Source organism: Doryrhamphus excisus, chromosome 3, assembly GCF_030265055.1.
Source record: "Doryrhamphus excisus isolate RoL2022-K1 chromosome 3, RoL_Dexc_1.0, whole genome shotgun sequence".
Classification (NCBI taxonomy): domain Eukaryota; kingdom Metazoa; phylum Chordata; class Actinopteri; order Syngnathiformes; family Syngnathidae; genus Doryrhamphus; species Doryrhamphus excisus.
Window position 1 is genome coordinate 17,938,983 of NC_080468.1, and position 256,424 is coordinate 18,195,406.

At 54.6% G+C, this 256,424-nt stretch overlaps 42 protein-coding genes and 1 non-coding gene across 104 annotated transcripts in view; 29 read left to right on the plus strand and 14 right to left on the minus strand.

Annotated features, from left to right (window-relative positions):
• The first annotated feature begins 2,707 nt into the window (after window positions 1-2,707).
• Window positions 2,708-3,773, plus strand: LOC131124839 (interferon gamma-like). The gene is made up of 3 exons (XM_058065693.1): window positions 2,708-2,836; window positions 2,908-2,979; window positions 3,309-3,773. The coding sequence occupies exons 1-3, from the start codon at window positions 2,708-2,710 to the stop codon at window positions 3,771-3,773; spliced, it is 666 nt and encodes a 221-aa protein (XP_057921676.1).
• Window positions 3,774-5,040: 1,267 nt separating this feature from the next.
• On the plus strand, window positions 5,041-18,197 carry LOC131125676 (F-box only protein 15-like). Of its 12 annotated transcripts, none has more exons than XM_058067458.1 (10): window positions 5,041-5,258; window positions 5,565-5,703; window positions 14,917-15,219; window positions 15,437-15,541; window positions 15,613-15,840; window positions 15,908-16,217; window positions 16,281-16,363; window positions 16,429-16,559; window positions 16,669-16,787; window positions 16,864-18,197. In XM_058067458.1, exons 1-10 carry the CDS (start codon window positions 5,216-5,218, stop codon window positions 17,122-17,124), a joined length of 1,722 nt encoding a protein of 573 aa, XP_057923441.1. In that variant the 5' UTR covers window positions 5,041-5,215; the 3' UTR covers window positions 17,125-18,197. The 12 variants fall into 12 exon arrangements, with proteins under 12 accessions (XP_057923441.1, XP_057923440.1, XP_057923437.1 ...); XM_058067457.1 differs by having other exon boundaries at window positions 5,650-5,703; window positions 14,917-15,079; window positions 15,151-15,219; window positions 16,669-18,197; XM_058067461.1 differs by having other exon boundaries at window positions 5,230-5,564; window positions 5,650-5,703; window positions 13,850-15,079; window positions 15,151-15,296; window positions 16,669-18,197.
• dyrk2 (dual-specificity tyrosine-(Y)-phosphorylation regulated kinase 2) lies at window positions 7,109-13,850 on the minus strand. Its single transcript, XM_058067466.1, has 7 exons — window positions 13,620-13,850; window positions 10,890-10,993; window positions 10,350-10,680; window positions 10,120-10,283; window positions 9,641-10,030; window positions 9,414-9,504; window positions 7,109-9,334 (listed from the first exon to the last, which is right to left on the minus strand). Exons 1-7 carry the CDS (start codon window positions 13,657-13,659, stop codon window positions 8,691-8,693), a joined length of 1,764 nt encoding a protein of 587 aa, XP_057923449.1. The 5' UTR covers window positions 13,660-13,850; the 3' UTR covers window positions 7,109-8,690.
• On the minus strand, window positions 17,723-31,520 carry ptpro (protein tyrosine phosphatase receptor type O). Its single transcript, XM_058067420.1, has 27 exons — window positions 31,129-31,520; window positions 28,267-28,528; window positions 28,037-28,192; window positions 27,826-27,978; window positions 27,308-27,763; window positions 27,084-27,245; window positions 26,815-27,011; window positions 26,632-26,752; window positions 26,378-26,571; window positions 26,205-26,316; window positions 25,963-26,126; window positions 24,809-24,929; window positions 24,447-24,580; window positions 24,243-24,381; window positions 23,423-23,543; window positions 23,277-23,345; window positions 21,413-21,496; window positions 20,647-20,682; window positions 20,500-20,581; window positions 20,340-20,430; window positions 19,634-19,710; window positions 19,425-19,559; window positions 19,239-19,361; window positions 19,016-19,170; window positions 18,801-18,936; window positions 18,621-18,736; window positions 17,723-18,550 (listed from the first exon to the last, which is right to left on the minus strand). The coding sequence occupies exons 1-26, from the start codon at window positions 31,180-31,182 to the stop codon at window positions 18,632-18,634; spliced, it is 3,639 nt and encodes a 1,212-aa protein (XP_057923403.1). The 5' UTR covers window positions 31,183-31,520; the 3' UTR covers window positions 17,723-18,550; window positions 18,621-18,631.
• LOC131125696 (tetraspanin-8-like) lies at window positions 31,433-35,422 on the plus strand. The gene is made up of 8 exons (XM_058067494.1): window positions 31,433-31,772; window positions 33,051-33,113; window positions 33,192-33,311; window positions 33,391-33,465; window positions 33,525-33,620; window positions 33,686-33,796; window positions 33,867-33,950; window positions 34,936-35,422. The coding sequence occupies exons 1-8, from the start codon at window positions 31,716-31,718 to the stop codon at window positions 35,002-35,004; spliced, it is 675 nt and encodes a 224-aa protein (XP_057923477.1). The 5' UTR covers window positions 31,433-31,715; the 3' UTR covers window positions 35,005-35,422.
• Window positions 35,423-35,654: 232 nt separating this feature from the next.
• On the plus strand, window positions 35,655-38,181 carry cradd (CASP2 and RIPK1 domain containing adaptor with death domain). Its single transcript, XM_058067496.1, has 2 exons — window positions 35,655-36,130; window positions 36,604-38,181. The coding sequence occupies exons 1-2, from the start codon at window positions 35,788-35,790 to the stop codon at window positions 36,897-36,899; spliced, it is 639 nt and encodes a 212-aa protein (XP_057923479.1). The 5' UTR covers window positions 35,655-35,787; the 3' UTR covers window positions 36,900-38,181.
• On the minus strand, window positions 36,917-46,337 carry LOC131125671 (myelin regulatory factor-like protein). 5 transcript variants are annotated; one of them, XM_058067427.1, is made up of 23 exons: window positions 43,249-46,329; window positions 43,121-43,181; window positions 42,946-43,039; window positions 42,820-42,875; window positions 41,771-41,975; window positions 41,531-41,713; window positions 41,277-41,472; window positions 41,133-41,209; window positions 40,954-41,064; window positions 39,890-39,992; window positions 39,579-39,779; window positions 39,409-39,517; window positions 39,237-39,346; window positions 39,034-39,179; window positions 38,826-38,972; window positions 38,696-38,764; window positions 38,585-38,628; window positions 37,831-38,019; window positions 37,680-37,764; window positions 37,536-37,610; window positions 37,338-37,452; window positions 37,150-37,221; window positions 36,917-37,074 (listed from the first exon to the last, which is right to left on the minus strand). In XM_058067427.1, exons 2-23 carry the CDS (start codon window positions 43,170-43,172, stop codon window positions 36,979-36,981), a joined length of 2,535 nt encoding a protein of 844 aa, XP_057923410.1. In that variant the 5' UTR covers window positions 43,173-43,181; window positions 43,249-46,329; the 3' UTR covers window positions 36,917-36,978. The 5 variants fall into 5 exon arrangements, with proteins under 5 accessions (XP_057923410.1, XP_057923408.1, XP_057923409.1 ...); XM_058067425.1 differs by having other exon boundaries at window positions 37,150-37,452; window positions 43,249-46,334; XM_058067426.1 differs by having other exon boundaries at window positions 37,680-38,019; window positions 43,249-46,333.
• Window positions 45,521-47,981, plus strand: rab21 (RAB21, member RAS oncogene family). The gene is made up of 7 exons (XM_058067495.1): window positions 45,521-46,123; window positions 46,356-46,415; window positions 46,787-46,894; window positions 46,952-47,015; window positions 47,095-47,149; window positions 47,214-47,302; window positions 47,752-47,981. The coding sequence occupies exons 1-7, from the start codon at window positions 45,986-45,988 to the stop codon at window positions 47,889-47,891; spliced, it is 654 nt and encodes a 217-aa protein (XP_057923478.1). The 5' UTR covers window positions 45,521-45,985; the 3' UTR covers window positions 47,892-47,981.
• Window positions 47,982-48,327: 346 nt separating this feature from the next.
• Window positions 48,328-50,331, minus strand: LOC131125693 (tetraspanin-8-like). Of its 2 annotated transcripts, XM_058067487.1 has the most exons (8): window positions 50,143-50,328; window positions 49,697-49,765; window positions 49,503-49,619; window positions 49,350-49,424; window positions 49,182-49,277; window positions 48,993-49,103; window positions 48,795-48,917; window positions 48,328-48,719 (listed from the first exon to the last, which is right to left on the minus strand). In XM_058067487.1, exons 1-8 carry the CDS (start codon window positions 50,200-50,202, stop codon window positions 48,579-48,581), a joined length of 792 nt encoding a protein of 263 aa, XP_057923470.1. In that variant the 5' UTR covers window positions 50,203-50,328; the 3' UTR covers window positions 48,328-48,578. The 2 variants fall into 2 exon arrangements, with proteins under 2 accessions (XP_057923470.1, XP_057923469.1); XM_058067486.1 differs by lacking the exon at window positions 49,697-49,765 and having other exon boundaries at window positions 50,143-50,331.
• On the plus strand, window positions 49,740-56,824 carry ptprr (protein tyrosine phosphatase receptor type R). Of its 3 annotated transcripts, none has more exons than XM_058067452.1 (16): window positions 49,740-49,990; window positions 52,387-52,559; window positions 52,741-52,854; window positions 52,925-53,074; window positions 53,141-53,248; window positions 53,318-53,434; window positions 53,496-53,590; window positions 53,649-53,762; window positions 53,820-54,009; window positions 54,110-54,194; window positions 54,327-54,406; window positions 54,514-54,651; window positions 54,708-54,818; window positions 54,882-55,039; window positions 55,119-55,232; window positions 55,303-56,823. In XM_058067452.1, the coding sequence occupies exons 2-16, from the start codon at window positions 52,557-52,559 to the stop codon at window positions 55,394-55,396; spliced, it is 1,671 nt and encodes a 556-aa protein (XP_057923435.1). In that variant the 5' UTR covers window positions 49,740-49,990; window positions 52,387-52,556; the 3' UTR covers window positions 55,397-56,823. The 3 variants fall into 3 exon arrangements, with proteins under 3 accessions (XP_057923435.1, XP_057923434.1, XP_057923433.1); XM_058067451.1 differs by lacking the exon at window positions 49,740-49,990 and adding an exon at window positions 51,515-51,683 and having other exon boundaries at window positions 53,318-53,395; window positions 55,303-56,824; XM_058067450.1 differs by lacking the exon at window positions 49,740-49,990 and adding an exon at window positions 51,515-51,683.
• Window positions 56,825-56,927: 103 nt separating this feature from the next.
• Window positions 56,928-76,437, plus strand: ptprb (protein tyrosine phosphatase receptor type b). Of its 2 annotated transcripts, XM_058067411.1 has the most exons (40): window positions 56,928-57,136; window positions 57,235-57,535; window positions 57,905-58,024; window positions 58,095-58,238; window positions 58,308-58,565; window positions 58,636-58,902; window positions 58,967-59,083; window positions 59,143-59,289; window positions 59,354-59,471; window positions 59,541-59,686; window positions 59,768-60,034; window positions 60,108-60,166; window positions 60,238-60,442; window positions 60,532-60,629; window positions 61,686-61,851; window positions 61,915-62,045; window positions 62,116-62,263; window positions 62,335-62,604; window positions 62,669-62,823; window positions 62,891-63,041; window positions 63,115-63,215; window positions 63,287-63,452; window positions 63,514-63,795; window positions 63,866-64,144; window positions 64,239-64,388; window positions 64,462-64,595; window positions 64,668-64,801; window positions 64,904-65,010; window positions 65,074-65,179; window positions 65,243-65,323; window positions 65,385-65,402; window positions 65,486-65,567; window positions 65,626-65,716; window positions 65,795-65,871; window positions 65,938-66,072; window positions 66,138-66,260; window positions 66,380-66,543; window positions 66,615-66,750; window positions 66,827-66,938; window positions 67,020-76,437. In XM_058067411.1, exons 1-40 carry the CDS (start codon window positions 57,071-57,073, stop codon window positions 67,064-67,066), a joined length of 5,859 nt encoding a protein of 1,952 aa, XP_057923394.1. In that variant the 5' UTR covers window positions 56,928-57,070; the 3' UTR covers window positions 67,067-76,437. The 2 variants fall into 2 exon arrangements, with proteins under 2 accessions (XP_057923394.1, XP_057923395.1); XM_058067412.1 differs by lacking the exon at window positions 56,928-57,136 and having other exon boundaries at window positions 57,251-57,535; window positions 57,829-58,024.
• LOC131125704 (calcium-activated potassium channel subunit beta-4-like) lies at window positions 66,785-69,550 on the minus strand. The gene is made up of 5 exons (XM_058067503.1): window positions 69,352-69,550; window positions 69,054-69,241; window positions 68,308-68,478; window positions 67,759-67,886; window positions 66,785-67,696 (listed from the first exon to the last, which is right to left on the minus strand). Exons 1-5 carry the CDS (start codon window positions 69,413-69,415, stop codon window positions 67,411-67,413), a joined length of 837 nt encoding a protein of 278 aa, XP_057923486.1. The 5' UTR covers window positions 69,416-69,550; the 3' UTR covers window positions 66,785-67,410.
• On the minus strand, window positions 69,714-73,639 carry LOC131125683 (CCR4-NOT transcription complex subunit 2-like). The gene is made up of 15 exons (XM_058067472.1): window positions 73,507-73,639; window positions 72,532-72,664; window positions 72,389-72,461; window positions 72,170-72,317; window positions 71,897-72,103; window positions 71,744-71,823; window positions 71,538-71,663; window positions 71,336-71,466; window positions 71,134-71,257; window positions 70,913-71,069; window positions 70,776-70,837; window positions 70,658-70,707; window positions 70,497-70,597; window positions 70,283-70,427; window positions 69,714-70,215 (listed from the first exon to the last, which is right to left on the minus strand). The coding sequence occupies exons 2-15, from the start codon at window positions 72,649-72,651 to the stop codon at window positions 70,129-70,131; spliced, it is 1,611 nt and encodes a 536-aa protein (XP_057923455.1). The 5' UTR covers window positions 72,652-72,664; window positions 73,507-73,639; the 3' UTR covers window positions 69,714-70,128.
• LOC131125681 (potassium voltage-gated channel subfamily A member 1) lies at window positions 73,861-78,202 on the minus strand. The gene is made up of 2 exons (XM_058067470.1): window positions 76,291-78,202; window positions 73,861-74,299 (listed from the first exon to the last, which is right to left on the minus strand). The coding sequence occupies exon 1, from the start codon at window positions 78,066-78,068 to the stop codon at window positions 76,419-76,421; it is 1,650 nt and encodes a 549-aa protein (XP_057923453.1). The 5' UTR covers window positions 78,069-78,202; the 3' UTR covers window positions 73,861-74,299; window positions 76,291-76,418.
• Window positions 78,203-82,564: 4,362 nt separating this feature from the next.
• On the plus strand, window positions 82,565-86,519 carry kcna1b (potassium voltage-gated channel, shaker-related subfamily, member 1b). Its single transcript, XM_058067474.1, has one exon. It carries the CDS (start codon window positions 82,595-82,597, stop codon window positions 84,059-84,061), a length of 1,467 nt encoding a protein of 488 aa, XP_057923457.1. The 5' UTR covers window positions 82,565-82,594; the 3' UTR covers window positions 84,062-86,519.
• Window positions 85,371-86,939, minus strand: rpl18a (ribosomal protein L18a). 2 transcript variants are annotated; one of them, XM_058067497.1, is made up of 5 exons: window positions 86,825-86,939; window positions 85,941-86,120; window positions 85,747-85,876; window positions 85,567-85,676; window positions 85,371-85,498 (listed from the first exon to the last, which is right to left on the minus strand). In XM_058067497.1, exons 1-5 carry the CDS (start codon window positions 86,840-86,842, stop codon window positions 85,406-85,408), a joined length of 531 nt encoding a protein of 176 aa, XP_057923480.1. In that variant the 5' UTR covers window positions 86,843-86,939; the 3' UTR covers window positions 85,371-85,405. The 2 variants fall into 2 exon arrangements, with proteins under 2 accessions (XP_057923480.1, XP_057923481.1); XM_058067498.1 differs by having other exon boundaries at window positions 86,704-86,847.
• On the minus strand, window positions 86,195-86,327 carry LOC131126995 (small nucleolar RNA SNORA68). Its single transcript, XR_009129483.1, has one exon. It is a non-coding gene; the product is annotated as a small nucleolar RNA SNORA68 (small nucleolar RNA).
• Window positions 86,940-87,132: 193 nt separating the features above from the next.
• Window positions 87,133-95,400, plus strand: xpot (exportin, tRNA (nuclear export receptor for tRNAs)). Its single transcript, XM_058067421.1, has 25 exons — window positions 87,133-87,300; window positions 87,925-88,078; window positions 88,148-88,230; window positions 88,297-88,353; window positions 88,410-88,479; window positions 88,557-88,775; window positions 88,947-89,131; window positions 89,201-89,369; window positions 89,433-89,669; window positions 89,744-89,782; window positions 89,921-89,983; window positions 90,088-90,212; window positions 90,279-90,423; window positions 90,499-90,618; window positions 90,705-90,799; window positions 90,871-90,940; window positions 91,010-91,248; window positions 91,332-91,617; window positions 92,045-92,234; window positions 92,316-92,432; window positions 92,512-92,627; window positions 92,697-92,744; window positions 92,826-92,897; window positions 92,971-93,027; window positions 94,419-95,400. The coding sequence occupies exons 2-25, from the start codon at window positions 87,992-87,994 to the stop codon at window positions 94,443-94,445; spliced, it is 2,916 nt and encodes a 971-aa protein (XP_057923404.1). The 5' UTR covers window positions 87,133-87,300; window positions 87,925-87,991; the 3' UTR covers window positions 94,446-95,400.
• Window positions 95,401-98,272: 2,872 nt separating this feature from the next.
• Window positions 98,273-101,296, minus strand: rtcb (RNA 2',3'-cyclic phosphate and 5'-OH ligase). Its single transcript, XM_058067473.1, has 12 exons — window positions 101,102-101,296; window positions 100,333-100,411; window positions 100,197-100,264; window positions 100,023-100,122; window positions 99,807-99,963; window positions 99,592-99,748; window positions 99,353-99,512; window positions 99,116-99,291; window positions 98,857-99,045; window positions 98,688-98,798; window positions 98,500-98,619; window positions 98,273-98,439 (listed from the first exon to the last, which is right to left on the minus strand). Exons 1-12 carry the CDS (start codon window positions 101,192-101,194, stop codon window positions 98,332-98,334), a joined length of 1,518 nt encoding a protein of 505 aa, XP_057923456.1. The 5' UTR covers window positions 101,195-101,296; the 3' UTR covers window positions 98,273-98,331.
• On the plus strand, window positions 100,799-105,549 carry fbxo7 (F-box protein 7). Of its 3 annotated transcripts, none has more exons than XM_058067476.1 (10): window positions 100,799-101,879; window positions 102,122-102,356; window positions 102,473-102,668; window positions 102,745-102,969; window positions 104,092-104,236; window positions 104,298-104,381; window positions 104,460-104,555; window positions 104,626-104,802; window positions 104,873-104,907; window positions 104,979-105,549. In XM_058067476.1, the coding sequence occupies exons 2-10, from the start codon at window positions 102,235-102,237 to the stop codon at window positions 105,279-105,281; spliced, it is 1,383 nt and encodes a 460-aa protein (XP_057923459.1). In that variant the 5' UTR covers window positions 100,799-101,879; window positions 102,122-102,234; the 3' UTR covers window positions 105,282-105,549. The 3 variants fall into 3 exon arrangements, with proteins under 3 accessions (XP_057923459.1, XP_057923458.1, XP_057923460.1); XM_058067475.1 differs by having other exon boundaries at window positions 100,800-101,879; window positions 102,234-102,356; XM_058067477.1 differs by lacking the exon at window positions 100,799-101,879 and having other exon boundaries at window positions 102,251-102,396.
• A 637-nt stretch (window positions 105,550-106,186) lies between these two features.
• Window positions 106,187-109,067, plus strand: kiaa0930. Of its 2 annotated transcripts, none has more exons than XM_058067482.1 (10): window positions 106,187-106,563; window positions 106,787-106,935; window positions 107,072-107,176; window positions 107,262-107,339; window positions 107,412-107,513; window positions 107,577-107,717; window positions 107,798-107,986; window positions 108,055-108,214; window positions 108,309-108,464; window positions 108,545-109,067. In XM_058067482.1, the coding sequence occupies exons 2-10, from the start codon at window positions 106,825-106,827 to the stop codon at window positions 108,583-108,585; spliced, it is 1,083 nt and encodes a 360-aa protein (XP_057923465.1). In that variant the 5' UTR covers window positions 106,187-106,563; window positions 106,787-106,824; the 3' UTR covers window positions 108,586-109,067. The 2 variants fall into 2 exon arrangements, with proteins under 2 accessions (XP_057923465.1, XP_057923464.1); XM_058067481.1 differs by having other exon boundaries at window positions 106,187-106,497.
• On the minus strand, window positions 109,004-111,604 carry nup50 (nucleoporin 50). Its single transcript, XM_058067478.1, has 8 exons — window positions 111,350-111,604; window positions 110,974-111,160; window positions 110,822-110,905; window positions 110,575-110,749; window positions 109,965-110,513; window positions 109,810-109,894; window positions 109,629-109,747; window positions 109,004-109,555 (listed from the first exon to the last, which is right to left on the minus strand). Exons 2-8 carry the CDS (start codon window positions 111,040-111,042, stop codon window positions 109,356-109,358), a joined length of 1,281 nt encoding a protein of 426 aa, XP_057923461.1. The 5' UTR covers window positions 111,043-111,160; window positions 111,350-111,604; the 3' UTR covers window positions 109,004-109,355.
• A 1,654-nt stretch (window positions 111,605-113,258) lies between these two features.
• On the plus strand, window positions 113,259-125,101 carry phf21b (PHD finger protein 21B). Its single transcript, XM_058067469.1, has 14 exons — window positions 113,259-113,694; window positions 117,636-117,680; window positions 119,412-119,672; window positions 120,836-120,919; window positions 121,457-121,798; window positions 121,869-121,982; window positions 122,049-122,100; window positions 122,169-122,245; window positions 122,311-122,365; window positions 122,526-122,548; window positions 123,293-123,451; window positions 123,522-123,588; window positions 123,652-123,755; window positions 123,835-125,101. The coding sequence occupies exons 1-14, from the start codon at window positions 113,641-113,643 to the stop codon at window positions 124,051-124,053; spliced, it is 1,656 nt and encodes a 551-aa protein (XP_057923452.1). The 5' UTR covers window positions 113,259-113,640; the 3' UTR covers window positions 124,054-125,101.
• Window positions 125,102-127,702: 2,601 nt separating this feature from the next.
• pthlha (parathyroid hormone-like hormone a) lies at window positions 127,703-136,459 on the plus strand. The gene is made up of 5 exons (XM_058067499.1): window positions 127,703-128,925; window positions 131,591-134,099; window positions 134,241-134,354; window positions 135,522-135,933; window positions 135,993-136,459. Exons 3-4 carry the CDS (start codon window positions 134,248-134,250, stop codon window positions 135,910-135,912), a joined length of 498 nt encoding a protein of 165 aa, XP_057923482.1. The 5' UTR covers window positions 127,703-128,925; window positions 131,591-134,099; window positions 134,241-134,247; the 3' UTR covers window positions 135,913-135,933; window positions 135,993-136,459.
• A 387-nt stretch (window positions 136,460-136,846) lies between these two features.
• Window positions 136,847-138,985, plus strand: c3h11orf98 (chromosome 3 C11orf98 homolog). Its single transcript, XM_058067500.1, has 4 exons — window positions 136,847-136,959; window positions 137,296-137,420; window positions 137,488-137,585; window positions 138,690-138,985. The coding sequence occupies exons 1-4, from the start codon at window positions 136,921-136,923 to the stop codon at window positions 138,791-138,793; spliced, it is 366 nt and encodes a 121-aa protein (XP_057923483.1). The 5' UTR covers window positions 136,847-136,920; the 3' UTR covers window positions 138,794-138,985.
• Window positions 138,986-139,067: 82 nt separating this feature from the next.
• On the plus strand, window positions 139,068-141,930 carry mansc1 (MANSC domain containing 1). Of its 2 annotated transcripts, none has more exons than XM_058067484.1 (4): window positions 139,068-139,270; window positions 140,022-140,282; window positions 140,363-140,500; window positions 140,578-141,930. In XM_058067484.1, exons 2-4 carry the CDS (start codon window positions 140,072-140,074, stop codon window positions 141,447-141,449), a joined length of 1,221 nt encoding a protein of 406 aa, XP_057923467.1. In that variant the 5' UTR covers window positions 139,068-139,270; window positions 140,022-140,071; the 3' UTR covers window positions 141,450-141,930. The 2 variants fall into 2 exon arrangements, with proteins under 2 accessions (XP_057923467.1, XP_057923468.1); XM_058067485.1 differs by lacking the exon at window positions 139,068-139,270 and adding an exon at window positions 139,284-139,786.
• A 210-nt stretch (window positions 141,931-142,140) lies between these two features.
• Window positions 142,141-155,904, plus strand: lrp6 (low density lipoprotein receptor-related protein 6). Its single transcript, XM_058067413.1, has 23 exons — window positions 142,141-142,610; window positions 143,477-143,873; window positions 145,019-145,216; window positions 145,296-145,492; window positions 145,560-145,691; window positions 147,079-147,475; window positions 147,555-147,726; window positions 148,668-148,884; window positions 148,949-149,238; window positions 149,295-149,521; window positions 149,594-149,778; window positions 149,985-150,311; window positions 150,378-150,580; window positions 150,722-150,933; window positions 151,404-151,594; window positions 152,530-152,739; window positions 152,811-152,936; window positions 153,009-153,245; window positions 153,321-153,431; window positions 153,518-153,745; window positions 153,921-154,057; window positions 154,139-154,236; window positions 154,305-155,904. Exons 1-23 carry the CDS (start codon window positions 142,556-142,558, stop codon window positions 154,612-154,614), a joined length of 4,857 nt encoding a protein of 1,618 aa, XP_057923396.1. The 5' UTR covers window positions 142,141-142,555; the 3' UTR covers window positions 154,615-155,904.
• Window positions 155,905-156,082: 178 nt separating this feature from the next.
• Window positions 156,083-161,601, plus strand: tbk1 (TANK-binding kinase 1). The gene is made up of 21 exons (XM_058067449.1): window positions 156,083-156,188; window positions 156,658-156,748; window positions 156,822-156,962; window positions 157,027-157,156; window positions 157,224-157,405; window positions 157,476-157,636; window positions 157,715-157,825; window positions 157,905-158,084; window positions 158,172-158,368; window positions 158,439-158,497; window positions 158,563-158,654; window positions 159,206-159,307; window positions 159,409-159,487; window positions 159,560-159,681; window positions 159,751-159,827; window positions 159,925-159,964; window positions 160,049-160,150; window positions 160,234-160,330; window positions 160,403-160,503; window positions 161,251-161,322; window positions 161,409-161,601. Exons 2-21 carry the CDS (start codon window positions 156,662-156,664, stop codon window positions 161,446-161,448), a joined length of 2,172 nt encoding a protein of 723 aa, XP_057923432.1. The 5' UTR covers window positions 156,083-156,188; window positions 156,658-156,661; the 3' UTR covers window positions 161,449-161,601.
• Window positions 161,602-161,729: 128 nt separating this feature from the next.
• On the plus strand, window positions 161,730-163,618 carry gpr19 (G protein-coupled receptor 19). The gene is made up of 2 exons (XM_058067483.1): window positions 161,730-161,979; window positions 162,350-163,618. The coding sequence occupies exon 2, from the start codon at window positions 162,360-162,362 to the stop codon at window positions 163,602-163,604; it is 1,245 nt and encodes a 414-aa protein (XP_057923466.1). The 5' UTR covers window positions 161,730-161,979; window positions 162,350-162,359; the 3' UTR covers window positions 163,605-163,618.
• Window positions 163,619-163,673: 55 nt separating this feature from the next.
• Window positions 163,674-165,266, minus strand: crebl2 (cAMP responsive element binding protein-like 2). Its single transcript, XM_058067502.1, has 3 exons — window positions 164,347-165,266; window positions 164,069-164,266; window positions 163,674-163,991 (listed from the first exon to the last, which is right to left on the minus strand). The coding sequence occupies exons 1-3, from the start codon at window positions 164,359-164,361 to the stop codon at window positions 163,851-163,853; spliced, it is 354 nt and encodes a 117-aa protein (XP_057923485.1). The 5' UTR covers window positions 164,362-165,266; the 3' UTR covers window positions 163,674-163,850.
• Window positions 165,267-165,745: 479 nt separating this feature from the next.
• On the plus strand, window positions 165,746-169,037 carry dusp16 (dual specificity phosphatase 16). The gene is made up of 6 exons (XM_058067471.1): window positions 165,746-165,973; window positions 166,048-166,186; window positions 167,367-167,530; window positions 167,609-167,768; window positions 167,851-167,974; window positions 168,065-169,037. The coding sequence occupies exons 1-6, from the start codon at window positions 165,746-165,748 to the stop codon at window positions 168,894-168,896; spliced, it is 1,647 nt and encodes a 548-aa protein (XP_057923454.1). The 3' UTR covers window positions 168,897-169,037.
• A 139-nt stretch (window positions 169,038-169,176) lies between these two features.
• eps8a (epidermal growth factor receptor pathway substrate 8a) lies at window positions 169,177-179,139 on the plus strand. 13 transcript variants are annotated; one of them, XM_058067446.1, is made up of 25 exons: window positions 169,177-169,404; window positions 171,273-171,355; window positions 173,272-173,324; window positions 173,431-173,487; window positions 173,561-173,628; window positions 173,710-173,871; window positions 173,935-174,084; window positions 174,147-174,229; window positions 174,298-174,398; window positions 174,472-174,542; window positions 174,798-174,924; window positions 175,466-175,554; window positions 175,625-175,699; window positions 175,782-175,930; window positions 175,989-176,100; window positions 176,172-176,281; window positions 176,447-176,558; window positions 176,633-176,773; window positions 176,849-176,884; window positions 177,041-177,064; window positions 177,146-177,359; window positions 177,428-177,617; window positions 177,698-177,830; window positions 177,987-178,030; window positions 178,501-179,139. In XM_058067446.1, exons 2-24 carry the CDS (start codon window positions 171,300-171,302, stop codon window positions 177,996-177,998), a joined length of 2,325 nt encoding a protein of 774 aa, XP_057923429.1. In that variant the 5' UTR covers window positions 169,177-169,404; window positions 171,273-171,299; the 3' UTR covers window positions 177,999-178,030; window positions 178,501-179,139. The 13 variants fall into 13 exon arrangements, with proteins under 13 accessions (XP_057923429.1, XP_057923430.1, XP_057923423.1 ...); XM_058067447.1 differs by having other exon boundaries at window positions 178,722-179,139; XM_058067440.1 differs by lacking the exon at window positions 177,987-178,030 and having other exon boundaries at window positions 173,431-173,497.
• Window positions 179,140-180,900: 1,761 nt separating this feature from the next.
• On the plus strand, window positions 180,901-198,899 carry flncb (filamin C, gamma b (actin binding protein 280)). Of its 2 annotated transcripts, XM_058067407.1 has the most exons (48): window positions 180,901-181,459; window positions 182,817-183,065; window positions 183,134-183,231; window positions 183,319-183,469; window positions 183,565-183,683; window positions 183,750-183,827; window positions 183,940-184,102; window positions 184,177-184,377; window positions 185,059-185,196; window positions 185,283-185,409; window positions 186,212-186,348; window positions 186,426-186,619; window positions 186,690-186,803; window positions 186,868-187,011; window positions 187,075-187,198; window positions 187,266-187,426; window positions 187,494-187,584; window positions 187,662-187,843; window positions 187,913-188,030; window positions 188,094-188,356; window positions 188,415-189,012; window positions 189,076-189,249; window positions 190,458-190,620; window positions 190,693-190,853; window positions 190,938-191,105; window positions 191,234-191,357; window positions 191,424-191,580; window positions 191,812-191,928; window positions 193,236-193,425; window positions 193,506-193,529; window positions 193,634-193,881; window positions 194,115-194,214; window positions 194,277-194,417; window positions 194,479-194,607; window positions 194,671-194,844; window positions 194,918-195,079; window positions 195,367-195,570; window positions 195,638-195,790; window positions 195,855-195,977; window positions 196,056-196,295; window positions 196,374-196,643; window positions 196,739-196,876; window positions 196,945-197,060; window positions 197,140-197,320; window positions 197,419-197,595; window positions 197,660-197,878; window positions 197,956-198,162; window positions 198,222-198,899. In XM_058067407.1, exons 1-48 carry the CDS (start codon window positions 181,084-181,086, stop codon window positions 198,407-198,409), a joined length of 8,274 nt encoding a protein of 2,757 aa, XP_057923390.1. In that variant the 5' UTR covers window positions 180,901-181,083; the 3' UTR covers window positions 198,410-198,899. The 2 variants fall into 2 exon arrangements, with proteins under 2 accessions (XP_057923390.1, XP_057923391.1); XM_058067408.1 differs by lacking the exon at window positions 191,812-191,928 and having other exon boundaries at window positions 198,222-198,898.
• A 1,545-nt stretch (window positions 198,900-200,444) lies between these two features.
• Window positions 200,445-204,754, plus strand: kcnd2 (potassium voltage-gated channel, Shal-related subfamily, member 2). Its single transcript, XM_058067467.1, has 6 exons — window positions 200,445-201,619; window positions 202,665-202,827; window positions 202,916-203,005; window positions 203,200-203,295; window positions 203,363-203,553; window positions 204,430-204,754. Exons 1-6 carry the CDS (start codon window positions 200,517-200,519, stop codon window positions 204,539-204,541), a joined length of 1,755 nt encoding a protein of 584 aa, XP_057923450.1. The 5' UTR covers window positions 200,445-200,516; the 3' UTR covers window positions 204,542-204,754.
• Window positions 204,230-210,566, minus strand: tspan12 (tetraspanin 12). The gene is made up of 7 exons (XM_058067493.1): window positions 206,141-210,566; window positions 205,939-206,021; window positions 205,722-205,857; window positions 205,589-205,654; window positions 205,385-205,492; window positions 205,156-205,299; window positions 204,230-205,092 (listed from the first exon to the last, which is right to left on the minus strand). Exons 1-7 carry the CDS (start codon window positions 206,204-206,206, stop codon window positions 204,823-204,825), a joined length of 873 nt encoding a protein of 290 aa, XP_057923476.1. The 5' UTR covers window positions 206,207-210,566; the 3' UTR covers window positions 204,230-204,822.
• ing3 (inhibitor of growth family, member 3) lies at window positions 206,882-210,398 on the plus strand. The gene is made up of 12 exons (XM_058067479.1): window positions 206,882-207,154; window positions 207,298-207,369; window positions 207,676-207,776; window positions 207,843-207,908; window positions 208,864-208,960; window positions 209,025-209,096; window positions 209,166-209,282; window positions 209,354-209,517; window positions 209,584-209,777; window positions 209,844-210,036; window positions 210,120-210,158; window positions 210,222-210,398. Exons 1-12 carry the CDS (start codon window positions 207,127-207,129, stop codon window positions 210,336-210,338), a joined length of 1,260 nt encoding a protein of 419 aa, XP_057923462.1. The 5' UTR covers window positions 206,882-207,126; the 3' UTR covers window positions 210,339-210,398.
• On the plus strand, window positions 210,550-217,710 carry cped1 (cadherin-like and PC-esterase domain containing 1). 5 transcript variants are annotated; one of them, XM_058067428.1, is made up of 21 exons: window positions 210,550-210,918; window positions 211,097-211,262; window positions 211,595-211,827; window positions 211,903-211,963; window positions 212,719-212,803; window positions 212,860-212,995; window positions 213,073-213,191; window positions 213,251-213,379; window positions 213,466-213,544; window positions 213,607-213,708; window positions 213,772-213,857; window positions 213,923-213,960; window positions 214,028-214,214; window positions 214,287-214,446; window positions 215,374-215,473; window positions 215,530-215,666; window positions 215,734-215,954; window positions 216,018-216,119; window positions 216,183-216,270; window positions 216,344-216,490; window positions 216,562-217,710. In XM_058067428.1, exons 1-21 carry the CDS (start codon window positions 210,730-210,732, stop codon window positions 216,721-216,723), a joined length of 2,727 nt encoding a protein of 908 aa, XP_057923411.1. In that variant the 5' UTR covers window positions 210,550-210,729; the 3' UTR covers window positions 216,724-217,710. The 5 variants fall into 5 exon arrangements, with proteins under 5 accessions (XP_057923411.1, XP_057923412.1, XP_057923413.1 ...); XM_058067429.1 differs by having other exon boundaries at window positions 213,251-213,323; window positions 213,416-213,544; XM_058067430.1 differs by having other exon boundaries at window positions 211,733-211,827.
• Window positions 217,711-219,540: 1,830 nt separating this feature from the next.
• On the plus strand, window positions 219,541-221,429 carry wnt16 (wingless-type MMTV integration site family, member 16). Of its 4 annotated transcripts, none has more exons than XM_058067492.1 (4): window positions 219,541-219,667; window positions 220,230-220,456; window positions 220,537-220,826; window positions 220,904-221,429. In XM_058067492.1, exons 2-4 carry the CDS (start codon window positions 220,309-220,311, stop codon window positions 221,351-221,353), a joined length of 888 nt encoding a protein of 295 aa, XP_057923475.1. In that variant the 5' UTR covers window positions 219,541-219,667; window positions 220,230-220,308; the 3' UTR covers window positions 221,354-221,429. The 4 variants fall into 4 exon arrangements, with proteins under 4 accessions (XP_057923475.1, XP_057923472.1, XP_057923473.1 ...); XM_058067489.1 differs by having other exon boundaries at window positions 219,578-220,149; XM_058067490.1 differs by having other exon boundaries at window positions 219,578-219,891; window positions 219,965-220,456.
• A 458-nt stretch (window positions 221,430-221,887) lies between these two features.
• stab2 (stabilin 2) lies at window positions 221,888-238,110 on the plus strand. Its single transcript, XM_058067410.1, has 68 exons — window positions 221,888-222,012; window positions 222,102-222,226; window positions 222,333-222,448; window positions 222,928-223,013; window positions 223,084-223,150; window positions 223,234-223,329; window positions 223,400-223,522; window positions 223,592-223,788; window positions 223,861-224,191; window positions 224,280-224,359; window positions 224,436-224,585; window positions 224,743-224,886; window positions 224,951-225,013; window positions 225,100-225,216; window positions 225,290-225,343; window positions 225,417-225,497; window positions 225,573-225,725; window positions 225,802-225,864; window positions 225,949-226,050; window positions 226,128-226,214; window positions 226,305-226,416; window positions 226,482-226,662; window positions 226,726-226,819; window positions 226,899-227,057; window positions 227,126-227,221; window positions 227,301-227,393; window positions 227,463-227,510; window positions 227,578-227,717; window positions 227,773-227,875; window positions 227,955-228,032; window positions 228,108-228,197; window positions 228,325-228,432; window positions 228,518-228,649; window positions 229,243-229,374; window positions 229,438-229,500; window positions 229,563-229,661; window positions 229,731-229,926; window positions 230,004-230,099; window positions 230,191-230,245; window positions 230,484-230,557; window positions 230,661-230,786; window positions 230,882-230,955; window positions 231,082-231,153; window positions 231,477-231,596; window positions 231,672-231,716; window positions 231,777-231,869; window positions 231,948-232,106; window positions 232,535-232,663; window positions 232,735-232,794; window positions 232,866-233,042; window positions 233,107-233,196; window positions 233,262-233,408; window positions 233,468-233,527; window positions 233,595-233,718; window positions 233,777-233,926; window positions 234,397-234,501; window positions 234,570-234,677; window positions 234,780-234,973; window positions 235,038-235,179; window positions 235,245-235,378; window positions 235,457-235,622; window positions 235,688-235,794; window positions 235,863-235,982; window positions 236,040-236,186; window positions 236,254-236,364; window positions 236,436-236,567; window positions 237,844-237,939; window positions 238,008-238,110. The coding sequence occupies exons 1-68, from the start codon at window positions 221,917-221,919 to the stop codon at window positions 238,062-238,064; spliced, it is 7,725 nt and encodes a 2,574-aa protein (XP_057923393.1). The 5' UTR covers window positions 221,888-221,916; the 3' UTR covers window positions 238,065-238,110.
• ovch1 (ovochymase 1) lies at window positions 238,110-241,969 on the minus strand. Its single transcript, XM_058065731.1, has 15 exons — window positions 241,733-241,969; window positions 241,582-241,617; window positions 241,245-241,371; window positions 241,121-241,171; window positions 240,413-240,596; window positions 240,265-240,340; window positions 239,978-240,167; window positions 239,776-239,915; window positions 239,499-239,649; window positions 239,395-239,433; window positions 239,105-239,327; window positions 238,868-239,025; window positions 238,711-238,809; window positions 238,501-238,637; window positions 238,110-238,442 (listed from the first exon to the last, which is right to left on the minus strand). Exons 1-15 carry the CDS (start codon window positions 241,967-241,969, stop codon window positions 238,281-238,283), a joined length of 2,010 nt encoding a protein of 669 aa, XP_057921714.1. The 3' UTR covers window positions 238,110-238,280.
• On the plus strand, window positions 241,389-250,583 carry LOC131125667 (UPF0606 protein KIAA1549-like). Of its 6 annotated transcripts, XM_058067419.1 has the most exons (21): window positions 241,393-241,793; window positions 241,866-241,997; window positions 242,167-242,309; window positions 243,924-245,105; window positions 245,179-245,261; window positions 245,368-245,667; window positions 245,761-245,947; window positions 246,022-246,081; window positions 246,165-246,316; window positions 246,377-246,554; window positions 246,664-246,848; window positions 246,913-247,121; window positions 247,368-247,495; window positions 247,576-247,766; window positions 247,827-248,053; window positions 248,115-248,250; window positions 248,313-248,606; window positions 248,680-248,741; window positions 248,812-248,933; window positions 249,011-249,165; window positions 249,322-250,583. In XM_058067419.1, the coding sequence occupies exons 3-21, from the start codon at window positions 242,222-242,224 to the stop codon at window positions 249,538-249,540; spliced, it is 4,158 nt and encodes a 1,385-aa protein (XP_057923402.1). In that variant the 5' UTR covers window positions 241,393-241,793; window positions 241,866-241,997; window positions 242,167-242,221; the 3' UTR covers window positions 249,541-250,583. The 6 variants fall into 6 exon arrangements, with proteins under 6 accessions (XP_057923400.1, XP_057923398.1, XP_057923397.1 ...); XM_058067417.1 differs by having other exon boundaries at window positions 241,389-241,793; window positions 247,585-248,053; XM_058067415.1 differs by having other exon boundaries at window positions 241,390-241,793; window positions 241,866-242,073; window positions 247,576-248,053.
• Window positions 250,584-250,870: 287 nt separating this feature from the next.
• Window positions 250,871-255,634, plus strand: svopl (SVOP-like). Of its 3 annotated transcripts, none has more exons than XM_058069231.1 (16): window positions 250,871-251,039; window positions 251,398-251,501; window positions 251,583-251,671; window positions 251,771-251,869; window positions 252,755-252,826; window positions 252,895-253,019; window positions 253,105-253,168; window positions 253,237-253,362; window positions 253,769-253,897; window positions 253,962-254,026; window positions 254,118-254,314; window positions 254,387-254,498; window positions 254,685-254,766; window positions 254,838-254,927; window positions 255,110-255,223; window positions 255,294-255,634. In XM_058069231.1, the coding sequence occupies exons 1-16, from the start codon at window positions 251,014-251,016 to the stop codon at window positions 255,303-255,305; spliced, it is 1,506 nt and encodes a 501-aa protein (XP_057925214.1). In that variant the 5' UTR covers window positions 250,871-251,013; the 3' UTR covers window positions 255,306-255,634. The 3 variants fall into 3 exon arrangements, with proteins under 3 accessions (XP_057925214.1, XP_057925213.1, XP_057925215.1); XM_058069230.1 differs by having other exon boundaries at window positions 250,877-251,039; window positions 253,962-254,035; window positions 255,294-255,628; XM_058069232.1 differs by having other exon boundaries at window positions 250,920-251,039; window positions 251,101-251,501; window positions 253,962-254,035; window positions 255,294-255,628.
• A 665-nt stretch (window positions 255,635-256,299) lies between these two features.
• Window positions 256,300-256,424, plus strand: part of LOC131126556 (F-actin-monooxygenase MICAL3-like) — a 22,052-nt gene continuing 21,927 nt past the window's right edge. For 7 of the 11 annotated variants that reach the window (XR_009129200.1, XM_058069214.1, XM_058069218.1 and 4 more), the window contains exon 1: window positions 256,303-256,424. This exon is cut by the window's right edge and continues 656 nt beyond it. The gene's annotated coding sequence lies outside the window, so the exon portion shown is untranslated. The other 4 variants (XM_058069216.1, XM_058069215.1, XM_058069217.1 and 1 more) reach the window with 2 other exon arrangements.

The following is a 256,424-nucleotide window of genomic DNA, read 5'->3' on the forward strand; positions in this document are numbered from 1 at the left end:
CACGGTCCATCACGGTCCATCATGGTCCATCACGGTCCATCATGGTCCATCACAGTCCATCACAGTCCATCACGGTCCATCATGGTCCATCACGGTCCATCACGGTCCATCATAGTGTGACGGTCCATTATGGTCCATCGTGGTCCTCATGGTCCATCATGGTCTATCATGGTGCATCATGGTCCACCGTGGTCCATCGCGGTCCATCATGGTCCTCATGGTCCATCGCGGTCCATCATGGTCCTCATGGTCCATCACGGTCCATCATGGTCCTACGTTGTGTTCCAGGAGCTGAGGAAACCAGACGTCAGCAGTGTTCAACCTTTCAACAGCGTCATCAGGAGCATCAACGCCTGCCAGGTAGGACTCCAAGTAAAAAGATCAAAGTACATTTCGTATGTAGTACCGTATGTAGTACTCTATGTAGTATTGTATGTAGTACCATATGTAGATAGATTGTAGTAGAAATGACTACAAATGGCTAAGAGGTAAACATCAAGTATGACATCGTGTCATGTGACCCCCCCCCCAGAGTCTGGAGGCGTACCAGGTGATGAACGCCACGCTGTCGGTGTACGTGCGTATCTTCCACAGCATCCTGAGGCGCACCCCCTCCCTGCTGGACCTGGCGCCCCCCCCCAGGCGGGCCCATCTGGAGCAGAACCTCATCAAGCTGCAGCACAAGACCAAACAGCTCCGGGACCACCTCCAGCGCCGCGCCTCGCGCTGCGCCCACGACGCCCTCGACATGCTGACCGCCGTCAAGGTCAGACACGGGGGCAAAAGGGGCAAAGGTCACCGTGTCAGCCTAACCAGCCTAACCAGCCTAACCAGCAACTAGCTAATTATAGGACAACACTAGTTATTAGTACTACTTACACAACACCACTAGTTATTAGTACTACTTACACAACACCACTAGTTAGTGGTGGTCATGACACACCAGGACTAGTTAGTAGTGGTAATGACACACCAGGACTAGTTAGTAGTGGTAATGACACACCAGGGCTAGTTAGTAGTGCTAATGACACAGCAGCACTAGTTAGTAGTGGTAATGGCACAAGAGGACTAGTTAGTAGTGGTAATGACACAGCAGCACTAGTTAGTAGTGGTCACGACACAGCAGGACTAGTTAGTAGTGGTAATGACACAAACGGACTAGTTAGTAGTGGTAATGACACACCAGGGTTAGTTAGTCGTGGTAATGACACATCAGGACTAGTTAGTAGTGGTCATGACACAGCAGGACTAGTTAGTAGTGGTAATGACACAAACGGACTAGTTAGTAGTGGTCATGACACACCAGGGTTAGTTAGTCGTGGTAATGACACATCAGGACTAGTTAGTAGTGGTCATGACACACCAGGGTTAGTTAGTAGTGGTAATGACACACCAGGGTTAGTTAGTAGTGGTAATGACACATCAGGACTAGTTAGTAGTGGTCATGACACATCAGGACTAGTTAGTAGTGGTAATGACACAAACGGACTAGTTAGTAGTGGTCATGACACACCAGGGTTAGTTAGTCGTGGTAATGACACACCAGGACTAGTTAGTAGTGGTAATGACACATCAGGACTAGTTAGTAGTGGTAATGACACATCAGGACTAGTTAGTAGTGGTAATGACACACCAGGGTTAGTTAGTCGTGGTAATGACACAGCAGGACTAGTTAGTAGCGGTAATGACACAGCAGGACTAGTTAGTAGCGGTAATGACACAGCAGGACTAGTTAGTAGTGGTAATGGCACACCAGGACTAGTTCGTAGTGGTAATGACACAAGGAGGACTAGTTAGTAGTGGTAATGACACACCAGGACTAGTTAGTAGTGCTAATGACACACCAGGACTAGTTAGTAGTGGTAATGACACACCAGGACTAGTTAGTAGTGGTAATGACACAGCAGCACTAGTTAGTAGTGGTAATGACACAAACGGACTAGTTAGTAGTGGTAATGACACATCAGGACTAGTTAGTAGTGGTAATGACACACCAGGACTAGTTAGTAGTGGTAATGGCACACCAGGACTAGTTCGTAGTGGTAATGACACAAGGAGGACTAGTTAGTAGCTAACGTTTGTGTTCCTGCAGATGGATGACATGACGGTCCAGAAGGGGGCGCTGGCCCAGTTCCTGGAGGTGTACCGGATGGCTTTTCTGATTGGCTCGCGCAACCTGGCCCTGCCGAGTGAGGTCCCGCCCCCGCTGTGATGTTTCTCCTGCCTTCCTGGTTTGGTTTGGCCATTAATTTATTCCACTATTTAAGTGTGTATTTATAAGTATGAAGTATGAAATGTTTTATTTATTTGGATTTCATATCTGCTGTCATTTGCAATAAAATCCAACGTCTGGGATTTCTGTCTTACTGTCATTCCTTCACACACACGCGGTAGCCATGGTGACGATACCGTATCATCATGGAGTACATACAGTATTGTGGAGAGTGTAGTACTTCTTCACATCATGCAGGATTCACACACACACACCTGCATGTGTGTATTGTGTGTGTTTCTGTGAACTTTGTTGATTTCAAGGAAATTGCCAACCACATTTCACACCTAAGTCATCGCAATGGGGGGGGGGGGGGGGGGGGGGGTATTTTAAATGCGAGCGCTCGCCAACCAGTCCGCACTTCACCTGCAGCACCAGGACCGGCGTACCTCCTGGCCCCAAATCCAGTCTGAATCCAACCTGGGCGCTGTGGACATGATGGTTACCATGGTGACGGCCAGGACGGCCCTCTGGGCGTGCGTCTGCCTCTTGGCCTGTCGGGCCACGGCCTCCCACGTCCCGCCGAAGATGAGCGCAACCATCCGGAACCTGCTGCGGCACTATGTGAGTACGCCTCGCCGACGCGCCCCGGCCTCCGCCCCGGCTCATGCGCTGACGGCCATCTTTGCTTGTAGAAGATTCCCGTCCAGGAGCGTTTTAACCGACAACCTGTCTTCTCCAGAGAACTTCTTGCCACCAAGATGGAGGTCAGACCTTCACTTCAAACATGCTAGCACCTAGCATAGCCTAATTAGTCCAAGTTACTAGTTAGTACTCAGCAGCACTACTCGGTACTACATAGTCACACCCTTACCACTGGTTAGTACTCATCAGCACTACTCGGTACTACATAGTCACACCTCTACCACTGGTTAGTACTCATGACAGCACTGCCACTAGTTAGTACTCATCAGCACTACTTAGTACTACATAGTCACACCCCTACCACTAGCTAGTACTCATCAGCACTACTTAGTACTACATAGCCTGGTTAGCGGTGTTAGCATAGCATTAGTTAGCATTTGTTTGAGTGCAGGCCAAGGAGCTTCTCATGTCGGCGATGCTGCAGACGTACGAGAAGCTGATCCAGCGAATGCTGAAGGAACTTCCCGCCCCAACGCCCTCCCCTTGCCCCTCCAGTGCCCCCACCTGCGGCGGTGTGGGTGTGGGCGTGGGCGTGCGCGCGGAGCTGAGCGTCGTCCTGAAGTTGGTGCAGGAGCTGAGGAGGTTCCGCTTCCAGGACTCGGACACGCTGCTGGAGGGCCTGGAGAGCTTCCGACACATCCAGGTAGACCTCACCTTTGACCTCCAGAGGCGCACTCTCGCTGACCCCGCCCCCCCACCCTTGCAGATGGACAACATGCTGATCCAGAGCAAGGCATTGTGGGAGCTGCCGTGGCTTTACGAGGAGGCCAGCTCCCTGGCGGCCGAGCCACGCGCACGCCGCCAAGGACCTGCCATGCGTCCGGGATCCTTCGGGACAGGAAGTGGATCTCCGTGACGCTTTTATCCATCTCACCTTATTTATTTGCTTTATTTATTCCTTCTTGTATTTATTGATCGAGCGCGTTGGGCAATAAAGAGTGACAGCTGGTATGTGTGTCATGTGACCTGGGGGGAAGCACAGCGGGACTTCTGAGAAGTGCATTGTGGGAAAGGAGCGTCTTCCTGTCTGCCGGCCACAGGTTTACCAGAAGACAGGAAGTGGCACCCAGGCTCTTCTCAAAGGTCAAAGGTCAAGGCAAGCTCGGTGGAACGGCAGCTTCGACGAAGGAAACCGTGACGAGGCGGAGAGGAAGCATTGGCCGCCCCCTCTTCGCCCCGCTGCGTGCGTTTGCGTGTTTCGCTGTGAGTCAGCGGAGTGCGGCGGCGCCCGCAGGAAAAGGAAACTCGCTGCGCGTCTAAACATGACGGCGCGGTGTCAGACGTCTGCTAGACTTTGCTAAAGAGCGTTGCAAAAAGAGAGAAAGGAGCGCTAATGCTCATGCTAACTCCTTCAGTGTCACATGATGTGGAGGCAACGCCCACATTGCTCCCTGAAATCCGCCCAAAGTGGGAGTCAGGTGAGCAAATACGCTGGTGGGGAAAGTTAAGCTTCGTTTTTCTGTTTTCCGTGACGAGGACCCTCAAAGGCGTCAGGAAGCCCCTCCTCCTTCTTCTTTCGCTCCGCAGGAATGGGTGAACCATGACACACGCTTTTGCCGTGAGAGTCAAAGTAAAAGGTGAATAAGCGAAGGGAAAGTCCACAGGAAGTCCACAGGAAGCACAGCGCTACTCATGGACCCAGCCTCCACATTGCCAGTGGACACAGTGGGGTGTCCAAAGCGTGGCCCTTGTAGAAATAAAAGAATAACGATAATAAAACTAATCAGAATAAATGGTACGTAAGAAAATAATATCTCTATTTAAATGTAATTGAACAAAGAAGTAAAAATAAATGAAATATTAGCTAAATGAATGGCCCAATGATAAACAATGACAACCGTCATATAGAAAATGACGGTTATGATGTTGTGATCTGCTGACACCTGGTGGACAAACCGCACTTTGCACCTTCAAGCACGACACAAGCTCTTTCAAAACCAAGCGTTTCCAGGAGTAAATCGTCTTGTTGAATATAAACATAAGATCGGGGGTCTTGTACGCAGTGTCGAACGTAGAAACATTATTTTCTTGTTCAACATGAACCCATAACAGCCACGAGAAGAAAACGCACCACTCCGGGTGGCAACACCCGCTACATTAATAGTTCCGGTGTGAATTAGGTCCCAAATCCCGAGCACTACAACGTATTCATTCATTACAACACACATGGGAAGTACAGTGAATAACGCGAATTCTAAATAAATAAGAGAAATCAACGTTTTAGCTCTGTATTTCACATTCCCACCGCTAGAACTAGAAGACTAAAAGCAGACTAAAAAAAAGGACCCGGAAGTGCCAATGAGCGGGAATTTCTTCGGCAAACGGAAGCAGCCACTCGGAGGTAATGTCGGAGCTGTACCTGCCTAAGACTGTTTTTCAACGACAAACTTGTTATAAACCCACTCAAACACAAACACGAGCTGAAATCGACGTGGATATTCGCTCGTGTTGACATCGAACGGCGATGCTAGCTAACATCGACATCAAATCATCTTCAATGTTTTTTTTTTTGTCATGATTTCAATTCATCTTGATCCGGTCAGCTCTGTAAAGCATACTTTTATATCTATATAATACATAATAAGTTATTGTTCTTACCATCAACATCATCATCATCATATCGGCTTGTTTAATGACGATATTTCAGGTACTGTACACTGCGCCGCAGTGACACTTCCGTCCGCTTGGTGGCAGCACGTGATTGATTCCCCTGTCTGGTTGCTTCCTGCCAGGTGTGATTTCGGGACGCAGCGAGCACGTTCACTTCCGGCAGCTCAAACTTTGTGGTGAGTACGACACTGAACTATTGCATTATTAGTATAAATATGGCGATTGTTATTGAACATGGTGTCATACTGTTTGTATGGGCTTACATTAAGAAACCAGTGACGTGGTCTAGTAGCACATGGTGTGTGTTGGGGGGGGGGGGCTTGTATGATGAAGATGCTTGCTGGAAATAAACTGACCTTTGGCCTCGCAAATCTGACACCATGTACGTTCACACACACTTTCCCACCGGTGGCGAACTCAGAGACCCTCACAGCACACCAGCTTGGCCCAATTAGCCAGGGACGCTTTCCATGGCCGCTTGCCTTTTATTTTTAGGAAGGAGGGTGGGGGGTGCGTGTCTGGTGTAGAACAGCTTGTGAGGCCCAGACTGTGTATTTTGTGTAGTTGTCACATGTGCCAATCATGAGTTGGTCACCACCAAGGCAATGTAAAAGAGCGTCCAAGATGGCTGCCGCTGACAGTGTTCAGGTGACACACGGCACGCCGGCTAAGCTAAAGTTAGCAATGCTAAGTGCTGCTGGAAGTCTCCACACGCGTCCACTCAGAGCAGGAAAAAGCCATCATGATGCCATCTACTGTACAGAGCTGGAACGACAAGCTACAATCACAGACAGTCCCATGGTAATGTGTTTATTTATAAGCGAGGGCCAAAATGAATGACGTTTTTAAAACAGCCACCTGAACCAACAGCGCCGTGGCGTTTGAAAAGTACAAAAGCTCTTCCAGAGACCTCTGTGGAATCACACCGGCTGCTCAGAACGTGTGCCCGAATACAGTGCACCTTGCTGGGCCACAGCAGGCGGCTCCTCCCCCTCCGTACTCTAGTTCTCCTGATGCTAGTCATGTCGGGATATTTCATCAGGACAAAGCAACAATTGTGAAATGCTAATGAAAAAAGAGATATTAATGCACGTCTATGATGGTGTGTGCCCTCACTTTGGACCCACAATCCCTTGCGGCAGGTCATGCTCAAGTTACCAGCGTGTCCTTGATGATCTCCTGCTGAGCTGCATCCACTTTTAAATAGACGCACGTGCACACGTGTGAGGAAGGGTGCGCTGAGCTCATGTTGCATTTATTTTTTGAACTTCGTGCTTCTCAAGACCAACATGATAGTGAGAACTATCAGGAAAAGCGGTGTATGGGGGGGCAGGAAGGGACCACAGGCCGATAACGGCAGAGGCAGGAGAAAAAAAGTGGCTAATCTGGCCTCATTGGGGTGGTTTTGTAAATTATCAGAGCTATTTGTCTTTTATGGGATTCATCGTATGACATCATAATTCCCTCCCATCGGCCGGTAATTGTTGTGCATCCCTAATTGGCTGACCTCTTGAACTACAGTGCAGTGCCACACCCTGTATGTGTGTTGTTGCACTACGACAAAGTAGCAAACAAGCCGAGTGACTGTGTCGTCCATAAGAGTTTTATTCATCATTTTCACCACAATAAATTTGAACCAAGGCTCACTAGAAAAGGTGTTGTGTACAGTAGATACAGTACGTTGTAAAAGTGGCTGCAGCATTCAACCCCAACATGGATACAAACATTTTGTCACATGACAAATTCACAATAATAAAAAAAAACCAACGTTACAAAAATACAGCGCAGCGTCACGCTAACAGTGGCTAACCTCCGTCCCGTCCCTTCGCTAGACTCCGATATGTGTAACGGCCGCTAGAGGTCAGTACAGTATCTTCTGGCATGCTGCCAGCTTCCCACACTCCCCGTCCATCGCTTTGAGCAGCTAGCCGGGCGCTAGCATGGTAAAGGAATGCACTTTGGTAGAAGGAAACCAAACGCCCTGGGTGTTCATCGCGTCGTCATAGTTTGAGGTACGTACTGTGGGTGGGAAAGGCTACGTGCTACTAGCAGTCTGTTAGCGGCAGGCTAGCATTAGCCTCAACAATAGAAAACACAAGCTAGCATTTGGATGCTAGCGGTGGATTGGCTAGTGTTAGCTGAGCCCTGTCATCGGTAGGCGTCTGCCATTTTTTTTTGTTGTTGTTGTTGGCGACGAGTGACATCAGGTGGCTGCACGCCGTGCTGGACGACCCCGCCTCCTGGCGAGGATGTCCCAAAGGCACAAAAGTTGCGACTGTCGGCATCCATCTCACTTAAAAAAAAACTAAACAATAAAACACTTAGGACCGCCCCTCACAGGTCCGACATCACTGTCTGGGCTCAGGAGGGGGGCGGGGCTTGTCCTGAGGCGTGTGTGTGAGTGACAGGACCCCCCTCCTTCCCTCTGTGCTACATTTCTCTTCATGGTCACCATCCTCATATCCTTGTCATTGGCCAGTGGGCGGAGCCAAACTGCAGTGTGTTTTGTATGAGGGAGCAAGCTTTTTAACACGCACGCACACACGTTCAAGTATTTGCTGCACATAATAAATATCCATAAATAAAGATCACATTGAAAGATGGGGGGGGGGCGTCCTCATAGGTAGGGATAGTGACAAAGAATGAAATGTTACGTTGCTAGCATAGATAGACGTACTGGTATGGAGGTCCTGAATGAAGCGTTAGCATGATGCTAACTGCAGGGGCAGGACTGCTGCTGAGAGCCAACATGACTCAGCATCTTCATGGCGCGAACCGAAATCAATCCGCACGTAAAAATATTCCTATCATGTTTAGTCACGGGTCGGCGTCGCGGCCCGCTTGACGCGTCTGCGTTTATGGCTTTGATGGATTCCGAGCACGGCTCGGCGTGCTAGCGGCTACATGGCAACGTCAAGCCGTGGTGCGAGCACTTTTTCCAAAGACTTGGAGGTTTTTGGTGCCTAAGTGTTCAAAGAATGTGCTCAACGACCTTGTTCCCTCTCGGCCAGCACCATCCAACGTGCTTTGATTGTCGAAAGACACTTTTTCCCACACTGCCAACTGGAGGAGCCTGAACGCACCACGCCGCTCGCATGGCCGCACCCCGACCAGCTAGACGCGGACCAACCCGCTCCTTCCAGCCGGCGGAGCGCCCTCACTTTCAGCTGACCAGCTTGGGCAAGACGGTCCGGGCTTGGATGTTCCCGTTGGCGTCGGTGATGGGCGCCATGTTAGTCCTGGTTTTGGAGGAGGCTGACACGGTGGTGGAGGAGGAGGTGGCGGGAAACTTGGAGATGGAGGTGATGGTGGTGTCGGCGGTGGCCCGTTTGGACAGCGGGGTCTTGTCCCCCGTGGTCCCGGTGGGAGGTTTGGGGAGGCGCCTCCGCAGCCAGGGGTGGCGCAGTGCCTGGCTCGGGGTCATCCTGAGCGTGGGGTCCCACTCCAGACACTGTTTGAGGAAGTCCAGAAAAAGCGGGTCGTCGCAGCCCTTCAGCGCCGCGCTCCAATCCTTGCTGCACGGCGGGCCTCGTAACTTTCCGCGCCGTGAGCGCCCGCCGTTGAGCGCCGTGGTGCCGTCGGGCAGCGTGGTGACGGTGCAGTAGCGCGGGTAGCCTTTGGACGACACAAAGTTCTTGGCGCGCTTGGAGCCGTCCAGAAGCTTCTGGCTGGGCATGCCCAGAAGCTCCATGATGCAGGCCAGCTGGTCTCCTTCGTCTTCCCCCGGCAGCAGCGGACATCCCGTCAGCAGCTCGGCCAGGATGCAGCCCAGAGACCACATGTCGATGGGCATCCCGTACCTGGACCCTGGCAGGGCGGGGGCGAGAGCGAGAGCATGGCGTGTCAGCAAGCAGTCAGGCTGCGGGTCATGTGACCATCATCCTACCTAGAATGACCTCCGGCGCCCGGTAGAACCTGGACTGGATGTAGGTGTAAACTCTCTGATGCTCGTAGCAGCTGGAGCCAAAATCGATGACCTGGACACACAGACGCAGGGTTAGATGGCGGTTAGACGTCACGGCGGAGCAGCCAGGACATGCTGGCATCAGGACATGCTGGCATCAGGACATGCTGGCATCAGGACATGCTGGCATCAGGACATGCTGGCATCACCTTGATGCCGCTGCGGCCCTGCTGCTTGAGTAGGATGTTCTCCGGCTTGAGGTCGCAGTGGATGATGCGGTTCTTGTGCAGCGAGTCCAGACACTGCAGGATGGAGTGTGCGAACTTCCTGACCAGAGGAAGGCTGAAGCCCTGGAACTTGTTCTTCTTGATCAGCTCGTACAGGTTCATGCTGAGCAACTCGAACGTCATGCAGATGTGGTTCCGGAAGGTGAAGTTCTCCAGCATGTGGATGACGTTCATGCTGGAGTCTTTGTCCTGCTTCCTCAGGTGCTCCAGGATGCGGATCTCCTCCGCCGCCTGCCGGTGGAAACGCTTCTCGTTGCGGACCATCTTCAGAGCCACGTGCGTCTGCGACTTGTGGTCGAAGGCCTTCACCACCTGAAGGTGGCGTGAAGAACAAGCGGACTCAAGAAGAGGAACCTACTGCTCTCTGCCGCCGTGAGCGGGAAGTGACGGAGTGAGGCTACCTGCCCGAAGCTGCCCTTGCCGATCACCTTGAGGACTTCGTAGCGGTAGGCGATGTGGTCATGCGGGACGTGGAAGTAGGAGCCCTGCTCGTCATCGTAGCCCCCGTTGTTGGCGCCTCCCATCACGCCTGACCTCTTCTTGGCATTCGGACCCACGAAATACACTAGGGAAGAAGCAAATGGTTGGTTCCTTGGCACCACGTGACCCCGCCCGACCCCGTGAGCCTCACCCTCAGGGTAGCTGAAGACCTCGTGGTGCTCAAAGGACGACATCTTGGACATGAACTGCTTCATGGCCTGCTCGGGCGTCAGCGGGGCGGGCTTTGGCTTGCTGTCGGCAGCCTTGTGAGAGGCCCCGCCCTGGCGGCCGTGGTGGGCGGGCTCGGCGGCCATCGTCTGACGCTCGGGAAGCGGAGGGCCCGGCCGGGCGGCGCCCAGCGGGGCCAGGCCGTTGGGCTGGGAGGTCAGAACCGGACGCTTGTTGGTGTTCTCGTCAAACAGCTGCGTGATGTGGACCTGCGACTGCGGCGCCCCGTCCGACATGGCGGCTTTGGCGCCCCCCTGAGAGAAGACACACATTTACGTCTTTTGTCTCGGGCCGGGCGGAAGCCTCCGTGCCGCGAGTCCCTCCCTGTTGCCATGGCGACCAGCACACCTGGCTCCTCTTAGATAACAAGCCTCTCTCTCTCTGTCAGCTGCTGCTATTCTTAGCGGCTCAACCAGCAGGCTAACACGCACACCAGTCAACAACGCGTCGTCTTTGACCGTACCGTCAGCGGGTGCAGGTTGTTGTTGCGAAGCGGCGGCAGCGTGACAGGCGATGTCGTCAGAGAGCCGCCGTGACCAGTAGAGAAGACCGGCTCGCCCGCTTTGCCTGCCAGGAAAAGAAAGCCCGAGCGTTCATTAGAGGGTTGGGCGTCATTTCCACATGCTGTCCCACACGCCGCCAAACCGGTACTGGGAAACCGTGTCTTTGTTTTTACCCGTCCTTTTCATACTGGACTGTCATCAAAGCAATATGAAATCATCGCCTTTACTGCCCCGCGGCGCATTCCATACGTGGACTTTAATAGCAAAACTACAAAGGAGATCGAATATTTGCAAAATCTTCTAAACAATAAATTCAAATAATGTTTTACAAGAATAATGTCAAAATATGGCAATTAAAAAAAGCTTTTACTTCATAAACCTTTATGAAAAAATATGAACTAAAACTTAAATCAGTCGCATAAAGTTGAAGTATTGAAGATAAAAAGATTAAAAACATTGTGACGTTTGGAAAACTGCTCAGCACAAAACGCTGTAACGTTATGGGAATAATCCATTTTCAAGGGTCGCGGGGGGTGCTGTCTTGGGGCGAGAGGCGGGGTCCACCCTGGACTGGTGGCCAGCCAATCCCAGGGCACATATAGACAACCATTCCCCCCCACATTCATACCTGTGGCCAATTAACCTAGCATGTTTTTGGAATGGGGAGGAAACCGGAGTACTCGGAGAAAACCCACGCATGCACGGGGAGAACATGCAAACTCCACACATATGGCAGAGGGTGGAATCGAGCCCCGGGCTCCTAGCTGTGAGGTCTGCGCGCTAACCCCTCGACCGCCGTGCAGCATTTAATATGAAAGGGTTGAAATAATCTAACAAAGTTGACCACTAATTATGAAGACTACTTGAGGAGAAAGTGGACTTTTTTGTGTGGGGGGGCGCAAAAGTGTTTAAAAAAGAGAATGACACGTGAAGCTGATAATAAGATTTTTGGCCTGAACCTACGATTAGGAATCGGTACCTAGCAAACGTCCTCAATTAGCGCTTTGGCACGCTAGCTAAGAGAGAAGAGGGTGTGAAATATCAGCAAGACAATGGCTCCACTCTCAGGATGACTAAGGACAGTTGGGAGGCTGAAATCGGAGCGCGTGTCCATGAATCCCATGGAAGACTAGTGTCCAGGATCCGGATAACCCATGACTCATGCAGCCGGAGTTGGTACTAGTCGGCACGGCAATGAGGTAGAACCATCCTTGGATGATTGACTGGACCAACGATGGCTGCGCCATGTTGACGTCGTCGATGCAGGACTGTGGTCATCAGCAATGATCACATGACCTTTCACACAGCATGGAGACCGGCGACTGAGCCAGCAGAGCCCGGCCCACACGCCGTGGCTGAGAGCAAGTTGTGTCTCTCATTCCGTGCGGAAGTGGTACATTTTGAAGAACCAGGGAGTTCCCTCAAGTTACCGTACCTCATTTCAGTGCCACGACATAGATTTCCCACTTTCATTCTCGCCCGGAAGAGGGTGGAGTGTCTCCTCCGGGTTGGGATGAGATCCTGGAGGAGCTTAAGTACCTCGGGGTCTTGGTCACAGGGGAGGGAAGGATACACGCATTGGTGGTCGTGAGGTTGGGGTAGTGACCAAAGGACAACATGGTCTTGGAGATAAGCCGAGAGCCCCGTCATCCAGGGGAAACTCGGAGTAGAAGCGCCGGATGAAGCGGCTCGGAGGTGCGGTCCGCCTCTAATTGGTCAACAGACTGCCTCGCATTACGGGAGCTCCATTTGCGGCGTCTGGACGGCAGAGCCACATTAGCACGCTTTCAAGCAGCCAGATGGCGTGCGGCCGTAATCTGAAGGCGGCCGGTAATCCTGCTAACGATGACCACGCCACCAGTCATCAGTAGAAACGCCGCGGTGAAGATGTACGCGCAACAGCAGCCTGATGCATTCACGAACCCGACACCGCGCTGGAAATGCCAGAGCGGCGGCGAGCACGCCCGGCATGCTGCTGAACCAGACGAGTGGGGGGGGAAATGTGCGGCAACGTCAACGCAAGCACACAAACCGTGCAGGTCGGGAAACGGCGACTTGTTTCCGTAGGTGCCCTGTGTCATGTGACCCGGCGGGCGAGGAGGTGGCCCGCCATCCTTCTACTTGGCCACTCAAGACCTCTGAAGGTCGGCTGGTGTCCCCATCACCTCTTACCAGTCTCTTCCAGGCACATTTGACAATAAAGGCGTGCGCGTGTCAGCCGTGCTATTGTAATAACAAGAGCTGCTTCAGAACCGAGCACTTTATTACACAGCTTTGTTCGCCTTTGAATCCAACTTTAGTTCTTTTCAAATGTGCGTCTGGATTTCATCCGTGAATCGGTCCACTAAAGTGTTGTCGTGATGTCACTCGATAACGTCGTGCAGAGATGCAAGTGTGATGACGGCAGAGCGACATACATGCAATTTCAACGACTGTCAACACGATGTTTACATCGCCGCTAAGGCTACGTGCTAATGCTAGCTGCTAGTGTTAGCTCCCTCAGATTAGAGCACATTTAATGACTAGTTTTGCCTGTTAGCCTAATAGCTAGCTAGCGTCTCGCAGCCCTCCCTTGGGCGCCTGTCCGGGTTTCCTGCACTTTTATTTACATCGATCCGGGGCCCGGGACGAGCCCCGCTACATCGGCCGCGCTCGGGCGGCGTCCGCTCGGCTACAAAGGCTGTGCTCACCCGTCGGGAGGACCGAGGCTCCGGGCTTCTTGGTTAACATGGCGGCCGCTGCTCTCTCTCTCTGGACGCGCACTCGCACTCACTCACACGCACGCGAGCACACGCGCGAGCACACAGGAAACCTCCTCTTCCTCCATCTGCTGCTCCTCCTCTTCCTCCTCCTCCTCCTCCCGCGCCTAATGTGGCGTTCAAGCCTTGTTGAATTCAACTCCAACTTGTTTGTCACACAGAGCTCTGATGATGATGGCAGCGCTCTTCATCAATACGTGACACGCCCTGCCACTGGCTTCCTGGTCAGCACAATCACCACCATGGACGGACTGCCTCTGGAAGTCACACAAAACCGGACAATGGTTGGGAAACCAGACCGTGGACTCCCCAGGCCTTGAAGACACCGTGTCTCGGTGCCCTTGGTGCTCTGGAATTATTAACGAGGCTGCCTGGAGTCCAAAAACACCTAGACTTGTGGGTCATGAACGAGCTGTTGATTCAGAACTCTTGTGGACTTCATGACAAAGCATGATTGTACAGTACAAATGCAGTTGTTCTCCAACTACATTGGCATCAATGGATGAAAACAGCAACACATCACAGACGCCATGAAAACCATTCAGTTCACCCACTCACGGGCGCTTGGCGAAGACGGGATTTTCACCGACTCACGGCTGCGTGATGAAGACTCCAGTTTTGGGAATTGCCACGAGTCTATCGACTCACGGGTGCTGAAGGAAGATGCGAGTTTCACAACTGGTGTGGAGTCGATGAAGAGCCGTGTTTGGACCGACTCACGGGTGCTGGACCAGCTGTACTCCAGTTTCATGAATCACGAGCACTTGACGAAGACTCAAGTTTGGCTCGGGATCCATCGTTTCAGGGGTGCTTGATGTGTACTTGAGTTGCACCGGGCGCTCGGCAAAGAGCTGAACTTTCATGAAGGACCCCTCCACTGGAGTCCTGGGCCTGCGTCAACAACCAGAATGCACTTATGGACTTTCCCTCCATGGCTGTAAACCTTTATTCCGTGTGCGTGCCTTCATCTGCTCTGTACTTTGTGTTTGGATGAGTTTGCGGTTTCAAAAACGAGGTCCTTCCTCTTCATGTAGCTTCATATCAACATTTTGGGATGTTTGAAAATGACTGAACACATCTAGTGTGGTAGCCGTCACTACACTAGAACATGCTGACGTCCATGACGTTGAAATGAAACTGATTGAACGATCAAACGCATCAGCAATGACTCTGCTGCCATCTAGCGGCCAGTCAGTACACACACATGACTTTTACTGTGGAAATGAAGGTGGTGGCGGTGGACGGACAATGGCGGCATCCTCAATGGCGACTGGACAGTTTGTCCACAGCTTCATGGAGGGTCTGGCCAGGAAAACGGGGCGGACCGGTCTCCAAGCGGAAGCGGAAGCACAGCTCTGCGGGAGGAGTCGTCCAGGTGGAGCTGCGTACAGGTGTCCATCTTCTACCTTGCTTTGCTTTGTGTCTCCAGAAACCATTCACCGCCTTTTTTACTTCTACGCAGAGCCCAGGAGAGAACGGAATGTGTCACCCAAGTCAAGTCTTTGCCATCTTTGGAGATTGTTCTGGAAAGGTTAGTTAGATGGTTGCTGATTGGATCATCATGAACAGTCTGTTGGATGGATGGACAAATGATGGATGGATCTCTCGGTGGGTAAAGCTAGGACACCAAAGGTCTCCTGGGTTCTTGTCATGCTTCACAAAGCTTCACGGAACCCTATTGAGCATCTCCTCGTGTGTTCTACAGCTTGACATTTGTGAGCGTCTACTCAATGGTCTTTCTTGTTCAGACTGCCATCCGAGATCCTGATGAAGATCATGTCCCACCTGGACCCCGCCTCGCTGCTGAGCCTCAGTCACGTCAACAAGCTCTTCCACCGGCTCGCCAACGACGAGTAGGCGCCATTTTGTGACCGGTCCTGTGTTGAACCTCGCTGTGGTCTACCGTGAGCTCCTCTCACCGTAGTGTGGTGTGGCGCAAGATCTACATGGCCGCCTTCTCTGCTGAGACATGGAGGCTCAAGTCCGCAGGGGACACTGCAGGGAGGGCGGAGTGGACGGAGGGCTCATCGGGCACCTGGAAGAAGAAGTTCCTGTGGAAGATGGGCGGAGAGGAGCTGGGCAAGTGGAGGAGGGAACTGAGAGACGTCAACCCCTTCACAGGGCTGCCTCAGAAGACCCAGTGGATTCTCAGGTAGCAGCACAGTCCAAAGTCCTGCTCAGACCTGTTGAAGACTCATCGCAGCGAGCATGTCTTCCAGGAGGGTTCTCTGGAAGCTCACGGTGTGCGATGTCTTCGGTCGGGTGGTCACCCTGGACAGCAGCAGGGTCTCCTCCTTCAGCACGTCCGTGATGCTGCACTGGAGCGGAAACCACGTGATCCAGTACCATCACATCAGCAGCATCCGGCTCTGCGCCGTGTGGAGGGATGTGCTCAAGAGGCCCGGTCCCTTTTGGGGCTCGCTCATCTGGAGGGTGGACACCGGGAGCTGTCCCGATTACTTCCTCGGCAAAGACAGGCTGGTCCAGGTCATGCGCTTCTCGCCCGGACTCGTCCTCGGCTTCTGGAGGGTAAGCTCATTGCTTTCATGTCAACCTCCTTCATCTGTCCACGTGTCCGTACTTGCTGTGTAGGGTCAGAAGAGCGTGGCCTTCATCATGGTCAGCTTACACTTGCACAGGCTGGCCGAGAGGAGCCTGCTGGGATCTCCAGTCAGGTGGGTCGGTAAGCTGCCAGAACCCAGATACCCGTACACCCCGTTGACCTGTCTTCCCCCTCCAGTCCATACCGGGAGCCCGAGGGCCAGTGGCGTGCCGATTTGATGGGGCGCACGTACGCGCTGCACTTTGTCCTGCACAACGGCGCGTCTGAGATCATGGCGGCATACTTCCACCCTCTGGTCCTCAAATCAGGTCATCCTCTCGTATGAGCTGCTGTCTTCTCAGCTCCCTGGTCTTACGTGTTTGGAGTCACGGCCAGCAGCAGCACGACGTTTAGAGGTGGATGTCATGTGATCACCAGACGGGGGCTGCCTGGGGACGCTGCGGGCCATCAGCGCCACCGACTTGTCCCAGCACCGGCTGCTGCTCGGACCCATCCAGCTTCCGTGGGAGAGCGAGGATCTGCAGGGTTCTGTGGAGGTAGGAAATCCGTCCCATCGCTCGTGGAGACGACGGCGTGGCTTCGTTCTGTCGTTCTGTCGTTCTGGCCGTGTAGATGTGCTGCGTCATGGCGCTGACTCTGCTGGAGGAGGTCCACAGTCCCGTGTGGTGCGTCAGCACGCCCGTCTGCGTGAAGATGGCCAGGAAGCAGACATGCTCCGACTACGCTGGCCAGCACTTCCTGTTGGACTACAAGGACGCGTACGGCAAGGTGAGGGTGACGCTTGTCTGGCTGAAGGAGCAGAACCAGTTCTTCGTCGTCAGCCTCGTTGTCAGGCTCTTCAAAGACGACAAGCACTTGGCCGCCAGGTACTGACCCAACTGTGGGTGTGGCCTGCCTTCATTTTCTTAGTTTTGGATTCAACTCGGCTTCGTTTGTCATGTGCAGCTGGAGCGCCATGAAAGCTGGGACACATTATTTTGAAAGGAAATGTTTGTTTAGTTGCTCTCATGTGTTCCAATAAATCAGCAACACTGCTACTCGTGCCGGGCTGGGTGGGGTGCCGGCCTCGGGGCTTCCGCTCTGCCTTAGGGATGCCCACCTCCACGTGCACCGGAGACCGGGACGCCGCTTTGTGATGGTGGTCCAGGATCACCAGCCAATGGCAGCAATTAGTGAGGAATGGACACAAAGTGTATCTGGAAACCCGATCAGATGAAACACATTTATTTAGTTCTTTATCTCTCTCGCTCTCACACACACACAAACACACACACACACACACACACCCTCGAAAGTGACACAATCACAAGAATGGCACTAATGACGACACAAGTCTACAGTGCTGAGCTTCCGTCGTAGCAAAGTGCGTGGAGCGGCCGCACGAGCTCCGGCGTCCGTGGGCGGAGCCTACAGCCCCGTGCGGCGCAGGAAATTAACTCTTACGCAAACGATATGTTCTTTTTTTTTGTAAAAAAAAAAAAAGTGTCTTCCACACCGACGACGAGTAAAAACAGTAGCTACGCAGTCTAAGTATGTACACAAACGTTTGGCCACTCGTCCCCGAGCAAATGGCGCCAGGCCAGAACCTCGTCACGTGCGGAATCGCACCGCGCACACGTGTTTCCAATCAGCCATTCTGTGGCCAAAATAAGCTTGTATTTTCACGTTACAATGTCAAATTAGAGCAGCGAAAGCGCGTCGTTCATGCACGTTGAGATGTTTGCACACATAAAGTTGGAACTGAGATGAGCGACATTTTACACTGCGCTCTTATTTTGAAGGCCTGACCGGCGTCGGTGCCAGGGGTCGAATGGGGCGGGCCGCTCATCCTCACGTTGAGTAAAAAGATTTTTCCAAAAATTCGAGGTGAGAGCCACCAGGGGGCGCCAGTTGTGCTCCTGGATGACAGGAAGTCGATTATTGACCCTTAAATGTTGGCTAGGAAATCCTTGCTAGGACGACTAGTAATATTAGTAACGTTAGCAACATTAGTAACCAGTGTTTGTCTACTCCCTGGAGGCTACTTTGTGGGCGGGGCTTGTGCACATAGTGTTCCCGTGTGTGCGGGAAGTCGGCCAGCAGGTCGCTGCGCTCACTGCTTTTTCCGCTTCTCCTGAGTGTAAAAAAAGGAAAAAGGAAGGAGAAAAAAAAGCATCCGACTGTCCTCCAGCAGCTCGGGCAGGCCCGTGTAAACATCCAATCACTGGACAGAGCTCGTTAAGGGGGCGGGCGGTGATGGACAATCTGTGACGGCTCCTTAAGGCAGACCTCGTCTCTCGCCGATGATGACGTTCACAGCCTGCAAGACCAGCAGCAGGGGGTCAGTCGGCGGCGGCGTGCAAGTGGCGTGGTGCGTACGTGCGACTAACGTGTGCCGCCATTATGTCTTGCTGGCGTTCTCGTAGATGACGTCGGAGGTGACGACCTGCTGCTTCTTCTTCTGCCACATGAGCAGGATGCACTGATGGATGAAGACGTACTGTTCCTGCGAACGGCGCCGCAGCGTCATGTCCTGACCGAACGAGCAAAGGATGTGGGTGTGGCCTCACCTCAGTCTGCACCATGGAGAGGCGGTGCGAGCGCATCTCGGACACCATCCCCAGGATGTCCACGAAGTCGTGTTCTCGGAGATGCTGCATGAGGCGGTCCAGAGCGATGAAGGTGCCGGTCCTGCCCACGCCGGCGCTGCGCTCACAAAGGCATCACATCACCACGGCAACCAAAAACACACGCCGCTTCCATGAGAGGCCCCGCCCCTCCTGACCTGCAGTGGACTACGATGGGGTCCTTGGTCCTGTTGGCCTGCTGACGGACAATGTGGACGAACTGCAGGATGCTCTCGATGGCGTTGACCGTGGGGACGCCGTGGTCCGGCCACGAGGTGTAGTTGAGGTGAAGGACGTCCTGAGTCTCATCCGCCTGCAACCAAACACGCACGTCAGACGCCGGCGTGCGCCCGCCAAGTGCGATCAGGAGCGGGCGCTCACGTATCCCAGCCTGAACTTCCTGATGGTCCACTCCGGGGATTCGCTCTCAGTCAGCATCTCCACGCTGATCTCGCCGTACATGACGGGCTCGTCGGTGAACGGCCAGTAGTGGTCGCACTTCACCTGGAGGACAAACGCCAATGACCGCACGGAAGAGGAGACGTGGGGGGAGGGGGCACCACTCACCCTCCGCCGCTCGTTGCACTGCGTCAGCATGACCACCATAGGGGACTTCTCCTGGAGGACCATCTTCCAAAAGTCGTTGCGGGTCTCGGGCAGCGGCCCCTGGGTGGCGATGTACTCCCTGGCGTGTTTGAATCCCTAGAAGGAAGGCACAACGTCACGTGGGAAGGTCGCTCTAACTCACGGAAGCTCGTTGGGGAAGATCTCCTCACGGGGATGTAGTTGGCGTTGATGTAGTCGGCTCCTTCGTCGTTGTGCATGGACATCAGCTTCACGCGGCTGAAGTCGTCTGCAGGGAAGATGGACGGTCGCAGGTGACTTCCAACGTCTTTACGTCATTCGTGTTTAGCGTGCTTCAGGCTAGCGCGGGATCCGCTTCAGCACCGCTACACGATGTTTACGTTCTAGATCGTCCAGATCAGGGGGGTGTTGTTGGTTCTTGTGAAGCCCTTGGGGGCCCCCCTCTGGGACTAAGGGCTATAGAAACCCCTGACCTCACTTCCTGTTTAACACCACAACACATTTACAGCAACACCTTTCTTTCATTATGTTGACTATATTGGCTAGTAGGAGTGTAAGGGTGACTATAGGGCTGTTATTCCATGTGTAGAGGGCTCTAATAATGTTAAACATATTTAGAAGGTTTTCTATGCCTAATAGGTCTAATTTTGTTCTTGTGATGTCTACTATATTGGCTAATAAGGAGTGTAAAGGTGACTATAGGGGTGTTATTGCATGTGTGGAGGGCTCTAATAATGTTTAAACAGGTATTTAGAAGGTTGTAAAGGGGTATTTCTTATATGATGTCCACTATATTGGCTAATAGGAGTATAAGGGTGACTAGTGCGGTATGGCTAGTGCGGTATGGCTAGTGCGGTATGGCGTGCACAGAAGGGCGGTCGCGGTGGCAGTACTCACAGGGCAGGATGTTGGTGTAGCGGTTCTTGGCTCTGTTGACGGGCAGGTCTGCCGCGTCATGGGAAAGATCCAGTCCGACACTCTTTAGCTCCTGAAAGCATCACGTTTCCGTGAGTTGGGCCGGGCTCGGTGATCGGCATCTACTTGTAGCTTTACCAACCTCAAACTGCAGAGAGAACTTGTAGGCCGAGTCTTTGCTCATCTCCTTGAAGTAGGCGTCAAAGTCGTCCAGCTGCACGGGACTTGGAGCACAACCAGCATCATCATTACCATGCTAACCTGTTGGCGACACGCGCTGTTGGCTTACCTGGTTAGCTTCCGTTTCTTCAACGCCGTCTTGCCCCTACCGTACAAACACAAGTCAACATAGTCTCCCACGCCCACTCAACACAACGTGCTAGATCTCCCCCATGCCTCCTAGACGGAGCCAAGCATGCATTCTAACAGGTACATGAAAGCAACACTCCAGGAAGGACAACATCTACCAGGAGAAAGGAAGACAGGCAGCATGCACAAAGCACGGTTAGCACGGTTAGCGCGGTTAGCATGGGGGCTACGTCCATGGAGTCACCTGGACATCCACCATGCTACCATGCAAGCTGTAAAGGCTTCTGGAAAAGTCTGGTGGCTCTCCCTTTACGTCATGCTGCACGTATATGCGAAGTACTAACTATATGTACTACACATATACGTATACTCTATATGGAGGTTATGTAAAGACACCCTGTGGTGGCGTCCAACTCATAAGCTAATAAGCTAAGGCCTGACGGACTGAGGCCATTTCTTCCGGAATCTACACCTATTCCAGCTGAATTTCCTTGAACTTCCTGTCTGTTTTCAATTATTCCACCCACGGCCCGCCTCCGGGCACGCCCACTCCGCCGTGGTTGGTCACGGTCACAATAGGTTGTAATCTATGAGTGGGGTAAAGGATTGGATGAGCCTGAGCCTGGTCACGTTGCCCATTTCACCAGACTTTTCCTTGAGTGGCGGCTCCCGTGGGATGCGCTGGGTTCTGTGCTTCGGGGCGGGGCGGGGCGGGGCGGGCCCCTGACATGCAGGCGCTTACTTACCAGGGATTAATATAAAAAGCCAAAAGATAGTCAGTCCAAAGGCAGGACGGCAGTAGGGTAAGGAAGGCAAAGAGGCTTCTTCGCCTGGGGGGTGTCAAATAGAAGAGACAACAAATAAGAGACGCCAAGGTACAGTGCTCCATTAGTAACCAAGCACACTTCATGAGTCATGCAGTCTGTTTGTCCCCGCTGGACGCCTGGTGTCGCCTGGTGTCCCCCCGCCCCCGCCCCCGCCCCAGCCCCACAAGCTTCCGGTGGTGATCTCGTTCCCGGGTGGGACAACTGTCCCCATGTGGGCGGACGCTCTCTGCCGTCATACTGACTCATGACACATCATCCGACAGACCTGCCAACCTCTCCCCTGATCCACCCGCCTTTATTGTGGTATATAATGACTTCATTGTGGTATATTACAACTTTATTGTGGTATATTACAACTGTATTGTGGTATATTATGGCTTTATTGTGGTATATTACAACTTTATTGTGGTATATTATGGCTTTATTGTGGTATATTACAACTTTATTGTGGTATATTACAACTGTATTGTGGTATATTACGGCTTTATTGTGATATATTATGGCTTTATTGTGGTATATTACAACTTTATTGTGGTATATTACAACTTTATTGTGGTATATAATGGCTTTATTGTGGTATATTACGGCTTTAATGTGGTATATTACAACTTTATTGTGGTATATTATGGCTTTATTGTGGTATATTACGGCTTTATTGTGGTATATTACGGCTTTATTGTGGTATATTAGGGCTTTATTGTGGTATATTAGGACTTTGTTGTGGTATATTATGACTATTATGGTATATAATGGCTTTATTGTGGTATCTTACAACTTTTGTGGCATATTACAGCTTTATTGTGGTATATTATGACTTTATTTTGGTATATTATGACTTTAGTATATTACGACTTTATTGTGGTATATTATGACTATTGTGGTATATAACAGCTTTATTGTGGTATATTACGACTTTATTGTGGTATATTATGACTATTGTGGTATATTACGACTTTATTGTGGTATATATTACGGCTTTATTGTGGTATATTACAACTTTATTGTGGTATATGACGGCTTTATTGTGGTATATTAGGACTTTGTTGTGGTATATTATGACTTTTGTGGTATATAATGGCTTTATTGTGGTATATTACGGCTTGTGGTATATTACGACTTTATTGTGGTATATTACGACTTTTGTATATTACGACTTTAGTATATTACGACTTTATTGTGGTATATTATGACTATTGTGGTATATAACAGCTTTATTGTGGTATATTATGGCTTTATTGTGGTATATTATGGCTTTATTGTGGTATATTATGGCTTTATTTTGGTATATTCTGACTATTGTGGTATATTACGGCTTTATTGTGGTATATTACGAGTGTGGTCTCATCAATGTATGCCTTTTTTCTGTAAACGTACGACTGAGATTCCCAGAATAAAGTCAAGCAGGATAAGAAGAGACTTGTACATTTCAGGTACGGCACGTGATTTCTACTTACACCATGACACCCCCCCCCCCCCCCCCCGCCATGAGTCGGGTAGATCTACGCGTGTGGAAGGTTGGCAGGTCTGTCTCTGTGAGACGCAAAGCAAGTGGAGGCTGCCCACAGCCACAAACACGCTGACTGACCGTCTTTCAGCTCTTATATTAATCATCCTTTCAGCGGTCGTGGTGTTCAGGACAACGGAACGCATCAGAGGCCGCTCATCCCCGGCGGGCTGCTGAGCCCCCCCCACCCGGGCCACTTGGACACCACACCGAGGATGAGATGACCGGCGCTCAAACCCCGCCTCCAGCATGTGACAAACACCAAGGGGAAACGCCTACCAGTTGTAGGGGAGCTTCCTGTCCCTTTCAAACGAGGCCAAGTTGACGAAGGCCTCGGCGCCGCACTCTCTGGAAGACAGGACCACGCCCACACGCATCACAAACCTCATCCATCACGCTCTCCGTGGGTCACGCTGCTTTGGTACCTGCTCAGCTGCAGGTGCTTCTTGCGTAGAACCAGAAGGAATAGAACCAGCAGGCTGATCAGCAGGATGGTGAGCACAGCGAGGGCCGAGATGGCGGCGACGCTGGGGTTCATCTCCTTAGCTGCAGACGCAGAGCACACACAGCCCCCCCCCGCTTTGAGCTTCATCGTTACAGCTATACAGAGGGCGCTCTTGGCTCGTGTCAGATCGGGAGCTCGGTGCACTTGGTAGCAGTCACTTGGTCTTTGGACTCGCTATGGTCCAGTGCCGCTAATACGCCAAAATACCAAATGGTACCAATCAAAGGTTTGAAGACGCTTTCAATTAGTGTCTGGTATGGGACGTATCACGGAACAAGGGGGACCTCTACACCACGTTGAAAACTAGCACGGGAAAGTGTCTCCAAACTGTGGACCGGGACCAAACAGGTTTGTAAAACAGAATTCCTACCGACTGACATGGAGCATTTCCACGGATTCAGTCATGTGGGATGAGATCGTGAGCTTGGTGAACTTGCTTAGTGCCCCATACACCAGACTACACCGTACCGGTCAAAGGTTTAGAGACACCTGCTCATTCAGTAACATGAGAAGGTGTCTCCAAACTTTTGTAGATGTGGAATACGCCATGTTTTGCAATGGGAATTGCTACTGGAACAAGGAACAAGGAGCTTTAGACTGACAACAATGCTGACCTGGAATTAGACCGGGAGATCGGTGAAATTGCGTAACAGTAACTTGCTTGTCATGTGACTAATACTCAGGTGTGACACCACCAGCCCAAGTTTGGAGACACTTGGTGGTCGTCTTTGTCCACCTACCCGTGGTGGTGATGGTGATGTGGGCGGGCTTGCTGGGGGTGCTGTAGCTGAAGCTGGTGACGCTGCAGTTGTAGCTGGACGACGGCGTCAAGCCAGAAAGGGTCACCACGTGAGAGCTGGAGACCTGAGGCTCTCCAGCCTGAAGGAGAGCGGAGAAGATGATGAAGATGTTCCTCGAGCGGCCGGCGGACTCCCGGGGCTCACCTTGACTTGTTCGCCGGCTCGGTCGGCTCTACAGACCACCTGGTAGTGGTCCACCACGCCGTCCTCGCTCCACAGCAGCGTCACCGTCGAGTGCGTGGCGTTGACCGCGTACACAGACCTGGGGGGCGCCGGTTCTGCCGCAAACATGCCAACAGAAGTCAGAACCCCGAATGACCGTGTCCACGAGGTTCAAGGCTCAAAACAGGAAGTGGAAAATATTTAGTTTCATGTTCACTTTCTGGCAGCACAAATGTACTTCTTCTTTTTCTGCATCTTTCTCTTCTTTCTCCCACAGCCAATCACATCAGGCCGTGGCCATGGTGTCATGGTGTCATGGTGTGTGTGTGCGTGTGCGTCCTGACCCAGTTTGATGATGTTGGGGAAGGACGTGTTCCTGCTGCGCTCCGTGCACGCCGACACCGTCAGGTTATAGATGTCTCCTGGTGGCAGAGGGAGGCTGGCCCGCATGGCGGTTCGTGTCACCTGGCATGATACAGACAGGTTCTTTATTTATTATAATTATTATTATTATTCAGTTTTTGCTTTTAATGTCGCCTCCTCTAATATCAGCACATAAAGCCTAAACTACCCAAGTCATTCATACGCTACTCACAGTCAGCCCTCCTTTATGGTGGTGAATTTCTGGCAAATTGAATATTTTTATATGTTGGAGCATAGAAAACATCTTCACCATCTTCTAAATACATCATTATTAGAGCCCTGTAGACGTGATATAACACCCCTATAGTCACCTGTACACTCTCATTACCCAATATAGTAGACATCATAAGACAGACTAGGCATAGAAAACCTAACACCTTCTAAATATTAGGAGTGCTTTTTAACATTATTAGAGCCCTCCACACATGTAATAACACCCCTATAGTCACCATGACACTCCTATTACCCAATATAGTAGACATAGTAAGAGGAAATAAGACATCTTAGGCTGAGTAAACCTGTTTAGGACATTCTAAATAAGCTTTTTAACATCACTAGAGCCCTCTAGACATGATATAACACCCCTATAGTCACCTTGACACTCCCATTGCCCAATATAGTAGACATAGTAAGAGGAAATAAGACATCTTATGCAGAGAAAACATGTTTACCACCTTCTTTTGCATGGTTAGAGCCCTATAGGCATGATATAACACCCCTATAGTCACCTTTACACTCCTATTACCCAATATAGTAGGCATAGTAAGAGGAAATAAGACATCTTAGGCTGAGTAAACCTGTTTAGGACCTTCTAAATAAGCTTTTTAACATCACTAGAGCCCTCTAGACATATTATAACACCCCTATATACACTCCCATTGCCCAATATCGTAGGCATAGTAAGAGGAAATAAGACATTTTATGCAGAGAAAACATGTTTACCACCTTCTTTTGCATGGTTAGAGCCCTATAGGCATGATATAACACCCCTATAGTCACCTTTGCACCTTCTAAATAGTTTTTTTCAACTTTATGAGAGTGAAAATGCTGTAAGTATTCCATATTGAGCACTCACGTCAACAGAGTAGCTCCTCTCCGGCCCCTTCTTGCCGACCGCCACCACCTGCCAGTGGGTGATGCGGGAGTGGGACAGGTCGACAAAGAGTTCGCCGTACGTCCAGCGCACGTACAAGACGCCGTGGGAGTAATCCACCGAGGAGATGTGCGGCGCTTCCGGGGCTGCGGACAGACAGCAAACCATGTCGCTTTGTGGGGGGTGGGGGGGGGGCGGGCGAACACAAGGAGACACCGGCGTACCTGTCACGAAGCTGACGGTGGCGCCGTCGCAGCAGCTGAGGGGCGGGTCTCCCCAGGTCACCATGGTGACACGGAAGTTGTAATACCAAGCCGGCAGCAGATCCGTCACCCTCTGCGTGAGAGAAGACGCTTGAAGATGACGCCATCGACTCCACGTACGGGGTCGTTCGTACCACCGAGGCGATGACGGAGGCGGTGGCGGCGATCTCGTAGTAGGTGGTCCACTCGGAGGCCAGGGTGACGGGGTTGAAGAAGAAGGTCTGGAGGACGTACTTGCGAAAGGCCACGTGGTACGGACGCTGCCAGCTCAGGATGACCGCCGTGGGGCTCAGCGGGTACACGGCCAGCTCTCGAACGCCGGTGGGCTCTGACGGAAACGGCAGCGGTTACTGACGTGGCGACGGGCGAGGGCCTGACATCTAATCACCTATATCGATGATGACGGGCTCGGAAGGGGGGCTGAGGAGGGGGCCGTTGGCGTGGTAGACCACCACTCTGTACTGAGCCCCCGGCGTCAGGTTGGTGACGATGTTGCTGGTGGAGTTCTCCTGCCAAGGCAGCACGCTAAGCTCGCTCACAGCCACGGTTAGACAGGAAGTGCGGCGTTTACCTCGCTGCAGTAGGTGGTCTCCATCCTCTGGTTGAGACTGGGCTTCAGGCACGTGGTGGACGCCACCGACACCACGCTGCCGTTGTGGCTCTCGGAGGACGGCGCCCAGGACACGGCAGCCGTGCTGGAGTCCAACAGGCGGACGTTGACGGCCCGCGGACGCTGGCGCAGCTCCCCCAGGAGTACCCCGTCTGGGCCTTGGGGACGAAGGTCCAGCATCAAATGACGGCTTCGAGCTTTGGACAAAGAAAATGGCGGCGGTGGCGTACTGAGGTAAAAGGCAAAGCCGGCGTCGGCGGCGCTTTCTCTGGCCTCGCAGTCTCCCGACGTGCTGAGCGACGCCACTCTGACGCCGTACGTTCCCGACTCGGTCAGCTCGCTGAAGAAGTCGTGGGTGCTTTCGTCCACGGTGGCCGTTTGCGTGGAGTCGCCTGCGGACGAGACGTGACTCACAATCGCTGTTGTGCGTGAGGAGCAGCGCTGACCCGCCTACCGTCTCTGCGGACGTAGATGTTGAAGCCGTCGTAGCTGGTGGGCGCTCGGGGGGGTTGCCAGCGCACCTCCAGCAGGATGGGGGGCAGCTTTGTGGGCAGGACCAAAGGCTCAGCGGGGAGACCCATCGCTGATCCCGCATCGTTGGAGTCCTCGTACTCGTGTACTTCGGCGTTGACGAACCCATCCTCCCTGTCAACCGGGGACCGGGCGGTGTCCAGCCAGTAGTTCTGAACGCCCTCCGTGGGGGCGGCGGTGCTCAAGTCGTGTGAAGGCTCCTCAGTGGGGGCGAGCAGCTGCTCCTCAGAGGGCTTCTCCTTGCCCTCGTTCTCGTCCATCAGACGGACGTCCCGGATCTGTCGGGCGGCTCGCTGCGTCACGTCCGTCGCCTGGCCCGCCGCCACGCGCCGCCTCAAGTCCACGACCTTCCACGATACGTTGAGGGGGGGGTACGGCACTGGAGAGAAAAGGAAGTTAGCTGCAGGCCGTGGCGTCTCGGCCCTGTCGCCCTACCCGTACCCGTCCTGTGGTGCAGAGGCGTGTGCGTGATGTCGCTCTGTGCCCTCATCACCGTCTGATAGGTGCTGGCCTCCGAGATCAGCTGGAAGGTGATGTTGCGGTAACACACGCCCGGCAACCAGTGCTTGAACACCGTCTTCCCCTTGTAGAAATCTGAAGGAGATGGAGAACCGTTGGCTGGCGTCTTCCCGATGGACGTACGGACATTCACCTTTGTAGAGCATGGAGCGCCGCTCGTTCCCTTCGCTGTAGCTAATGTTGACCCTGCTGAAGATGTTCCCCGCCGGAGTGTCCATGTCAAACACCACGCCCGTCTCTGGAGAGTCCCGGTAGTCCGATATGTCCACGCTGCTCACCGGGAGCGGCTCTGGGGAGGGCAGGTGACGGTTCAGGTCAAAAGGAAGCGGTCTTACTGGGCATTCTTACTTGGGACTGGCTTACTGGTCAGGACGGACACGCTTGCGACGGGACGGGACCATAGCGCTCCCCGTCTGAGCAGCAGAGCCACGTTGTAGCACAGGCCGTGGAAGGAGGTGTTGAAGAGCAGCGGCTCGCCCGGGCCCGCCAACTGCAGCACGTTGGACCCAGGCTCTCCAGAGACCCGCACGCCGTACGCCGTCACGTTGTCCTGAAGGTCGGAACTCTCCAGCGTGGCCGCAATCACACCTTCGTCACTCAGGCTCACCAGGAAGGCGGGAATCACCTGAAACGCAAACGGTGCTGAATCTCACTCGCGACTTCGGTAAGTGTGCCGTCCACACTGTGTACTTAGGTCCTGAGAGTGTGAATGTGTGAGTATGCAAGGGTGGAACTGCACAAATGTGCACTTGCGCACTCAAAAGACTGATGTTAAATACACACTTAGCGTAAGTAGTGTAAGTATGCCGATACACCCTTATGCACTACGTGAGGCTACGTGTAAGTACGTATATCAGTGAGCACTTATGCATACAAAAGACCACTTGTAAGTATGCAAGTGTGCATTTATGCACTCAAAAGAATAAGTAAGTACGCAAGTGTGACAACATGTCAATATACAAATGTGCACTCAAACATGGAGATATGTAGTGTGCACTTATTCATGAGAATACATAATTAGTACATAATTTGTGTAAGTATGCAAGACTACACCCAAGTGCTCGAGTCTATATAGAAACAATAGACTTAAGTATGCAAGTGTGCACCTGTGCACCCAGAGGGCTAAGTGCGAGTAGGTGAGTGTGCACCCAAAAGGCTAAGTGCGAGTAGACGAGTGTGCACCCAGAGGGCTAAGTGCGAGTAGACGAGTGTGCACCCAGAGGGCTAAGCGTAAGTAGGTGAGTGTGCACCCAGAGGGCTAAGTGCGAGTAGACGAGTGTGCACCCAGAGGGCTAAGTGCGAGTAGACGAGTGTGCACCCAGAGGGCTAAGTGCGAGTAGACGAGTGTGCACCCAGAGGGCTAAGCGTAAGTAGGCGAGTGCACCAACGAAGACCCAGACGGAGGAGTGATGAGCAGCACATTCTCCCCAAGGCTGATCAGCATGTGTTGTGGGTGCGGCGGTGAACAGGTCCTGGGCACAGCGGGGGTCCAGCTGATGCTATCGCGGGTTCCTTTTATTAAAGGCGACACCTTCCGCCTCAAGCTCCGACAGGAAATGATAGCGGTGGTCGCCATGACGACACCTCCAAGACGGAGAGTCATCAGATACAGCGGATGTTCACACGTTCACAACCCTGTGCACCCGCTTATTTTTGGTCTTTTTTTCCGGAAAAATATGCTGGTAAATATGCAGATTTCCCACTTTATTTAGCGTCCTTAAAGGCGCCATAGCTGCTGTCAGCACTCGAGCTTCCCTGGGGGCTGATTAGTCGCAATCACATGACACGCTGCTCAATTTCTTCTTTGTTTAGTGTCTTCAGCTCGCCCGTCACATGACGTGACCTAGATCTCCCGTCCCGCCTCTTCCTGTCACATGCTTGCTGGTCTTCCAAGCGGGTCAGTCCCATCAAAACAGGATAAAAAACTGAAAAATCCTGCAAGGGTCAGAGGTTTAAGCCGGCACACATTCACGAGACAAAACACGGACGCCGATGCCTCGGAGCCGGGGGCAGGGAGGGCTGTGCCTGTGTTGCCATGGTAACACAGATGAAAGGAGATGCTCATTATGTGTGTCAGATGTCGCCATGGACACCGAGAGCACAGCCACAGAATGCTAATGCTAGCCTCCCCACTCCAACTTTCTTAACGAGTCGGCCCCGCAAGACCTTAGCGCCTTAATGAGCTCACGTGGTGGAATTAACGTCATTCTCTCAACCAGGGCGGCCTGACACAGACGCCATTATTATTCATACCATTCCAGCTCATGTCACATGACCAAAAATGTCTACAATGGCGGCAACGGGCTTAGCGTTAGCTGCTCATGCTAACACTGTACTGCTAACATTACAACGCTAACGTGCTGATGCTATGATTGCTAACATTGGGATGCCAACAACATAATGCTAACATTGCAATGCTAAAAATATAATGCTAGGATTGAAATGCTAACACGGTGATGCCAACATTGCAATGCTAAAAATATAATGCTAGGATTGAAATGCTAACCCGGTGATGCCAATGCTAAAAATAGAATGCTTGGATTGAAATGCTAACACGGTGATGTTAACATTGCAATGCTAACACAGTGATGCTAACATTGTGATGCTAAGAGTATAACGCTAACATTATCATGCTAAAAGTGAAGGCCTAACACTGTAATGCCATCAATATAATGCTAATGTTGTGATGCTAAGCATGTAATGTCGACACCGAAATGCTAACACTGTGATGCCAACATTGTGACGTGACTATTGAAATGCTAACATTGCAATGCTAAACATATAATACATTGGAATGCTGAGATTAGAACGCTAAAGTTGTGATGCCATCATTGTTTCTGCGACATTGCAATGCTATGCTAACAATGTAATGCTGAGATTGGAATGCTAACGTTGCAATGCTAACATTGTCATGGTAACATCATAATGCTGACGTCGTAATGCTAACATGCAATGCTGAGATTGGAATGCTAAAGTTGTGATGCTAACATTCTCATGCTCCAGCTAGCAGATGCTAACTGCCGATCAAGAGAGTAGAAAGGTAATAAGCGATGTTGTTATTAAAACCAACAACATTTTCTTCACTGCCTGACAACATGGAGGTGCACCTGTGCGCGTGCCCGCGCACGCCTCCGGGCGCGCGTCGCGACCGGCGACGTTGACGCACGACTGAGCTAAACACGCGCAACCTTGTGTTCGCATCTTCACCGCGTGACGTCATCTTACCTGGGCCGAACCGAGCAGCTGGGCCGCGAGGAGCAGCAGGCCAGACACCGACATGATTGAGATGTTCACCAGAACCTCTGCAGACAATGGCGCCCCTCTCTCTCTCTCTCTCTCTCTCTCTCTCTCCCTCTCTCTCGCTCTCTCTCTTTGTCTCCTCTTAGCCCCGCATCTTCATCAACCTCATCGTCACTCGCCTCACGAGCACGCGCACCTCACGCGGTGTGGTTCCGAGCTTCCGGGCCGGGCTCGGCCGTCCATGGCTCGGGCCCGCGGACGAGCAGGAGGTCGGTGTCGGCGAGAGGGAGACGAAGGAGATGATGATGATGGTGGTGATGATGATGATGATGATGCTGCGCCGCGTCACCCCGCCCCTCTCGTGTCTGGTGGAGAGGATGAGGACAGGAAGTGCGTGATGGTGATGCTGCCCCCCCTGCTGGCGCTTGGTATAAACCGCACGAGGACGAGAAGGAGGAGGAGGCAAGCTCGGGCGGGGCTACGGGAGCCAGGGGGCGTGGCCTGTTCAAACTGGTCGAGCAGGCTGCTGTGAAGACCAAGGCAACACCTTGACAAAGGCAGAGGAACCAGCCATGGCGGTCAACAAATGCATCAAATACCTTCTCTTCTTCTTCAACCTTCTCTTCTGGGTGAGTTTAGTGACTTGTTAACACTTTGAAAGGCCCACTTGGTGTTTTGGTGTGTTTGTGTTTATGTTGTTGTGTTGTGTTGCTAGCTCCTCATCTTTACTCGATATGCTCTACGGCTATTAGCATAGCTTAGACACCTCATGGTCTGCTATTCACACACACACACACACACACACACACACACACACACACACACACACCTGCTTGGTTTCAGGGTGTGACCACCGCACCTGTATGCCCCCCCCCCCCACCCCCCACTCTGGTCAGTTGGTGAGCACTTCCTCATTTTTCTAGTGACTGATCTTCCACGCGTGATGACCAGCGTGAGGAGGATTGAGTTCCACGATGCGGTAACAAACATGTCCGCACACGTTGCTGGCTGGCTCGACGTCTACATCAAATTATGCAAACAGTCTGCTTGAACGCCGTGTGTGGCGTCTGTTAGCGCTGCTAGCTTCCCTTCAAAGCACCACTCACGGGAACTCCCCTCTATGAACTCACGGGTACTCGACCGGTTTCACTGACTCGCTTGACCTGAACCCATTCATGGGTATTTGACCAAGATTCCTGTTTACTGACTCACGGGTACTCGACCGGTTTCACTGACTCACGGGTACTCGACCGGTTTCACTGACTCACTGGTACTTGACGAGTTTCACTGACTCACGGGTACTCGACCAGCTTCACTGACTCACGGGTACTCGACCAGTTTCACTGACTCGCTTGACTTGAACCCATTCATGGGTATTTGACTAAGATTCCGGTATACTGACTCACGGGTACTCGACCGGTTTCACTGACTCACCGGTACTTGACAAGTTTCACTGACTCACGGGTACTCACCAGTTTCACTGACTCACAGGTACTCACCAGTTTCACTGACTCACGGGTACTCACCTGTTTGACTCACTCAGCTTCACTGACTCACGGGTACTCGACCAGCTTCATTGACTCACGGGTAGTCGACCAGCTTCACTGACTCACGGGTACTTTGTGCGCTTTGTGAGGAGTGAATGGAAAACCCGATTGAGTGGAGTGAGTCATAAGAAGTGGAGTGAGTCATAAGAAGTGGAGTGAGTCATAAGAAGTGGAGCGTGTGTCTCCATGGAAACACGTCCCAATGAAATGGAGCTGATTAGCCGCGGCTGATTGGCTGCTGAATAATTGAAGGTGAGCTCGCCCGCCGGCAGGACGGCGAGATGAAAGCGTTCCCGAGCCAAGCAAGCGGTCAGTCTGGTTTGTCGAGCGCCGCCTGAGTCTTCTTGTTGTCGCTTGCAGCTGAGCGGTTGCATCATCCTGGGCGTGTCCATCTACCTGAAAGTCAGCAAGAACGGCAATGTGGTGAGAGGCGCCGCCATCTTTGTCCGGCCGCTCCACTTCCGGGCGGCGCTCTGACGTCTCCTCCTTCCTCACGAGCAGATCACAGACGAGTCTCTTCCCGGCGTGGACCTGCTGATCGCCGTGGGCGTCATCATCATGGTGCTGGGCTTCCTGGGATGCTGCGGCGCCATCAAGGAGAACCGCTGCCTGCTCATCCTGGTCAGGACAATCCCAACAGCTTGACGTGACGCGAGCGCCACAACTTCCTGTCCTGTCCTGTCCCCCTTCTGTCTTCTAGTTCTTCGCCAGCCTCCTCCTCATCTTCATCCTCCTGCTGGCGGCGGGCATCCTGGGCGCCGTGGGCGAGAGCAAGGTAAAAAGGCCAGGGGGGCGGGCTGATTGGTGGACGCAAGCTGAGGTGCTGTGTTGCAGGTGAAGGACTGGGTGAAGGAGCGTCTGCAGAAGTTCCTGCCGCTCTCCAGCCAGCCGGAGAACGTGAGGATGGACCTGGAGAAGCTGCAGGAGGAGGTAAGCGGTCCACTTCCTGTTTGGCACACGCACACGCACGAAAACCGCCATCTTTCCTCTGCCAGCTCAAATGTTGCGGCCTCGTGAACGGAGCGTCCGACTGGGACGTCGTTCCCGCCTCGTGTCGCTGCGCAACCCCGGGGCCCGACTGCGACGCCAGCGGCGTGTACAGCACGGTGAGACACATGCGCACGTCTGTCGCCATGACGACCAGCACCTGAACGCCGATGCAATGTCGCCCCGCAGTCGTGCTCCAGCCAGATTGTCCGCCTGCTGGAGAAGAACATGGAGGTGGTGATCGGGATCGCCTTCGCCATCGCCATCCTGCTGGTCAGAACGCACACTTAGCACACTTAGCACACTTAGCACACTTAGCACACTTAGCACACTTAGCACACTTTGCACACACACTTTGATCTCCTTACGATCAAATATTAGTGTTTTATTATTCAACTTGGAAAATCAAACATGATTTCTTATTTGGTTAGATTAACAACACAAACACGATATAATAAGTGTATTTTGTTATTATAATTTCATGTTATTAAAATGGATGCAATATCGTATCATTTTAATAAGCACTAAATTAAATGGATAAGATTTTAATTTTAAAAAGCAAAATTAAAATAGTAAAAATGCATTATTATTTTTAGGAGTGTTAAATATTCTGTTTTTAAAAATATGAAGTTATTAAATCATTGAGAAAATAACAGTTATCCTAATAATTTAGTCATAGAAAATACTGTTATTTGATGAATTGTGTCAGTGGTGAGATGATTATTATTTAAATCTCTTATTTCATAAATAAGACATCTTGTCTTATATATGATGATGTGTTATGTCATAAGACATTTTGTCTTATATATGATGATGTGTTATGTCATAAGACATTTTGTCTTATATATGATGATGGGTTATGTCATAAATAAGACATTTTGTCTTATATATGATGTGTTATGTCGTAAATAAGACATTTTGTCTTATATATGATGATGGGTTATGTCGTAAATAAGACATTTTGTCTTATATATGATGATGGGTTATGTCATAAATAAGACATTTTGTCTTATATATGATGTGTTATGTCGTAAATAAGACATTTTGTCTTATATATGATGATGGGTTATGTCGTAAATAAGACATTTTGTCTTATATATGATGATGGGTTATGTCGTAAATAAGACATTTTGTCTTATATATGATGATGGGTTATGTCATAAATAAGACATTTTGTCTTATATATGATGGTGTTATGTCATAAATAAGACATTTGGAGGGAAAGAATGTCAAAAGAATAAAAGCCACGTGCTTGCAGATTGCTGGCATGGTGTTCTCCATGATCCTCTACTGTCAGATCGGCAAGGAGAACGCCTCCACGGCTTGACCACGCCCCCTCCCCGAGCCACCCATCTGACCTCCATCCTCCGCTTTTACTCTGAAAGAATGCTTCATTTACTCTTTCCTGTATTGTTGCAATGTACAGAGTCCCACAAATGAAACCTACGTCAATATTTGACAATATCAAAACTGGTATTCCTTTTAAGTTGCTGTATTCTGAATGCTGTTGCCTTCGTTGATCAGAAACAACATGAATATTGTTTGTGTGATGATTACAAGAATGAAATTCCGACTCAGGGTTCTATTCTCAAGCTATTTCCTCTTGTTTTCAAGTGCCTCACTTCCTGTGCGCCGCCGTATTGGAGCCGTCACGTGACTTTCTTTTGCTACACATGATGATGATTATGATGATGATCTCTAATGATAATGATGATAATAATGACAATAAAAACGTAAACATACAACACCTTCCTAAAACATCCAATGAAGCTACATTCTCATGTTCGGACCAGGAAGTGTCATTGGTTCCGCCTCCTAGTTTCTGCTACGACACAATAACATTGAGTAGCGCTGGCTGCTCCGTTTCACGCGGTATATGAATGCTAATCTCCCTCACCAAAGGTTTATTTGTGTCATATACGTACATACACAACATTAAAAACTATAACACGTTACTAAATCATCCAGTGAAGCTAACACGCTAATATTCGGACCAGGAAGTGCCATTAGTTCCGCCCCCTAGTTTCCGCTACGACACAATAACATTGCGCAGCGGTGGCTGTGTTCCGTTTCACACGGAAAGACCTGCTGAAGAACCGGAGCCTGGTACATGGATCCGCATCACAAAGACCTGCTGAGGAAACACAGGCTAGTCCTGTGCGAGGAGCTGCTTGTCAGCGACACCATCATTCCGTTCTTGTACCAGGAGGACATTTTAACGGGGGCACAGATAGAAGAAGTCCAGTCTCAAAGCACAGACCGGAAGAGAAGTCTCAAGCTGCTGGACATTTTGCCGAACCGCGGCCCGCGAGCTTTCCACTGCTTCCTACAAGCTCTGGACTTCGAATTCAGCTGGCTCCGAGACCGGCTGCTCCAGGACCTGCGAGTCCGAACTGAAAGTGGAGCCGGGAGGACAAGTCAGGACGAGACATCGCCGCCCGATGGACCCGAAGGTACGACATTCCTGTACTGGCTTATAGACCTCGTTTAATGTAGCAATAGGACATGGGGACGTGTACCGTGCAGTTCTCCAAAAGGCAGCTGTGGTCCCCAGTAGTTTTTTTTTACGACTAAACCAACGTGGCGCCATGTTGAAAGGAAACACGTCAAGCACTAGGACCGAGCGGAAAAGGGACGTTTCTCGGTAGACCGCCCACGAGCTCATCGATTGGCTCAGCTGATTATTTGCTCTCGTGTGGTTGGCCGTCCCCGCTGTCACTCTAAATCACCGGTGTCTGCAACTTATACTGTTTTATACTGTTTTGTAATTGAAGTGTGTAATAAAATATATATTTAATTAAAAAATGAAGATGTTTGTTCTTGCCTGCGATTGGCTGGCGAGCGGTCATCAGTAAACAGTGGCTGTTTCCACCGGTTTCAGCGGACGGCCATTTTATTTGAGTGGTGTGATATTTTCCGCCCTCAGACGTCCGGCGTCTTCCCCCTTCGCTCGGAGAGAAAGTTCCTTCGGACCGTGAGCTGTCCCGGCTGGCGTCTCTTCTGGGCGGCGAGTGGGAGGCGGTGCTGATGGACCTGGGCGTGTCGGCCGCCGCCTTGTTTCGCTGCCGGGCGGACCACGCCCTCAGCTGTCGCGACGCCGCGCTGGCCGCCCTGCTGCTATGGCGACGGGCCCAGGGCAAGGGCGCCACCCTGAGCAGACTGGAGCAGAGCCTGCAGGTGGCCGGCGTCCACCCGTCCGTCCTGAGAGACGTCCTGCCGTGACCCGGAACGCCGCCCCCCACGAGACGACACCAACGCTGGATGTAGTCTTTTAATACGAACACATCAGCCATGACATCTTTTACACGCCGGCGGGGCAGCGTCGGTGGAAGTAGAAGTGGTAGTCGGTGAAGAGCGCCCCCCCGAGGCGGTGGTCCGTACTGCAGTCGGCTTGACCCTGCAGGCCAGACGAGACCCTGGTCACGTGACGTCACGGTCAGGGAATAAGGAGGACAGGAAACGTGCGTCTTACGGCCACCGTGGAGCGAAAGTGATAGGAGCCGTGATGAAGAGGAGCGACGTGCAGCGGCCATTGATGCTCCCCCTGCTCGCACGCACGTGCACACGCACGCACACACACACACACACATTGATTGGGCAGTGATAACAACAGCAGCCACCAGAGGGAGCCATGGTTCTGGTTCTGGTTCTGGTTCCGACCTGAGTGTTGGACGGGTATCTGCCGCCGGCGCCGGCGTGGTTTCTGTCGTGCACGCCGGTGCACGCGGACGACTCCTGGAAGGCGCACAGGTGGACGACCAGCAGCTGCGTGGAACTGTCCAAAGCAGACGAGGTCAGGTCAAGGTCAGGTCAAGGTCAGGTCGCCGCCAAGGCGTGGAAGCTAAGCTAGCTGCTCACTTCATGAGGAGCGTCACTCGCATGTTGGTGGGCACAAACGGGCTGATGGGGACCTGGAACACGAACCTGTCGGGTCTGAAGGGGGACGAGCCTCAAGGGTGGAGGCGGACAACGTGCTTTTTTTGGGGGGGGGGTCACACTTACCCGCACTCGTCTCTCACGCAGTAGCGCCTGTCAATCACCTGCTGGTTCTCTTTGATCATGAAAGACGTCATGCTGGTGTTGGTCCCTGGTGCACACGGTGAGGGCGTCCTGGTGAGGTGGCGTTCCTGGTCAACCATTTTAAAGCACTTACAGTCTTTGGCGCTGAGAAACTTCTGGAAAAAGTCGTCGGCCGCGTCCGATTGGCTGGAGCTGAGGTTGGCGTCACAGCGCCCCCCCGGTGGCGAGGGGCAGCAGTACACCGTGTTGCAGTAGAGCAGGTCGCAGAAGTGCACGTCGGGGGGCCACGACGCGGGGGTGCCGGTGGGGGCGGTGGGTGGAGCTTATTAACAGGCAGAGTAAAGAATTTTTAATAAGTCAGAACAATTGTATTTTTCATTCATTAAACTATTTAAGTGTTTTATTTTGAAATAGTTGAAATGTTTTTATTTTCTACACAAGAGGAAATGAAAAACGTTTTCACATTTTTGTCATTTTTTATGAAAAATATTTTTTTAATTTGTTAAATTTTAATAAAAGAAAAAAAATTGGAATTGTATTTTTATTTCTTTGATCAAATATTTATTTTTACATTTTTGTTCATTAAATCTAATTAATATTTTTATTTTTAAATTCTGTTTTTCAAATTAAAAAGTATTTTCTATTTTATTTTTTGAATAAAAAAATGAAACTAATATATAAATGTAATTTTCCAAATATTTTTTTACATTTAAAGGATTTTTTTAACATTTAAAATAATCGTAATTAGTTTTTTATTACACGTAATGTTTACATTTTTCAAGTAGTATTTTTTCAGTTGAATAAAAGTCATTCCAAAGTTAGATTTAATTACGATGTATTAATAATTTAAAAAAAGAAAAAAAGTTTGATTCCATGAGCTGTTGTACCTGAGCTGGTGGGCGTGGTCTGCACAGGAAGTAGGCTGCTGTTACTGTAAACAAACAACATGTCACTACCACTCAGGCCCCGCCCACCACACACACACACAATGCAGCCACCTGTTGCCGGCAGACATGTTGCTGTGCTGTGATTGGCTGAGCAGGTAGAGGGCGCCCACGGTGACGAGGCTACACACACAGGAGGTTACAGTTGGGACGATGGCAAACAGGAAGTGATGTCATAGCTCACCAGACGGCCACAGCGATGCCCAGCGTGCAGATGCACGCCTGGAAGGTTCTGTGCGGGGCACAATGGCCGCCACGTGCACCCGGCGCTTTTGTGGGCGTGTCCAAAGCGTGCGAGGTGGACGCGACGCTTCCCTGCCCGGACGCGGTGCTGACAGGAAGCATCACAGCTTTTATTCTGAAGGAGGCGGAGGAGGAGGAGGAGGAGCTACCTGGTGGAGCGCAGGCTTCCCGTCAGGCTCTTGAGCTTGGCGAGGCGTCGCTTCCACACCTCCAACTCGGTGACGCGGCTCTCCAGGCTGTCGGCCATTTTGGAAAGCTGCTGCACGGCGCCCACGTTCTCCATGAAGATCTGCTCCTGCGGGAGGAAGAGGATGAGCGGCGGTGCCGGCGAGAGGGCGGGGTCGGCACGTACCTTGTCCACCACCAGGAAGTTGGCGATCTTCTGGCCGTCGCCGCACGTCACCTCCCCCACCTCCTTGACGGCGTCCGGCAGGAGCTCCTTCAGCTCCTGAGCGAGGAGACCTGAAAGAGCGGACGTCACCCCGTCCTCCGACTCGGCGTGCACGCGGGGGGGCGGGCCTCACCTGTCTGGTGGGTGTGGTCTATCCCCATGCTGGCGGCGAACTGAGGCTTGTAGTCGAACTCCACCAGTCTCATCTGCGTGATGGTCCTCAGCTGCTTCTGCGGGTCCACCTGCCGAGCACACGTTCTCTGGGGTCAGCTGACCTCGCCACCCGCTGGCTTCCCGTCCCACCTCCTGGATGTTCTCCTTGGCCCGCCGGTCCGACGGCCGCATGAGGCTGCCCGTCACCGTAGCGTTGCCGCAGACGACCAGCGCCTCCTCTGGGGCGTCCGTGTTGATGCCCACGCGGCCGTGACAGACCACGCCGTCCTGCGCCGCCCCGCGTTGCCACAAGGCGTCGCCGTCGGTCTCAAACTGACCTGGGTTGGATGCCTGCGTGCGCGTGTGTGAGTTGGACCCCAGTGGCACGTGGTGCACGTGGTGCACGTGGTGCACGTGGTGCACGTGGTGCACGTGGTGCACGTGGCGGCGTGGGCGCTTACCCTAACGATGAGTTTCTCTGATGCCAGGGCGGCCATGAGGAAGGGCTTCTCCTCGTCCTCCTCTCTGATGGCGGCGTACAAGCCGACCACCAGCTGAAAATACCTGCGTGCCCGCAGTTAGCACGCACACGCAGTTAGCACGCACACGCAGTTAGCACGCACACGCAGTTAGCACGCACACGATTATTGTACGCAGTTGGGAGATGCACACATACACGGTTAGCACACATACACGGTTAGCACACATAGTTAGCACACATACACGGTTAGCACACATGTACAGTTAGCACACATACACGGTTAGCACACACGTACAGTTAGCAGACATGCACGGTTAGCATATACGTAAGGTTAGCACATAACAGTTAGCACACATACACGGTTAGCACACATACACGGTTAGCACACATACACGGTTAACACAAACATACATGGTTAGCACACATACACGGTTAGCACACAGGTACGGTTAGCACCCCTACACGGTTAGCACACATACAGTTAGCACACATACACGGTTAGCACACATACACGGTTAGCACACATACACGGTTAGCACACAGGTACGGTTAGCACACATACACGGTTAGCACCCCTACACGGTTGGCACACGTACACGGTTAGCACACAGGTACGGTTAGCACACAGGTACGGTTAGCACACAGGTACGGTTAGCACACGTACACGGTTAGCACACAGGTACGGTTAGCACACGGGTACGGTTAGCACACAGGTACGGTTAGCCCACAGGTACGGTTAGCCCACAGGTACGGTTAGCCCACCGGTACGGTTAGCCCACGGGTACGGTTAGCACACATACAGTTAGCACACAGGTACGGTTAGCCCACCGGTACGGTTAGCCCACGGGTACGGTTAGCACACATACAGTTAGCACACAGGTACGGTTAGCACACAGGTACGGTTAGCACACAGGTACGGTTAGCACACATACAGTTAGCACACAGGTAGGGTTAGCACACATACAGTTAGCCCACAGGTACGGTTAGCACACATACAGTTAGCACACAGGTACGGTTAGCCCACCTGAGAGCATCAACACTCACCGCTGGTCTGGGTTGGGTCTTCCCTTCTTCCTCATGTTGTTGGCGGTGGTCTCGCTGAAGTGGAGGCGGCCCAGCGTCACCTTGCTGATCCCCACGCCGCTCAGCACCACCCTGCGGGAATCAAACCTCGGTCACGGCGCGGTCCCCCGGCCCGCCGTGGCCCACGCCGCCTCACCCACCTGACGGGCTGCAGAGGTTTCCTGCTGCGGTCGGCCTGAGACTGCTCGATGGTCACGTGACGCTCGGGAGCTTCCAGCTGCAAGGAAGAGGCGTTAGCCATTAGCGCTAACGTTAGCATCGGGTCATGTGAGGCCCCCGCGCACCTTGACCCCGAACACTCGGATGAGGAAGTGGTCCACCTGCTCCACGCCACGGGGCGTGGGCACGTAGCGAGGCTCTGTAGCCACGCCCACGTGAACTGTGACCTGGAAGTGGTTCTTCTTCTGGCAGATGAAAGCGTCGTCGGCCGGCGAGTAGTGGAAGCCCTTGTCCGTGTCCACCAGGAAGGCGGGGGCACACCTGCGGGCGAGTCCGTGTCAGCCGGGCGCGCGGCCGCAACTGCTAAATGGCGACTCACAGCGTCTGGAAGCTGGCGTCCATGGTGGCGTTCCACTCGCCTGGGCGGAAGTTCTCCCACGTCAGCGAGCCGCTCGGACCGTGTCCTCGGGAAGCCGCGTCCCCATCGCCGCACGTCGTGTCCGGTCCTGGGGACGAGTCCTGCGAGCCGCTTCGTCGTCGCCGCCTTTTATTGCCGGGCGAACTGAACGGGAAAACTTCTTACACCACTTCCTGTTGCCGCCAATCAAAGCAGACTCACCTGGTCCGCAGTGAGGAGGCGGAGCCTAGCACACACGAGGCTGGGGGCGGGGCAGAAGCCCCCCAGGTGATATTGCAGGCGAGCGTTTGCGGTGAAAGAAGATGATGTTGATGCGGGTGCAGCAAGGGTCCGCCTGAGTGCTGCGGGGGCGGGGCCACGGCGGGATTCTGGCTGAGCGAGGGATCAGTCGCGAGGTAGGCGGGGTCTGCAGAGAGGGTGGAGTTAGCAAGTTGCCTTGGTGCCACAGGCCGCTTTGCTCCGCCAGTCATGTCACACATGCTAATGCTACGGTTAGCATTAGCATACAGGTTGGGTTTTAGCGAGCTAGCAGCTGACCTGGTCAAACATGCTAACATTAAGGTTAGCATTAGCATTAAAAGACAGATTGCGTTTCATCGAGCTTGCGGCTGACCTGGTCAAACGTGCTAACACTAAAGTTAGCATTAGCATACAGGTTGGGTTTTAGCAAGCTAGCAGCTGACCTGGTCAAAACGTGCTAACACTAAAGTTAGCATTAGCATACAGGTTGTGTTTTAGCGAGCTAGCAGCTGACCTGGTCAAACGTGCTAACACTAAGGTTAGCATTAGCATACAGGTTGTGTTTTAGCAAGCTAGCAGCTGACCTGGTCAAACATGCTAACACTAAAGTTAGCATTAAAAGACCGAATGTGTTTTAGCGAGCTAGCGGCTGACCTGGTCAAACATGCTAACACTAAAGTTAGCATTACAATACAGGTTGTGTTTTAGCGAGCTAGCAGCTGACCTGGTCAAACATGCTAACACTAAAGTTAGCATTAGCATACAGGTTGTGTTTTAGCAAGCTAGCGGCTGACCTGGTCAAACGTGCTAACATTAAGGTTAGCATTAGCATTAAAAGACAAATTGTGTTTTAACAAGCTAGCGGCTGACCTGGTCAAACGTGCTAACACTAAAGTTAGCATTAGCATACAGGTTGTGTTTTAGCAAGCTAGCAGCTGACCTGGTCAAACGTGCTAACGCTAAGGTTAGCATTAGCAGACAGGTTGTGCTGGAGCGAGCTAGCGGCTGACCTGGGATCTGCTCGGGAGAGCAGGCCTGCGAGTCGGGAGGAGAGTCAGGAAGTACGCTAGAAGATGGAAGAAGACGAAGACACGTCAGAGGCTGGTCGGCCCTGTGAGGTCGCCGGGTTTGCTCACAAAGCGTTGGGGTCCGAGTCGCCGCTCAGGTAGCGCTCCAGGATGCTGGTATCCACGGCAACAGAACTTTCCAGAACATGACTCACATCCCAACCTGCGTAGGACCACATGACCTTCATCAGGACAACCACGCCCCCTGTCGGGACCTTCTCAAACACAGCGGGACCGTTCTCACCGCCGAAGAACTCCTGCAGCGCCTCCTTCTCGCCGTGCACCTGAGCCTCCATGATGGCCTGCTGAGGAGGAGCACCCATCATCTGGCTGAACGCCACCGGCCCGGCTAACACACCTCCTCTCACTCACCCGCCTAGCGCTCCAAGATGGCCGCGCCTGCTTGGGGCGGCTGGCTGTCCCGGGGGGGATTCTTCCTCCTGACCGACCTCAGGTGCTATCCATGTGGGTCTCTGGACCGCCGCATGTGGATCCTGGCTCCTTCTTCTGCTTCCGATCAGTCGGTGGTGGACGCAACGACAAGGTTCTCCTGCTGTGTGTGTCTGTGTGTGTGTGCGTGTGTGTGTGTGTGTGTGTGTGTCCTTTGTGTCAAGTGGACTTTGAGCCTGGAACAGGAAGTGGCTGTCTTACACACCTCCCTCTCCCTCTCTCTACGTGTGACATCACCCTCCATGTCAACAACCTTTCAAAAGGTCAAAGGTCCTAGCAATCAACCATACGCAGTATCATGGTGATACACGTAGTATATGATGTATCATGTACACGTACTGTATGATACACAGTTAGGAATCTTCTAGATGTTGGAGACGAGTAGATGCTCTATGCCTTTCTTTACTTCTGTTTATGTACTTTATTAGCATATTTAAGTACACTACCACCATCTTTAGGTATTATATTAGCATATTTAAGTACACTACCACCATGTTTATGTACTATATTAGCATATTTAAGTATACTACGACCATGGTTATGTACTATATTAGCATATTTAAGTACACTACCACCATGTTTATGTACTATATTAGCATATTTAAGTACACTACTACATGTTTACGTACTATATTAGCATATTTAAGTACACTACCACCATCTTTAGGTATTATATTAGCATATTTAAGTACACTACCACCATGTTTATGTACTATATTAGCATATTTAAGTACACTACTACATGTTTATGTACTATATTAGCATATTTAAGTACACTACCACCATCTTTAGGTATTATATTAGCATATTTAAGTACACTACCACCATCTTTAGGTATTATATTAGCATATTTAAGTACACTACCACCATGTTTATGTACTATATTAGCATATTTAAGTACACTACCACCATCTTTAGGTATTATATTAGCATATTTAAGTACACTACCACCATCTTTAGGTATTATATTAGCATATTTAAGTACACTACCACCATGTTTATGTACTATATTAGCATATTTAAGTACACTACCACCATCTTTAGGTATTATATTAGCATATTTAAGTACACTACCACCATGTTTATGTACTATATTAGCATATTTAAAAACACTCTTACCATGTTTGGGTACTATATTAGCATATTTAAGTATACTACCACCATGTTTATGTACTATATTAGCATATTTAAGTATACTACGACCATGTTTATGTACTATATTAGCATATTTAAGTATACTATTACATGTTTATGTACTATATTAGCATATTTAAGTATACTACGGCCATGTTTATGTACTATATTAGCATATTTAAGTATACTACGACCATGTTTATGTATATATTAGCATATTTAAAAACACTCTTACCATGTTTATGTACTATATTAGCATATTTAAGTATACTACTACATGTTTATGTACTATATTAGCATATTTAAGTACACTCTTACCATGTTTATGTACTATATTAGCATATTTAAGTACACTACGACCATGTTTATGTACTATATTAGCATATTTAACTATACTACGACCATGTTTATGTACTATATTAGCATATTTAAGCATACTACTATATGTTTATGTACTATATTAGCATATTCAAGTATACGACTACATGTTTAGGTACTATATTAGCATATTTAAGTACACTACTACATGTTTACGTACTATATTAGCATATTCAAGTATACTATGGCCATGTTTATGTACTATATTAGCATATTTAAGAATACTATTAGCAGGTATTATATTAACATCTTTCTGCTCAATATTAGCATATTTATGTATAACATTACCACATGTATGTACTATCTGAACTTGTTCATGCTCAATATTACTCCGTTTCTGTTTATAATAAATACTATATGAACTTGTTTATGGCCAATAATAGCCGGTGTATGAACAGAATAAGCATGTATAGTATAATGCCAACATACGCGTGTCCAATATGACATATGGGTATGCGGGTTAGCACGCTGATGGCCACCAGCCCCATGATCATGTCTGGGGAATGTTTGAACAAACGAGCATCAATGGCGGCGACGTCACGGTGAAAAGCGTCACGTTGTGTGTCACGAGGTGGGAATTGTTCATTGTTCACAAGTGTGACAGCTTTCAGATGTTTTTGTTGACAAATTATGAGGAAGGCCAGACCCCTGTCATGTGACACGGCACAGATCGTACACAGAGAAGGCGTCGCGCTCTGCTGCTTTTTTACCACACCGTCCGTCTGTAGTGGTTGGCTTGTTGCACGACAGCGTCGGGACATCAAACCTTACCAGATCGCCTACATTAACCTATCGATAACTCTACGTGTTCTTTACACCGACGGTAACCCGCATACGACCGGGCAAATCGTGTCGTCTCTGCGCATGGTCACGCGTGGTGCATCTTTCCGAATAGACGGTGTTTGGGGCTAACCGGCTAACAGCAGCTAGCTCAAAGCGACGCCATTAGTTGGGCGAAAATCAGCACGTCAGACCGACGACAATATCAACCGACTTTAAATGAACGTCCCTCATGTCTTGAGTTCGTGTTCCACCTCGGTTGTCGACGGCTTTTCCTTCGTTTATCGGCCGAGAGCGGGCGTGCCGATGTGAGGAGCTGGGCGTTAGCATCGGCAGCTAGCTTGTTGTGACACAGCGACTGGCCGCCATGGCGGCAGCGGGCAGCGGCGGCAGAAACTTCTCGTTCAAGGTGGTCCTGCTGGGGGAAGGCTGCGTGGGCAAGACGTCCTTGGTGCTGCGCTACTGCGAGAACAAATTCAACGACAAACACATTACTACTCTACAGGTACGGCTTAGCATGTGGGGGCGGGGCGGGAAGGCAGGCTTCGCAGGGCCGTGACGCACGGAACCGGACCCGGGCTTCGGTCCACCGGTGTGTCCGCTGTGTGATGGTCGGTAGCCGCCCTCACGGGGGGGTCGTAGTCGTGAGAACAAGTGCCCCCTCCCTCCACTGGAGTGTTGTTGTTGACTTGGTGTTCCTGCTAATATTGCATCATATTTCTATTGATGTGTTGCAGGCGTCCTTCCTGAACAAGAAGCTCAACATCACAGGGAAGAGGGTCAATCTGGCCATCTGGGTGAGACGTGTTACATTTCACATTTCAAGTACATGTACAACAAGTACTTCAAAAACAACAGTCAGTCATTTTTCAAGAATAAAGCCAAAATATGAAGAGGTTTTCATTCATAAGTAAGTTCAATTGTTGCAGTTGTGATGTCGTAAGGAACGTACATATTTTGGAAAGGAAGTGGCGTGCCTGAAGGTGATATTGTGCAAGCAGCATCCAGTTAGATCAGGGAAAAATGCTGCCTATTCCCATTCCCATCACGTGGATTATTTGCCATTTTGGCACTACGATTGGCCAGGTCTTAGAATATATATACACGGCGGGTCACATGACTGTCCTAGCTGGGAGGCGGTGCCTCAACTGTACGCTTGCCTGTCCAGGACACGGCGGGTCAGGAGCGCTTCCACGCGCTGGGTCCAATCTACTACCGGGACTCCAATGGAGCGGTGCTGGTCTACGACGTCACAGACGACGACTCTTTCCAGAAGGTAACCTGCTTCCTGTTTGGGCCAAAGGCGACGTCTAACCACACGCTGTCCTTGCAGGTGAAGAGCTGGGTGAAAGAACTGAGGAAGATGTTGGGCAACGACATTTGTCTATGTATAGTAGGTAAGTTGGGGTTGTCATGGAGACGGTATATAGAAGAAGAAGAAGAAGAAGCCACAGTCAGTGCTGTTCTGTCACGCAGGTAACAAAATCGATCTGGACAAAGATAGGAACGTGTCCACGGAGGAGGCGGAGAGGTGAGTGATGACATCACGGCCGCCGGCGTGAGCGCGTTTGTGAACGTGGGTGTGCTCGTTGCAGCTACGCGGCCTCGGTGGGGGCCAAGCACTACCAGACCTCGGCCAAGCTCAACAAAGGCATCGAGGAGCTCTTCTTGGACCTGTGTAAACGTAAGAAACACTGCTGGCACGTTCTAGTACGGGTCTCCCTGTTTATGTCGCTGCCGGGGCGGTTCCTCACCGCTCCATGGATGACATCACAGTGGTCCTGCCGCCCGTACCCGAGGGGGGCTTTTAAAAATCTACCTCCACCACCAAACATCTCGCCGCCATTCTTCCTCTACCGCTACCTCTACCATGTCCACCACTCCGGACTCACCGCTGTCTGCCATTGGCTGGAAAGCACTGGTCTTAGAAGACCCAGAGCTGTACCTAGGGGGTCTAGGATGAACCCTGCCGAGGTCTGCATATCTAACACATGACCCCCGTGGACAGGAACACCCCACTCGGTCTCCACCGTCCTACACGCGGCAGACACAGGCCTTGAAACGGAGTAGCTGCGCGGGTCTAGACACGCCACTGCCACTTATGTTTCTGACGGGTCATGTGACTTCACACAGGCATGATGGAGGCGGCTCAGGCTGACGAGAGGTCAAAGGGCAACGGAGGCAGCCAGGCAGCGACGAGTCGGCGAGGCGTACAGATTGTTGACGATGAGCCACAGGCCACGCCCACTGGAGGATGCTGCTCATCTGGCTGACACGCGTCGTCTCACGGGGAATATTTAATGAGTTGAATCGTTATCGCGCCCTTCAAAGTAAAAGTAGTAATGGTCAGCGTCATGACATCACTTCCTGTATGGTGTTTGACATCTGACGGCTTCCTCGCCCTCTGCTGTGTTTTCAACCTCTCCATTTAAAAAGCAACGCTTCTCATCAGCCACTGGAGGCCATCTTGTCTCGCTTTTCACGTTTCCGGCAGCGTGCGGCGTCCGCAGGTCTTGGTGACCACCGCGGACACGCGCATGCTCTAACGGCCTGTTTCATCTGACTTTTTCAAAGTGATATTAAACGACTATTGGGGGAAAAGGCTGTGCTGTGTGCTTTGGCCAGCAGGGGGCGGCAGAGAGCACTGTGACGTCACACAATGGCTGCAACCTTCATTCCCAGCAAGAAGCACACACGCTTTGGGTACAGGAAATAGTTTACTAAACAAAACGACAAGTACATTTGTTTCAAATCAAAGAATCTTAGTAGCCTTGAAATGCCCCCCCCCCCCCATTCACCTCTACAACTTCTACATCAACTCGTCCCTTTCACCGCAGGAAAAAATGGTGGCGTGGGCTTGTGGGCCTCAGCGCCAGTGCATCAGTGATTTAAGGCACTTTGTCACTACATGCCCGTTTGGCCTTAAAAGGAAAAAGAGCAAAAAAGCGAGGAGGCGTGGCCTAGTACATGGGGGGGTTGTGCAGCTCCTGGTACTTGGGGGGCGCCGCCTTGAAGATGCTGGGCACCACCATCACCACCGAAGGGCGGTTGGCGGCACGCAGCTGATGGATTATGATGGACGACAGCGTCAGGCCCAGCAGCTGCAAACAGGAAACAGGAAGTGGCGTCAGGCGGAGCGTGTCCGTGTGCCCTCTACGGGTCAAAATGGTTCTTACCGCCAAAATGGCCAACACGAAGACCACCCCGATGACGACGTCCACCGCCATGAGGACGTAGTGGGCGATGAGCGGGAAGCACGGCTGACTGAAGACCAGCCTACTCCTCTGCAGCAACATCAGCTGAAACACACATGTCAATCAAACTGCGTGCTGCCTTCAGGCACGGTGGGAATCGGCAACTCTTCCAACACTCACGTAGTTGACTGACTGACATTTTCCCTCCATCTCGGCCACGTCGTCACACGAACACGAGTCGGGAATGTTCTGGCGCCAGTCCTCATAGCTGAAGAGGCCGCAACATTTCAGCTACACAAACACACAAATACACACACACAAATACACACATCAGCACGTGATGTCATCAAGTCTGACCTCCGAACTCACCATTTCCTGCACGCTATTGGCGACGTCCTTGTTCTCCTGACTGGTGGCATCCAACGGCAGAAGCTGACTCAGCCTTTCCCTCATCAAGCCCTCCAACTACACACACACACACACACACAGGTCAGAGGAGGACAGCAGCCATGTTGAGGTTGAGGTAGCCACGCCTACCTGAGGACGCACGGCGGCGGCGGGGATGCCTACACGCAGCATGAGCAGACTTCCAATGACCATGCAGACCAGGAACTGCAAAAAGACCACAAATTAGATGCGACACCCCGCCCCTTCCTGCTAAAGAGGAACTTGATGGTGCGCCTGGCTCACCACGATGAGCGCCGGGCGGCTCTGGCGGTGTGCTCCATACGCTCCCACGGCGGCGATCACCATGGTGATGGTGCCCACCACATACAGCATGACCAGAGCGGTGCCGCGACCTTCCAGCTGCAGGAGGAGACAGTCAGCGTGCGTGCGTGCGTGCGTGCGCGTGTGCGCGTGTGCGAGCGTGCTTGCTTGCTTACCGCGGCGCCATTTAAGTGGGTGAGCACTTGCAGCAGCAGAGCCAAAGTGATGATGAGCCCGCCCACTATCTGCAATAACAAAAGCGCGTCATGTTTAGCTCCACGCCTTTTTTTTTGGTTCTAAAAAGTAAAATCACGTCCTCTTAGCCTTTTGGGCCGACGAACAAAGTCAAAACACTGGCATTCCTAAAGCTATGACGCCATCTTGGCTCATTCGAGCTCGTCTACTTTGGACAAAAAAAGTAAGGAGATGACCACATACGACAAAGTGGAATGAAGAAACTTCATTAAAAGGTAGAATGAATGTTGTTTAGGGAGTAGAAAGTACAAAAATGCTTTAAAAGCTTTTCAAAGGCGAATAGCCGCTTTCTTAGCTGTGATTAGCAAGTGCGCACTTTTTATTTTCCCAGACGCCATCTTAAAAACTTCAAAAAGAATCAACTCACCGCGAAGAAGACGTTGGACACGATGAAGGTTAACTTGAGGCACCTGTTCACTTGAGTCATGGTTAATTTGTTTGGCCAACAACGACAATTAAGGACAAAAGACGGCGATAGCGTCGTCAGGTAGGCGTCACAGGTAACAACTGAGCAAGCGAGGGGAGGTGCGCATGCTTTTGGGTCAGAGGCTTCCGACGGGAGGGGCGGAGTTTCCCGTAAATGACTGCGAAGGATCAAATAAGGACACTTCCTGCTTGGGGAGGAGAGGCGGGGCCTGTGTCATTCCGGGAAGACAAATGGAATATTTTGACAAACAGTCACAGACAAAAGACACAGTTTGAAGACAAAAAGTTGACATTTTCATGGCAATAGCTAAAAATATCACTAATCTTTGATTTTATATTCATTATTGAATATTATAATTGACAACATTTTAAATACGTATTTATAAACAAAGGCCCCTGCATCTTTGTTTTTGTCAATGTGGGAAAATGTGCTGACGTGTGATTTATGGCTTTACATCATTCGGAATCATAGCTTTTGCACATTTACTGATTGCAATTCGCTCTTTCGACACTAGATGTCCCCCACGTGTCCTTGGATGGGATGAGATGGGAGTTAAGGTCTGTCACGAGGAGCCGTTGTTTTTAAAAAGGCTCGTTGTTACGTGTTTATTTATTTTAGAAATAACGCTTTATTATCGAAGAATCCGGCACTGGTAGCGGTAATAAGATATGGACTTTATCTGAATGTATATATAAAGTTGTGTGTGTGTCATATTTTCAGTCGCTGACTCGCAAATACATATCTCTTCCTGACATAGCAGCACAATATGGCTTTCAGCCGCCACTTAAAAAGAGCCGTTCAAAAGATTGGACTTGTTCGCGAACGTCGCATCTTTCCCATCATCAATTCCTCATTCGAAATAAAGCAAAATACATACGCTGAAGGTTACCGCGAAGGCCTCACAACTAGGAGACCCTAGTTCGATTCCACCCTCGGCCATGTCTGTGTGGAGTTTGCATGTTCTCCCCGTGCATCCGTGGGTTTTCTCCGGGTACTCCTGCCCCCCCATTCCAAAAACATGCTAGGCTAATTGGCCACTCCAAATTGTCCATAGGTATGAATGTGAGTGTGAATGGTTGTTTGTCTATATGTGCCCTGTGATTGGCTGGCCACCAGTCCAGGGTGGACCCCGCCTCTCGCCCTAAGACAGCTGGGATAGGCTCCAGCACACCCGGAACCCTCGTGAGGCTAAGCGGTAGAAAATGAATGGATAAAAAATACATACATGATCATGTCCTCTTAACGTGTTACTCGCTGACCTTAATATCACGTGACAGGAAGTGAACATCCTTCTAATCGGGCAGTACTGCCGCCAGCCTTGCCTGTCTTATCACACACATGCACACGCACACAGTCAGGTGTGTGTGTGTGTGTGTGTGTGTGCGTGTGCGTGTGTTGGTGGCGTGAGAGGTGCAATGCAGGAAGGATGAAGACGGTCCCTCCAAGGGTAGTGTTTCTTCTCTGCTGGTTGCTTCGGGCCGGTGAGAACATTTCCTTCATGAATCGCCACTTTTCATCTTCCGGCTGTCCGACCTGACGCCAACGTTAGCTTAGCGTCTTCTCGCCGTTCACGATGATGCCAACATTAGCATTAGCATCGTGTCGCGGCGTTATGCTAGTAAGGCATTTGTCACACGTCGGTCGTGTTAGCCTAATGTGCTTTGGTGCATAAGTTCCGGACAGATGCTGATGCTAAGATGCTAATGCTAACCTTCCGTGGGAAGATGTCTCGTGAACAGTCGGAAGGTTCTGGACTGAGTGGACTCGAGGCTGTTAGCCACATTAGCAAGTTGATGGCGTCCGCGGGCTGGGCTAGCTAGCTAGCTAGCTGCTTTAGCATGTTGTTGCGAAACAAACTGATGATTGTACGTTTGTGAAGCAAGCTAACGAGCTAAATAACAACATCTATTTGGGCAGACGAGAAACACGAACCTGGGAAGTGTGAGTGGGCGGGTCAGCTCACCTCCAACTCGACCTGTGATTGGCTGGCCGTTCTCCCCATGCCAGCAGAGCCGACTGCTCCATCCAATCAGAGCGGCTCAGCTCTGGGTCGTCATAGCAACCAGGATGCTATCGCTAGGGAGAAGTCTTCTCCCTGACGGCATCCATTGTGAAATCCTGACGCCTTTGGGAATATTCCGGAATGTTCCAAAATGTTCTGACGCCTCCTGCTGGTCTCCACAGAGTCGTCCTTCGGCAGCCACCTTAGGCCTCTTCCTCCTCCTGCTGCGCACGCTCAGCTGGGCGCCAACCTGCCACAGGAACCTCACCGCCTTCATCATCATCCTCATCATCGCCGTGTCGGCAGCACGCACGTGGAGCACGCCACGGTGTCTGCACGCCACCTGGTTACCATGGTGAGTGAGTGTGTGTGGGCGGGACCAAAGTAAAAGCTGATCTGACAGAAAGCCGATTGGGATCATGGCGTTACCTGGACAACAGCCAATCAGGACGCCGCTTTAACCCCGCCCCCAGTGAGCTCCTTGAGCTTTGACTGACAGGCGTGCGTGTTGTGATGTTGCCGTGTCTTCGTTTCAGTTTTTGGCGGTGGACGTCAGGAGGCTCAGCGCTGGCCTTCTCGGTCGGTTCCGGGGGGGCGTGGCGGCAGCGTTGGGCGTGCCGGTGGGACGCGTCCACATCAACGGTCTGAATGTGAGGACACGCCTCCTGTGCTCCATCTGACGTGTGCTCAGGTTGGCTGATTGATTGGCGGCTCTTCCAGGAAGAGAAGAACGGCGTGGAGCTCTTCGTGTCGTCTGGTAGGCCGGACATTTCAGAGCCCCGCCCAGCCGAGGAGGTCATCCAGTCGCTGGATGTCAGGGTCCTTCATCAACACCTGGCGCACTTTGGCATCACCGAAGTGTCAACGGAGGTGGGTGTTGCCCCGCCCCTTTGTTGCCACAGTAACGCTGCTTCACCTGACATTCAACCCCCGCAGAAGAACGTCCTGCAGGGGGGGCCGGGGGACCACCTGTGGAGGCGGGAAAGCCTCTACAGCGCCGTCTTGTTCCTCGCCGTTTTCGTCATCGTCATCACCTGCATGATGGTAAAGATGGCGTCCGCGTGCGTCCAGCAGAGGGCGCCCTCACCTCCGACCGTTCTTCAACTTTTGCAGGTTTTGTATCGCCTGAAGGAGAAGACCTCTGACGCACGGCTCAAAGCTCCGCCCCCTCACGTCCGCTCCACACCAAAGGTCGCGCCTGACTGTGCCCGGAGGTCAAAGGTCATCCAGGTGATGGCGGCCTTCGCTCTTATTTGATTTCATGTGGTTGACGCTGATGTTTGCGTGGCAGGCGGTGACGTCGGGAAGCACGGTCCAGGTGGAGCGGTCTTTGGCCCCGCCCATTCCCCTGCAGCAGCAGCCAATCGCAGCGTTCCCTCTGTGCAGGTGAGCTCTGTCCGCCACGTTGCCATGTCTGCCTACTTCCTGTTGGTCTTCCCTCCAGCCCCGCCCCCGTCTCGTTCGTCCGCCACGTTGACCACGCCCCCCCGGCCGCTCCTGAGCTCAAACCGTGCCCCTCCCCCTTCAGGATGAAACCCGCCTCGGGACTACAAGAGAGGTGAGTGGGTGGCGGCCGCCGACTGAGATGACGTCACGCAGTAAACCTTCTCCTCAGACGCGGCTCCAACGTCTCGCTGGTGTTGGACATGGCGGCGCTGGCCTCGGTGGAGCCTCTCGCCGTTGCCGTGGTGACGCCCAGGGAGACGGTGGCCCGCGAGTATCTGCTCGCCGCCAGCCGGCCGCTCACGCCACAGCAGCTCCGTGACATCATCGACGACGCGCACAGGCTGCACGCCGAGTTCTCTGTAAGCGCGTGCGTGTTAATGTGTGCGTGTGTACATGCGTGTGCATGCGTGTGCATGCGTGTGTATGCACATGCGTGTCTAACACCGTCTCACATGTCAGGAGATCCCCATGAACTTCACCGACCCAAAAGAGCTGGACGTTCCCAACCACGGGACCAAGAACCGATACAAGACCATCCTGCCAAGTGAGTCCTTGTTGCTAGGCAACCAGGAAGCTGCCTTCTGATGCAGGGGCGGGGCTCCTTCCTTCCTTCCTTCCTTCCTTCCTTCCCTGCAAGTAGGAGAGTAGATGAAAATGTCCTCTCCTGGTCTCCTAGACCCCCATTCCAGAGTCCTGCTGCATTCCAGAGGAAGCGGCGACCCGCTGAGCTCCTACATCAACGCCAACTACGTGCGGGTGCGTAGTGAAAGTCCACAATAGGCATTTCCTGTCGGGAAGCGAGGAGAACACGAAAGGGGCATTGTCCTTCCAAAATGAAAGCCAAGTCCACTTTCCTGCGACAGGGTTACCGTGGCGACCAGAAGGCCTTCATCGCCACGCAGGGCCCCATGGTCAACACGGTGGACGACTTCTGGCTGATGGCGTGGCAGGAGGCGGCGCCCGCCATCGTCATGATCACCAAGCTCAAGGAGAAGAAGGAGGTGGGTTGAAAGTCACGCGACATGGGCGGGGCTTAACGCTCGGCCGTCGTCCGCAGAAGTGCGTCCTCTACTGGCCTGAGAGGCGGGGCATCTACGGGAAGGTGGAGGTGGCGGTTGGCGGCGTGCGGGAGTGTGACCACTACACGGCTCGCCGCCTGACACTGAAGGTACGGGTAAAACCGGCGCCAACGTCGCTCACGCGCTCACTTCGGGCCCGGCCGTGTGTGCAGTACGGGAATAGAACCCACACCCTGCAGCATTACTGGTTCACGTCGTGGCCCGACCACAAGACGCCCGACTCGGCCGTGCCGTTGCTGCAGCTCATTGGGGACGTGGAGGCAGAGCGGCGGGCGGCGTCTCCTGCGGGGCCCGTCATCATCCACTGCAGGTAGGGGCGTGCCGATGGGGTCACGTGATGCTTCACCTGGACTGACTCCACCCCCCCTCCCGTGATGCTTTCCCGACAGCGCCGGCATCGGACGCACGGGCTGCTTCATCGCCGCCGCCATCGGCTGCCGGCAGCTGGAGGCGGAGGACGCGGTGGACGTGTTGGGCATCACGTGTCGGCTGCGGGTGGACAGGTGAGACGCGTGCGGCGAGGCCTCCGGGCCTCCGGGGGCAGCAGCTGAGGTCTTGTGCTTGTGTCGCAAGGGGCGGGATGATCCAGACCGGCGAGCAGTACCGCTTTGTCCATCACGCCTTGAGCCTCTACCAGGCCCGCCTTGAGGGAGGCGGAGCTTGCTGACTTTGACGGACAGGAGAAGAGGGAAGGTACATCACTGGAAGAAGTTAGCCGTTTCCGTGTGTGGACGTCTTTGTGTTTCTCTCTCGCGCACGTTAACGTGGTGTTAGCTGTCATGTTAGCATAGCCTGCTCGCTGGCGCTGGCGGTGCAGGTCTACCTCTTCCATTGGATTTTGGCCAAGAGCAACTTTATTTTTCTACTCTTTTTACGTGTTTTCGGTGTCTGATAGCAGTCGGTTGATGTAGCAATAATCGAAAGGTCATGTCAGAGTGGAACATCCAAGTACTTTACGTTTTGGTACTTTTGTACAGTAATTGTACAGTAATCCCTCGCCACATTCGCTTTTCAAAATGGTTCTTCCCTGATGGCACACAGCCGGTTATTCATCCGGAATATGCATCTTGCAGCAAATTGAGCCTATTTTGGGCTGCAATGAAGCACTTCCAAGCATGAAAACGACTCAAGGAGGTCAAGTCCAAATATGAGGCCACGCCCGTCACTAGGTGGCGCTAATGTTCCATTAACCGCCTCCTTCATTCTCCCGGCGCTAGCATCCGGGGTCCCAACACCCCCCAGGGGGTCCAAACACGTCCTAAACATTTACTGACAAGCCAAAACAACAAATATGGAAAATGAGGTTGCTAAAAATGTTCTAATGTGAGGAATAAAGTGAGAATACGAGAAGATGAAATAGTTGGAAAATGGGGAAAAACAGCAGAAATGGGGAAAACCCAGCTGTAATGTTCTGACAATAATCTCCAATATTCATAGAGAAATAGAAATATATAATATGTGTGTGTATATATGTATAATACCGTATCTTATTGAGGAAAAACGTCATTTTGAGGAAAAATCATGTCATGTATCCCCCCTCGGCCACCTCCTTCTGGGTCCCAAAACATGCTAGCTTCATCGCACCCCCCCCAAATTGTCCATAGGTATGAATGTGAGTGTGAATGGTTGTTTGTCTATATGTGCCCTGTGATTGGCTGGCCCCGCCTCTCGCCCAAAGACAGCTGTGATAGGCTCCAGCACGCCCTTGTGAGGATAAGCAGTAGAAAACGAATGAATGAATATTACCAGAAGAAAATTTGAAATAAAATCCAAAAAAGGGGAAATACTATGCCTTTTCACTATATTTCTTAGCATAGAAGCTGACTATAGGGGTGTTATACTATGTCTGGAGGGCTCTCGTCGTGATAAAAGTATATTTGGCATATTTCGGTCTGCTCTGGCTGCCCACGTATGGTAATCATACCTGACTGATTGATACCTGACTGATTGGTTCCAAACGAGGGAGTACTGTATCGTCATTGTTTGCTTCTATCCAAATGAAGACAAACTTTATTTAAACGTCCGAGCACGTGATGCTAACGGTGTACGTGTTGGCTTGTCGGCACAAAGCAACATTAAAGAAGTGGCTTGTCCAAAAGGAGGGGGCTGCCTTGTGGTTTGTGTTATGTTGTGTAACGCCACGCATGGAGGGGGGGGGGGGGGGCGTGGCCAAGCAGAAGAAGTGAAAGGTTCTCTCAGGTGTTATTTATAGTCCGCCAGTGGCCGACAGGAAGAGGCGGACAAAGAGAAGCAGGAAAGGCTGAAGTGTTGCTGGCGCTGTTTGCCGGACTCCTCCAGCAGAGCGAGTGGATGATTATGGTGGACGCCACGGCGGGACACAATGCTGGAACGTCAGGTTTGGACCGGTCGGTGCTGGCGAGGCTTCACGCTGCTGCTGCTGCTGCAGGTACCACCCTTCCTTCTCCATTCTCACATTGCTTGGCCACCCTGTTGGCGTTTCTACATGTTGGCATGCTAACAATCCAACATGACATCAACCGCCAGGGTCTGAGCCGCTCCAAGGCCGCCGACCAACCCTCAAGCCGCTGTAGCGTCTCCGTCTCCAAGGTGGCGTCCAGCTGGGACGGGCTGCTGATCACGCTCAGCACACCCGGACGCGGCTGCTCCTTCGCCGTGACCTCGCTGGACGGCCGCGACGATGGCGCCGACTGCCGGAGCGACGGACAGGACAAAGCGGGAGGAGTCTTCACCTGCGGGTTGCATCATCTGGAACCAGGAAGTGCCTACCTGCTGCAGGTTAAGTCCGGCAGCGGCCAGGAGGCGGCCAACGTCAGCGCCCACACCAGTAAGTTCTGAGCCGCGTTTGCAAACCATGTTTCCAGTCAGACATGGCCGCACGTCTCCTGGGCTCCAGCAGCTTCCGCTCGCCACCGAGCTCTGATTAGCAACAGGAAGTGTGCGGGCGGCGATAGGGTCCAGGCTGGAGGGCGTCCACAACAGAAGTTGTTTCCATGCCGGGCTGAGCCCACTCGCCATTTCCTGTCCTTCATTGTTCTTCTGGTGTGTGAGGACCTTTTGACACCGCTACGCCCAAACTAAACCTTGTTGGAAATGTTTGTTTTCGTTCCAAAACTGCAGCCGCCAATGACCACTGGGGGGCAGCAGAGTACAATGATTATTGTTCATTGTGTGTGTGTGTGTGTGTGTGTGTCAGCCCCCTCAGCGCCAGCGGGCCTGGGGGTGACCTCCAGGTCCTGTGACAGCCTGGGACTTTCCTGGCAGGCAGGCCCAGGCAGGACGCAGCGTTTCAGGCTGCTGTTGCGGGGACATGCCGGTACGTGACATGCATGGCACGTTCCACAAAGTCATGTGACCTGACCCCCCCTCCCCCCTTTTCCCGCTAGCCCACATGCTGACGAACGAGACTTTGGAGAGCACGGCCACGCGGCACACACTTGTCGGGCTGACTCCCGGGAGGCGCTACAATGTTACCGTGGCGACGGAGGCAGGAGGCCTGCAGAACAGCACGACCGTGGAGGCTCAGACTGGTAGGCAGGAAGGAAGGAAGGAAGGAAGGAAGGATGGATGACGACGGTCTAATGATGTTTCGTCTCTAGTCCCGTCTGCCGTTGCCAACCTGACAGCTGCCAGCAACAGCACCGCTTTGTGGTTGTCATGGGAACCGCCCGAGGGCGACCTGGACGCGCTGGTCGTCTCCCTGCGTTCCAACGGCACGAGCGCACGCGAGCTGAGTCTTCCCCCTGACGCCACGGGGATCGGCGTGGGTCAGCTGACCCCTGGCTCGGCCCATCGGGTGACGGTGACTTCTCTGAGCGGCCAGCTGTTCAACCAATCAGAGATCAGCACACGCACAGGTGGGCCCGGGATGCCTGCTTCCTCCTCCTTTCACAGTACTTCCTAACCCCGTACGCGTGTGGCACGCAGCCCCGGCGCCGGCTTCTCTCCTCGTCCTGGCCCCCTCCTCGCTCGGGGGTCTCCTGCTGTCATGGACGCCCCCTGTTGGTGGGTGTGACGGCTACAGGCTGTTTCTCTACGACGGCGCCCGGGAATTAGCCAGCACCGTCGTTCAGAAAGACGCCGTCAACTTCACCTTCCCCGGGACGGGGCTACTTCCCGGGGGAAGGTACAGAGCGACGCTGAGGGTGGAGAGCGGCGGCGTGGCGGCCGAGAGCAGCTGTGACGGCTGGACGGGTGAGAGCGGCGTTGGCATGGCGTCAGACATGGTGGGAAAACTAACCGCCTTCCGACTCAACAGCTCCGGCGCCGGCGCTCCGCCTGCACATCCGACACGCAGACGAAACCTCCCTCAGCGCCATGTGGAGCCACGCCCCCTCTGGGTCACGGGACGGCTATTTGCTGACTCTTCGCCACGGTAACCACTCCCTCTGAGCAACATCCAATCACGTCTCTGACCAGCGTGTGGCTCTGTAGGTGACGTCGCCATGGATACCAGGGAGGTGGAGCCCAACATGAGGGAGTGCACATTTAACGTCCTGACCCCTGGGAGGCGCTACACCATCACCGTGACGACCAGGAGCGGCATGGCCAGCACGTCCGTCTCTGTGGACGGACACACAGGTTGCCCATTTTGTCTTCTGTGACTGACAGCGCCCCCTGCTGACCACGAGCGTCTTGCTTCCAGTTCCCGTGGCCCTGAGTGCCGTCACGCTACGCAGCGTCGGCGTGGACAGCCTGCAGGCGTCCTGGGAAAAACCGCGTGGAGATGTGGACTCGTACAAAGTCGTGCTTCTCAAGGACGGGTGTGTTAGCTTAGCTTAGCAAAGACTAGCTTAGCAAACATGCTAGTGTGTCCCTGTGATCTTCCCCAGAGTGGCCGTTCACAACCACAGTCTTCCAGTTGGCTCCGCCTCCTTGCTGATGGCGGGCTTGGTGCCCGGCGCCCTCTACAGGCTGCAGGCCGTCACGGTCAGTGGGGGGGTGGAGTCCAAAGCCACCAGCCTGGAGGGAAGAACGGGTACGTCCAGAATGTCCTTGGGGTCACGCCGCTGCGCCCCCTGCTGGTTGTTCTGATCCCCGTCGCCATCTTTACTTCCAGCCCCGGCGTCTGTCGCCGAGGTCACCGTGGTCAACGGCGGCAGGCCGGACACGCTGCACGCGTCTTGGCATCCCGCGGCGGGCGTGGTGGACAGCTACCTGGTCCGCCTTCAGGACGGGAGTCTCAACGTCCACACGCTGGCCGTGTCGCGCTCCTCTCCGCCCGAGTGCTCCTTCAGCTCGCTGGTGCCCGGGCGCCTATACACGGTCGTCGTGGTAACAAGGAGCGGCAGCCTGGAAAATGCCACCCGAGTCCAAGCGCGCACACGTAGGCCCCGCGTGACTTCCTGCTCTGTTTCACGGTGCCGCTTCAGCCCTGACCGAACATTCCCGTCTTTTAGAACCCGCCGCCGTGCAGAATCCCACCGCCGTGCACTCGGCGAGGGAGGACTTCCTCAAGGTGTGTTAGCTTGCGCAACAAATACACGGCCCGATAGCACTGGCATGCTCTGATGTCACTTCCTGTGTCAGGTGTACTGGCGGCATGCGGCCGGAGACTTGGACTTCTACGTGGTTCTGATCTCGTACAACCACAGCGTCCTGCAGAACCAGACTGTGGCGGCCCGACGCAGCGAGTGCGCCTTTTGGTCCCTCACGCCGGGGAGGCTCTACACCGTCACCGTGGAGACGTGGAGCGGGCGCCACGTCAGCAGCGTGTCGACAGACGGGCGCACGCGTGAGTCGCAAACCCCTGGCGTGTTCTTAACGTGTTCTTAACGTGTTCTTAACGTGTTCTGACCAGCATCTTCTGCTCTTTTCTCTCAGTGCCGGCCGCCGTGGCCAACCTGTCGCTGGCCAACGTTGGATCATGTGACCTGACCGTCACCTGGAGCCCCGCCCCCGGAGACGTGGACCACTATGAGGTATGGTGGGCGTAGAGCCTCCTTTCTTCAGGTTACTGTTCCATGGATGGATGCTACAACCTGAGGTTTCATTTAAAAAGGACAGATATTATGATGATAATAAAATAAATCATAAATAACATTTCCATCCTTTACTTGATGCATACCTGAAGAAACCAGGCTGCTCCCATCATTCCATGACTCTGTTTTATGTGCTGCTCTGGCATAGCATAGCATAGCCTAGCATAGCATAGCCTAGAATACCCTAGACTAGCGTAACATGGCATTGCATAGCCTAGCATAGCATAGCATCGCCTAGAATACCCTAGACTAGCGTAACATAGCATTGCATAGCCTAGCATAGCATAGCATCGCCTAGAATACCCTAGACTAGCGTAACATGGCATTGCATAGCCTAGCATAGCATAGCATCGCCTAGAATACCCTAGACTAGCGTAACATAGCATTGCATAGCCTAGCATAGCATAGCATCGCCTAGAATACCCTAGACTAGCGTAACATAGCATTGCATAGCCTAGCATAGCATAGCCTAGAATACCCTAGACTAGTGTAACATAGCCTAGCCCAGTCTAGCATAGCATAGCCTAGCTTAGCTTAGAATACCCTACCCTAGCGTAACATAGCATAGCCTAGAATACCCTAGAGTAGCGTAACATAGCCTAGCCTAGCCTAGTCTACTCTAGCATAGCATAGCGTAGCCTAGTCTAGCATAGCATATCATAGCGTACGCTATCATTCCCAAAACAGTCAAGCATAGCATAGCCTAGTATACCCTACCCTAGCATAACATAGCCTAGCATAATGTAGCCTAGTCTAGCAGAGCATATCATAGCGTACCCTATCATACCCAAAACTAGTCGAGCCTAGCACAGCATAGCATAGCCTAGCCTAGTCTAGTTTATCATAGTGTACCCTATCATACCCAAAACTAGTTCAGCCTAGCATAGCATAGCATAGCATACCCTATCATAGCGTACCCTATCATACCCAAAACTAGTCGAGCCTAGCTTAGCATAGCCTAGCTCAGCTAGCATGTAATTTGTCACATGTGTGCAGGTCACATTACTCTTCAACGACACGCGTGTTTTTCCTGCCGTCACGCTGGACAACCACGCTGGAGGTCACCGCCTGTCCTCTTTGACCCCGGGGCGGCTCTACAAGATTGTGGTGTCGACGTTCAGCGGACCAAACCAGAGGGCCCAGTTCACGGAGGCTCGGACCGGTAGGAGTGTTTGCGGTCCACGTCTGTACTTTTGGTGACCTGACGTCGTGGCTTCCTGTCCAGTTCCTGCCGCTGTGACAAACCTGAACCTGGCCCCACGCCGAGACCCCGTGGACCCCGGCGGGGGGCTATTGGTCACGTGGACGCCGGCAGACGGAGACGTGGACGTGTACGTCGCCTCGCTGTCTGCTCCTGTGAGTCACTCGTCCTCCACCCAGTCCGAGGTCAGACTTCCTGGTTCCTGCTGTCACTTCCTGTCTCTAGGATGGATTTGTGATGGAAACCCGACTCGTGCCCAAACACATGGCCTCTTTGGACTTCCTGGATCTGATCCCAGGCCAGGCCTACAATGTCACGGTCCAATCATGTAGCGGCAAGCTAACCAATAACAACACGGCGTCCGGCCGCACAGGTGAGCTTCAGGACGGCGGAGCAGGTGGCGTCTCACACGGATGGTCGTTGATGGCTGTGCCCCGCCTCCAGCCCCGGCCCGAGTCAGCGCTCTGCAGGCCGACAACGAGCACACGGCCCACAGCCTCACCGTCACATGGGAGGGGCCGGTGGGCGTGTACGACGGCTTCACGCTGCTGATGAGCGACGCCGCCGGCGTCATTCAGGCCAATCGAACGCTCTCGCCTGAGAGCCGCGGCGAGCACCTGACGGGTCTGACGGCGGGCAAGTGGTACCGTGTGACACTGGTGACGCTGAGTGGCGGCGTGGAGTCGTCAGAGGTCACGGCGGAGGGTCAAACACGTGAGTGACGCGGGACCTCGGCACACTTCCTGGGACTCAACCCGCCTCAAACGTCTCGCCGCAGGGCCCGCCGCCGTCACCAACCTGACGGCCGCCGCCAACACGTCTTCGCTGACCTTCTCCTGGCACGCCTCCGACGGCCATGTGGACGTTTACGACCTGTCCCTCTTCGCCGTGGACGAGCAGGTAGCCGCAGGGGGCGGGAGGGAGCATCATCAGGTGGGTGGAGCCTCATCAGTCTTTGTGGTTAAAGGGGTGTGGTTAAATGAGTGAGGTCGCGATGCAGGTGGCGCTTACGCCGGTGGTGGCGGGCAAGGTCCACCCAGGCGTGGACGTCCACGTGTTCACGGGCCTGCGAGCAGGAGGACTTTATCGCCTGCGGGTGATCAGCTGGAGTCGGGACTTGAGCAGCGAGTCTTCCGTGCTCGCCAGGACGGGTCGGTGCGGACGTCGGCGTCCATTTTGCTTTTGTCTCCTTTTGTCCTGAACTCTTCATTTCCCCGCCTGCAGAGCCGGCCCCCGTCCGGCGGCTGCAGCTGGAGAGTTCCGGCCAGACGGACAAGCTGACGGCCAGCTGGCAGCACGGGGAGGGGGGGCGGAGCAGCTACCAGGTGAGTCAGGGCGTAGGCGGGGCAGCGGGTTGCGCTCCCTCGCACTACGAGAGCGTCCGTGTTGATTTCAGGTGACCTTGTGTGACCTTTCCGGAGTCACCGTGGGGGCTCAGCTGCTGGGGGCGGAGCACAGGAGTCACACGTTCACAGGCCTGACCCCCGGGAGGCGGTACCGCGCCGAGGTTGTCACACGCAGCGGCGAGCTGAGCAACCGGGCGTCCACGTTGGGACGCACAAGTAAGGCGAAGGAAAAGTAAGACTTTGCTTCGGACGAGCCACTGTCACCCTTTCCTTCCAGCACCGCAACCACCGACTCACCTGTCCGTCAAGCGAGGCTCAGCCAATGACACGCTGGAGCTGTCCTGGGCCGGCCCCGCCTCCGGGGACTATGACGGCTTTGCCGTGGCGTGGACGCCACCCGACCGCCTGTCAATCACCGGGACGCAGCTGACGAGCCGCCTGGTGGGCGGGACCTTTCCAGGCCGACGTTACAACTTCACGGTGGCAACGGTCAGCGGGGGCGGGGTGATGGGTGGGCCCGGCGTCAGCAGCCAACCAATCCAAAGAGGTGTCACTACAAGTGGGTGGAGCCTCAGCATCTCTATTGCTTTCTTTCTTTGCAATACTTTTACACTCCACCCCCCCCACAGGTCCGGCCCCCCTCAGGGCGGTCCACTGCGTCCCCGTGTCCTCCTCGTCTGTGTCGTGCTCCTGGTCTCCTCCTCTCTCCGACTGGGACTCCTACGAGGTGGAGTGTCATCGCCATGACGACGGGCACCCGATGGCCAGGCTGCGGCTGGCGGGGGGCGTCACCACGGTGACGCTGGACCACTTGGACGCCTTCCGGAGGTACTCGGTGGCGGTCCGAGTGTCGTCCTTGGGGCAGACAAGTCCGCCGGCGACGCAGACGGTCGCCACCATGATCGCCCGTGAGTCAGCACGCGCACGCGCACGCGCACGCGCACGCGCACGCGCACGCTCCGTTTGATGGACGGGCTGTCTCACCAACGGCTTTGCTCGCAGGTCCGCCGGCCCCGCCCCCCGGCCTGACCGTGAGCGAGAGGACGTCGAAGGTGACGGCGTCCTCCATCTTGTTTCGCTTCAACTGCTCCTGGTTCAGCGACGTCAATGGCGCCGTGCGATATTTTGCCATCATCGCCGCCGAGTCTGACGGTGCTGAGCTTTCATTTTTATTTGACTTCCTGTCACGTTGACGCTAACGCCACTGTCAAAACAAAAACCCCAGCTGGTGACGTCCTGCTGCCGGAGCAACGCCACCCTCTGCCTTCGTACCGCCACTACATCCACAACGCCTCAGTCCGGGCCTACCAGACCGCCTACTTCCTCAACCGATGCCCGCAGGACGCCGACGCCGCCCAGGTGAGGCTCCTTGACGCTAAACGCAAAAGTCCTTTCACAATAAAAGCTAAGGCAGCTGATGGCGTCGCTCAGGTGGTGGAGGTCAACCTGGGGGCCGGAGGAGACCGTCTGGGAGGGGCCTGTGAACCTTACCATGACGACGCCATCTTGAGCCACGGACACGGACACTTCTGTGACGGGCCGCTCAAACCCGGGACTTCTTACAGGTAATCAGGCAGGAAGTGCAACTTCTCCTCCGTGCAACCACAGATAAGATGCGTGTGTGTGTGTGTGTGTGTGTGCGTGTGTGCGTGTGCGTGTGTGTGTAGGTTGAGCGTGCGGGCGTACACTCGACTGTTTGATGAAAACAACAGAGAGTTTCCTCAGCCGCTCTTTAGCGACACCTACCTGTCCGCACCCCTCAGGACACTCACAGGTGAGACACACATGCACGCGCACACGCACAACTGTTCCCTGACCTGCACGTGGTTCCCCTCAGAGCCGCTAGGGGGCGTGGTGGAGGGCCTGAGCGCCACCGTGTTCCTCCTCGGCGTGGCGGTGGCGGCGGTGTCGCTGCTGCTGTACCGACACAGACTTCATAAAGTGTACGTGTCCCTCAGCCCCGCTTCTGGTTCTGGTTCCGGTTCTGACTCGGTTGTGTTCATCAGGGCGGCGCAGGAGAGCCCGGTGATGAGGATGAGCATGTGGAAGGAGGTGCCTCATGCAGGGATGTACGTCGCCGTGAGGAGGTCAGTGTGTGCGTGTGACGAAGGTGTGACATGTGACTAACGCGTGTGTGTTCCGTGGCAGCGTTCGTCGGGTCACCAGGTGAGTCCGATCCCAACTTCCTTCCAACTTCCTTCCAACTTCCTTCCTGACGCGTGCGTGCGTGCGTGCGTGCGTGCCTGCAGCCCCATCAAGGCGTGCCACTTCGAGTCTCACGTGGGGAAACTCCGTGCCGACGCCGGCTTCCTGCTGTCTGAGGACTTTGAGGTAGGAGTGGGCGGAGTCTACAGCCAGGGGGCGTGGCTTGACACTTTACTCTCACCAGGACCTGAAGGACGTGGGCCGGAACCAGACCATGGACGTGTCGCGTCTGCCCGAGAACCGCGCAAAGAACCGCTACAACAACATCCTGCCATGTGCGTCTGCTTCCCGCCGGTCCCGACCGCTGGCTCCGCCCACCAGGTGCGCTAACACGCGTCTCGCTGTTCCTCCAGACGATTCCACCCGCGTGAAGCTGTCGTGTCTGGATGACGACCCGTGTTCGGACTACATCAACGCCAGCTACGTTCCTGTACGTGCCCTCCCACTTCACTGGGCCACGCCCCTTTCTCACTCTGCTTGACTCCGCCCCGCTCAGGGTCACAGCTTCCGGCGCGAGTACATCGCCACGCAGGGCCCGCTCCCCGGAACCAAGGACGACTTCTGGAGGATGGTGTGGGAACATGGCGTCCACGCCGTTGTCATGGTGACGCAGTGCGTGGAAAAGGGGCGGGTACGTGCTGCCTTCGCCTCCGTCAGGTACGCCATCGCTTCCATGTGACGCCGCCTCTCGTGCAGGTCAAGTGTGAGCAGTACTGGCCCGCCCACAAGGAGGCGCTGTACTACGGGGAGCTGGTGGTCCAGATGACGTCTGAGGCGGTTCTCCCCGAGTGGACCGTCCGCGAGTTCAGGATCACGTCGGTGAGCGGTCACGCATGCGTGCAGGGGCATCAAACTCCTGCCGTGGGGGCCGAGACACGACCGTCGGCCCTCTGTCGCCACGTGCGCCCTAACGCCTGTGACTCCGCCCCCCCGTGCAGGAGAGCGGCAGCGGTCACCCTCGGCTGCTGCGTCACTTCCACTTCACCGTGTGGCCCGACCACGGCGTGCCGGAGAGCACGCACTCGCTGGTCCAGTTCGTCAGGACCGTCCGAGACTTCGTGGACCGCTCGGCCGGCGCAGGGCCCAGCGTCGTGCACTGCAGGTTGGCCCCGTTTTTCTCGCCGCACGTTTCACCCCGTCCCCTCTCAGCACGGACACCATGTTTGTGTTTAGCGCCGGCGTGGGGCGCACCGGGACCTTCATCGCCTTGGATCGGGTCCTGCAGCAGCTGGACGCCAAAGGAAGCGTGGACCTGTACGGCTGCGTGTTCGAACTGCGCCTGCACCGCCAGCACATGGTCCAGACCGAGGTGAGCCCCCCCCCCCCCCCCCCAGACACCTCCTTAGCGGCGCAGGCGCGCTGAGCGTGTCCGCTTCCTGTGGCAGAACCAGTACGCCTTCCTGCACCAGTGCGTCCGCGACGTCCTCCGAGCCCGCAAGCATCGCAGCCAGCAGGAGAGCCCGCTCTACGAGAACTTCGACCCGGACTTGTGTCGCGGTGAGAAGTCCCCCTGCCGCTTGCATCCCGCCATCGCCGCGGCAACCATGTCAACATGTCCCGCTGTTGTTTGCCCTCCAGAGCTGGTCCGCACGGGGGCGCTGGGCGTGCGCGAGCTGGCGGGATGAAGACGCCGCCTCTAGCTAGCAAGGAAAGAGCCATTTATTTTTCTATTTTATCAACGGATATTTCACTCCTATTTAAAATGTCACCTGATGTAAATATACTCCCACCTCCATGCAAATGTACACCGTGTACCACCTGACTAAAGTACTTCACAAGTATCCCCCAATGCCTGCAAGGCTTTTATTCAAAGGCGAGGCACTGCAGGCTAGCTGGTCACATGGTGCAGAAAGAGGGCGGAGCCAAGGACAGACAAACAGGAAGTGGCCTGAGTTAAAAGTGCTGAAGAGCAGGTGTCGACAGGGTCATGTGACGCTACATCTCAGAACGCTACTCCAGGAAGCCGCCGTCAGCGCTCTCGCCGCCGCACCGAGAACAGCGGCCTGGACGGCGACGGCAGCACCGGGTCAGAGTTGGGGTCCGAGGGTTTGCCCAGGCAGCGGGTCGTCGCCTCCCGCCACGGATGGTAGGCGCACTTCCTGTTCTGGAGCGCCTCGGCGCGTGCGGCGAGGGAGCGTGCGCACACGGTCAGCAGCACGATGAGCGCGCCCAGCAGCAGCGCCGCCACGGGCCACAGGACGCAGTGCAGCAGCACGCTGGCGTCGTGCGAGCGCCGCCACAGCACGTCGTCGGGCCTGCAACGACAGCGAGAAGAGCTTCCTGTGGCCGTGCGCGGCGGCCGAACGTGTGCACCCACCTCCTGTGCTGGTTGAAGAAGCACGTGAAGCTCTGGCCCGACACCTGCCGCCCGAAGTACTCCTCCCACCGCAGCACGCTCTCGCGGTTCTTCTGGTTGTCACGCTCGCACGGCGGCACGTACGAGCACTGCGGACCAATCACAGGACACGCTCAGCATTACTAACCTCTCCTTTGGTTCTCAGGAGGCCTGGAGGCGGGGTTACTCATTTTCTATTTTTAACTTCACAACGTGTACAAAACAAATGTAGTCATTAAGAAGGAAATGACTTCAGTAATGAGGAACAATTACTCAGAGGCCCCGCCCACCTGCAGACGAGTGTGTGTGTGTGTGTACACGATGGCGTCAGAGTGGGCGTAGCTCGGTCATTGCAGGATGCTTCACAGGACATCCCCTCATCGCCGTGGCGACCGAGCAGCACGGATGACGCAGCGTCTCTATATTTACTCTTGTTGCCGTAGCGACACAGCCTCGTCAGGCCGCTGGCATCTTGGACCTCTGTGACCTTGAGTGTCGGACTGGTGGCGTGCAACGAAAAGTGGGCGGTACCTTGGGGTTCAGAAGCAGCTGCTGCTCGTCAAAGTGCAGCAGCGATAAGGACGACGACTCCGAGTTGTTGACAAAGACCTGCAGGCACGGATACAGCGACGTCCCCTTGCAGGCCGCCCCGCACGTGAACACGCACTCGAACGTTTCCTCCGCACGCAGCACCGACACCACCTACAGGAGGGAGCAGGTAGTGCACATGATGGAGGAAATGCCTGCTGGGGGTGGCAAACAGTCAACAACACTGAGGAAAGATGTTGCATGAAGGTACAGAAGATCATGCTGCATGAAGGCATAGAAGATCATGCTGCATGAAGGCAAAGAAGATGTTGCATGAAGGTACAGAAGATCATGTTGCATGAAGGTAAAGTAGGAGAGGAATAGGTAAGAGTAGGTAGAATGATGGTGAAGAGTGTGTCGAGCGAAGATCATATTGCATGAATGTAAAGAAGATGTTGCATGAAGGTAAAGTAGGAGAGGAATAGGTAAGAGTAGGTAGAATGATGGTGAAGAGTGTGTCGAGCGAAGATCATATTGCATGAATGTAAAGAAGATGTTGCATGAAGGTAAAGTAGGAGAGGAATAGGTAAGAGTAGGTAGAATGATGGTGAAGAGCGTGTCGAGCGAAGATCATATTGCATGAATGTAAAGAAGATGTTGCATGAAAGTCATGGAAAACGTTGCATGAAGGTAAAGGGAGAGGATAATGCATGAAGAACATCATGTGGGGTGAAAGAAGAAGATCTCACGGTGCAGTTGGCGCTCGTGCTGTGCAGGCTGTGCAGAACGGGGCTGAGCCAACAGAATCCCAGGATGAAGAGACTCAGCACCCCGCACGCCATCAGGAACAATCCCAGCCGGATGCTGCGATCCTCCGCCTCCGAGTACTCCAACGAAACACGCGTCTTCGCCATGGCCTCCACACGCACTCCTCTGTCTGCATGGAGAGGAGGAGGAGGAGGAGGAGGAAGAGGAGCGCCAAGTGCTCTGAGTCCTGTTGCCCCCCCCCCCCCACACCCCCCCCCTTCCCCAGCCAGCCTCTCTCACCTACACACACACACAGGAAGTTGTTGTTACATATCAGAGCTTTCATTTGACGGCCCTTGTCCATGTTCCACTGGAGATAATCCTCTCAGTGCGCGGGGCCAGTATTGATTGCTGGAGCTGTCACATGACTGTCATGTGACAGCTGAGACGGTGAATGATGTGCCGACGACAGATGGCGTCCTCCATCCTCGGCAAATCAAATCACGTGACATCAATCAACACTGAGCGCGTGTAGCAAAGCAGCGACGTGACACGTGGCGCCACCGTGTGGACAAAGCGGCGACCGTGGTGATGATGATGATGATGCTGATGATGATGAAGCAGGCGAGGCAGGACTCCCGGCTTTCATTAACAGAATATTTATTTGTTGCTATGAAAACACTAGCTGCCATATTGAGTCCAGGTCACATGGCTCTGTGGGCGTGTCCCAGGCGTGGCTGCCGCCAGCTGTCGCCACGGTAACCAAGGTGGCTGCCTGGCAACCGGCTCTGTGGCGGTTTCCGTGGAAACCTGCTGAGCGTCAGAATCCCTGTGGTGCCGGCGAAAGGAATGTCGGGACGTTTGGGAAGAACCTTGAGCGCCTGTCCGTTGTTGCCGGGTAGACGTAAACACGACAGAGTGAGGCTTCCTGTCGGCTGACAACATCCTTCGTCCTCCTCCATGAGCAGTGACCTGACCGTCGGAACAGGAAATGGAAGTTGACAAGGAGGAGGGGTCGGTCCCATAGACCAATGGCGGGCAGGCGGGCAGGCTGGCAGGCAGCTGGGCCACAGCCAATCAGAAGGCCTGCTGGGCGGGGTTGTAGTTGAAAGTGGAGGGAACGTGAGGTCGCTCTTCGAGTTTGTCGTACTCCAGGTGGAACTCCTGAGAGGCGGAAGGAACGTTAGCATTCCGTGCCCGTGCGCATGCGTGCGTGCGTGCACGTGGTCACCTTGGCGACCTTCCTCCAGTTGAGGCAGTCGAAGAAGTAGTAGGTCCCCCTCTCGTAGGCGTTGGTCTTCAGCGTGGGCTCCATCCCGGGCGCCCTGGTGATCCACAAGCGCTCCTCCTTGTGGTAGCGCCAGTCCCGGTTGAAGCTGCGGACAAAGACAGGAAGTCAGCACGCCGCCCGGTGGCGCCGGGCCGGGAGTGGGCGGGGCTCTCACAGCTCAACGGCCGCCAGCAGCTGCAGGAGGTCGCCGCCGTTCATGTAGTAGAGGTAAAAGAGAAGGTCCTCGCCGTATCGGGACAGCTTGATGGCGGCCAGCTGCGGAGCACACACACTCGTGGAACACTCGTGGACGCGGACGCGCACGCCAGGGCCTACCTTGTCCCGGATGTGGATGTTGGTCAAATACTCTGACGGCACGTGGAAGTCTGTGAGGGGGCGGAGACAGAAGGACAAGTCAGAGGCGAGCGCGGTTCCGTGCGATTACTCAACTCACCGATGTCCTGTGGCCGACACGGCGCCGACGCCCACGGAGACGCGAACTTGGGGTAAAGATTCCTGATGGGAGAGGAGAACAGCGAGCGTGAGCGACCTTTGCCCTGCGGGGGTTGCTGCGGAGACTCGAGCTCGTACTCGGGGGAGTTGAGGTTGAGGCCCAGCGTGGTGAGGTCGGAGCCCAGCGCCAGGTGCACCATTCCCGGGTCCGTCTCCGCCGCCCGGATGAACGTCAGCAGGCCAATCATTCCAAACTGGTCCGTTACCATGCCGACCGGGATGTTGGTCACGCGCCCTGCACACGCACACAATGAGGGGGCGGACGCGGCGCGGCTTGCATGCACGTGTGCGCGCCTCACCGTCAGGAAGCACCTGGATTCCTTTCTTCTGCTGGTTGTTGTTGCTCGGCACCGCCGAACCTTTATCCCCCGGGAACTTGGGACCATCTGAGTTGGAGGCGGGCTTCCCCGATGAGCTGAGACTCTGATTGGCAGCAGAAAAAACAGTCAAGTGACAGGAAGCGACAGGAAGCGACATGACGACGGCGGGCGCGCCACACACCGCTTTCCCATCCTCGCCGGCGCCGCTCGGGTCCTTCGTTTGGTAGTTGGGCCCGGGGAGCGCTGGGAAGTCTTCGTTGTGGATGGAGAAGTCCTGCGACTGCTCGTTGGACGGCTTCGTTACCATGCCGACTGCAGGGGGCAGAGCACACAGTCACGAGGGGGCTCGCGCCGCTGGCACGCGGCTGGCGGAGCTCTCTCACCGTACGGCGCCCGCCCGGCCAGCGGGTTGAGCAGCGGCATGGGATTGGATCCCCCGTCCCGCCGACTGCGGTCTGCGAGGGCCGGGAAGTCGGACAGGTCCAGCCCGGTGACGTTTTCGCTGCCGTCTGCACACACGGGCATGTCAGGGGGCGGGTCTGGGGGCGTGTCTGGGGAGGCGAGGCGAGGCGGGGCGAGGCGGGCTTACCTGTGCCGTTGAAGATGTTGCTGGCAAGAGAGTTGTTCATGTTGAAGCCAGGATTCCTGCTCACGCCGAAACCTGACATGCTAACACACACGCTCTTCTTGGGCCGGTCCAGGTCAAGGTGAAAGGTCAAAGGTGAAAGGTTAGAGGTTCTACCTGTTGATGGTGAAGGCTTGTCGCGACTGCTGCTGCTTGGGCATCCCGATGATGCTGGGCGACGACCTGCTGGGACTCCCCATGCTTCCGCTCCTTCCCCCGGCCCCGCCTCCTCGCTCTCCTCCCATCCCGATTGGCTGACCCGCGGGCCCGCCCACCTGCTGGTTGTGGTTGAGGACGCTGCGGCTGCTCATGGGCAGAATCCCCCTGCGGCCGGCGACACGGGGATGAGCGGGCTAAGCGCGGGCGGCTAAGGGGCGCGGGCGGGCGTACCTGCTCGGCGAGGGGGGCGTGTGCATGCTGCCGCTGTTGGTGGTGCCGGCGTGACCCGACAGCTGGCCGGCCGACTGATTGAGGCCGCTTCGACTCAACGGCGGCGCCGCGCTGCTGTTGATGCTGCGCATGGGGAAGCCCAACGCACCTGGAGAGACGGACAGGAAGTGAGGCGAAAGCGGGGGCCTGTTGCGGCCCACGCACACCGCCGCGACTTACTCTGAGGACCGTACAAACTCGCCCCCAGCTGAGACAGCTGACCCGGCGACGACGCAGAGGAAGACGCCAACATCTGAAAAGGAAAGAGGTCGTCAAAGCGGCGGTCCCACAACCAATCAGGCTCCTCCAAACAAACGTCTTACGTCTTTGTCGGTGCGGTGGGGGACGAACATAGACTGCTGGCTGTAGTAGAGGCTGGACTCGTCAGAGTAGTCGCCCTCTACCCCCCCCTCCATGAACTTCTTCCGGTTAGCACCAAACATGCCCGTGTGTCACCTGTCACAAACCAATGACGTCACAGTGCTGGCCCGAGCGCTCACCTGACGCAAGGAGGTGGGCGTGGCCAAGCTAATATGTCTGCCCGACACCAGAAAGATGTTTCAGCGGGAGCACGGCTGGCAGGTGTCAACATGTCCGCGCTAGCATGCTAGCGTGCTAGCCGAGCCGCTACCGCGCTTTCAGGTGAGCAAACTTCACGTCTGATCACGAATGCTCGTTTCTGTCATACACGTCTGTTGGTGTTTCCGGTGTTTGACTTGACTTTCACAAAGACATGCTGCTTTTGGATGGATGTGCGATACCGTCACCGCAAGTGTTAGCCAGGGAAGCTAGCGCTAGCATTGATGCTAGTCCAGGCTTGCTACGGTGCTTGGTGGCGTGTTGGTGATGTTCGAGGGGTAGTTCGGTGTCCGATGCAGAGATGGTGAGTGAAGTGACTTTAGGAAGCAGCCTTTTCCCAAAAGAGCACACAAGAGAGCTAGTTAGCTTGGTGGCTAATGCAGCTAACACGACCGGCTTTGCTAACCATCCGCCGAAGCTAGCAAAGACTACTGTCAAATGGACTGATCGGGACTAAACAGGTTCCCGGTTCAGCACCAAGGACTGCTGTGTTTTATTTCCGCCGTGGGCCCATTGTGTCTGCTAGCTGCTCGAACAACAACAACAACAAAAAGCAACGTCGGCTACTGGCGGGAGAAACGTCCTCGTTATGCCCGCTTTCGGTCACAGTTCGCCCGCCTAGACGCCGACGAACTGCCGGTGATGTAGTCACTAACACGCGCAGCTGGCACAGATAAACACGCACGTTTAAAAAGAAATGTTTAAAAGAAACACCTTACCGCATCAATCTTTCTGCACCGCTACAAACCAAGATGGCCGACATGTCTTTCCACACAGAGAGCATCATGGGAAGTCTTTCCAGCGCCTCCATTCTGTTCTATTGTACTGTGTGCTGTAGGTACTTTAGTATATTCCACTCTAGTCCGTGCTGTTCTGTTAATGATAATATTAATAATAATATTCGATGTAGAATTATAAAGAATTTACGTACGACAGGATACAGAAATAGTCCGACCAGAATATGAGCGTGCAATAGAATAATGCAGGAAAAGCGTGTAATGTCTCCATCTAGTGGCCGAAAGCGGCACATACAAATGTCTCCATCAAGCGGCCGTGAGAGGAATGAGGGCAGACGGGAATTGCATGAAGTTTATTCCATCTTTTTCTGCATAAATAACATTTGAAAGAACAAACACGAGACAAACTTTTGGCTTTTGCAGACGTTTGGCAGTGTTTAAGTGTTTAGTGGGGGGTGGGGGTCGGGGGGTTCTTAAAGGGACAGGCGGTCCAAACATGCATGAAGAACATGCACACGAGTCCCGGTCGGCGTGGCGCTAAAGGCCAGCGAGCACGAGGACACGGGAGATTGCTATGGCTTAAGGGGGCGGGGCCTCCCCAGGTAGAAAAATAGAAGTGAGGAAGATGATTCTTTGTCATGTGGTCTTTCTTCACAGCGACCCCTCCCCCACCTAGAAGGAACCGCTGCTTTGCTGCAAGGCACACAGGTCCGAGGGGGGAGGGGGAGGGGGTAGGTGGGACGTGCAGCAGGTGAAGGGTCAGAGGTCAGCCACTCTGCGGGGAAACAGACACATGTAAGTCACATGACACGTAAAAAGCATCTTGTTTTGACTGCAGATGTGCATGCGGCGTGCGTGCCTCCCCCTCCCCCCTCCATCTTCCTCGAAGTTAATCCCGCGTGTTGCGGCAGATGGCGCGGCCGCATGCGCCTGCCGCCGCCCGTCTGGTTATGAATGATTGCACGCTGTCAGGCATTAAGTTGGACCATAATCCAGCAGCATATGTGGCTTCCCTCCTTCGCACCTGACATGCCGCCCACGCCGCTTCCTCGCCAGCGGGTGGCGCTGCGGCTCCTGTCGGGGGGGTCGTGCACTCTGACCCCTGCGTCGAGAAGCCGCCGCCGCCGCTGCTGTGGTAGTGGCACGTTTGCCTGGAAGATGGCGGCCTTGGCACGTGCTAGCCATGCCGCCCGCCGGAACCCGCATCTTTCCCGAAGTCGTCCACGAGGGTCGGCCCGTGACCTTTCACGTGAATGTCGGCGTGCACGTGTGCCCGTGGCTCGTGCACGCTCCAAGGAGGCCAAGAAAGGAAGCATAGGAGCAGAAAAGGAGCGGACAAAGGGGCGTGCACGTTTCCACATGAGCGCACGCCGCCATCATTTACGCATCGGCGGCGTCACCGTGTGTCACACGGCGCTGCCGCGTGCGTGCGTGCGTGCATGCGTGCGTGCGTGCGGCTTGAAGGAGCATCATGCCAACAATTCAAAGCTTCACCAAGCTAGCTGCCAGCTAAACAATTAGCTTACATAAGCGCTGGCGTCGCCGTGACCCCAGCTAACATGACTGCTAATCACGCTAACGACACGCCGTGCACGAGGCCCGTTGTCCACCTTGACCAACAGATAACCTTTGACCTGCCCGGTTCAGTCTTTTGTGTGCGTGGAGGACCGCCCGTGCGCGTGCACGTGCACGTGCGTTGTGTTACGTAACTTCCTCCTCGCGCCGTTTCTCCCGCCTCCAGCGCTGGCCGGCCTGTGGACTTGCAGGAAGTAACTGGCGCTAATCTCTGGCTTTGAGGTTCTGCTGCTCGACACTTTAAGAACACGCGTGTGCGCGTGACGAGCGCTCATGCACTTACGAAGCGGTGCGGCGTGTGTGTGCGTGTTTCTATGAATGGCGTGCACGGCGTGAGATTATGGAAGTAAAGTGAGGATTAAAGCGTTGGCAGTTTTAGTGTGAGCATCCAAAGGAGACGTCCATCACGGGCTCGGCTTTCACCGCATCCTTCCCCTCTTTTAATCTGCACACATGACCCGTGACCCGTGACACCGCCCTTCAAGGACACGCTGGCACGCCACGCCAACGCGGGCCTTCCCCCCCGTACCTTAGCGTGTGCTTAACGCGGAGCTGTCTTGTTGTGGACGTTGGCGTGTTGCACTTCATGCCTGCAAGCCAACATGTCTGAACGTGTTCCAGGAGTTGGCGTGTGCTGTACGTGCAGGTCAGCGTGAGAGTCGGCGTGTTGTACGACATACGTGTGAGCGAGGACGCTTCTTGGCGTGTTGTTTTGGTTAGCACGCGGTAGCTGTGTTCTTTTGGTTAGCATGCGGGGTTGGCACGTCGCGGAGGTCAGTGAGCGGTGTGGGTTCAGGCGAACACGTGACATGGTGAACGCGTGTGCGGCTGCACGTATGTTCTATACGTTGGCGTACACGTGTAGGTGATTAGCATCCATCTGTGGTGCGTTGAGGGGTAAAAAAAAAAAAAACTGTCATCATCTGTCTCCTGTGGGTTGCCATGGAAACGAGCAATTATGGCGTGAGATGACATGAAAGTAATGAAAGAGGCGGGCCGAGGTGCGCATCCCGTTCTGGTCCACTGGGTCCAGATGTACGTGAATGTACGCTTTTCGTTGCGCTTACGCAACGGGCCTGCAGGACTCGGCCCAGTTAGGAAGTGGACCGGAAGTGGACCCACAACCCCCCCACCCCCCCGCTCCACCCCAGAAGGAAAGTCGCCCGTGACGTCATCACGCGTGCCACTGACCTGCTCGCAGTCATGTGTCCGTGCGGCGGTCCTCGGAGGGAAAGAGAGGTTTTGGGACGGAACCTGAGAGGAGAGACGCGCCGGGCCGGCCCCGGCGGCGATATGTACAGGTGGCGGGCGCCCCGACCCTACAGGTCCGTTTCCCGCGTGTCCAGGCAGAAGGCGTACAGGGAGGTTTTCAGGTCCAAGGTGCTGTTGGCCTTCACGTCGCTCTTCTCCGGCCCCCCCGCCGAGTCCTGGTCGTGCTTGAGCTCGGGGGAGGCGGGCTCGTCCTTGAGGGAGGACTGGTCCTGGTCGGTCTCGCGGTGGTAGAAGTAGTTGAAGTTGGACACGATGACGGGCACGGGCAGGGCGATGGTCAGCACGCCGGCGATGGCGCACAGCGAGCCCACGATCTTGCCGCCCACCGTCACCGGCCTCATGTCGCCGTAGCCCACCGTCGTCATGGTAACCACGGCCCACCAGAAGGCGTCCGGGATGCTGGAGAAGTGCGACTCGGGCTCGTCGGCCTCGGCGAAGTAGACGGCGCTGGAGAAGAGGATGACGCCGATGAAGAGGAAGAAGATGAGCAGGCCCAGCTCGCGCATGCTGGCCTTGAGGGTCTGGCCCAGGATCTGCAGGCCCTTGGAGTGGCGGGACAGCTTGAAGATGCGGAAGACGCGCACCAGGCGGATGACGCGCAGGATGGCCAGCGACATGGCCTGCTGGCCGTTCTGGTGCTCCTGGCCCTGCTCGGCCAGCTCGGTGCCCAGCGTGATGAAGTAGGGCATGATGGACATGATGTCGATGATGTTCATGATGGTCTTGGAGAACTCCGACTTGCTGGGGCAGGCGAAGAAGCGCACGAAGAGCTCAAAGGTGAACCAGATGACGCAGGTGGTCTCGATGATGAAGAAGGGGTCGCTGAAGGTGAGCGAGGGCCGCACGGCCGTGCCGTTGTCCGGCCGGCTCGTGGCCGGGAGCTCGCGCTCGTCGCGGAACTCCGGCAGCGTCTCCAGGCAGAAGGTGATGATGGAGATGGTGATGACGATGACGGACACGATGGCGATGCCGCGCGCCGGGCTGGAGCTCTCCGGGTACTCGAAGATCAGCCACACCTGCTTCTGGAACTCGTTCTGGGGCAGCGGCTTCTCCTCCTCCTTGATGAAGCCCTCGTCCTCCCGGAAGCGCTCCATGGCCTCCTCGCCCAGCTGGTAGAAGCGGATCTCGTCGGCGAACACGTCGATGGACACGTTGACGGGCCGCCGGATCTTGCCGCCCGACTGGTAGAAGTACAGGATGCCGTCGAAGCTGGGCCGGTTGCGGTCGAAGAAGTACTCGTTGCGCAGGGGGTCGAAGTACTTGATCCGCTTGGCCGGGTCGCCCAGCAGGGTGTCCGGGAACTGGTTCAGGGTGCCCAGCTGGGTCTCGTACCTCAGGCCGGCGATGTTGATGAGCACCCGCTCGTTGCTGTCCGACTCCAGGTCCAGGTCCAGCAGCTCGTCGTCGAACAGATGTGGACTGTGGTCGGCGCGCAGCAGCGCGTCCATGGTGTTCTCGCTGCAGCTCAGCGTGCTGTTCATGTCGTTGATCCTCCACGCTCCCTGAGGAGGATGGGGAGGAGGAGGATGGGGAGGAGGAGCGGGAGCGGGACTCCCCCCGCCGCCGCCACCGCCAACGCCGCCGCCGCGTGTGTTCAGTTCTTTGCTAAAGTCCTCCACCAGTCCGGACTGGACCAAGTCCAGCTGCTCTCCATTGTTGGCGCCTCCGTTCTCAAAGCTGACCAAGGCGACCTCCATCTCAGTGACGTCTCACTCTCTCATGTCTCATCTCCTCTCATCCTCATCCTCGTCGTCACGTCTCAGCGCGCCCGCACCGCCGTGCACCGCCGTGCACCGCCGTCCTCCCCTCGTGCGCGCGTCCGCCAGGAGAAGACGTCCAAAGTGGAGTGAGAACGTTGGAGGAACAATCCTCCCGCCCCCGTCGCTCCGCCCCCTCACCATCCCCCCACCTCTTTGTGGCGCTCCACGCGTTCATCTCTGTGTGTCCAATCAGCATGCTCGCAATGCTACATTGGCCCCGCCCACTGCCCATCATCTTATATCATCAAATCCACACAAGGCTTTATTCTCAATGAGCGCTCCTTCTACCACACCGTACACGCTAGCGTGTACTTTTACTGCACTCTACCTTCCTCACATACACGGTACACACCAACGTGTACTTTTACTGCACTCTACCTTCCTGACATACACCGTACACACCAACGTGTACTTTTACTGCACTCTACCTTCCTGACATACACCGTACACGCTAGCGTGTACTTTTACTGCACTCTACCTTCCTGACATACACCGTACACACCAACGTGTACTTTTACTGCACTCTACCTTCCTGACATACACCGTACACGCTAGCGTGTACTTTTACTGCACTCTACCTTCCTCACATACACCGTACACGCTAGCGTGTACTTTTACTGCACTCTACCTTCCTCACATACACCGTACACGCTAGCGTGTACTTTTACTGCACTCTACCTTCCTCACATACACCGTACACGCTAGCGTGTACTTTTACTGCACTCTACCTTCCTGACATACACCGTACACGCTAGCGTGTACTTTTACTGCACTCTACCTTCCTGACATACACCGTACACACCAACGTGTACTTTTACTGCACTCTACCTTCCTGACATACACGGTACACGCTAGCGTGTACTTTTACTGCACTCTACCTTCCTGACATACACCGTACACATCAATGTGTACTTTTACTGCACTCTACCTTCCTGACATACACGGTACACACCAATATGTACTTTTACTGCACTCTACCTTCCTGACATACACGGTACGCGCTAGTGTGTACTTTTACTGCACTCTACCTTCGTGACATACAAGTACACACCAATATGTACTTTTACTGCACTCTACCTTCGTGACATACACGGTACACACCAATGTGTACTTTTACTGCACTGTACCCTCATGACATACAAGTACACACCAATGTGTACTTTTACTGCACTATACCTTAATGACATACAAGTACACACCAATGTGTACTTTTACTGCACTCTACCTTAATGACATACAAGTACACACCAATGTGTACTTTTACTGCACTATACCTTAATGACATACAAGTACACACCAATGTGTACTTTTACTGCACTATACCTTAATGACATACAAGTACACACCAATGTGTAGTTTTACTGCACTCTACCTTAATGACATACAAGTACACACCAATTGCCACCAAGTATATTCCATCCAAGTCTAATGAGGTTGATCTGGTCCAATATTTGTTTAGTGTATATTAATACAGCTGGTTGGGGGTTCAAATTCTCTTGTTTATTTCAATTAATTCTCAAGATGTTTATTGATATTTACTTTTATTTAGACATTACATACATTATTTATTCTATTAATATCTACGTATTTATGTCTTTCATGTCCACAATGGTTGAAACTTACTTGATCATTTATTCCTGTTTTATGTTTATTGATGATATATTTCTATGTTTTCCTGTGCAGTATGTCATTATTAATATAATAATATTTGATATGATGATATAATTACTTTTTAAATGCCTCCCTTTCTTTTCTTTACACAGTATACATTTTTATTTATTTATTAAATTATTATTATTCAATTATTATTGATTTATTTAATACATAATTATTATTCACATTATTCATATTCTTATTTTTATCCTTTTGATTAAAAAAAATATAATTCCATACTGATTATGTGTATAGTATGTATATACGGTATGTACTGTATATATACACATGGTATATAGTATGTGTATATGAATATGTGTCACGTATATACGTGATGCACTCGCCCATGAGTGGTCTTTGTGCTGCTTGGCGGGTGGGCCCCCTGGGGAAACACACACACACACACACACACACACACTGACCCATTTAAAAGGTTAGTGTCTTGGCCCGCGGTGGGATTAGGAGAAGAAAGCAGGAGTGCTGCATCCATTCCATCCTTTGGTCCCGTCAGGGAGGCGTGGCGTGACCATGGCGTGGATTAAGCGGGAGCGGGGCTGTAAACAACAACACGGGGGTCGGCTGACACAAAGGAGTCCGCCATCAAACGGACTTCCTTCAAAAGTGCAGCGTCCTCCTCCCCCAGGGGCGGCCTGACACAAACGCGCCTTAATGCGGGCTGACAGGCGGTGAGTTCAGGTCCAGTCAGAAATCAGAGCTTCACACACACTCAACGTGATGTCATCACAAAGTTCCTCAAGCGAGGCAGCCATATTGGGACACGAGCACGGGGGCGGAGCCTGGTTGTTTCTTCCTTCCCTCTTTCTTGTCTGCCAGGTGGACCTGCGTGCTTGCGCGTGTGCGTGGGAGCCGCGGAGAGATGTACTCATCGCCGCCGCCGGCAAGGATGGAGGCGGTTACCATGGCGACAGGTAACCACTAACAACCGCCACACACAATCAGGTGTGTGTGCGTGTGTGCGTGCACGTGAAGGACGCGCTTCAAGTGTTCACGTGTTCGCTTCCCGTCTCATTGTCATCAAACGAAGGCATCACATGCATGCTCTTAAAGCAACAGCGACGTGCGTGTCAGCCACGGCGTTTCAAGGCCCCCAACCCCCACCCCGGATGTACAGCGGCTGAGTCATGTGACCCCAAGAGACGACAGCGCTTCCAGACGGCGAGCGTTGGAGGAGCCCCGGGAGTGTTTAGCGTTAGCTTAGCACCCGGTGCGTGTGTGCCGGATGAGCGGCGGAGTGGAAAATGTGAGCGCAGGAGTCCCCCCCCCCCCCCTCCCTTCCTCCCGCCCCCTCCCCACCCGCCTCCAGAGCACACGCACGAAGGCCCTCAGGAAGACTTCAGCACACAGGAAGTCCAGAATGACGACCTGTGACCTTCCTGGGCTTCACTGGGCTGTCTGTCCCATGGAGGAGATCACACACGCGGTCACGTGATGCGCCGCAGTTGCGAGCCCTCTTGTTGCCACGGCAACGCCCGCCCACATGACTGGCGGTGGTGGGGCCGGGGGCCGGCAGGTGACGCTGTACTTCCTGTCCACCTTCCTGTCGTCACGCTTCCTTCAACACGAGCCCGACGGAACCGCACCGGGAGCATGTGGGGTCAGAGGTCGCAGAGGTTGAGCTCCTGATCCTGCGTGTCGTCTTCCAGCCTGCACGAGGTGAATATTTTATACGCACGCAACTCGACACCACACGCCATTGTCATGCCTAGCACGGTCACAGCTCTACAGCACATATATGACCCAACATGGGGCCTCCTGTTCATCAGTGACCCCCGGTGGCCACGGTGAGTACTACACACCTTACGATGCGTCTTCCCAGTATATGTTTATGTTTATGTTTATGTTTATGCTTGAAAAGCTTTCATTTTGGAAGGAAAATGTTTTGGGCAAGTCCCGTGATCATGGGTCCAAACGTTAAAACCTGATGTCGCAAGCAGGTCGGTGGCCGCCATCTTGACGCGGGGTGCCCTCCCGTCTGTGGCCGTCACGTGACGCTAATAATGGCTCGTGGCCGTCTGGAAGGGGACGCATGCTACTGTGCCTAAAAATAGTGTGGGGCGGCGTTACATAAGGAGCCTTTATGAATTGGGGGGGGCGCAGCTGCCGCCCGCCATGTCTTCCTTTTGGGGGTGGGGGGGGCTGACATTTGGCAGCCATCCTCTCCTCTCGGGTTAGAGGTCACCTCAACTCTAAACTCCCGGCTGACGGCCTGTCATTGGCCCTTCCTTGTGTGAGACAGTCGCCATGGCAACACCGGAATCTTCCCGCTGCTGGTCTCAGATCGGTCCGTGGACTCTCTCACTGTGGCGCCAAAAGTGAGTCTGCAATGCGTCGTACCCCAGCACTTAGCCCCGCCCTCCTCCACGCGACAATATGCTTCCGATGAGCGTGCACGGACCCGCGCTCCGCTGCCGGATCTTCTCACGGTTCTGATCCACAAAGACCGCCGAGCCGAGGAAGAGGAGGAAGAGGAGGAGGAGGAAGATGGCGCTGCGGGCTCCGTGCGCGTGATGGCCAGCATGTTTGTCAGCCGCTGGTTGGCGGAACTCGGCCCGGTCGTGCGCGGGTCCGGCGAGCTCGTGAGAGCGGGAAAACGACACCGTGACGACGTGGAGCGCGAGCACGAGCGCGAGCGCGAGTGAACGTTTGAGTGACGGCAAAGGACGCATTGAGATGTCTGTCTCCTGCAGGTGATGAAGATGATGATGATGATGATGATGGAGGCTCACTAAGAGCCCGCTGCTCCGACCTCGCGCTTCCTGTCCTCCCCCCCCCCCCCCCCCCCCCCAAGCATGACGGTGGTGTCCGCGGACCACGTGGACGAGGGCGCCACCCTGCCGGGTCACCTGCAGGACGACGAGTGCGACGCGCACGAGTGCTGCGAGCGCGTGGTCATCAACGTGTCGGGTCTTCGCTTCGAGACGCAGCTGAAGACCTTGGCGCACTTCCCGGACACGCTCCTGGGGAACCCCAAGAAGAGGATGCGGTACTTTGACCCGCTGCGGAACGAGTACTTCTTCAACCGCAACCGGCCCAGCTTCGACGCCATCTTGTACTACTACCAGTCCGGAGGCCGGCTCAGGCGGCCCGTCAACGTCCCGCTGGACATGTTCTCCGAGGAGATCAAGTTCTACGAGCTGGGGGCCGAGGCCATGGAGAAGTTCCGAGAGGACGAGGGCTTCATCCGCGAGGAGGAGCGCCCCCTGCCGGACAAGGAGTTCCAGCGGCAGGTCTGGCTCCTCTTCGAGCACCCGGAGAGTTCGGGTCCGGCGCGGGGCATCGCCATCGTGTCCGTGATGGTCATCCTCATCTCCATCGTCATCTTCTGCCTGGAGACGCTGCCCGAGCTCAAGGAGGACGCGGGCGAGCGACGGCGGGCGGCGGGGAACGGAACCGGCGCCCACCGGAGCGACGTGCTGACCGACCCGTTCTTCATGGTGGAGACGCTGTGCATCATCTGGTTCTCCTTCGAACTCCTGGTGCGCTTCTTCGCCTGCCCGAGCAAGATGGCCTTCTTCCGGAACATGATGAACTCCATCGACGTGGTGGCCATCATCCCCTACTTCATCACGCTCGGAACCGAGCTGGCCGACGACCCGGACGACAAGGAGGGCAAAGGTGGCGGGGGCGGCGGAGGCGGCGGCGGCGGCGAGCAGGCCACCTCGCTGGCCATCCTGCGCGTCATCCGCCTGGTGCGCGTCTTCCGCATCTTCAAGCTGTCCCGCCACTCCAAGGGTCTGCAGATCCTGGGCCAGACCCTCAAGGCCAGCATGCGCGAGCTGGGCCTGCTCATCTTCTTCCTCTTCATCGGCGTCATCCTCTTCTCCAGCGCCGTCTACTTCGCCGAGGCCGAGGAGCCCGAGTCGCACTTCTCCAGCATCCCGGACGCCTTCTGGTGGGCCGTGGTCTCCATGACGACGGTGGGCTACGGCGACATGTACCCGGTGACCATCGGGGGAAAGATCGTGGGCTCGCTGTGCGCCATCGCCGGCGTGCTGACCATCGCCCTGCCCGTGCCCGTCATCGTGTCCAACTTCAACTACTTCTACCACCGCGAGACGGACGGCGAGGAGCAGGCCCAGCTGCTCCACGTCAGCCAGCAGAACCTGGCGCCGGACGACGCCTCCTCGCTGCTCAGCAAGTCCGAGTACGCCGACAACAGCATCGACAACCTGCGCGAGGCCAACCTGCGCGGCGCCAACTGCACGCCGCCCAGCCGCAACTGCGTGGACGGCGCCAAGCTTCTGACGGACGTGTGACGCGCTGTTGTCACGGCAACGCCAGCTGGCCTCCTTGCCGTGTTGACGAGATGTTCTATTTTCAGACTTCCTGGAATAAAAGACGACCGCGCTGGAATTCTGTCCCGGCTTGTTTTTAGGTCCTGGGAACTCCTTGTTGACATTTGGAGGAGGCGTGGCCGCCGAGACCCCTCCCCTTCAGCATGCTGCCTCCTTTCATCGCTTCCTGCGTGCACGTGTGTCAGGGGTCGCCGTGAGGGCGGCGTTTAGTGCCTTCACCCCTCCCCCACCGCCAAGTGCCTTCACGATGACGATGATGACGATGATGACGACCGTGACCTCCGCATCCTCACGTGACCTTTTGCATGACAGACGTTTGGCATGTTGACCCGGGTAAAAGTGGCGTTGATGTTTTTCTTGTGTCTGCTGTGTTACCATGGCGATGATGTAGTTAACCTCCCAGAATACCATGCGTGTTTAGCGTTCACCACTCATAGCCGCACTTTCAATAAACTTTCTTTTTTTTTTTTTACTTGGTGGTCGCGCACGTGCAAGGAGGTCCAAAATAGTTCCCGTGCTCCGAGCAGCTCCCTCAGAGGTCGCCACGACCTCCGTCACTGGCGGGAGACGAGCAAGTTGACCCGAGTCGCAAGTTGACCCGAGTCGCCTGGTCATGTGACACCACCTTCAGATCAATTATTCACGGGCGCTGGAACCATCGACCTTCACCAATCACTGCTCTCCTCTTGGTAGCGTTAGCTTTAGCCACAAGCTAGGACATAGCGCACGTGCACGTTACGGCTGAATCATTGGTGAGAAAGGGGGCGTGTCCCTATGCCAACCCCCCCCAAAAAAATCACCACGTGATGTCCTATTCTGCCACATGGAAAGTGCTGGGGGGGGGGTACATGACTCAGGAATCACCGACAGCTTCAAAGTCACATGACCAACTGTTTGAAATGTGAAGTAAAAAAAGCAAAATGGCGGCCAGTGGAACTACTGTATTCCTCCATATGATCGGACACGATCACGCCAGCTGATTCCATGATCGCCCACCAGAGGGCAGTAGAAACCAACAGCCACAAGCTGCTGAACGCTGCCATCGTGTGGGCGCTCTGAGCAGCTGCAGTCACGACCCAAACACTAAATGATACAAAAACAATACTTGACTACAACACGAAACATTTTAGTATTTTAGGGCAACTAAGTTTTACAGCCGTGTGGGAAATAATGTCCTTTCCATCCCACTCATGTTTTGACTGCTGTTGTGTTCTGTGATGCTATGGATGCTATTGATGCTAGCACGCTAGCAAGTCCAGAAAAAGCCACGTTTGATTCCACAAGAAAACTTTATTTGCCACACGTTTAGAAGAAGGTGTTTGGTCTCTTGGTGGTGAAGCGAGGCTTGTGCTGGCGGCGCAGGACCCGGTGAGGCAGCGGGAATTTGATCTTGGAGTCCTGCGGGAGGAGGGGGTGGAGTCAGCTTCAGTTTTGGGTGAGGGGGCAAACGGGAAGACAAAACTCACGTGGAACTGCTTGATGGCCGGTCTGCGACACTTGTTGGCAGCGATGACCTGCACCTTCATGATCTGGATGGAGTGGGCGCGGGCGCGGTGGCGGGCTCCCATGTCCCGGTCTGCAAGGACACGCCTCGTTCAACACACGCACGACATACGCTACGTACGGCCACGCCGAAGGCGACTCACAGCACTGCGTGACGGCTCCGGAGGTGGTCAGGTCGCGGTACTCTCGGTACATGTTGTGAGTGCCGCTGCGAGAGTCGTAGCGCAGCCAGATGCCGAAGTTCTTCACCTTCAGGGGGGTCTTCTCGTGGACCTGAACACAGCCGGTGTGAATACACGTTTATCGAGGGCAAAGGTCGACGCCGCCAGCCTCGTACCAGTCCGCAGTAGACCGTCTCGCCCGACGCCTTCTTCATCTTCCTCAACTGGGACACAAAGTACCAGAAACGAGACTTGGCCACCACATGGTTGGGGGCGAAGATCCTCATGCGGTACAGAGGGGGGGACGGGTTCTTGGCAGAGGGCAGCAGACGCCCGATGACCTTGTACTCTCGGAGCTGCGCACACGACAAGTTAACGTGAACATCCTAGTGAGTATCTGCAACGGGCAACGCTTCCAGATCAGATGTAAACATGTCCGTCCTTGAATTCACTTTCACCGGCACTGCAGCATCAGAGAAAGGCGACAAGGATGACGTTTGCTTTCTGCACACCAGGCAAAATCACACCATCGGGATCATGTGACCTTTGGGTCTGGGTGCAAACAGTCTCATACATTCACATTTACATTAACGTACGGGACTCAAATCGGTTCGACACAGATGAACATGAAGGCAGGTTCGAGTCCAACACTCTAGGCACGGCTTTCATGTCACGCTAATATTCCGCGTTAGCTGTTAGCATTAGCTAGTCTAGCATTCCGCCGGCACGCCGCTCGAACAAGAACTAATTATCCGTCCCAAACGCAAACCAGACAATACGTTTAAGCAACACAAACAAGAGCGCAGCTTAACGTTTTGTCTTCGTTTCGCTACATGGTCCCATTTCGCGTCGTCGTCATCCACATGGCGCCACAGCCGCCATGTTGGAAACCCCTCAAAAAAGACACCGGAGCGAAAAACGTGAAATCAATCGACTTACAACGAGGCTTGCACACACATCCACGCGACAACGGGATGCGTACGTCGTTATAGGTCGATATCTACACACGCGGGATTGTCCTTTTGTCTTTTTGTGAGTGTAAACGGGACATTTTACGTACAGTGCCGGACGCCTTCATGGTGTCTGTCGCTCAGCCACAGTAAAAGAGGAAGTCAGAGGGCGGAGACTGCGCATGTCAAATGGACGACCAGGGGAGGGACTTCCGGTCGAACACCGCCAACACAAAACAAATGCTTTCAAGTTGCTTTTATTTGAGTTTGAGAAATAAATGAATTTAAATATGAAATAAATTATTTTTTTTGTGATAGCCTTTAAGATAATATATTCTGTCGACGTCTATGTCTACATTTTGTAACGCTTACCAAACACTCGCGTGTCGAAGTAAATATTTTCAGCGTCTGGGCTCTGCCGTTAAAGTACATCCGGGTCAAGGAACCGGAAGCGAACTGAAGAGACACGCCGCACAGCCTCTCGTGCGAGTGACTTGTGACGCTTTCTAGACGTCGCTGCGTTCCTCAGACTGGTCGAACTCTGGGGGGACGGGGACCACCGTGGACGGACTGTGGTCAAAATAAGGTGAGCCTCACCGGACGACCCCCTCGGCGTCCCGCCGTCTTTCCCGGCGGGACGCCGAGCGGGCGTCGTGCTTTGGCGATGATGTGATTGATGGACGGGGGGGACGCTCGTCTGGGTTTTGATGAAACAACAAAATTGACCGACGCCTTCGGTTAGTTTGCGTGTCACGACGCTGATGACCCGTGAGGGTGGGGGGCTTGGGGGGGGGGGGGACTCCGACGCTAATGCCAGCTCATGTTAGCAAGCTAGCTCCTCTCGTTAGCATGTTTGATTGACGCGTGCACTCAACGTGTTTACATCAACACATCCGGGCTGAAAGAGTTTTCATTTGACACCAAACTGATTTGAAACGTCAGCCTTTTCCCAGCTGTTGTAGTTTTATCTCTTCATATCATGGCTTTATTCCTGATATTATATATAATTATATATATGTGTTTTTCTCTTACTCTCTTTTGGTGGTGGCACTCCAATGCTAATGCTAGCAAACACTCCCCCCAGAGTCCACTTGTTGATTGACTGAGGAACCAAGCAAGACAAACTCCCCTGTCTGATGTTGGACGTTGTGCAGTGTGGATGGAAGTGTGATGCGGGTCATGTGACACTGATGATGATGATGTGTGCCAGATGAGAGGAAGCCAGGTGAGGTGGGCAGAGAGGAGCACGGAGAGCGTGGAGCAAAGCTAACCCACGAATGGCCTGCCAGTCTGTTGCTGCAGTCATGGACGAGCAGGCCCTGCTGGGGCTCAACCCGAACGCCGATGCCCGCTACAGGCAGAGGGTGAGAATCTGCGTGGGGGGGGGTCTTCCATAATGTCACGGGCGTGTACATGTGGCGTGTGTCCCTCAGGCCATGGCGTACTTTGAGCAGCTGAAGGAGTCGCAGGATGCCTGGGAGGTGTGTGCACAGGCGCTCGCCAAAGGCCTCTACAGGTGTGTGTGTGTGTGTGCACATGTGTGTCATGTGACCGTGACCTCACACGCTGTCTTTGTGTCCAGTGATGACCACGTGAAGTTCTTTTGCTTCCAAGTGTTGGAGCATCAGATCAAGTTCAGGTAAGCCTGGTTGGCTGTTGCGTGTGGTGCCCAATGATTGACACGTGGCCTTGCAGACACGGCGGGCTGAGCGGCCCCCAGCAGCAGCTCATCAGGGAGACGCTGATGAAGTGGCTGCAGATGCAGGTTAGTGGTGGGGGGGTGGCTGGGTGGGTGGGGGGCATGGTGAAGACGTGGCGTTGATTAGCCTGGTGTCTCCACAGCTGATGAGCAGTCAGCCTGAGAAGGTGTTCATCAGGAACAAAGCTGCCCAGGTCTTCGCTCTCACCTTCATCACCGAGTACCTGACCCTGTGGCCCAAGTTCTTCTTTGACATCCTGGCCCTGGTGGGCGACAACCCCCACGGCTTGGACATCTACCTGAGGACTCTCATGGCCATCGATGCCGAGGTGGTGGACCGAGACATCCTGCACGCCCCCGAGGTACTGACCGCCCCCCCACCCCCCAACAGTCCCTCCCATTATGTTATGACTTTATTATTTAATACCCTGCGTGTTACAGATGCGTGTGCCAGTAAAAAAGCCCCCCCGGGCTGCGGTGTGGACCCCCCCGCCTTAGCAGACAGGAAGTTAAAAGTGTGTGTTTTTGTCCAGGAGACCCGCAGGAACACATTGATCAAAGACGGCATGCGTGAGCAGTGCATCCCCAGCCTGGTGGAGTCCTGGTTCCAGATCCTGCAGACGTATCAGAGGAGCCACCCCGAGCTGACCTGCCAGTGTCTGGAGGTGGTGGGGGCCTACGTGTCCTGGATCGAGCTCAGCCTCATCGCCAACGAGCGGTCAGTGGCCTCGGACGTCACGCCCGCTCGCGAGCTCCGGTCCGTAGCGGTCTGTTGTGGTCTCGGCAGGTTCGTCAACCTGCTGCTGAGCCACATGTCGGTGGAGGAGCTGCGGGAGGAAGCCTGCGACTGTCTGCTGGAGATCGTCAACAAGGGCATGGACCCCGTGGACAAGACCAAGCTGGTGGAGTCTCTGTGCCAAGTCCTGCAGTCCGCAGGATTCTTCAACATGGACCAGGTGAGTTTCCCGCCACGGAGCCGCCCGAGCGCACCTTCCCACGCCGCTCCTCATCGCCACCAGGAGGAAGACGTGGACTTCCTGGCCAAGTTCTCGCGTCTGGTCAACGGCATGGGCCAGAGTCTGGTCTTGAGCTGGACCAAGCTGGTCAAGGCGGGAAGTGTCAAAGACGCCGCCGACACGCTCCACGCCATGGAGGCCAAGGTGACGCCGATGCTGCAGCTGCTGGTCCACCAGGACGACGACATCTCGGCCAACGTGGTGGGCTTCTGCTACGACTACCTGCACGTCCTCAAACAGGCACGGCGCCTCCGCTCTTGGCCCCGCCCCCTCCTCGCGCCACTTCCTGCTCATCTTCTTCTTTGCTTCCGCAGCTCCCTCAACTCACCGAGCGGCAGAACAGCAACGTGGAGGTGAGTGTGCGCACGTGAGAGCGAGCCAATGGCGGCACTGGAGTGGCACTGGAGTGGCACTGGAGTGGCACTGGAGTGGCACTGGAGTGGCACTGGAGTGGCACTGGAGTGGCACTAAAGCGGCGTTGTGCTCATCAGGCCATCATGCTGGCGGTCATGAAGAAGCTGACGTACGACGACGAATACAACTTTGAGAACGAGGTAGGTGCACGGTGGCGGGCGTGCGGGCGGCTGGGCGTGGCGAGTTGACGGCGTGGCGAGTTGACGGCGTGGCGAGTTGACGGCGTGGCGGCTGTGTGCGTCAGGGCGAGGATGAAGCCATGTTTGTGGAGTACAGGAAGCAGCTGAAGATGCTGCTGGACCGTCTGGCCCAGGTGTCCCCCGAACTGCTGCTGGAGGCCGTCCGCCGAGTCTTCACCAGCACCATGCAGTGAGGCCCCGCCCACCTGGCCCCGAGGCGCTCGCCGAGCCCGCTCTGATTGGTCTTGTCTTTCAGGAACTGGCAGAGCGCGGCCTTCATGGAGGTGGAGGTGGCGGTGCGTCTGCTGTACATGCTGGGCGAGGCGCTGCCCGCGTCCCACGGCGCTCACTTCTCCGGGGACGCGGTGAAGACGGGCGCCCTGCAGGACATGATGAGGACGGTCGGTCGCGTCGCCTCGACTCCTGGCGTGGGAGTGGCGTGGCGCGTCTAACGGTGTTTTGTCTCCCGCGAGCAGCTGGTGACGTGCGGCGTCAGCGGCTACCAGCACACGTCCGTCTCGCTGGAATTCTTTGAAACGGTCGTCCGATACGATAAGTTCTTCATCGTGGAGCCGCAGCACATTCCCAACGTCTTGGTAAGCGTCAGCTGACTCGGATGATGTCATCACCCCCCCCCCCCCCTTTCAATGTGTGTGTGTGTGTGTGTGTGGGCGTGCCTCAGATGGCTTTCCTGGACCACAGAGGACTGAGACACAGCAGTCCCAAAGTCCGCAGTCGGGTGGCGTACCTTTTCTCCCGCTTCATCAAAACGCTCCAGTGAGTATCAAGTCATAGTACCACCATAGTACACACAGGTAGTATTGCAGTACCACGTCTCCCTGACGCAGCAAACACATGACGGCCTTCATCGAGGACATCCTGACCCGGATCCAGGACCTGCTGGAGCTGGCGCCTCCCGTACGTGAGCACCCCAGGAAGACCCCGGGCCCGGTGGCACCCCGCTAGCTAGCGTCTTTATCCCCACAGGAGAACGGCTTCCCGGCGCTGCTGACCAACGACGACCAGCTCTTCATGTTCGAGTCGGCCGGCGTGCTGATCGTGAGCGGCGAGAGCCCGGTGGAGAGGAAGCAGGCGCTGATGAGGGGCCTGCTGGCGCCGCTGATGGACGCCTTCCGCTTGCTGCTCGCCAAGCTCCCTCTGGAGACGGACGAGGAGACGCAGGCCGCCGTGGCCGACTGCCTGAGCCACGCCGTCGGCTTCGCCAGGTGAGCCGGCTCGCTTGACGCCGCGTGCGGTCGCTCTTCCCCGCACGGAAACTCAACCCCCCGCCCCCGCCCCCCCTTTGCAGTCGCACCAGCAAGGCCTTCAGCAACAAGCAGACGGTGAAGCAGTGCGGCTGCACGGAGGTCTACAGGGACTGCCTGCACACCTTCCTGCCCGCACTGGGCTGCCCCGTCCAGCGGGGGGTGCTGCGCGGCTGCGTGCGCTCCTTCCTGCACCGCATGATCATCTGCTTGGAGGAGGAGGTGCTGCCCTTCATCCCCGCCGCCTCCGAACACATGCTGAAGGACTGCGAGGCCAAAGACCTGCAGGAGTTCATCCCGCTCATCAGCCAGATCACCGCCAAGTTCAAGGTAGGAAGCAAAGCTCTGCTGCTGGAATTGGCTGCTGGGAATATGGCGGTGGTGGGAATTTCTACGTCGGGAGATAAACCCCCCCAGGAGAAAAGCTGGAATGTTGCAGCAAGGAGGGGGAAAGGTCACGTGGGCTTCGTAGCATCAAGCTGCCATCTTGAAGGAACAACATGCTTTTCCAGTTGGGGAAGGTCGTGGTCCGACGCCAAGGTCCACATAGCGGGGGGACGGCACCTCAACTAGTGGGAGACGTTGCAACGTTAGGAGAATAAAGATATGAAGGGGACAAAGTTGGGGGAAAATATCCGAATTAGGGAAAAGTGAAGAAGAAGAAGATGAAAGAAGGTTGGAATATGAATGGAAAAAAGGCACGTTTTGAAACTGTGTGTGTGTGTGTGTGTGCGTGTGTGTGCGGTTGCCACGGCAGCGGCAGGTGTCTCCCTTCCTGCAGCAGGTGTTCATGCCGCTGGTGCTGGCCATCTTTGAGGTGCTGGGGCGTCCAGCCGAGGACAACGACCAGGCCGCCGCCCTGGAGAAGCAGATGCTGCGCAGGAGCTACTTCTCCTTCATCCAGACCATCGCGGGAAGCGGCATGAACGAGGTCATGGCCAACCAGGGTGAGACCTCCGACCCCGTCCCTTGGGGCCCAGCCCTCCTCCCCCCACCCCCCTGCGTTCTGAGCTTCTCCTATCCCGCAGGGCCGGAGAACATGGAGCGCGTGGTGTTCACCATCATCCAGGGCGCCGTGGACTTCCCAGACCCCGTGGCCCAGAAGACCTGCTTCATCGTCCTGGCCAAGCTGGTGGAGCTTTGGGGTGAGACTCCGCCCCCGCCGACCCCCCCACCCCCGCCCCCGCCATCACACACGTACTGACGCTGCCATCCTGCCCACAGGCGGGAAAGACGGCATGCCGGGCTTCTCCGACTTCGTGTACAAGCACATCGTTCCCGCCTGCTTCCTGGCTCCCCTCAAGCCGACCTTTGACCTCTCCGACGCTCAGACCGTGCTGGTGAGTGCCATCGGTCGCCGCCTTTTGTCCTTTCAAGGCTCCGCCCTCACCGTGGGTGTGACCTTTCAGACGCTGTCCGAGGCTGTGATCACGCTGAAGACCATCCACCTCAAACAGGTACACACACACACACACACACACACGCACACACACACACACACACACCGCCATCTTGAACATGCTGCCTGTGTACGCCAGGGGGCGGAGTTTGTGCACTTCCTGCAGCACGACTACCTGCCCTCCCTCCACGTGTCTCCGGACATCGCACAGGTCAGACTTTCTCACACGGTGGGGGCGGGGCTTAAGTACGGCGGGTGTGTGAGCTTCCTGTTCCTTCCCCCAGGAGCTGTGTCACGTCCTCCAGCAGCCCGACGTCAAAGTCCTCAAGACCTACATGAAGGTTGCTCTGCTTCTTTCCTAAATCCATCCTACCTTCTAAACAAAACATCATTCACTTTATGTCACATGTCACTTATATCTAAGATCTGAAATCATCAAGACAATCTCACGGCCATTTTGGAATTGGAAAATCAAAGAATTCAAAAAAGTTAAAGTCTTTTTTTTAAATTCAATTTTATTCTGGAAAAATAATAAAATGAAACGTTTCTAGCCAGGCCAGGCCTTCTCTTGGGGCCGCCATCTTGTCCATCATGGACAAGACCATGGGGGGTCGGCTCGTAGACGGTCTGAGCAGACATGGCGTGCCGACAAAGATGACTTTTCATCAGAGAAAGGTGTCTCTAGCCGTCATCTACAGTAGAACATGGTCGCTCACGTTCAGCTTCCCCCTGTCCTCCATGATCGATCTTTCCCATAATGCACTGCTCTGGAAAATGGCTGTAGATCTGAATGAATGTAATACTTCTTTCCATGGTTGATGTGCTGACAAAGATGATCAACGAGTACAACCAAGGAGGTCTGGATTTGGACTTCTAGTCCAAATGGAACTGGAGAAACACCACAGGCTGATCCACCCTTCCGTGTGGGACATCAACGCCGGCTGTGTCACGGAGCATGGAGGCGCTACCAGGAGACAGGCCGGTCCATCAGGAGATGAGGAGCACTGCAGGAGCCCTGCAAAAGGAGCTCCAGCACGTCTGCTCCAACAGTCAGACCCAGACTCCACGAGGGCGGAGTGAGGGCCCCCCCCCACGTCTTGCAGGAGAACACCAACATCGGCAAATTGTGTTCTTCTCAGATGAGAGCAGGTTGGCACTGACCATGTGACAGACGTGACGGAGTCTGGAGATGCCGTGGAGAACGTTCTGCTTCCTTCCTCAGACCTAGTGAGACCATATGCTGGTGCGGTTGGCCCTGGGTTCCTCACGATGCCAGACCTCATGTAGCACTTCCTGCAACACCAAGGCATCCATGTTATGGACTGGCCCACCCGTTGCCCAGACCTGAATCCAGCAGAGCACATCTGGGACATCATGTCCTGCTCCGTCCACCAACGCCTGGCTGCGCCACAGAATCCAGGAGCTGGTGGATGCTTTGGTCCTGGTCTGGGAGGAGATCCCTCAGGAGAACATGCCCAGGCATTGTAGGGAGGTCACACAGGCACGTGGGGGCCACACCCCGCCGAGCCCCACATGAAGGTTGGATCAGCCTGTCGTGTTTCTCCAGTTTCGTTTTCCGTTCATCGTTCTGGGACTTGGTCAGCGCATGCAATCTTCCCACGGATTTCTTTCCCACTTTTGCTTTTTCCTGTTGAAGTAACATTGTCAGAATGTGCCGCAGTTTGGACACCCCTAGATTGACCTTGCTCCCCCCCCCCTCCTCCCTCCCCAGGCGTTCTTCCAGCAAGCCAAGCTGTAGGAGATGGTTAGCATGGGAGCTGCTGTTCGCACCGCCCCCAGGTCCCCGCCAGGTCAGGACGGCGGGGGAGCAGCGGGGGACCAGCGGGGGTGGCCGCCACGGGACGAGCTGTCCACGTCAACTTTGAACTCTGGAGAGCCGCGGCTCAGCGTGGAGAAAGTACACAAAAGGGCTGATGTTGTTTACTTTAGTGTTTTCTTTAATTTAATATGCAAATGATGTGTCAATCATCTCAGCTGCTGGATGGAGATGTTTTGGTTCCACAGGAGGAACGAGGCGGAAGCAAGGAGACCCACGTTCCCGGCTTTAGTTTTTCTTCTCCTCTGACAAACGGAGACAATAAAAGTTGACAAGTTGTAAATAAATCAAACGTCAGCTCTTTCTCACGCCCGACTTTATTTTCATCTCGAGCAGGACATCACAGAAGGTCATGTAGGTCACGGAAGGTCGCGTCAGTCCTCGCTGCTCTCGGCGCGCATGCAGAAGGTGCTGAGGAAGACCCCGCCCACAGCCTGCAACCTGGCTCGGGTGTCGTCCTGCTTGTGGTGGAGACTGTCCAACTTGGACATGAGCAGTTTGAAGAGGACGTTCTCAAAGTTCTCCCTGTCAGACAGGAAGACGTCCACCAGCCTCTGGGAAGAACCAAAGTCATGCTTGAGCTCCCTGATCACCTCCTTCACCATCTGGTTGACCTTGCAGGGTCCTAACTTGGTCCACGATAGCAGGACTCCGTCCCGCGTCATCCTCTTGGACACCCTGTGGACGGTGGCCAGGGTGTCGGAGGAGTGGACCAGGCGGCAGAGGGACTTGGGCAGGCCGGCAAACAGCTGCACCATCAGAACGTCCACCAGGGTCAGCAGCTCCTCGTGGACTGTGCACATGGGCCGGAACGGGGACACGGGAACTTCCAGGGCCGGGCTCTGCGCTCGTGGCTCCGGCTGGGTTTGGAGGCTGCCGTGACCTGGGACCCCTGTGGGCGTGGCCTCGGGGGCCTCCGAAGAGTCCAGACTCTTGGGGCTGACCGTCTTCTGCTGCACGGACTCTTCTTCTAGGAGCGGGGTCTTGGGCGGGGTAGTGGGTCTGTCCTGGGCTGAAGGTGGCTGGGGTCTTGCTGGCCAAGATTCTCTTCGGGTTTCTGCGGACGGGGTCTTTGGAAAAGAGTTGTTGTTTTTGGTGGGGACCTTGTCGTGCGTAGACTGGCCGTGGGGCAGCCGGGGACCTGAGGACTGGCTGTCCACCTTAACTTCAGGACTCGCAGTTCTGGCTGTGTTGACCTCAGACACAGGTGGTGGGGGCGGCGGCGGGGGTGGCGGCGAGCAAGAGTCAGTAGTCAAGTCCAAAGCCTTGGTGTCGGGCTCCTGGACATCCAAGTCCTGCTTGGCCTCTGGGCTTTTGGCTCTAGGGGGGACCGCCTCGGGTGACGAATCATCAGGCATGGCTGGGTGTGGACTCTTGACCTCAAAGGAATCCAAGTCCTCTTGGACACAGACTTCCAGTTTCTTTTGTGGACTTGCGGAATCAGAGCAGTCTTTGTTGGGGTCTCGGGGTGGACTAATGGGGCTGGGCGGGGCCTCCTGCAAGTGCGCCTCTCGTGGTGTGCTTTCGGAGGTTTTGCTTCCAGAGTCGACGGTTCCCTCAAGGCAGGACTCATCGCTGGCATTCCGAGGAGGCGGTTCGGATTCAGGGGCCATCTGTGAGCAGACCTCCGGGTTATTTTCTGGACTTGTGGTTCTGGTGGTAGCGACCTCATCTGAGCAGTCGGAACCAGTGGTGTCTTGGGGGATGGGGGCGCCCTGCACGTCAACATCTTGTTGGGTTTCTGTATTCATGGATTTGGAGGTGACCACCTGGTCTGAGCAGGAATAGCCGGCTGTGTCTCGGGGTTGGGGGGCGTCCTGCAAGTCAACATCAAGTTTATTTTGTGAACTCGTGGTTCTGGGGGCGGCCTCCTCGTCTGAGCAGGAATCACCGTTGGTGTCTTGGGGCGTGTCCTGAAAATGGACCTGTCGTTTCTTTTCTGAAGTCTTGGTACTGGACTTGATCTTTTGGGTGCAGGAATCACCAGTAGTGTCTTGGGGTCGGGGTGTGTCTTGTATATGGACCTCCAGCTTCATGTCTGGACTTATGGTTCTGGAGGTGACCTCCTCATCCGCACAGGAATCGCCAGTGGTGTCCTGGTGTCTCGGGGTGTCCTGGACATGGACCTCCAGTTTGGTCTCTGGACTCCTGGTTCCGGAGCTGATGGTCCTCCCGGGGAGGGAGTCACCAATGGCATCCGGGGAGAGGCTCTCGGGCCTGCGGGGGGCGTCCTCCAACCGTCTCCGGTGGCTTGCCATCCCGGTGACAAACGCATTGATTTCGGTCAAGCAGCCGTACACCTCGTCGGCATGGTTACGGCGGGTGGCTGGTTCCATCTTGATCCAGAGGAGAAGCTGTTGCACAAACTTTTTGGCAGAATCGTCCAGAATTTTCATGAGAATTTGGAGAAAGTTGGTGTTTTTTTGGTCCACCTCCAAGACCAGCGGTTCCAGGAAGTGCCTCCACACCTCCAGGGATTGGACCGGGGTCCGGTTGCCGGTCATGTAGCCGTACATTTTGGTGGCCAGTTCGTGGGAGAACCTGTCGGCCTCGCGTCCGAGCCCGTCCATGTCAATTCTGCCGTCCCCGGCCAACGCCGCCCCCTCGCAGAACACGTCCTCCAGGAGGGAGCGGATCTCTCTGAAGGTGGGCGGGGAGTCCAGCTGGGGCCGTTGCGTGTGGGCCACCTGGTCCCGGCTCGGCAGCATGCACTGGTAGCGGACCATCTCCAGCTCGCACATCATCTCATCAAACTTCCTGTGACAGAAGTTAAGGAAGTTGTGTTGGCGGGAAATCTCCACGCTACCAGCGGGTTCCGGGCAGGTGGACCGGAAGAAGCGGGACAGCGGCTCCTTGATGAGCGACAGGTTGAACTGAGGCTTGGGTGACACGATGTGCCCCCCCTCTGTGGGCTCCGGGTAGTGCAGGTCTTTGGCGATCGCCTCCACGATCCCCACGGCCGCCTTCGTCACTTCCTGCTCGGAAATCACCTTCTCGGCGCTGGTCCACTTGCGGAGGATTTGGCTCACCGCCTCGGTGGTTTCTTCCTGGTCCACCGCGCACGCGTACCCCCTCTTCGGGGTCTCGTGACCGCCATGCGGGCGCCAGCACGAGCGGAAGCCGTGCGCCTGCGGCATCCCTTTGCTCAGGTAGACCTTGAGGGCCCCGCACGCGAGGAGAACCATCTTGGCCAGCACGTCGGTCTTGGTAAAGGAAGTCGGCACGTAAAGGGGCGGGGCCATGTGCCACGGCGCCAAGGTGACGTTGACTCGCTGACGCACCTCCTCCTGGACCAGGGAGTCCAGCTTCTCCGAGCTGATGCTCGGCTGGTCCGAGACGTTGAGCGCCCACCCCAACACGGTGCCCAGACCGCCCTCCACCTGGATCTTAACGCCTCTCTTGGGTGCCGGAAGATCGGCCATGATGATCCTGAGCGCGTGCGTGCACAGTTTGTGCGTGGCGCGTGCGCACATGTCGGCCAGCAGGACGTGCGTGGACGAGTCGGTGGTCCCGGACGCCAGCATGACCCACTGGGCCGCCAGGACCCGCTGCAGGTGGATCCGTACGATCGGTAGGACGAGCTCCGCGTGGACCCGGTAGACGTCCGCCATGTTTTCCGCCCTCAACGTGCGCGAGGGACGCGGGACGCGCCCCCCCCCCACCCCGCCCAGCGACTATGGCCGCTTTAAAGAGCAAAGCTTTGACACGTGCGTGACGTCACAGGAGCGCGTGACGCGCGATGGAATAAGAATCAAGCAAGAATCATCTTTAATGTTTTATTCATTCGTGACGTCATGGGGGCGGGTCTTCAGCCTTTGATGACTGCAATGGGTCTCAGCTTGATGGCCTTCCTGCTGATGCCCGCCTGGTGACACGTGTCCACCACGTCCGTCACGTTCTTGTACGACTCGGGAGCCTGAAAACGGGGGGGAGAAAGCTGTGGTACCAGAGGTCAAAGGTTGGCAGCGGGCCTCACCTCCTCCATGACGAGCTTGGGTGACGCCACCCGGATGGCGATGCCCTTGTCGGCCAGCTGGTCCAGGACATCCTGGAAGTCCAGATTCCGCCGGGACTTGGCACGAGACAGCGCGCGACCCTGCACGCCAGGAAGCACATCAGCTAACATGGAGTCTGGGACCGGAAGCGGATGGGGAAGTCGCATACCGCTCCGTGACAGGTGGTGCCAAACGTCTCCGTCATGCCTTGCTCCGTCCCCGTCAGGACGTAGCTGCAGGTCCCCATGGTCCCCCCGATCAACACCGGCTGGCCCGTGAGCTGAGGGAAGGTCAGACAAGGTCACGCGCATCCCGACACGAACACGCGGGCCGCTTACCTGATAGTCCACAGGGATGAGAGGGTGGTGGGGGGGGAAGGCGCGAGTGGACCCCTTGCGGTGGACCAGCAGCGTCCTCTGCTTCCCGTCCACCATGTGCTCCTCCACCTTGGCGATGTTGTGGGACACGTCGTAGATGACGTGCATGTCCAAGTCGTCCGGCGTGGTGCCAAACACCTTGGAGAAGGCCTGCCCACAAACGAGCGGCGTTGGCGCTAGCAAGCTAACGGCGTCCCACGTGCGGCGGCGGCGGCGCTACCTGTCTGGTGAGGAAGGTCATGGAGGAGCGGTTGACCCAGGCGTAATTCCCGGCTGCCGCCATCCCCTTCAGGTAGTCCTGGCCTTCCTGGGACGTGATGCGGGCGCAGGCCAGCTGCCGGTCGTTCACCACGATCTTGTCCCGCTTCATGGCCTTCTCCATGGCGACCAGGGCGTCTGTCAAGGGCGGACGTCAGCTGGGGCGGGGCGTGGACACGGGCAAGGACTACCTGATTACCTGTGGCCACCTGGTGTCCCAGCCCTCTGCTGCCGCTGTGGATCATCACGCACACCTGTCCTTTGTGGTCCACGCCCATCTTCTTGGCGGCATAGTCATTGTAGATCTCGTCCACCACCTGGATCTCGGCGTAATGGTTTCCTGCTCCCAGGGTTCCCAACTGGGGCGCAAATCGACGGGCGTGAGCGCTGCGCGGCTGGCCGCCTTTACAGCGAAAGGGCAGGAAGAGGAAGTTGTACCTGAGGCAGGCCCCTCTTCTTGGCCTTGGACGATACCTTGGTGGGGTCGGCCTGCAACATCCGCCCGTACTCCTCGCAGTGCTCCTTGTCCTCGGCCCAAGCGTAGCCCTCCCTCAGGGACCAGTCCACGCCCATCTCCAGCGCCTCCTCCAGGTCCCTGCACACGCACACGGGGTCAGGGCAGACGCCCAACGGGGCCGGGTGGCCCTACTTACTTGGCCCCCATGGGAATGACGCCCTTGGAGCCCACGCCCACTGGGATGTGGTCAAAGAGCGACTGGGCCAGCTGCTCCTTGACGGGCTCCACGTCTCGCTCGTCTAAATTTGTCCTCAGCAGGCGGACGCCGCAGTTGATGTCGAAACCCACGCCGCCTGCACGATAAGACACGCTGCTTTGTCGTCTCCACCCGCATGCGTGCGTGCGTCCTCACCTGGAGACACCACGGCGTGCGGGTCGTTCATATCAAAGGCGGCCATGTTGCCGATGGCGAAACCATATCCCGAGTGGACGTCCGGGAGCCCGATGGATCTCTGCAGAGACAAAAGGCTTATGGTGGTCGGAGATGGGCGGGGCTACACCCCGCACCGCACCGGCGCGTACTCACGTGGACGATCCCGGGGAGCGCCGCCACGTTCCCGATCTGCTTCATGGCGGGAAGGAAGCCGCCCACGCCTGTGGAGGAGTAGAACACGTCGGTGAGCCGCACCCAGACGTCGGCCCCAGCCAAGCGCGTACGTCACCTCCTCCTCGACACGCGTTCCTCAGCTCCTCGAACATCAGCTTCTCCAGAGGGTCGTTGACGTAGAAGATTCCTTCCACCTGAAACGTTTCATTTCACGCATTTTACCAGAATAACTTTGGCCGAATATGACAGAGGAGGTTGGGGGGGGGGGGGTCTAATAAATTAGAAACAATTATATTAAAGACATTTAAAAAAGCATCAAAAGTAGGGACAAAATGACTCATTTACAGGAAAAATAATATGACGAAAGTAAAAAAAGTGTACATTTCTGCACCTTTTTGTGGCGGGTGGATCCATATTATTGGAATAAATTCATCTACATGGAAAATTGACCAGAAGAAATGTCACATGAAAATGTTACCAGAATAAAGTCCTAATGTCAGCATAGCATTAGAATATTCAAGAAAAGGTTTTATTAAATAGTGATCTTATTAAAAACTTGTTTAAAAATTAAGTTGTAATTTGGGGACTTTTTTGGTATCGCAATAAATTCCTAATCCCAGAAGAACATTTCCAGGAAGTGTGAAACAGCATCTGTGTAACGTGGAAGCATGTTTACAAGTTCTAGCTTTCCTTTTTCACTGTCACACTTGGCTAGCACGGTTGACAAACTCGCCGACATCTAAGGAGATAATAACAGTAAGATTTTCAAGAGATATCATCGAAGCCCGAGTCGTATTTCACAGTCGTGCATAATAAATCATAAAGTGGTAGCGGAAGTAGCCAAAATGCTGCCTAGCTAAGTAGCTAACAGCGCCGATATCTACCTGCATGTTGGGAACAAAACCCTTCTTAATTCTCCAGCAGTTTGTGGAAATCTTGTCCACATATTGTAGCTCGTCGTTGTAATTTCTACTCATTACTGCGCTTTATTCCAAAAGAAGTGCGTTTTTAATACTCCGCATTAGTTGCTGTCCAGTGACACCAAGTGGCATTTCGACGGGATGCTACGGAAGCCCGCTAGCATTTAAACCCTGCAGCGCCTGCCACGATTTGAAACGCCGTGGTATAGTTTGCTGAGTGTGAGTACTCTTACAACAATAGCAGTTTATTAACTGCACTTAAGTGTGTGAATTTTCACCATAAAGTTTGTGGGGAACATTTGTGGACAGGGTTGTGTTTTTTTTCATTCGCCGTGCCGTAGATGTAGTTCTTTACGACATTCGCCGTGCCGTAGATGCAGCTCTTTACGACATTCGCCGTGCCGTAGATGTGAGTACACTTGCAGGCAATAGCTGTATAGTTAACTGCACTTAAGTGTTTCTATTTGCACGTAAAAGTATTTGGGGGACATCTGTGGACAGTGTTGTGTTTTTTTTTCATCCGCCGTGCCGTAAATGTAGTCGTTTACGACATCCGCCATGCCGTAGATGTAGTTCTTTACGACTTTGTGCGGGAAGGGGTGGAATAGAAATGACCCGGAGGAGAGCTCCGAGTGAGAGTGTGCGGGGCCTCGTTTATAAGCCCTTTTTTATTTTATGAAACCGGAAGTTGTTGACGGAAGAAGCTCAGACCCAAAGCTCGCGTGTGTCGTCTTCTGATCAGGTAAAATGTTTGATTTGATGTTTGCTTTGGAACCCGTACGCGAGTTAGCTAGCAGCTAGCTAGCCAGCTAGCTTGACTGAGCCGTGAGCAGTTAATGCGAAGAAGTGAAAACGGAACCGAGCGTCCCTTTTGGAGGTTTCCGTTTCAATTTCACCTGTTTTTTCCAAAAGGTTGTGTTTATTTTCCGGGCTAAAATGCGCTAGAATGTTGAATGCGAACGAGGTTTGTTTTGCCGAGGCCAGCTGACGATGAAAACAACGTTCGTGACTCATGAGAAATAGCCAAGATGGAGTAGCATGACACGACACGATGACACGACGATGAAAGGTGATAAATCGTGACGTGTCGTGTCAGCATGAAGCTGCGTGTCCGCATCCGCAAGCAGACCTGCAAAGTGGACCTGTTCGGACCCGAGTCCACTTTGAAGGAGCTGACGGAACACATCCAGGGCGTCCTGCTGCCCTCCCACGGCCTGAGGTCTGTGACGTCTTGTGATCACGTTGTCGCAACAAATGACGTAACGACAAGCACGCGCTAACACTTGGTTCCCGTTAGCTCCTGCTAACTGACGTCTAACCTTTGGTCCTCCCCAGTCGGGACGTGGAGTTCGGTCTTTCTCTGAACGGCGCCGAGCTCCTTTCTGACGCGGGCCAGAGGCTGTCCACCTGCGGCGTGGTCCCCGGAGATCTCATCCGCGTGTTGCTTCCCGGCGCCGTGGACGCTTCGCCAGGCAAGCCCCCCGCCGAGACGACGACGGCCGGCGGGCAGGCCGGGATGACCTCCAGCGGGGTGAGTGATGGAAACCACGCGTGACGTCGCCGCCAGTGGACGTGTCAAAGGTCACCGTGGCGTCTTTGTTCGGCAGGGCTGTGGCCCCGCCCCCTCCGACCCATCAGAGGCGTCGTGCTCCTCCGGCCCCCGAGCGCCGCCCGTCCTCAGTTGGGAACCCATGCTGTGCGGCGAGGCCGGCGAAGGCCAGGCGCCGCGCTCTCTGGAGCTGCTCTATCGCGGCGCCGCCGTCACCTGTCCCAGCGACGCCATCGTGGTGGCCGCTCACCTCCTCATGCTGGAGACGGGATTCACGCCGCAGGTCAGTCATGGCGCTGCTCACGTGTGTTGACTTGAAATGTTGGCGTGTCGCGTTGTCGTCATGTGTTGGCGTGTTGTGACGTTGTGAGCTAACGTGGTCCCGTGTGCTAATACTGCTACCGTGATGGAAGCAGCACAATGTTAGCGTGTTGATGGTGGTAGCATGTTCTCATGTGTTGCACTTAGTGTGTGACATCATGTGTCGGGTGTCGTGATGTCAGTGTGTGACATGAAGTTAGCATGTTGTGATATTAGCTTGTTACATGAAGTTAGGGGGTCGTGATGTTAGTGTGTCACATGAAGTTAGCATGTCACATGAAGTTAGGGTGTTGTAACATCACAATGTTAAGTTATGAGATGTTGGTGTGACATGAAGTTAGCATGTAGTTATTGTTACCGTGTGACATGAAGTTAGCATGTAGTTATTGTTACCGTGTGACATGAAGTTAGCATGTAGTTATTGTTACCGTGTGACATGAAGTTAGCATGTAGTTATTGTTATCGTGTGACATGAAGTTAGGGTGTAGTTATTGTTACCATGTGACGTGAAGTTAGCGTGTCGTGTTAGTGTGACATGAAGTTAGGGTGTCAAGATGTTAGCGTGTTACATGAAGTCAGCATGTTATGTTAGCGTGTTACACGAAGATAGCATGTCGTGATGTTAACATGTTACATGATGTTATCATGTTGTGATATCTTACATGAAGTGAATGTCATGAATGTGATGTTAGTGTGTGACTTGAAATTAGCGTGTTGTGATGTCAGCGTGTCACATATAGATAGCGTGTTGTGATGTCAGCGTGTCACATATAGATAGCGTGTTGTGATGTCAGCGTGTTACATATAGATAGCGTGTTGTGATGTCGGCGTGTTACATATAAATAGCGTGTTGTGATGTCGGCGTGTTACATATAGATAGCGTGTTGTGATGTCAGCGTGTTACATATGATAGCGTGTTGTGATGTTAGCGTGTTACATATAGATAGCGTGTTGTGATGTTAGCGTGTTACATATAGATAGCGTGTTGTGATGTTAGCGTGTTACATATAGATAGCGTGTTGTGATGTCGGCGTGTTACATGTAGATGGCGTGTTGTGATGTCAGCGTGTCGTTGTCTTTCTAGGATAGCGAGGTGAAGGCCACGGAGATGCCAGCTGAATGGCGGTCGGGGGGTGGAGCTTACAGACTCCAGTACACGCACACGTTGTGCGAAAGGGGCGTGGCTACGGTGGTGGCGGTGCGCATGAGGCCCATGCTCATCATCGAAGGTGCGTGGAACACGTTGACCTTCCTCACTGATGAAGACCCTCACCGTCGTCATCCTCACAGCCATTCTGCAGGTGGGCGACAGCGCCAGCATGGCGGCTAAGATGTGCGTGGACCCCTCCAGCTACGTGACGGAGGCGTGGCCAGGTCAGAGCTGTTGATGGGCGGATGCGGGCGGCGCACGAGCGCGGGTGGCGTTCCCCCTCAGTGACTCGTGTCTTTCAGGCGAGAGCGCGGCCGCCACCTTCCTGTCCCTGAGTCGACTGTCGCGAGTCTTCAAAGACCAGCTGGTGTACCCGCTGATCGCCGCCACACGTGAAGGTAAGAGCACGCCGCCGCCATGTTGGCTTTCCCTCCAAGCCTGAGTTGTGACCAATGAGCGCGTCGGCAGCCCTCTCTCTGCCCGTGGCCTTCGGCCTGGCGGCGCTCCCTCCCGAGCTCCTCCTCCTCGTGCTGCGCCTGCTGGACGTGCGCTCGCTGCTGAGACTGTCGGCCGTCTGCAAGCACCTGCACGCCTCCACCGACGACCCGGCGCTCTGGAGACACCTGGTGCGCCGCGACTTCAGCGGTGAGACCGCGCCGTCTCGTGTGGATGTGTGACGCCATCTTGTCATGTGACCCCTCTCCTTGTTGTTTAGACCACAACTGGCAGGGAGAAACCAACTGGAAGGAGGTCAGTCTCAGCTGTCAACGTTTCCATGGCAACATCAACGCCAATGTGTGTGTGTGTGTGTGTGTGTGTAGCTCTACAAAAGTTTCTACCGGTTCCGCCAAAAAGGAGGATGTGTGGACCGGCCCTGCTCCCTCCCCCTTATCCATCGCCACATCTTCAGTCCCGCCCCCTACTCGCCATTCCCTGGCATCATCGGCGGCGCATACGACCTGAGACCCGCCGTCCCCTACGGCGTGCTTCCCACACCTCGCTACGACCCCATCGGTCCGCCTCTTCACAGCTCGCTGGACAGCGAGCGCCGACGGCGGCGCAGCGACCCCCGACCGCCGCCGGGTGGCGCTCGGGCGGCTGACGTCAGACAAGGGTTCATCTGACCTGGCGCTGTGGGAATGTGGCGGCCGGCCCCCGTTCCTGAACGTGACGAAATGTTATGTAGCGACGCTTCACACGACGCCATCATGGCGGGCTGCTGACCCTGATGATGATGATGATGACATCGGTTGATGATTCGCCGTTGCGTCGTCACGCTGATGTTGAAAAGCACTTTGTCTGCAAATATGACTTTCTTGGCAAGAATGTGAAAGATGCTTCTGTTGCGGTGCCTTACATTAAACTCAACGTTTCATTGGAATCATTCATTCATTAGGAATCACAATGGAATTATTCATTCATTATTCATGATTTATTCATTCATATCACCAATGAATCCTCTTCACCTGCATCTGTGCGACGTATTTATACGGGAAACAATGACGTCATCCATTGTCTGAGAACAATGGGTGCCTTCGTTGACATACGCCAGGTCCTGCCGGCAGGAACCCTTGCAAATGTACCCTTTGTGGGAACCAGGCGGCGCGTTTAAAGAAAAGGGTACACGATAAACGTTGATTCCGCGTCGACGGGGCAGAGATTAGAACAAACAAGTTTCAAGAAATCCGCAGATCGGAATCGCTAGCTAACGCAAGGCTAGCAAAGAGCTGCGAGGCGGGCGGGGCCTCTACTGGTGTGGGGTACGTTTGATTCGATAACCTCCAAGCACCGACTGTGTCCCGAAAGCACATCAACACAGGAACGACGCTGAATTATGTTGTCAGTGAAGATTAAATGTCCAAGTGATTTTTTACATTATTTGTAAAGAAATAAAATAGTTTGACTGTAGTGCAAACACGGTGAAATGAAGATATGTGGTACAGTTTAATTCGGTTCATTACGGAGTCTCCTGGTGATGAATACAAACGTCAAGAGGGCGTCCACTCGGCTGTTCCTTTAAGAGCCTCGTGTTGTTACCGGAAGTTGGAGGGGTGGTTCCAGCTGATCCTCACAACAGAACCGAAGACAGCGGAACGGTGCCCGCTGGCACCTCGCCTTTGCCGGGGTTGAAAAGAGAACAACGCGGCCCTCCCAGACAGTCGCTCCTTCCGGTCCGTAGCTCGGGCCCAGTCTGTCATGGTCCCAGCGCGGAGATGGCGTCTGTACCGGGCTCGTGTGAGGAGGACCCCGCCGAACTGGACGGCTCTCTGCAGCAGATGCTCAAGGCCATCGCCGACGAGCGGAACCGACTGAACATCCGGCAGGAGATGAGCGGACTGGGTCAGACGCTTCCGCCGATGCTAACGGATCGTTTAGTGTCCTTGGCGCTACGATGCTAGCGTAGCTGTACGTCATTGTGCTCGAATGCCGCCGGTCACGTGAGCGTTGTGATGACGTCAGCCGGGCTGCAAAATGTCATCACGGTCACGTGCCAGCCACAAGCGATGACACGTTCAAATGTCATGAGTGGGCGGGGCTAGTAGTTTACCTGCGCTGTGGTTGCTTGGCAACAGCCTCCTTTGCAGTGAATCATTTATGTGTGTGTGTGTGTGTGTGTGTGCGCGTGCAGGTTGCTTTAAGGATGACCGGATCGTGTTCTGGACGTGGATGTTCTCCACCTACTTCATGGAGAAGTGGGCTCTCCAGCAGGACGACATGCTCTTCTACGTGCGCAGGAAGTTGGCCTACGTGGGCGCCGACAACACTGAGGGCAAGAAGGTGAGCGTCTCCTCGGCCCAGGAAGTGATGGCCGTTCTAAGTAGTCACGTGACCTGTGTGGTTTCCATGACAACGACCTGCCTAGTTCAGGTCCCTTGACGAGGTGACACTGGCGGCCATGTTTGTTATGCTGCAGGTGGAGGTGGAAGTCTACAGGAGAGACTCCAAGAAGCTTCCGGGCCTCGGAGATCCGGACATCGACTGGGAGGAGAGCGTCTACCTCAACCTTATCCTGCAGAAGGTCTTACACACGCACGCACACGTGCACGCACACGTGCACACACGCATGCACGTGATGGTCAGCTGACGTGCTCGCGCCTTCACAGCTGGACTACGTGGTGACGTGCGCCGTGTGCACGCGCTCAGACGCGGGTGACATCCACATCCACAAGAAGAAATGCCAGGTGGGCGGGGACACAAGCGTGCGTGCGCGCGCGGCCACATTTGAGAGCTTATTCTACTTCCTGTGCACACAGGAAGTGTTTGCCTCGCCCAGCAAACACGCTATGGACAGCAAGGGGGAGGAGTCAAAGATGAGCTACCCCAACATCTTCTTCATGATCGACAACTTTGAGGAGGTAGCGGAGCTTCCAGGTGAGCGGCTGTTGGGCGTGGCCTAAGCGCGTGCACGTGCGCCGCAGGTGTTCAGCGACATGACGGTGGGGGAGGGGGAGATGGTGTGCGTGGAGCTGGTGGCCAGCGACAAGAGCAACACCTTCCAGGGCGTCATCTTCCAGGGCTCCATCCGCTACGAGGCGCTCAAGAAAGTCTACGACAACCGGGTGAGGCTCCGCCTCCTCGCGCTCACCTCACGCACGCCTGGTGCCGAGCTAACGTGGCGCGGCGCCGCCTCCCTTCGCAGGTGAGCATGGCCGCCAAGATGGCCCAGCGCATGTCGTTTGGCTTCTACAAGTACAACAACATGGAGTTCGTGAGGATGAAGGGGCCGCAGGGCAAAGGTCACGCCGAGATGGCCGTCAGCAGGGTGCCCACCGGCGACACCTCCCCCTGCGGCACGGAGGACGAGCATGTGACGCCGGTGCACGAGCGGGTGAGCGGCCGTCTCTCTTAGCTCCGCCCCGCTTTCCGTGCGCCGACTTTTGCCGTCCTGCTGTCCAGGTGACGTCGTTCAGCACGCCCCCCACCCCTGAGAGGAACCGCCCCGCCTTCTTCTCGCCGTCGCTCAGGCGTAAGATTCCTCGCCACAGGATGGCCGAGATGAAGAAGTCCCACTCCGCCAACGACAGCGAGGAATTCTTCCGGGAGGAGGAAGACGAAGGTAAAGGTGGAAGGTCGAACGCGTCGTTGGAAGACATGATTCAGAAGACGTGTGTGTGTGTGTGTGTGCGTGCATGTGCGTGTGCACGTGTCAGACCTCCACAGCGCCACCAATCTGCGGTCACGCTCGCTGTCAGGGACGGGTCGTTCTCTGGTGGGGTCTTGGCTGAAACTGAACCGCAGCGATGACTACTTCCTGCTCTACTCCCACCTGACCTACGTCACCTTGCCTTTGCACCGCATCACCACAGGTGAGCCCCGCCCCCTTGCCTAGCCTAGCCTAGCCTAGCCAGGCCGGCCGTGGCGCCAACTCATCATGTGACATCATCAGACATCTTGGAGGTGCGCCAGAAGCCCATCCTGATGGCGTAGCGGCGCCTTCTCGTCGTCAGCAAAGTGCCTCCCCCCCCCGCATCACGCCATTCGGGGTCCCGCCCCGGACCGGCCGCCACCAGAACCGCAAACCAGCTGTCCAAGAAGTGCCTCCTCGTCTTCTTGACGTTCCTGCCGCTCATCACCACGGATACGGCGCCAGGATCACATGACCTCAGCGCGACAAGGCGGCGGGCTCGGACAGGAAGTGACACGCTGTAAATATTGTGCTGCACCTGACGTAGTTAGCGGGGTCACGACCTTCCGCAGACCCGATGATGCTGAAAAGGGAAGACGGAGCTTTGGCCAAGCAGGGAGGGGCGGCAGACACGCCGCCACTTCCTGTTTGCACGTCGTCACGGCAACACACGCAGACTTGGGATGAGTTTTGCTACACGAGCGTCACAATTTATTCTTCTTACTCAAACACTGAAAGTAAAGTCCGAGAGCAGAAAACCTCTGGTTTCGTTTTATTCCCGCAGGGGGGGGGGGGGTGGGGGGTGGGGGCGGGGCCAAGGACACTTTCAAAACAAAAGTTCCACACGGGAGAAAAATGTCCCTCCTGGCGAGGGAAACATTTGTACAACAAATGGTTCCTAACGCCAAAATAATAAAAGTGATAAAAGCTGAGGAATGTCGCCCAGCGCTTCGCAGCATGGCCGCCGCCTGGAACCGTGAGTGTGTGTGCGTGCGTGTGTGTGTGTGTGTGCGTGCATGCATGAACGTGTCAATCAGGCGGATGGCGGCCGCCGGCAGCAGGAAGCGGGCCATCAGCCTTTCTGCTGGTCCAGGGTCTTGTGGAGCTCGTCGGCGTCCTCCGGCGTCTTGACGCGGATGAGGAGCGGCACGGGGCTGGCGGGGTCGTTGTCGTCGACGGGGGGGTTGGGCACGCACACCACCATCACGTTGTTCTTGCCCACCCGCGAGCACGGCATGGTGGCGTGCAGCAGGATGTTGAGCAGGATGTTTCCTGAACAGGAGGCGTCACGTCAGACCGGTCAGGTGACCCCGCCCCCCCCCCAGACAGGAAGGAAGCGTCTTACCGAGGTTGGTGTCGGCTCGAACGATCATCTGAGTTTTTCCCTCCGTGGTGCGTTTGAGGTGCAGCGTGCCCACGCCCTTCTCCTTAAACTCCGCCTCCTTCTTGTAGAAGACTTTACACCTGACACACACAGACAATCAGAGGCCGCCATCAGCTGGCGGCGGCGTGACGTCATCACGTACTTCTTGGAGTAGAAGGCGTTGTCCTCCTTGACCTCCCTGACTTCGGGCTTGGGCGGCTCGTAGGACTCGTCGCCGGCGTTGTCGTCTGCGTGGCGAATGGAAGCGTGATGATCACATGACCCGCCTCCTGCGCGCGTGCGTGCGTGCGTGCGTACCTGTCGACTTGGCGTCCTCGCTCTTGGACCCGATGAAGGACGCGCTGCCAAACAAGGAGCTCTGTCCCGAGAAGAAGCCGGGGGGCGTGGCTTTGGACCCCAAGGAGCCCCCCGCTGCGGGGTCCACCTTCTGGCCGAAGTTGAAGGTGACGCCAGGCGGGACCGGAGCGCCTTTGTCTTCCGTCTTGTCCTTGCAGGAAGGAGAGACGGCCAAGCCGCCGCCGGACGAGGAGGAAGAGGGGGGTGCGGCGCCGGTGGGCGCGGCGCCGGTGGGCGGCGTCCCGCCTGCCTTCTTCTCTTCCGAGGGGGCGGCCCCGTACTGCCGCTCGATGCTGGCCAGGTGACGCTCGTAATCGCGGAAGATGGGGTTGAGGTTGCACAGCGGGTTGTCGTTGACGTGCTTGGTGATCCAGTCGCGCACGGAGCAGTTGAGCGCCGTCAGCTGCCGGCTGTACTCCTTGCCGCCGCCGCCGGGGGCGGGGCCATTGGACAGCTTTCCTGTGATGTCAGAAGAGGGCGTGGCAGGCACGGAGCCATTCAAAGCCGCCCCTGAGGGAGGAGGAGAACGTGATCAGATGCTCGCCGCCGCCGCCGAGGGCGCAGGACTCACCAGCCGTCGTGGAGGGCGTGGCCACAGCAGGTGACGATGACGACGAACCGCCGAAAGACGGCGTGACGCCATTCCCGTTGGTCAGACCCCCCAGGCCCTTGGATCCAAAAGCAGAGAACGGGGGGGCGCTCATGGAGAACCCTTTAAAGCCCTTGAAGGCACCGACCCCGTCGCCCTGCAACGCACACGCGAACGCTGAATATCGGAAAACCGCTTCCGGCGTCTTCCTCCTCGGGACGGACACTACCTCAGCACCGATGTTTCGCCGCTTGGCCTTTTTGATGGCGCGGTTCTTCAGCACATCCTCGCTGGCCAGAGAGAAGGTTCCGGCCTGAGGAGACACGCGTTGGAATCAAACAGCTCACGTGGCCTCAAAGCTTTCTGGAGGAATGACGTCACCTCCTCGCCTTCCTCCTCCTGATCCCAGTTCCTGTCCGTCAGCTCCTTGTCAGCGATCCGCTTGGCCATCCCAACTGCGGCTCACGGAACCAACAGAACCGGGGCTGGACGCGCACACGCACGCGCACACGCGGTGACTTTTAACGGAAGCACAGCCTGACCCACAAGTCGTGTTAGCAAGACGCCTCTGAAACCAAACCAAAGCAGCGACTTTGTTGTGACAACAAATAACTTTTATGTTTTGGTCACGTCGGTGTTGTGCGTGAAAACAATCACGTCGCCGCCGTCAGCCTCTCAACACGGAGCTAGCCTTTATGAGCTAGCTGCTAACATTAGCCACAGCCGTCTACGTGGGTGCCGAGTGACCGTAACGTACCTTTTGTGGGAGCAGAAAGCCGACAGTGTTCGTGTGAGCAACGCGGGGACGCTGCCGGGGAGCTTTCCCACACAAACAAACATCAACGGCGGCACTCCGGTGGTTGAAAGGAGCCTCTCTCACGCCGCCATTTCATGGAGCAGCACATCCGCATGAGTTTGCCCGGGCGCTTTTCTGCGCATGCGCTGGAGCGGCGGCCCTCTGGGAGTTGTAGTTTGATGACGTCGCCTGTACTCGGAAACCGAGCTCCTCGCTGTGAACGTTCTCGGTATTAGCTTGTCGTGATAGGAGGTGTGTAACGCTGATTAATTCGTTCTCCATTAGCTGGCTGATTGGGGCAAAGTCCACCTGCTCCAAAATGTCTTCCGAATGTCCAGCAGGTGGCGACACAGTCTGATTTTACGGAACCCTGTGAGGAAACTTCACTTTTAGCACATAACATATTAGCACATAAGCTCCATCCTGTCAACCCCGTCGGGGGACTTTATTAAAAAGAAATACACAAGGATGAAGCTGAGGATTCCTCGGCTTTGGAGCATTTGGGAGTCAGGAAAGGGGAAGAGTCCTCCTCAAATGGCTCCCCTCCAAGCCTGCAAGAAGCCAGGTGGCTAGCCAAACAGGAACAGGTGCTGGACAAACCAGGAAGTGAGCCGCGGGTCCAAAGTGCAGCGGGAGACCTTTGACCAGCTGGTGTGGAGAAGATGGACAAGCTGGGAAGAAGAGGAGACCAGGATGCATGACACAGCAGAAGTCTTCATGATCACTGAAATATTTCACCACCGAGATCCAAATCGTCCACATGAATGTCCGGACATTTTCACGGAATGAGACTTAAATGTCGTCCGGGAGCGGTGTGGACATCATCTTTGAGCCCCGCCCTCCTGTAGTGGTCACTCACGCGGTCCCTTCACAGGGGAACTCCTGATTGGTTGAGACCTCCTGCCACTCCGCGCCCCTCTCTCGTGCACTGGGCACTTGTGACCAGTCACAGCCCGTTCTGGGGTCCAGGGGGCGGGGCTAGTTGGAGGTGGCGAGGGGGTCAGCCGTGCACAAAACAAATAGGAGGAGGGGGGAGACCGGAAAAAAGCAGATTCTACTTCAACTTGAGAGCACAGCTGACATCACTGCGCGTGCGCGACGCCGTCCTCCATGTTGGAACATGATGGATGGATGGAGGCCTGTTCTATCGTCCATCCATCGGTTTTCTTTGCTGTTTATCCTCACGGGGGGGATGCTGGAGCCTATCCCAGCTGTCTTTCCAGGCGAGAGGCGGGGTCCACCCTGGACTGGTGGCCAGCCAATCACAGGGCACATATAGACAAACAACCATTCCTATGTAATAAACGGCAAAGAAATCATTCAAGAATCGTTCCTACTCCTTTTAGTGCTGCAACCACACATATAAACAACTTGTTTCCCGAGTAACTACATACTTTAACAACTACTTTCACAGTGACAACATCCTTTGGTAAGTTGTTGCATAACTCTATTACCCTAGCTTAGATCATAAACAAACGTCCCAAGAGTTTAAACAATGCTTTTAGAATGTTTGGAGGATTTGAATGCACATTATTACTAAATAATATATCACACACACACACACACGATTATATATATATAATACAAATAAATGATACATATATTGGGCTAAATAAATAGAGCATGTAAATATCCTAACTTTTTGAAACATTTGTTCGAACGTGTTTCACGTTTACGTTCATTTTCATTTGACAGAAATGACAAGCGCAACAATATGATCTCATCTCTACCCGTCTTTGAAAAGCCTTTAAGTGTTTTTATGACCGATTTGAAAGAAAGAAAATGTTTGTGGCTCCACTGTCTCACTGCGCATGCTCAGTTTGTGAGTAGAGGAGGGGCGCTACTCTCTTCTCCATCCGGGTACTTCAGAATCACCATTGACAGCCGAAGCACAACTTTTCCCCAGGCAAAGTGAAATTAAGCCGCGGACTCGGACAAAATATAGTTCCCGTTTTGAAACTAAATTTATCGAAAGAACGCGAAGATTCCCCCCCGTCGGACTTCTCTACGTTCGCCTGCCACCCGGGGAGGATCCGTCCGGGGTCTGACGCCTTTTCTGTCGGCTTCGGACCACTTTTCAAGACGGGCGGAAAGTCGGTGATGAGTCCCAGGCTGTAAAAGAAGCGAGAACTTGCTTTCCTTGTCGAGTAGTTCTTCTTTCGATTGTTATTGTCGCTGAAAAATCTTCAATTCACTGAAAGTTCGCGTCGCTCGCGTCGAAAGTGGGAGCAAAGTGCTTTTGTCGACGGAACATGGAAGTACAAGGCCTGCAAGAGGCGCTGAAAGTAGAGATCCAATGTCATCAGGTAAGGAAACATGGTGTTATGATTGCAGGCGGCTTGGAGGACGTCAAGGAGGTGAAACTTAATGTCCGCTTTCACCTCGCCGTCACTCGTCCACACTTTGCCGACTAGTTGGTCTCATTGTGTTTGTGTGAGCAACAAGAACGGAGAGCTAATGCGGCGGTGTGGCGAGCAGGACGCGAGCTGAATATTTATGAGGGGCAAGAAGAAACATCCATGGCCGCTTTGTTCCTCTCGACACACAACAACTTCAACACTTTTTCGCCCGACGTCTCGTCGCCGCTGCCACGACTAACTAGTTGGACACACGAAGCACAAGCTCCCGATAAAGCTGGTTTTTATGCGCCAAACCAGCACCGACGCCGATGAATCGGGCGAGTGTGACAAACTTTATCAGTGTAAATCTTCCCCGGGCTAGCGCCACTTAGCTTCCCTGCTAGCCAGCTACCGTGGGTGTTGCTTTTCATGGCGACTTTTATTGTCAGAACGCCTGTGGTTCAAGTTGAACTGTGACGGTGCCGTGTTGTCACGTTTGTGCTTCGTGGCCGAGCGGACGGGTGGGAGCTCCCACCGCCGACTCTCTGTCAAAACTTGTGCAGTGTTGCTCCAAATTAGCGTCCATTTTGAGTTGCTCGACGTGTTTTCGCCGAGTGCCGTTCTAGCGGCTAACTAGCACCTCTGCTAGCTCGAACTTCCGTGGCGCTCGGTCGACCGAAGCTGACGTCCGCTGCAACCTCGGCGTACCTTCCAGCGTCTTTTTATTCGCCGGCCGCCCCCATTTTGCTACTTTACACTTATAGTCTGCTGGCATGATTTCTTCGGGGTCACGTGACGCCAGTGCAGCATTTGATTGGCCCACGACTACGCTTTCACTCTTCCACGCTTCGTGGTCGCCCGACGGCCTCTCCCCGTTAACTTTGCCGAGGCGGCGTTGTTGTGAGCCGGCGGCTTATGTTTGCTTAGCACCTCGGCCAGATTCTCCTGCACCGCCCCGCCGGCAGGCGCCGTGCGGAAAGCGGCGCACACAAGTTCTAGCAACAGCGGGGGGAGGAATTGACGGAAAGGGGGTCGATATTTGTTTATCCGCGGCAGTTATGTGTCGTATCACAGCTGTTAGAGGCCTCTTCCTCTCTGCCTGACTTGGATCGATCTCGCTTCCCGTGGAATGTACTTTCTAAGCACTTGAACGCACCCCTCAAAGTTGCAGCTTCAACACAATAAGACGCGGCGGAAGACCTTCTGCTCCACGTTCATAGTGGAAGCGACCATTTTGAGACAGAAGGGGGTGCTTTCTCTCCCCGCTCGGAGAGGGGAAAAAGTCTGCAGAGTTTCTAGCAGCAGCGGCGGGGGGGGATGGGCCCCATTCATGCCTAACATTACCATTTTGATTGCTTTGATGCTGTTTTTGGTTGGAGGGGGAGGGGTGGCAGGCAGAGGCACAGAAAGCCCAGTCAGCATCACACAGCCGTTTTTTTTAATCACTCCATTCTGACTTGTCTGTTTTTAGCAGCAAAATGTGACCTTTGCAGCACGCATGCACGCATTAGCGCCTGAAAAGGAAGTGGACTTGAAGCGGGAGCGGCTTCCAGTCACCGGGAATGAAGGTCACCCGTTTTGTTTGCGAGCATCCATGTTGGGAATGCCAAAAGAGACCCGTTGAAAGCGCTGGCGTCCGCAACTGCCTCAGTGATTTCTGGTGCCAGCAGTCAAGTCCATCTGTCACCATGGTTACGCTGCTTCTTCCACACTTGTGTCAAGCTGGCTGAGGCTGTGAAGTGCACGGGGAGTGCGGTTGTGAACGCGCCGCCGCTACCCTAATGTCACCAATACCGGGCCGCCCGCGTTGCTCGGCTTCACGCTCGCATGTCAATCCAGCAGCATGTCAACCCAGAGTGCGACGCCGGCGAGCCTCTCTTAAAGGTCAAAGGGGTCGGTGCATCACCTGGCCCTCAACCGGCGCACGGCCGTTGCGTCACAACGCCGCATGGGGATCGTTGGGCCGCTAAGCTGCCGCGAGCTGTCAGGTCGACGCCGTCGCGCGTGTAATCCCAATCCACCTCATCGTGGCGCGGCTTTAAGGCTGATAATCTTTCAAATCCCTTTAATCGATGCTGTTTGATGGGCTTTTTATTAGGAACCGCTGCACGGGGGGGCGCTCAAGCATGCGTGAGTCTGCTCCTCAGAAGACGTCGCATGACCGACACAGGATGACGTGCCGGTCCAGTGTCGTGGCGTCGTGCAGACCGCAGGCGCCATATACTAACGACACGCTAAGACGTTGAATACATACTAATATCAAGACAAACGTGCCAAAATACCCCATCTTTCTCCTACATCAATACTCCTTTCTAGATAGGCGTAGGGAAACGACCCTTCAGCTTCTTCAGCTTGACTGCAGCCCTGACCTCTGGCGTCCACCCTTGGGGTTGGGCCCTGCCGCCTATGTTGCAACCCGGTGTTGGTTCTGGACAAACTGTGTCTCGCAAAGTCCAGTATCATCACATGGGTTCAGATCAGGGAGGGTTAGGGTCGGAAGGCCGGGTACTCTGAGCTGCCAGTCAGGACCCTTTAGGGAAAGCCGTAGGGAAACAACCCTCCCGTTCACCGGGGATGACTCCAACAGAGGCACCAAGCCGGGGGGGGTATTAATAAGCCCACACCAGCTCGCCGCCCAGCCCCTCTCGAGGAGTTGGGTTTGTGACTCTGAGTCCCACTATATCTTGTCGGAATGTCTCAACCTCTCCCCACCAGAGTAGTGGGATTCCATGTCCCAAGAACCGGATTTGGCCGCCGAAGACCAGGTCTTATAATAATATTATAATATCCCTCATCAGATTATTCCCATAATATTCCAACTTTGCTAGTCTTTGTTTGTTTTTGTTTTTTTTTTCAGAAAAAGACTTTCACATTGAAACTAAAATGAAGTTATTTTTCTTGTGAAGTCACATAATGTGGTCACATGATGGTGAAGAAACCACCCCCCCCTTAGTAGGTGCTCTGTGACATTATTCCGAGTCCCGGTGAGGCAGTGAAGAGCAAAGTCGGCACATTTGCTGCGGCCAGGTGCTCGGCAGGTGGCGTCATGGCCTCCACCCGGGAGGAGCGGCGGAGGCGGCGGACGTGAGAATGAAGAGTGCGGTCGTCTGGGTTGATGTCCCATCAAGCCTGAAGGACGCCACCCCTGATTGACAGCGGGCTGCGGACATGAGCGTGTTGGGTTGCGTAGTGGTTAGGTGTAGAGCTGGGAATGCCATGACGGGAAAGTGTTCCGATGGCCGGCCTTCCTTGGAGACCTCCAGTGCTTCTCACTGGTGGACATCTCTGACACGGAGATGGGGCTGGTTTCCCGCTGTACTGCACAATAACGCTCGCTGTCTGTGTGCTTCTACACTTGCTGTTGCCATGGTGACCTTTCACAGCATGTCAAAAGATAACATGAGTTTTTCTAAATGGTTTCTGCTATATTGGGAGTGTAAAGGTGACCTTAGACGTGTGACTGAAAGAATATATTACCAAGGATTTCTATGCCGACCATATTGGGTCATGGAAATGGACATCTTACTATAGGGGTGTTATTTCATGTTTAGTGGGCTCTAATAATCGGTGGTAAGCAGGTTTTCTCTGTCTTGTTTTCCCTTAGGTCTACTATATTGACTAATAGCAGTGTAAAGCTGACTGTAGGGGTGTTATTTCATGTGTAGATGGCTCTAATCATGTAAAAAATCATATTTAGAAGGTAAACAGGTGATGCATGCCTAATGTCTTGTTTTGTCTGCTATATTGGGTGCCTGTAGGGGTGTTACGCCACGTCTAGAGGGCTCTAATCATGTTAAAGGAGGTTGAGAATGTGGTAAACTGTGTGAGATGATGACGCAAGACTTGGGACGGCGTGTGTGGACATTGTGATCATGTGACTGATATGTGTTGTACTTTTGTGTCTGCAGAACCAGACGCTGTGCAAAGGCCTCAACGAGCTTCAGAACGGACAGGTAGGCCACACACGTGTGCAGCTTCCTGTCTTCCATCTTGTCTTCCATCTTCGTTCATGACGCCGCCATCGCAGCCACGCCGGGGAGCGAGTGAGGTTATTAAAGCGCGTCTTCTACCGCTCGCCCCTCACTTCCCCACACAACACGGCGAAGGTGGCGTGGTTTGTGTCTGACTGTGGCCTGGGTTTGGGCCTCAGACGCATATTTAAGTACACTTGACTTCCTGTTAGCCTAAATGAAACGTATGGAAGTATACGTATGTAAACAAAGTCAAAGAAAAACCTCAGACACACTGAAGATGTGTTTAGCAAGGTCTGGTAATCTGCACTGGCCAGTAGGTGTCACTAATGACAGGAAGGACTGTGCAGAAACAGGAAGTACAAAAAGGAACAACTTCCTCCACTGCTAACCTGTGAATTTTTATGATGTCTTATTTCCTCTCATGTCTTCTATAGCGGGTCATCGGAATGTCAAGGTGATATAGGGGTGTTATTTCATGTCTGGAGGACTCTAATCATCTTAAAAGGCGTATTTAGAAGTTGGTGTTCTGGAGTGAAGAAATACATTTCTGGGGATTTATTCTGCAGAAGGGAAGATGGTTGAAACACAGTTGAGTGTCTGCCACAAGCGTCCCCCTGAAGGACAGGACAGGACGGCACAGGACAGGACATAGTTATACAAACATCATCTGGGGCCTCATTTATAAAACTTGCTTACGCTCAAAATTGGACGCAACGGCCCACGCCAAGGTTGTGATTTCTAAAAATAAACCCAGCGTGAGAACGTGCACACCGGGACGCCAACTCTGTGTTGGCGTCCCAACCTTTTGGAGACGAGTCGGCCACACATTAGAAGCGGTGGAGTGAAACCATATGGTAGAACTAAAGACAATAAGCCAATAAAGATGGATGCCGCATGAAAACATCACGCCATGATGGACTGCCAACATGAAGGGAAAATTGCGTGCAGGCGTGCGTACGCACGGCTTTATCAAGCTGAGTGTTTTTAGGCGTACGCCATTTTCAGCTTTGGGGCGTACGCACACTTTTAGTATGATTTCCTATGAAAGCCAGGAAGCCCAAAAGCAAGGAGCAGCCGTGGTACTGGTTGTCCACGTCGTCTTCTGATGGGACGGCAGAGCCCCAGGAAGTTGTGGTGAAAACTTTATTGTCCAGTTCCATCCTCGTGCTGGTGACTAACCAAGCGGGCCGAAGCCCGGCCAGGAACGATCAACACCTCCCGCTCTGTGTGAGCTTCTTCATTGTGGCTGCATCTGCTGGCCTCCATTGTTTCTGCAGGTCCATCTGCTGGCCTTCACGCACCCTGCCCCTCCCCCGCCTCCCCAAAGGAGGGAAAGGGAGCGTGTTGACATGAGGCAAACTTTCATTTCTATCAAGGAGCCGTGTGGGAAGTAGGAAGAAGTAAAAGGTGGCCTCGCTGTCCTCTCACACGGCCGCCATGTTTGCTTCCGTCACGAGGCCGTGCGGTGCGAGGCCTTCCTCCCGACCTCCACATAGCAACATACCAAACACGCTTTTAAAGAATGGGTTAGCTTAGCTTGTTAGCAGCTGGCTAACAATTTCTCCTTACTATCGTCTGGTTGCCACGACGACACTAGTGTCAATCAGCTGGGCTTACCTGACAGCAGCAGCCTCACCTGCCTTTTCCCGCTCTAGGAACTGACTGTGTGTGTGTGTGTGCGTGCGTGTGTGTGTGCGTGTGTGTGAGAAGCTTGCAGTCAGAAGTTGCCCCGTAGGGACCGCCAAGCCGCTGTCTCTCATCAAGCCCCCCAGCCAGGGCATCGCCATCTCCGTGGTTCCAACCAAGGCTCCGGTTTCCATGGTGACGGCACACATTAACGGACAGAAGGCGGCGAGCTCGGAGCCGCTGCAGACGGCACCCATCAACCTCCAGACGGGTGGCAGGGCGGCGGTGGCGGTCGGCGTCCACCCGGTGAGCAGCAGGAGACCCGGAGAGCTTCCTCCCTCTCAGGTATGTCCTCCGCTAGGGCCGGCCATCGTGGCGTCTGGCCCCTCCCACTGGCGGCATGCCTGCTGCTGTTTGGCCGCCTTTCTGCCCGCTTCTTGCCAAACCAATCGGGAGCCTTGCCACCTGTAGAGGGGGCGGGGCTGGTCACCAAGCATACACAAACGCAGCGGTTTGGTCACATGACCCGTAGCTATCCATAAATAGTAAGGAAATGAATACATTCATTCATTTTTTACCACTAGTCCTCATGAGGGTCGCGGGGGTGCTGGAGCCTATCCCAGCTGGGGGAGAGGCGGGGTCCACCCTGGACTGGTGGCCAGCCAATCCCAGGGCACATATAGACAAACAACCATTCACACTAGAAAATGAATACATGAAACAAAATAAGGGTCTTGAATGAATTCTTTTCTATGAATGAAATGTAGAACACGCCACTGCAATATAGATGACACGCATAGATCTACTATATAGATGCCATAGCAAGCTAAATGTCAGCTAGCTAGGTCCAAATGTAGCGGACTAAGAGCTGTGCCCAGTAAGGAGCTAGCCTGCTAGCTAGCTAGCTAGCTAGCTAGCAGGCTGGGCTATCAACATGTGGAACAGCAGACAGTGTTGACCGAGGGACTGAAGGAGGACTGAAGGAGGGCTGAGGAGCAGCGTTGCCATGGAAACTGCTCCCTCCTGCCGTGGGGGGGTCAGCGGATCCAAGAGGAGGAAGACAAACACCTGATGTTGAAAACAAGGGTGAACTTTGACCCCATGGAATTGTCTGCAAGCTAGTGGCTGCAGGAAAGGCGGGTGCACGCGTGGGTCAAAAGGTCGTTAGCGGCATGACTTTGATGCGTGACCATGACGAGCAGGATGGAGGCGGAGCCTTGTTGGTCCTGCAGCATCACACGCTCCCAGAGGCGCCTGACTTGGGAGAAAAGAAGAGCAATTAGGAAAATAAAAGCTCTCGCTCACACTGCAAGAATGTTCTTCTGTGCCGTTTCCATGGGAACTGCTCTGCTCCGCCCCCTCCCCCTCCTCTGCAGCACAATGCCACGGCACCGAGAGATTACCACAGAAGAAGAGGGCTGGGGGGGGGGTCCTCTTTCCATGATAAAATGAACAGGAAGTGAAGAAAAGCGTAACGTGTCAATCATGACGTCATTCTCTCTCTGCAGATGTTCACCTCCCTTCCCATCAAGGTGCCTCAAGTCAGCTCCCTGCACCGACTGGCCGGGCACGCCGCCACCCTGCTACCTCAGGTACACCCCACCCCCACCCCACCCCACCCCCATGACACCAACACACTCCTGATGATGCACCTTTCCATCAGTAAATACTTCCATTTTACTACACACTTGACATTCTAGCATACACCAGAAGTACAGTATTCAAACACTCAGTACAGGAAAAGGAAATACATTTTACATACTAAAATACCAATACAGGTTAAAAAGGGTACCCAAAGGAAACGTGTGTTTTACACACCACAAATACTTGGAGGTACCCAAATGAAAGGTGTATTTTACACGCTACAAATACTTGGAGGTACCCAAATGAAAGGTGTATTTTACATACTACAAATACTTGGAGGTACCCAAATGAAAGGTGTATTTTACACGCTACAAATACTTGGAGGTACCCAAATGAAAGGTGTATTTTACACGCTACAAATACTACCCAGGGTAGGTACCCAAATGAAAGGTGTATTTTACAGACTACAAATACTACCCAGGGTAGGTACCCAAATGAAAACGGTATGTGGTAAAGATGGGATTTTGCTGCCGTTGTGGACTCAGGTCAGGCCAAAGACCCGGATCCCCGACAGCCTTCCCCACAGTCCCTGCCAGGAGCCCCCCCAGTCCATCAGCCAGCCCAGGACCACCTCCGTGCCCAGCCCCAAGAACCCGGGCCCCACCCTGCCCACCCCCAACTGCACGCTCGGCCCCGACCACCCGCCTCACGGTCAGAGTCACACCGCGTCGGCGCCCGTGGCTCCGCCCTTCGGCCTGCCCGGCAGCGCCGGCTCCGGGAGCCCCTCCCAGCACGCCTCGGCGGGGCCCGGTGTGGCCTACGCCATCATCGCAGCCCCTCCCGCCACCTCCGCCAACGGCGTGTCCACCGTCACCGAGGCGGTCAAGGTGAGCACGGATTGGAGTCGAGCTGGAAGGCGTTTATGGCGAGATCTAAAGCACGGCCGTGTCCCATCAGGTGATCATCATCCAGCCTCAGGCCCCCGGCAACAGCGAGGGCTGCCAGGCCCCCCTCCCGTCACAAGAGGCTCCCACCTCCCCCTCCCACAAGAAGGAGGAGGAGGATCCAGAGGTGAGGTGAACAGGACTACCACTAACCAGCTAACCAACCAGCTAACCAACCCGCTCTCTTTGACAGAAAATCTCCTTCATGGTGGCGCTGGGCCTGGTCACCAACGAGCAGCTGGAAGGTGACGTGCAGGGGCGGCCGGCGTGGGTCGGGGGGCGTTTCTAACCATCTCTCTTTTGCTCCACGCAGAGATCCAGATGAAGAGGCAGGAGAGGAAGAGGCGGAGCACGGCTAACCCCGCCTACAGCGGCCTCTTTGAACCGGAGGTGCCTATCCTCATCCTCCTGGTGCGTCCGCTCCACGCTGACTCTTCTTCTTTGTTTTCCTGCAGCGCAAACGTCTGACGTCGCATTACCTGAACAGCTCCCTCTTCCTGTCGGCGCGAGGTAGGACTGGCTAGCCCCCACGCCGCGTACTCACCGCGGACTCACCGCGTACTCACCGCCTGACACCATCATTAGCTTTGTGCCGCTGCATGGCGCTTTAACACGTGCACGCGTACGTGCGCTGCCACTAACCTGTGCTCTGCTTCCGTCCACATGCCAGACTCTGAGGATTTCTGCTGGAAGGTAGGTGGCACCCATGACCCCGTCCCACCCAGCACTTCATCCTTTCCCCCAAACCACCTTCCTTGTCACAGGACTGTAATCTATCTGTGGCCGGAAAGCTCCTGCTGTACATGTTAGACAACTTAGTATTGTAGTATCTCTGCTGCCGTACATGTCGAATAACTTAGTATTGTAGTATATCTCCTGCCGTACATGTGGGATAACTTAGTATTGTAGTATCTCTGCTGCCGTACATGTCGGATAACTTAGTATTGTAGTATCTCTGCTGCCGTACATGTGGGATAACTTAGTATTGTAGTATCTCTGCTGCCGTACATGTGGGATAACTTAGTATTGTAGTATCTCTGCTGCCGTACATGTGGGATAACTTAGTATTGTAGTATCTCTGCTGCCGTACATGTCGGATAACTTAGTATTGTAGTATCTCTGCAGCCGTACATGGCTAATAACTTAGTATTGTAGTATCTCTGCTGCCGTACATGTGGGATAAGATGCTAGCTGCATGGGCAGTCACTGCTTATGACAACATTGGGCAAATAGCAGCAGAAAGCCACCCCTCGTGCTACGTGTTCTTATTCTCCGGCTGAGCAGAGAGCATCTGTGGCGGTCCAAACGTGTCTGAATTCCACAAATCCCACGCTGGGTTGCCGATGGAAAGCGTGCGTGCTCTCCGCTGGCGCCGGCGGCGCTCGTGACGCCTCTGGTCACTAGCGGGCTAACGCTAGCCTCGGCATGTCGCTGCAGGATGACGTGGAGCACGACGAGCACTGCGCCGTGTGCAAAGAGGACGGCGAGCTGCAGCCGTGTCACAACTGCCCCCGCGCCTTCCACCCCGACTGCCTCCAGCCGCCCCTGAAGACGCCCCCCAGGGGCCCCTGGTACTGCCCCAAGTGCCAGAAGAAGGTAGGGCCGCTTTCAGCTCACCCGGTCACGTGTAGGGAGTGCTGGTCATGTGACCTTTACACGTGTGCAGGTTCTGAACAAGGAGAACATGTCCTGGCCTCACAACTTCGTGCAGTCCTACGTCACGCATAAAACAGGTGAGCGCGTGTGCGAAGACCGATGCCCAATGATGGCGCTCATGGCGGCGTGCCCGTGTGCAGTGCGGCAGGAAGAGAAGCGGCGTCTGCTGCGGCGAAACAACGAGTTGAAGAAGGAGTGCGCTCACCTGGAGGAAGAGGACAAGAAGCTCAACAAGACTCTGAAAGTAAGACCCCGCCCACATGTTGGCGCGCGCGTTTGCATGCGGCGCCGCCTCACGTGCACTGTCCACCTCCCCCCCGCAGCGCTGCATGGAGCGACGGGACGGCCTGGCGGCGCAGCAGCGGGACACCAAGGCGTCGCTGGAGCGCCTGAAGGCCCTCATCAAGCTCATCCAGGTCACCATGACGACCACCGCCACCGTCGCCGCCTCGCTGCTCTCGCCGTCGTGGATCAAAAGCGGCCCCGCCGCGGCAGCCGCGCCCCTCCAGCCCTCCCGCGGTCAGGATGACGTCACCAACTAGCCCCGCCCCCACCTCGGCGCTTTTCTTTTTCGGTGGAACAAAAGAAGCGAGAAGTATTTCTAAACACCTCCAGTGCTTACGAGATTTGAGTTTTTCTTTTTCTTCTTCTTCATGTTGTTGGCCTTAACGTATTTCCTGTCCCACATGCTCTAGTCTGCCACGCCCACCCCTAGTGGCGCCACGCGGACGCGCATGCGCTCCTGACGTTTGCCAAAAGCTTTCAGGACAAGGTTTGTTGTTTTCTTCAGTATTATAGAGCTAAAGAAGAAAGTATTTAAGAGCAAAGTACGCTAATTAGCATTTTAGGGGAGATTTTGTAGTATTTTCATTGATGCCTGAGATCATTGTACATACGTCGTCTTCATCATCATCATCATCGTGGTGCACAAACCAATGACCTTCAGTGACCTTGAGCAGCTTTGGTCACGTGAAGCGTGTGCGTAAGAATCACTCTTATATGCCAAAAAGTCCACAGGAAGTCGTCATATCAACAAGCCTCCTTTTTCTACATCCTCACGCCTCGCCACGCTTTTTCTACACGCCACCAGGAGGCGCCACAAACACGCAAGCGTGGCGCGCACGTCTTCCCGCCGCCGCCGCCGCTTGCCGACGAACAAATGCCTTCAGTGTGTCCTGTGACCTTTGACCGGGTCACGCTCCAAAATACACGTCGACGTAGGCCGCGTGCAACAGTGCCCCCTATAGCAAAGCAAGTGTTAGCACCTCCCACGTGGAGGGCGAGACACGTGACGCATATCCATACACGTAACGTGACGTGACGTGACGTTCCTGGTCCGTCTTCTCCGGGAGAAACTGTGCCGTGATGAAACAGATCTATTTTACTAGAGCACACCTTTGAACAAAGAACACTAAAGTTGTTTTCTATTCTTTTACGGAGCAGCAAAAACAATACATGTCCTGAGGCCACCAGGAGGCGCTGCCGAGGCGGGCTCCGACGTTTGGTTGTGGTTGGTTTTGTCTTAAATATGCCAATGTAGTAGTTGACTTTTTTCTACCGACTTCGTACAAAAAGATTCACGAATAAACATTTCAACAACGCTCTGTGTGCGTGTGAGTATGCGTGTGAGTATGCGTGTGAGTATGCGTGTGCAACACCGACACCCGATGGACGCCCGGCGCATTGCAGCAAGGCGATATTACACGTGACCCAGAGGCACTTCCGGTCTCTTTGGGCTTCCCCCCCCCCAGGGGTCGCCACAGCGGACCGATCTCCTCTATCCGACCCCGTCTTCCGCATCGGCCTCGTGTCCTCGTTCGATGCTGTCGCTTTAAGACGAGGAGCGATGGAGCTTCTTGTTGCCGTCTTGACTCACAGAGCCACGGCTGGTTAGCTAACACGGGAAACTTGGACCATCCATACGTCAGTACCCGGATGTACACTCGTACGGCCATCTTGTCTCCCGAGCGGGAAGGGAGGAACTCACCGTGAGTGCTTGGAACTCATCAACGATAGACAATGGAAATATTATGATCGCCATATGCGACATTAGCCTCGTATTGACCTCCATTGTTCCTCCACGGGGTCGGCCTGACCCTGACCGCCTGATGTAGTGGACGGCATCGCCGCCAGATGTCGCCCTTGCTCTTAGCAACCGTGAGTCTGCGGTCACAGAACATTTTGTTGACGCCATTCCGCCTTGTTTTGATTGACAGCAGCAAGGATTGCTAACCACGTGACGAGGTGTGGGGGTGGACGTCACCACGGGTCTCCGTGGGGTTTGGCAAAGGAAAATCCACGTTAGCTCAGAAAGCCAAAAGCAGGCTTGATCCGCTAGCTCAATGTGTAGTTCGCATGCCGGGTCGCTGGGTGGCGCCAGAGGGAGAAACCGGAAGTAGTCCCCAAGTCAGCGATTTGTTAGCGGAATTTTTAAAAGGTAAAAGTAAGGAATGCATCTTGCCAACATGGCACCCGAGTACACAAAACTAACTTTATTCCACCTCCACAAAGTCCCATAAAATATCCCAAGGATAGCTCAGCTTTCCCACGGCATCCACCGTTCAAACGGATTCATGCTGCAACTAAAGCATATTCCCCAGTCAAAATTCCCACCTTTTTCTCTTTTCCTTGGGAAATGTCCTGTGTTTTCCCAAAAGTACTTCCATATTTTGGGGTGAAAATTCCTCCTCTTCAGCCCTGAAATATTTCCCGGGAATATTTTCTGGGAAAATATGTTATATATATAAATATGTTCCTGGCAAGAAGAATATCTTGGTTATTTTGGAATTTGGGTGGATTTGTCCCCATGTCTGCTGGAATAATGACATGAGTTTCCTGATTTGTCAGACCATTTCTGGGGGTGCGAGTGAGCGGCGACCTTTGACATGGCGGTGACGCGGCGCCGGGAATTTCCCTGACAAGGAAAAGCCAGCAGAACGGGGAGTCAGCCGCGAGCTGGAAGGCCAGGGCTGAGTCAGCTTCAGGGCCGGGGGGGCGGGGGGGGGGGCAGAACCAGACCGCGACTGGGAATGAGGAACGGAGCAACAGAAACCTCACGAGTAGTGAGGCTGTTGGCCCCGCCCCCTCGGGAGAAGAATGCGTGTCGACAGGCCGGATGATGATGTCATGAAAGCGTGATGTCACACCGTCCGCTTCCTGTGGGCGTGTCATCCACGCTCGCGGTGGAAAAGTCATGGGGGGGGCATTCCTTCCCGCCGCCGCATGGAAACATCAGCCAGACGTTCCTTGTGGAGGTCAAACAGAAGATCAAATATTTACTTCATTCCGACTGCCGACCTCTGACCTCCATAAATAAACCAACCAATCACACGCTTCCACCAAGGCAGATGCTTGATGGCGGGAATTCCTGCCGCAGTTCCGCCATCAAACACCAGGGGGGGGGGGGCAATGAGCTCATGGTGTTGAAATGCTACATGCTAATATGCTAATATGCTAATATGCTAATAGCTATCGTCTGGCAGACTTTATTTTCCAGAAAATTCCCAGTTTAAAGATTGTTTTTGTGTTTTATTGTTTTCTATATTTCTTCAACTACCATAACTTCCATAATCCATCCATTCCTTTTCCACAGGATGGGATCACCTTCCCTGGAAAATACAGGACATTTCCCACAGTTCCTGGAAAACTTCCATTTTTGCAAAATAGTTAAAAAAAAAAATCTTCCGTTTTTCTTTCCGACTTTCCGTCCTGATTTCCAGGGGCTGTGTCCCGTCTCCAGATGTTGCCAGGTGTGTAGGTAGTTAGGTATTGTGGTGGCATGGAGGCGCTAGCTTCCCGCGCGTGACTAACGTAGCATGCTAATGTGATGTTTCCTCGCGGCGCTAACGAGCTGTGACCATTCGTCCGCATGGAAAAGGACACGCGTGTCGTACGCAGAGATCCCACGCTAATTGCACGGACGTGTCGGCTCGGGGCGCCGCCCGGGCCGTCGGTCGCGGCGCCCCGGGCGGCGCTCACTGATGAAGATGAGGAGTGAAACGATGTTTGCATGAGTCACATGACCTTTATGCCCCGTCAGCGTATTTTTAGCTCATCTGATTAGCGTTGGTGTTGATCACGCTAGCTGGCAGGGAGACACACGTCGCCATGATGGGAGGATGGGAAGATGGAAAGGTGGAATGATGGAAGGATGGTAGGATGGAAGGGTGGGAGGGTGGTAGGATGGAAGGACGGAAGGACGGAAAGGTGGAAGGACGGTAGGACGGAAGGACGGAAAGGTGGAATGATGGAAGGATGGTAGGATGGAATGATGAAAAGGTGGAATGATGGAAGGACGGAAAGGTGGAAGGATGGAAAGGTGGAATGATGGAAGGATGGAAAGGTGGAAGGATGGAAGGATGGAAAGGTGGAATGATGGAAGGACGGAAAGGTGGAAGGATGGAAAGGTGGAATGATGGAAGGATGGAAAGGTGGAAGGATGGAAAGGTGGAATGATGGAAGGACGGAAAGGTGGAATGATGGAAGGATGGTAGGATGGAAGGACGGAAAGGTGGAATGATGGAAGGATGGTAGGATGGAAGGATGGAAAGGTGGAATGATGGAAGGACGGAAAGGAACATAGCTGGGAAGCAGCGAGTGAGAAGGTGTGAGATGTTTATTTAGACTGAGCTCGCCAGGCGTTAGATCCAAGATGGCCGTCCAGCACCTGCTAATCGTTGTTTACATCGGGCCGCTAAGCTAGGCTAACGGGCTAGCGGCCTTCAAAGGCGCTGATCCTTGGGACAACATGCCCCGCCCACGCCTTTCACTTCCTGCCGCCGTGCCAAAGACCACATCACCTTCATCACGGATGCTCCTCTTCCTCCCATTGGCCTCCTTTCTCTCACGCCGACCATCATCATCATCATCCTCATCTCACGTCAACACCGCACCTGTGTGTGCGTGTGTGTGTGTGTGTGCGTGTGTGTGTGTGTGTGCGTGTGTGTGTGTGTGTGTGTGTGTGTGTGCGTGTGTGTGTGCGCGTGTGTGTGTGTGTGTGTGTGTGTGTGCGTGTGTGTGTGTGTGTGTGTGTGTGTGTGTGTGTGTGTGTGTGTGGCTCGATGGTGGCGACCAGCCGACCTTCTAGTCCAAACAAAGAAGATGGAACATTCTTCTTCTCCTCCTTGGTTGTTGTTGAGCGTGAGGAGGAAGAGGAGGACGAAGGTGCACATGGCGGCCACATGCTGCTATATTTAGACGCGTCTCGACCTCAGCGTCGTCCACCGTGACCTTGTGGACACGTGAATGTCAAACATCAGCAGCGAGCCGTGAGGACGTCTGGAGGACAGATGTCGGCGTCCGTCGGGGCCTCCGACCTTCTGAAGGCGTCCATCACGACCCCTCATAGGCTCCGCCCCCCTCAGTCACTCACCCGGACCACACAGAACCTGGAGACCCCCTTCACCCTTCCTTTGGTCAGCTCTCTCTCTCTCTCTCCATCCCTCTCTCTCTCTCTCTCCATCCCTCTCTCTCTCTCCCTCTCTCTCTCTCCATCCCTCTCTCTCTCTCTCTCCCTCCCAGTCAGGAATGTTGCCATCCTATAATAGTCATGCTCACACAACACACATCCATCATCCATCATCCTTCCTTCCATCATACATTCATCCATCATCCATCCATCCATCCATCATCCATCATCCTTCCTTCCATCATACATCATCCTTCCATCATACATCCATCCATCCATCATCCATCCATTCATCCATCATCCATCCAGCCGTCCATCCACCCATTCATCATCCATCCATCCATCATCCATCCATTCATCATCCATCCATCCATCATCCATCAATTCATCATCCATCCATTCGTCCATCCACCATCCATCCATCCATCATCCTTCCTTCCATCATCCAGCCGTCCATCATCCATCCATCATCCATCCATCATCCTTCCTTCCATCATCCAGCTGTCCATCATCCATCCATCATCCATCCATCATCCATCATCCATCCATCATCCTTCCATCCATCCATCCATCCATCTGTCCATCCATCCATTCATCATCCATCCATCCATCCATCCATCCATCCATCATCCAGCCGTCTGTCCATCATCATCCATCCATCCATCATCCATCCATGTGTGTACTTGTGTGCATATCTGTATGTGTATACGTACATGTGTGTGTGTGTACGTGTGTGTGTGTGTACGTGTGTGTGTGTGTACGTGTGTGTGTGTACGTGTGTGTGTGTGTACGTGTGTGAGGAAGTGACAGTCACCAAAGCCCGAATGGCCACGCCCCTGATGAACCAAAGGGGTGTCATGTGACGCCAGAGCAGGAAGTAGAGTTCTCAGAGAAGAAGGTTGCATCATCATCATCATCATCAGCGTGCTAGCATAAGAAGAAGTAATTAGCCAACGCCATTTGTGGGGGGGGGGGGGGGGGGGTCAAATGAAAGATGGATGTCCGCCCGCCGCCAGTGGACTCGAACACGGCACTAGTGCTGAGCGGTGGCTGTTGCGGTCCAGCCGGCGTGTGTTCTGGTTTCCTGTCAAGCTGTGAACAAGAAAGTGACTTTTACACGCTGCCATTAAACGCCACATGCTGCTATTTTTAGCACATCTGTCTGGAAGACACAAAATACAACCCCCCCTCCCCGGCCCCCCTCCCCCCCCCCCCCCCCAACGCCCACCCACCCTCAGCCCTCTGGCTCCTCACGGCGAGACGTCCTAATTAACGGCGGCGAGCAGACTGGGGATTTTCATCATAGGCTCCGCCCACAGACCCCCCCCCCTTCAGTTGTGGTGACACATCGTCCAACCACGCCAACACGCCATCTTGCATCCCGCTCACACTGCCACGCTTTGCTCTGATTGGACCAGGAGGCGTGGTCAGGTCTTTGCACCATGTGACACGCCCACCGAAACAGAGCGGCGGCGACATGCGGCGGTCATAAAAGTTTACACATGGCGGCTTGTCTACTTCCTGTTGGAGCCGTTTGATGACTCCATAAAGAAAGCCCCGCCCCCTCGCTCTGACCACCGCACCTTTTCTTGACTCCTTTAAAAACAGACAGAAGCAATCGAAGCTTTTATTTGTTTTCATTCCGTCTTCAGTTACACCGTGCTAGCATACACGCTACAAGTGAGTCAAGAGTCGGGTGTTCAGTCATAAGAGTCGTGTGTTCAGTCATAAGAGTCAAGTATTTCAGGCACAAGAGTCGTGTGTTCAGTCACAAGAGTCAAATGTTCAGTCATAAGAGTCGTGTGGTCAGTCATAAGAGTCGTGTGTTCAGTCATAAGAGTCGTGTGTTCAGTCATAAGAGTCGTGTGTTCAGTCATAAGAGTCGTGTGTTCAGTCACAAGAGTCAAATGTTCAGTCATAAGAGTCGTGTGTTCAGTCATAAGAGTCGTGTGTTCAGTCATAAGAGTCGTGTGTTCAGTCATAAGAGTCGTGTGTTCAGTCATAAGAGTCGTGTGTTCAGTCACAAGAGTCAAATGTTCAGTCATAAGAGTCGTGTGTTCAGTCATAAGAGTCGTGTGTTCAGTCATAAGAGTCAAGTGTTCAGTCATAAGAGTCGTGTGTTCAGTCATAAGAGTCGTGTGTTCAGTCATAAGAGTCGTGTGTTCAGTCATAAGAGTCGTGTGTTCAGTCACAAGAGTCGTGTGTTCAGTCATAAGAGTCGTGTGTTCAGTCATAAGAGTCGTGTGTTCAGTCATAAGAGTCAAGTGTTCAGTCATAAGAGTCGTGTGTTCAGTCATAAGAGTCGTGTGTTCAGTCATAAGAGTCGTGTGTTCAGTGATAAGAGTCGTGTGTTCAGTCATAAGAGTCGTGTGTTCAGTCATAAGAGTCGTGTGTTCAGTCATAAGAGTCGTGTGTTCAGTCATAAGAGTCAAGTGTTCAGTCATAAGAGTCGTGTGTTCAGTCATAAGAGTCGTGTGTTCAGTCATAAGAGTCGTGTGTTCAGTCATAAGAGTCGTGTGTTCAGTCATAAGAGTCGTGTGTTCAGTCATAAGAGTCGTGTGTTCAGTCATAAGAGTCGTGTGTTCAGTCATAAGAGTCGTGTGTTCAGTCACAAGAGTCGTGTGTTCAGTCATAAGAGTCGTGTGTTCAGAGCGGCCCCACGTTGTCCCCAGGTCCAAGATATGGGCGGAGCTAATAGGAAGAGTAGCCCTGTGTTTGAATCCTGGAACGGTGGTGCCCGGAAAGGGTGGCTGATGACTCCCCGGTGAAGGACGTATCCCTCAGAATGAGGAACACGATCCCGCCCATGACTCGGTGAGCACATGCAGGAGACCACCCAGGCTCCGAGAGCTGACACTCATGACCGACCTTCAGGCATCTTCAGGGATGAGCTTTAGTGCTTTTACAAGAATGAAGAAGATGCTCTCATGCTTCTGTTATTTCTTCTTCCTAAATGCAAATGGAGTACCAAAAAGTTCATTTAGTGTCTGAAAGATCTTCATCTCATGGTCCAATCAGACAGCCTGTGGTGTCACATGTTCATCTCATGGTCCAATCAGACAGCCTGTGGTGTCACATGTTCATCTCATGGTCCAATCAGACAGCCTGTGGTGTTGAACGGACCTCCTGGCTTTGTCCCGTAGTCCTGGTTCAGAGGTCAACTGGCTGAAAGGGCATGGGGGTGTCAGCATGCCAGTGTTAGCATGTTAACATTAACATGCTGGTGCTAGAACGTTAATGTTAGCATGCTGCTGTTTGCATACTACTGTTACCTTGCAAGTTTTAGCATGTTAGTGTTAGCATTATGGAAGTGTTAACATGTTTTAGCATGACCACGTTAGTGTTATTTTAGTGTTAGCATGTTAGTGTTAGCATTATATAAGTGTTAACATGTAAGTGCTAAGTCTTAACATTTAAGTGTTAGCATGTTAGTGTTGGTATACTTAGTGTTAGCATGTTAGCGTTCATATGTTAGGTGTCATCATGTTAAGTGTTAGCATGTAAAAGTTGTGTTAGTGTTAGCATGCATGTGTTAGCATGTTAATGGTAACATTTATGTGTTGGCATATTAGTGTTGGTATACTTAGTGTTAGCATGTTAGCGTTCATATGTTAGGTGTCATCATGTTAAGTGTTAGCATGTAAAAGTTATGTTAGTGTTTGCATGCATGTGTTAGCATGTTAATGGTAACATTTATGTGTTGGCATATTAGTGTTGGTATACTTAGTGTTAGCATGTTAGCGTTCATATGTTAGGTGTCATCATGTTAAGTGTTAGCATGTAAAAGTTATGTTAGTGTTAGCATATTCGTGTTAGTGTCATGTTGTGTGTGCTGGCATGCTAGTGTTAGCATGCTAGTGTTAGCATGCGCTGAGGGAATGTGAGGGTGATAAAGGATGGCTATGGAAGGTAAATGTTGACCCAAAGCTCACAAAGAAACCAACTGAAAGAATTTCCTTTCTTGTCGTTTCATTGCTGATAAAAGAACCCGTGAAGACGAGGAAGACGTCACACAAGATGGCTGACGCGTGTGTGTGTGTGTGTGTGTGTGTGTGAGAGAGAGCACTACACACACACACACACACACACGCGCTGTCAGCGCCCGCCGCCAAGATCCTCGGCGGCCTTGAGAACTTTCCAGAGTTCTGGAAGACGTTAGCGAGCAGACGTCGCACCCAACCACCGCCTGGAAGCAGTTCAAAGGTCACAGCAGCGGCATCACATGACATCTTCCCATGACTGACAGCTAGCATTGAGTCACTGGGACGCCCCAGACGGGTGGAGACGCTGCGCTATAAAGCCCACCTCCTCGTGTGGCCACAGGAAGCCCCCCCCCCCCCCACCCCAAGTCACATGACGCTGGCGTGTGCAGGTAGAGGTGCGGGTAGCCCCTCCCCCCGCAGGAAGTGATGACACCACATCAAACGAGGCTTCTGGCTGCTAAAAATAGACCCGTCAAACAGGAAGCGAAGATGGCGGCCATGTTGGGTTCATGGAATCAAATCACCGGCGTGAAGATGGCGCCTTCGCCAAAGATGGCCTCGGCAAGGCGACAGGAAGTGGAGGAGGAAGTCAGCTGGAAAGAACATCTCGTTATTCCTTGATGACTCATCTTCTCGTTATCCAACATTAGCATCAGCGCTAATCAAGACAATTAGCATTAGCATCAGCTCACTGGTCACATGACGCAACACAAACGCTTCTTCTTGCTCAAGTAGAAAACGGACCGGGAGATGTTCCTCAGCCTGCTTCCTGGTTCTCACGCACGTATGATGGACACATGACTTCCTGTTCTGTGTGAGCGCTTGGACTCGGCTCAGAGGAACCAGGACCACATGGACGTGGAGGCTCGGGGCGGGCATAGCGGACTTCCAGGAAGCAGTCAGGGAGGAGGAGGACCACCCTGAGAAGGTGCAGCCGGGCATCGAACGACGGTCGCAAGGCAGCGAGGCATACAGGCTGGAAGGCCACCATCTACCTTCTTGCCTCCTGGTGCCGCCCACTCATCCTGAGGCTCCGCCCCTCAGAGAAGACATCCTTCCCTCCCCTCGCCGGGACTCAGCAGAACCAGAACCACCTCAGAGCAGCAGCAGCAGCGTCGCCACATCTGGAGGTGCACGCCGCATGAAGTGAGAGGAGGAGAACTTCTGACATTTCTTCTGGGGGCGCCGCTCTGCTTCTGTAGGTTTCTTCCTCCTCCTTCCTCCGTCCTCCTCCTTCCTCCTCCTTCCTCCTCCTTCCTCCTCCTTCCTCCTCCTTCCTCCTCCTTCCTCCTCCTTCCTCACGAAGCCAACTTCTGCTCACCCGTCTGCTCCTCTGCAGAAGCAAGATGATGTGCTCCAGCACGGCTCTCCAGAGGTTCTTCATGGCGCTCTTCCTGCTCTGCTCGCCCGTGCCGCACCACGGCCGACCCATTGATGGCCACAGCGGCAGAGTGTAAGTTCTCCTCTTCTGCATGCGTGCGTGTGTTTGTGGAGGCCACCTGAGAAGGAGGTGCAGGTGAAGGTCAGGGGTCAGGGTGTGTGCGTGGTGGCCACCGGCGGTGAGAGGTCGGGTATCGGGTTCCTGAGTGGCCTCCTGAGGCGGAGCCGGCCAGGAAGCGGGCGTGTGTGCGGAGGTCGTCCGTCACAGGAGCGTCCGCGTTTGAAACGGACGATCTGGACCAGCTCTGTTTGTGTGCTCGGACCGCTCCCGTGTTTGGTTCCCAGGCTTCCCACCCTCCAACTCCGTGTTTGTGTAGGACTTAGTCGCCGCGTAACCCGATACCGCACCAAAGTACTCCCGCCGCCACGGGAAAGATAACAGCTCGGACCGCCGCCTCGGCCCATCTGGTCGGAATCAAACATCTTCTCCTCATGAGTCAGCTCTTCCTCTTCCTCCTGTCCGGCGGGGTTCCTGATCAGAATACTTGCATCAGTACGCTTCCATGTACTCTGTGTACCTTGATGCTGAGTGTGTACTGCTGTCTCTGCTTCTTCTTGTCTCCTTTTTAACCTCAATTGTAACCACTGCAAATATACCCAACCAACATGGCCGCCACACCACGTTATTATTGTACACTAACAACAAATATACCTAACCAACATGGTCGCCACACCACGTTATTATTGTACACTAACAACAAATATACCTAACCAACATGGTCGCCACACCACGTTATTTTTTTACACTAACGGGTCAATATACCTAACCAACATGGCCGCCACACCCACATTATTCTTTTACACTAACCGGTCAATATACCTCACTAACATGGTCGCCACACCAGTTATTATTTTACACTAACAGCAAATATACCTAACCAACATGGCCGCCACACCACTTTGTTCTTTTCCACTAACAGCAAGTATACCTAACCAACATGGCTGCCACACCCACATAGTTCTTTTCCACTAACGGGTCAATATACCTAACCAACATGGCCGCATTAGGACCACATTATGAGTAAAATATGAATAATAATTGTAGTGGTATGGTAGACGTATGAATAAAAAGGATGTAATATTCCGGGAACAAGGAGGAATTCCATGTTTTTTGGGGGTGGATGCATGGAAAGCGTCCAAGTTGTGGAGCGCAGCAACCGGTGTGGTGTGGTCTTCTCAGGAGGCGCTCGGTGACGCATGCGCAGCTCATGCACGACAAAGGTCGCACGCTGCAGGACTTCAAGCGCCGCATGTGGCTGCAGGAGCTCCTGGACGAGGTCCACACGGCCGAGATCCGAGACCTCCCGCCCGTCGGGCTCCCGGACCTCGGCGCCCCCGCCGGCCCCCTGCACTCCAAACCGCCCGGGGCCACCAAGAACCTGCCCCCGGGCGACGAGGAGGGCGGCGCCGCCAACCTGCCCCAGGAGACGTACAAAGACGGCGCCCTCAAAGCGGCCGGCAAGAGGAAGAAGAAAGGCCGCTCGGGGAAGAGGCGGGAAGGGGAGAAGCGGAAGAGGAGGGTGCGCTCGCTGCGCCCAGCAGCGTGGCGCTCGCTCCTCCGCCGCTTTTGAACGCTGTCACGGATGACAAAGGTGAGCGTTTGGTCATCATGTTCTTCTCAACTCCGCTGACGTCCGCGTTTGTCCTCCAGGAAGCGACGGACGCCCGAAGACTCGGGAAAGACAGCAGAAGATATTTATTGTGTTTCAAGTGGTAGACTAGATCTTTTCCCTTATTATTTATTTGCTGTGTATTTATTTTCCAAATGTATATTTTTCTACCGTCATGCACTTTAGACAAACGTTAGCTCACCTTCTCGGCGTCCTCGTCCAAAGGTCACGGTTTTGACACTTGCACTGAAGCCCCCACAGATTAAAGATATGACTTTTGACCTCTGCGCCTCCTGTCCGTCACTCCCGGCCAACAAAACACACAAGTAGCGCTTGGGGGCGCTGCGCCGCACTCTTCCGTTGGCACGGACGCAGCAATGGCGCCTCCCTCCGGTTCATCTGGTACTGCGCGGCGACGAGAAAGGGGAAAAGGAACGTCAGCGTTGAGTTGCCGTGCGAGACGCACGGAGCCGACAAGTTGGTTTTTCCGCACATGCAGCGGGAAACAAGACGGCGCCTTTCCGCCCGTGAAAGCTTCGCAGTCAACATGTCAGCACGCCTCACAAGTTCCGACCACAGATAGACGCCAACATCACGACGCGACAAGTTTGTCTTGGCCGTCACAAAACACAAAACTAAACAGGAAAGTTGATTTTCTAGCAGTCAGTCGCCCTCCGGTGGTGGCGGATGGTATGACAGCTCTTGGTGATTACTTATGCTCTTCGACGATGTATTACTGTTTACTGTTTATTGTTATTCATGTTGAGCCAATCTCTTTTCTCTAAATAAGTATTTATATCTCGTACCCTATAAACATATGTTAAAAAAGTAAAACATAGTTCGAGGGTTATGAAAAACGTAGTTCATGACTCAATATGGCTGCCAGCTGCAGTCCCGGAGATGACCTGCCGGTGGCAGCACGGCCCCGGCAATTAGACCGTAGAAGAAGAAGCACACGCGAGAACCAGCATGTCTCCTCCGGGAGGGAAGATAAACAGACCAAAAACAGTAAGAAATTATTTTATTTAAAATAAATGTCAGGGTTTATGTCAATCTACAGTAGAAGATAAACAATTTCCCCATTACCGCCCTTTTGTGGTTTTAAAACTTATAAGCTCACGAGAAAGTCGCCACCGCAGCTAGCTAGACTGCTAACATAAACAACGAGGAACCGACCGAGTAGTATGGATGGCCAAGATGCTGAAAAAACGTGTAAATGTGCCTTTATTGCATTTTCACACATCCGCAAATAGAATAAAGGTTTCACAAATCGCAAACGGTGTTTTATGAACATGAATACAGTCCAGATCGGAAAAGTCCTAAGTGGAATCTGGGCTGTTGTAGGAGCTGGCCAAGAAGCTTTTCAAGCGTCGCCGACTGCTAAGGCGAGAGAAGAAGAAGAAGCATCAGATCGTTGGCGCCGTGGTGGATGAGGGTCTCATCACCGTTCATCACCTGAGGAAGAGGAAGTCAGTCACGTGTTAGCTCACAAAGTGTTTGTTTCAAATGTTTCTCACCGTCCGACATGTTCTCTAGTACCAGTCCAAGAGCCAACATCACTTTGTCTGGGAAGAAGAAGCGAAAGCTGCTCAAACAGCTGCAGCGCCTCCACAGGGACAAGGCTGGAATGGAAGGTAAACGGCTAGCTTAGCATCAGATTGAGACATGAACAGCTAGCTCGGCATGGGGCTGTATAGCATGCTAACAGGAAGGTAAACAGCTAGCTCGGCATGAGGTTGTATAGCATGCTAACAGGAAAGTAAACAGCTAGTTCGGTATGAGGTTGTATAGCATGCTAACAGGAAGGTTAAAGGCTAGCTGCTTCGGGTCATATAGCATGCTAACAGGAAGGTAAAGAGCTAGCTGGTATGGGGTTGTTTAGCATGTTAACAGGAAGATAAAGACCTAGCTGGCATTGGGTTATATATCATGCTACCAGCAAGGTAAAGAGCTAGCTAGCATGGTATTATATAGCTTATTAACAGGAAGGTAAAGAACTAGCCAGCATTGGGTTATATAACATGCTAACAGGAAGGTAAACAGCTAGCTGGCATGAAGTCATATAACACGCTAACAGGAAGGTAAACAGCTAGCTGGCATGGGGTTATATAGCACGCTAACAGGAAGGTAAACAGCTAGCTGGCATGAAGTCATATAGCATGCTAACAGGAAGGTAAACAGCTAGCTGGCATGGGGTTATATAGCACGCTAACAGGAAGGTAAACAGCTAGCTGGCATGAAGTCATATAGCATGCTAACAGGAAGGTAAACAGCTAGCTGGCATGAAGTCATATAGCACGCTAACAGGAAGGTAAACAGCTAGCTGGCATGAAGTCATATAGCATGCTAACAGGAAGGTAAACAGCTAGCTGGCATGAAGTCATATAGCATGCTAACAGGAAGGTAAACAGCTAGCTGGCATGAAGTCATATAGCATGCTAACAGGAAGGTAAACAGCTAGCTGGCATGGGGTTATATAGCACGCTAACAGGAAGGTAAACAGCTAGCTGGCATGAAGTCATATAGCACGCTAACAGGAAGGTAAACAGCTAGCTGGCATGAAGTCATATAGCACGCTAACAGGAAGGTAAACAGCTAGCTGGCATGAAGTCATATAGCACGCTAACAGGAAGGTAAACAGCTAGCTGGCATGAAGTCATATAGCACGCTAACAGGAAGGTAAACAGCTAGCTGGCATGAAGTCATATAGCATGCTAACAGTAGTTTTTGCCTTCCAGTGGAAGCAGCAGCCCTTCCCCCAAAGAAGAAGGGGACGGTGTCGGGTCCAAGGCAGGAGAAGACGAAAGGCCGCCAGGATGTTGACATGGTAGACGTGGAATAATAATAATAATAATAATAGAAGTCACGTTGGGCTTGTTTCCATGCTAACAAGATGATAGCATGTGGTAATATTGACATATAGAAAGGTTATCTCAAGATTCTCTGGTGACGTCAAATAAAACGAATATATTGACGTGAAATAGGGGATTGTTTTATAATAAATGTTTTATTTGCTCTGCCATAAAACAAACGGAATCGTTTCTTTTCATTTCTAAATGCGTTTTTACGACTTGGGAGACAAGTGGGCCGGCCCACGTGATTGTTCCGAATCACGGCAGCCCCCCCCCCAGGACAAAAGCTAAAATGGGTCAGCTGGTCGCTACCAGCCAGCTCGGAAGGTTTCTTCATCCAGACGCCAGCCGCCGGTGGGCTCGGTACCGCGCCCTTTGATCGGTGGGCTCGGGATGGAGGCGGCCGCTCATGGGCTCCCCGGGACGGAACCGCAGTGAAGACGACACCGCCGCGCCGGCACCATCAGGTGCGTTCGTTTGATTTCACGGTTCGGTACGGTACCCGCACACCGGTACCGGGCGGCTCATTCTCGCGCCGTTTGCCGTCAACCGGCTCACGAGACCCGCAATTCCAGCGCGATTTGAGGCCATTGAAACCAGGCTGCTCTTTGTTGTCGGATTCTAACGTTCGTTGTCAGGCCGGCCTCGTCCAAACGTCTCTGGGGCGTTAAACCGTCGGTTCGGGAGCAACGCCGGTTCCGAGAAACCCAACACGAAGATGTTTAAATGATGAAAGTCATCGTCAGCTACATGCTAGTTAGCTAGCTGTGTCATGTGTGGTGTTTACATTGTTTGTTTCCTGTGGCATCGGTGGACTTTAAATGCCCAGACAAGGACAAGGTCCATCCCGGTAGCCCAGGGATTAGGACACACGGAACCGAGATAAGGACAATTCACGCCGTGCCAGTCTAAAGTCCCGTTCTATGGACTTTAAGACTGAAGGGTTCTTGGTTCCCAAGGAGGCGGCTGCGTGTTCTGTTCTGGTGAGGTGGTCTAGTCTTTGGTCTAAAAAAAGGAAGGCATCTTTTTCGATGTTCTATTTTTACTCCATTTGCTCCCCTTTCTTCTTCTGCTGTCCTCACGTGCGGACGCTCGCCTGTGTTGGCGTCCCACAGGGCTCATGGGAAACCGCTAATGCTAATGGCGTCCCACAGGGCTCATGGGAAACCGCTAATGCTAATGCTAATATTAGCCTGTCTTTCTTTGTCTTCATGTCAGCGGTTCTTCCTTGAAAGACTTTCCAGAGCATCCGTGGACCTTCTCCCGCCATGACTCGCACACTTTGGAGGATGCTGGGCCTGCTTGTGGTCGTGGTCGCGGCGGGGGCGGAGCCAGACACGTGTTTCTCCAGACAGCACCAGGGCGCCATGGTGGATGTCCGACGGGCCTTAAACAGAACGGGCGCCGCCATGGAGGCCCGCGCGGTCCGCTCGGAGCAGGACTGCGTCCTGGCCTGCTGCTCTCTGCAGGTGAAGCCAGGTGAGTGGGCGGCACGGGGCGTCACGGGGCGGCACGCCGTCCAGTCCGGGCTCCTGATGGCATTGCTTCCTGTTTGGTAGGCGCCAGGTGCAACATGGCGGTCTTCAATGCCAACAAGAGCGGCGGCGAGGACAACTGCTTCCTGTTGCACTGCCCCCGCGAGCAGGACTGTCTGCTGCGGGCGCAGCCGGGCGTGCGCACCTACGACATCTACAAAGGTCCGCCCAAGCGCCGCCGTCCGCACGCCACGCTCTTCTTGGCAGGCTGTTGTGTTAAAGTGATGTCTTCTGCTCAGGCGTCCTTCATACGGCCACGGTTAGGCCCGGCGCCGTGACGACAACCGCCGCACCGCCGCCTCCTGCCCCCGCCGCGCTCACCACGACTCCGGGCGTCACGGCCACGCCCACAAAGAGGTGGAGCAAGACCAGCAAGAAGCAAAGTAAAACCAGCAGGAAGGGGAAAGGTCATGTGACCGCCCACAACACGACCACGGCCGCCGTGACGGCGAGCGAGGATGCGCTCGTGACGACCTCGACTCCTCCCACCACCACATCGACTCCTCCCACCACGACATTGACTCCTCCCACCACTTCTACTACTCCTCCTCCAACCACTACCACTACTACTACTACTACTACTACTACTACTACTACTACTACCACCACCTTGGCTCCTCCCACTTCAATATCCATCACCTCCATGGCTCCTCCCACCACTACCACTTTTACCATGGCTCCTCCCACCACTACCACTTTTACCATGGCTCCTCCCACCGCTTCCACTTTTGCCATGGCTCCTCCCACCACCATGTCCACTGCAGCTGAGGCTCCTCCCATCACGACGGCCTTGACGACAGCGGCCCCTCCCATCACCCCTCCTCCGCACACGACTGTGGCGCCGCCCACATCAACCAGCAGAGCATCTGCGAGTCAGGATGCGGTCATCGACCCTCACGTGCTGACCGACCCCGCCCTCCAGAACAGGGCCATCGGTCAGAGCAAAGCGGCGGCCGGGGGGGCTCTGAGAAGCGGCGCGGTGGCGTTCGTGGTCCTCGGCATCGCCGCGCTGATGGCGACCCTGGCGGTTGGCGGCCGCAAGGCGATGGAGTCGTTCGACAGACGGCATTACACCAGACTGGAGCTCAATGACCTGCACTATGACGTGTGACCCCCCCACCCCACACCATTAGGGGCGTGGCCAGGGAAGATCAGAATGAGGGGTGTGGCTCCATCAGTTCCAGAGGGACTGTCCGGACAAAAGGGAGTGAACAGCAATACTTTGGTCCTCAGGAAGCTTCTTAATCAATCGACTTGCATGTCTTCTTTTTACACTTTACACCACGCAGTTCTTTACTAGCTGCTGCATTTTCCAACGACTTGTTTTCCCTCGCCCAAACACTGGCGTGCACGACTCATATGGCGTGCACTATTTTGCTACCTGTTTGTATCGAGCTGCTGTAGCGCCGTCCCGCCGCCAGGCGGCAGCAGCTGACCGCATCACTTCTGTTATTTTTGTTATTCCTGTTTTTTCTTCTTGTTTTTCACTGCCGTTTGGTTGTTTTTAGTTCTCGTAGCCCAAGTGATGCTTTGGGTACGTTTGGAAATGGGTGTTATCTTCTTGTAAACATTAAAAAATGTGATTTTTGGAAGGCCTTGTTTGAATCCAAGTACATCACATCTAAAACAAAACTTAGAGGAAAAGCTAAAGGAATGTTTATACATGCGTCTATGCGTGGCTAATACCTACGCATGAGGTAACGTTACAACGGGAAATATAATGTCAGTCGAGATGTTTAGAGGAAGTTGGCGTCGGATCTCATGTTTGTACACTGGGAGAGAAAGTAGTCCCTCTGGAATGTGAGTCCGTTTCCCTCCGAAGCGGCCGGCGTCTCACTCTTCCTACCCTGGACCCCCTTTCCTCTTACTTTGCCATATTTCAACGCAAAGGTTGCGTGACGTTTCCGTGCCGTACCATTTTGTTTGCCCGGAGAGACGTTCAATCGGCCGACCGACAATAGCGCGGCGGAGGAGGCGGAGGGATACGGCGGAGGCGCAGCAGGACAATGTGAGCTCGGAGAGTTAACGCACTCAGCGAGAAGAAGGAGAAGAATCCTCCCGACCAGCATGGAAGTGCAATAATTCTACAAACATTGGACTTTGGCCGAGCAGCGTCTCGCTCAAGTGCACATTCGAGGCCGACGAAGAGCGGCGCCGGGCGCCATGGGCAGCGGCCGCTGAAAAGAAGCGGCTTCAGGGCCGAGAAAAGGGAGAAAGATGGGTGTCGTGTTGCGGACGCTGTTGTTTTCTACTTTTTGTTTCCTCGTACGAGGTGAGTTGCTTTCTCTCCGCCTTTTTCGCTCTCCGGCGGCGTCAAAGTGCACCCGAGTGCTTTGCGCCAGTGCCGTGTCTGTGATTAATGGCGGTTCCGTGGTGGCCGGGGCCCAGTTCGGGCTCTAGTTTGTCGGGAGCCGAGCTAGCGTTAGCCGGGCTAGGCTAGGCTCGTGCAGCTGCAGCACGGCTAGCTTAACCACAAATAGCTCGTCTTCGCCAATTTAAGGGGAAAATATTCCTGCTCGTCCCAAGTCTCCTTCTTCTCTTCCAACTCGACTTTTTTCTCCACTCTCCCCGACATTTGATAGTTTCACACACCGCTGTGGACTTCGCGCAACACCGGAAAGTTACACGAGAAGAAGAAAACTACACGACAATGTTTACTTTGGGCTAGGGGTGTCACGTGACGAGACGAGATTTGGATTTGAAGAAATGCTCAATGACAAACCATCAAACTTGTGTGACAGCATAGTGCAGCCCACTGATGTCGTTTCCACTGTGTAGCGCTCCCCTGCGCTCTGTGTGTATGCCAGCGGTCCCCGCCTCCACCCGCGGAAACAAAGAAGAGGGCTCACTCCGTTCAGGCCGTTGTTCTATTTAACAAACGTGGGGAGGTGCTGAAAGCCACCTGACGAATCGTCGTATTGATCAGCCCCTCGTTAATATATGGGCCAGTACTCGCTTTGAATGAAGTATTACTTAGTTGAATACAGTACACTGGCCGTACTGCTCCATGTAGTAGTAGTAGTAGTAGTAGTAGTCGTAGTAGTAGTATCTTCCCTGCTGGCAACCCGCTGTCGTAGACAGCTCGTGAGGTCTCCACGCCGTGTTTGAGGTAGAACGTCATGTTGTCTTGTCCCGCAGGTGCGCCGCTCCTCTTATACGCCAACCGGCGGGACCTGCGGCTAGTGGACGCCGCCCGGGACAAGGCCAACGCCACGGTGGTGGTGGGGGGGCTGGAGGACGCCGCCGCCGTGGACTACGTGTACTCTCTGGGTCTGATCTACTGGAGCGACGTGAGCGAGGAGGCCATCAAGCGCACCGTTTTCAACCAGTCAGGCGGCAGCGCCGTTCAGACGGTGGTCCCCGGTCTGGCCTCCCCGGACGGGCTGGCCTGCGACTGGCTGGGCAGTAAACTCTACTGGACCGACTCGGAAACCAACCGCATCGAGGTGTCCGAACTGGACGGATCGTTGAGGAAAGTTCTCTTCTGGCAGGAGCTGGACCAGCCCAGAGCCATCGCCTTGGACCCGGCACGAGGGTGAGTGTTGTCCGTGGGTCCGTTCCGTGGGCGCCGCCGTCCTAACTCGTGCATCCGATGTTGTTTACTACGCCGACGTGCCTCCACCGTGGCCAACACATGGAAGCGCTCCAGTGGGAAGAGTGCGCCGTGAGGTCGGATTACAGGGTCCACGGTCCTGGTCCTGTGAAAGCCATCATCTGGGCTCAGGAATGTGGACAAGGAAAGGAGCTCACGATGTTTGTCTTCCTAAATAACACCACTGACCCTCTTTCTCCTAAATAGACATGTTGTCTTTGCACCGGGACCATGGCGCCGTCCTACATGGCTAATAAATAGAATAATAATATATATAATATATATATATAATAATAAATACGTCAGCATGGACGCAGCACCGCTAGAAAGATGCTACCCCCCCCAATCACTGTGTAGTACCTGTAGATTATACTTGAAATGAGCTGGGGGAGGGGGGGTCTGGAGCGGAATAGTCACTTTTATTGCAAATGTTGACCTGAAATCGGAGTGTTTGGAGGGGGGGGGGATTGTGCTATGATTTTACTCATGGTTTATTCATCCATCCATCCGTCCGTTTTCTACTGCTTGTCATCACAAGACTCGTGGGCATGCTGGAGCCTATCCCAGCTGTCTTCTTGTTTAAACGGTCCTTTGCGGTGGACAGCAGTGGCGTCGCACATGCCTGGTCCGGGCCGTTTTGCTCTTTATTCATCACGTTGTCCAAATCAATACACAGTTCTTTCCACTCATGTTGCACAACCCTCTGGTGTGTGTGTGTGTGTGTGTGTGATTGTGTAACACTTTTCAAGCATGTGCTGTTGACCTCATTCATGGACTTCTTCTTTTGTGTGTGTGTTCTGTTGGACCAACATCAGCACGGAAACAAGCATGTGATGATATCATTTTCTTCAGTGGTGCATAAGCAGCAGCGCCACACGGGATGGCATTATCTGATGTCATTAGCTACATTAGCTTGAATCTAGACCCTGGCCAGCAGCCAGAGGAACAACAGTGAAGTGGAGTGAGATCGGGAGTTTGGTGAATTTGTTGACGTAGCTTGTTCAGCGTCCCGGGTATGTTGTTGGCGCTAATGGCGGAGCGCATGTTAACCACTGCCACTCAGCCGCCTCTCCCATCCCGATACGCAGCTTCATGTACTGGACGGACTGGGGGGAGGTGCCCAAGATCGAGCGGGCCGGGATGGCCGGGACCAACCGCTCCATCATCATCGACAGAGACATCTACTGGCCCAACGGCCTGACGCTGGACTACACCCGGCAGAAACTGTACTGGGCCGACGCCAAGCACAACTTCATCCACCGCTGTGACCTGGATGGCACCAACAGGTACCTAGCAGCACCAGCGCCGGTGGGTGGGTGGGTGGGTGTGTGGGTGTGTGTGATGCCAGTGTTGATGTGGTGTCAGGGAGGTGGTGGTGAAAGGAGAGCTGCCCCACCCCTTCGCCCTCACCCTCTACGAGGACACGCTGTTCTGGACCGACTGGAACACGCACTCCATCCACTCCTGCATGAAGGACAACGGCGCCGTGCAGCGCGTGGTCCACTCCGACATCTTCTCGCCCATGGACATCCACGTCTTCAGCCCCAAGAGACAAGCCCAGCGTGAGTGTGCACGTGGTTGCCAGACGTGGTCGGCGAGGGTGCTCAAACGTGTGTCCATCTTACGCAGTCAGCACGCCGTGCTCCTTGAACAATGGCGGCTGCTCCCACCTCTGCCTGCTGTCACCTGACCCGCCCTTCTACCAGTGTGCCTGTCCCACCGGGGTCCAGCTGCTGCAGGACGCCAAGACCTGCCGAGACGGTGAGTTGTATGCCTGCCTTAATTACACACGCCACACCGGCATTGGTCACTGATACCGGTCACTGATACCGGTCACTGATACCGGTCACTGATACCGGTCACTGATACCGGTCACTGATACCGGTCACTGATACCGGTCACTGATACCGGTCACTGATACCGGTCACTGATACCGGTCACTGCTAGCACACGTACAACAATCCCTCCTGTACGCTTCCACACCCCACCACAGGCAGTCCACTTCCACCGAGAAGCATTCCATGTCTGCCATCTCCAAAGCCAACATAGCGGACACAACAAGAGAACATACGACACACGACACGTAAATAGCACTTATGTGTAGAAGTGCACACTTGTATGTTGTAAGTGCATACTTACACTTTGTTGTTCAGTCTTAAGGGCACAATTGTGTCCTTACACTGAATGTCATGTGTGTGTCTAAGTGCACAAGACTTGTGTACTTAGTCAGTGTAGATTGTGGACGGCCGAGACATTCCAGGTGTTCTTTCCAAGCAGGTTCTCCAGCAGGTGATCTCATTGACAGCCCCCCCCCCCAAAAAAAAAAAACAAAACAAAGGAGGTTCATCATTAAAATCAGCTTTTTTAGTGAGCGGCTGGAAAGAAAACCTGTAGTGTCTCGGCCCTCCGTGGCAGGAGTTTGACCCCCCCGGTCTACTGTGTGTGAGTACGGTGTGTAGTTGCAGAGTGGGGGGTGTCATGGGGGGTGTCGTGGGCGGCGGAGGGAAGAAGCTTGTGGTTAAGGTGCCAAGACAAGAGGAGGACGGGAAAGAATAAGAAGCTCTGACGCCAGGGGTGGCGTTACTGTGACCGGGCTACGTGGGGCACTCTGTGGGGACGGGGGGGGGGGGGTGATGTCATGAGTCGCACCCATTCCTTGCAGCACGGACGGCTTTGACTTCCTGTGCTCCACGTTCCCAGTGGAAGGAGGAGAGGGTGCGTGCAGCTGAAGTTGGGTTGACATTCTTCTCCAAGTACGTCACAAGAAGACCAAAACATTTGCAGACTGTTTGCTGCCTTTCCAAAAGGAGGAAGCATCATCATCATCACCACTAGGCCCCCCCCCTTCACCGGGCGTCTGTGTGGATGAATGGCAGCCTGGATGCTCCTACCCTCCCTCTTTTATTTACATTTTTTGCTTCAGTGGCGTAGCCCGCGGGGAGGTGGGGAGGGGAGGCTTTTGTTGAAGGCGGGGGTCACGTGCTCCCTCGGCAGACAATGCCCCCTTTCACCCGCCCCAGCTCAGCTATTTCAGCTCCTTAAAGGAGGGTGTACTCAAACGTGGCGGCACCATTGTCGACCCCCCCCCCATCCCGCAAGTCGCTATTGCCTTCATCTGGTTTTCACTGTGGGCATCCTGTGGGTGCAGGTGCTACTCGCATGCTGCTGCTGGCCCGGCGGACGGACCTGCGCCGCATCTCCCTGGACACGCCCGACTTCACCGACATCATCCTGCAGGTGGACGACATCCGCCACGCCATCGCCATCGACTATGACCCGGTGGAGGGGTACATCTACTGGACGGACGACGACGTCAAGGCCATCCGCCGCTCCTTGCCCGACGGCGGCGACGCCCAGTTTGTGGTCACGTCGCAGGTCAACCACCCCGACGGCATCGCGGTGGACTGGATCGCCCGCAACCTCTACTGGACCGACACCGGCACCGACCGCATCGAGGTGACCAGGCTGAACGGCACCATGCGCAAGATCCTCATCTCGGAAGACTTGGACGAGCCCAGAGCCATCGTCCTGGACCCGGTGGCCGGGTGAGCGCCCCTTCCTTTCCCTTCCCGTCTTCTTCCCAGCACCACGCAACACCTCATCTTTTCCCGCTCTCCGCTCCAGGTACATGTACTGGACCGACTGGGGCGAGGTGCCCAAGATCGAGCGTGCTGACCTGGACGGGATGGAGCGAGTGGTGATGGTCAACACCTCCCTGGGCTGGCCCAACGGCCTCGCACTCGACTACGAGGAACGCAAGCTCTACTGGGGGGACGCCAAGACCGACATGATTGAGGTGGGTGGTACGGTGGTAAACCTGCTGGGATTTAGGAAAGGTGGGGTCAGAAGTGACGCTACGCTGTATGGCTTTGTTGTCTTCATAACTATCTGTCAATCATCTTCCCCCACTTTCTTTATATTCCCCTTTCTCTTCTTATGTTAACTATATTCTTACAAAACGACTGCTGACGTTTCCATTTTTTCAGTATTTGTATGAACTGATATTTGTAGCCCACCCCAGCCCCCCTTAGGGTGGGATGCTGCCCCTTTTCTCCTCTTTAGTGTGGAAGTGAGAGTGTTGCACACTTGCTGCTTTCTCTCTAGTGTGGTGACCCCGCCTCACCCCCTCCCCACCTCTGGTGCCGCTCAGACCTCCCTCACTCCCTCCCTCCCTCCCTGGGCTCCGGCGCACATCTGGTTCCAATTGTGGCCCGCACGCCAGCTGCGGTCGGCCATGTTTAGAATAGAAGCACAATGTGAAAGACGGCCATGCTGTGGTGAAATGTTCCTCCTTGGCTGGCGATGGAAACTTCACTGGATATTTATAGCCACCTTAAACGTACTCTTGCTTGTGTTGGAGGTGCCGCTCGGTCACGTGACTGCGTGCGGGCCCGCTCCTGCGTGCGGTGATGTCAGCCAACATGTCAAAGTGCTGAGTCACGTGACCAGCGGCCGGCACCACGCTTCCACGCTGCGTGGAAGCCTGCTGGGGTCACCTGCCAGCGAGGGTCCACGCTGATAAACGGATAAATGTGGCGGCCATATGTTGCTCTTGTTGGCGCGCCGCTAGCTAGCGTCATCACGCTGCCATTGGACGTGGCGGCCGTGCGTCCCTGAAGGGAAGTCTTCTTTTAATCCCACACGATCTTGTGGCAGCCATACTTCTTCTCCCGATAAGACGATGGTGATGGTGATGGGCACGGAAGGACTTTAGCGCTGTCGTTGTGTGTTGCTTAGTTGATGAACATGGACGGCACGGGGAGGCGGGTCCTCGTGGAGGACAAACTCCCCCACATTTTCGGCTTCACGCTGCTGGGCGACTTCATCTACTGGACGGACTGGCAGCGCCGCAGCATCGAGCGAGTCCACAAGCACACGGCCGAGCGGGAGATCATCATCGACCAGCTGCCGGACCTGATGGGCCTCAAGGCCACGTACGTGCACAAGGCCTCGGGTGAGTGCGCCGCCCTCCGCCGTCGGCCGCGTTTCTCCGTGCTGACCCACGCCCCCTCTGTCAGGAACCAACCCGTGCGCAGACGGCAACGGCGGCTGCAGCCACCTGTGCCTGTTCAAGCCTCAGGGCGTTCAGTGCGGGTGCCCCATCGGTCTGGAGCTGATCGCCGACATGCGCACCTGCATCGTCCCCGAGGCCTTCCTGCTGTTCTCCCGCCACACGGACATCCGCCGCATCTCGCTGGAGACCAACAACAACAACGTGGCCATCCCGCTCACCGGCGTCAAGGAGGCGTCGGCGTTGGACTTTGACGTCACCGACAACCGCATCTACTGGACGGACATCACTCTGAAGGTGAGACGTGCGCCGCCGACCGAACCGCACCTCCTTTTTAACCCCTCCCCCAACAGACCATCAGCCGGGCCTTCATGAACGGCAGCGCGTTGGAGCACGTGGTGGAGTTTGGCCTGGACTACCCGGAGGGGATGGCCGTAGACTGGTTGGGGAAGAACCTGTACTGGGCAGACACCGGAACCAACCGCATCGAGGTGGCCAAACTGGACGGGCAGCACCGCCAGGTCCTGGTCTGGAAAGATTTGGATAGTCCACGGGCTCTGGCTCTGGACCCCGCCGAAGGGTGAGCACCACGTGCGCTCGGTGCGACGGGGTCGCAGGACACGTCAAACGTTCTCCCCGTGTCCCCCCTCAGCTACATGTACTGGACGGAATGGGGCGGCAAGCCAAAGATCGACCGCTCGGCTATGGATGGGACGGGCCGCATCACTCTGGTGGCGGACGTGGGCCGAGCCAACGGGCTCACCATCGACTACGCCGAGCGCCGCCTGTACTGGACCGACCTGGACACCACGCTGATCGAGTCGTCCAACATGCTCGGTAAGCAAAGCCGGACCCAAACTCCCCCCCCCTTCCCAAAAACGTGCTGGCTTCCAAATTGTCCATAGGTATGAATGTGAGTGTGAATGGTTGTTTGTCTATATGTGCCCTGGGATTGGCTGGCCACCAGTCCAGGGTGGACAGCTGGGATAGGCTCCAGCACCCTCCATGACCCCTCGGGCATCGTGTCCATGTTTGCGTTTCAGGTCAGGACCGAGAGGTGATAGCGGACGACCTCCCCCACCCGTTCGGCCTCACCCAGTACCAGGACTACATCTACTGGACGGACTGGAGCCAGCGCAGCATCGAGCGCGCCAACAAGACCAGCGGGCAGAACCGCACGGTCATCCAGGGCCACCTGGAGTACGTCATGGACATCCTGGTCTTCCACTCGTCCCGGCAAGGCGGCTGGAACGCGTGCGCCTCCACCAACGGTCACTGCTCGCACCTCTGCCTCGCCGTTCCCGTCAGCAGCTTTGTGTGCGGCTGCCCCGCCCACTTCTCGCTCAACTACGACAACAAGACGTGCAGCGGTGAGAAGCCCCGCCTCCTCCCGCATCCTCCATCGGCCTCGCCGTAACCGTTTGTGGTCTTTCCAGCCCCCACGTCCTTCCTGCTGTTCAGCCAGAAGACGGCCATCAATCGCATGGTGATTGACGAGCAGCAGAGTCCCGATATCATCCTCCCCATCCACAACCTCCGCAACGTACGCGCCATCGACTACGACCCGCTGGACAAACAGCTCTACTGGATCGACTCCAAGCAGAACCTCATACGGCGGGCTCAGGACGACGGGAACCAGGTGGGGGTCACTCCAACATGCTCTCTCTCTCTCTCTCTCTCTCGCTCTCTCTCTCTCTCTAACAGTCTCGCTCTCTCTAACACCCACTCTGTGTGTGTCACCCTCTTGACGTGGCCACCCCGTGCCGTGTGTCTGCCACAGAGCATGACGGTGGTGTCGGGCTCGTCGTCCGGGCCGAGTCAGGGCCTGCAGCCGTACGACCTGAGCATGGACATCTACAGCCGCTTCATCTACTGGACCAGCGAGGTCACCAACGTCATCAACGTCACCCGCACGGACGGCGGCCGCGTGGGCGTGGTCCTGCAAGGGGCGCCCGATAAGCCCCGCGCCATCGTGGTCAACCCGGAGCGAGGGTGGGTGTTTTGTAGCACAGGTTAAAGGTCACGTGCTCACACATGAGGCCCGTTTGGCGTCTCGGGATGAAAAGAAAGACGCAGGCATGGATTTATAGACGGAAAGATGGGCACGCCAGCACCCCTCCAGGAGGCGGCTTTGAGTGTTCTGCCAGATTTGTGCGAGTTCCAGGAAACGTTTAAAGACTTTCAGATGTTTTTCTGCAGGTACTTTTTTTCCCTCCGTGCAGGACGACTGCAGGAGCTTTTTGTTTTCTCTTCCTTTCTCCTTGTTTATTCTCTCGCTCTTGTCGCTGCCAAGTCGTTTGTTTGGAACCATAATTGCAGCCTTCCTCGGGGCCCCGGCCCCGGCCCCGCCAGTAATGTGTGTGCTTCAGAGATGAGGTCTGCAGATGTTGTGCTTCCTTCCTCGCAGCATTGCAGACTCGGACGCACCATGATGATGATGATGATTGTGTCGTGTGTCACAGGTACATGTACTTCACCAACCTGCTGGAGCGCTCGCCCACCATCGAGCGGGCGGCGCTGGATGGGACCGAGCGGGAGGTTCTGTTTTTCAGAGGCCTGGGCAAGCCCGTCGCCCTCGCCATTGACAACGAGCTGGGGAAGCTGTTCTGGGTGGACTCTGACCTGCGGCGCATTGAGAGCAGCGACCTGTCAGGTACGCACGCCACAAGCAGAGTGACTGTGGGGGTGGACGGGGGTGGACGGGGGTGGACGGGGGTGGACGGGGGTGGACGGGGTTCAGCTCAGGCAGGAGAGAGAGAGAGAGAGAGAGATGAAGCCCAGCTTTCGCCACATTCCAATGATTCTAAACAGCCTGACGAGATCCTGGTGGGACAAGGCTGCATGTGCAACTTCCTGTGCTCCGACTTCTTGCGGTCTGCAGAGGCTGGCGCCCCCCTCAGGAGGATTTGATGATAGCAGGTGGACGCTAGACCAACCCTGTGCTTCTAATTTGCATTGGGGCCGAACTGCAGGGCTGGCGTTTCAGGTGGCTGCTCAGGTTTCATGCGTGCTTCTTGGTTTTTTGGTAAGACCACCGAGGGTTTGTTTACAGCTGAGCTCAGAGGAAGTTACAACGAGCCGTTCCATGTCGGCCTTCATTCTGTTTAAACCCCAAATATTCCCGCACTGTGCCTGTGGCGTTCACCCTCAAGTCGCTTTTGTGTTGTCACCGATGTTAGCCTATGCTAACTGCAGATAGCGTAGTAGCTAGTAGCCCCACCAAGACTTTACACTCCTAGAACCCGCAAGGCATGCCGGGAACCCATGTGTGCACTTCCTGTGGCGTGACAGGCCAGGCTTGGTTAGAGTTAGGTTTTTATGGACGACTCAGAGACTGGACCGTTTTTGCCGTTGATTGGTGGGTTTGAGACGGACCCCCGCCCCCCCCCCTGCAAAAAGCGGCTATCTACTGCACCCACTTTGGGTTTGAATGACATCCCATGTGCCGTCCAGCTGATGAACACCTGTCCCACTCCTCCCGCCCCTCCCCCGCCTCACCCCTCAGTTCCTCACCTGTTTTGTTGCCTTAGTTCCTGATCGTTTTTGGCCCGACAACCTTGTTTTGTCCCTGCCGCCCCCCCTCCTCAGGCGCCAATCGCATCGTCATCGCCGACTCCAACATCCTGCAGCCGGTGGGACTGACGGTGTTCGGGAAGCACCTGTACTGGATCGACAAGCAGCAGCAGATGATCGAGCGCATCGACAAGGTGACGCGTGAGGGCCGCACCAAGATCCAGGCCCGCATCGCCTACCTGAGCGACATCCACGCCGTCCACGAGCTGGACATGAGGGAGTACGGTGAGGGCTGCTCCGCCAGCCGGTCCCCAAAGCCGGGCCGCCGCGCTGACCCCTCTCCTTCCCGTCCTCAGGGAAACACCCGTGCACGTGGGACAACGGCGGCTGTTCGCACATCTGCATCGTGAAGGGCGACGGGACCACCCGCTGCTCCTGTCCCGTCCACCTGGTTCTGCTGCAGGACGAGCTGTCCTGCGGAGGTGAGCGCCACCCGGCCCCGTGAATTCGCCCACCCCGCCTGTACGCCGCCCTGACTCCCGCTTCCTCCTCAGAACCGCCCACCTGTTCCCCAGAGCAGTTCTCGTGCCGGTCCGGTGAGGTGGACTGCATCCCTCAGGCCTGGCGCTGTGACGGCTACGCCGAGTGCGACGACAGCAGCGACGAGGTGGACTGTCCCGTCTGCTCCGAGTCGGAGTTCCAGTGCGACAGCCGGCAGTGCATCGACCGCAGCCTGCGCTGCAACGGCGAGTTCAACTGCCAGGACCGCTCTGACGAGAACAAGTGCGAAGGTGGGCACGCCCCCGCCGTCTTTAGCAGAGACCCCCTGACCTGGCGTGCACTCATTTCCTCTTGGTGCCCTCCAGAGCGCTGCCCCGCCGACCAGTTCACCTGCACCAACGGCCAGTGCATCGGCAAGCACAAGAAGTGCGACAACAACATGGACTGCACCGACAACTCTGACGAGATCGGCTGCTGTAAGCTCGCCGCCGCCACGCCGCCACCCTCACGCCACCGCGTCTCCTTTCGGAGCAACCGTCCCACTCTTCCTCTGTGCTTCCAGATCCCACCGAGGAGCCGCCCCCGCCCAACAACACCATCGGCTCCATCGTGGGTGTGGTCATGGCCCTGTTTGTGGTGGGCGCCGTCTATTTCGTGTGCCAGCGCGTGCTGTGTCCCCAGATGAAGGACGACGGCGAGACCGTCACCAACGACTTTGTGGTCCACGGCCCGTCGTCGGTGCCTCTGGGATACGTGCCGCACCCCAGCTCCTTGTCCAGCTCTCTGCCAGGTGAGACGTCAGGCGACACGTCAGGCGACACGTCAGGCGACACGTCAGGCGACACGTCAGGCGACACGTCAGGCGACACGTCAGGCCGCCCATTGGCTGGCTGTAGGATGACTACAAGCTGTGTGTGTGTGCGTGTGTGTGTGTGTGTGCGTGTGCGTGTGTGTGTGTGTGGCAGGTATGTCCGGTGGCAAGTCCGTGATTGGCTCCCTGAGCATCATGGGCGGGAGCAGCGGCCCGTCCTACGACCGCTCCCACATCACGGGGGCGTCATCCAGCAGCTCGTCCAGCACTAAGGGCACCTACTTCCCCACGGTGAGGCCCCCCCCCCCCCCAGGAAGGTTTCAGTAAAAAAGTCTGTGTGTGTGTGTGTGACTTTTGTTTGGTGCTCGCCAGATCCTGAATCCGCCCCCTTCTCCCGCCACCGTCCGCTCGCAGTACACCGTGGAGTTTGGATACTCCTCCAACAGCCCCTCCACGCACAGATCGTACAGGTAGGATCAACGCCGGACACCTCGCTTCCTCTTCCTCCTCACACGCCCCCCCCATCTCCGTCCCGCAGCTACCGGCCCTACACGTACCGCCACTTTGCCCCGCCCACCACGCCCTGCAGCACAGACGTGTGTGACAGCGACTACACGCCGGGCCGCCGTGTGCCACTCAAGTCCAGCGGCGCCGCCGCCGCCGCCAAGGGCTACACCAGCGACCTCAACTACGACTCTGAGCCTTTCCCGCCGCCGCCGACGCCACGCAGCCAGTACCTGTCGGCGGAGGAGAACTGCGAGAGCTGCCCGCCGTCGCCTTACACCGAGCGCAGCTACTCTCACCACCTGTACCCGCCGCCGCCATCGCCCTGCACGGACTCTTCGTGAGCCACATGGGGCGCGGGTGGTGGCTCCGCCCCCTCAGTGTAAATAGCAATTGTGCATATATGAGGTTAAAAATGGGAACGCCAGGCTGGCTGCAGAACATTTGTACATTGAACAGAGAAGATCATATTTATATATTTTCTATACAGTGATGACGCCATCGAGCTTTGTATTGACACATTTGTACATTTTTTAAGAAAAGCTTTTATGAAAATCCCACGCATACACGTTGCCTTAAAGGACACCATGCCAAATATCTACCATCAGCAGCTCCGCCCACACCGCTCCACCGCTCTCTTCACGTACGGGATGCAGCCAAAGGGGTGGAGCCGGCACCCCCCACCCCCGTCCCCCCCAGTCCCCTTCACGTCCCAAAGCTGAGCGTCCCGACTTGTGCCTGAGCAGTCAAGACGGGAAATATTTTTGTATAAGCTAAAGAAAAACAAGAAGAAGAAACATTGTAAATCTGTCATTCCGTCTATTTTTCTACACGCGACAATCCTCTCGTCTCACGTGCACGGACGACTTCCACCAGCATCAGTGTGACAATCTCGACTTCCTGTCAGACACCGCTCGCTGCTGACAGCAGCTCTTAAACCTGGACCACGTCACCGGTCATCAACGCCAACCTGAACCACGTCACCGGTCATCAACGCCAACCTGGACCACGTCACCGGTCGGAAACGCCAACCTGGACGACGTCACCGGTCGGAAACGCCAACCTGGACCACGTCACCGGTCGGAAACGCCAACCTGGACCACGTCACCGGTCGGAAACGCCAACCTGGACGACGTCACCGGTCGGAAACGCCAACCTGGACCACGTCACCGGTCGGAAACGCCAACCTGGACCACGTCACCGGTCGGAAACGCCAACCTGGACGACGTCACCGGTCGGAAACGCCAACCTGGACGACGTCACCGGTCGGAAACGCCAACCTGGACCACGTCACCGGTCGTCAACGCCAACCTGGACGACGTCACCGGTCGGCAACGCCACCAAGCGGTCGATGAGTTGGACAGTTTTGGTCTTCCTAAAGTGAAAGCTTGTGTGCCAGAGATTCCAAGGTGGGGCACTTGAGTGTAAAAAAAAGTTTATTTTTTTTTCTTGAAGCACTTTTGTCTCTTGGACAGGAAAATGAGAGCGTTTGGATCTTCTCGCCTTCTCTGGAGGTGACCAACATTGGTCTCGCCACTCTGTAAACGTGTACGGCCCAACCACAAGCTGTTATAACATCGAATGCTGATTTTTATTTTTGTCTTTTTGTTTAACATAAAGTGAGTGACATTTTACTCCGTGTCAGTGTGATTCATGAAGCGTGCTGGGGCGCATTCACGGGTTAATACTGGTTATTATAATACTGGTTATTATAATACCGGTTATTTACCCTAAATATAAAAGTATGGGATAGTTTGTGGAGCGATACTCCGACGACCCTTTTTTTTTTTTTAGAATTTCGTTATTACACTAAGCATTACGGTAATGTGGTCTGAGCAGCAACTGAGTTGTGATTGGTTCTCGAGTGCCACGTGACCTGGCAACAGCGGAAGAAACGGAACTGGCGCAGCAAGAAGGGGTAAGCTTACGAACAGCAAAATGAAAGCAAAGATTAAAACTGAGTGATTTTGAGTGAGTGACACATTTTATCGATAAAGTGACCGTCTGCCCCCCCCCCAACCCCCGGATGCGGTTAGCATGATTGTTGGGAGTTTAGCAACCGGCGGCCACGTTCGGCCGTCGAAGGACGAGAAAGGAGAGGAAGCGTCCGAGCTGTCGGTTACTTAGGCTTTACTGTCGCGGCTTTGCTGCTCGGCTGTTCTCGAACCGTCGACCAATTAAAACATCATTCCGTTCAGGAAGTGACGTCACAAAATTCGGGCTTTCTTTTCACGTCGAAACGACAAAAGCAGGTGTTTGTTGTCGCTGCCTGCCGCGGGAATTTCCCTCGAGTGACGTCAGCACAGCCGGATGATTGACAGCCTGGGAGGCGCGTGTGTGTGTGTGTGTGTGTGTGCTGAATAATAGCGTAAAGATGTCGTCCTCAGGACCATGCAGAGCACCACAAACTACCTGTGGCTCATCTCCGACCTGCTGGGTCAAGGCGCCACGGCCAACGTGTACCGCGGCAGACACAAGGTGACACGCGCAGAGGTCAAAGGTCCTCCCGCCCTTCTACATCCTGCTGTAAGCGTCTTTCTTGTCTTGGCAGAAAACGGGCGACCTGTACGCCGTCAAGGTGTTCAACAACCTGAGCTTCCTGCGCCCGCTGGACGTGCAGATGAGGGAGTTTGAGGTTCTGAAGAAACTCAACCACAAGAACATCGTCAAACTGTTCGCCGTGGAGGAGGAGGTGCGTGCGTGTGTGCGTGCGTGCGTGCTACCGAGGTGGCGTCATGTGACTTCCTCTGTTGCAGTCCAACACGCGGCACAAGGTCCTGGTGATGGAGTACTGTCCCTGCGGGAGTCTCTACACCGTCCTGGAGGAGTCGTCCAACGCCTACGGGCTTCCCGAGGACGAGTTCCTCATCGTCCTGCATGACGTCGGTAAGAAATGGCCCACATGTCCCGTGTTGGGCTCCCGTGACGCCGCCTTCTGGTCGGTCGCCCGCAGTGGCGGGCATGAACCACCTGAGGGAGTACGGCATCGTGCACCGCGACATCAAGCCGGGCAACATCATGCGGGTCATCGGCGAGGACGGACGCTCCGTCTACAAGCTGACCGACTTTGGGGCGGCGCGGGAGCTGGAGGACGACGAGCAGTTTGTGTCCCTGTACGGCACGGAGGAGTACCTGGTGAGGGCCGCCATCTTGTTTCCCCGTCAGTCGGCGGTCAGACGCGGTCGTCAGCGTGTGTCTGCCGCAGCATCCCGACATGTACGAGCGCGCCGTGCTGAGGAAGGACCACCAGAAGAAGTACGGCGCCACCGTGGACCTGTGGAGCATCGGCGTCACCTTCTACCACGCCGCCACCGGCAGCCTGCCCTTCCGCCCCTTCGAGGGACCCCGCAGGAACCAGGAAGTCATGTAAGGCCGCCGGCTCTGAGCCGCCGGCTCTGAGCCGCCGGCGAGCCCACGCTCACAAGGCCACTCTCGCTCTCTCAGGTACAAGATCATCACGGAGAAGCCGTCCGGGACCATCTCGGGACACCAGAAGTGTGAGAACGGGAAGATCGAGTGGAGCACCGAGATGCCCGTGTCCTGCAGCCTGTCCAAGTGGGTGCCCCCGCGCCGCCCCCGCGACGCCCCCGTGCCGCCACGGAGATCTGCATTGATCCGCCTTGCGTCTTCTCAGGGGCCTTCAGAGCCTGCTGACGCCCGTCCTGGCCAACATCCTGGAAGCGGACCAGGAGAAGTGTTGGGGCTTCGACCAGTTCTTCGCCGAGACCAACGATATCCTGCACCGCACCGTGGTCTTCGTCTTCAGCCTGCAGCAGGCCACGCTGCACCACGTCTACATCCATGAGTACAACACGTGAGTGACGCCGTCACGCCGCTGCGTCACGCCGCCGCCGCGTCACGCCGCCGCATCACGCCGCCGCCTGACCGCTGGTGTGCACAGGGCGGCGCTGTTCCAGGAGCTGCTGTCCCGCAGGACCAGCATTCCGCTGCACAACCAGGAGCTCCTCTACGAGGGCCGCCGCCTCGTCTTGGACCCCAACCGCCAGGCCAAGACCTTCCCCAAGACCACCAGGGACAACCCCATGATGCTCGTCAGCCGAGAGTCCGTGGCCACAGTGGGACTCATCTTTGAGGACCGTACGTGACCCCGCCCCCTCGGAACCCCCCGCCCCCGCTTCAGCCTCAGCAAGTGTTCTTGTCTCCTCAGCAAGTCCTCCCAAAGTCCAGCCTCGCTACGACCTGGACCTGGACGCCAGCTACGCCAAGGTACCCGCCCAACCTCACGTACCCGCCTTTGTAGCCACGCCCACTTACCCCATCTTGGTCTTCAGACCTTCGCAGGGGACGTGGGACACTTGTGGAAGACGTCCGAGTCTCTGCTGGTCTACCAAGAACTGGTCCGCAAAGGGGTCCGTGGTCTCATGTGAGTTGATGGTGATGATGGTGATGATGGTGATGGTGGTGGGGATGATGATGGTGATGATGATGATGGTGATGGTGGTGATGATGATGGTGATGATGATGGTGATGATGATGATGGTGATGATGGTGATGGTGGTGATGATGATGATGGTGATGGTGGTGGTGGGGATGATGATGGTGATGATGATGATGGTGGTGGTGGGGATGATGATGGTGATGATGATGGTGATGATGATGATGGTGATGATGGTGATGGTGGTGATGATGATGATGGTGATGGTGGTGATGATGATGGTGGTGGTGATGATGATGGTGATGGTGATGATGGTGATGATGGTGGTGGGGATGATGATGATGATGATGGTGATGATGGTGATGGTGATGATGGTGATGATGTGGTGGGGATGATGATGATGATGATGGTGATGATGATGATAATGATGATGATGATGATGGTGATGATGATGATAATGATGATGGTGATGGTGATGATGGTGGTGGGGATGATGATGGTGATGATGATGGTGATGATGATGATGGTGATGATACCAGAGAGCTGATGAAGGAGGACTACAACGAGATCCTCCACAAGAAGTCTGAGGTCTTCCGCCTGTCCAACGTTTGCAGCCAAAACCTGGAGAAGACGGAGCAGCTGTGAGTGCGCACGTCTAACATGGACGCCATGCGTGTGCATAAGTACACGCGTGCACATAAGTGGGGATGAAGAAGGCGTGTGCGTGTGCGTGTGCGTGCAGGTTGGAGGTCCTCATGCAAGCCAACGTGCTGACGTCCGAGTATGACGAGATCGCTGACATGCATAAGAAAGTCGTCAGAGTGAGCGCTCGCCCCGCAGGCGTGATTGCTGCGTGACGGTCGCCATGGTGACCGTGACTGCGTGTGTTGTAGATCTCCAGCTCCTTGGAGCCCATCGATAGGAGCACGCAGGACGTGAAGGCCAAGTTCCTGCCAGGAGGTCCACTGACTGATGGATGGACCCAACAAGTGGGCACGCACCCCCAAGACAGGAAGTAAAGTATGACTCCTCCCCCTGTGTGTGCGCGCGTGTGTGCGTGACCAGCGTGTCCTGATGTGTGCAGCGTGGAGAAGATCAAAGTCCTGCTGGACGCCATCACGGCCATCTACCAACAGTTTAAGAAGGACAAAGCCGAGAGACGTAAGTCAGCATCATCATCATCATCATCATCATCATCATCATCATCATCATCATCACCACGTCTTTCTGATGTGTGTGTGTGTGTGTGTGTGTTCAGGTCTTCCTTACAATGAGGAGCAGATCCACAAATTTGACAAGTAGGTCCACACGTGTCAGCCCACCCACCGCCACAGCCTCCACTCATGTGTGTGTGTGTGCGTGCACGTGTGTGTGCACGACAGACAGAAGTTGGTGCTCCACGCCAGCAAAGCCCGCACGTTGTTCACGGAGGAGTGTGCCATGAAGTACCGCCTCTTCATCTCCAAGAGCGAGGAGTGGATGAGGTGAGCGCCGCCGCCTTCCCTGCGCTTCGCCCGCCGCACCGTGCCGCGCCGCGCCCTTAACGTGCGTGCGTCGCCGTGCACAGGAAGGTTCACCACGCGAGGAAGCAGCTGCTCGGCCTGACCACTCAGCTGCTGGGCATGGAGAAGGAAGTCAGCGTGCTGACGGAGCGAGCCGCCAAGGTACGCCGACCCCCCCCCCCCCCCCCCACCCCTCCAGCTCGCCCCCACCCCCTAACGCCCACCCTCTTCCAGCTGCAGGAACTACTTCCTGCCAAGGTTCTTCCTCTGCTGGCCGCTGGCATCAAACCTCAAGCCTACCTCAGCCAGAACACCCTGGTGGAGATGACGCTCGGGTGAGACCACCCTCTGTCCGCTCCGCACTTGCGTACTTACACTCAGTCTTCATTTCATAAGTGCACTACGCACTTGCGTACTTACACTCAGTCTTCATTTCATAAGTGCACTACGCACTTGCGTACTTACTCAGTCTTCATTGCATAAGTGCACTACGCACTTGCGTACTTACTCAGTCTTCATTGCATAAGTGCACTACGCACTTGCGTACTTACTCAGTCTTCATTGCATAAGTGCACTACGCACTTGCGTACTTACTCAGTCTTCATTGCATAAGTGCACTACGCACTTGCGTACTTACTCAGTCTTCATTGCATAAGTGCACTACGCACTTGCGTACTTACTCAGTCTTCATTGCATAAGTGCACTACGCACTTGCGTACTTACACTCAGTTTTCATTGCATAAGCACAATTTTCTACGTACACTTAGTCATCTGAGTGCATAAGTGCACAACCGGGTGCTTAGTCTTCTGAGTGAACAAATGCATACTTAGCGTGTCGTTGAGTGCCCAAGCGAGCACGTGCACACTGAAGTACTGAAGTATGGTAAACGCAGTGCACTGCCAGAAGAGGAAGGTAAGTAAGTGTGAGTGGCGACGTGGGGCCAACGTTAGTAGTTGGTAGTTGGTAGTTAGTAGCTAGTAGTTAGTAGTTAGTAGCTAGTAGTTAGTAGTTGGTAGCTAGTAGTTAGTAGTTAGATGCTCCATCCTCCATCCTCCATCTGAGACGTGCGTGCTTGTGTCAGGATGAAGAAGCTGAAGGAGGAGATGGAGGGCGTGGTCAAAGAGCTGGCGGAGAACAACCACTTCCTGGAAAGGTCACATGACTCTTTTTGCAGAAGCCCGGCCCACGCAGGTCACATGAGCGCCTGTCAATGACGGCATCAAACGTTGTCTTCTTCAGATTCGGAACGCTGACGTTGGACGGAGGCCTGCGAGGTTGAGAGACGCCAAGGAGACTTTTTGTAAATAAAAGGAGATGTAAATAATAATAATAATAATAAGAAGAAGAAGAAGAATCATTTCACACATCTACACACACACACACACACACACACACGCAGGTCACGTGACATGAAATAAACAATGACCACCCATTCAGCGTGACGTGCCTCAATCCCCCCCCAATCCCCCCCCCCCACCCCGCCGGTTGCCCGTGACGACCGAGCTCTGTCGCTGTTGCCATGGAGACCCGCTGCGACAGCATCTTTCAAGATGGCGGCACACGAACGTTCCTTTTAAGACCGCTTTATTCTGAAGGGATGTTGGGGGCGGGGCCTAAGGCCCCCACCAGGAACACGTGACTCGGTACGAGGAAAACATGCATCCTCCTCTTCATCGCCATCATCATCATCCTCGACTGAAGACCACACGCGCGGCTGCCTCATCATCATCTTCCTCTCCCGCGCTGAGGCCGCCGGCGGTTCCGGTCCGGATCGTCGGCTCGGCGGTTTGGGGGTCGGGCGCGTGCACTGGTGAGACGTTTACATAAATACGTTTCTGACAAGTGACGTCATGTACGTATATCGTGTTGATGTGCTGGGGGGCGGGGCTATCGTTAGCTTAGCCACGTTGTTATTAAATTAGCACGGATTGACGAACTAGCTTCAGCCCGGGAGCGGCGTCAGGCGGCAACAGGAAGTGACGACATGATTGGAAAGGCTTCCTGCTGCTCGGTGGCGCCGCCTTCAAAGTTGTCTCAGGGAACTTTGACCTTGACCTTTGTCCTGCTAGCATGTTACTAGCATGTTACTAGCATGTTACTAGCATGTTACTAGCATGTTAGCACGAGTGCCACTAACGCTGGTGTGTGTGTGTGTGTGTGCGTGCGTGCGTGTGCGGCAGCGTGACCAAGATGGTGTACGCGTCCACCAACACGGTGGCCATGGAGCGCACGCTCTTTGCTCCCGCCTTTTCCTATCCCGTGTCCTTCAACTACTCGGAGCGGGAAAACTCAACGGTCCCGAGCAGCTCGGCCACGCCCACCAACGTGACCTCCTCCCCTTCGTCGTGGCTGAGCCGCCCGCAGGAGGAGCTGACGTCGGGCGAGGTGGCGGCGCTGGCGCTGGCGTTCGGGGCGGTGTGGCTGGTGTCCATCTTGGGAAACTCGCTGGTGTGCGTGGTGATCCACCGCAGCCGCCGCACGCAGTCCACCACCAACTACTTCGTGGTGGCCATCGCCTGCGCCGACCTGCTGGCGAGCGTGGGCGGCGCTCCCCTGGTGCTGGTCCAGGTGGCGTGGGGCCGGTGGCCTCTGAGCGCCGAGGCGTGCAAGGCGGTGCGCTACGTGCAGCACCTGTGTCCCGGCGTGCAGGTGTACGTGTTGCTGTCCATCGCCGTGGACCGCTTCTACACCATCGTGTACCCGCTCAGCTTCAAGGTGTCCCGCGAGAAGGCCAAGAAGATGATCCTGGCCTCGTGGCTCTTCGACGCCGCCTTTGTGGCGCCGTGCGTTTTTTTCTACGGGTCCACGGCGCCCGGCGGCCACCACTGCCACTTCTTCCTCCCGGACAGCTGGGGCGCCGTGGCCTACGCCGCCGTGCACCTGCTCTTCGGCTTCGCCCTCCCGGCCGGCCTGATCGCGTCCTTCTACCAGCGCGTGGTCCGCTACATCTGGAGGATCGGCGTCGACGGCCACACGGTGCGGCGGACCACCAATGCGGTCCCACGGACCAAGGTGAAGACCATCAAGATGTTCCTCATGCTCAACTGGGTCTTCTTCGTCACGTGGACCCCCTTCTACATGGCCCAGTTGTGGCACCCCAGGGAGGCGGAGGGCGGCGGCCGGCGGGGGCTGCTCTTCTTCGCCGCCGTGGCCTGGATCTCCTTCAGCTCGGCGGCGTCCAAGCCCACCTTGTACTCGGTCTACAACGCCAACTTCAGGCGGGGCATGAGGGAGACCTTCTGCATGTCCTCCATGAAGTGTTACCGTAGCAACGCCTACACCATCACAGCCAGCTCGCGCCTGGCCAAGAAGAACTACGTGGGCGTGGTGGACGTGCCCGTGCACACCAAGACGGGGGCCAAGGACCACTTTGACCCCACAGACAAGAAGGTGGCATGGACCGCCAGCGGAAACCCCCACAACACCTTCGTCTGACTAGCTAGCTGCTAGCTGCTCGCTGACGCTTTGTGTGCTAACCTTAATTAGCATGTCGACTCCCACAAAAAAGGTGAAATCGTGATTTTTATTTGTTAGCGTTGACGCCACCGCCATGTCTTTCTTCACACCAATAAAGAAACAAAAGCTCCGGAAGAGAAGTCAGTAGAAGTTCATGGGAGCTTGTCGCCATGGAAACAAGCCAGGAGATGCTAACTGGTCCGAGCGCAGCAGACATTTTGTTTCTCAGCCTTGAACGTTGCTGTTGTTCTTCTTGGTCTTGGTGCCGACGCCCCCTGGTGGCGCCTTCTGGTCGTCGCCCGTCAGCAGAGCCTTGATCTCGGATGGGATCTTTCCCTGATCCATGGCCGAACACCACTGCTTGTACTGGAACACACAGCAGGAAGGTGAGTGGGGGGGGTGGAGGAGGGGGGGCTGATTCATGGCCATGACGTCACGCTCACCATGTCCAGTTCTTCCCGCAGGGCGCATATGGCTCGCTCCTTGCTGGACACCAGTTCCTCCAGGTACTGGTACCGGAGCTTCTTCCGGGCCCGACACTCCCTGGCGCTCTGGCGGCTTCGCTCCAGTTTGGCCTTCAGGTCGATCTTGGCGGGCTTGCGGCCGCGTTTCCCGGGTTTCTTCACTTTGCCGGCCACCATCTGATGACGACGACCACAGACAGAGCGCCGCTAGCATCGTGCTAACAACAGCCGGAGTGAGGACGCGAACGGATGCTCACCTTGTTTTCCTCCATGTTGCCGTATGCTAGCGGCTCGCTAGCGGCTCGCTCGCGTTAGCCTCGCACGGCTAGCAAGCTCGGCCCGGCGGATGAAGGACGAGAAGAAGGCGCAAAGATGTCAGCTGCTCGACACCATTTGTTGTTTGGTTGTTTACATCACCGTCTTTTCCGCTCTCCGTCGCTGACCACGCCTCCTTTGACACAACTTTATTGACAAACGAAATATGGACAAAAAACTAGTCAACTAAAAATAAACGAGTAAAGTACCTTCGCTGAGCTAAATACAATGTTTGTACCTTCCCTGGCATACAAAAATGAGCTAATTACAATGTTTCATCAACATATGTACACATTCTGTATGACGATGCTAACAACCACGCCAAGCTAACCGTGCGTGCTAATAAAAAAACCCCAACAGTTAACTGTTGTATCAATGGTTCCTTTTATAGCTGCTATTTCTTCCTTCCCGTGTACGCCTGTGAACCACGGAGGAGTGTTGCGATGGCCGGTCACGTTTATTAGGTGCCTGCGCCTTTAAGACGCCGAAGCTCCCCCGGATAACGTAATGCTTTTATTTTTCACGGCCGTGACCTCATCTGTAGCAGAGACTTTCTCTTGGACTTCCACTTTCTCGCCTTCGCGTCGTCGGCGCACCCGGAGTCCGACTTGTCGCACCACCCGACCCGTCGGCGAGCTTTGGGAGTTTGACGTCGAACTTTCGAAGGGTGAGTCGACAACAAGCTCGTCGTCCAAGGAAGTCAAGTCTTCGTCACCCGAACACCGAAGTAACGAGCAGGACGTGCTGCTGACGTCACAGCCCTTCGGGCCTGCTAGTTAGCTACTAGTTAGCCACACCAGTTAGCCGTCTGCCCGACACTGCTAGCTTATTTGTGTTTACTGTAAGTTCACATTTGACGGCGATCATTCATTGAAATTGACCAAATGACCTTCCCTTTTAACGTGTTGTCATCCTGCGCGCTGATTGGCCACCGGCAAAGCCCCGCCCCCTCTGAGCCACTTGAATCAGGCTGCGGTCAAAGTCCTGATGTCATGTGGGGGCGGGGTTTACCTGGCAGTGGGAGGAGCCTGAGATGGAGTATTACATTGATGTGATGGCAAGGCCTCACTGACTCTTTCACTCCCACAGTGACGACGTGTCCGCACCGCCGTGATGTCATCACTTCCTGACTCTTGTCCCGCCTTCTGCTGAGCGAAGGATCCTACCCCTCCGACACGTTCCAGGCGGTTCTGAGGACGGTGGCGCCCTTCCGCTGGGGGGAAGGGGCTTGAGGTGCAGACGCCATCGGGATGACTACGTCGGCTTCCATGAAAATGGTCTCCCCGTGAGGCCTTCGCCGCGTGGCGTGGACCCGGAGGACGACCAGGGGGAGCGGCGGGCATGCTCAGGCCCGGCAGCGTGAGGCCCATCGGGGCGGAGGCTCTGGTGGCGCTGCTGGAGGGGGGTCTGGACCGCGTGGTTCTGATCGACAGCAGGCCGTTTGTGGACTACAACACCTCCCACATCCTGGAGGCCGTCAACGTCAACTGTTCCAAGCTGATGAAAAGGAGGCTCTTGCAGGACAAGGTCCACATCGCAGAACTCATCCAGCACTCGGCCAGCAACAAGGTCAGAACCCCACGCACTTCCTGCTACGCACGCCTCATTTCCTGCCGGCGCTCACGTGTGGTTCGTGTGCTCAGTTGGAGCTGCAGGCCCACCACGAGGTGGTGGTCTATGACCACAGTTCTTCAGACCCGTCCTCTCTGGGCTCCGATGGCTTCGTCAGCGTGCTGCTGCTCAAACTGGAGCGCAACTTTCCGTCCGTGCACCTGCTGGAAGGTGAGTGCGTGTCGGCGGCACGGCGTGGTGACATCACACTCGCGTACTCACGCCTGGACTTTAGTACGCGTTTGTGGACTTACTGGCACGCTGAAGCCCACTACACCCCCTAGGACCTTCGTCTTTGTCTTCCATCTCGTCTTTCACTGCCCTCTAGTTTACTTAACCCCACTCTAGTCTACTTACCCCCGCTCTAGTCTACTTACCCCCACCCTAGTCTACTTACCCCCACCCTAGTCTACTTACCCCACTCTAGTCTACTTACCCCCGCTCTAGTTTACTTAACCCCACTCTCGTCTACTTACCCCCGCTCTAGTTTACTTAACCCCACTCTCGTCTACTTACCCCCGCTCTAGTCTACTTACCCCCGCTCTAGTCTACTTACCCCCGCACTCTAGTCTACTTACCCCCGCACTCTAGTCTACTTACCCCCGCACTAGTCTACTTACCCCCAGTCTAGTCTACTTACCCCCGCTCTAGTCTACTTACCCGCACTCTAGTCTACTTACCCGCACTCTAGTCTACTTACCCCCGCTCTAGTCTACTTAACCCCGCTCTAGTCTACTTAACCCCACTCTCGTCTACTTACCCCCGCTCTAGTCTACTTACCCCCGCTCTAGTCTACTTACCCCCGCTCTAGTCTACTTACCCCCGCTCTAGTCTACTTACCCGCACTCTAGTCTACTTACCCCCGCTCTAGTCTACTTACCCCCGCTCTAGTCTACTTACCCCCGCTCTAGTCTACTTACCCCCGCTCTAGTCTACTTAACCCCGCTCTAGTCTACTTAACCCCGCTCTAGTCTACTTAACCCCACTCTAGTCTACTTACCCCCGCTCTAGTCTACTTACCCCCGCTCTAGTCTACTTACCCCCGCTCTAGTCTACTTACCCCCGCTCTAGTCTACTTACCCCCGCTCTAGTCTACTTAACCCCACTCTCGTCTACTTACCCGCACTCTAGTCTACTTACACGCACTCTAGTCTACTTACACGCACTCTAGTCTACTTACCCGCACTCTAGTCTACTTACCCGCACTCTAGCACTCTAGTCCGCACTCTACTTACACCGTCTTTCACAGAACTCTAGTCTACTTACCCCCACTCTAGTCATGAGCCATGAGTATGAGGTGACAACTTCCTGTATCAAAATAAAAGTATGGTGACAGTTTCCTGTGCGTCAGGTGGTTTCTCAGAGTTTTCCCGCCAGTTTCCGGGTCTGTGTGAGGGCAAGATGGCGGCGGTTCCGTCGTGCGTGTCTCCACCGTGCCTGCTTGTGGCCAACACGGGTCCCACGCGCATCCTGCCCCACCTGTACCTGGGCTGCCAGCGGGACGTCCTCAACCAGGTATGCACACACACACGCACGCACGAGTCCTTCAAGGCAACGACGACGATGATGATGATGATGATGATGATGTCACAGGATGTCATGCAGCAGAACGCCATCGCGTACGTGCTCAATGCCAGCAACACGTGTCCCAAACCCGACTTCATTCCAGAGTCTCACTTCCTGCGGGTCCCCGTCAACGACAGTTTCTGTGAGAAGATCCTGCCATGGTTGGACAGATCTGTTGAGTTCATAGGTCAGCTGCCCCACCCGTGACGTGTGTCATGTGACGTGTGTCATGTGATGTGTCATGTGACGTGTGTGTGTGTGCGTTGCAGAGAAGGCCAAAGCCTCCAACTCCTGCGTTCTCGTTCACTGCCTGGCGGGAATCTCCCGCTCGGCCACCATCGCCATCGCCTACATCATGAAGAGGATGGACATGTCTCTGGACGAGGCGTACAGGTCACTCCAGGACGCCGTCTCGCTCTCTCTCTCTCTCTCTCTCTCTCTCTCTCGTGCGACCCGGTTCTGACCCCCTGGTGTGGTCTGCAGGTTCGTCAAGGAGAAGAGGCCGACCATCTCTCCTAACTTCAACTTCCTGGGTCAGCTGCTGGACTTTGAGAAGAGGATCAAGAGCCCTCACGCCACACAACGGCAGCCCGTCCCTGCGAACCCGCCTCTGGACCGTGATGTCAGCAGGGGGGCTCTGCTGGAGCCCCTCATGCTGCCTCCTGAGGAGCGTCTGCTGGCTCAGACCCTGGGCGGTCTGCAGCTCGCCGCCGAGGATGGCGCCCGCCTGAAGCGCTCCTTCTCTTTGGACATCAAGGCGCACGGCGAGCCGGGCGTGGGCGGCGCCACCGCCAAAGCGCGTCACTTCTCTCCCGTGGAGGAGGTCTCGGAGCAAAGTCCAGACAAGGACCACACATATGAGATGCAGCGGGCCGCGCCCTCGACAGACGACGCCAACTTCCTGTTCGGACTGTCGCAGAGCCAGCAGCACCTGGCCAGAGCGGGCCCCAGCAGCACCCTGAAAGGGTGGCACTCAGACATCCTGCTGGGGCCCGTCACGGCGTCGTCTCGGTCCTCCCGGGCAGGAGCCTGGTACCTCTCCTCGGCCATCTTCACCGGGGGCGGCTTAGCGGCGCTCGGCTGCGGCCACGGGCCGGAGGCGGTGCGGCGGCGTGGGCGCCCGCGAGCACGAGACGGCGGCGACTTGCGCAGGAGCTGGCACGAAGAGAGCAGCTTCGAGAAGCAGCTGAAGAGACGAAGCTGTCAGATGGACTTCGGAGACGGCCTCACGGACAGACGCTCCCGTGACGACGTGGCGCAACTCGGAGGTCGCTCCAGTTTTTCTGGAAGCTTGGAGCTCATCCAGGTGTCCTGACGGGAGCTCCGCCTTAGCTTGTCATTGCCGTGTAGCGCCGCCTCCTGGCTGTATGATGATGATGATGATGATGATGAAGATGTATGTGATTAAAGGTGTGATGTGGTGGTACATAAACAAGAAGACTAACGTGATCTTCCAAGATCCTACTAGAATGTTAGCGGAATAACTTTGATGACATTTTCTTTTACTTCTATCTGCTGTTTGCTAACTTTCTAGCCTGTAGCTGGCAGCGCCTGTCAGTCCACACTCGGGGATAAATCCCCCGCCGACCACCACTTAAGGGCTTCTGCTGCCTGTCAGTCCACGATCGGGAACAAATCCTACCGGAGTTGAATCAGTCGAAGTTCCGCAGCTCGGTGGTTGTGGTGCGGAGAACCGAGCCGGTCAGCCTCATCACCGGGGCAGCCGAACAAGAGACTTTTTGGCCGGACGTCAGGAAGGAGCGAAGGCGGCGTCTCGGTGCCATGTCTGAGCAGCGGCCACTCGCGTGAAGCTGCAGCCGCAGGTGAGTGTCTTGGAGCGGCCGGAGCCCCGCGGAGCACCCTGGGTGGGGTGGGAGGAGTTATTAAATGAAATTTCAGTCAAATATATGGCAGCTGGTTTCCAAGGACTAACCCTAACTAACCGGAAATCAAAGTGTTGCCTTTGGATGACGTCACCGACGCAGCCTGGACTAATCTCTAACGGCGTTTGGGTCTCCATCAGGACTTTGGAATGACAATAAAAGCCTGCTTATCTCCCCCAGCAGGTGTGTGGCAGCCCGGTACCGGTACTGCCTGCCGGGCCTGAGATTAGAACCCTAAATTAGCGCTCACCTTGTTCAATTATCACTTTTATTGTTTAATTGGTGCTCTTCCTATTGAATTAGCACTCTTATTGTTGACGGAAATGAAAAGGCGAACCCGTGACGTCATCTTTTCAGCGATGATGGCACGTGGTCATCTTGGAAGCTTCTAGACCAGGAGGTCGAAGCTCGGCTAGCTAGACGCTACGAGCGGGCTAGCTTTGTTGTGCTGCTGGCATGCCTGTTACCGTGGCGACCAGCGGTGACGTAACTCCACCTGCCTGCCCCTGCTGGTGTAAATTATGGGATGGAAAGGGGACACCTGTTCCAGTTAGGTTCCAGCGTGAGGGTGTAGTGTAGCGGCGTGGCCACAGGGGGCGCCCCTTGCTAACGTGAGTGCATTTTGGGTAACTGCTTTGCCGTCTTTGTTATCTGCTCTCCATGTTTGTTGTGGATGTTTCCGTGTGTAAAGTTCACCATCTTTGATGTTAATCATTAACCGGGACATTAAAGCCACCTTTTGCTTCCTGGGACGGAGTAGCACCATCGCTAACTTTTGCTAAGCTTCTTTAAATCAGCACTGGCCCCGCCTCCGGCCCCGCCTCCGGCCCCTCCCCTGCGGCTTGTAATTAGGAGATTAAGCGGTAAATCCTGGAGGTCCTCCATGAAGGAGGATTTCTCTCAGTTTCACCTGACCACGTTCACACGCTCCATGTGACCTTTGGTGACCCCACCCACCGCCAACATCAGCTGAGCGCCTGAAGCCTCGCCGGGCCAGAAGGTCAGTGAGCCGACATCGATCCCTACGTGCCGGCCGTTGTCATGGTGATGTCCAGATGCTAAACATAGCATGCTAGCAAGCGTGCTAACATCCTGACGTGACGCGTCATATTAGCTTTGCATGCTAACTAGCGCTAACTAGCCCATTTTGACTCGATGACATCCTCACTTCCTGCTCTTTTCTTTGAAGGACAGTGTGTGTGTGTGTGTGTGTGTGTGTGTGTGTGTGTGTGTGTGTGTAAATCTTCTTATCTGCTTTACTTTGTGTGTGTGTGTGTGTGTGTGTGTGTGTGTGTAGGTATGGGAGGGGCATGAAGTAGATGATGAAGAGAGATTCCATCATCTTCTTCACTGTTTATCTAGCCTAGGGGGCGGGGCAGACGACCTGTCAGTCACAGGTCCCACACTGTACTTTTATTGTGAACGTGTGTGCGTGCACGTCATCACTGAATTCCCACTGAGGTGTCAGTTGCCGTGGCGACGGCCCAAGGCTGTGTTTGCTGAGCTGTGAGGCGTCGCCGTGGTAACAGCGATATAACTTCACAGCCATACGCAAGCTGTCCTTCACTTCCTGTCTGACGTGCCGGCTGAAACTGAGGCAAGAGGAAGCGCGTCGGTGGCGTGAATGGCGAAGAATACGAATGGGGCTAGTTTGTCCCTGATGGTGGTCTTGCAGGGTGTTGCCATGGATACAGAATAAGAGATGAAGTACAGACAGGCGTGGGAAAAGTCCTCTTGTCTTGGGTTAGCGTAGCATGAGGACGCTAGCGTGTGCTACACACCTAACCATCTCCCGTGTCTGTGCTCAGCTCGTCAAGAAGAAGAAGAAGAAGAAGATGAACGACTACGAAACGCCAGCCTTCGCCTCCGCCATCTTTGGCTCCTACAGCAAGTCAGTCTTCAACCACTTTCATTTGCTCGGGATTCTTCTTCTGCTTCCTTTTGACAGACACGACCAAGCAATGCTAGCACGCTACCTGAATCAGCCGTGTTTACATTCTCTGTTGTGCTAATTGTTAGCATGCTAACGTCGCCATGCTTTGCTGTTGGGCCTAAATGAAGCCAAGCTGCCAGAAGTCCAACACCAGCTAGTCTTCAAGTAGCACCAAGACCTCATCCGGCAGCGAGACCTCCACCGCTAAGACCTCAGCAAAGGATGTGTTTTGAAAGCGAAGGTGACGTTGATGTTGTTGCTAGCGGCTATGTCCCACAAGCAGGATGGGAGTTGGAGGACAAAGGACCTTCACGGAGCGATGCAGAGCATCCCTGGAAGGAAAGACTTGTCATTGGGCGGACTTGGATGGACGTGTTGGTGCAGGAAGTAGAGATGATGAGGACGTGATGGCAGGTTTGGTATTCAGGAGAGGAACGTAGAAGGACAGATGGACTTTGGTGGTGGACTTTGCCAAAAGGATGGAAATGTCTGTAGTGAATGCGTTCCTCCAGAAGAGAGAGGAACCTAGGGTGACCCGTAAGAGTCCACGGGTAGACTACATCTGGTGTAGACGCTGTGATCTGAAGGAGATCAGTGGGAGGTGAAAGTGTAGGGATGGTGGAGGGCCTACAGAAGGACCCTCATGGTGAGGAAGACCAAGAGGACCAAATGGTGGAAGCTGAAACAAGAAGAGTGTTGCAGGAGTTGAGGCAGGCCCTGGATGGTCAGGAGGTGCTTCCAGACAACTAGGAGAGTACTTGGTGTGTCATGTGGAATGAGGAGGTGCAGGAGCGTATACGGCCAAAAAGGTGAGCTAAGAAGAAGTGGGACATGGAGAGGACTGAAGAGAGCAGACAGGAGAACAGAGAGATGAACGCTAAGGTGGAAGTCGAGGAGCCAAAGGCCAACGAGAGGTCTATGAGGACCTGTACGCTAGCTTGGAACGGTAAGGAGGGAGAGATGGATCTCCACAGGTCGGCAAGGCAGAGAGACGGAGATGGGGAGGACGTGCAGCAGGTTAGGGTGGTCAAGGTTGTTCAATAGGATCTTAGGTGGTGAGAAGATACCTCAGCAATGGAGGAGAAGTGCGTTGGTGGCCATTTTGAAGAACAAGGGTGATGCCCAGAGCCCAGAAGGTCAGAGGGAGCCGCATTGTGGACAAAGCCTAGGACGGGTGCAGGAGAGGAACCGTGGTATAGCATGAGGAAGTCTGGAGTGACGGAGAAGTATGTCCAAGTGGTGCAGGACACGTACTCGGGGTCGTGGTCTCTTCTTGTCACTGATTGGTGACCACTGCTGGCAACCATCTGCTCACACCGACTGGAAGCCTTTAGCTTTTGGATCCTCCCCCTAGACCATGATGATGAACAATCTATGCTCTCGGGTCATGTGACGGCTCTTTTCAGGCTGCCGTGGTGCTACTCCTCACAGAAGATCAACTTGCCGCTGGCCATGTATATGATGTATACATGCATCAACAGTATATATCATAGATACATATATGAACAGTATATATCATATATACTACATCAATACTACATATGCCAGTATATATGATATATACATATATGAACAGTATATATGATATATACATATATGAACAGTATATATGATATATACATATATGAACAGTATATATGCTACATACTACATGAATAGTACATATGCCAGTATATATGATGTATCCATATATGAACAGTATATATGATATATACATATATGAACAGTATATATGATATATACATATATGAACAGTATATATGCTATATACATATATGAACAGTATATATGCTACATACTACATGAATAGTACATATGCCAGTATACATGACGAGTATACATGACGTATGATATGTAACGTTTGTGTGTCCCAGCGGCCATGACGCTCCTGATGCTAAAGCTAAGTCCAGTGCCAAAGCTGCGTACGGTGAGTTGTTTGTATGATTATGGATTATGGATTGATGATGATTGACATGTAGCAGTTGCTTAGCTGGCGACGCCCTCACCCGATTGGCCGCTTCCTTTGCCCACAGGACCAGATGACGTCTATTTCCTGCACTCGTCTTCTAAGGAGAAGAGGAGAAGCCAAAGTGAGCTCTGGTGTGTGAAGGTTCTGACGGGGTCGGGTCCAGGATCAATGTTGTGGTGTTTGTGTTCTTCTAGAACCCAGACAAGTGTGGACCAGAACCAGCATCAACAGTCTGACGGACACGTCTCAGTACCACGTGGAGGTAACGCCTCATGGCTTCATTGCTGTGCATCATCATCATCATCATCATCATCATCACCACCATCATGGCGTATGTGCGCAGCACCTGAGCACATTTGTGTTGGACCGCAAAGACGGGATGATCACGGTGGAGGACGGCGTGCGGCGTCTGCGTCTGCTGGACGCCAAAGGGAAGATCTGGACGCAGGAGATGTTGCTGCAGGTGGACGAGAAGAGCGTCAGCCTGGTGGACCACGAGAGCAAGGTGACGCCGCTCGCCGTCGTCATCTCCGTATTCCGGGAAGCGCTCAGCAACTTCCTCTTTCAGAGCGAGCTGGAGCACTTCCCCGTGAGCTCGGTGCAGCACTGCCAGGCCGTCATGAGCGCGTGCAGCTACGACTCCATCTTGGCGCTGGTGTGCAAGGACTCGGGTCAGACCAAGGCCGACCTGCACCTGTTCCAGTGCGACCACATCAAGGTGAGCACGTGCCAGCAGGGGGCCACGCCCACGCGCCGCCTCATGCATGTGTCTCGGCTCAGGCCAACCTGATCCACGCCGACATCGAGAGCGCCGTGGTGGACGCCAAAGGAGGCAAAGTGAAGAAACGACCCGACGTCCTCAGGTGAATGACACCCGTCAATCAAAGGCCGCCCTGGTCTGATGGTCTGACGGCATGACGTCGGTGTGCAGGATGATCCTGAAGAGCGACGGGGACATCCCGCCGCCTCCCGCCGCTCCCGCCCCGGAACCTCCGGCCGACCAAGAGTTGTGGTCCGATCGGCGGCGAGACGGTGAGTGACGGCACGGCCGACCTGTGACCCGCTGAGCAAACAGGAAGTGACGTCCGCACATGTGCGCAAACAGATGAGCGATGGCGAGCCGATGACGACGATGGACCTGCCCAAATGACGGCTGCCGCTGTGGACCGAGACGTGGTGAGAAGATGGCGTGGAAAATCAAAGGTCACCGCTGGAGAAAATAGTCATTGATTGAAAATATTGATACGTGTCAATATTCATCATATATGAATGATATCATATATATGATAATAATGAATGATAATATATATGGTCGCAATTCAATATTCACATATGTTCTATGTCAATATTCATACGATACAACCTATGATCAAGAATATCTTCTTCTTATATTCTTAATATTCTAAATATTGGGATGGAATTTGTTGGCAGCAAATCCTCAACCACATCCTGGACGACATCGAGTTGTTCATCACTAAACTGCAGAAAGCAGCGGAGGCCTTCAGTGAGCTGGCCAGGAGGAAGAAGGCCAAGAAGGGCAAGAAGAAAAGTCCGGGAGGTGAGCGCTTCCTGCTTGCGTGCGACCGCTTCCTGCTTGCGTGCGACCGCTTCCTGCTTGCGTGCGACCGCTTCCTGCTTGCGTGCGACCGCTTCCTGCTTGCGTGCGACCGCTTCCTGCATGCGTGCGACCGCTTCCTGCTTGCGTGCGACCGCTTCCTGCTTGCGTGCGACCGCTTCCTGCATGCGTGCGACCGCTTCCTGCTTGCGTGCGACCGCTTCCTGCATGCGTGCGACCACTTCCTGCTTGCGTGCGACCGCTTCCTGCTTGCATGTGACCGCTTCCTGCTTGCGTGCGACCGCTTCCTGCTTGCGTGCGACCGCTTCCTGCTTGCGTGCGACCGCTTCCTGCTTGCGTGCGACCGCTTCCTGCTTGCGTGCGACCGCTTCCTGCATGAGTGCGACCGCTTCCTGCTTGCGTGCGACCGCTTCCTGCTTGCGTGCGACCGCTTCCTGCTTGCGTGCGACCGCTTCCTGCTTGCGTGTGAGTACTTCCTGTGTGAGCGGCCAACCATATAAATGCTAGCGTGGGTGTCCACCAGAGGGCGTCCTGACACTGCGCTCCAGACCTCCTGGCCAGGAGGACTTTGTGGACTGCCTGCAGAAGTTCAAGCATGCCTTCAACCAGCTGGTGAGCTGTCGTCATGGAAACCATGACAACAAGCAAAGATGTCTGACAGCTGCTTGTCTCTCGTCCGTAGGGAAAACTGAGAGTTCACATCCAGAACCCGAGCGCTGATGAGCTGCTTCACTTCCTGTTCACACCCCTCAGGATGGTCCGCCCCCTTTGTGACACGATGAAGAGATGATGATGATGAAAAAGTAGGAGTAAGACGGCTCCGCCCCCTCGTCTCGCAGGTGATCCAGGCGTCCGGCGGTGTGGATCTGGCCCGCAGCGTTGTGGTTCCTCTCCTGACCAGAGAGGCCATCGACTTCCTGCACGCCTCGGGGACAGCGGAGGAGCGCCACCTGTGGGTGACACTGGGAGACGGCTGGACCAAGTGCAGGTGAGAACGCCAGCATCCAATGGGAAGCGGCGCAGGAAGTCATGTAAGCGTGTGACAGGTTGGAGTGGCCCAGGGACCACCTCTTCCCGCCCTGCACTCTCACCTTCGTGGACGGCTGGCAGCCGCCCGCCCTGGCGGAGGGCGGGGCCAACGGCGAACTACTGGAGGAGGTGAGAGGTCGCCGCCCTCATTGGCTAGGTGACACAACTTCCTGAAGCTCAGCAGCCATTTTGTCTTCCAGCTGGCTGCGGACAGGTACGCCTCAATTAGCTCCGCCCACCAGCGCACACAGCTCCTGGACCGCTCGGCTGTGGCGGCGTTCCATCAAGCCTTCGGGCGCCATGCTGACGGGTAAAAGAGTCACCCCCCCCCTCCGGTTCTTTACTCTTTCAAGACTCAAAGCCTCCTGTCCTCCTCCTGTCGTCCTCCTGTCCCCCTGTCCTCCTCCTGTCCCCCTCCTGTCCCCCTGTCCTCCTCCTGTCCCCCTGTCCTCCTCCTGTCCCCCTGTCCCCTCAGAGGTTTAGGCCCCGCCGGGACGAACCAAAGCAAACTGTTTGCCAAATCCAAGTACGACTTTGTGGGGAGAAACAACACGGAGCTGTCGGTTCTTAAGGATGAGGTGGTGGAGGTAAGCCCCGCCCCACTCCACACCGCCGCCCCGGGTCGTCACGTGACATCTGAGCGTGTCAATTGGGGCGCCAGGTCCTGGACGACAGGAAGCAGTGGTGGAAGGTGCGGAACGGCGACGGCTCGGTGGGCTACGTGCCAAACAACATCGTGGAGGTGACCAAGGCGGTGGACGTGACGGGGCGGGGCGAGCCGGTCTACAGTCACACCATCCAGGTGCGTGTCCCTCGGGTCACATGACCTCATGCGTCACACCTCCACTCAACTGCGCTTTTTATTCCTGACGTCAAGCTCATGATGCCGAGGAAGGAGTTTGAGATGTTCAAGGTAGGGCGGAGGCAGGGGCGGGGCTTTGGCTAGGCTGTGCTGTGCTAAACGCTAGGCTAAGTTAAGCTAGGCTAGGCTGTGTGTGCGTGTGTTTGCTAGCAGAGACGCTAACGGCCGCCCACCAAACTTGTCTTTTGTTTTGTTCCCCGTGGGCAGCAATTACTGGGCGAGCTTAACGAGGTAAACGATGCCTTCAGGGTCACCTTGGACTTTGTCTTCTCTGGTCATCGCTAGCCAGCTCTTTCTCCCCCCCGCCCCCAGAAGCAGACCACCAGGACGGACCACCGGCCCAGCAAGCCTGCCGCCACGCCCATGCCCCCGGTCCCCACGCCGCCACCTCCGGCCCCCGCCGGGCTCCCCACACCCCCGCTCCCCCCTCCAGCCATGGAGACCGCCAAGCCTGCCGCCGCCAGCACGACATCCAGCGAGGCGGGGGGCGGGGCTGAGTCGGACATCAAAAGCGTCCTTGCCAACCGTGAGAAAAGTTGATTGACAGTCGGCCCGGCCAACCAGACGATGACGGCAGCCGTGTGCTCTCTGCAGGAAGGAAGTCCAACATGGAGGAGGTCCAGGACGAGCTCCTGCACAGACTCACGCTCGGCCGCAGCGCTCAGAAGAAGCTTCCCGTCCCCTTCCGCCGTGGCGGCGCCGAGCCTCCCGGGGTCAGCATCACGTACGAGTCGTCGCCCGACGACGTGCGCGGCTGGCTGGAGGCCAAAGGCTTCAGTGCAGTGTGAGTGGGACGTCCTGACACGACACGCACTTCTCTCATGGGCCTGATGATGGCGCCCCCCCCCCCCCCCCCCCCCGCAGTACCATCACCAGCCTGGGCGTGCTGACGGGGGCGCAGCTCTTCTCCCTCAACAAGGACGAGCTGAAGACCGTCTGTCCCGACGACGGCGCTCGAGTCTACAGCCAGGTCACCGTGCAGAAGGCGGCGCTGGAGGTGGGTGTGGTCATGCCAGGACACGTTAGCCGTGAGCCGTTAGCCGAGTTTACCACTCCCGACGCGTGGCGGCCACCATGACGCGTGGCGGCCGCCATGACGCGTGCGTTGTGTGGCGACTGTGGCCACGTGTGTGTCATGTCTTCCCACCCGCAGGTCTTCTTCTGAGCCTCCAGTGATCTTCTCCTTCAGCCAATCAGGTATCTCCTTGAGCTGTTGCTAGGTAGAAACCGGAACGCCCCCCCCCCCCCCCCCCCCGGTGAACCCGCCTCTCCAAAGCGCTCCCACTTCCTGTGTGCGCTAGCTTAGCTTAGCTAGTATGGATCCGCTTGGAACCGTTCAGCAGAGATCTCATGACACGCTGAGGATCACGCCATCGATGGGTGTCATGGGGGTCTTTGTGGGGGTTTTACCCAGCATGCACCCTGACTAGTGGGCGGTGTCACCTTTCTGTAACCAGATGGCAGCAGCGGCGGTGGCGGCCATCGCTTCCTGGATCCACGCCGCCGCTGCTGCTTTACATGAGGCCTTTTAGGGGCGGGGCATGTGTGTCAATGCCTTGCATTAGCATTAGCATTAGCGTTAGCATGTTTCTCACGGAGGCAGCTCGCCTCGCTTTGCGCCACGTTTGCATCAGACGTCCTCTAATGGTCTCCTTCCTCTTCCTCAGAGGAGTTCCGGCTCGGAGCTCCAGGAGATCATGAGGAGGCGGCAGGAGCTCCTGGCAGCCAGCACATGTGACTCGGGGGTGGAGTCTTTTGATGAAGGCAGCACCCACTGACCTCCACATGACCTCCCTCCCTTCCTTCCTTCCTTCCTTCCTTCCTTCCTTCTCGCCTTCTTCTTGACTTTTCTGCTTTCAAACTGCAGCCTCTCGCGCTTCCTCCCCAGGCGGCGGCTGACCACGCCCACTTTGTGGAGGTCATGCGGCGTCGGCAGGAGCTCCTCAGCGTGTCGCCATAGAAACAAAGCAAGCTTCCTGCTCTCCAGAATGTTCCGGCCTGATGTGGATGTTGTTAGCATTAGCGTTAGCATAGACCACAAAAAGCCACTTTAACTGCTGCTTTATTCTGGACGCTAGCTAGTGGCTATGTTAGCACGGGCAGATGACCTCTGACCTCAGCGATTGATGAGAAAGACAGAAATGACCACGGGATTCCGTTCATGATAAAAGTGTTCAAATACTGAATTTCTACCGTTTTTACTGCGAGCCAAACTGCTGCTTCCTGAAGACGAGGTCAGAGGTCAAGCGGTGAAGGTGGCGGCCATGTTAGATAATGAAGAGGAAATAAATGTACATACGACTCGAGACCCTGAATGGACCTTTTCATGGTGCCTTTCATACAGCAATCAAAGACCAACCGTGGGGCCCAACGCTAACTCACTGGCATGCTAGCCTCAGGTCCACGCCACGCTTATTTACCCCCGGGGGGCGACATGAGGGACACTAAGAGCAGCATCAGGAATCCAAGTGTAAAAAGAAGCCAAGGACCAGTAGAGCAGACACCGTTGGACACGCCTACCCGGAAGAATGAATCATTCAATGTTGAAGAAAAAGGCCTAGCAAGCTAAATGGAGGTGGTGCTAAATCTGGACCGGGAGGGGTCCGAGGTCAGAAGCCGGACTGCTGTGGAGACCAAGGTCGCCCTCCTTTGTGTCCTACAGCGGGGTCCGGTCCTGAAGATGCGGTGAATAAAACCAGGACATGAATGAAAAGGTCAACATGTTCTCATACAAGCATGGTAGAAGGTCAGCAGGACTTTCTGGCCAGTCCACAGCGACCCTGATGACGACCCTGATGACGACCCTGATGACGACCCTGATGACGACCCTGATGACGACCCTGATGGCGACCCTGATGACGACCCTGATGACGACCCTGATGACGACCCTGATGGCCCTTCTAGATCTCCCCTTTAGTGGAGGAAAACCTCAGAAGGCCATCAGATAGCTACGTTCTCACACGTGCTTTACCTCGTGTATGACACTGATCATGTATGACTTCTACCGGTGGCTAATGTAACGTTAGTGACACCTAGTGGCCAGTGGACAATACTGCACACTCATGTGTCTGCTTCTGGTCTTCGTACTCCAAATGTTAGCATTTGGCAGATAAAACACCACGGCCTCATATGGCTACTAGCAAAACTCATGGTAGCATCTATTCCACTCCTCCTGGTACACCGCTCCTTCCTGGTACACCATTCCATGGTACACTACTCCTTCCTGGTACACCGCTCCTTCCTGGTACACCGCCCCTTCCTAGTGCACCACTGCTTCCTGGTGCACCACTCGTCCTGTTCTTCTTCTTCCTCTGTGGGCTCTTCCCTCCAGGGGTCCCACAGCAAAGCAATCTCCTCCATCCAGCCCATCTAGGTGTCCTAGTGTAGTTCCATTAGCCACCACAAGGAGTCACCAAAGTGAAAGAACGTGTTAAAGAGCTCCTTGATGTTACAATGTGTATTTCCAAAGTCCTAAACAGGGTTTCTACGTCTAATAGGTGCTGGTTCGTCTTCTAATGCCACCATGTTGGCTAATAGGAGAGCAAGGTGACTATAGGGCTGTTAGATCATGTGGAACAATGAACCGCCATAAATGAGGCCTGACTTTAAGGCCAAAAAGGACCATGGGGGGGTCTACACTACTTAGTCTACACTACTTAGTCTACTTAGTCTACACTACTTAGTCTACACTACTTAGTCTACTTAGTCTACACTACTTAGTCTACACTACTTAGTCTACTTAGTCTACACTACTTAGTCTACACTACTTAGTCTACACTACTTAGTCTACTTAGTCTACACTACTTAGTCTACACTACTTAGTCTACTTAGTCTACACTACTTAGTCTACTTAGTCTACACTACTTAGTCTACACTACTTAGTCTTGGTCTTGATCACGTGTCGCCGAACGATACGGAGGAAGACTGTCAATGCCAACTGATGACGCACCCGGGGGGGCCCAAGTGTCCCTCTGCTGTGTGAACCCTAAAAATAGACAGAGCCATGGGGATGGGGAGCAAGGGGGGGGGGGTCCGACCCCTCCCCCCAGCCGCCCTCCTCATCCAATGAGCAGGTGGCTGGCTATCAGGCCGGGTGTTATTATGGTCTGGCAAGAACATTCCAGGGAGTCCTGCACACTGACGCTGGCCGGCTTTGTGGACGCTCGTCTTCATCACGCTGGCCACCAACATCCACGTTTTAGTTTCCCATGAGCCTCGGTGGATGCTCCTGCCAGTGAGCGAGGACACGCATGGCGAGCGGCTACATGGAGCGGCAGCAACTCCTCAACTTTGTGGTCCGGGCGGAGGTGGAGGACGAAGTCGAAGAGGAGGAGATGCCGGCCACTGAGAAGGACCTGGCCGAGGACGCTCCCTGGAAGAAGATCCAGCAGAACACCTTCACCAGGTGGTGCAACGAGCACCTTAAATGTGTCAGCAAGCGCATCATGGACCTGCAGAAGGACCTGGGTGATGGCCTCAAGCTGATTGGACTCCTGGAGGTCCTGAGCCAGAGGAGCATGTACCGCAAGTACCACGCCAGACCCAACTTCCGCCAGATGAAGCTGGAAAACGTGTCGGTGGCGCTGGAGTTCCTGGAGCGCGAACACATCCGCCTCGTGTCCATAGGTGAGTCCTGTCAGGTACGGGGGGAGGACTGGGGGGGCTGCATGGGGGAGGACTGGGGGGGCTGCATGGGGGAGGACTGGGGGGGCTGTCAAACAGCTGATGCCATCAGCTGCCTCAATCACTGACCTCTGACCTCTGAGACCCCAACAGGATCCCGTCTCGCTTGACGGAAGAAAAACAAACGTTGACACCAGGGGCGTGTCCACGTATGATTGACAGCACATGGAGGCGCCCTGTTGGGCGGGGCTACCATGTGTGTGGGGTGAGGGGGGAAGGTCCTCAGAGGGTGTAGCGTGTGGGGGGGGGTGTCTTCTGATTGACGGGGCGACAGCTGAGCTGTTTTCCCTCTCAAAATAGAGGCAGGCTTTCTACATGGAGACCACTCACATGTATGACACAAGTTCATGTATGACACTAGATCATGTATGACACTAGATCATGTATGACACTAGATCATGTATGACACTAGATCATGTATGACACTAGATCCTGTATGACACTAGATCCTGTATGACACTAGATCATGTATGACACTAGATCCTGTATGACACTAGATCATGTATGACACTAGATCCTGTATGACACTAGATCCTGTATGACACTAGATCATGTATGACACTAGATCATGTATGACACTAGATCATGTATGACACTAGATCATGTATGACACTAGATCCTGTATGACACTAGATCATGTATGACACTAGATCATGTATGACACTAGATCGTGTATGACACCAAATCGTGTATGACTAGATCATGTATGACACTAGATCCTGTATGACACTAGATCATGTATGACACTAGATCATGTATGACACTAGATCCTGTATGACACTAGATCATGTATGACACTAGATCATGTATGACACCAAATCGTGTATGACTAGATCATGTATGACACTAGATCCTGTATGACACTAGATCATGTATGACACTAGATCATGTATGACACTAGATCATGTATGACACTAGATCCTGTATGACACTAGATCATGTATGACACTAGATCATGTATGACACTAGATCATGTATGACACTAGATCCTGTATGACACTAGATCGTGTATGACACTAGATCCTGTATGACACTAGGGGGCACAGCTGGCACACAGGCGTCCTCTGGCCTGATTTAGTGACATGAATTGAACAAAATGTATTTTATTTTGAAACATTTTCTCCACACTTGCCACAAAAATGGCCCCCCTCCAAAGTTGTGAGGTGTTTTGAGGTCAAGGGTCATGCTATGTTCACGCGTGTCCTTGCACGCCCATCCTCCTGTCACGTCTCCCAAGTCCTTGGTCACGTGACAAGCAGGGGGCGTGACCTACACTAACGAGAACGTCCTTCCGCTCCAGACTCCAAAGCCATCGTGGACGGGAACCTGAAGCTGATCCTGGGTCTGATCTGGACCCTCATCCTTCACTACTCCATCTCCATGCCCATGTGGGAGGATGAGGATGACCAGGACGCCAAGAAGCTGACCCCCAAGCAGCGTCTTCTGGGCTGGATCCAGAACAAGGTGCCCCAGCTGCCCATCACCAACTTCCACCGGGACTGGAGGGACGGCAAGGCCCTGGGAGCTCTGGTGGACAACTGCGCCCCCGGTAGAACCGTAGACCTCATCCGTCCACTGGTGTGTGCCGGTAATGACTGGTCTGGTACCGGCCCTCAGGTCTCTGTCCAGACTGGGAGAGTTGGGATCCGAGTCAGCCGGTGGAGAACGCCAGAGAGGCCATGCAGCAGGCGGACGACTGGCTGGGCGTACCTCAGGTGACGTGGCCTTACCTTTCCCTTTGTCCTTTGGAGCATCTTGGAAGTCGGCCTTCCTCACTTTGGGAAGTGTCCCTTTGTGTGCAGGTCATCGCTCCGGAGGAGATCGTCGACCCCAACGTGGATGAGCACTCGGTCATGACCTATCTGTCTCAGTTCCCTAAAGCCAAACTGAAACCCGGCGCCCCCTTGAGAGCCAAGACCCTACATCCAAAGAGAGCCAAAGCCTTTGGACCGGGTGGGACCAACATCGGAATACCGACATGTTTGGTCGTAGCTGTGTTGGTGTCTCCTCGCTATTATAATTATTACTAACAACTTCTTGGGTCCAAGGTATCGAACCTCGGGGGAACGTGGTTCTGAAGCCAGCAGAGTTTCTGGTGGAGACAGTAGAGGCTGGACTGGGCGAGGTTCTGGTTTATGTGGAGGACATGGAGGGTCACACAGAGGAGGTGGGACATACAACACGGTGGGGCTGGTCCAAGGGGGCTCGTGCTGACACAAGGTGTTTGTTTTAGGCCAGAGTGATTCCCAACAACGACAAGAACAGAACCTACTCCGTAGTCTACCAACCCAAAGTGGAGGGTCTTCATAAAGTAAGCTCAGAAAACCAAGACCTGCAGAACCTCTTGGAGGTCTCCCACAGAGCTTCTGGTGATGGAGACTTAGCAACTTTGTGGACTCTGACTGTGTTTTCGCCCGTCACAGGTGAAGGTCCTGTTTGCGGGCCAGGACATCGACAGGAGTCCCTTCATGGTCCACGTCTCCAAAGCCATGGGCGATGCCACGCGGGTTCAGGCCCGTGGTGTGGGACTGCAGCACTTGGGAAACGTAGCCACCAAGCCCACGTACTTCGATATTTACACAGCCGGTCAGCGGGCAGACCCCGAAGCAGCCCACGTGGTCCTGCACCCCCTAATCTGTGTCTCATCTGTGGACCACCAGGTGCTGGCGCCGGAGATGTGGGCGTGGTCATCGCAGATTCAAATGACCGCAGGGACACGGTGGAGGTAGTCCTGGAGAACAAAGGGGACAGCGTCTTCCGTTGCACCTACGTTCCTGTCCTGGAGGGGCCACACACGGTCTACGTAACCTTTGCCGGTCAGCAGATTCCCAGGAGCCCCTTCCCAGTCCACATTGCTGAAGGTAGATCTTTCACACTTGCTGGTAGCATGTTTGTTCAGCTGACTCCCAACCGTACTCCTTGGACAACTCAGTCCTGACTCAAGGCCTGAGGTGTTTGTGGTGGACCCAAAGGCTTGGACTCTGAGGTACTGTTTGACTCGGAGACAAATGAGTCCTCTTGTTGGACTGGACTGGGTGCGCGTCCTGTAGGCCACATGCTCACCACCGCTCTTCCCTCCTTCAGTTCCACAGAGCGCCCCCCTGCCGGCATCTCCAGTGCGGCTTGTACCTCAGTCACTATGCACCTCTCCACGGAGAGCGCCGCCACCAACGCCGCCCAAACCCGGGCCACCAAGTTAGTAGAGGCGGGGTCAGGGTCTGGACCGGCAGGGTCTAGCTTCACAGCATGGCTCCGTCTGCATTAGTCCAGCCCGCGTGTGCGTGTGGACGCCTGAGCAACAGGCCCTCGCTGCATGCGGGTCCACGCGGAGGTCCGGCCCCCTCCAGCGAGGGCGACCTCTGTGTGACCCTTGTTGCTATGAAGCGTCCCAGATGAGGGTGGCTTCTCTTGAGCAATCGTTACGTAACCTCATCAGATGATTGCTGCTTTCTCTTCCTCCTCAGTTCACCTTTTCTGTTCTCTCTTCCACGCCGTTACCGAACACGAGCTAACCGGCGCCACCTTCTGATTGGTCCACACAGCCTGCAATCCGCACGCCTGCAGGGCATACGGCCGAGGTCTGCAGCCCAAAGGTCTGAGAGTGAACCAAGTGGCGGATTTTAAAGTTCACACCAAAGGAGGCGGCAGCGGCGAGCTCCGAGTCACGGTGAAGGGTCCAAGTGAGCATCTTCACCTGGTGATACCATGTTGGTAGCCCCGCCCACGCCGGGCCCTAAGGTCATGCTGCTGCGCGTCTTCACTGCAGGCGGCCTGGAGGAGCCAGTGAAGGTGGTCGAGGTGGACGGCGGCCCCTATGGGTGTAGCTATTATCCCGTCGTGACAGGAAGTTACATCATCACCATTACCTGGGGGGGTCACAGCATTCCACGCAGGTGAACCTCCGACCGTATGGATGCGTTAGCTAGAGTGCCAGCTTCCTAACTAGTCGCCGGGAAACATTTTCAACATGTCAGTAAAGCATACGTTCATTATAGCACTCAAACTCATCTTATTTACCGCCGATGGTGCAAATCCGAGACAGGAACAACATCAAATTTCAAATTAAAAGCACAAACTAAGAACCACCAACCACCAGAGCCTGCAGTTTGTGTGTTTAGCGCTCGATGAGGACTACGTTAGCACCGTATAGAGGTCCTAAGCGGGACGTTCAAGGACGGAAAAAAGTAGGACAATTCACCGCTTGCATTAAAAATGCAACATTTGTTGACTTTCTAACTGAATATCATTTGGAATCAAATCATAGCCCAACTTGCAGAACTGCCATCATTTTACGTATCAAATGGTTTTCCATAAGAGATTCACATCCCGACTTAGACTAGATCCGGGATTCTCAATGATTGTCTTTCATGCCCCCCCCATAATATCCATGTATTTATATCTATGTATTTATATCCATGTATTTATATCCGTGTATTTATATCCATGTATTTATATCCGTGTGTTTATATCTGTGTATTTATATCTGTATATTTATATCTATATATTTATATCTGTGTATTTATATCTGTATATTTATATCTATACATTTATATCTTTGTATTTATATCTATATATTTATATCTATATATTTATCGGTACTGCACGGACTCAACCTAAAACTGCAAGCTGAAAAATGCCCCAAAATAAGAGCATGATGATGGCAATTGTGACTAAAATATTGTACTCCATTGACAGCCCCACTTTGGTCTACGTGAGCGAGGAGGCGGGGCCTCAGAAAGTGCGGGCCTGGGGTCCCGGCCTGGAGACGGGAATGGTGGGAAAGAGCGCCGACTTCGTGGTGGAAGCGATCGGGACAGAGGTGGGAACGCTGGGTACGTCCTCACGGCTTCCAACGTGGCCAATGGGAACGCCAGCTTTGTGTGACGTGAAATGCATCGGCCGTGCTCAGGGTTCTCCATCGAGGGTCCGTCCCAGGCCAAGATCGAATGCGACGACAAGGGCGACGGGTCATGTGACGTGAGGTACTGGCCCACCGAGCCGGGCGACTATGCCATTCACGTCATATGTGACGACGAGGACGTCAAAGACAGCCCCTTCATGGCGCACATCCTGCCCGCCGCCACCGACCTCCACCCAGAGAAGGTGTGGCCACCGAAGGCCGGACACGCCCATGCTGACCCAGGTTTCTGACAGCGGGGCGTCTATTCCTCAGGTGAAGTGCTACGGGCCGGGCCTCGACCCCGTCGGCTGCATCGTCAACAAGCCGGCCCATTTCACCATCGACACCCGAGGAGCCGGCAGAGGCCAGCTGAGGCTCTACGCTCAAGTGAGGACCAGCTGACCGCTTGGGTATCTTCTCCATGACGCCCTCATGCTGATGTCCCTCACAGGATGCCGAAGGGGGCCCCATCGACGTGGACATGCGGGACAACGGCGATGAGACCTTCCTGTGCGTCTACGTCCCCACAAAGCCCATCAAGCACACCATCATCATCACGTGGGCGGAGGTCAACATCCCCAACAGCCCCTCCAGGGTAGGTCTCCACGGTCGCCAGAAGATGCAAGCGACCGAGTGACCAGCGTGCGTTTGCAAGCAGGTCACCATCGGCGAGGGCAGCCATCCGGAGAACGTGAAGGTCTACGGTCCCGGAGTCGAAAGAAGCGGACTGAAGGCCAACGAGCCGACCTACTTCACGGTGGACTGCAGCGAGGCGGGCCAGGGTGAGGCGGGCCTCCTTCTGGGCGTCACGGGAACCGTAGAACGTAACCATGTTGCTTGTGACCTCAGGCGACGTCAGCATCGGCATCAAGTGTGCGCCGGGTGTGGTCCGACCCGCCGAGGCCGACATCGACTTCGACATCATAAAGAACGACAACGACACGTTCACGGTGAAGTACACGCCCCCGGGGTCCGGCCATTACACCATCATGGTGGTCTTCGCTGACCAGGTGAGACCGTCTGAGTTACAAGTTAAGAGACCAAAACACAAAATGACTGATTTTACTGTTGAAACAGGAAATCCCAATCAGCCCCTTCAGAATAAAAGTGGATCCTTCCCATGACGCTGCTAAAGTGAGAGCGGAAGGACCAGGACTCAACAAGTCGGGTCAGCTGCTTCTCAAAGATCTAAAAATGTCTGACAAGGTTGGACTTTTGGCCTCATGGTTTTCCTTCCCCATGAAGGAGTGGAAGCGGGAAAGCCCACCCACTTCACCGTGTACACCAAAGGAGCCGGCAAAGTCCAACCCCAAGTCCACTTCCTCAGCGCCGCCAAGGGCGACGCCGTGCGCGACGCCGTGCGCGACTTTGAGATCATCGACAACCACAACTACTCCTACACGGTCCGCTACACGGCGGTCCAACAGGTGAGCTGACCTTTGACCCCGGGACTGAGCAGGCGTCAACCCACGTCCGTGCTGGTTTTTGTCCTTCAGGGTAGCTTGTCCATCACGGTGCTTCACGGGGGGGACCCCATCCCCAAAAGTCCATTTCACCTCACCGTGGCTCCGCCTCTCGACCTCAGCAAGATCCAAGTTCACGACCTTGAGAAGAGTAAGGAAAGCTTTCCTTTTCCTCGATGCCAGGGATAGTTGGCCTCACTGCTGTGTCCATCAGAGGTGGATGTCGGAAAGGACCAGGAGTTCCGCATCAGCACTTTGAGGGCCGGGGGTCAAGGCCAGCTGGATGTGAAGATCATTTCTCCATCTCATCGACCAATCCCGTGCAAGGTGGAGTCGGGTGCAGCCAATGAGATGCATTCCGTCAGGTACATTCCGCCGGAGGAGGGGCCCTACACTGTGGACATCAGCTACGACGGGAACCCCATCCCGGAAAGTCCGTTGGCGGTGGAGGGCGTCCTGCCCCCCGATGCCTCCAAGGTGAGTTTCCTCCATCCGGAGGGCGAAGGGGCGTTAACTCCACCTGTTCACCTCACAGGTGCGAGCCTACGGTCCAGGTCTTCAGGGAGGCGTGGTGGGAAAACTGGCCCCGTTTGCCATCGACACCAAGGGAGCCGGCACCGGCGGGTTGGGCCTGACGGTGGAGGGGCCCTGCGAGGCCAAGATTGAATGCCAGGACAACGGGGACGGTTCCTGCTCCGTGTCGTACCTGCCCACTGAGTCTGGCGAGTATGCCATCAACATCCTGTTCGCTGACCGGCACATCCCCGGGTCACCCTTCAAGGCGGCGGTCCAGTCCATGTTCGACCCCAGCAGAGTGACGGCCAGCGGTCCCGGATTAGAGCGCGGGAAAGTCAATGAGGCCGCATCCTTCCTGGTGGACTGCTCCAAAGCCGGGGAGGCGGAGCTTACCATCGAGATCATCTCAGAGTCCGGGTCCAAAGCCAAGGTTCATGTGGAGAACAACGGGGACGGAACCTACGCCATCACCTATACCCCACAGCTCCACGGCGTATATGCGATCACCGTCAAGTATGGAGGCGTGCCGGTGCCGCAGTTCCCCGCCCACCTGCGGGTGGAACCGGTCCTGGACGTCAGCGGGGTCCAGGTCTATGGACCTGGGGTGGAACCCAGAGGTGAGTTGGTCTGTGGGCTTATTGACGCTTTGTTTCTGAATGCCGCCTGTGTCGGTCCTCCAGGAGTCTTGAGAGAAGTGGGCACGCATTTCACCGTGGACGCCAGAAGTGTTTACAAGAGCAGCGGCGGCCATGTTAAAGTCTTTATTTCCAACCCGTCGGGCGCCAACACGGACGCCTTCATCACAGACAAGGCTGATGGCACGTGCCGCGTGGAGTACACGCCCTTCGAGGACGGTCAGCCACTCGACTTGGATTTTTATCACATGACTGTAATTAGCATGCTAACAGGACCAAGCTAGCCCCGTATGACACGTTACATTGATATTCCATTTAATCAATCCATTCAAATATCTGATGAATGGCATTTTGTCCCCAGTTAACTCCCAATGAATGACATTTGATGGCAGATGGAAATAATATCTGTAATGAGTCGGGAAATCTCTTGGTGGTAAAGGATTCCATGTGCAACTCCAAGGATAATGACATCAAATGTTATGTCAAGGATATCAATGTGGGAACTATGGGCCATTATTTACAACAATACAGTCAGCAAGCATACTTTTGGATCACTGTTTATTCATGCTTTATTATTAGCATATTAGCTCTTAAACTCGCCCGCAAACGTTCAGCAGATACAAAATGTGAGGGAGTGAGACCTCTCACTTTATTTATGATACCGCTTTTAAATTCTAAATGTTTGTGTTTCTAAAAAAGCCCATTTAGGAACATTCGGAAAGGATTATTATGAAAGATTTGCCTCAATGCACCTTTCCTTCATCAAACGTACTCAGGAAAATAGTAACACCACAATAGTCAGAAAATACTACATTCATAATACATCAAATAGTCAGAAAATACTACATTCATAATACATCAAATAGTCAGAATACATTCATAATACATCAAATAGTCAGAATACATTCATAATACATCAAATAGTCAGAATACATTCATAATACATCAAATAGTCAGAATACATTCATAATACATCAAATAGTCAGAATACATTCATAATACATCAAATAGTCATAAAACATTTCATACTCATTGCAAACCTAATGTATGTTCATTTCTCTTTTAAGGGGTGGGGTTGGGGTTCCATCCATCCACCCATCCATCCACCCGTCCATCCGTCCATCCGTCCACCCGTCCATCCACCCATCCATCCACCCATCCATCCATCCATCCACCCGTCCATCATCCATCCACCCATCCATCCATCCATCCATCCATCCATCCATCCATCCATCATCCATCCACCCATCCATCCATCCATCCATCCATCCATCCATCCATCATCCATCCACCCATCCATCCACCCATCCATCCATCCATCCATCCATCCATCCACCCATCCACCCATCCATCCATCATCCATCCACCCATCCAGCGATGATGCTGGGGACCTGGGGACAGCCTAATTGATGCATATGTACTTGTAGGACTGCATCTCATCAACGTGTCATGCGATGATGGCGTCCTACCCAAGAGTCCGTTCAGGGTGTTGGTGACTGAAGGTTGTGATCCGAGTCGAGTGCAAGCCTACGGGTCGGGTCTGGAGGAGGGTCTGGTCAGCAAACCCAACCAGTTCACAGTGGAGACCAGGTGACTGAAGCACGGTGAATGTTTGGGATCGTTGTCGGAAGGTTCTGACCTCCCTCCTGTCCCGTCCCTCAGGGGTGCCGGCACAGGTGGTCTTGGCCTGGCCATCGAAGGCCCCTCGGAAGCAAAGATGTCCTGTAAGGACAACAAAGATGGCAGCTGCAGCGTGGAGTACATTCCTTTCAGTCCCGGAGAGTATGATGTCAATGTCACTTTTGGAGGAATTCCAATTCCAGGTGTTGGATCTGGTGCCGACTGAAGTCCGGTATGGGGACTGACAGGGTTTGGTTCTCTGACAACAACTGCACTCATCTTTTCAGGGAGTCCATTTCGAGTCCCAGTGCGAGAGCTGATTGATCCCACGAAAGTGAGGTGTTCTGGACCAGGTCTTGGAAGTGGAGTCCGTGCTCACGTCTGTCAGACCTTCACAGTGGACAGCAGCAAAGCTGGTGTAGCCCCTTTGGAGGTCCAGATCTTTGGCCCCACAGGTGACAGTGTGGAGCATGTGCCTGTCTTCTGATTCCCGACGTCCTGCGTGGACAACTTTAGTTAACTGCGTCCCAGTACGTCACAAGCTGATCCCAAATCTGAATCCGAACCTCTGCTGGTTCCGCAGGTGTCGCAGAACCTGTCAGCGTTAAAGATAACGGGGGAGGGTCTCACACGGTCAACTACACTCCGGCCAATGACGGCCCGTACACCGTGAGCGTCAAATATGCTAAGCAGGACGTCCCTCGAAGGTAAGGAACAGTCCAAAAGCTCTTTTGGGTCTTTTGTCCTGGTCTCACGTCTGGAAACCCTTTCAGTCCATTCAAGATCAAGACCCTGCCTGCTCACGATGCCAGCAAGGTCCGTGCCGACGGTCCTGGTCTGAACTCATCCGGCATTCCCGCCAGTCTACCGGTGGAGTTCACCATCGACGCCCGAGATGCCGGTGAAGGACTACTCACGGTTCAGATTCTGGTGAGTCCAGGACCTCCAATGTGACGGGGTCCTTTTCCCCGATTCCACTGATTGAAACGACATTTGCTAGTTGGGGGCAAGCTAGCTCCTTTCCTGGCCTTGTTGACTGTGATTAGGACATTGCTAACCGTGTAGCGTTAGCGCATGTTATGTTTCTGGGTCGCCCTTGACCCCTGACACTGACCATGTGACCTCCTGTTCTGCCGGGGGGGGGTGTCGCTGTCGCTGCAGGGTCCAGACGGGTGCGGGCGCCAGGCCTCAGTGTTTGTGCAGGACTGGGCCACCCGCGTGTGGGAGTCCCATATAGTCAAGAAAACCATCCCGTTCTCCATTCTTAAGAGAGGCCGCGTAAGGCCGCCATCTTGTCTTACCTTATCTTACCTTATCTTACCTTGCCAACCCACACCCATGCCCCCCCCCCCCCCTCCCCCGCCTGCTTTGGTCATGAAGCTCAACTCAAAACTTCATCAACTCTTCATTTTGATTGGTAAAAACTCACTCCCGCTCGCAGCCACCGCCATCTTCATCTTCATCTTCATCTTCATCATCATCTGCAGTGCCTGGAGTCATGACGCCAGGCTTTTGAGTCACAACTCAGTTTTCAGATTTTTAAGTCCTGATTAAAGACTCCTGGTCATGATGCGAGACTGAGTCACAAGTTCAGACTGTTCAGCCACAAAACAAGAACTATGTCTTGACTTAAGACTTTTTACTTGTGATTTGAGTCTTTTAAGTCACAATTAAAAATACCTTTCAGTCATAACGGGAGACTTTTGAGTCAGGGTGCCGGACCTTTGAGTCGTGACTTGAGTTTTTTTACTCATGTCCTGATTTAAGACTTTTGAGTAACGACTCAAAAGTCTAGAGTCGTGACTTCAGATTTTTGACATGTTGACACATTTCAGTCATGACTTGACACTTTTGAGTCGTGACTTGAAACTCGAGACTTTTGAGCTGACTTGAGATTTTTGAGTCATTTCATAAGTCACCATTAAGTCATGATTAGTCTTTATAGCCATGAGACACTTTTGAGTCACAACACAAGACACTTGAGTCTGAACTCAACACCTTTGAGTCATGACAGATGACCTTTGAGTTATGACTTGACACTTTTGACTCAGAACAGGACTATTGAGTCGTGACACGACACTTTCGAGTCATGACCCAAGAGTGTGGAGTCCTGACTCCAGACGTGGTGTGGTTTGATGTGATGCTACGTGTCGTTGCTGCCACCACTGGTCATGCTGCATTCCACGCTGCCGAGAGGAAGGCAACATCCCGCTCGGAGTTGAACTCCAACCTCAAAGAGTTCAAAACGTTTTAAAAGCACGTCTGCCAAGGTGGACAAGACTGCTTGCTATGTTGCTGACATGTTCCCAACCAGTGGGCAGGTATGGAATAAGAGCATATGGTGACATCGTAGTCAACATCGAGTTGTCTTCACCACGGGGAGCTGGTGGTACGTGGAGGTCATCAATGTTCCTGAGTGCTGTTCTAGAGTCAGCACAATGGGATATAGTATTTGGGACAGGGAAGCGGTCTTTGTCTTCAGCCTCAACGGTTCAGTTCGCTGTCTGCAGACCTCTGGTGGGAAGCACATCCTGAGTCCCACGGTCTTGTTTGTTCACTTAGTCCTCGTGTCCACGTGTCCCCAGGACCCCGAGGGGAAGCCCAAGAAGGCAAACATCTGGGACAATCGGGACGGGACCTACACCGTGTCCTACGTCCCGGACATGACGGGACGCCACACCATCACCATCAAGTACGGCGGGGACGAGATCCCGTACTCGCCCTACCGCATCCACGCCATTCCCACGGGGGACGCCAGCAAGTGTCACGTAACAGGTCAGGCCCCGCCCTCACAAGCTGTCCTTTCCTGTCATTTGTTCGTCATTCATGATTACACCCCCGTCCTTGTTTTACAGTGTCCATCGGAGGACACGGCTCAGGTGAGTGCATATGACTTCCTGTTGACAGCTCCTCGCATGCTGATTGGTTCTTAGCTCAATAATTGACTTTTAATAAACAAAGCATTAAAACGTTGACTTGCTAGGATCCGGGGTGGGTCCGACCATCCAGATCGGAGAGGAGACCGTAATTACGGTGGACGCCAAGGCTGCTGGGAAAGGCAAGGTCACCTGCAAGGTTTCCACCCCCGATGGCGCCGAGCTTGACGTGGACGTGGTGGAAAATGCCGACGGAACGTTTGACGTTTATTACACGGCGCCAGAGCCCGGGAAGTATGTGATCACCATCCGCTTCGGAGGGGAGCACATTCCCAACAGTCCCTTCCACGTCCTGGTAAGTCCCACGCACGCCGCCGCCGCCGTCCACGTCCTCGTCAGCAGCCAATATGGCCAACAGTGCTTCCACTCCTTCCGTCTCACCTTTGTCTTCATGCATGACGTGTCTGGGTGGGGGTCATGTGACCTCCCTCACCGCTTCATGCATGATCATCTGCTTAAGCCACGCCCACACCCATCCTTGCCGCAATATGATGTCACCATAAGGTCCTATTTTGTCTGTTCGACTAGGCGACGGACGACCCCACGGTCCCCGTTAACGGGACGGAGGCCATTCTCCGCCCCTTCAGTCTGGTCATTCCCTTCACCGTGCAGACCGGAGAAATCACAGGTGAGACTTCTCTCTCTTGGTGTGCTGACCCCGTGATGATGTCATCACTGTGCGCCGGGCAGGCGAAGTGCGAATGCCGTCTGGCCGCACGGCTCGCCCGCATATCGCCGACAATAAGGACGGCACCGTCACCGTCAGGTATTCGCCCACCGAGCGTGGCCTGCACGAGATGGACATCAAGTACGACGGCGAACACATCCCAGGTACGTGCCGGCGTCTCCCCTTTCCGCCCCGGCCGTGCGCTGACGTCTACGTCTTCCACAGGAAGTCCGCTCCAGTTCTTTGTAGATGCCATTAACAGCGGTCACGTGACTGCGTACGGCCCTGGCTTGAGTCACGGCGTTACCGACACGCCAGCGACTTTCACCATCGCTACCAAGGACGCCGGAGAAGGTATGGTCTTCTTAAAAGTGCTGATGTTCTGGTGGACGTTCCTCACCGTCCGTGTGGATGCAGGCGGTTTGTCTCTGGCGGTGGAAGGACCGTCCAAAGCCGAGATCAGCTGCAAGGACAACAAAGATGGCACCTGCACCGTGTCCTACCTGCCCACGGCCCCCGGCGACTACAACGTCATCGTCAAGTTTGACGACGAGCACATCCTTGGCAGCCCGTTCAGCGCCAAGATCACCGGTACCCAAACGGCTGAGGTCGCCGGCCGCTCGCGGCTTCGTACTCGTGATGCAGCTTCTGTGTGTGTCTCCAGGCCACGCCCCTCTTGCCTCGTCCCGGCTCAACGTCGGCACGGAAACCGACATCTCTTTGAGGATCGCAGAGACCGACCTGAGCAGTCTGACGGCGATCATTCAAGCTCCTTCCGGAAGCCAGGAGGCGTGTGTCCTCAAGAGACTTCCCAACAGACACATCGGTTGGTTGGACACCTGCTGGAATTGGGCTGCGTGGTGGCTGCATGGCGGCTGCATGGTATCTGCATGGTATCTGCATGGTAGATGCATGGTAGCTGGATGGCTAGCTAGCTGGATGTTGTCTACATGGTAGCTGCATGGTAGCTGCACGGTAGCTGCATGGTGGATGCACGGTGTCTGCACGGTGTCCCTACTGGAGCGGTGGAAACACCAGATGAGTTGAGCTTTTTTGCGCCATGGTTGAGGCCATTGTTGACGTAGAAGGAAACTCGAGCGTTTGTCCTGCCAGGAATCTCGTTCACGCCGAAGGAAGTGGGCGAGCACGCGGTGAGCGTGAAGAAGGGAGGGAAACATGTGACCAACAGCCCGTTTAAGATCATGGTGGCCCAGTCGGAGATTGGCGATGCCAGCAGGGTGAAAGTGTTTGGACCGGGCCTGGTGGAGGGGCGCACTTTTGAGGTGGCCCACTTCATGGTGGACACCAGGACCGCCGGTACGTCCTCGACGCCCCGCTTGCTTCCCGCTGGCTTCCAAACCGGCCAACGAGTCTGTCTCGGCAGGTTACGGGGGTCTGGGGCTGTCCATTGAGGGTCCCAGCAAAGTGGACATCAACTGCGAGGATGAGGAGGACGGCACGTGTCGTGTCACCTACTGTCCCACGGAGCCCGGGAACTACATCGTCAACATCCGCTTTGCAGACCAGCATGTCACAGGTACGCAGCCCACACACTGGGAAAGGCTGGAAGGGTCATGTGACCTGTTCCCGTGTGACAACAGGAAGTCCTTTCACCATAAAAGTGTTTGGCGAGGGCAGAATGAAGGAGAGCATCACCAGGAAGCGCCAGGCGCCCGCCATCGCAACCGTGGGCAGCACCTGTGACCTCAACCTCAAAATCCCAGGTAAATCTCGGGTGACATGATGGCGCCCGCTCTGCTCGCTTCCCGCATCCTTGACCGCCCTCCTGTCCCCCACGGAAGGCAACTGGTTTCAGATGGTGTCGGCGCAGGAGCGCCTCACGCGCACCTTCACGCGCAGCAGCCACACTTACACGCGCACCGAGCGCACAGAGATCAGCAAGACCCGCGCCGGCGAGACCAAGCGGGAAGTGCGCGTGGAGGAGAGCACGCAGGTCGGTCAGCCGTTCCGAGACGTCTTTGAGGACTTTCTAGAACGGGACGGTCTGAGCAGCTTCGGCGGGAGGTCCCCACTGCACCAGGGTGCGTGTGCTCGTCTACTCGCTGCGCCCGTTGGCACCACATGACCTTCACGGGACGGCTTTTGCTGCACCCCCACAGGTGAGGACACCAACCAGGAGATGACGGCGCAGGTGACGAGTCCCGGCGGTAAGTGTGAGGACGGCGAGATTATCCGAGGCGAGGACAGCAGGTACAGCGTGCGCTTCGTGCCCCAGGAGATGGGGGCGCACGTGGTCAGTGTCAAATACCGAGGACAGCACGTCCCCGGGAGCCCCTTCCAGTTCACTGTAGGACCCCTGGGAGAGGGAGGGGCCCACAAGGTGCGAGCGGGCGGCACGGGTCTGGAGCGAGCCGTGGCCGGCATGTCAGGTGGGTTCAGTAACCGCAAGTGTGAGTCCCGTGTGGGTCCGGCCTCTAGTGACCTCTGAGGGGTACTGCAGCTGAAGTCTAACGTGGTCTTCCAGCCGAGTTCAGCATCTGGACCAGAGAGGCCGGAGCGGGTGGGCTGTCCATTGCAGTGGAGGGGCCCAGCAAGGCGGAGATTACCTTTGAGGACCGTAAGGATGGTTCCTGCGGGGTCTCCTATGTTGTCCAGGAGCCTGGTGAGGTGACAGTCCAAAGGACAACCCTTGGTCCTGGTCTACAGCTCCTCGTTATTTGCTCCCGCCAGGTGATTATGAGGTCTCCATTAAATTCAACGATGAGCACATCCCAGACTCCCCCTTCGTTGTCCCGGTGGCGACCTTGTCTGACGACGCCCGCCGCCTCACCATCACCAGCCTTCAGGTGACCCCAGCACGGTCCTGCACATTCATCGAGCATTCAGACCTTGTTAGCTAAAGCGGTCTGGCCTGTCTTGTCTCAGGACTCTGGCTTGAAGGTGAACCAGGAAGCGTGCTTCGCCATACAGCTAAATGGAGCTCGAGGCCTGATCGACGCCAAGATCCACGCGCCTTCTGGCGCCACTGAGGACTGCTTCATCACCCCAGCGGACAGTGTTGAGATACCTGGGTCCTCTGCAGTAGATCTTGGCACGTCATGCATAAGTGTGGAAATTGAACCACTACACGGATGATGTGGTCGGAGCCCTGGGCGCCATTGCTCAGTCCAAAAGCGTAGCGAGACTCCTTGTTTTTGGTTGCAGATCACCACGCCATCAGGTTCGTCCCCAAAGAGAATGGCGTCCATTCCATCGACGTCCGCTTCAACGGGAGCCATGTGCCCGGAAGCCCCTTCAAAATCCGAGTAGGAGAACCTGGTCAAGCGGGAGACCCCAGCAAGGTCTCAGCCTCCGGGCCGGGCCTGGAGGGCGGAACCACAGGTTTGCCTCAAAGACAGACGTGAAGGTCATGGCCAGCTGCTTCTGATGAGCTCTTTGTCTTCAGGCGTGGCCTCGGAGTTCAGCGTGAACACTTGCAATGCCGGTTGCGGCGCTCTGTCAGTGACCATCGATGGCCCGTCCAAAGTCCAGATGACCTGTCAGGAGTGCTGTGATGGCTATCGGGTCTCTTACACGCCAACGGCCCCCGGAAACTACCTGATCTCCATCAAGTACGGAGGAGCCCAGCACATTGTTGGGAGCCCCTTCAAGGCCAAAGTCTCAGGTTGGTTTGACTGGAATTCCTGGAGTCCGGCTTTGGCATGCGGTTCTGGATCCTCATGTTGGTGCGCATGTGCTCAGGCCCTCGCCTCTCCGGGGGTCCGAGTCTTCACGAAACATCATCTGTTCTTGTGGAAACTGTAACAAAGTCGTCTGCTGCGGCCGCTGCCTTTGCCTCGTTGCCCAAATTCTCCTCGGATGCCAGTAAGGTGGTCTTAAGGGGCGTCGGCCTGTCCAAGGCCTTTGTGGGCCAGAAGAACTTGTTCACGGTGGACTGCGGCAAAGCAGGTAATGTCCGTTGTTGATGTTGAAAGGCGAGTCTTGGCGCTGAATGTTCCTGCTTGCAGGAACCAACATGTTGATGGTCGGCGTGCACGGGCCCAAAGCCCCCTGCGAAGAGGTCTACGTCAAGCACGCGGGCCACAGGTTGTACAATGTGACGTACACGGTCAAAGAGGTGGGCAGCTACATCCTCATCGTAAAATGGGGCGACGACCACGTCCCCGGGAGCCCTTTTCACGTCACTGCGCCTTGAAGGTGGAGTCTCGCTCCCGACTCTGCCCGATCCATTTCCACTTCCTGTTTTGACTGGCCCAAACTGTCATGGTTTTGAGGTGCTTAGGGGTACCGCCCAACTCCGTCAGACATCATGGAACTGACCTTTGGAAAGAAAGACCGTGCTAAACCTGTTTATTCTCAGAGAAAAAGACTTGATGAGTCAAGCGACTCCTTTGACTCCTTTGACTCCTTTGACTCCTTTGACTCCTTTGACTCCTTTGACTCCTTTGACTCCTTTGACTCCTTTGACTCCTTTGACTCCTTTGACTCCTTTGACTCCTTTGACTCCCTGACTCGCTGCTGGAGTGACGCATCTGATAAAACATAAAACATTCTCATAACGACACGCTGTCATGGCTTCTTGGGCGGGGTCTTATTCCAGGAAGTAGCATTTGTCCTGCAGGGGCGCCAAACTACCACACGTTGAAATATCCGTACACTTCATTTGTCACTTCCTTCCATCCTTCCATCATCCATCAATCATCAATCCATCCATCCATCCATCTGTCATCCATCTACCCATCCCCCATCCATCATCCATCCACCCACCCACCCACCCACCCATCCATCCATCCATCTTTCCATGGAACCCCACCTCTCAAAGTCACCTGGGGTAGACTCCAGCTGAGCCATGACCTGTTCTAGAAGTGTTGTATAGAAGCCATCCATGGTCTTCCACGTATTGGAGGTTGGGGGGACAGCCTCCCCCTCCTGAGCTACTCCGTCCTCTCTGAAGGTTCTGGAACCGTGACGATCACGCCCCCAGAGCTAGCTTCTACCCGTTTGGCCCCAACTATATGGGAGGGGGGCACCCATGTTGGCTCTTTGTGCAGGCCAGACCACCAGACTCCAGGGAGTTGTTCTTCTCTCCCTTCTTTTCTTCTTTGTGTTGGTCTAGTCCCTCCTTAGAACACTGACCTTTAACCTTTAGACCCACAAATTAGTCAGCAGACTCATGACCTCCAACTTCCAAACTAACCAAGAACCACCCTTAGCCCTCCTCCTAGTCTTGCTAGTCCTCTTCTAGTCCCTATAGTCCACCCTTAGCCCTCCTCCTGGTCTTGCTAGTCCTCTTCTAGTCCCTATAGTCCACCCTTAGCCCTCCTCCTGGTCTTGCTAGTCCTCTTCTAGTCCCTATAGTCCACCCTTAGCCCTCCTCCTGGTCTTGCTAGTCCTCTTCTAGTCCCTATAGTCCACCCTTAGCCCTCCTCCTGGTCTTGCTAGTCCTCTTCTAGTCCCTATAGTCCACCCTTAGCCCTCATCCTGGTCTTGCTAGTCCTCTTCTAGTCCCTATAGTCCACCCTTTATGTTTGTTGTTTTGTGTGTTTCTTGTGCTCTAGGCGATGTAAGGTCACATGACTAAAATAGAAGCAGAATGAATGAGGTCTCTTCCAGGGGGGGGTCAATGGGGGCTGGTAATGCGGGGGGGGGGCATGTCATCTCTTCAGTAGAAGAGAAAAAAGTGTTTGTTCCTTCAAAGTAAAAGAGGATCAGCCAATCGCTCATCAATAATTGGGGAAGGTTTTGGTCACATGATCCCCACGAGGCGCCACGTGAAAACCGATACAACACATCAAAACACGGCCGCTCAACACGTGCACGCTCACGTGACACAACAACGTGCGCTCTCAAGTCTTTCCATGTGTTAGTGCATGCTAGCGGCTATAGGGTAACCTGACCTTTGACCTTTGTCACACAGACGACCGGGACGGCTATTAGCATGTTAGCCACGTTAGCTTGAACATCTTTGTCGGCGTGCGTGTGCGTCCTGATTCCACGTAAAGCGACGCCTCCTGTTTCTTATTCAAGACCAAGATGAGCACACACAAAGTCACACACACATGGATGCACACGCACACAAGGAGGAGGAGGGAGGCCCGGGGGCGGAGTTCCAGTCCGGGGGAGGGCTGATGTGGCATCACCTGTGCGACACAACGAGTCAGTGGCTTCATTCCCGCCTTCCGTGGCGTCTCAGCAGGAAGGAAGAGCAACCTTTGGCTTTCGGGAATGAAGCCGGCGCACCGAAGCTTCCCGGCGAGCGCAGGCGTCCCCTCGGCGTGAAGCCCCAGCAGGTCACGTCGGCGATGTCGATGGGTGCGACGGCATGGCTGCCGCTGGCGCGTGCGGCGGCCGTGGGGTGGATGCCGGTGGCCAGGGCCCCGATGCCGGCGGCCCCGCTGGAAGCGCAGCACGGCAAAGGCGGCGTGCTGGTGCTGAACGTGAGCGGGATCAGATTCCAGACTTGGCGGGACACATTGGAGCGGTACCCCGACACGCTGCTGGGCAGCTCCGAGAGGGACTTCTTCTTTCAGGAGGAAAACCACGAGTTCTTTTTCGACCGAGACCCGGACCTGTTCCGACACATTCTCAACTTCTACCGGACCGGGAAGCTGCACTTCCCGCGCCAGGACTGCATCTCGGCCTTCGACGAGGAGCTGACCTTTTTCGGCATCGTCCCGGAAATGATCGGGGACTGCTGCTACGAGGACTACAAGGACCGGCGCAGGGAGAACCAGGAGCAGGTCCAAGACGAGGAGGAGGCCGACGCCGGCCATGAGCAGGTCTCGGCGGACGTCAACTTCCGGGAGTCCATGTGGCGCGCCTTCGAGAACCCGCACACGTCCACCACGGCGCTGGTCTTCTACTACGTGACGGGCTTCTTCATCGCCGTGTCCGTGCTGGCCAACGTGGTGGAGACGGTCCCGTGCGGCGCCGGGGTCAGGGCGGCGCCGTGCGGGGAGCGCTACGAGCTGGCCTTCTTCTGCTTGGACACGGCCTGTGTGATGATCTTCACCGTGGAGTACGTGCTGCGCCTGGTGGCGGCGCCCTGCCGCTTCAAGTTCGTGAAGAGCGTCATGTCGCTCATCGACGTGGTGGCCATCTTGCCCTACTACATCGGCCTGGTCATGCCCGAGAACGAGGACGTGAGCGGCGCCTTCGTCACGCTGCGCGTCTTCCGCGTCTTCCGCATCTTCAAGTTCTCGCGCCACTCGGCCGGCCTGCGCATCCTCGGCTACACGCTGAAGAGCTGCGCCTCCGAGCTGGGCTTCCTGCTCTTCACCCTCACCATGGCCATCATCATCTTCGCCACCGTCATGTTCTACGCCGAGAAGACCTCCAAAGCCTCCGCCTTCACCTCCATCCCCGCCGCCTTCTGGTACACCATCGTCACCATGACCACGCTGGGGTACGTCACTTCCTGTCCTTGGCTCTCGTGGCGTGTTTCCTTGTGCGTGTGCGCGTGTCTGTATTGCGTGTGCGCGTGTCTGTATCGTGCGTGTGCGTGTATCGTGTTTCTCCGCCACGCCGCCCTAACATTTATTATTTAGTCACATGACCCACGCTGCTGAGACATGATCACCATGACACGCACACACATGCTAATGGGGCTAGCATGATGCTGAGGTTTCCGTGGTAACGGGGCGGGGGCGGGGTGATGTCAGGTGTGTTCAGGTGTCGCCTCCAACGTGCGAGGGCTCGTCTGCACACGTGTTGCGCAACAACGTTGCATCAGCGCACGCACGTGCCGTCACATGACCCTGGTTAAAGATGGCCACCGGCGTCCTTCCTGCAAACACTAACACGGGCTCGTGCACGTTTCCCTCGTCGCAAAGGTCAGTGTGCACGTGAGCGTTGGCCCGTCACGTGACCTTTTGATCCTGCTTCTTAACCAGAAGAATACGAACAATCACTGGCGATCGTTCGCGCACATGCTGTCTTCAAAATAAAAGCACTTCCTTTGTTGGAAAGGCATTTATTTTGGTGACTTACCTGATGATGCAGCAGGGGGCGGAGCTTCGATCGACTCCAACGGAATACTCACGTCAGTGCACTTCAACAAGTGTACTGTATACACTGTGCACTTACTTGATGGCCGCGTAGTGTTGTTCCAAATCCACGCCTGTCAGTACACACTTACTCCTTCAACTGCAGGTGGCAAGTGTGCACTTACATACAGAAGTACACAAGTGTGCACTTATATACAGAAGTACACAAGTGTGCACTTACATACAGAAGTACACAAGTGTGCACTTGGTTTCAAAATAAAAGCTGGGTGATGCTAGTCCGTTAGCACCTTGGGGATGATCATTCCACTTCCTCTTTCCTGATGGATCAGTGAATGTGACGTGATGAAAGAAGAAAAGTGTGTTGGGGTCAGAGGTCAACGGTAAGAAAGGTGCCTAGCAGGAGGAAGGGGAGGAGCCTGACCGACCTGTGATCCCGTGCCCCAGGTACGGGGACATGGTTCCGGGGACGGTGATGGGCAAGATCGTGGGGTCCATGTGCTCCCTGAGCGGCGTCCTGGTGATCGCGCTGCCCGTGCCCGTCATCGTGTCCAACTTCAGCCGCATCTACCTGCAGAGCCAGCGCGCAGAGAAGAGGCGGGCGCAGAAGGTGAGCCGCTAGCTTAGCTCCGCTAGCTTAGCTCCGCTAGCGAGTGTGACGTCACCTGCGGGAACGCGTGCGTGTGTTTCGCCCACAGAAAAGTCGTCTGGCCAGAATTAGCGCCGGAAAGAAGGCGGGCGCCAACGCTTACCTGCGCCACAAACTGCTGAGCGAAGCTGACCCCGAGGTAAGACCGGCGCTGCTCATTGGGCGGCCGTGCTGCATGACGGACGCTGATTGGTTCTTCTTCTCGTCTTGGTCCTGAGCCTACGGCTTGCGTTCTTCCTTCCCGGCGTGCTAATGCGTTGGTGGTTTGTGTGCTGTTTGGACGTCCCGGGACGCCCTGAGGGTCAAACTTCTTTTTTTGTCTCCGCCCTGAAGGCGTCCAAAGAGGCGGGGCAGGCGCCGGCGTGCAAGGCAGACGGCGGCATGAAGGCGCAGCACCATCACCTCCTGCACTGCCTGGAAAAAACCACGGTGAGTTCACGTGCACGCTCACGTGCGCACCTGGAAAGGTCACCGCTTCCCGTTCTCGTCCTCCAAGAACCACGACTTTGCGGACCCCAACACGTCGGAGTGGAGCTGCGCCCAGGAGACGCCGCCGAAGGAAGCTCCCGGCGCCTCCTCTTCCCCATCCCCCACCTTCTCCACCTGCTGGACCCGCAAGACCTTTGACCTCTGTCGCTCCACCGGCAGCCATGTGCAGGTCTGCGTGCCGCAACCTTTGACCTACAGGTGGGAACTCATCCTCTGCTAATAACTGCTGTTATTACACATGATTATGACTATGATTATGACTATGATTATGACTATGATTATGACTATGATTATGACTATGATTGTTACTATGATTATGACTATGATTGTTACTATGATTATGACTATGATTATGACCATGATTATGACTATGATTATGACCATGATTATGACTATGATTATGACTATGATTGTTACTATGATTATGACTATGATTATGACTATGATTATGACTATGATTGTTACTATGATTATGACTATGATTGTTACTATGATTATGACTATGATTAAGACTATGATTATGACTATGATTATGACTATGATTATGACCATGATTATGACTATGATTATGACCATGATTATGACTATGATTAAGACTATGATTATGACTATGATTATGACTGATTATGACTATGATTGTTACTATGATTATGACTATGATTATGACTATGATTGTTACTATGATTATGACTATGATTGTTACTATGATTATGACTATGATTGTTACTATGATTATGACTATGATTGTTACTATGATGATTATGGTCAACACACGTCCAGCATTTTAGGAGGTGCAGGGCAGTGTACTGCACCTCATGGCAGACAGGTGGCAGCAGAGAGACAAAGACGTCCTGAGAGCATTTGGATTGTTGTTGTGGGGGTTTTTATTTATTAGTATTGTTCAAAACAAATGATTAAATATGACATTCTTTCTGTATGTTGTATTCTTATGGTCGTATATTTACTATCATTCATTATGACTTTCTATTATTATTATTATTACTGTATTCCTTTTGTGATTTTTATGATTTCATGACTTCATTAATGATTTCCCTGCCGGTCTTTCCGCCGCAGTCGTTCCAGTTTGAACGCCAGGTTCCAGGAGGCGGTCCCGCTGAAAGGCGAGCGGCCTTCCGTCGGCAGCCTGACTCCGCTCGCCACGACGGAGCGGGTGTCTGAGCTCTGAAGGTTCCGTCCCAGTAGGGGTGGACAAGCTGAAGGTTTGGACTCAAGGAAGCTGCCGGCTTGGCTAGCCGGCTTGGCTAGCCGGCTTGGCTAGCTGGAGATAATGACAACGCCCACGCTAGGCGTACCCCATATGATATCCATATATTTCATAGCTCCTGTACATGATGACGTGTCATGGAAGATGAATTCTTTGTGCTTTTCTTGTGGAAAGTTTTCAATAAACGGAAGTCAGTGTCTCAAGCTGTCAGGTGTGGGGGCGGAGCTTTCATACTTCCTGTATCAGCTTCCAAGAACCAAAGGCGGGTCTCCGTGGCGCTCGCGCTCCATCTCACACGCGCTCTGCTGGTGGGCCGGAGGCGAGGCCTCGTGAGTCGCGGGCGTCAGCGGGGAGTCCGTGTGCAGCTTGTGGCGGTAGTGTAGCGCCCACAGCAGAGTCAGCGTGAGCGCCATGGCCAGGATCTGGGCCACGCCCATGGCCACGCCCAGGAAGCGCAGCAGCTGCAGCGGCACGCTCCCGCGAATGAAGGAGAAAATCTTGGGACCGCAACCCTGAAAGAAAGGGCGCCCGTCACAAAACGGCGCCAACGGGGCCTCCCGGCGGGGGGGGCTCACCTCCTGGTGGAGGTCGCTGAGGTCGTGGCGGTGGGCGTGGCCGGCACATCCTGGGTACTGATTGGAGCAGCACGAGTCGGGCGGCCACTCCATCTCCGTCATCTCCAGCCAGTCGGTGAAGTAGATGACTCCGCAGCACTGAAACTGGAATCAAACACACAGCTGGCCTCACTTGTGCGTGGGTGCGTGGGTGCGCGGGTGCGCGGGTGCGCGGGTGCGCGGGTATGACCTCTGTCTGGAAAGCGTTCCAGGTGTGCGTGAGCCACTGGTGGTGGTGATGGCCAAAGTTGGACATCCGGAACTTCAGGCTGATCATGTCGGAGCGCTGCACGGGGGGCTAAACACACACACACACACACACACACGTGCACGCGCACACACACGCAGTGTCACCTGTCTGCTGATAGCGCACGCACGTGTGGGTGCGCGTCACCTGCTCGTAGGTCCAAACGGCGCTGGCCAGCTCCACGCACAAGATGAGCATCAGGCTGCCGAAGTACTAAAACACACATCCGGCGTCAGGACACCCGGCCCCGCCCCCCACCTGCCAATCAAGCGAGGAGTACCCATGACAGCAGCAGCAGGTCGCAGCGCAGCGTGCCGCACACGCCCAACATGGCCACCATCAGCAGGAAGCAGCACGCCAGGACCAGCACCGGATGGACCAGCGGCGAGAAGGTCAGCACGGCCGCCTCCTCCAGCCTGGCACACGCACACGCACACGCACACGCACGCACGCTCAGCCAGGATCGCTGGGGTTCGGCGCCGTCGGTCCACACTGACCTGGTGTGGGCCGTCAGGGTCAGGACGGCGTTCAAGGAGTCCCGAATCCACGCCGCCACTCCCAGGATGCACGCTGACATCAGCTGCGGACACGCACGCGCACACGCCGCAAATAACATGTGACAATGTCGAAATGCGTCGTGCACGTGACCGGTGCGTCACCATCCAAAGTTGTTGAAAGTAAAAGTAAAAGTCCAAATACCCAGAAGAGCACGTTGAGCGCGTAAAGCAGCACGCGCACGCAGCGCACGGCGTCCTGTCGCGCCATTTGGCCTCATCCGGCTCGGGGGACCGTGGCGGCAAGCCGGTTCGGATCGGGCCGGTCCCGGTACCGGAGTCGAAGCCTGTCAGACGCGCGCACGTCCTCTGCCGGGGAATCCGACAGGTGCGCTCTCGTGTGGCCCTCCTCTGCGCATGCTCGCTGACACTTAAAATAGACGCGCTCTGCTCGTGCACGGGGAGGCAGGATGTCCGTTCTCGGATGGGGGGTGGGGTTCGGGCTTGGAGGAATGTGACCCAAAGTAACTCGATCCTCTTCAATCGGACTCGTGACGACGCCGCGATCTAATTTGTTCGACTTTTGGGGGGTTAAAGTTTCTCAGAGTGAATTCTTAGGACGAGTCGAGGAGTGCTGTTTTAACACGTCACGTGACTCCAGGCCTTATAATATTCATTCGTTCATTGGTTTTCTACCGCTTATCCTCGCGGCGGTCGCGGGGGTGCTGGAGCCTATCCCAGCGGTCCACATCCCAGGGCACATAAAGACAAACAACCATTCACACTCACAGTCATACCTATGGACAATTTGGAGTGGCCAACATGTTTTTGGAACGGGGGGGGGGGGGGGGCAGGAGTACCCGGAGAAACTCCACCACACAGAGATGGATTCGAGGAGGAGGAATTGAACTCTGGTCTCCTAGCTGTGAGGCCTGCGCACTAACCGCTCGCCAGCCTGCGTTAAAATCGCGACTCACACAAAGTGCAGCGCGTCTTTGTTTTGAAACTGCAACTCCCATCATGCCTCTGCGCCTGTTTCTACTTGGACCAATCACGGCACAGACTGGCGCGTGAGTCACCACTCTGACCTCACATGGAGCTATTTTTTCCCGAGCGAGGCAACGGCTGACGGCGCCATCTTGAAAGACACTATTTGTATCATTAAACACGTTAAAGCTCCAATTTGGCGCTATGTTGTACCTGGAGGATTATCTCGAGAGTGAGTATCTGACTGTTAGGAGCCGTCCGAGTTGCCAACAAAGCATTTTGTTCATTAAATGTGTCTGATTTGCCGGCGTGTGTCTGTCTGACATTTAGCCTAGCCGAGCTAGCGTGGTAACCGTTTTTTTTCTTGGTGTGCAGTGATCGAGCAGCTTCCCATGGACCTTCGCGACAGGTTTACGGAAATGCGAGAGATGGACCTGCAGGTCCAAAGTACGTGCAGCACGAAGGCAGTCGACCACTGCTACTACACTCCGACCCAATCGCACCGAAACTACTGAAATCTTGGCTTGCTACGCACTAGCAAGCTAGCACATCGAGTCGCCGGCCAACCGAACTTGATTGCACACACAAACAAACCTCTGCCACCATGGCGCCTCCTCTCAATGCATCCATCTGTTCCTGTTCACCACGTCATCACCCAGCCTCATCATTGATTATCAAGATTATTGATCCTCGGGTCGTTGGCGTGTGTGATTGGAATTGTGGGACACATCAAGTGTTTTTAAACATTTGCAGATGCGACTGACCAGCTGGAGCAGAAAGTGGTAGACTTCTTCGTCAACGCCAAGAAGAACAAGCCAGAGTGGCGTGAAGAGCAGATGGAGGTCATTAAAAAGGTGAGACGGTGCCTTGCAGCTTTGACATCAGCGCCCGTATTCAAATGCGTGTTTGTGTTTTGTCAGGATTATTATAAAGCCCTGGAAGACGCCGATGAGAAGGTCCAGCTGGCCAATCAGATTTATGACCTGGTGAGTCCAAAACTAGTGATGGTGTTCTCAGTGATGACGTTTCAGGAACTAATAAGAAAAAGAAATGTTGGTGGAACATTTGCAATAAAAGCGACTCGGCTCCAGAGCGCTACCCTTCTCTCTTCAGCTGCTGTGGTTCGCCGGCCACACAATCCAGGTCTCGCCCCCAAATGTGCATTTTCACTACTTGGGTGACTGGGCGACCCCTTGGCGACAGCTGGAGTGACTACACTGCTACGCTAGCAAGCGTGCTAGCCTGTCGTAGCCTGTAATGTTTGCATCTCATGTCGCATATGGTGCCTTCAAGGACCGCTGAACAAAGTGCAGCAAAGTCCTATAAGGAAGCATTTTAGCCCATGTACTCATGTTTCCATCCCAATACACACAGCATGATGTAGGGACTCTATAGAACTGCCAGGGCACGTTGGGTACGTAGTGCTATCTTGCTAGGTGCTAGCATGGTAACTGTTGGCATCTTCGCTCATTTTCTCATGTCTAAATGTAAATATAGCCATGGCCTGATGTAGGGACTCTATAGAACTGCCAGGGCATGTTGGGTACGTAGTGCTATCTTGCTAGGTGCTAGCATGGTAACTGTTAGCATCTTAGCTCATTTTCTCATGTCTAAATGTAAATATAGCCATGGCCTGATGTAGGGACTCTATAGAACTGCCAGGGCATGTTGGGTACGCGGTGCTATCTTGCTAGGTTAGAACTTTAGCTCATTTCCTCATGTCTGTGGAAGCTGGTGCTGACATAGCCAAGCAAATGTTAGCGTCTGAAGTCAAAGCACACAAATGTGGTGCCTTCAAGGGTATAGAAACTTGGGATGAATGACCTCTTTTCTGCGTGGGGCAAGAAATTGCGTATTTTGGTGCAAAATATTGGCAGTTTTGTGGTGTAGTTTATTCTGCCGCCACTAGATGTCACTTGCCTCCTCTGGTTTGGTGCTCAGGTGGACCGGCACCTGCGCAAGCTGGACCAAGAACTGGCCAAGTTCAAGATGGAGCTGGAGGCGGACAACGCCGGCATCACAGAGATCCTGGAAAGACGTGAGTCAGAGAGAGAGAGAGACCGCCACGCTGCACTCCGCTCACTTTGTGTTTTGTCCTCCAGGTTCTTTGGAGATGGACAGTCCGTCCCAGCCCGTCAACAACCACCACATCCACTCCCACGCCGCCGCCGAAAGTGAGTCATGCTCGTGCAACGTTGCCACCTCTTTGTCTGGGTTTGTTGATTGGGTTTCCGTGGCAACAGAGAGGAAGTACAATGCCTCCATGCACCACACGACGGAACACATCCCCGAGAAGAAGTTCAAGTCGGAAGCGCTGCTGTCCACGCTGACGTCGGACGCCTCCAAAGAGAACACGCCAGGTGCGCAAAATGCCCCCCCCCCCCCCACCGGCGTCCTGCCGCTCACCTGCCGCGCCTTAATTGTCGTTCAGGTTGTCGCAGCAACAGCATGCCGTCCTCGGCTAACAGCATCTACAGCGTCAACTCCTCACAACCTTTGACCTCGTATAGCCTCAGCTCCCTGCCCACCGGGCCGGGGGCGGGGGCCGGCGCCATCACCATGGCGGCCGCGCAGGCCGTGCAGGCCACAGCACAGGTGAGGTCACGTGACGGGCGAGGCGGCGCAAGCTGAGGTGGGAGGTTAAAGTGCGTGCATGTGCAGATGAAGGAGGGTCGCAGGACGTCCAGCCTGAAGGCGAGCTACGAGGCCATCAAGAACAACGACTTCCAGCTCAGCCGAGACTTTTCCTTGTCACGTGACAACTCGCCATACCCGTCTTCCGCCCTGGCGTCCACGCTCACGCAGACACTCGCCCCCGCCGCCGCCGCCTCCGACTCCCGGGGCCGCAAGTCCAAGTAAGATGGCCCCTCACAGAGCCTGACTGGCGGCACGCGGCGGCGTTCATCCTGTTTGTTTTCCAGAAGCGGCGTGAAGTCTTCCAGCCATCAGTCGTCTTCATCTTCGTCGTCCTCCTCGCTGTCGTCCTGCTCGTCCTCATCGGCGTTGGCGCAGGAACTTTCCCAGCAGGCGTCGGTGCTGCCAGAGGCCGAGGCCAACAGCCAGGTGGACTGGACCTACGACCCAAACGAGCCGCGCTACTGCATCTGTAACCAGGTCAGACGCTGCCATCTTGTCCCGCCCCTCGGCCTGCGCTGATGCTGCGCTGACGCTGTGCTGACGCTGCGCTTCCTCCACAGGTGTCCTACGGCGAAATGGTCGGCTGCGACAACACAGATGTACGTCATACACGTAAGTCCGCGCTCGCTAGTGCCTTATGCTAACGTGGGCGTGTCCTCTAGTGTCCCATCGAGTGGTTCCACTACGGCTGCGTGGGTCTGAGCGAAGCGCCCAAAGGGAAGTGGTTTTGTCCGCAGTGCACGGCCGCCATGAAGCGCAGAGGAAGCCGCCACAAGTAGACGTCAAGGAAATAAAGTCCACCTTTTTAACAGAATAAAAGTCTCCTTTGTTTCTTCAAAGATCGTTCCTGCTTTGTTTTCATCCTCTCAAACCGCCACGTGGCACGTCAGTTGGCGGCTTTGGCCCCGCCCCCTCGACTCGGCAATTAGACCACGTTATCTTGTGTGCGCGTGGTTTCCAGAAATAGCCGAGGGGAGGGGCGCGTGCACGTCCGAACTCGTGAACGGCGAGAAAAGAAAGGAGGAAGCCCGGTTGGATCAGAACCACTAGTTCTCCGCGCCGAGTGGGCCGCTCCGCCGCCGCCACGGTTCCGGTGGCGCTCCCGGTGGATCTGCGCTGTCAGCAAGAGGAGATGAAGATGATGAAGAGGAGGAGAGGCGTCCCGCGAAGATGCTGAGCCGCCGCCGCCGAGGCCTTTCCGGTCCGCTGCTGGTGCTGCTCGGGGCGGCGGGCTGCCTCTTCTACCGGAGCCTCCCCGGCCAGCGTGCTCCGTCCGGCCCGCAGCGAGCCGCCCAGGAGCCGCCGGACCTCCTGACCGAGGACACGCGGAAGCTGGTCCAAGTCCTGGAGGGGCTGCGGGTGAGTGGCGTGCATGTGTGAACTTTCCGTTGAGTCCTCGGGCGTGCACGTCCGTCCAACTTTGGGGGGGGGGGGGGATCATTTTTTGTCAAACAGCAAGTCGGGCACGTGACGGGGGGGGGGGGGTGTGAAGTTTGACTTTAGCTGTGTGTTAACGGCTATCGTTGTTTCCCATCAGATGTCCCGCAGGATAAGTGGGCGGCGCCGGGCCTTGGTTCTGATGGGTCCCCACGGACACGCCGACACCGAGGCCCAGCTGTACCGCAGAGTTCTGCGCGACTTGGACTTTGAGATCCACGAGTCCACCTGCCCGGAGACCAGCGGCTTTCTGCGGCACGGTCAAGGTACGGTCCATCTTTCGGTGATCCATGGAGATCCGGGAAGCTCGTAGGCCTGATTAGTTGACCAGTTCTAAAAGCAGCCTGCAGTTGATTGACAGGCACGCCTGCTCACCCTAAACAGGTAAACACATGTGACCTTTGACCTGACACAACAAAGAAACTCCAAATGTTTCAGGAACAACAGCAGCTGCTGTGTGTGTGTGTGTGTGTGCTGTCGTCATGGAAACCCTCCCAGAAGTCCAACCACTCCGATGGATCCAAATTGCTTCCACATGTTCCCACCTTCAGTGCAGCTCTTTTGTTTTGACAGGCTACTTCCTGTTTTTCTCTTGCAGCAGCCAGAAGGTTCCAGACCACACGTGTACGCCATAACGTGCTCCTCAAGTCAATCGGTGACGAGAGGAAGAGGATGTTGATGTTTATCTACCAAACCACCACAGACCATGACTTCCTGTGTGTCGCCATGGTTATAGGGGAAAGTGGGTGGAGCCTGCTGCTGTGTTTGAGCTCGTCGGAGAAGAGCTGTCTGCGGAAGGTCGCTTTCTCGCACCTCGGGTCACATCAGAGGGTGAGATCACATGGACACAGGCCAGCCAGTCACAGCCCACCCTGGTGTCACATGATGCCCGTCTGTGTGCGGCAGGTCAACCTGCGGCCCGGCCTGGTGGAGGCGCTGTCCGTGTCGGAGCTGTGTCAGCTGACAGGTGAGGGACCTCCCAAGCGGAGTTGAAATGGAGGTCGTTGGTTCCGCCAAGTCCGGCTCCACGCAGCATGCTGACGCCATGAAAAAGTAGTTTAGCGTGAGCGGTGCCTTCAGGTCCACGCATCTTTTTATTGGCATTGAACGTGATTCACACTCGGCAGTCTGAGGACAGGATGTGGGAGGGTCCACCCCTGTGGCTGGGGTGCCAAAAGAAAGCTCGGGGGATGGACCAGTTTCGGCCCCAGTTCTCAAGGCTGAGGATGCCCAGGGATCGCATGGAAGTCAGGAACAGTCCCCCTGGATTTATCAGCCTGGGGTGGTGGGCCCCCTTTTCAAAAAGGGTGAGCTGAGGGTGTGTTCCAACTTTGGGGGGTCTCACTCCTTAGCCTCCCTGAAGACATCTATTCCAGGGTGCTGGAGAGAAGGGTACAACCCTGGCTACAGGCGCTATGTGGTTTTGGTCCTAGTTGTGGAACACTGGACCAGCTCCACACCCTTGCAAAGGGACCGCGGGGGACATGGGAGTTTGCTCAACCGGTCTACATGTGCTGTGTGGACTTGGAAAAGGCCTTAGACCGTGTCCCTCCGAGGACGCCATTGGTGGAGCGCTACCACGTGCCATCGGGTCCTCGTAGAACCGGGCCAGGAGCCTGGTTGGCATTGCCAGCAGGAAATCATTCCAGTCCCCATCAAAGCTCCTCTCTGATGTAAGAGTCTTCACTCTGTCCTTGAGCTTGTTTTCCTCTTGTCTGTCAGTGCCTGGATTACCCATCATGCCTCCTGCTTGTGGCCCCGCCCACCAGAACCAGACCTCCCCCCGGGGCCTCGTCAGAGCCGCCAGGTGCGCATGCGTGCGTGTGCGTGTGCGTGCGCGTGTTTAACGCCATGTTCCAACAGTGCGTCGTCCGCCATGGAAGCCGGCCCGGTGGGCGTGGTCAACACGTACGTCGTAGTGACCTCCGTGAGGCCGCTGACCGCCTTCCTGCATGACATTGCCGTGGTGACAGCCAATCAGATGTCGAGGGCCACACGGGTAACTGTCGGGTGAATGTGGGCGCGCCGCAACCCCCCCCCCCCCCCCGGCTGGTCAGCACTGTCCCCTGCTTGCAGCTCGGCGGCTTCCTCTCAGCCAAGACTTCCCAAGAGGCTTTGGAGCAAACCAAGGGGGTCATAGGTCAGGTGCTGGAGGCGGCGGTGTCGGCCAGTGGCGAGGCCGAAAAGCCGACCAGGTAGACACGCAGCAGGTGGGAGATGGCGCTCGTGATGATTGACAGGTGCTGTGTTTCAGGTGCGTCTTGTGTTACCAGCTGCTCACCTTCACGCTGCTCTTCAGCGGCTCCATCACGCCGCTCGTCACTCAGGTGCCACCTTCTCCACTTCCTGTTCCCGTTGAAGTTCACCAGAAGGTCCAGCAGAGGTCAGCGTGTCCTCTGATTGGTCTGTCCGTGTGCAGGTGGACGCTGGCTTGACCTTATCGGCTCTGAGTGACAGGGACTTTGACAGACAGGTCACCAGAGACCTGATCCTGGAGGACACGCTTCGCTTCCTGTTGTCCTCGGAGACGCAGCCGGACGATGAGCAGGTGAGGGTCATGTGACCGGTCGGCCCGTCCAGAGACCAGGGTGACGTTTGTCCCGCTGTCAGCGTGTCTTCGCAGAGGCGAGTGGCGTCAGGATGCCTGCGGACCAGTTTCTACTTCTGCGGGACTTTCACGGTCACATGATGGCGCCGTCCCCCTTCCAGCCGGTAAACCTTGGCCAGGGCTTTTGTCTCCGAGCAGGAAGTGGTGTTGACGTGTGATGCGTGCAGGTCTGTCCCAGCGTGTCCAGGTCCTGCGCCGCAACCCGTCTGTCTGACGTGCTGCTCGCCGTGGTTCGCCATTACGTCGTCGGCAGGTGAGGCTCCGTCTCTTCTGTCAGCGTTCCGGTCCGCGTGCTAACGAGATGGTCTCGTGCCACAGGGACGACCAATCACAGGCCTCGGCCAATCGGACCGCAGGTGAGACGGCGCCGTGGTGTGAGCGATGCCGGCGTTCCGCCTCGTGATTGGTTGCCTGCACTTTCAGGTTCATGCGTGGACGCCCGCCTCCGACAGATCTACTCCGACCCCCCCTTCACGCTCAGCCCCCCCTTCAGCCCCAACGTGAAGGAGTACCACGCAGACGTGACCTTTGACACGCTGACCATTCAAGTCCGCGCAGAGCCCGCCGACGCCGGCTGCGGCGTCCGCCTGGACGAGCGGCGAGGGCCCAGGTGAGACGGGTGCCGGCCGCTGACCTCACGCTGACCTCACGCTTCAGGGGGGTGACGCGGTCCCTTCCACAGGGTGTCCACCGTCTCCGTCGGCCTGGGACGCAACCGCATCAGCATCCTGGTGACGGACGGCGGCGAGACAGTGGTGGCCGTCTACACTGTTCACGTGTTCCGCGAGGGCCGGCCCAGCCTGCCCATGTTTGGAGATCATGTGACCTGCGGCTACGTACAGGTGAGTCAGCTGAGCAGCCCGCAGGAAGTAGAGCAGGCACAGGAAGTCCTGCTTTGTCTTTTTTATTGATACGTTTTGAAAATCTGTCCAGACTCAAATCGTCACTGTGCGCGTGTGCACGTGTGTGTGTGTGTGTGCACGCACATGTGTGTGTGTGTGCGTGTGCGTGCACGCTTGTGTGTGCGGTTCCGTTTGAAGGTTCTGGCCGAGTTGAGGTATGAACAAGAAAATCCCTGTTAAGTTTTCTTGTGTCACTTTGTTGCGAGCTGCGGCACCGGCCTGCAGAATGTGGCGCCGCCATGTTGAAAGTGGCGGCGGGCGCAGCAGAAGAAGAGGAGGAGTGTATGCTGGTACGGATCAGAGAGCGTGTGCGTGGTTCTGGTGTGTGTGTGAGGCGGCGGGTCGGCTCTGAAGTCGGGGCCAGACGTGGCGGCTCCCATGCTGAGCTGGTTGGGTTTATTTGACCTTTGACACCACCCGCCCGAGAAGAAGACCTCCACTTAGCTTATATTAGCTTAACTTAGGGCCGCACGGTGGAAAAGTGGTTAGCATGAAGGTCACGCAGTCAGGAGATTGGAAGACCTGGGTTGGATTCCCCACTCGGCCATCTCTGTGAGGAGTTTGCATGTTCTCCCCGTGCATGCGCGGCTTTTCTCCGGGTACTCCCTGGTACCCCCCCCCCCCCCCCATTCCAAAACCATGCTAGCTTCATTGCCAAATTGTCCATAGGTATGAATGTGAGTGTGAATGGTTGTTTGTCTATATGTGCCCTGGGATTGGCTGGCCACCAGTCCAGGGTGGACGCTGGGATAGGCTCCAGCACCCCCGCGCCCCCCACCCTAGTGAGGATAAGCGGTAGAAGATGGATGGATGCCCAACCTGACCTTCCAAAATCCAAAGATGAAATGTCCTTTGGTTCTCTTTCAGGATTGTGGACTTAGGGTTCTTCCGGGTCGTTCCTGTGGTCTGGAACCATTTTCCAGACCGCCCGGCCCACTTCCTGCCTGCACGTCCGGACACGCCGCAGGTGCGTTCCCACCTTGACCTGCAGGCGATCTGCTGCTGATGAGGTGTTTGTGTCAGGTCGCTGGCTGGTTCCGTGTCTCGGCTGTTCCGACACCAGGACCTGTGATTGGCGGGAGGTTGCCTGGCAACCAGACGGCTGTTCCCATCCGGTGGTGGAGCGCCCCCTGCTGCAGGAGTGTATGACACATAGGAAGGTGAGGTCTTATCCATCCTCCCTTGCTTCCTTGCTTCCTTGCTTCCTTGCCCTATCGCTCCCTGCAGGTGTTATTCCTCGGGGACTCGACCAATCGGGGCATGATGTACTTCCTGTTGGAGCGGCTCAACTCCAGCTTGGTGGACTGGGTAAAGTCCCATGACACGCTGGTCTACAAGAACCTGAACCACGGCCGCACGTGGGTCAGCTTCTCGTATTATCCTCAGTTCTGGTTGGACCACAAGCAGCGGCCCACCTTCAAGCAGGCGCTGACCCGGCTGCTCCGCAGGTGAGGAGACGCCATCTTTCTCACCTTTGACCTGTTTCAATGTGGCACATGCGCACCCCGAAGGTCAGGACCTCTGACGAACTCCAACTTGACCGTGTTGGTGGTGGGCGGAGTCCAGTGGCTCAACACCAAGCACCTGCAGGCGGTCCGCGACGTCCTGGACAGGTGAGCCCTTCAAATGCTGTCCTCCAGAAACCGCATCACTCGGGTGTCCCCCATTGTCCTCAGAGAGTCCCTCGGTGGAGTCCAAGTGGTGGTCAAGTCTTTGGGGATGGGCTTCCATCTTCCCGTGGACGGGATCCGATCTCGCAGTCCGGTCTGTTCTGCGGTTTGTCATCCTGGTCGCCGTGACGACATGTTGGAGCTCCTTCTTCTTTGGCATCTTTCAGAAGGAGATCCAGCAGCTGTCCCGAGAGAACCAGGACATCATCTCCGCAGCAAAGCATCATGCCTTCGAGGTGATTGACACCTTGGCCATCACCGTGGGTCGGTACCAGGACTTCCTGCCGGGCCGATGCGCGTGCCACTTCCACCAGGTGAACGCCGACTTTCTGTCTGTCCCGCCGTGCGTCCGCCATCCCGCACCAACACTTGTCCCGCTCGCCAGGTGGACAAGTTCCGGACCGATCCGGCCCCCCGCACGACCCAACGTGGCAGCCGGCCGGACGCCATGGACCCGCCCTCAAGGGTGGGATCCTATCACGTGACAGGAGCCGTCAACCAAGTGTACACTGACATCCTGCTCAGTCGCCTGTGTCCGAGGACCTAAACTCACCGAGAACATCCAGAACGGTAGACCCGTGGGCCGAGACCATCTAGTACATAGGACCTGGTCCCATGGACCCAGACCGTCTAGAATAGTGACAGACATACAGTTATGGATCATCACCAACACTGACCTAGAAATAGATCTAGTAGACACCTGAGCCTAGAATATCCACATAGACCAAGACTCACCGAGAAACAAGTAGACATGGACCTGGACTCATGTAGCTCCATCATCAGGCCTCTGGCAGTGTGCCATGGCTGCAGAGCTGGGACGCGGGAAGACGGTCATTCTACGTTGTGGAAAGATCCTCAGCGTTACCCAACGTCCGGCGCAGATCCCGCGGGCCGTCCGTCAAGACAGGGGCCGGTCCTGGACCCAAATGAGGCCTGGTCTCCTTCCGTTTAGACTTTGCCAGGAGCATCAAACCCGGGACTTTGAAAGACGGAACCTTGACGGTCCAGATGGCTTCCAACGTCGGCGCCGTGACAAGGAGATCCCACCTGGATCTGGGACCACATTCTACTAGCTAGTTCCGATCAGAGGAAGTGGAAAATACTCACTGTACACCGTGCACCGTGTGGTATATACTCTACCTATACTGCACTCTTCTTTCTAGCTTGTGTTTTCTAACTTGTAATACATATATAGTATATAGTATATAGTATATACTTATACTGTAATACAGGCTCAGGCAAAACCATCAGACACATTTGTAGGTGAAATAGAAGGCAAAGAAAGTAAAGAAAGTAAAGAAAGGATGTGTTTTTCATACGACGCCATCGGTTTTGCTTTCTTTTTCAGTTGCCATCCATCAATTGGACTTACTTTTGCTTTCTTGACTTCATTTGGCTTTTATGGAAGCTACCAATGTCATTGAGATGATGGTTTAGCCCGACCTCCACCTGCGGGTGGAAGGATGTGTATGACTGATGTATATGACCCATGTATTTGCTGTATAAAAGTACATTATACAAGTACATTATAAAAGTACATTATAAAAGTATATTCACGTACGATATTGATGCCGGGTTGCGCCAAGTCAAAGATTCTTTCATCTTCGGCAGTTGGGTGCAAACTTTCAGCTCGGTCACGTGACTGCCATTAGCGCCCGAGCGCCGCGTTGTGACGTCACCGGCTTCTGACACCGCGCCGGTCCAATGAGGAGTCCCGCGGACCGGAGGGCTCCTTCTTCACCCGCACGCCGTCGGCCTCGTCCGGGATTCGCCTCAGGATCGGAACCGGCGGCGGCGCGGCGCTCCGTAGCGCGGGAAGCCGCCGTGCAGCCTCTCCGGGCGCACGCGCAAGACGACGATGGAGACGAGCCGGGTCCGACGCGTGTGCACGGTGACCGTGCTGCTGCTGTGCGTGTGCGTGTGCCCGCTGAGCTGCGGGGCCAGCTGGATGTGAGTACCGCGCGCACGCGTCACAAAAAAAAATATATATATATATATGCATAAATAATAACTTGTAATTATCATTCATTACTACAAACATTTCTGATAACTAATATTTATTATGATTTCTATTCCATAGATAGCATTTTTAAAAATGAGTAATCATCATAGTACTTCTGCTACGATCTGTAATCCTATAGGATTACTATATATAGTAATCCTATAGGATTATAATCCTATAGGATTACTATAGGATTACAATCCTATAGGATTACAGATGTTGCTCTACATCTTTACAATAGTATTACAAACTATTAGAATACTTTGTAATATTAGTATTGTATTGTAGTATTACAAAGTATTCTAATAGTTTGTAATATCGGTATTGTATTGTAGTATTAAAAAGTATGATAATACTTTGTAAGATTAGTATCGTATTGTAGTATTACAGAGTATTAATACTTTGTAATATTAGTATTGTATTGTAGAATTACAAAGTATTAATAGTTTGTAATATTAGTATTGTATTGTAGTATTACAAAGTATTATAATAGTTTGTAATATTAGTATTGTATTGTAGTATTACAATCTATTATAATAGTTTGTAATATTAGTATTGTATTGTAGTATTCCAATCTATTATAATAGTTTGTAATATTAGAATTGTATTGTAGTATTCCAATCTATTATAATGGTTTGTAATATTATAATTGTATTGTAGTATTCCAATCTATTATAATGGTTTGTAATATTAGAATTGTAGATTAGATTAGATGAGATTCAACTTGATTGTTATTGCTCCTGTCACTGGTACAAAATGCAACAAAATGCAGTTAGCATCCAACCAGAAGTGCAACTTTATAAGTACATTAGTAGTAAGTAAATGTAGAAAAAAAAATGGACAGATCTATGTAAAAAAAACTATAACAGGCTATGACTATAATACAGTGAGGATATGTACAGGGATATAAATGACTATAATATGGCTACTGATTATAAACAGTATGGATATGACAATATATAATAACAGTAATATGTACAGTATTGCAGTGAAGTGACTGGAGTATGGTTACTGCAGATTATATAAATGATAAACAGTATGATAAGTATAAACAGTATGTAGTATTACACAGTATTATAATAGTTTGTAATATTAGTATTGTATTGTAGTATTACAAAGTATTATAATGGTCTGTAATAGCAATTGTAAAGATGTGGAGCAACACGTTAATAACAGTGAATGACATCAACAATGGTGGATTGGCTACAGGCAGACAATACAACAACTAATAATCATGTTTTTGTGTCTTCTAATAAAGACCGTTAAGGTATAAAAGACTACAGTCCGTTTTCGATGTCAGCTCAAAGAGCTCCGACCAGTTTTCAAGTGTTGACATGCGATCACGAAGAGGGGACTACTTTGCACCGCGGATGGATAGTACCCGCTAAGGTGCGGATGGGGATTGCTGCATGGAGTCGGACTAAGACGTTCCTAGGCACTTCAAAGGGCATTTCTTGGCGGGTTTTCCCTGCTGGTGCCTCGTGACCAAGTAGGTCTAACGATGGCTAACGGCCGGCTAGCTCGGTAGCTAACACAAGCTAGGCCGAGGATGATGTAAACCGAGATATGTATACAAACGAGAGTTACTTGGTAAAGGACCGTTTTACTTGAAGGAGTTACATTTGAAGGCGTTACAGTTGTCCTTCATAAGGTGACGTCACACCCACGACGTCTCGGCTTTGGCTTTGGCAGACACGGGAGCTCCCACGGCAGGTAAAGTGTCTATTCTGAAAAAGTAGCTGTCGGTGGCAAGCTAAGGCCAACTAAGATGCCGCATCTGGACCAGATGAAAGGGAAACGCAAATCAGCGACAGGTGTGCGTGATAACGGAACAAACGCGAGGCGGGCGGGCGGGCGGACACAGGCCAGGAAAAACAGGCAAAGCTACCAAAATAAGAGCCAAAACCGGAACTAAGACAAACAGGCCGCTGACACAAACCTTTACAACGATACCTTCTGGAGTAAAATACGGTGACTTTATGAAACTAACCTTTACAAGAGTGAAATGAGGGATTTGAAGCTCATTTTAACGAGTGGGATTTGACCCTAAGGTTGTTGGGTCTGAGTTCTGCGGGTCAAGCCAAGGTGGCAGGCTGCTCTGAACTTCCTCTGAGTGTCCAGCAGAGGGACATGTGCCGGAAGAGGAGCTTCCTGGTGCCCAGCATCCGGGACGCGGCCCGACTGGCCATCAGCGAGTGTCAGAACCAGTTCCGACACGAGCGCTGGAACTGCTCCACTCGGGAACACCCGTCCGTGTTTGGCCACGAGCTGACGAGCGGTGAGATAGGAACACGTCTCCACCTTTCATGGTGTATTTGTGACTTTTATTGTGAAGGACAGCTTCTTCCTCCCTCCCAGGAACCAAAGAAACCGCCTTTCTGTACGCGGTGATGGCGGCCGGCCTGGTCCACGCCGTCACGCGCTTCTGCAGCCACGGCAACGTGAGCGAATGCGGCTGCGATGCCCGCCTGAAGGGGGCGGGCTCTCCCGCCGAGGGCTGGCACTGGGGGGGCTGCTCGGACCACGTCCAGTACGGGACCTGGTTCAGCCGCAGGTTCATCGACCACGCCGCCAAGAACGCATCGACTGGCGCCAGAGGCCACGCTCTTCTCAACATGAACGTGCACAACAGCGAGGCGGGGCGCCAGGTCGGCCGCCCCTTCCTGTTCTTGCTGTTGTTGGGGTCTCCGGTCAAAAGTGCGACGTCTTCTTCTTCGCCCCGCAGGCCGTCGTCATGACCATGTCTACCGACTGCCGCTGTCACGGCGTGTCGGGCTCGTGCGGCGTCAAGACGTGCTGGAGGACCATGGCGCCGTTCGGCCGCGTGGGCGAGTATCTGAAGGAGCGCTACGAGCACAGCGTCCAGGTGTGGAGGAAGAGCAGGAGGAAGGAGCCCCCTCCGCGGCCCCCGGTGGACAAACACCAGCTGGTCTTTGTCAACAAGTCGCCCAACTACTGCCTGGAGAACCGCCGCTGGGGCGTCTTCGGGACCGGCGGGCGCCGCTGCAACCGCACCTCCAGCGGGGCCGATGGCTGCAAGCTGCTGTGCTGCGGCCGCGGCTACAACACGCACGTGGAACGCCACGTGCACCGCTGCGCGTGCAAGTTTGTGTGGTGCTGCTACGTGCGCTGCAGGCGCTGCGAGAGCATGAGCGACACGCACACCTGCAAGTGACCCACGCGGCCACGCCCCCCTCGGACCTCTTCCCAACGCCTGCAAAATGAGCATGGAAACTTTCACAATAAATGGTTTGGCTTCCATTCATGAAAAGTCTGTGTGCACTTCCATTCCCAGCCACATGGCGGACACCGCTGGTCTTTCATTCCACAGCACCTCCATGGCGGCGGGAAACCCGGGAACGCAACGCCGCTGCTCGCTCAGCATCAGGAAGATGTTTGATGACTCGCCACAAATTCCAGGAGGGACAAACAACACTTCCGATCTAGGATGTCCTGCTATTATCTCTACGCACACACACACATGCACACGCACACATACATGCACACACACACGCACACACACACACACACACACAGCTGAAGTGTGTGTGTGTGTGTTAAAGATGACCAAGCGTTTACCTCCAGCATACAAAAGTCAGCACTTTCTGTCTTTCCAGGAAACTTGGGGGACAGGATGTTGGGGGTCCGGGGGGGGGGGGGGGGGGTGCGTACTTGGGGGTTGAGTATAAAGAGAGGACACACACACAAAGTGGACACGAGAGCAGCGAAGAGGAGGTCATGAAGGCATCACAGATGTGGACCACCATGATGACCACCGTGATGATGATGATGATGATGATGATGAATGAAGGGACGCCGCTTGTATCTAAGCAGGTCAGAGGTCACGTGTTCTTCTACTTTCATGTTGAGTCGTTGGCTTCCTACTGTCCAGTGGCCCTCCAAAGTAAAAGTCTGTCTTACAGAACTGGTGTTCCAACTCCACCGTGTTGCGGACTCGCACGTTGTGTCACTCGTGCAGCCTGGCTGCCATCCTGCCCTGTCCTTCCGGCTACAAGAAGACCCCCGGGTCCACGGCACAGGACTGCCAGTGAGTCACATGACCTCTTGGAAATGAGATGAACAGCCAGGCAACGAGGCGTGTGTGTGCGTGTGTGTGCGTGTGCGTGTGTGTGCGTGTGCGTGTGCGTGTCCAGGTATCACATTGGCAGTGCCACCCTAAAGCTGTCAATCCCTGGTTGTTCCTTTGAGTGCTACAAGGAGGCGGAGCTTAAAAGATGCTGTCCAGGATACTGGGGACCTGACTGCACTGGTAAATACTACCATACTACCATACTACCATACTGCTACTAGTACTACTACTGCTGCTCCTCATTTCCTACGTCAACGCCTGGATGTGTTGGCATCACGTTTCAAAGGTCACATGACGCCTCCAAAATGGCATCCTAGTATTAAACACACAACAACATGACGTGGAAAACTCATGAGCCGTAAGTTTTTGTCGCCGCGAGTCCACCATCTTGTGTAGCACTACCTTGTTCATGTTTTTACTGACGGTTTGTGAAATCGTGTACGTGATAAGGCCGTAAGATGGCCTACTGTGCGGCTGTCAACGACCTCTAGATGCTAGTTGTGCTACACAAGATGGCGCCCTGTGTGCTGTGTCCGGGTGTGAGCTTTCTAGTCTTTCTATTTCTGTGGTATTAAACCACCCGCAGCGCCGTCCGCTGGTCCGTGGGGGCTGGTGCCGTGATGTTCCTGCTTCCTCACAACTTCCTGTTTGTGCGTCAGAATGTCCTGAAGAGCCAGAGCGGCCCTGCAACAACAGAGGATCCTGCTCCGATGGCCTCGGAGGGAACGGAACCTGCAGGTGTCAGGTACGTGCGTGCGTGTTGATTACACGTTGATCCAACGTTGGTTCCACGTGATGGCGTGCACCTTTGCCAGGCGGGCTTTGCAGGAAGCGCCTGTGAGGACTGTGAAGCGGATCGATACGGCCCAAGCTGTAGCGCGGGTAAGCCAAGCGGCGAACGCGTCCCGGGTCTTCTTGGGGGGGTTGTCGTTTTGGCGTCTAGTCATGCGTTGTTGTGCATCCAGTCTGCTCGTGTGTTCACGGCGTGTGTGATGGCGGCCTCAAAGGCAACGGCGCCTGCACGTGTTTCTCCGGGTACACGGGTCCACAGTGTGATCAAGGTGAGTTTGGTGTTGTCGCCGCCGTCCCCTGCACGCTGTCGCCTCGTCACCTGCTGGCCGGTCCTTGCAGAGCTTTCGGCGTGTGCGTCCCTTCGGTGCCCGTCCACGTCGCGCTGCGTGGAAGAAGGTCTGACGGGCCGCCTGGTGTGCCGGTGTCTGCTTGGGTACCGGGAGTCCGGTCACGAGTGCTTGCGTGAGTCTGTGGTCCAAATGATTGAGCATCCGTGTGGACAGGAAGTGAATTATCCGCTGTCTCCATCAGCCGTGAACCCGTGTGCACAGCGGGTGTGTCACATGCACGCCACTTGTGTCCACTCTGGTCCAAACCAGCACCTTTGCACCTGTAACCAAGGCTACAGTGGGGACGGGCGCGTCTGCATGGCAGTCGACCCGTGTCAGACCAAGCAGGGCGGCTGCTTGGCCGCGTCCAGCCGCTGCGTCTACGACGGGCCGGGCGAGGTGCGAGACTGTGGGGCACGATGAAGAACTGGAAGCAAATCCTTCTCCAAACCTGACAGATGTTCCTCTTAGTCTCATTGCGAGTGTCTTCCCGGCTTTGACCCACGGGCGGATGGCAGTTGTCACCTGGTGGACGCGTGCACGGCCGAGTCATGCCACAGGAATGCCAACTGCACCACGGTGGAACCAGGACGGGTCCGGTCGGTCCATTGGTCCGCAGGTAACTCATCTGTAGGGTCGGTCCAGATGCTGACCAGACTTTCTTCCAGGTGCACCTGTCTGCAGGGTTACCATGGCGATGGAAAGGTTTGCTACGGCAACATCATCCAGCGTCTGATGGAGCTCAACACGGCGCCTGGTGGCCCGTGGAGCGGTCAGCTGACCAGCGCCATCACGCTGTTCGGTAGCGTAACAGGGCAGCATCCCTGCACCTGATTGGCCGGCAGCGTTTTGACCTTGTTTGTCTTTCCTGTGTCTGCCCGGCTGACCAGGGTCTGTGTCATGGCCCCTGCAGAACTTGGGTCCGTTTACCCTTTTTGTTCCCATCAACAAAGGTTTCAGAGGAACCTCGGTGAGAACCTCTACTTGGTCCTTCCTGTTTGCACCGAGGCGTACTTGAGGTTAAAGTCCAAAGTATTTGTGTGCAGCTGCGGACCCTGACTGCCAACCCGTCTAAAGCCAAGTACCTGTGCAAGATGCACCTGGTTGCCGGGGTGATGAACTTTGACACCCTGAAGGAGAGCGACATCTTCTACACGCTGACGGGGAAGTCGGCGGAGAGCGAGACATCTGAGGGGGTGAGACTGGGGCACGCCGTGCGTGGCGCCCCGAGCGTGGCGCCCCGAGCGTGGCGCCCCGAGCGTGGCGCCCCGAGCGTGGCGCCCCGAGCGTGGCGCCCCGAGCGTGGCGCCCCGAGCTTGCCAGGAAGTACCGCTCGTCGTCTTTCTTCTGCAGGACTCGCAGACTAAGATCCGAATCCACGGCAGCAGGAAGAGGGGTGTGGTCATCCAGCCGGACCTGGTGGCCTCCAACGGGATAATCCACATCATCAACAGGCTGATGGACAGCGTGGCGCCCACAGTGGAGAGCGACGTTCAGGTCAGCCACTTCCTGTCAACACGGCCCAAGCTGGAGACTCAAGACTGGCCTCCTACGTCCTCAGGAGAACCTGATGAAGATTCTGTCCAACTACGGCAAGTTTGGAACGTTCACATCCTTACTGGAGGTAAGTCCGCATTTCCTCCTGGTGCAACACCCGGACAGGAAGTGGCGTCACCGTCGGGGCCGCATGCTTTTTATGTGCGACTGCAGACCGCTGACTTGGCTTCCATCTTGGACGTCCCGGGCCCGGTGACGGTCTTTGCCCCTGTCAGCTCGGCATTTGACGCCATGGCAGAGGGTCACCTGGAATACCTGCGTAGCCGAGCGGTGAGCCAACTTTATTGATTTCCCTCCAGCAGCTCTTCCAACCAAACAGCCGGGATCTTTGTTTGTGCCTCAGGGCGCCACCAAGCGGGTGGAGCTTCTGAGGAATCACATCGTGCCGTCCACGCAGGTGAGACTCCGCCCGCCGATCACTCCATCATTGATGACTGATGGCGGTGGATGATTCGTGTTTGTTCCGCAAGTTGGATGTCTTCACCGCCGTGTCCGGCCCACTACTTTCCACCATGGCCAATCAGGTGCTGAGCATTACCGTCAGTCAAAATGTGAGTACGGGGGGCGATCACTGATTATGGATTATTTATCACTGCTGATTGGTTGTGATGTCGCCCACTTGTCAGGGTCAGGTGATGGTGAACACGGCGGCGGTGTTGGAGGCGGCGGTGGAGGCAAAGAACGGTCGTCTGTACGTGGTTGACGCGCTTCTGATGCCGGCGTCCATCGAGCCGCTGCTGCCTCACAGGTGCGACGTCACGGAGAGCGAGATCGTCAAGGTGACTTGCAACACGTCTTCGCTCTCGTTCCCGCTCACATGGCCTGACTTCCTTCCTTGGTGCGCCGCCGTTTCAGGGCCAATGTGTGAGCTGCTCCAAAGTCAAACTGTCACAGTGCTCGTCTGGAGGCGTCTACACGGTGCGACGTCTCACTCTGCTTGCTTTCCGTGCTGCCCACCCCACCGCTGGTCTTCTTCACCGCGTCTCCTTTGTGCTTCTTCAGGGTTCCTCCGTCTTCGGCTGCCTTTACAGTCTCTCCGTTGGCGGCGCCGTGCTTGGTTTCCCGGTGACCGGATGCTCGCCGCTCTGTAACGTTTCCGTCACGGTAGAAAGCTTGGCAGTACCAGCAATGTCAAACCGTCATCTGCTGCGGTCTTAGGACGCGTTCGCCACTCGTTTCAGACGCCCGCCTGCTGTAACGGGTTCTACGGTCCAGACTGCAAGCCCTGTCCCGGAGGACACCAGACGCCGTGCTCAGGACGCGGTCAGGTGAGCGTAACGCGGGTCTGCGGGTGACTTGGAGAGATTTAACCGAGCGCCGAGGAAGACGTGTGATCAGTAACACGGACGTCGTTTCAGTGCTTCGACGGTATTGAAGGAAACGGAACTTGCAACTGTCCGCCAAACCTCAGAGGCTCCCGCTGTCAGCTGTGCTCATCCTCGAACAAGTTTGGACCCGAGTGCGACACCGGTGAGAGACGCGCCGCTTCAGCACCCTCCTCCTGTGTTGTGATGCCAGGCGTGGCGTGTTTGCAGCGTGTCCTTGCATCCACGGACTTTGCGACAATCGACCCGACTCGGACGGACGCTGCAAGCGGGACTCGTGTCAGCCAGGCTTCACGGGTCGCTTCTGCGAGCGCAGGACCACGGCGTGTGGCTCGCTGGCCCGGTTCTGCCACGCCCATGCCGACTGCGACCTCGGCCGGGGAACCCCAAAGTATGGGAGCCGCCTGCGTCCTCCATGACCCACAATGCAATGCAATGCAATCTCCTGTCTCAGGTGTGTTTGCCGACCTGGTTACCAAGGCGATGGAATCACCTGTGTGGAATTGGACCCGTGTGCTCCACCCTTTCGGGGCGGCTGCAGTGTGAACGTAAGATGGCGGTTCTTCCCGGGAACGCATGCATGCGGTTGTGCGTTCAATTGCAGCGAAGCTCTTGCGCCCCCTGTAGGCCAGGTGTGTAAAGACGGGCCCGTCCACCCGCGCCTGCCAGTGTCTGACCGGGTGGCAGGAAGATGGAGAAGAGTGTCAGCCAATCAACAACTGTCTCGCTGCTGACCGCGGCGGCTGCCACCCCAACGCCACCTGCGTCTACGTGGGCCCGGGACAGGTAACCTTGGCCCTGCAGCTCAGGGGTGTCGCTGACAAAGTCAGAAAGTCATTGGTGTGATTTGTCAGAGCGACTGCACATGCAACAGCGGCTACCGAGGAAACGGGCGGGAGTGCGACGCGCTCAACGGGTGCGTCGGTCAGAATGGCGGCTGTCACTTCCTGGTGAGTCCACTCAGAGCCGCCGAGGATTCTCTGGAGACGCCATGTGACCTCTGCGGCCGTGCCCGTCCTCTTCCCTCAGGCCAGCTGCAAGCTGCGCTCGTCCCAGTGGACGTGCGTGTGCGATGACGGCTACGCAGGAAACGGTCGCTTGTGTTACGGCAGCATTCAGCAGGTGACAAATTAGCACGTTAGCATGATTAGCACGCCTGACCTATGCACAGTTTTTGGTTTCTGGTTTCAGGAGCTGGCGATGCTTACGGACGCTTCGGACTTCCTCACGTGGGCCGCTGTGAGTGACGCCAACGTTCCCGAGCCGGACACAAAGACGCGGTCTGATGTGTCTTTCTTGATGCCAGGAGGCGGGTCTACGTCACCTACTGGCGGACCAGAACCAGAACATCACGCTCTTGTTGCCGTCATCCGCCGCGGTCGCCAAAATGTCTCCAGAGGACAAAGAGTTCTGGATGGCCAAGGGAAACCTAGCGAGTCTCCTCAGGTCCGTCCGCCCAGTCACTCGGTGGTTGACCTTCATTGACCTGTCTGACTTGCAGACATCACATGATCGCCGGCGTCCATCCGCTCAACAGCCTCAGCAACACTTCCTCTCTCACCTCGCTTCTCAACACGCCACTTCCTGTTTCTACCAGCCAGGAGGTGAGCGGCCCGAGTACCTTGTTCACCAGCGTTGCTGGCTGTGTGAGCGTGACTGTTGCATGACACCTTGCGTTGGCAGATGACGCGTGTGGGCGGGGCAGGCATCAGCACGGCTGACCTGGCTGCGACCAATGGGATCATTCACCTGGTCGACGCGGTACCTTTCCTTTGGACGGAGTGAGGATTTCATTCTGTATATCCATGATCATCCTGATGTTCTCCTTCCCGGCAGGTTGTGCTTCCAGACAGGAAGCTGAGCGAAGGCCCGCTGGCGACACTCCAAAAGCTCCCGGAACTTTCGCTCTTCACGTCGTACCTCATGGTACCGCCATCAGCACCGCCATCACCACCGCCATCAGCACCGCCATCAGCACCGCCATCAGCACCGCCTGGCGCGGATCAGCGTCGGATGGGGTCGAGTCACACGGTGTTGTCCTTTTCTTGTGCAGGAATACCAGCTGATGGATGAGATCGAGCGGGCCGGCGACTTCACCATCTTTGCTCCCACAGACGCCGCCGTCAAAGACTACCTCGACAAAATGGCTGCCACGGCACTGGTACGGAACACAAACATTGTGTTCGTGACACACTGGACCGACTTCTGTCGGAGAATGCTACCTTCCTTTCTGGCGCCGTCCATAGGATGTCAATACCACTCGTTACCACCTGGTGGCATCAGAGCGCCTGCTGAAGACCCGCCTGCAGTCTGGGGGCTACCAACAAACCCTGCTTGGGTTCCGCTTCCAGCTGGGCTTCTTCCCACGAGACGGAAAGGTCAGTCTTACCTGTGGCCCGTGCAGGAGCAGCCATCTTTAAGATGGAGGTTTTATTGCAGTTTTGCGTCTAATAAAAATAATCATTTTCTTTCCACCAATTTTCCTCTGGGAATCCCAAGACATTCTTATTTCTTGGGACTGGTACTCTGGCTAACCTCCTGGCTATCCTGGCTAACCTCCTGGCTAGCCTGGCTAACCTCCTGGCTATCCTGGCTAGCCTGGCTAACCTCCTGGCTATCCTGGCTAACCTCCTGGCTATCCTGGCTAACCACCTGGCTAGCCTGGCTAACCTCCTGGCTTGCCTGGCTAACCTCCTGGCTATCCTGGCTAAACCCCTGGCTATCCTGGCTAACATCCTGGTTAGCCTGGCTATCCTGGCTAACCTCCTGGCTATCCTGGCTAACCTCCTGGCTAACATCCTGGTTAGCCTGGCTAACATCCTGTTTGTTTCATGCGGTTGTTTTTGCGGTCCGTGTGTATTTTTGATCCTGTTTTGGACGGATGTGTTTGGATGTGTTGTTGCTGTTTTTGCCTTCGGATGCTTTGTGTTCGTACGTCCAAAAGAAAAGATGTCCCGCGTCCTTCCTGCAGCTGTTTGTCAACGACGCTCCCATCAACACGTCCAACATCCTGAGCGGGAACAACGGTGTGGTTCACATTCTCTCTGCCGTTCTGAATGTCAAGCGGAACCGCTGCGATGAGATCCGCCAGCACAAAGTGAAGGTAAGTTGGTCACCGTGACAACCTTGTGGGCGTTGAAGGTTGAGAAGGTGGTGGTGTGTGCAGGGTTCCTGTGTGGACTGTCTCTACCCACGAGGAGACCTCTGTCCGGCCGGCAGCAGTCCAGACGTGAGGCAGATGTTTGGGTTTGGGTTTGGACGCTTCACGTTGGTAAGCGTGCTGTGTTGCAGGAAAAGTCCAAGAGGATGAAGTGCATGTTCACGCGTTCCTTCGAGGGCGAGCGTTTGCTGACCATCGGTTGCCGGGCAACGTGCTTGCAAACCCAAATCGTGCGTGCGCCCTTAGCTCCGCAAGTTCTGCATGTGCTCACCGTGACTCGCCGACTCGCCGTGTTTCAGGTGCACACGTGTTGCCGTGGCTTTTATGGGCCGCACTGCGAGTCCTGTCCCGGGGTCGAAGGTCAGCCGTGCTCCGGGAACGGCATATGTTTGGACGGAACCAACGGAACCGGACGGTGTCGCTGCAATGAAGGCTTTGTGGGAACGGCTTGCGAGACTTGCCAAGCCGCCAAGTACGGCATCCACTGCGACCAAGGTGACGCCGCCGCCGCCAATGTCACCGTGCAGGTCGGCCGCCAGCGCGTCGCTAACGATAACGTGTCTCTCCCGCAGCCTGCCGCTGTCAAAATGGCCGCTGCAACGACGGGCCGAGTGGCGACGGGACGTGCAAGTGCGATGTCGGCTGGCGGGGCGTCCTGTGTGACGAAGGTTTGAAATCCCTTTTCAAAATAAAGTCATCCGCCTTTCAAAGTAATCACCTGATGTTAGAAATCCTAAAAGATGTTGCCATTCTTTTCAGAGATCCGGTCCACTGCACAACTTTGTGGTTCCGTCCCGTGTCACACCAGTGCAAAGTCAGTCCAATAAGCCACATTGAAAGTTGACTTCCTGTAACACACACGTAACACACACGTAACACACACGTAACACACACGTAACACACACATAACACACACGTAATACACACGTAATACACACGTAACACACACGTAACACACACGTAACACACACGTAACACACACGTAACACACACGTAATACACACGTAACACACACGTAACACACACGTAACACACATGTAACACTGTCACAGCTGTGTGGTCCGACCATCCGGATCAGAATGCTGGTGTGCTGCCGGCTTTCAGGGAAACGGAACCTTCTGCCAAGGTGGACACAACAAAGCACATGCGTCTAACTTTATTGGCTTGGCGGATGCTGACAAACGTGCGTGTGCGTGTGCGTGTGTGCGTGTGCGTGTGCGTGTGCGCAGCTGAAGACGCGTGTGCGCGGGATAACGGCGGCTGCAGCTTGTTCGCGGTGTGTAAACGGACGCGACCCGGCCAGCGTGCCTGCGTGTGTGACCCGGGCTTCTCTGGCGACGGGCTGGTGTGTGTCGGTCAGTCGGCAAACATCATCATCATCATCCATCCTTCATCTTCGGCACTTCCACATTCATTCATCCGTCATCCGTACCGCCTGTGCCTTTGTCAGAGATAAACCCGTGCCTGGAAGGAAATGGTGGTTGCCATGCCAACGCCGACTGTGTGCACGTGGCTCCAAACAAAGTAAAGTCCACTTTTGGTTGCTCCTGTCTTCTTCTTCTTCTTCTTCTTCTTCTTCTTCTTCTTCTTCTTCTTCTTCTTCTTCTTCTTCTTCTTCTTGTGTGTTTTCACTGCTGTCGTGTGTCCCAGACGTCTTGCCGCTGCCTGGACGGCTTCGCAGGAGACGGACGCAGCTGCACGGCCATCGACTTGTGTCAAAAGGTACTTCTTGCATAACTGTAGAATACTACTTCAAAGGCTTGATTACTAACTGATGAGTAGTGGTTAGGCTAGCTTACTAGCTAGGCTAGTTAGCTTGCTTCTCATCAACTACCGCTTTGGCTGCCCTTGGTGGTACCCTCACAGGACAAGGACATAAAAACTACTAACTTGTGTCAGAAGGTACCTAAAAGGTACCTAAAAGGTAGTAGCTTCTATGTCAAAGGTAGTAAAAGGTACGTTAAAGGTAGTACAGGGTAGTATAAGGGAGTAAAGTGTAGTATAAGGTAGTAAAAGGTATTTGGTATTTGGTCTTGTGTTTGCAGAGAAATGGCGGTTGTCACGGGAACGCCAGGTGCAACATGAGCGGCCCTGGCGTTCGCACGTGCACGTGCACGTCTAACTTCATCGGCGACGGTTTGAGCTGCAAAGGCACCCTGGGCAAGGTGAGAGGCCACACAATGGCCTTCAAAATAAAAGTCCTCCCTTCCGTAAACCCGAGCGCCCCCCCCCCTGTGCAGGAAATCCTAGGTCGCCGCCTACGGGACTTCTACCTGGACCTGATGGTGAGGGAGCAGGTCGCCTTTGTGTTGGCACATCATGCGAGCGATCGGCTCTGCTGTCAGTTTGCAGAAATATCGCTGAAAGGTCGCGGCCCCTTCACCGTATTCGCTCCGAGCACGTCCGCCTACCTGGCGGACAAGCGCGGCGTGGGCAGGGTAGCCGCCGTTCCGTTCTGACAAGTCCGGTCCGAGTTGACGGACGCCGGTGCTGAGCTCTCCCGTGGCCTCCTGCAGATGAAGCGTCTGATGTCCGACAAGCACAAAGAAGAACTGGGCGCCGTCCTGCGTGGTCACATGGTCATGTGTCACACGCTGCTGCCCGCTGACCTGCGCCCACCTCAGAACCTCACCACCTTGTCTGGACTGGTCCTGACCACCTCCTCGTCCTCCCAGGTGACAATGGAATGTATGTTAGATATGATGTCTGCATGGTCTACACAGCACAGGCCAGCAGTGGACCTCCTACCCTCACCCACGGAGGCTCAGGAGCTTTGGTGAAGGACAAGATGGCGGGCGGCAAGGTGAGGAGCACTGTCATCTGGGAGAAACCTGGAGAAGAAGCCCTGCTCCTCCACATGGAGAGGAGCCGGGTGAGGTGGCTCTGCCATCTGGTCAGGATGCCCCCCGGACGCCCCCCTGGGGTAAAGACCCAGGACACTCTCCAAGCTGTCCTGGGAATGCCTCAGGATCTGCAGGAGGAGCTGGACGACCAGGAGAGGGAGAGGGAAGTCCGGGCTTCTCTGCTGTCCCTGCGATCCAACCTCAGATAGGCGGAAGATGAACGATGGATGGAGGTTGATCTTCCATGCTTTCAATTTCAGGGCAGCATCTTCATCAACGAGGCCAGCGTCACCTACAGCGACGACCTCAGCGTCAACGGAATCTTCCATGAGATCGACAGGATTCTGTTCCCGCCCGGCCTCGACGCCAAGATGGAGTTGGACCCGGGCGTGAGCGTTGTCATGAAGTCACGTGATGTTTGTGCCGAGACTGCTGGCGCTGAGAAGTCTTCTCCTTGCAGGTCAACTTGACGCACGTGGCCGATCGCCACGGTTACACAACCTTCTACAAGCTGCTGCAGGTCCAAACCCGCTCTCAACTTGTGTAGGTTCTGGCAGCCAGACGGTCCTGATGCTGATGTTGATGTTTCAGGACACGGGCGTGATGGGCGCGGTGCATGATGGGATGTACCAGCCCGTCACGATGTTCCTGCCCTCCGATGCCGCCATGGCGACCTTGCCGCCGGAGCAGAAGGACTTCCTGCTGCACCCACACAACCGCCAGCAGCTGAAGGAGTACCTGAAGTATCACGTTCTCCCCAACCACAAGGTGAAGGTCCACCTCTAGCACGTTAGCCTCGGGAGCTTCTCACGTTCTCGCTGTCTGCGTTCAGGTTTACGCAGAAGGTCTGATCCATTTGGACTCGGCTCGCACGCTGCAGGGCTCCTCCCTCTCCTTCAGCTGCGGCGGGACGGATGAGATGGTAAGGGCGATGAAGAGGAGGGACGAGGAAGGAGAGCGACCTTCATGTGCCCCTCTCTCCGTCAGGGGCAGATCTTGGTGAACGACGGAAAGTGCCGCATCGTCCAGAGACATCTGGTGTTTGACAGCGGCATCGCGTACGGCATCGACTGCCTGCTGACCCCGCCCAGTCTGGGGGGGCGCTGCGATGAGCAGACCAGCTTTGACCTCAAAGTGAGTCCCGTGAAGGTCACGCTACTAACAACGGTGTGTTGACCTTTGACCTTCACCAGATGAGCTGTGGCGTGTGCGCGTCCTCGGCCAATCGTTGTCCAGGAGGATCCAAACTGAAGGTGAGTGTTGCTGCTCGTTTCCATGGCAACCCACCGCCGCCTCCTTTTGACGCCGCGTCGCCTTCAGGCGGTGGAGAAGTGCGACCTGCCCGCCATGTTTGTCAGCAGGAACTCGGGCTGCCGCAGCGTGTGCACGCTCGGGGTGTGGCAGCCTAAGTGTTGCCGTGGTTACTACGGGCGGGACTGTCAAGGTGAGACCACGGAAACACGGTGACATCATCGCAAACCTCCCACCAACTTCCTGTGCAGCGTGCCCGGGCGGTGTGGGTGCCGTTTGCAGTCACCATGGCAACTGTGACGACGGCCATCTTGGTAACGGCACTTGCACGTGCGCCGCAGGCTTCGGGGGCGTGGCCTGCCAGTTTTGTGCCGACGGGTTCTATGGCGCCAACTGCAAAGGTGAGCGTCTTCCCGCCGGTCACATCAGGATCCCATCATCCCCTCCTTTGGGGTCCCTAAACCCCCAAGATGGTTGCTTGCTAGTCATACTAGCAAGCTAAGACTAAAGCTAAGACTAAAGCTAAAACTAAAGCTAAGACTAAAGCTAAAACTAAAGCTAAGACTAAAGCTAAGACTAAAGCTAAGACTAAAGCTAAGACTAAAGCTAAGACTAAAGCTAAAACTAAAGCTAAGACCAAAGCTAAGACTAAAGCTAAGACTAAAGCTAAGACTAAAGCTAAGACTAAAGCTAAGACTAAAGCTAAAACTAAAGCTAAGACTAAAGCTAAAACTAAAGCTAAGACTAAAGCTAAGACTAAAGCTAAGACTAAAGCTAAGACTAAAGCTAAGACTAAAGCTAAGACTAAAGCTAAGACTAAAGCTAAGACTAAAGCTAAGACTAAAGCTAAGACTAAGAAACCACTTCCCAGCCTGCAACTGCTTGGAACACGGAACGTGCGATGACGGACGAAGAGGGACCGGGTCTTGCTTCTGTGACGCCGGCTGGACGGGTGAACGCTGTGAGACCGAGCAAGGTGAACCCATTGGACGGACAGAAGCGAGACGCCGTCTTTGTGCTAAGCTAACGTTTGCCGTCCTCCAGCTGAGGTCTTCCGGTGTTCTCCGGCTTGCTCCGTCAAGGCCGTCTGCCAGGACAACAACACCTGCGTGTGTCGGCCATTTTATGAGGGAGACGGATACACGTGCACAGGTATGGACTGGGCCCAGCCGGACACGCGTCGGACACGCGTCGGACACGCGTCGGACACGCGTCGGACACGCGTCGGACACGCCTGACTCCGTGTGTCTGCAGTGGCGGCCCTGTGTGACGTGTGGAATGGCGGCTGCGCTACGGAGGCCAAGTGTTCTCAGCGAGGCGAGCGCGTGACGTGCACGTGTCCTCAAGGCCACTCTGGGGACGGCTTTACCTGCCGGCCTATTGATCCCTGCGTTGCCGGGGACAACGGCGGCTGCCACGAACACGCCACATGCGTCATGATGTCGCCGGTAGTCCCGCCGCGTACTTTCCGTTGTGACGGGTGCCTTTTCATGCTGAGGCTTTCGCTTGCAGGCAAAGAGGAAGTGCGTCTGCAAAGACGGCTTCATCGGAGACGGCGTCGCTTGTGAGGTCAAACAGCTTCCTGTTAGCCGCTGTCTACAGGGCAACGGGGGATGTCACCAGGACGCACGCTGCACCGACCTCCATTTTGAAGGTATCTGCACGTCGGGGCGCCCCCTCCCGGCTGCCCTAATATTTTTGCTGGCTACGTTTGCGTAGACGTGACAGTGGGCGTGTTCCACGTGCGTTCGGAGGACGGCCAGTACAAGATGAACTACACAGCGGCACGAGCGGCGTGCGCCGCCACAGGGGGGGTCTTGGCTTCATCCACGCAGTTGTCCTATGCTCAGCAGGTCCGTGAAGGCACCACAAATGTGTTTGGAAGTCAGAGAATGTCCGCCGGCCCTGATGGTGAGACTTCCTGTCCGCAGGGCGGCTTGAACATGTGCGCTGCCGGCTGGTTGGACGGGGCCCAGGTGGCGTACCCCACCACCTACGCCAACCCCAACTGTGGCTTTGGGCACGTCGGCATCGTGGATTACGGCGTCCGCAAGAACCTGAGCGAGACCTGGGACGCCTTCTGCTTCCGGATGAAGGGTGAGCGAAGGGCGGCTTCTTCCACAAGAGCTGGACCATCAGGGTGTCTTCTGCACGCCTTTCAGACGTGAACTGCGAGTGCAAGTCCGGCTACGTTGGAGACGGCTTCAGCTGCACGGGAAACCTTCTGCAGGTCCTCACGTCCACGCCTGCCTTGTCCAACTTCCTCACTGTGAGTCGACATGAAGGTCTCTCCACCCTGGCACGCAGTCACACGTCCTCCCTGGTCTCCTCCTGCAGCAAGTCCTCAACGTGTCTCAGATGTCGGAAGACGGGAGACGCTACGTCCAGCGTCTCCAGGACCCCGCTGTCCGGTCCACGCTCTTCGTCCCCGACAACGACAGCCTGATGGACAACCAAGTCAGTCCCCATGTCTTCTCCGCCATGTCCTGGTCCTTACGCCGTCCTCATCTGCAGACGCTGTCCCAGCGCGACCTGGAGTTCCACTTGTCGGAGGGTCAGGCTCTGACCCTGGGTCAGCTGACCAACGGAACTCGGCTAAGGACTCGCGTTGGAACGCTGACCGTCGTTGGACTCGTCGACATTGTGGACCCTTCGTCTCTGGTGAGACGTCACGTCGTCCTTCTCGTGTTTGCTGAGCTCGTCTTCATAGTCGCTGTGTCGTCCTCAGTCGTCTCGTTATGTCAATGGCCTCTTTGTTGCCGCCGCCGACATCATGGCTGCCAACGGCGTCATACACGTCCTGCGGGGAACTCTTCTGGCCCCGCCCCCTCGCCCGGAGGTGAGTGCCATCCGAGCGAAGCGTCTTCAAAGCGTTCTTCCAGACCGAGCTGTTCCGTCTCGGCCCCGCAGGTTGGTGCGTCTCACAAGGCGGGGGCGGGGCTCGGCGCCGTCCTGCTCGTGGTTCTGGTGTCAGGTTTCCTTTTTGTGGGATTTCACTTCCACAGACGCTCCGACAAATTCTTCCAGTTCCGCTACTTCAAGGTTTGTGTTGTCGTCGTCATCGGCTACGCTTTCTAACCTTCTCAGTGTTGGCATAGCAACCATCACAATCACAATCACAAATGGTTTTATTGCCAGGTATGATCCAACAAGTAGTAGTAGTAGTAGTAGTAGTTGGTCAAGTAGGTGCAGACACATCTATTAAAAAATGAAAATACAAAACTACACAGAATACAGTATAAATATATGTACACATCTATTAAAAAATGAAAATACAAACTATACAGAATACAGTATAAATATATGTACACATCTATTAAAAAATGAAAATACAAAACTACACAGAATACAGTATAAATATATGTACACATCTATTAAAAAATGAAAATACAAACTATACAGAATACAGTATAAATATATGTACACATCTATTAAAAAATGAAAATACAAAATATACAGAATACAGTATAAATATATGTACACAGTCTGTTTGTGTTTGTTATTCCGGAGGTGCAGTCTGATGGTTTTTCCTAAGAGTCCAAACTGAGTGTTAATGTAACGCATAGAGAGAGTCAAAGTGGCAGGATGAGGCAGAGGTGGGGTGTGAAGAGTGTGGAGGGGGGGGGGGGGGGCGGGGTCTTGTTGATGAGGCTGACAGCAGACGGGAAGAAACTGTTCCTGTGGCGTGAGGTTCTGGTCCTGACGGACCGCAGCCTCCTGCCAGAGGGGAGGGTCTCCAAGAGTCTGTGTCCGGGGTGAGAGGGGTCGGCCACAATCCTTTCTGCACGCCTCAGGGTCCTGGAAGCGTACAGATCCTGGAGGCATTGCAGCCAATCACCAATGATACGCTACTTATGTAGTACTTATGTAGTACTTATGGAGTTACTAGGGCTGTCCCAATACGATGGGCCTGATATGGGCATAAAAGTATGATACATGTATTGGATTTTATTCCCGATAAATACGCGTGTATCCATTCCACCACAGGATGTCATGTGACACATCGCTATCAGTATCGGCTGATATTGGTTTTCAGCATACATCTCTACTAGTTACTCCTTGGGGAAGTAATGGCTAACTTTACCAGTTACTTTCCTTTAAAAGTAACCAGGAAGTTTACTAGTTACTTTCACCCAAATGTAATTTAGTAATTCTAGTTATTTAGTTACTTAGAGGAAAGTAACTAAACGTCATTGAAATAGTAATTGTTACTTTTACGGAATAATAGCGCTTCAATTGCTTTTTTGAAAAGTAACTAGTAACTAAGTTACTTCTCCAACACTGATGTGATGTGTATGACCTTCATCAACTCTGCCAGGAGGATGAGGAGGAGGCGGAGGCTGCATGTGCGACCCGCAGCATCTCCAACCCGGCGTACGAGGACGCTGCTCCAGCACGCCTGCCCGACATCGCCGTGAGTCAGCTTGTTTGACCTTGACCCTTTGACCTTGAGGAGTTGATGTGACACCGGTTGCCTCGCAGGTGGTCCAGGGGTCAGCCGGGTTCAGGCGAGTGGGAGACCTCCCGCAGGTCAGCTGACGTGTGAAGAAGTTGAAATGTTGGAAAGTTCAAACTAAACTTGGTGAAAAAAAAAAAGTGTTTTTATTTTGATTTCATTGGTGCTTTATTTGCTGTGGTTCATGTCAGTGCATCAGGTCCTGTGATTGGCTGCTAGGCCAGCCTGTAACCTCTCGGCCCCGCCCCCTTTGAGCAACTATCTCACGGCTTTGAAACGTTTGGACCAACGCCGCTTCTTCAGACGTCCTCCGTCAGATCGCTGATCCAGGCGTGGTAATCGGACACCTTGGAAAAGATGGCCGGCTTGTTGGGGTCGCAGTGTCGACTCCCCCACGTCAGCACGCCAAACAGGAAGTAGGCGTCACGCTTCCGACAGAACAGCGACGCCCCAGAATCTCCCTGAACACAAAAAGACGTCAGTTTCCTCCTAGAAGCGAGTCAACCAATCAGAGGTCACCGTGCAGGCGGCGCCGCCAGCGGGATGCGTGCACACGTGGGCGTCGCTGACAAGGACCCGCCCCCACTTGTCCCTGCACTCGGTCTGGTTGACCAGAACCAGCCGAGTGTGGTGCAGCCGGTCCGGATTGACGCCCGCTGCGGGAGACCGAGGTTCACGTCAGCGAGCGGAGCATCAAGGGGCGTGGCCAACATGCATGTCAACTTTAACCTGTGGCGGTCGACGCCCCCCAGCCGGCGCTGACGCATAACCAGTCGTCATCCAACTCCTCGTCCTCATCCGGGACGCAAAGCGGGGACACGCTGCCGCCTGCAGACAAGACATCACATGACAACCTCACCGCCGCCATCGCCTGCCCGCAGCCTACCCAGTCTGGCGGGAAACGCCAGGCGCAGCAGCGCCAGGTCCGCTTTGGGCGGGAAGCTGTCATCCTGAGGCGGGTTGAAGACCTCGTCCACCGGGACGCTTTGGAACAGAGAGAAGTGCAGGTCGTGAGCTCCCAGGACCGCCACATCTTCCCTCGCTCTGCACAGGAAGCAAAGCGGCGCCGGCCTTTGGCATCATGGGAAGTTCTGCACGACCCGCTCCGGCGTCTGGACCTTACCGGACCCCGCAGTGGCGTGCCGTCAGCACCCAGCGGCGGTGGATCAGTACGCCGCTGCAGTAATGGATCCCGTTGGCCTGCAGGCTGACCTGCCAGGGCCACGACCCCGAACACGACTCTGTCACGTTCTCCACCGACACCGCGCCGTCCTCCGACACCGAGACCCCGGCCGGGTCCAGAGCGTTCCGACAGCCGGACCCCTGCTGCTTCCCGCACCGGTCCTCTGAGGAGGGATGCCAACGTTAGCTTGGCGTTGGAGGTGAAAGGCCAACAGGAAGTGGCGGCTGCACCTTGATCCGGCTGGTCCGCGTACATCACATCCTGGTTCTCTGGAACGCAAAACCACCACACTCGAGTGGGAAAGGCGAGGTGGACCTTGTGGAGGAAATCTCACCCATGACGTCGGACATCCACTGAACGTGGTCTTGGAGTCGGGTGTACACACCCGGCTTTGCAGCCCGCCCACAGCCGACGCCCCAGCTCACCACCGCCGCCAGCTTGAAGTTCTTCCCGCCAAAACACGACAGCGGACCTCCAGAGTCGCCCTGACAACCGCAGCAAGACTCGGCTGTCACATGCACGCACGCATGCGCGCACGCACACACGCACACACACACACGCGCGCACACACACACACACACACACACACACACACACACACACACACACACCTGGCAGGCATCGACTCCTCCCCCTTCCTTTCCTGCACAGAACATGGAGGCGTGGATCCGCCCCTTGTAGTAGCGCTTGCAGATGTCGGAGGGGAACAGGGTCACGTTGACCTCCTGCAGCCGGGTCACGCGTGGCCCATCTGCGGCGGGAAGACCCTTGAGACGCGAGATGAAATTCCGACACTTCCGGACCAAGACTCACTCTCACGTGTGGCCCCCCAGCCCGTGATGGTGCACTTCTCCGAGGTGGGCAACGGCGCCATCCACACGTCGATGGGCCGCACGAAGCGGTCAAAGGTCAGCGGCCTCTTCAGCATGAGCAGCGCCACATCGTACGCTTTGGTGCGAGCGTTGTAGCGATGATGCATGACGATGGCCGACACGCCCACCACCTGCAGCGCAAACGCTCTACCAGACTTCTCGTCATGCTAACGCTACTGCTAACGGGTTCTGACCCAAATCCCACACCCGCGTTCTAACCAGCCGTACCTGCTGGCCCTCCTCGTCGCCGTCGTCCAGGTCGTGTTTTCCTGCCAAGACCGTCCAGAAGGAGACCTTGTTGTACCTGCACACAAGGAGGAGGCGGTCGGCTCGCCGGTCGGCTCGCCGGTGCGGACGCCGCGGCGCCGTGACGCACCTTTTGAAGCAGTGGGCCGCCGAGATGACCCACAGCGGCGAGATGACGGCGCCGCCGCACGCCGGCCTGGTGGTGAAGCGGAGAGCCACCTGCCACGGCCACGAGTGCTCCCACGTCTCCTGGCCGCCGATGATGCGGGTCTTCATGTCTTGGTCCTGAACAAAGGGGCGGACTCCCACCAGCGCTGCAGGACGCAGCTTTTCACATTAAAAGGCCACTTCTCAAAATGTCCTGCTAATTATCCTCCTGATGATGTCACCTCATGATACGGGTAGGCGCCCACATGTGAGGACGACATCTACCGTCTGCTCTGCTGCTAAAATCTACCATCTACCATCTACCATCTAACATCTAACATCTAACATCTGCTATGCAGCTAAAATCTACCATCTACCATCTAACATCTACCATCTACCATCTGCTATGCAGCTAAAATCTACCATCTAACATCTACCATCTACCATCTACCATCTGCTATGCAGCTAAAATCTAACATCTACCATCTACCATCTACCATCTGCTATGCATCTACCATCTACCATCTACCTACTAATAAGGTTTGTCTTGGCACACCTGCCGTGTGTCCAAGTGTACCTGTTGATTAGTCCTAATCAAACATCACCACATGGCCACTACCAGGGGGGGGGGGGTGATCATGCACCCCCAGTATGACATCATATGCAATAAAAGATGTTTTGTTTTTTTTACCAAAGCCTCCTGAGAAACTGCCCAGACTTTCATTTGTGGACGCGCTCCTTGCTGAAGAGACAAAACAGGAAGTGTTGACGCGAGACACACACACGCGCGGGTTTCACAATAAGAGACTTCTCACCACAAGCGACCAGAACCCAGAGCAGCGGCGGCCACATGCTGGAGGTCCAAGGGAGCGGAGGTCCAAGGGAGCGGAGGTCCAAGGGAGCGGAGGCCGAGTGTGGCGCCTTATGTTGGATCAGGAACACCTGCTGGCGTCGCACACCTGGCCCTCGTTCGTGCCGTTACCATGGCAACCACCTCCTTTCCCGCCGCTTGAAACGATGATGAAGAACAGCATCATCATCGTCATTTGGCGGCTATGGGTGTAATGGCGTGAGCGGTCGCGGGGGGGCGTTGAGAAACGAGGATGCAGGATTGTCCCGCAAAAAAGACGAGTCCTTGAACGCACCTCCTACCTCCTGCCTCCTGCCTCCTGCCTCCTGCTCTGTGCTCTGGTTCGGAGAGGACCGCGTTCGGGTGGATTTGGATTCCGGGTCAGAACCGATGAGGAGGGAGGGGTGAGGAAGACTGCGGACAGAACAACCTTCACCCCCCCCCCCCCCACACCCCCACCCCGCCTCGCTGCAGGAGAGGCGTGACGCCCCGAACCGCATCCCCACAATGGCAGGTAGGTCCGAACTCAGCTCGGTTCTGTTGGATTAAAGGTGTCGTTGAAGGCGTCGTCTCCATCTTTGAGCAGCGAAGACGGGCGGCGGCAGGTGACGTCCCGGCGAATGGAAGCTGATCGGAACCGGAGCCGAAAGAGAGAATCGGTGTCGCCGAGACGGGAATGTGGGCCGCCATGTCTGAAGAGTCGACGTGAGATAGGCCGGTACGTGAAGGGCCCGTCCGTGCGTGGAAAGGTTCCGACAAATGGCGACGTCGTGAAAAGCTATTTCTTACATTAGGTCAGAGGTCATCACAGCTAATCGAGTGTGACAGGAACATGTTCGCTAAGCCCACCGGAACCGGACGTAAGCTAGAGCGCCTTTGTGCCGCAGGTCCTCCTAGACCGGGATCCAAACGTGGACCCTGTGATCCCGCACCGGGACCAGGATGGGACCCAGAACCCCAAAGTGTCACCTCTTCCTGCTGGTCACCATGACGCTGGTTTCCATGGCGACGTCCGCTTCTCCTGTCCCAGGTATTAAACATGAATCATCTTCACCGCCGCCATCACACTCCTCACCTGAGTCACATGACCACACACTTTTCTTTCGGTGTCAAAAGGAGCTCAGTTAGACGTGCTATTCATATTATATTCATATTATATTCATATTATGTCCATATTATATCCATATATCCATATTATATTCATATTATATTCATATTATGTCCATATTATATCCATATATCCATATTATATTCATATATTTGTATTTGTATCCAGGCCTGCCGCCATGTCAGATTGTACTACAAAATGTGGTCCATATCCAGTATTACCGCATTTTCACAATCAAACATTTTTAGACCGTTCTTTGTCACTCCTTGTCCTGATGAGAGCTGACAGGCGCCGACGTTGACGCTTTTCTTCAGATTTGCCGCCAAACGCCTCAGCAAGCGTTGACCGCCGCCGCCACGCCATCATCTCCATCACCCCCATCACCCCACCACCCCCATCATCTCCATCACCCCCATCATCTCCATCATCTCCATCACCCCCATCATCTCCATCACCCCCATCACCCCCATCATCTCCATCACCCCCATCACCCCCATCATCTCCATCACCCCCATCACCCCACCACCCCCATCACCCCACCACCCCCATCATCCCCATCACCCCCATCATCCCCATCACCCCCATCATCCCCATCATCTCCATCACCCCCATCACCCCCATCATCCCCATCATCCCCATCACCCCCATCATCCCCATCACCCCCATCATCTTCCTCCCCCGTCATCATCCCCATCACCCCCATCACCCCCATCATCTCCATCACCCCCATCATCCCCATCATCTCCATCACCCCCATCACCCCCATCATCCCCATCACCCCCATCATCTCCATCACCCCCATCATCCCCATCACCCCCATCATCCCCATCACCCCCATCATCTCCATCACCCCCATCATCCCCATCACCCCCATCATCCCCATCATCTCCATCACCCCCATCACCCCCATCATCCCCATCACCCCCATCACCCCCATCATCCCCATCGCTGCTCTTTTCCCACTTGAGAAAACCCTCCATGTCGGTCGTTGTGTTCCTTCTGTTCATTCATTCATTTTCTACCGCTTATCCTCACCAGGGTCGCGGGGGTGCTGGAGCCTATCCCAGCCCTCATTCTGTTTAAACCCCCAAAACTCCCACACTGTGCCTGTGGCGTTCACCCTCAAGTAGGCTAGTAGCTAGTAGCTCGTAGCCCCACCCCCACAAAGAGTGAACCCTCTTGTCATCCAGCCTGTGTGACGTTTATCCAGGACCTTTTTGGATGCTTCAATGAGTGGATTTATCCATTATTATATACATATATATATATATATATATATATATATATATATATATATCCATGATTATTATTATTATTATGGGACAGGCCTGTTTGTATCATTGGATTTATTTTTATGACTTTTATTATTCCATTCTTTTATTCGTACTATTCATCTTAAATGTATTCATATTCTTATTTGCATGACAACTATTCATTGGGGGGGGGGGGGGGGGGGGGGGGATGGGACGTAAATACATTGAGCCACAACATCAATAGTTTCTTTTCGGGGGGGGGCGACTAACACACAAGCACCAGCTGTTTTTGTCTCAGGCGGGCCGGACCGGAACAGAACAGCAGCGTCTTCGCCACGTCCTTCATCCCCTTCATCTTCCTCATCGCCCCTCCAACCGGGACCCCGAGCAGCCGGTCCGGAGTCTGGTTACCATGGCAACAGTGGCAGTCTCTCGGCAGATGCGGGCGCTCAGGGAATTCACCTCCTCCTCAGACCCCCTGACCTCCTGTCCCCCAGCCTGACTCCCCCTTTTGCCCCTCACAACCAGCCCACCATGAGCCCCCCTCCCACCTGGGACCAAGGCAACTCGCTAGAGGAGGCCTGGGGTTCTGGAGACTACGTGGAGACGCTGTCCTTCGTGGTTCCCGATGGGGAGGAGCTAGCACTAGCCACGCCTCTGCCCAGCCACCCCTACGACGATGATGATGATGTTGGTGACTGGGCGTCCCACGAGACCATCTTACCCCCGCGCCCCACCCCCCCACTCAAGTCTCACATCGTCCTCTCGCCATCCTCCACCGCCCCCAGCATCCCTCCCCACACGCGGCCCGCCCACCCGGATGTCTTCCCCACCTGGGATGACGACTATGACCCCGAAGACCTGGCCCCGCTTCAGCCGACCGAGCTGCTGCTGCCTGACATGAACAGTTTGGAATACTACACCAACCTGTTGGCTAGAGAGCGGGGGAGGGGGGGGTCTCAGGAGGCTTCGCAGGAGGGCCAGGTCTTGACCAAACCCTCTGTCACTCCAACAGCAGTCTGCAACCAAACCCGAGCAGTTCCAAGTTCTGGTCCCCCTCCCGGGAAGGAGCCCGAGAGTCCCGCGGCAGTGCCCACCCCCGGTCCCAGCCTCCCACCCACCCTCACACATGAGGAGGAGCCTCAATCTGAGACACCCTCGGCCCCCTCTCCGGTTCCAGAACAAAAAGACCCCCTTCCGCCAAACACCAAACACCCCCCCACTTCTAACTCCACCAGTCGGGTGCGTCTGCCTCCGCCGCCCGTACCCCCCACCCTTCTGGACAGACCGGCAGAGGTCACCGCCAAGCCGGAGAAGACCACCACTACGACCCCCACCACGCAGAGGACCGCCATCAGCTTGACGAGAGCACCGCCAGCAACCACCCCCAGGGTGGCCCAGACCCCCGCCAGCAAACAGTACTTGTGCAACGTCACCAAGCCAGAGTCGTACCTGGTCAGAGTAGGTACGCCCACACCAGACCATGTGACCTCAGCAGGGGGCCAGTCGGCTGATCGGAGCTTGTGTCGCCCCTCCAGGTGGGACCAGAGGCTCCGTGGCCGGTTTCACCTTGGTCCGGGATCTTTTGAGGAGGGAATTTAACCGATCGGTGGAGCTTCAGGTACAGACCAAGCCTTCATTCGTCATCCTATCCATTAGACGCAGGTGTCACGTGACTGGTGCCGTCATTCAAGTCAGGTGATTGACAGCTGTCTGTTCTTCATCAGTTCTTGAGAACTCCTTCCAGTTTTGCCTTCCGTGTGGTGTCCGGTCCTTTGATCTACACAGCCATATCGGTCATCAATGCCCTCCGCCGACCGCCACGTGTCTCAGGTTCGGTTCCCGCGGTGTCGGCCCTGTACACCGTGCCTGACCTCAGGTACCAGGTCCACACGGTGCTGCAGTTCGTTCCAGTCCACGTTGACGTCAGAGTGTGTAACTTCAGCGAGCGTGTCGAGATCGGCCTAGTGATGGCGTACAGCAAAACTCGGCAACGTTCTTCGGAGGCGGGCGGCGTTAGCGTCCAGGTGAGTGCTGCCTTCCCCCCGCCCGTGTCCGACATCTTCACATGTTGTCCCCCCCGGTTCCGATGTCTTCACATGTTGCCCCCCCCCCCCCAGCTGCTAAACATCACGGTCAGCTCGGCAAGGCCGGCGGCGGAGCAGAAGGTTCCCGTCGACATCACGTTCGCGGTTCGGGATGGGAGGGGCTACTTGCCGGGTTCGGAGGTCAGCCAACACCTGAGGAAGCTCAGCATGGTGGAGTTCAGCTTCTACATCGGCTTTCCTGCTCTGCAGATTGCTGAACGTACGCGTCTGCTTGTTGATGAGTTCACTGATGGTCGCTGAGGCCGTGCTCTGATTGGCTGCTTGCCGTTTCAGCATTTCAGTACCCTGAGCTCAACACCTCCCATCACCTGCGATCCACGTGGGTCCGCACGGGTGAGAACACGGCAGAACAAAGCGGCTTGGCGACCTCGTTGGAGGACGCCACGTGGCTGATTTGGAACATGTGATGCTTGCAGTTCTCCTGGGCGTGGAGAACCAGCTGTCGTCCGAGCGAAGCTTTGGAGCTCGCGTGGAGCGGCGCTTGGCCCTGCTGCTCGAGGAAGGACTGGGACTTTCCGGCAGAAGGCGCTGGAGGAGAGCCACGGCTGTAGGCAACAGCAGCCTGCAGGTACGGACACCTTCAACTTCTCCATTGGTGCTCAAGTGAAGGACCCTCCTACCTTCTCAGGTGGTGCGGGTGGCCAGGCTGTCCGGGCCAGAACGCCCTCTTGAGGTCTTATATTTTGTTGAGGGTCCGGGGGGCACACGGGTACCGGCGGATGTGACAGCAGAAACCCTGAATAGCTTAGACCTGCAGAGAGCCGCCATCGTCCTGGGACACCAAGTCCAGAGACCGCTGGCCCAACGTGAGTCGCCTGCTTTATTGGCGTGTTGCTGGTTGATTGACGCTTCTGTCATCTGACAAGCAAGTCGACCAGGGTGACAACTTTCATCTGTTCCTTGCCGGCCCCCCAGCGGTGGAGACCATGTCTGTCCCCCCATCCGAGACCCAAAGCAGTAGCATCTGGCTGATCGTTGGCGTGATCGTCCCGGTCTTTCTGGCCGTCTTCATCATCATCATCCTCTACTGGAAGCTATGTGGATCAGAGAAACTGGAGTTCCAGCCGGACGCCATCAACACCATCCAGCAGCGGCAGAAGGTAAGACGGGTGAGACAGGAAGTCGCCGTCATGCCGATGGCGGCTGATGCGCGTCGCCTCTCAGCTTCAGGCCTCCAGCGTGAAAGGCTTCGACTTCGCCAAACTCCACCTGGGCCAGCACAGTAAAGACGACATCATGGTGATCCAGGAGCCGGGACCGCTGCCGGCCCCCACCAAGGAGGCCACGCCCTCTGATGGCGGTGACCTCAACACTCCCAAATCAAAAGGGTCGTCCACCAAAACTACGAGAGCAAGCCGCCGCCACCGTGGAAGGTCAGCCTCCTCATTGCAAAGTTCTCCATCTTGCCTGGAACGCACCCGGTTGGGAGACCGCCCGGTGTGGATAGCTAGATAGCTAGCTAGCTAGCTAGCTAGATAGCTAGATAGCTAGATAGCTTGATAGCTAGATAGCTAGATAGCTAGATAGCTAGATAGCTAGATAGCTTGATAGCTAGATAGCTAGATAGCTAGATAGCTAGATAGCTGGCCCTGACCCTTTCAGGGCATGTCTCTCGTCAGGACCAGCCCGTCAGACGCTGACTCGTTAGGCAGCGACCAATCCAGCGGCAGAGAGTCGCCAGAGGAGAGTACTCGCCCTGTAGCCACGCCCATGGAGGCCAAGCAGCAGAGGAAGCCGCCCAAAAACGGTCAGAGACAGGATGACACCATCGTAGAGATAACAGTAAAATAGCCATCACAATGGTTGACCTCTGACCCGCTTCCGCAGCGCCGTCAGGCGGTCCAGATGAGCTGTTGTCCTCATCCTCCATCTTTGAACACGTGGATCGTCTTTCTCGTGGCTCGTCTGACGGCGCGCGGCGTCCAGCTAGCAAGGTGCAGCTCATCGCCATGCAGCCGCGTCCGAGCCCGCCGTCGACCAAGCCCAGCCCCTCCCTCAGCGAAAAGGTCAACACAGAGGTGAGACGGGTGCGAATGACATCATCTCAGACGGGCGCTGACATCCTGGCGGTCCCGCAGGTGGCGCTGCGACACAAGTCGGAAATGGAGCACCATCGGAACAAACTCCGGCAGCGCGCCAAGAGGCGGGGCCAGTGTGAATTCCCGTCCATGGATGACATCATGGACGCTTTTGGAGACGGGCCGGTCCAGAGTGAGGTTGCTCAGCGTCTCTACAGCTCCGCCCACGACCACATGGACTGCATCCTACAGGGGGACACCCCGTCCCCTCCCAGGTCGGACTTGAGGTGAGCGGAATCCTTGTGGGCTTTTCTCTCCTTAGGAGTAAACCCGGGTGTGCTTGTGCAGAGGGAGGCGCTCTCCTCGGGGTCGGCGGGCTCAGCCGGGACCTGGAAGTCTTCCTGACACAGACCAGGATCGGCTGCTTGTGGACCAGGGTGCCACCTACAGGAAGTACCCAGGACTCAACAACGTGGCCTACATGGTGAGAGCAGTCGGCTTCCGACGAGGAACGCTTTCCTCATCTTTTCATCTCATCTTCCACAGTCTGATCCGGACCTGCCTCCGGACCACGGGAGCCCCTCTCCCACCGATGAGGTGTTTGACCCCGCCCCGGTCCCGCCCCCTTACATGCCACCGCAGCCGTCCATCGAGGAAGCCCGGCAGCAGATGCACTCCCTCCTGGACGACGCCTTTGCTCTGGTCTCTCCATCCTCGCAAGGCAGCGCCGGGTTGAGCGGTGTAAGCCCCGCCCTCCCCGGCCCATCCGCACAGGCCGGCCCCCTGGGAAGGCAGTGGGGGTCCTACCCGTCCGGCCCCTCCCACAGCCCCCTGTCCCCGGTGAGTCCCTTTGGCCTGCAGACGTTGGCCACCGCCTTTGACCTTTCCGCGTCTTCTCTCCTTCTTGCCACAGAGATACGCTGAGCTGGGAGTTTCTCCGACCTCCGCTCAGGGAGGCCAAGGTCATCTGCAAAGGTCAGTGGGTCATGACCTTGACACGCACGCCCACGCTGTTATTAAAGGAATCTTTGTGTGTTTTCCACAGGCAGGGTTCAGGAGGCTTTGTTTCCGCTGGAGACCAGCTGCAGGAGCCCCCGTACTCCAGCAGGGGGCAGTACAAAAAGCCGCCCTCATCCTCCAGACCCCGTCCCGTGGGGGGCAGCGCAGGTTCATACCGCTCGTCGTGTCGGGAAGGTTTGGCAATACCAGCTCAACTTGACCAAGTTTACCAACGTGTCCACCAGGTGTGCAGCTCCACCACCTGACCCAGGTGGGCTTGTCCAGCCAGATTGGCGCCTACCCCGGGGTGGGCCGCAGCGCCTCAGGTCCGACCAGCTCCTGTTGGCACCAACAGCACTCAGAGCAGGACCTCTCCAGACCCGGAGGCAGCAGGGAGAACGTAAACCTTCTGTCATGAATTTGGCGCTAACAAAGCTTTTACCTGCGGGAATAACGCTTCGGGAATAACGCTTGTGGAATAACACTTGTGGTGGAATAACACTTGTGGTGGAATAACACTTGTGTAATAACACTTCTGTTCTCCGCCACCCGACAGGTGCTGTCCTTTCCCGACTTCTCGTCGTCTCTTTTCCAGATGCCGAGCTCCTCGCTTCGGGATGTGTCAGCGCCACCGCTTCTTCTGACCTCGCCGACTCCAGAATATCTGCCCGAGGACGCCTCGCCCTCCGCTCTTAGCTCCGCCTCCTTGATCAAGGCCATCAGGGAGGAGCTTCGCCGCCTGGCGCAAAAACAGGCTGTGACCAGCTACCCTTAAGACCCGCTTTTGGCTGCCGAAGGACTAACTTGAAATAGGAGATCACCCCCAACCAAAAGCATTCCCTCCGGAAAGTTACAGGGTTCCATCTGTCCGTCAGTCGTCTTCGGCCTCAGCGTCCGTTCATCTCTCGTCTTTCTGAAGAAATCCTAAACCTTTGCGGTGGATTTGATCATCTTGGAGGGCTTGAGAAGTCTTCCCAAAAGGTTGCTGACGCTCGGAAGCGTTCTGGACGGGAATGTCAAGCGGACATCCTGACCTTCTGTGGTGCTACTCGTCAGTCTCTCGTCACGGATCACACATTGCCTTCCACACGTCCTGTCAGCCAGACCAGATGTCCGTCTTAAAAGCCAATCAGCGAGGCCTTGCTAGCGTAGTTTGGAGTTGTGACGCGTCAAAGAAGAAGACACATGTCCATCATGTTCCCAATGAGCACAATATTCCTGTTTCTATGGTGTATATAGAGTAAATATAGAACTCGGCGTTCCGGTCAAAGTGTTTATTTTCCAGAAAAAAGACCAGACTCCTGTCGTATGCTCGTACTCGTATCGTACTTACAAGGTTAGCATAGCCGCTCGCCGCTGTTCACGTGTTGAAGAACCTAGCGCTAATTGTTAGCTTGCGTATCATTGTGGTGAAGCACAGAGCCAGAGGACAGTTGACTTTGTGGAGGGAAACCGGTCCGGACCACGGACACAAGACCACCACGTCTGGTTCTCCCTGCTGATTGGCAGCTGTCTCTCTGACGTTGTGATGACGTCATTGCTCCTAGCCAGTCGATGTTTGTCTCTGCTACTTTACTTCATGTTAGCATGCTGCTGATGTTAGCATGTTGCTAAGAGAGATTTGATTTGCTTGGGGAAAAAAGACATCCGAAGGAAAAGGCAGACACTTTGTGATTGGACCGTTCACATGTCAGTTAAGCTGTGGGGGCGTGGTCGCAGGATCACATGGTGCTAATAATTGTTTCATGAGCTGATAACATTTGTTTTCTTGATTGTTATTTTCAACATCACCAGCATTAAAGACATGAGTTTAATGTACTTTTTAAAACTTCCTTTCATTCATTTGTGGACGATTGGAAACGTTTTAGGATGCAAGTTCACAGTCAACATGTATCGATGTTTCGGTGTCTCTCGCTTGTTCCCCTTGCTCGCACGCACGCACGCACGCACGCACGCAGGCACGCACATCCGGCCTTCAAAACAAGAGCTCAGTCTCCACATCCTGCCCAATTGTGATAACAAAACAAGGGCGTCATAAAACGTAGCTTACAATGACGCCCTTGTTCCGAAGTCAGCAAATGGTCGTCACTGCCACACTGGCTCCTCTCTCGGCTTCCGTACATACCTGCATAAAGCGGGTGTCGCCTTTCCACCCCCCCCCCCCGAGAAGCACTTCCGCGTTCACCTGACCGACAACGAGAACACAACACAAAGTCTATTTCGAGTTTTGAATTATTGCAGGATTTTAATGTGGACTTCCGGAGCCAAACGGAGGTAAATAAAAGCTTTGGTTGCCTAACTTCCTTAGGAAATCGAACACTGCTTTGCTTTGCAGGAAAAGTGCATACCAGACAAGAAATCCTTAAATATAGCCTTCATCTGCATCCTTTCTCCAACGTATAAATGGCTTCATCTTCTTTGCTTCGACTTTAATCATCCCAAATTGTATCGGGGGAGGAAATGTTGCACCTTTACAAAAAACATCCAACGATTCTCCTTTGAAAAGAAGAAAGACACAAAAAGAACAACTCGTACTCTCCGGAAGTGGCGAATGCGAAATAGGACACCTGTCGAAGGTTTGCGGCCAGAGCGGCTGAGTAGATGAACACATCATCTGACCGATTCCCTCCAGGATGACCGGCGGCATGAAGACCGAGCTGGTCAGCGCCATCTGCCTGCAGGAGGTGGAACTGTCGGACAGGCCGTCGGATTGCCGAGAGGACGTGACAAACCACGGTACGCGTGTTCCTCACGGTACGGCCAGCACGTGACCGAGGCGTGCCGATGCCGATGTCCCGCTCTGATGTTTATTTACAGCTGACACCTTCACGGTGGAGGATGCCGTGGAGCGCATCGGTTTTGGAAGATTCCACTTGCTGCTCTTCATCATCATGGGAAGCTCCAACGTAAGACACGCCGGCTCCGGGTCCGCCGCCGCCGCCGCAGTCAAATCACTGTCATCACAGCATCACAGCATCACACAGACCGCGTGTGCGCGTGTGTAGATTGTGGAGGCCATGGAGATCATGTTGCTGGCGGTGGCTTCCCCTGAGATTCGTTGTGAGTGGCGTCTGGATGACTGGCAGGTGGCGCTGGTGTCCACGGTGAGTACGCCGCATATTACCGTGCTGACATATTGGCATATTGACATATTAGCATCTTAGCATATTGACATCTTAGCATATTGACATCTTAGCATATTGACATCTTAGCATACTGACATCTTAGCATATTAGCATCTTAGCATACTGACATCTTAGCATACTGACATCTTAGCATCTTAGCATACTGACATCTTAGCATACAGACATCTTAGCATACTGACATATTAACATACTGACATCTTAGCATACTGACATCTTAGCATACTGACATATTAACATACTGACATCTTAGCATACTGACATCTTAGCATCTTAGCATACTGACATCGTACCATACTGACATCTTAGCATACTGACATCTTAGCATACTGACATCTTAGCATACTGACATATTAACATACTGACATCTTAGCATACTGACATCTTAGCATCTTAGCATACTGACATCGTACCATACTGACATCTTAGCATACAGACATATAAACATACTGACATCTTAGCATATTAGCATCTTAGCATACAGACATCTTAGCATACGGACATCTTAGCATACTGACATCTTAGCATATTGACTCTTAGCATACTGACATAATAGCATGTTGTTATTTTAGCATATTGACGTACGTATTTGCATTTTGACATATGACTATATTAGCATAGTGGCATCTTAGCATAGAGACATATTAGCATAGTGACATATTAGCATATTGACATCTTAACATACTGACATGATAGCATGTTGTCATGTTAGCATATTGACACCTTAGCATTGTGACATAATAGCATATTGTCATATGAGCGTATTGGCATCTTAGCATACGGACTTAGCATATTAGCATATTGACAGATGTGTTGCTCGTACGTCATCTACTTCGGTGTTTCCAGATGGTGTTTTTGGGCTTCATGGTGTGCGGCGTCCTCAGCGGATTCGTGGCTGACAAATATGGCCGCTGGAAGGTTCCCGCACTTTGAAAAGTGGACGAGCCCAAAAAGCAAAGACGAGATGTTTGTCTGCTGCTCTTCAGGTTGTGTTTGGAGGCTTCGTGTGGAGCGCCTACTTCTCCCTCCTCACCTCCTTCGCTCCGTCCTACCCTTGGTTCATCTTCCTGCGCAGCATGGTGGGCTGCGGCGTGGCGGGAGTGTCGCAGGGGTGAGACGTGCACACGCACGCACGCACACACGCACACGCACACGCACACGCACACGCACACGCACACTGACATGCTCCCCTGCAGGTTTGTGTTGAAGACGGAGTTCATCCCAGCCAAATATCGGGGCGTCCTGCTGCCTTTGGCCTCTGTGAGTCCCGCACAGGAAGCTCAGCTCCTCATCATGGCCGACGTCACATGGTCGCTTTGCGTGCTCAGGTCTTCTGGATGATTGGGTCCATGCTCATCATCATACTGGGAATGCTGGTGGTCCCCACACTGGGATGGAGATGGATGATCCGCATCTCTGTGGCCCCGAGCATCATCCTCATCTTCCTCTTCAAGGTGCTCTCGTCCACCTGTCCTTACCTGTCCCCATCAGCACCCCCCTGTCCTCCCCGTTCCCTCCTTTTTCCACCTGCCCCCCCCCCCCCCCCCCCCCCCGCGCTCTCCCCTCCTATCCTCACCGGTGCCCTTTTGGACAGGTGGGGGTCCCCGCCTCTCCCTGCTGTCTCCACCTGTCCTCTTGTGACTTCACCTGTCCCCGCATGCCCCCATACCCCCTCCTGTCCCCGCATGCCCCCATACCCCCTCCTGTCCCCGCATGCCCCCATGCCCCCTCCTGTCCCCACGTGCCCCCTCCTGTCCCCACGTGCCCCCTCCTGTCCCCTCCTGTCCCCTCCACTGTGAAATAAGATCCCAATGAAGAGTTGCTGTTCTGGAAGAGCAAACGTTCCTTTTCCATGTTCAGTTCATTCCGGAGTCGGCTCGCTTCAACGTGTCGGCAGGGAACGTTCAGGCCGCCGTGGACACGCTCAACCGGATCGCCAGGATGAACAAAGCGTCTCTTCCGCCAGGATGTCTGGTGGAGCCCGTGGTGGTGCGTTCAGTGTCCCCTCCAGTGAAAGCTGGCCCGGGTTCTGAGGGTTCTGTTGCTGTTTCAGGAGAAGAGGGGCAACTGGAGGGTTCTGCTCAGTTCCACGTTCAGGAGGACATCCTTGCTGCTCTGGTATTCATGGTAACGTGTCCGCTGCCGGTGTCCCAGCACGCCACGCGCTTGCTTAAAAACATGGCCGCCATGTGGTCTTTTCCTGTTGCAGGTTTGTGGCGTCCTTCACGTACTACGGGTCGGTGCTGAGCAGCTCCGAGCTTCTGGAGAAGAACCTGCTGTGCGTGACGGACGGCAACCACGAGCATCGGGTCAAACACCGCCCTGAGGACGGACGCTGTTACTGCATCCCCTTCGCCTCCAGCGACTACCGCACGCTCCTCATCAGCTGCCTGGGGGAGGTCGCACGTGAGTCCCGGACCAGAGACCTGTCCCACCAGTCCCTCCAAGAACCATCTCTTTGTCCTCATGTCCTCCCAGTTGTTCCACTGAACATCTGCCTGCTCAACGTCTTTGGGCGGAAAAGGAGTTTGATGGTCTTGCAGCTGATGGCGGCCATGTTCTTCCTGATGCTCAACATCTGCACCACCATGTAAGAACATTCAAACTGGATCCGCTTCACTGGGTCCGCTTACGCCAGGTCACATAGATCTCCTTTGCTGGGTCCAGATAGACCTGCTCCACGTAGACCAGATCCTCATAGATCTGGTGCGCGTGTAGACCAGGTCCACGTAGACCAGGTCCACACAGAAGTGAGGAGGTGATGCTTTGTTTTCAGGTTTGGTTTCACCGTTGTGTTGTTCCTCCTGCGTTCCGTGGTGTCCATGAACTTCAACGTGGTTTATATCTACACGGCTGAGGTACTGCGTGTGTGATCCTCGCTGGTCTTATGGATCAGGTTCTAGGCGCTTATGTGGTTCTGGTCTTTCAGGTGTATCCGACTGTGGTGCGTTCGCTGGGCTTGGGTTTTTCCACGTCGTTCAGTCGTATCGGAGGGATGATCGCTCCTTTCATTGCTCAGGTGTGTAGGTGGTTCTCCAGGTGGTTCTCCAGGTGGTTCTCCAGGTGGTACTCCAGGTGGTTTTCCTGGTGATTCTCCAGGTGGTTCTCCAGGTGGTTTTCCTGGTGATTCTCCTGGTGGTTCTCCAGGTGGTTCTCCAGGTGGTTCTGTGTGTGTGAGACGTTCCTCTGTCGCTACTTCAGGTGCTCATGTCCCAGTCGGTGATCCTGGCGCTGAGTCCGTTCGCCGTGGCGTGCACGCTGTGTGCGGTGGGAAGCTTCCTGTTGCCCATAGAAACTAAAGGCCGGGCTCTGCTGGTGAGACCGGACTTTGCGTCCGACCGAGGTTCGATTCCATCATCACAATCTGCTCTTTCCCCTTTTCCAGCAAATCTCCTGACGCCTTCACTGACCAATATTCCACTCCGTTTTTTGGAAGGTGAAATACATGACAGCCATTGGGCGTGTCCAGGTGCCTTTTTAAATCAAGTTTTTTATACTTACACTAGGGCTGTCAATCCATTCAGATATCTGATGAATGGCATTTTGTCCCCAGTTAACTCCCAATGAATGACATTTGATGGCAGATGGAAATAATATCTGTAATGAGTCGGGAAATCTCTTGGTGGTAAAGGATTCCATGTGCAACTCCAAGGATAATGACATCAAATGTTATGTCAAGGATATCAATGTGGGAACTATGGGCCATTATTTACAACAATACAGTCAGCAAGCATACTTTTGGATCACTGTTTATTCATGCTTTATTATTAGCATATTAGCTCTTAAACTCGCCCGCAAACGTTCAGCAGATACAAAATGTGAGGGAGTGAGACCTCTCACTTTATTTATGATACCGCTTTTAAATTCTAAATGTTTGTGTTTCTAAAAAAGCCCATTTAGGAACATTCGGAAAGGATTCTTATGAAAGATTTGCCTCAATGCACCTTTCCTTCATCAAACGTACTCAGGAAAATAGTAACACCACAATAGTCAGAAAATACTACATTCATAATACATCAAATAGTCAGAAAATACTACATTCATAATACATCAAATAGTCAGAAAATACTACATTCATAATACATCAAATAGTCAGAAAATACTACATTCATAATACATCAAATAGTCAGAAAATACTACATTCATAATACATCAAATAGTCAGAAAATACTACATTCATAATACATCAAATAGTCATAATACATTCATAATACATCAAATAGTCAGAATACATTCATAATACATCAAATAGTCAGAATACATTCATAATACATCAAATAGTCAGAATACATTCATAATACATCAAATAGTCAGAATACATTCATAATACATCAAATAGTCAGAATACATTCATAATACATCAAATAGTCATAAAACATTTCATACTCATTGCAAACCTAATGTATGTTCATTTCTCTTTTAAAACGGTGCCGGTCATTGAACGCACCGCTGCACTGATCTCTGATGCCCAGAGGGCAGCAGCTCCGCAGGGGGCGCTGTCTGGTGGTACCAGGAA

Excerpts from the sequence above, each read along its gene's own strand:
- LOC131124839 (XM_058065693.1), top strand. The coding sequence starts at position 2,708 with ATGATGGTTACCATGGTGACGGCCAGGACGGCCCTCTGGGCGTGCGTC. Across the intron at positions 2,837-2,907 it reads GGAACCTGCTGCGGCACTAT|AAGATTCCCGTCCAGGAGCG; the intron begins GTGAGTACGCCT and ends CTTTGCTTGTAG. Across the intron at positions 2,980-3,308 it reads TTCTTGCCACCAAGATGGAG|GCCAAGGAGCTTCTCATGTC; the intron begins GTCAGACCTTCA and ends GTTTGAGTGCAG.
- LOC131125676 (XM_058067454.1), top strand. The coding sequence starts at position 5,216 with ATGAGCGGGAATTTCTTCGGCAAACGGAAGCAGCCACTCGGAG. Across the intron at positions 15,542-15,612 it reads CACCGGCTCGCCAACGACGA|TGTGGTGTGGCGCAAGATCT; the intron begins GTAGGCGCCATT and ends CTCTCACCGTAG. Across the intron at positions 16,218-16,280 it reads TCGTCCTCGGCTTCTGGAGG|GGTCAGAAGAGCGTGGCCTT; the intron begins GTAAGCTCATTG and ends CTTGCTGTGTAG.
- dyrk2 (XM_058067466.1), bottom strand. The coding sequence starts at position 13,659 with ATGTTAACCAAGAAGCCCGGAGCCTCGGTCCTCCCGACGG. Across the intron at positions 10,681-10,889 it reads ACAACCTGCACCCGCTGACG|GGGGGCGCCAAAGCCGCCAT; the intron begins GTACGGTCAAAG and ends GTCTTCTCTCAG. Across the intron at positions 10,031-10,119 it reads GCAAGGGCAGCTTCGGGCAG|GTGGTGAAGGCCTTCGACCA; the intron begins GTAGCCTCACTC and ends CGCCACCTTCAG.
- ptpro (XM_058067420.1), bottom strand. The coding sequence starts at position 31,182 with ATGTCGGTGTCTGGCCTGCTGCTCCTCGCGGCCCAGCTGCTCGGTTCG. Across the intron at positions 26,572-26,631 it reads GCCCGTCATCATCGATATAG|AGCCCACCGGCGTTCGAGAG; the intron begins GTGATTAGATGT and ends CGTTTCCGTCAG. Across the intron at positions 19,711-20,339 it reads CTACACCAACATCCTGCCCT|ACGACTTCAGCCGCGTGAAG; the intron begins GTGAGTACTGCC and ends TCTTCCCTGCAG.
- LOC131125696 (XM_058067494.1), top strand. The coding sequence starts at position 31,716 with ATGGCGGTCAACAAATGCATCAAATACCTTCTCTTCTTCTTCAACCTT. Across the intron at positions 33,114-33,191 it reads TCAGCAAGAACGGCAATGTG|ATCACAGACGAGTCTCTTCC; the intron begins GTGAGAGGCGCC and ends CCTCACGAGCAG. Across the intron at positions 33,466-33,524 it reads GCGCCGTGGGCGAGAGCAAG|GTGAAGGACTGGGTGAAGGA; the intron begins GTAAAAAGGCCA and ends GCTGTGTTGCAG.
- cradd (XM_058067496.1), top strand. The coding sequence starts at position 35,788 with ATGGATCCGCATCACAAAGACCTGCTGAGGAAACACAGGCTAGTCCTG. Across the intron at positions 36,131-36,603 it reads GCCGCCCGATGGACCCGAAG|ACGTCCGGCGTCTTCCCCCT; the intron begins GTACGACATTCC and ends TTCCGCCCTCAG.
- LOC131125671 (XM_058067424.1), bottom strand. The coding sequence starts at position 43,172 with ATGGAGGCTCAGGTGCACGGCGAGAAGGAGGCGCTGCAGGAGTTCTTC. Across the intron at positions 41,065-41,132 it reads AAACCTCTGCAGCCCGTCAG|GGTGGTGCTGAGCGGCGTGG; the intron begins GTGGGTGAGGCG and ends TGATTCCCGCAG. Across the intron at positions 39,780-39,889 it reads CAGAGAAACTCATCGTTAGG|GCATCCAACCCAGGTCAGTT; the intron begins GTAAGCGCCCAC and ends ACGCGCACGCAG.
- rab21 (XM_058067495.1), top strand. The coding sequence starts at position 45,986 with ATGGCGGCAGCGGGCAGCGGCGGCAGAAACTTCTCGTTCAAGGTGGTC. Across the intron at positions 46,124-46,355 it reads AACACATTACTACTCTACAG|GCGTCCTTCCTGAACAAGAA; the intron begins GTACGGCTTAGC and ends GATGTGTTGCAG. Across the intron at positions 46,416-46,786 it reads GGGTCAATCTGGCCATCTGG|GACACGGCGGGTCAGGAGCG; the intron begins GTGAGACGTGTT and ends TTGCCTGTCCAG.
- LOC131125693 (XM_058067487.1), bottom strand. The coding sequence starts at position 50,202 with ATGACTCAAGTGAACAGGTGCCTCAAGTTAACCTTCATCGTGTCCAAC. Across the intron at positions 49,278-49,349 it reads CCGCCGCCGTGCGTCCTCAG|TTGGAGGGCTTGATGAGGGA; the intron begins GTAGGCGTGGCT and ends GTGTGTGTGTAG. Across the intron at positions 49,104-49,181 it reads CCAATAGCGTGCAGGAAATG|CTGAAATGTTGCGGCCTCTT; the intron begins GTGAGTTCGGAG and ends GTGTTTGTGTAG.
- ptprr (XM_058067450.1), top strand. The coding sequence starts at position 51,629 with ATGAAGACGGTCCCTCCAAGGGTAGTGTTTCTTCTCTGCTGGTTGCTT. Across the intron at positions 51,684-52,386 it reads CTGCTGGTTGCTTCGGGCCG|AGTCGTCCTTCGGCAGCCAC; the intron begins GTGAGAACATTT and ends TGGTCTCCACAG. Across the intron at positions 54,819-54,881 it reads CTCGCCGCCTGACACTGAAG|TACGGGAATAGAACCCACAC; the intron begins GTACGGGTAAAA and ends CCGTGTGTGCAG.
- ptprb (XM_058067411.1), top strand. The coding sequence starts at position 57,071 with ATGCTGGAACGTCAGGTTTGGACCGGTCGGTGCTGGCGAGGCTTCACG. Across the intron at positions 58,025-58,094 it reads GCTGTTGCGGGGACATGCCG|CCCACATGCTGACGAACGAG; the intron begins GTACGTGACATG and ends TTTTCCCGCTAG. Across the intron at positions 64,596-64,667 it reads AGGACGCCGACGCCGCCCAG|GTGGTGGAGGTCAACCTGGG; the intron begins GTGAGGCTCCTT and ends GGCGTCGCTCAG.
- LOC131125704 (XM_058067503.1), bottom strand. The coding sequence starts at position 69,415 with ATGGACAAGGGCCGTCAAATGAAAGCTCTGATATGTAACAACAACTTC. Across the intron at positions 69,242-69,351 it reads CTTCCTGTGTGTGTGTGTAG|ACAGAGGAGTGCGTGTGGAG; the intron begins GTGAGAGAGGCT and ends CTCTCCATGCAG. Across the intron at positions 67,887-68,307 it reads AGCTGCTTCTGAACCCCAAG|TGCTCGTACGTGCCGCCGTG; the intron begins GTACCGCCCACT and ends ATTGGTCCGCAG.
- LOC131125683 (XM_058067472.1), bottom strand. The coding sequence starts at position 72,651 with ATGTTTGGTGCTAACCGGAAGAAGTTCATGGAGGGGGGGGTAGAGGGC. Across the intron at positions 72,318-72,388 it reads GAGTTTGTACGGTCCTCAGA|GTGCGTTGGGCTTCCCCATG; the intron begins GTAAGTCGCGGC and ends CCGTCTCTCCAG. Across the intron at positions 71,824-71,896 it reads CAAGCCTTCACCATCAACAG|CATGTCAGGTTTCGGCGTGA; the intron begins GTAGAACCTCTA and ends CGTGTGTGTTAG.
- LOC131125681 (XM_058067470.1), bottom strand. The coding sequence starts at position 78,068 with ATGGAGGTCGCCTTGGTCAGCTTTGAGAACGGAGGCGCCAACAATGGA.
- kcna1b (XM_058067474.1), top strand. The coding sequence starts at position 82,595 with ATGACGGTGGTGTCCGCGGACCACGTGGACGAGGGCGCCACCCTGCCG.
- rpl18a (XM_058067497.1), bottom strand. Across the intron at positions 85,877-85,940 it reads AGACGGTCTACTGCGGACTG|GTCCACGAGAAGACCCCCCT; the intron begins GTACGAGGCTGG and ends GGCTGTGTTCAG. Across the intron at positions 85,677-85,746 it reads CGGAGCCGTCACGCAGTGCT|ACCGGGACATGGGAGCCCGC; the intron begins GTGAGTCGCCTT and ends GTGTCCTTGCAG.
- xpot (XM_058067421.1), top strand. The coding sequence starts at position 87,992 with ATGGCCTGCCAGTCTGTTGCTGCAGTCATGGACGAGCAGGCCCTGCTG. Across the intron at positions 90,213-90,278 it reads GTCTTCACCAGCACCATGCA|GAACTGGCAGAGCGCGGCCT; the intron begins GTGAGGCCCCGC and ends CTTGTCTTTCAG. Across the intron at positions 90,619-90,704 it reads AGCACATTCCCAACGTCTTG|ATGGCTTTCCTGGACCACAG; the intron begins GTAAGCGTCAGC and ends GGCGTGCCTCAG.
- rtcb (XM_058067473.1), bottom strand. The coding sequence starts at position 101,194 with ATGAGTAGAAATTACAACGACGAGCTACAATATGTGGACAAGATTTCC. Across the intron at positions 99,749-99,806 it reads GTCATTCCCATGGGGGCCAA|GGACCTGGAGGAGGCGCTGG; the intron begins GTAAGTAGGGCC and ends GTGCGTGTGCAG. Across the intron at positions 98,620-98,687 it reads GCACCACCTGTCACGGAGCG|GGTCGCGCGCTGTCTCGTGC; the intron begins GTATGCGACTTC and ends CCTGGCGTGCAG.
- fbxo7 (XM_058067476.1), top strand. The coding sequence starts at position 102,235 with ATGAAGCTGCGTGTCCGCATCCGCAAGCAGACCTGCAAAGTGGACCTG. Across the intron at positions 102,669-102,744 it reads CCGGGATGACCTCCAGCGGG|GGCTGTGGCCCCGCCCCCTC; the intron begins GTGAGTGATGGA and ends TTTGTTCGGCAG. Across the intron at positions 102,970-104,091 it reads AGACGGGATTCACGCCGCAG|GATAGCGAGGTGAAGGCCAC; the intron begins GTCAGTCATGGC and ends TTGTCTTTCTAG.
- kiaa0930 (XM_058067481.1), top strand. The coding sequence starts at position 106,371 with ATGGCGTCTGTACCGGGCTCGTGTGAGGAGGACCCCGCCGAACTGGAC. Across the intron at positions 107,514-107,576 it reads TGATCGACAACTTTGAGGAG|GTGTTCAGCGACATGACGGT; the intron begins GTAGCGGAGCTT and ends CGTGCGCCGCAG. Across the intron at positions 107,718-107,797 it reads AGAAAGTCTACGACAACCGG|GTGAGCATGGCCGCCAAGAT; the intron begins GTGAGGCTCCGC and ends CTCCCTTCGCAG.
- nup50 (XM_058067478.1), bottom strand. The coding sequence starts at position 111,042 with ATGGCCAAGCGGATCGCTGACAAGGAGCTGACGGACAGGAACTGGGAT. Across the intron at positions 110,906-110,973 it reads AGGAGGAGGAAGGCGAGGAG|GCCGGAACCTTCTCTCTGGC; the intron begins GTGACGTCATTC and ends GTGTCTCCTCAG. Across the intron at positions 110,750-110,821 it reads GGCGAAACATCGGTGCTGAG|GGCGACGGGGTCGGTGCCTT; the intron begins GTAGTGTCCGTC and ends TGTGCGTTGCAG.
- phf21b (XM_058067469.1), top strand. The coding sequence starts at position 113,641 with ATGGAAGTACAAGGCCTGCAAGAGGCGCTGAAAGTAGAGATCCAATGT. Across the intron at positions 117,681-119,411 it reads ACGAGCTTCAGAACGGACAG|CTTGCAGTCAGAAGTTGCCC; the intron begins GTAGGCCACACA and ends GTGTGTGAGAAG. Across the intron at positions 122,366-122,525 it reads CCTCTTCCTGTCGGCGCGAG|ACTCTGAGGATTTCTGCTGG; the intron begins GTAGGACTGGCT and ends TCCACATGCCAG.
- pthlha (XM_058067499.1), top strand. The coding sequence starts at position 134,248 with ATGATGTGCTCCAGCACGGCTCTCCAGAGGTTCTTCATGGCGCTCTTC. Across the intron at positions 134,355-135,521 it reads GATGGCCACAGCGGCAGAGT|GAGGCGCTCGGTGACGCATG; the intron begins GTAAGTTCTCCT and ends TGGTCTTCTCAG.
- c3h11orf98 (XM_058067500.1), top strand. The coding sequence starts at position 136,921 with ATGTCTCCTCCGGGAGGGAAGATAAACAGACCAAAAACA. Across the intron at positions 136,960-137,295 it reads AGATAAACAGACCAAAAACA|GAGCTGGCCAAGAAGCTTTT; the intron begins GTAAGAAATTAT and ends GGGCTGTTGTAG. Across the intron at positions 137,421-137,487 it reads CATCACCTGAGGAAGAGGAA|TACCAGTCCAAGAGCCAACA; the intron begins GTCAGTCACGTG and ends CATGTTCTCTAG.
- mansc1 (XM_058067484.1), top strand. The coding sequence starts at position 140,072 with ATGACTCGCACACTTTGGAGGATGCTGGGCCTGCTTGTGGTCGTGGTC. Across the intron at positions 140,283-140,362 it reads CTCTCTGCAGGTGAAGCCAG|GCGCCAGGTGCAACATGGCG; the intron begins GTGAGTGGGCGG and ends CCTGTTTGGTAG. Across the intron at positions 140,501-140,577 it reads CACCTACGACATCTACAAAG|GCGTCCTTCATACGGCCACG; the intron begins GTCCGCCCAAGC and ends TCTTCTGCTCAG.
- lrp6 (XM_058067413.1), top strand. The coding sequence starts at position 142,556 with ATGGGTGTCGTGTTGCGGACGCTGTTGTTTTCTACTTTTTGTTTCCTC. Across the intron at positions 148,885-148,948 it reads GTACGTGCACAAGGCCTCGG|GAACCAACCCGTGCGCAGAC; the intron begins GTGAGTGCGCCG and ends CCCCTCTGTCAG. Across the intron at positions 153,432-153,517 it reads CTCTGACGAGATCGGCTGCT|ATCCCACCGAGGAGCCGCCC; the intron begins GTAAGCTCGCCG and ends CTGTGCTTCCAG.
- tbk1 (XM_058067449.1), top strand. The coding sequence starts at position 156,662 with ATGCAGAGCACCACAAACTACCTGTGGCTCATCTCCGACCTGCTGGGT. Across the intron at positions 156,749-156,821 it reads TGTACCGCGGCAGACACAAG|AAAACGGGCGACCTGTACGC; the intron begins GTGACACGCGCA and ends TTGTCTTGGCAG. Across the intron at positions 160,504-161,250 it reads CTGGTGGAGATGACGCTCGG|GATGAAGAAGCTGAAGGAGG; the intron begins GTGAGACCACCC and ends TGCTTGTGTCAG.
- gpr19 (XM_058067483.1), top strand. The coding sequence starts at position 162,360 with ATGGTGTACGCGTCCACCAACACGGTGGCCATGGAGCGCACGCTCTTT.
- crebl2 (XM_058067502.1), bottom strand. Across the intron at positions 163,992-164,068 it reads TGCGGGAAGAACTGGACATG|TACAAGCAGTGGTGTTCGGC; the intron begins GTGAGCGTGACG and ends TGTGTGTTCCAG.
- dusp16 (XM_058067471.1), top strand. The coding sequence starts at position 165,746 with ATGCTCAGGCCCGGCAGCGTGAGGCCCATCGGGGCGGAGGCTCTGGTG. Across the intron at positions 166,187-167,366 it reads GTCCGTGCACCTGCTGGAAG|GTGGTTTCTCAGAGTTTTCC; the intron begins GTGAGTGCGTGT and ends CCTGTGCGTCAG. Across the intron at positions 167,531-167,608 it reads AGCGGGACGTCCTCAACCAG|GATGTCATGCAGCAGAACGC; the intron begins GTATGCACACAC and ends ATGATGTCACAG.
- eps8a (XM_058067434.1), top strand. The coding sequence starts at position 171,300 with ATGAACGACTACGAAACGCCAGCCTTCGCCTCCGCCATCTTTGGCTCC. Across the intron at positions 174,085-174,146 it reads TCCAGTGCGACCACATCAAG|GCCAACCTGATCCACGCCGA; the intron begins GTGAGCACGTGC and ends GTCTCGGCTCAG. Across the intron at positions 176,885-177,040 it reads AGGAGTTTGAGATGTTCAAG|CAATTACTGGGCGAGCTTAA; the intron begins GTAGGGCGGAGG and ends CCCCGTGGGCAG.
- flncb (XM_058067407.1), top strand. The coding sequence starts at position 181,084 with ATGGCGAGCGGCTACATGGAGCGGCAGCAACTCCTCAACTTTGTGGTC. Across the intron at positions 186,349-186,425 it reads GACAGAGGTGGGAACGCTGG|GGTTCTCCATCGAGGGTCCG; the intron begins GTACGTCCTCAC and ends GGCCGTGCTCAG. Across the intron at positions 197,061-197,139 it reads TCACCATCACCAGCCTTCAG|GACTCTGGCTTGAAGGTGAA; the intron begins GTGACCCCAGCA and ends GTCTTGTCTCAG.
- kcnd2 (XM_058067467.1), top strand. The coding sequence starts at position 200,517 with ATGTCGATGGGTGCGACGGCATGGCTGCCGCTGGCGCGTGCGGCGGCC. Across the intron at positions 201,620-202,664 it reads GTCACCATGACCACGCTGGG|GTACGGGGACATGGTTCCGG; the intron begins GTACGTCACTTC and ends CCCGTGCCCCAG. Across the intron at positions 202,828-202,915 it reads AGAAGAGGCGGGCGCAGAAG|AAAAGTCGTCTGGCCAGAAT; the intron begins GTGAGCCGCTAG and ends TTTCGCCCACAG.
- tspan12 (XM_058067493.1), bottom strand. The coding sequence starts at position 206,206 with ATGGCGCGACAGGACGCCGTGCGCTGCGTGCGCGTGCTGCTTTACGCG. Across the intron at positions 205,655-205,721 it reads ACCTGCTGCTGCTGTCATGG|TACTTCGGCAGCCTGATGCT; the intron begins GTACTCCTCGCT and ends TGTGTGTTTTAG. Across the intron at positions 205,300-205,384 it reads GGAACGCTTTCCAGACAGAG|TTTCAGTGCTGCGGAGTCAT; the intron begins GTCATACCCGCG and ends GTTTGATTCCAG.
- ing3 (XM_058067479.1), top strand. The coding sequence starts at position 207,127 with ATGTTGTACCTGGAGGATTATCTCGAGA. Across the intron at positions 207,777-207,842 it reads AGATGGAGGTCATTAAAAAG|GATTATTATAAAGCCCTGGA; the intron begins GTGAGACGGTGC and ends GTGTTTTGTCAG. Across the intron at positions 209,097-209,165 it reads CTCCCACGCCGCCGCCGAAA|AGAGGAAGTACAATGCCTCC; the intron begins GTGAGTCATGCT and ends CCGTGGCAACAG.
- cped1 (XM_058067428.1), top strand. The coding sequence starts at position 210,730 with ATGCTGAGCCGCCGCCGCCGAGGCCTTTCCGGTCCGCTGCTGGTGCTG. Across the intron at positions 215,955-216,017 it reads CTGACCCGGCTGCTCCGCAG|GTCAGGACCTCTGACGAACT; the intron begins GTGAGGAGACGC and ends CGCACCCCGAAG. Across the intron at positions 216,491-216,561 it reads GCGCGTGCCACTTCCACCAG|GTGGACAAGTTCCGGACCGA; the intron begins GTGAACGCCGAC and ends CCCGCTCGCCAG.
- wnt16 (XM_058067492.1), top strand. The coding sequence starts at position 220,309 with ATGTGCCGGAAGAGGAGCTTCCTGGTGCCCAGCATCCGGGACGCGGCC. Across the intron at positions 220,457-220,536 it reads TGGCCACGAGCTGACGAGCG|GAACCAAAGAAACCGCCTTT; the intron begins GTGAGATAGGAA and ends CCTCCCTCCCAG. Across the intron at positions 220,827-220,903 it reads ACAGCGAGGCGGGGCGCCAG|GCCGTCGTCATGACCATGTC; the intron begins GTCGGCCGCCCC and ends TTCGCCCCGCAG.
- stab2 (XM_058067410.1), top strand. The coding sequence starts at position 221,917 with ATGAAGGCATCACAGATGTGGACCACCATGATGACCACCGTGATGATG. Across the intron at positions 223,151-223,233 it reads CGGCCCAAGCTGTAGCGCGG|TCTGCTCGTGTGTTCACGGC; the intron begins GTAAGCCAAGCG and ends TTGTGCATCCAG. Across the intron at positions 224,586-224,742 it reads AGAGCGAGACATCTGAGGGG|GACTCGCAGACTAAGATCCG; the intron begins GTGAGACTGGGG and ends TTTCTTCTGCAG.
- ovch1 (XM_058065731.1), bottom strand. The coding sequence starts at position 241,969 with ATGGCGGCCCACATTCCCGTCTCGGCGACACCGATTCTCTCTTTCGGC. Across the intron at positions 240,168-240,264 it reads GCGACGAGGAGGGCCAGCAG|GTGGTGGGCGTGTCGGCCAT; the intron begins GTACGGCTGGTT and ends TTTGCGCTGCAG. Across the intron at positions 239,328-239,394 it reads CGCGGACCAGCCGGATCAAG|AGGACCGGTGCGGGAAGCAG; the intron begins GTGCAGCCGCCA and ends ATCCCTCCTCAG.
- LOC131125667 (XM_058067415.1), top strand. The coding sequence starts at position 242,222 with ATGGGACCCAGAACCCCAAAGTGTCACCTCTTCCTGCTGGTCACCATG. Across the intron at positions 245,668-245,760 it reads CGGGCGGCGTTAGCGTCCAG|CTGCTAAACATCACGGTCAG; the intron begins GTGAGTGCTGCC and ends CCCCCCCCCCAG. Across the intron at positions 247,122-247,367 it reads AGCCGCCGCCACCGTGGAAG|GACCAGCCCGTCAGACGCTG; the intron begins GTCAGCCTCCTC and ends GTCTCTCGTCAG.
- svopl (XM_058069230.1), top strand. The coding sequence starts at position 251,014 with ATGTGGACTTCCGGAGCCAAACGGAG. Across the intron at positions 252,827-252,894 it reads ACAAATATGGCCGCTGGAAG|GTTGTGTTTGGAGGCTTCGT; the intron begins GTTCCCGCACTT and ends GCTGCTCTTCAG. Across the intron at positions 253,363-253,768 it reads TCCTCATCTTCCTCTTCAAG|TTCATTCCGGAGTCGGCTCG; the intron begins GTGCTCTCGTCC and ends TTCCATGTTCAG.